The 243,793-nt window shown below is 38.0% G+C and overlaps 5 protein-coding genes across 25 annotated transcripts; 1 reads left to right on the top strand and 4 right to left on the bottom strand.

Annotated features, from left to right (window-relative positions):
* Positions 1 to 632: 632 nt before the first annotated feature.
* FGL1 (fibrinogen like 1) lies at positions 633 to 30,610 on the bottom strand. Of its 5 annotated transcripts, none has more exons than XM_082050883.1 (9): positions 30,497 to 30,610; positions 29,610 to 29,662; positions 19,388 to 19,463; positions 12,929 to 13,109; positions 10,324 to 10,483; positions 8,151 to 8,248; positions 7,139 to 7,227; positions 6,264 to 6,451; positions 633 to 2,416 (listed from the first exon to the last, which is right to left on the bottom strand). In XM_082050883.1, the coding sequence occupies exons 3-9, from the start codon at positions 19,451 to 19,453 to the stop codon at positions 2,257 to 2,259; spliced, it is 942 nt and encodes a 313-aa protein (XP_081907009.1). In that variant the 5' UTR covers positions 19,454 to 19,463; positions 29,610 to 29,662; positions 30,497 to 30,610; the 3' UTR covers positions 633 to 2,256. The 5 variants fall into 5 exon arrangements, with proteins under 5 accessions (XP_081907009.1, XP_081907008.1, XP_081907007.1 ...); XM_082050882.1 differs by having other exon boundaries at positions 29,610 to 29,659; XM_082050881.1 differs by lacking the exons at positions 29,610 to 29,662; positions 30,497 to 30,610 and adding an exon at positions 23,783 to 23,921.
* A 34-nt stretch (positions 30,611 to 30,644) lies between these two features.
* PCM1 (pericentriolar material 1) lies at positions 30,645 to 78,802 on the top strand. Of its 17 annotated transcripts, none has more exons than XM_082050870.1 (40): positions 30,645 to 30,752; positions 34,687 to 34,818; positions 35,402 to 35,647; positions 36,766 to 37,038; positions 37,597 to 37,767; positions 37,942 to 38,058; positions 41,247 to 41,424; positions 43,717 to 43,826; positions 44,244 to 44,460; positions 45,694 to 45,889; positions 46,210 to 46,386; positions 47,131 to 47,288; positions 47,502 to 47,716; positions 49,709 to 49,863; positions 49,946 to 50,075; positions 50,798 to 50,932; positions 53,831 to 54,021; positions 54,602 to 54,802; positions 55,734 to 55,956; positions 56,094 to 56,239; positions 57,206 to 57,399; positions 59,049 to 59,229; positions 59,931 to 60,289; positions 60,819 to 60,977; positions 61,757 to 61,813; positions 63,028 to 63,200; positions 63,285 to 63,413; positions 64,026 to 64,146; positions 64,466 to 64,603; positions 64,853 to 64,986; positions 66,097 to 66,231; positions 67,150 to 67,347; positions 69,778 to 69,837; positions 71,638 to 71,776; positions 72,520 to 72,668; positions 73,612 to 73,687; positions 75,786 to 76,036; positions 76,252 to 76,344; positions 76,461 to 76,584; positions 77,646 to 78,802. In XM_082050870.1, exons 2-40 carry the CDS (start codon positions 34,723 to 34,725, stop codon positions 77,669 to 77,671), a joined length of 6,231 nt encoding a protein of 2,076 aa, XP_081906996.1. In that variant the 5' UTR covers positions 30,645 to 30,752; positions 34,687 to 34,722; the 3' UTR covers positions 77,672 to 78,802. The 17 variants fall into 17 exon arrangements, with proteins under 17 accessions (XP_081906996.1, XP_081906995.1, XP_081906998.1 ...); XM_082050869.1 differs by having other exon boundaries at positions 30,723 to 30,758; XM_082050872.1 differs by lacking the exon at positions 30,645 to 30,752 and adding an exon at positions 30,907 to 31,007 and having other exon boundaries at positions 34,733 to 34,818.
* Positions 78,803 to 79,998: 1,196 nt separating this feature from the next.
* Positions 79,999 to 83,971, bottom strand: LOC309438778 (general transcription factor IIE subunit 1-like). The gene is made up of 4 exons (XM_082050612.1): positions 83,509 to 83,971; positions 81,964 to 82,165; positions 81,193 to 81,419; positions 79,999 to 80,785 (listed from the first exon to the last, which is right to left on the bottom strand). The coding sequence occupies exons 1-4, from the start codon at positions 83,954 to 83,956 to the stop codon at positions 80,391 to 80,393; spliced, it is 1,272 nt and encodes a 423-aa protein (XP_081906738.1). The 5' UTR covers positions 83,957 to 83,971; the 3' UTR covers positions 79,999 to 80,390.
* Positions 83,972 to 96,115: 12,144 nt separating this feature from the next.
* On the bottom strand, positions 96,116 to 112,047 carry ASAH1 (N-acylsphingosine amidohydrolase 1). Its single transcript, XM_082051434.1, has 14 exons — positions 111,903 to 112,047; positions 106,828 to 106,874; positions 106,542 to 106,632; positions 105,275 to 105,361; positions 104,204 to 104,282; positions 103,232 to 103,306; positions 102,311 to 102,356; positions 100,744 to 100,888; positions 99,498 to 99,552; positions 99,210 to 99,291; positions 98,529 to 98,660; positions 98,179 to 98,302; positions 97,568 to 97,624; positions 96,116 to 96,931 (listed from the first exon to the last, which is right to left on the bottom strand). Exons 1-14 carry the CDS (start codon positions 112,026 to 112,028, stop codon positions 96,842 to 96,844), a joined length of 1,236 nt encoding a protein of 411 aa, XP_081907560.1. The 5' UTR covers positions 112,029 to 112,047; the 3' UTR covers positions 96,116 to 96,841.
* Positions 112,048 to 117,823: 5,776 nt separating this feature from the next.
* Positions 117,824 to 124,494, bottom strand: FRG1 (FSHD region gene 1). The gene is made up of 9 exons (XM_082051435.1): positions 124,374 to 124,494; positions 123,985 to 124,052; positions 122,125 to 122,247; positions 121,119 to 121,176; positions 120,819 to 120,933; positions 120,348 to 120,452; positions 119,500 to 119,591; positions 118,810 to 118,920; positions 117,824 to 117,943 (listed from the first exon to the last, which is right to left on the bottom strand). The coding sequence occupies exons 1-9, from the start codon at positions 124,433 to 124,435 to the stop codon at positions 117,907 to 117,909; spliced, it is 771 nt and encodes a 256-aa protein (XP_081907561.1). The 5' UTR covers positions 124,436 to 124,494; the 3' UTR covers positions 117,824 to 117,906.
* Between the last annotated feature and the right edge of the window lie 119,299 nt (positions 124,495 to 243,793).

Here is a 243,793-nt window from a genome sequence, read left to right as displayed (position 1 = left end):
CCTCTTAGAGTAGCAAAATAATTTGAAAATCATGATGAGAAATACTGTACTTCCATCTTTTTTAACTGCTCTAAAACTTCCATCATATTATTAATGACCTATACCTACCAACCTGCTCATGGAGTAACACAGGAACCCATTTTAATTTCTGTAATAAAATTGGATAAAAATACATATCAGATGTTATGTTTTAATGTTGAATGCTGAATATATATGTATATAAGTCTATGCATATATACATACACACACATATATATGATGGTATGCCTCCCTGTCAGATACAGAATTTAATTTGGTTTCACTGATTAAACAAGGTACCAAATAAGCAGTTGTAGGGCTACCCACTGGTCCTCTGATGCAGGGACATGGGGATGTGCTACAGGCCAGAAATCTCTAGCACAGCATCTACTGATACATCTAGAAAAAGACTGCATTATCTAGAATACCTGCTATTACCACAAAAAGCACAGACCTCAAAACCTCTATACTGCAGAGATTTATCAGCACTGTTTTACATGATAACATTCTTTTTAGCTGCCAGAACCTCATTTTTTCTATGCTTAATTATCTTTTTTTTTTTTTTTTGGTCACAATCTGCTTTATCTTATTGACTGAGATTGTTTCATATGAACCTCTCTTCCCCCCGCCCCGCCCCAATTGTTCTTCACATACTCCCTCCCGTATTCCATGCAATTCTTTCAACGATTCTTGCCAACCTTTTTGTTTTAGATGGTGAAAATTGAAGGAAAAATGGCCACACAGGGATTTATCATTAAGCTGACCCGTATTCATATCAATTTAGTTATAAACTGGCTGACAGATTGCCAAAAATTAGTTTCAGTTATGTTAAGCTTGACTGAAACTGGCTGCCATGTTCAAAAACTGTATTTGGACACAGGCAGAAAGACTGGCAGTCCAACCAAAAAAGCAAAATTATTTTAGGAAAGCAGGGAAATACAAGTTCCCAAGTTTGGCTCAGATCTGTGTGTTTTTTAAAATCTTCATTTGCATCTGCTCAGCAGAAATGGGTTACATTTCGAGAGAAAGCTTTCTAGAGAGCATTCCTACCTTCTCCATGGCAGCAAGCACTAATCAGCAATTTTTGTTAATATTGGCTATTGGAGTCTATTGTAGAGCTAGACACAAAATCCAGGAGTGGGCAGAGTCTCTCTGACGATTTTTCTTGTACAAGAAAAACATGGATCTGCATCTTGTGAAGGGGGAAAGCCCAGGGAGCCAAGACAAGAACATCAGAAAAGGAGAAGATAATGGGCTTAGAGGCAGAACCACTTGGAAGGGACTGAACTGGACATTCAAATTTGGACAATTGTGGAGTCTAACAGATACATAAAGAAAGATTTATAGAGTCAACCACTAAGAACCTCTAAAATGCCAGATTTTAGTTGCACAAGAAATACTCTTCCCTCTACTCATGCATTATGTTCAAAGCATAGCTCACATGAGAATTAGTTGCAGCTTTTGTTATTTAGCCTTTTGGTAAACTCCAAATGTCAATAAATTAAAGTCCAGCTTTTGTTACCAAATGTTACCCCCCCCCAAAAAAAAAAAGAAAGAAAGGCATAATTACTGACCATCTAGAAACGTTAGGTTGAAATAATGTGACTAGCCCTAGAAATGCTTCAGCAACAAGAGACAACCCACTTCTTTATGCTGGATTCCATCAGTTCTAGCCTGGTAGCACCCCTTCTCTTCCTTCAGTTCCCTGCCTCATCCTCTCTACTTTTTTTGTATACTATGTACACAACACATGCAACAAATAAATCAGAGGAATTTAGAAGCAACTCACTTCTAAAGCCTTGAACCATTCCAAAGAATGTTCCATCCACAGAACAAACCAGCCTTACGCTTGTATTTAAATAGGTTTTTGGTTGTAATAAGTACAATTCATTTCCATTTTTGAGACAACATAATTACAATACTGGCTTTTTTTTAAAGGTGAAAGGATTTGTAGTTACTGCAGAAGCCAAAAATTCTCCATGTTGATGAAGATGTCCTTATTCCTAGATGAGTGCCTGCCTTTAAGAAAAATTCTGTACGTATATTAGCACTAGAATTTGTATCTACAGATACATAGGCCAGATTGTCTTCTCATTTGCATCTCATAAAACTACTGGTTGCAGAGGAATTATTCCAAATTTATATATGCACAGATGAGAAGCAATAAACCTGCCCATCTGTTTTAATCTGGATTGATTTGCTGAAAGATTAACTAGATAAAACGTCTTAATAAAATACTTAAACAATATTAGGTTCAAAGTCTGCTGGTCTGACCTTCATGACAACGGATTTCAGAGAATACCACCACCCATGCCAAGTGTACCACACAATGCCGTTGTCTGTCTTTGCAGTGTAGGGGCCTTTGTAGTACAAGCCGTTCAAGTTGGCAGAGTGACACCTGGTGGGAAAGTAAAGGAAAACAGAAATGAGGCCGCCTGCCGAAAAGCTGTGAGCATTTGTGTAATAGTTGCTGTGCGAGTCAAAAATTTCGCCATGTTGGTAACAGCCCAATTTGACAGCTGCAAAAATTCACATTTGTGGACTTCAGTGTGTCCAAACAATCACAGTTTAACTAGGGCACAACTGCAAGTGCTCTTAGCTTCTTTGAAACAAAAGTTCTTTTTGTTCTTTCCACCCCATTTTTGACAGGACCAGCTCTCTGAGTTTCGCCTGCTAATCTGTTCCAGTTGAGAATTACTCCGGAGTTGCTCAGGTCATGGCTGGCAGCAGGGCACACACCAAGCAAAACTCTGCGCAAGAAATACTGTTCTGCTTTTTGTTCCGCCAGAGCAGCCCCTCTTAAGATCTGCACTTACCTGACATGGTGTTTCATATGACGGAACCTGAACGCCACCATCAGTTTCCCTGTTCAGCTGGGAACTTATATTTACAAATAGATGAAATATGACAGCTAATTAAACATATATATACCAATTCACTGGTTCACCAGAGCTGGCATTATATTTGATTATATGAAGTACATATTTTTTTTTTCTTTAACATGCTGAAGCAGAAATGCTCTTACAGTTTATTAAATACAGTGGTTAAAACAAATAAACAAAAAAACCCAACCAAACAAAAACCCCTAGCAAAACCCAGAAGGCTTGAATAGGTGCCAGTACAACCTTGATGCTCATTTGGTTTCTACAAGAAAGAAGTTTAGATCATTATGTGACTATATGGAGAGCAGAAGATTTGTTTCTTCTGCAGCACATCATAATGAATCGGCTTGGTTTATCTGCCAATTCAGTATTTTGTTGTAAGTGCTGTTAATATCTAGCTGTCAAACACCATGATGGATCTCAAAAGCAGTCTTCAGGAAAATATGCAAAGAGAACACAGTCCAAATGAACCTTATGGATATCATTACTGGCAAACCTTAGTCTCTTTGGCTTTGCTTACACTTCATTAACAACAGTTTTTGAGAACTGAACTAAAAACTGTGATAAAAACCTCATAGGAAAATTCTCACATATATATGCTTACTCATTTGCTATATATTTTTTAAGCTCAATTTTGGTAATATGCTGGTTGAAAGCTTATAAACTGTAGGTATTAAAAGTCACTTCATTTCTGAGAATGACAAACTTGTATCAGAGCCGACATAATCCTTCTAGCCATACAAATTCTGCACTGAGCAGGCATTCTCTATTTTGAATTAAAACACAGATTTCACTAGAAGAATCGTAATTGCTAAGAGGTATCTAGATCACCTGAACTCCTTTCATTCCTTTGATGGAAGCAGGCAAATCATTATTTTGTCAACAGGAACATGAGCCAGTAACAACTCTAATTAGTGCTGGGAGGCACCTATAGCAAAAATGTACCAACTGCATGCTGTCTGAAGTAACTGAACATATTAAAGAAACAACTGGCATGTGACTATAGATATGATATTCTGAAGCAACATTCATTATTTACAACTCAATAAACACCTTAAAGTTAGCCTGTATTCTTCCTTTCTTTCTGACAGGCTAATTTCTAAAGTAAAAAAATGCACGACAGTAGTTTCAAGAGTACAGACAACTCACAATTATCTGTGGATACTTCACCTGAATGATATATTAACTGTAGGACAGATGTGAAGAGTCGGTTCCCAGAAGAACTGTTTGAATTCTGCCTGGACCAACTGACTCCAGTACGGCCTCACATGATTATATATATGTTGTCCCCAGGAAGCCTGAGGCAGTGAGACCTGTGGCCGCAGCCTGATGCCTGGCAGATCCACTGTGATCAACCATGCACAGTGTAACTAAAACTGGGAGTGCTGGGGAGAGAATAAGCTCATGTCCAACTAGACACGTTAGCTCTTCTTTCACCAGTTGTGAACCTACTGACCTTTGCAATGCCCTGGATGCAGGAAAACTTATGACCTGGCTACAGTACCAGAGTGAACCCAGCTCTGTGGATTTACATCCAAGCTGAAAATCTGTTATAGAGCTTTGTTCACAAAAGAATGCAGAGAGGCCGTTTTTTTGAACTCCAGGACAACAAGTGCTGAGCTGGAGCAGGACCGGTGGCTTTAAACTAGATCTGAGCTACTTCCATGTCACCTCACTTGTGTCACATCCCTTGGTATTCACATTATCATGGCATTTCTGTACTTCATTAGTCCAGATAGCATAGAGCTGCCTATAAAAAATGCCTTCATAGCTGGGAGCTCCTATACAAACCAGCCAAGTGCAGTAATTCCTTCTATGTTTGCCAATCCGTGCATGACAAATACGTGTTCTGAGTGCTTTCCTTTCTCTGCCAGGACTGTTCTTTTTGGGGAGGATATAAGGATATTGAAAATTTCTAATATTCTGCAGTATTCGGTTTTATGTTAGGCTTAGCATAAAAAAGTTGGTAGCTAGGCAGTGGAATAACATTATTAGTTACTCATTTTTGTTATCCAGATAGACTGTCACTTCAAGACCATGAGCTACACAGCCATAATAGGAACTAGCCTGGTAGGAGTCAGCTATCTTTAGTAGTTATGTGGCACCAGCTACAAGGTATTAATAACTGTCAAGTTCTGCTGTACAGCTACTTTTGCAAAGGGGTCATTATTTCATCCAGACCAATCCAATATTTAAAAAAAAAAAAAAGTTTTTAAAAGACAAAAAATGTAGTCAGTTGACTAAAAGTGATTGGTGATCCATTCCTAATGAACTCCGCAGCATGATATCAGAGATTTACATTACTTGAGGCCTAGATATTCCTCTAAATCCACTAAAGTTCTGATTTCATGGGAAAAGATCAACACAGTTGCCTTTCCCTTTTATATCTTAGCGTTTGTAAGAACTACAAAAATCATGAGACTTTTTCCATATGTCTCAAACATTCTGCTGACACACTATCCACGTGAAAATGTATTAAAATAAATATTTAATTGAGTTAACAGTTACATCATATCAGTTCAGATGGTAACAGAATACTTATGGAAACAGAATTTGGAAAATAAGGGGTTAAAAAATAGAAACAAAGGATGACACAACAGAGAGAAACAATGGAGTTGATCCAGCCTGGCAGCTCTTGCCAAGTGAACTGAGATCACAGTAAGAGTAATATGCTTTTCCTGGGTTGTATTTTAAACCTCTCTATCACACAGCTAGGTCACATAGTTTCTCTTCATGGCTACATATATCTAATTAAACATGGGAAAGAACATAGCTACTGATACAGACCAGGCTACCAGTTTTATCCTTTCATTTTTAATTGGTATTTTGTATGAAAGTAGGATTTTAAAATCATTTTACTGAACCCTAATTAAAAAAAATCTTCCTCTCAGTCCAGCCATGCTCACTGACAGAAACTGAATGGATGCATTCCCATTTTGATATAGAAGGAATAATAAGAGTGAGATGCTGTGAACTGAAGTGAAAAAAATGAAGCTTAATAACCTGTCGCTAGCTTAACTTGTCAGATATTCTGCAGTACTGCCACATCTGGTCTAGTGCAACACAGGAGAAATGCAAGAATGAAGTACAACAGGGATACATATGCAAACTCTACATGACCTACTTGTGTAAACACTGGTTACCTTAAAGGGGCAGAATTATCTTCTTACTGTCTGATAACAAAGACAACCAAAGCCTTCTGAGGTGGGTCTCAGTCTTACCAGCACCGAGATCTCTGGAAGGAGTCAAGGGCAGACTGCAAATGTAACAAAAAATGCCAATCCTCTCTTCTATTAGGTGTTATTATTGTATGAATACACATGAAGCAGAATTGTTGACAGTATTGATATAAAATCAAAATACCTGTTAAACCACCAGCCAGCCTTTTCCTCTTCAGCACAGTTCCCTTCATAGTTGTCATTATCCCTGTCTCTAGTACTGAATTTCATTCCTCGATGATCAGCCCACCATTTTACATCTGGATGAAATCCACCAGTAAGGGAATCACCAGCTGTACCAGAGTATTCACCACAGCTCATCTCGTAAGAATGCTAATGAAAAATGTGAAGAAAGGGAAAAAAAAAGGAATTCCAGTATGTCTTTAACCTTTAGCATGTCAGAGAGTGAAATCACAAAGAGGAAACTCCTCTGTTCTGTTTGTTCCTATTTTTATGCTCAGAAATGTCATGCTTACCAAGGGTAAAATTTGTCAATAACCTTATGTATAAAGGACATAATAAAAACCATACTGGAGTTAGTCTGCAGTACATAATAACAAATGAGAATACCATGTACCATTATTGTTGGTAATATCAACAAAAATATAAAACCTGCTTTTATCTATGGCTGCTAAACCAAATTATTCATAAGTCTTACAGAAAGTGTGAGATTGATGTATCAATGTAGACCACTATTATTACATATTTGAAAATTCCAAGCATTTGTAAGAAAGAAAATATGATAATAAGGTTCTACACAAATCTTTATGAAAATTAATACATTTGTTGTCTTCTACATTTGTTGTCTGTCTACAGAATCACAGAATGTTAGGGATAGGAAGGGACCTCAAAAGATCATCTAGTCTAATCCCCCTGCCGGAGCAGGAACACCCAGACGAGGTTACACGGGAATGTGTCCAGACGGGTTTTGAATGTCTCCAGAGAAGGAGACTCCACAACTTCCATGGGCAGCCTGTGATTGTCATTAAAATCTCTAGTCATCGTTTAACATTTCATTACCTCTTCACCTGCAACTCCAAATCTTGCATATTGTGCAAAACGCCGTTCTCCTTCAAAATCAGTTAGATCAATTCTTAAAGTATAGTTCCCTTAAGAAATAACAACATAAAGTATTTTGGTTAAACTAGCCTATCTTACTACTTTTCAGAACAGAGTATTATAGTAGAAGATTAAAATACTATGTTTTTATCATGCATCTTATCTCTATCATCACAGAATATTTTATAGGGTTTTATCTTCTTTATGTGTATTAAACCATATCTTGCTATTCTTTCTGTTTATTCACCTGATTCACCTTAGAAAATTTTAGAAATATTCCAGTATAAATTTTCAAGTGTAGACAAAAAATATCTAAAAAAATTTGCCTTATGGTCTTTATATTTTAGTAAGGTATTTGAGGTAGTAATGAAAAGATAATGAGAATCAATCAATAAGCATACACTCTGAAAATAAACGTCAAACTAAGACCACATCCAGGTGGCAGTGACTTCCAGATGAATTAGCTGGCTAAGTCAACCGGGTTAGTTTCGTACATGCAGCATTCTACAGCAAAACAGAAGTTATCTTGAACTGAGCGACTATTAGAGAGATGGAAATAGCTTTCTAAGACTAGCCTAATCAACAGGACAGGCCTAGATTTACCTTCATGTAATGGCCTATGCAGCCATGTAAAGCCCTATAATAAATGAATTGGTGCAGCATCTGCCTGACTCTGGACTGTTAATACTGCTGACTGTGAAATGGGTAGAGACAATGATTTTAATGTATACTCCTCTATCTACTGTTCCCTGTTTGGCAGGGCCCCCCCGCATGCCATTGGCCCCACAGCAGTTTTGAACCCTTTGTTAGAAAACATATATTCAGATGTGTTTTGTTCTGAAACTTGGTGAAGTTCATGCAGACTAACAACAGAAGTCAAAATTTATGCTAACAAAAAGGGTAAGAAAAATTGGCCCAGAAAGAGCAAAGAAACAGAAACAATAGCAGACTATTGTTACAATACAAATCTTACCTTGACTAGTCAAATAATGAAGATTTTTATTTCCAAGCCAATATTCACCATTTGGCAAAACAAAATTTCCAAAGCCTTCTTCATAGTCAGTCCAGACTCTGAAAAGAGTATAAATTACTAATTTATCAAAAAAGCAAGTTTGTTTGGATGGTTATTTTATCATATAGTCATAGATCACACAATAATTCCAACTGGAAGGAACTTCAGCAGTTAATCTAGTCCAACATCCCACACAAGGCAGAGTCAGCCATGAGATCAGACCAGTTTGCTTAGTGTTTGTCCAGTCAGGTCTGGGAAACCTCCAAGGGATGGAGACTGCACACCCTCTTTGGGAAACCTGCTGATGTTCTCACAGGGAAAAAGTTTTTCCTTATATCCAGTCTGAACCTCTCTTGTTTCAACTTCTGTACTTTGTCTCTCATCCTCCCACCAGACACCACTGTGAAGAGCCTGTTTACTCAACGAGCTCTCAAACTGCTCTGTTTCCTCAGTGACCTCCTTGTAGGTGCAGGCAGGCTACTGTCAGGTTCTTCTGAGGGCACCTCTCCTCCAAGCTGAACAAGCCTCAGCCTGCCCTCACAGGGCAAGGGCTCCAGCCCTTGATCATCTTGCTAGTCCACTGCTGAACTCTTTGTGGGTGCATTATACCTTGGAACATTAATAAACAAATATTTTAGCCTTTATTATCTTATGATCTTTCATAGAATTATTTCTATTTCTCACATGTGAAAGGCTGAATCCCACACTGCACTGCTCACTGAACGCCAGTCCAAAAAGAAGAGCTAAAAAGTATGTTCAAAGTTGTTTAAGATTAACAGATTTTATGACCAGAAGAAAACACATTAGCTCAGTCCAATCTGTGGTATAGCACAATTTACCTGAAGTGAAAACATTTTTCCTGGTTAAATCCAGATGATTGTGTACCTGTATCATAAGCATTGTTTCTTTATTTTCAGTGATTTGATTAAGCTGTGAAACTCCCGCAGCTGGATATACAATTTTGCAAATTGAGGTACTTGCTGGCTGTTTCTAGCTTTGATTTGACTAACAATTTTTGAACTCACACTTGTGCGTAGTTTCAAGAATTAATGTGTATACTGAAAACATTGAATCTTTTCCCTGTCCACAGTGGCTTTGAAACATTTTCTCAAGGGTTCTGGTTTCATGCCATGTTCTAATTGGGACAAAAATATAACCTATTTCCTTGATAAGAAGCAACCATACTTCATCAAATAGGTGAAAGTATTTGGCTGTGGACAGGCAGTCATGAGAGAAAGCAGCCTCTGAGACTCAAGTAGCTGCTAGTGTCTGGCAAGGATGAAGAATGGGTTGTGTGTGCTGGTAACAATTGTAAACTGCTGCAGATTGCTTTTGTAGCTTCTCGGACCGTATTTTATAAAATAACAAAGTTTTGTTGGCTGGATTGCAGTTTTTCATCCTCTCTGGAGATTCCTTCTGTTTCATAAGGGTATTGTAAAGCTAGTTACAGTAATTATAAACACAGGTAATATACAAATCCACAGAAGGATGCAAATGTGAAAAGCAAATTAGGCAAGGTGGAGGCTCTAAAAACCTCTTGTTGCTTCTAATATCTGTAAATATCTGTGGGTTTTTTTATATTCGAGTCTCACAAGACCAAAAATATCACTTCTGGACATTTCTCCAAAATGCTTGAGTCTTGGCAAAGGCAAGGAGGTTAGGTGTACACAAATCAAGTTGTCACCCATCTTATCTTTCCTAGAGGAATTTTACCATAAGTTACAAATTACTGTGTGTGGGGTTTCTCTCATGCTTGTTTGCACATGGTATTTTGGTTCAAGCAGATTGCTTTCATTTTTACTTTTCCAGGTTTTTACTATTTGCAAAAGACAAGGTAGTCCTTTACTTGTCACTAAGAGTTCTTGCTCTGGCCATTGTTAATGCATTTGACACTGAAGTGTTCTCACATAAGATGCACAAGCTGTCAGAAAAAGACCAGAAGATATATCTCCCAGAAGGGAGAGCCAACAGTAGTCTCTCATCTGGAGTTTGTCCCAAACAACAACCATTCCTCCCTTTTATCTGAGGTAACAACTTACTCATATGATTCTCAAGTTAGGATTTAACTTAGCTCCATCTGGTTTATTGTTTCTCCACTTTGTTTCCAGTTTTAATGACTAATTCTACTACTTACCTATCAAAATTCTGGCTGCCATCAGAACGTCTCTGAAAAACAGTCCAACCACCCCCTTCGGACATGTCACAGAAGGCAAGGAATTCAGTAGGACTCTGGATGGGTTTCAGCTTATAAAATCCACTTTGCTTATGGCCATCATTGTAGATTTCTGCACAATCTGCTCACAAAACATTCATTGGACAGTATTTTTAGTCCTATACTTACTGGCAAAATCAGAAATCAAGTCAATAACGGAAATCAAGTCACATCATACGAGTCACATATGAATCAGGCTAATACAAAAGCAATGCCTCTGCAAATACTTTTTGTGACTTTTGCACACATACTTGTATTTGTGTTGTTTTAAACTTTATTGAGCTGTAATTATGCTGTCATTTCTTTAAAATAATATTTTTCCATCATAAAATACTATCATTTTTGTTTTAATTTGACTAGTAAAATAATTCCTCTGGTGTTGTCACTTTTCATTTACAATGGTATAAACCACATTAGAATCCTGTTACAACCATGTAACTTCTCTATGTATAAACTACACAGTAACCTTTAAAAACAAATATGTACTTTTATGTCCAGAAAGTCTGCAAGAGAACTGCCAAACACAAGAGCATGGAACCACCAGTGTTAGAAAAGGGAAACAATTTCTGGACCTGATACTGTTGTCCCTTGTACCAAACAGGTGCAAAAATATATAGGACTGCCCCCCCAAAAGTGTGTTGTATGTGTAAAGTGATTCCACTTCAGCTTGGTACTATTTACAGTCTGGTCTCCATTGGTTTTTATGACTAATCGGCATTTACAGCAATGACAAAATTCAGAGCTCACGAAAATACAACAGCAATGTAATTGTATAATCTTATCTTTTTCCTCTAGGAGTTAAGAAATGAAAGGAGTTCTTTGTTTATATGTAATCTACCATCAAGCAGTCATACAGGAAAGACGTATAATTTTCAACATTTCTGTTTTTCCTGGCAAAGGTAGGGCTGATTAACTGTAAGATTTTCCCTGAAACTTTTATGAACATGTTGGCTGAACTTCCAGGACAGTTTGGAACTTTCTGAACTATTATATTTCTTTTCAGTGAAAGTGTCAGTGAAGATTAGACACAGAAAATAAACACTTCATACTGAAAACAAATAGCTATGCCAGGATTTGAATAAACCCTAATAGAAAATGTGATCTATAACAGCTAAGTTGTCCTTCTAGAGAATGTTTGAATGGCTTATAGAAAATAGCTTTTCTTGTCCATTATTTTCTTAGTAGGTTAGCAAAACACTTAAGCATATTTTAGTTTTTAGCAGGTGTATATAGTGTGGAATGTCTCCCTCACTATCTAACCCCAAACTATATAGCTCTGTTGCAATTAAACTGCTGCAGTAGTTAGAATGAAATAATGCAGTATCAAGAGGGAAAAGTATTTTCCAAGATACAAGGAAAGTGGGAAAAAAAAAAGGGAAAAAATAATCAAAAACCAGAACAACTTAGATTTGTTATTTAAATATTTTTATTTGTTATTTAGAATCATTTTATAAGAAAATAAACCCAGGCTTATGCTAAGAAAGGACAAATATGTTTCAGTTAAATGTGGTTTTAGTAATCTTTTCCTGTAACAAATGAGTCAGCCATAATAATAAAAAGAGAGTATTCCAGGATGCTGAACATATAAATAATATAAATTAAATAAATTTAAAATCAGACTTACAACTGCTTTTAATTTCATTTTAATGGTGCTTTATAACATTAATGCCTTGTTATATGTTGTGATTTCTTTGAGTAGCATAATCACTACAAGTATATCCAAACAAAGCTATTAAAAATGACGGAAAAATGACTCTCCAGCACTGGACAACTAGAAATGAAGACCATCCAGGAATCAGACCCCCAAATTGTATTTTGAATTCAACAATTGGTTTGGATGATGTTTTATTACTTCAGAAGTTTGGGCCTCACTCCATCTACTACAGGCTAACACCCTTAGTCTTCTTCCACTGCAGAGGGACCAGATTACCACCAGGGTGCTGGTGAGGTTACAAAAACAATTTAAAACCAGTATTTTAGAAGCTGTAATGTTCTGAACTACATTATTACTGAGATGCAGATGTCATTCTGGCAGGCTTATGTGTGTAAATATGGACGTCTCGGGGACTTCACAGATTGGAACAGAGTTGGTGTTTGCTTGTAACCCACACAACCCAGTGAATGGGTGAATGTGAACTGACCCTATGGGTTAAAATTTTTGAGATTGGTCAAAGAAGGGTGTTTAGAAATCTGTAATTGTTTATTAACCATTATAAAATGTCTATTATTGGCTTTTATCTGTTTTATTGCTGATATTTATTCTGAATTTATTGTCCACTGATTGTTTTTAAATTTATAAATTTATATTTATATATTTATAAACTTATTTATAAATCAATAAATGACTTAAATCCTGATTTGGTTTATGCCATGTGACATTAACAATTTTTCTCAGTGGCTTTACTGTCTTGTAAACAAACAATTTTCTATGAGCTTTAAAAACAATAAGTCAATGGGCCCAATTGTGCTAAAGCTTCTGGGTATCATTACAACGAATAGAAATGAAAAGAACAGCTTCATTTCTAACCTGAATACTGTCTTTTTCCTCCCAAGTCAATGACGCTGTTTTCATCTCCTCTGTCACTGTACTGAACCTCTTTCTTCTCTAAAAGCTGTATAATTTTTAACTGCTGCTGTTGCACACGATGTTCTAGAAGCCTCACCTGGCCCTGAAGTCGTATCTGCTCTTGAAAACAGTTCTGTAGATCCTAGAGAGCAAAACATATTGTAAAATTGACAATTTTTTGTCATGTTTAACATGTGACACAAAAAAAACCCCAACCAACCAAACCATAAATAAATTTTATCTTGAATTTTGGTCACAATTTGCTACAGTGTGCTGCCTTCCACCTCAGTTGCTACCTCTATTTAGAATTATTTTGTATATTACAGAGTGTCCAAATATATACTTGCTTTGCAAACAGACTTTCTCTTTAGTGTCTTCATAAAAGGCTATGAGGTTGGTCAAGCACGACTTCCCCTTGGTGAAGCCATGTTGACTGCCCCTAATGACCCTCTTATCCTTGATATGCCTTGAGATGGCACCAAGGATAAGTTGTTCCATCACTTTCCCAGGGATGGAGGTGAGGCTGACTGATCTATAGTTACCCGGGTCCTCCTTCTTGCCCTTTTTGAAGATTGGAGTGACATTTGCTTTCCTCCAGTCCTCAGGCACCTCTCCCATTTCCCAAGACTTGGCAAAGATGATGGAGAGTGGTCCAGCAATGACCTCAGCCAGCTCCCTCAGCACCCGTGGATGCATCCCATCTGGACCCATGGATTTATGGATGTCCAGATTGCCTAATTGCTCCGTAACCCAGTCCTCATCAACCTAGGCAAACTCCTCCATTGTCCTGACTTCCTCTGGGGCCTCAGGGGTACGGGGCTCCCCAGGACAGCCTCCGGCAGAGTAGACAGAAACAAAGAAGGCATTCAGTAACTCTGCCTTCTCTGTATCTTCTGTCACCAGGGCACCCACCTCATTCATCAGTGGGCCTATATTGCCTCTGGTGTTAGGTTTATCTGCCATGTATTTGAAAAAGGTCTTTCTGTTGTCCTTGATCCCCCTCGCCAGGTTTAATTCTAAGGAGGCCTTAGCTTTCCTAGTTGCCTCCCTACATCCTCTGACAACAGCCTTATATTCTTCCCAAGTGGCCAGCCCCTCCTTCCATGATCTATAAACTCTCCTAGTGTCACAAGAATGGAGCCAGGCTCTTCTCAGTGATAACCAGTGGTAGGACAGGGGGTAATAGGTTCAAACTGGAACACCAGAGGTTCCACTTAAATTTGAGAAGAAACTTCTTCACAGTGAGGGTGACAGAACACTGGAACAGGCTGCCCAGGGGGGTTGTGGAGTCTCCTACTCTGGAGACATTCAAAACCCGCCTGGACACATTCCTGTGTAGCCTCATCTAGGTGTTCCTGCTCTGGCAGGGGTCTTGGACTAGATGATCTTTTGAGGTCCCTTCCAATCCCTAACATTCTGTGATTCTGTGATTAGTGGCTCTAACTACCAGCTCTCACTGCAAACATGCAGAGGGAACTTAAGGGAAAAACACTATAGCACAGCCCCTGTCATAAAGATTACTTATTATCTACCACCTGTCCTGTACAGAGATTTACTACCCAGTGAGGGCTGCTACTAACATTGTGAAGGTTCTAAAATTCCAGAGTTTTAAGGAAATACAGTCCACATTGATACGTTCTCAACTTAATTGTGCATTTTTCAAATGCTTTTAGATTATGCACTTCTTATGATAAGAATCTTAACGATGCCAACATAAATATTGTAAAGTTTCAAGCTCATTTTTGGCATGCTAAAATAAACAGTCCCTAAGAAGCTGCAAATATGCATGAAAAATAGAAGTTAAAAACTTGAAATCAATATTATGCTGTGATTTGTACACTTAACTTTGCCCTGCAGAGTGGGTCGGTGAGAAAAGCAGTGATTCTGATATGGTGATACCTAGCACTCATTTCACCCTGGTGCAAATATGGATACATGACAAGAGAGCTGGAATAACTTCAAAATTCTGACATGCTCAGTGTATGCAAAGCAAGAAATAAAATGGTTTTAGATTAATGGCTACAGTAAAATAGCCAAAGTGAACAGAACCTAATTTAGGGTACTTAATTTAAAACAGCCTGTAGAGTTTCAAATAGATATTAAACAAATTTGATTTCAATATGGGGAAAAAGCCTTTGGATTTTCATGACACAGTTTACAAATGTGACATGAGGTTTTGCATCAGTAACATTGTATCTGCAATTTTATATGAGCAAACAGAGTTTAGTAGCTATGGTGCTTGTACAAGAGCACAACTAGCACTGTAAAAGCAAAATCAGAGGGCAACCTTTTGGAAATCTGATATGCAAGCTCAAATAAGCAGTAGTTCTAAATTGGTGCAACCTTATTGATAGAGCAGCATTATTTACATGAGCTAAGGATGTAGACGTGTAACACTCGCCATCCATATGGAAGGGCTGATATCACATTGAACTACAGAGAGATCTGAAGTAGCATACTGATGTGCGCCTCCAGTAGCATCCACATACTTTCATTTGTATCAGGTTCAGGCTCCACCTATTTTCCATGAACACTCTCACCAAAATGCTTCCTGTCACTTTCTTGCTGCACGGTTTTGTTTTTGTTTTTTTTTTCCTTCTATCTGAGAAGCTGATTCCATTCTGTAGCTTTCCATACAGCACAAACATGGTTCTGGTTAGACTGACTTCCTTGCAGTAACATTCATCAAAACACCAAGAATAAACTTTGTGAATTAAACTAACAGAATATGCATTTTGAGACTCTGCTACCTGCACATTTTTTCACAATTAAAAAAGCAGAGAAACTTCTACTACTGTCAAGGAACATCCATATAGACTGTGTAATGACTACGACTTTTTATTTCTGATAGAAATAAGTGTTGCAGGCCCCTTTGTTTTTTTTCACTAGGGAGGATGCAATGCACTTTAAAGAAATAGACAAATGAACTAGAGACATTTCAAGAGAGTATTTGAAGATAAAAGAATATATGTCCATGAGTTCAGTAAAATGGTTCCTAGCCACCATGTTCCATTTGCCTGCAATCTTCAGTCACAATGAAAAGTTTAATGATCAGACTTTGCAGAACAACCCTGCAGTGCATCAGATGCTTGCTTTAATTAATACTTAACTTCAATCTAATATACATGGTGGAATAAAAGAATGGGCAAAACACATGTGGCAGGAGTAGTCAGTTTGTCAGCGACCTGTCTGAGAGGAAAAGCTTCAGCTGCCTCTCTAGGTTTGGGCTGCTCATGCCAGGCTGCTTTGACAGCAGGTGGGTCTGCAAACTCACACCCTCTGCTTGCTGCTGGGTTCTGAGAAGCCATTGAGGTGCTTGACCACAAGGAGGAGCTGTAAAGTACGAGCCATGTTTACCAAACACTAATATTTTTAGAAGAATAAACAAAGTAGCCAATGACCTAATATCTCTAGAGTCCTATCTTAAGAATACTCCCTTGAAAATCTTTTTTAGTTGTTCGTAGTTATACAAGAACCCTAGCATACACTCTTTTTCTTCTAGCAGGAAATGAGAAGAAAATACATAAAATTTATCAACATATAGAGACAAACTTGCTACAGTGTCTTAGAGGGATGCTATTTGATCATAAGCACTGGTTAATGTGTGACATGCTGCATATTACAAAGAAAGGATGCACTCTTATGCAGTCTGTCCAGGGTGGATGTCTCAACTTGTATCTGCAGCTTTATATAAACCCTTCAGGAAAGATCAGTTGAACTGGGAAATTCAGAAGAGGCTTCCTTGACAGGTCTCTGCAAATTCTCAGACTAGTCCTGAGCGCATTCAGAAAATTATGGAGAAACCAAGAGCTGCACAGGTGGGTCGAGAGAGAGTGACTAAATAATTAAAAGAAAAATAAAAAATTCCAAGCTCACCCTCATGAGCAAATGCAAACTATAGAATAAAGCTGTCAAAGAAACCCCCAGATTAATAGTCAGACCAAATATTAATCCTAATCATACTAAGAGTGGCAAATGCCACACTTGCCAGTTTTACTGCAGCATTTGCTTATTGAGAAGGTTAGCCTGTATCAGCCCTAAGTCAGTACTCACTCATGGTAAAATACAACAGGAAAAATCTGGGTGATCCTAGAAATGGTGGCCCCTGCCGCCAGGCCTTTGTGATTTCATAGGCCAGACTTCAGGTGAGTTGTTGGTCTCTTTAACATGTGGCAAGCTCTGCACCACAAAGAGCTACCTTCAGTTCTGAGCCGATTTTCACCTGCTTTACAGACAACACACTCATTATGGGGTGAACAGTAATATATCCACATTACACATAGCAGTTCCCTGACAAAAAGGATTTAAGCTCACATTTCTGGTAAACAGTAAGCGACAATCAAGAGATCACCAGCCATACTGAATAACTACACCATGAGAAATAAATGACTGAGCAGAAGAAGAGTTTTGAAAATAGCCTACATATGAAAAGTACTGGTATCTGGCGCTTTGCTTTCTCTTCCTAACTCCAGCCTCCTCACTGATGTCTCATTGTGTCAACTCCAGACAAATCCCATTACACTTTACTGCTGGGCAGCAAAATCACAACTCTTATATTTGGAATTTCACACTTATTTTTCCCATGGGACAATCACAAGTTTGCTGTGTAACTTTTGAGTGGATCAATGCGGCTTTTAGATCTGCAGGTTACCAGACTCTTCTTTTAACATACTACTACATTTTTCAGAGGATAACTCTTTTAAAATCATTGGAGTTAAACTAGTTCACAGCTAGAGTAATATAGAAGCAAAATGTAACTTAGGAGTACATCTCAGAAGCTATAACATCTTGCTATTCGTTTTGTTAGATATGGAACTATTAAGCTATTACTATGTTGAAATACTCAAAAAAAGTGAATTTGATTGTTACTGTCTCCAGTGGACAGTAGTGCCCAGTGACTGAAACCAGACTGAACATAACCTGTTCCGTCTGTTTCAGTGAAGCAACTGTTTGTACTACACATTGAGAAGCAATTATCTAACAACTGCTGACAGCTCCTCTCTTGGACATGTGGTCCCACATTTAACGAGCTGCTGCAATTAACGTGCATTCGCAATCTTTATTTCATTATTGTGTGAATCATTTAGCAGCTACTGACCTTCCATTAAAATTGATGACTCAGAATACTTTATGAAAACTATAAAAATACATTTTTTTTTACTTGAGGTGTTAGTTCCTGTAGTTTTAGAATCTGAATGCACTCCAAAAAATCTCTATTGCAGTTAGTGTTTTAATGAGATTTAAATGTGAAAACTTAGAGAGAAAATTCAGAATGCCCCCAGTTTTTAGTCACAGTGTCAGCTAAAGCCCGTAACATTCCAAATGAAAAAAAAATCAAAAGAAAGAAAATGCATTCCATGGTAATGTCTTTTTTTTTTTCAGTAGGCTTCTATAAAAATTAGTAATATTTTTCTCCACTGAGCAGAAGTAATTACAGAAGCAGGTGCTTCCTATTCTGTCCCTATAGAGCTACTTATCTGAACAAAAGGCTTCTATAAGATAATGTAAGCCACAAACAATGATGCTCACCTAGTTGTAAATTCAGCAACCACTTCCACCTAGGCAATTATGAATCAACAATTCAATCTCCCGGGTCCCCGTGAGTTAGGAACTGAATATCAAACTAGGAAGGACAGTCAAGACAGGCACTGCAGGACTGGTGAGGTTATAGGTATTTTAAGCAGGGGAGTGTGATTATCTTTGGGGTTTTGTTGGAGAGGCAGAATACATAGCAGAAGGTTTGGGGAGCAAGAAGTGAAGGAGCTTTGATCATTGTTTTTTAGTGTGAATTATAATATAGTAAAATAACATGAGAAAAGTAAGAATATGAAGCTGTGGATATTATTTGGAAAAAAACTGTATGGCAAGCAGATAAGGTAGAAAAGGACAGAAACATTCTTCATCCTGCATGTCAATGACCAGAAATACTACTGCTGCTGGGACTGCTTCAGAAGTTCCTGGGTTTTGCCTTTCTGTAAGTATGCTGCTCAAAACCAAAAGTGTTATTCGGAGTTAGCATTAACCCTGAATGACAGTATAGCTGACTTACGTGCCTTCTGTACAATGTGTCTGTTAATGCATCATATGATACCTTTTTTAGGAAAGATATTCTATTGACTCCTATTAATACTTCATGTCAGATCCAGTAACAAGCTGACTAGATTACTTTCTTCAGTGCTATTGCCCAGTCATTTATTTTCCATTGTGTATTTATGCATTTTTCCTCCTTCCTTATTGGAAACTTGTCCCCGCTCATGTGAGGTTATTTCCCCAGTCTTTCAGTTTAGTTCTGAATTCTAATCTTTTCCATCAAAGGTTCTGCCATTCCATGTAGCTGAGATACATTGTAAGCACAATGGAGGACAAGGTATGAAATATTTAGAAGAAACTCTATAGGCAAATTTAATTGCTAGAACTTACAGAGCTGCCAGTGGCATCCATCAAGCTCGCTGCAAGGACAAAATCAACCATTATCAAAATTTTCATTCTTTGGAAGCTGTGAAGTAAAGAAACAAATGAAAAACTAGTTAACTCAAACATTAACTATTTTGATCTGATATCTTAAATAACTCATTTAACCTATAATTATTTTCTTACATATTGTAAATATAATCTATATTTAGGCTTCATTACAAATGTCTAAAAGAGTCTGATCAAGTACAACTCCAAAACCCAGTGAAAACGTGATTTATCCACTTTGTGTCAGAGCTCTCCATTTATTTCTGGAAAGCTATTCAAGATTTAAACCCATGCATTTTATTGTGAAACAAGACGAGAGCAAAATAACATTTAAATACTCTGAAAAGCAGGGCGATATTCTTTGTTGGTCCTTTAAAGTTGTGAGAAAGCTCTCTGTTATATTCCAGTAATTAAAATCTGAATTGGGCTAGTTGTCCTTGAAATAAAGAAGAGTTGTGGAACTTTTGTGTGCCAAGAGAAGATGGAGGTAATTCTACTGTTATAACTTTGGGGAAAAATGCATAATAGTTAACAACTCTTATGCTAACAGTGACAAGGATGACATCTTTCAACCAACAGCTATGCATGTTTTGTACTGTATGATGCACAGCATTTTAAATCCTCTTATTTCATATGAAAATTATTTTATACGCCAAAACAGTCACCATTGTATCTCAGTACCTTGGAAACATTAACTGATAAAACTTCACAGTTTTGTGTAAGGTAGATAGGTGCTAATCAGCTCACAGATGAGAAACCAAGGCCTCTGATTACTAAAATTACTAGGTTATATATGAACCAATTCTATATCAATGAGTTAAACTGCTCCAAGCTATCAACTGAGGAATGTTGTTGGTTTTTTTTTAACGTAAAATATTTTCATTTAGCATATGCTAATGCCTCTTTAAACCAAAATATGTGTCCACTCTGCTTTTTCTACTTACTAAACAAAATCAGCCAACTACATGTTAAAATATTGGCGGTTAGACAAAGCATAAGACCTGTAATAGAGATTAATGATTCAATGTCAGCATGTGCCTATCAAAACACCAACTTTATGGAACTCAGGTTTCTACAGGAATTAATAGAAAACACCAGTAGAACTTTGACAGACTGTGCTTTTTCCTGTACAAACTTAAGCAAGGTCTTGTGTGAGGTGTGCTTTTAAGTTGCTGTAAAATTGGACAAGTCTAACTTTATGTTCACCAACCTCTGAAAACCTCATGCAAGACTACAAATTACAGCCCAGCCAAATTTCAGGTTTTCAACACCTACCTATAAAATACTTAGGATGCTTTTTGAAATAACAGTTGTCTTATTTAAGTAAGCAGCATTTTTTTTATTTTTAGAAAGCATAGAGTTGTGAGGCCCAAGTATATCTGTATAAAGGTTGTTCTACCACTTTTGCACTGGACTGATGCAGACAGAAGGTGTTGAGGTACTCTGCACCCATTGACTCATGTTACAGAAAGCTCAGAGGATTTTTTTTAAACATTTTGAACATATGTAACACCTATCACTAAGCCGCAAAGCACTATACTAAGCTGATGTCCAAGGATTCCAAAGGAATCCATTAAAAATTACCTATAAAATGTTTCTTGAGCAAAAAGTATGAACTGAAAATCTTAGGCTAAATTATTTCTGTGCCACAAAATTTCAAGCTGTAAGTTGTTCTTCGTGCTAACCAAAGAAATGTTACATCATTTGAATTAAAAACTTTACCATAATTAAATGCAACAAGTTCTCTTACTATTTGAAGGGGTAAATCCTATGAATTTCAGGCTTAAAAACAGAGGGGGATGTGAGAATCTGCAAGACTTCCCTGGCATTGAATTCTATTATTAATTCAGATTTCAGAAGTTTCTGCCATGATAAAACATGCACTTTCACTTTATGACAGTGGTAAATATGGCTATTGCAGCCACCACTGTTTTGAAAGCAGCTGTTACCATCCGTTGCAATGACACTGTCTGTGAAAGGAGTGACCAAAGAACACATCAGCTATCTGGACAACCTGCAAATGATCTATCGCTGATAACTGCTCTCTTGCCTCCACGCAAATCGTAAATATGTTTTCTAGGAGAGAAGCGACTATATTTTTTTCACTGGAAGATTCATACTTAACTGTTCTGCTTCATTCTTTGTTGCTGTCATTATAAAAGCACACTGTTCTCCCTCACATCAGTCTGAATATTCAAACTGTTCTATTATGATTCCACTGACTGTGGGTGCCTGAGTACCACAATCAATCTTAAGAGAGTTTCACAGCTTTACAACTACGCTATTCTTATTTTTCTAAAAAAGACTATCAAGTAAATCTTGCTTACTGTTCAGAGAAATTTATGTTAGAAATAAACTAAACTAAACTAAACTAAAATAAAATAAAATAATAAGACTATCAGGCAAAATCAAAGCAGATCACATCCCTTATAGCATGTGCAAGCTACTACGAGCAAGCTGCACAAAAAGAACAAGGAATTGAGAAGTGCAGAGTGTGTGCAGTTGGTTTGGTTTGTCACCTTCAGATGAAGTAACTTTTCTATTTAAAGGGTCCCTCTTTCTAAAGCATGTTCCTGTTGTGGGGAACTTCATAAGGGCTGCACTTGGAATACAACTTCCCATGTATCAGCTTTAGCACTGAACTAAGATATGCTCAAAAGACATACTGAAATAGAGGAATATTCTAATAAATAAAATTCTTAATGTGATTATTTAAACACATTGCTGAAGATACTTTAATCCTGGAATTTAATTTCTAAGAAAGGAAGCTGGACTGTAAACCCAAGATGGATTATCGATCCTGTAGTGTATCCGATCCCACAGCTGCAATCACAGGGGATTCACTACAATGTCAGCCCTACAATGGTAAGAAAAGTGGTAAATAGGGTCAAGCCCCATATATGTTCAAAGAGCTTCGCACACACTAACTGAACCAACAGGTTGAATCTTGGAATTAATGTGGGTAACTGTTTACTTAGTTTTCCACATTTCTACAAAAATTTTCACAAAAGGTTGTATTAGTAACAGTTCTCTGAAAGTGTACATCCATGCTCTTTGGTAATATGGAAAGCTAAAATTCCATTCCAGCGAAACACAGAATCTTGCTAGAGGAAGACTGCTTTGAAAGTCAGTTTCTTAAACTGATTTCTCCACTCACTTAAATATTTGCCCTGGTTGTTATAAGCTATTTAAAATGCCTTATCCAGAAATGCATATGCAGGGTAAAATAATTAAGAATACAGGAAGAATTCAACCGCTGATAAAAATTTTCCCACAAGGCAACAAAAACACTCACTCAAAAAAACTGCAAAACAAATACGAATCTTAATCCATGTCACAGACTAAAACAATTGCATAATTTAGCAAATATTTTTGTGTTGTTGATGCTAGTCAATCCAAAGAATTAGTAAGTGCTGAGATACTTCCAAGACTTTTATTATAACACCTGTGTTGGTTTTACAAAACAAAACAAAAAATCAAAAAACAAATTTGTGCAGGGGAGATCCCCTTTCCAGGAAAATCTTAATCTCAGACAACAGACACGTGGATTAATTATCACACATCATGACAGAGTGAGAAAAACTAAGTGTCATATTTTCAAGTTGAAAGCACAAGCCCTTAACAGCTAGCTGAAAAAAGAATAACTTTCTGATTAAAAAAAATGAAGTTTAAGGACAACTCTGTTGAAACCTTGAAATTTTATCCATATGATTACTCATTTACTGTTCAAAGATTACAGCTGGAATGTGTACGTGTATGGCTGTGCAGAAAGATTTCTCCAAAGCTAGGGAACAAAAATTCTACCTTTTTCTTTCTCTGTGCCTGGGCTTTCTTTAAAAACTACTTGGACAATCAGTACTACGTTCAAATTTCCCATAAATGTGATATTTTTCCAAATCTTTCAATAACAAGTTACTAAATAGATTTGATGACACTAAAGAAACTCCGTGCTATGAAAATTTTGAACTGTCAGCTTGTCTTCTTGTTCTTGAATTCTGGAGACAGCAAAGTAGATAGAATTCAGGTGCCTATTTCTATTTGTATAGAGTTAATAAGAATGGCATTGCTAATAAATACAATAATAAAAGAGAAGCTGCCAAAAGGACAGGTAATGACTTGAAAGATTTTTGCTTGCTTTCTTTCATCTACAAACAAACATTATTATAAATTTAGAAATGACAGATTTAAATAGGAGGTTTATTAATATGAGGTATTCTATCAAACTAGCTAGATCCTGCTAAAGCATTCATACATCATTAGCAACATTGCACCAGTTATTTGGCCTTCAAAACATGTTACTTTTAAACTGTAACTAGAGCAATTACCCCAAATTCTTCCTTCTTCCCTCACACGTACCTAAAATGTTTACCTTTACCTCTGGACAGAACTCTAAGTTGTTAAATCTTCTTAAGCTGATGCAAAGAATTCCAGAGCCCTTCCCAGGCTGCGATTGTTTTTGCTATTAAATTCTGTAGAGTTGAGGCTTACAGCTGCTATGAGTCACTGGGCAGGAATGTTACTGAGAAGTTGCAGTTATCAAGACTAAATTGCAACATAAGAAGACAGTAATCCTGTGCCTAACACAACACTTCTGAACTAAAAGCAGAGCAAAAATAACAAAGGATCATCCATTCCCTTTCACTGATCTGATGCAGGAAAGTGCTCTCAGCATCATATTCACCTATATAGTCCAGAGCTTTCCTGAATTGGAGCCTAAATCTCTTGGGCTTCATAGGTATAGAGTGAGCATAACTGACTCAGCTGATTTATAAATAAAACATAATCACTCAGACTAGAAGTTACATGTTAGAGGTGATAAAGTAAAAAGAAATCTGCTAAAAAGCCCCCAAAGTAACAAACATAATACAGACATGGCTAAAGGGAACAAGGAGAAAAAAGGACAAAGGATCTTGGCTGATATAAGTCAGTATTTTTAGCTAAATTGGAAGGCACTCAGAAGCACATGATCTCCGTGACTTGGTTAGCCAAAATCACTTTCTGTATAAGAGTTTTAGAGCCAAATACATGAAAGAATGTTTAAAATCACAACTTGTTTGCCCTCCTTCCATGTTGGCTCTTCCAAAAAAGTTCAATAATTGAATATGCTTAAAAGGAATGCTTCCGAAAGAAGCGATACAGGACAAAAGCTTTATATTCCACAATATAAATATTCACACAATCAACTTCCTTTTGAAGACTAATACTTGTAGCACAATTCCTCTGAATAATTTCTGGTATATTATTTGGAACCTGTTTAACTGGCAGTATTTCTTTCTACTAATTACATTATGAATTAACTTCATTTTTTGAATTTCAAATATTTAATAATTGCAATAAATTTCTCATGAGTAGCCTACGCTAAGAATCATTCAAAAATTCAAAATCATTCAGTAAATAATTTTTACTGGGTATCTTACTATGGCTAATGATTTTTGCAAGAAGGGAGATACCTGTTCATAGAGTGACTCTTGGCTCTTAAATTACCATTACTTAGTGGGCGGGCTCTGAATTTAGAAAGCGGAAAAAAGGTATGGTATTTTAAACACAGAGTTATAATGTAAACACTTCATTGAGGGTTACAAGTAGATTCTCCATCACTTGAAGTCTTTAAACAAAGACTAGATGGCTAAAATATATGGCTGTGGTTCAGTTAAACAATAATTATATACAGCACCAAGTAAGAGATTCGTGTTATTCAAGAAGTTTATAGGCTGCCCATCATCAGAACGATGTTGCAAGAACACACATAGTAAATACAAGGATCTCAAAGAGCATACAAACGGAAGTCATATAAGCACAAAAGGAAGAGATGTCTGTCTTGGACCTGTTGGATACATCCAATACTGAAAACTGACACCTATCATAGACCTTAATGTGGTCAGTAAATACCTGGCTGTTCACACAGATCTTATTCAAATTTGCTGTTCTTGAGAGAGTTCTCAAAGAGTGAAGCAAAATATGGCAAAGATCATTAATTACTCTTTGATCAGTTTTTTGACAAAAGTATATATAAGGATAAAATGCTGTTCCTCATTTCTATGCTAAATCATGTTTATTACTTCCTATAAGCAAGGCAAAACCAGTCAGTTCTATTAAATCCATGTTATATCTTTTGTGGATGTCTAAAAGAAAGAGATAGCACTCTCAGCTGCGTGCCTCCCCAGGTATTTTACCTGACAGAAGTTCAACAGCTTTGGGTAATACCAAACATGGGTAGGGGCTGCACAATGAGTCGATGGAGAGCAGCCCTGCAGAGGACTTGGTGGATGAAAAACTGAATATAAGACAGCAACGTGGTCTCAGAGCCAAGAAAACCAATTGTATCCTGGGCTGCATCAAAAGAAGTATGACCTGCAGGTTGAGGGAGATGATTCTCCCCCTCTGCTCCAGTCCTGTGAGACCTCACCTGTAGTCACTGTGTTCAGCTTTGGGGCTTAACAAAATGGGGTAACCGGGTTTTTGTCAGAATGTACTGTCATTCCCTTTATTACAAATTAATGTTTATGCTCTTCTCTGCATTGTTCTAGTTCATGTAATGCTAAGGATGAAACAGAAAACATGTAATAGACTCCATTCTAGGATTGGCTGAAATCACATATTTAAAAGTATGCATTCAGCATTGTATATCCAACAAGAGGATAATTAAATGGTCTCTCATATATGCTAAACAGTAACAATAATAAATTGAAAATAGTTGCAAGTGGAATATGCTGCTTGGTTTCACAACTTAGATACTAGGCTTTTTTTTCCTGAGGAGAAAAAAAAACAAAAACAAAAAACCCAAACACAACAACAAAAAAACAACCACCAGAAAACAACAACAACAACAAAAAAGCCTCAAAATCCCAACCTGACTAATTTTGAGGAAACTTAACTTTAGAGGTTTTTTTAATTTTTTAACATCTAAAGTAGTAGCAATGTGCTACTTCCATAATAATATTTTGTTACTGAAACAGACCAGAGATGGAATCAAAGATAAACCCAACTCAGCTTTATGACTAAAAATTTCTTTATGTCCATGTTTTCAAAGGAAGCCTCCTTCTCAAAAGTAAGTCTATACTTTTTATAGACTGACTAAAGAATTGCATGGTACGATTACAAGAAAATCTGCTTAAGTGGTTATTGTAACTGACAACGTGCCAGTTATGAGAATACTATTATATCTTCCCATTGTAAGCTTATTCCGCAAATAAAAGCATTGTGTAGGAGCTTCGCACACAAAATGCCATGGGTGCTTGCGTAGCTGACTGACACATTAAATGGCTTCCAACGTTCCAGGGCAGGCTGCCCATGAAAGCAAGTCCAGCTCTATCTGCTTGAGTGGAGTTACTTTAGATCATTCAAGAGTTCACTTTAACTACATTTTCATAAGAGGTGGCCCACATATTCAAGATAATAAAATGGTCAAAAAGCTTTACTGGCTTTAGTCAACAGTTTGGACTGCTGTAAAACATATCCACTAAGCTTTTGAAAGTTAAATATACTTATTAGCTGTTAATACTTTATGTTTCTTTGGAGAAACATATAAAAAAAAGGAGACTGTCTTACTTATTTCTGCATTAATAGATTCTCAATGTTCCTTCTTACTGAGGCAATTTGGCATTTCAGATTCCTTTGGAATAATCTATACCAGTTTAACATGAGCCCTACTTAGTTAAATGACAGCATTCTCTTTCATGGACTGCCTTATTTATATACAAGAAGCTTGCTCCAAAGTATTAAAATACAGTGTAGAGAAAGCACTTACATTATGAATATGCAGGAATGACTGGAAATAGAAAAAAAGTTAAATAGATGAGACTACCTAACTAAGAGTACATCAAATACAATGTTGAACTAAACAACAAACCAAGAGGGACATCCAGATTAAGTACCATATTTGTAGGTTGGTTGAGAAACTGGATCTTAATTTCTTAAGAGTGAGAGAGTACTTACGACTTTGCTAACTTCTGTGCTATAGAGACCTCTTTTAAAATGATTTTCAAAATTGGCTTTAACAGACCCTGACTTCAAAGGGGACAATGAGAAAAATGTGGTCCTGAGACTTCTAGGCAGGGCAGCAGTGCTGCTCCTGATGTGTTTTGGTTGTGTGAAATACGCATGCTTAATAAAACCAGGTTATCCCTCATGGCTCCATCCTGTCACTTCTTAGCTCTAAGTTTGATACCAGTCACTAATATTTTACTAGCATGTAATACCTTGAGTGTGTATAACAGCAAATACTACAGACTGATGAGATAACACCAGTTTTAACAATATTAGTTTTCCCGCCCCTACAGATGTGGGGAAGGTTTACAACAGGGATCCTGTCCATTCTTCATCTGAGATTTAAGAGCTTTTCCAGGGTCTGACCAGGTTAGCTAATACCGACAACACAATTACTCTCTCCTTTATTGCTTCTGATGGCTATTATGCCTGAATGGATCATCAAAATTTGCTATCTTGTTCACAGGTAATGAATTGGCTAATCCCTGACCAGCCTAATGCTTGACTTTGGGGTCTTAAATGCCTGTGCCCCTGCCCTACACCTGCTTCATTTATTATCAAACCACACAGGTATAAGTGGGCACTTTATTTTCCTGTACAAATCAACTCAAACCTCTTTGTTAATCACTTAAAAGATCTTTCAAATCTAACATTAGACGAAGAAAGAAAAACTACTAGTATAATAGCCTGATAGTGACTGTGTAGCCATATTATGGTAGACCAATAATTTTTGGCCAGTTTCATTTTTGCAGCAAAAACCTCTTTGTCAGATCAGTAAAAAGTGGACAATTACTACTTGAACTGAACGCCCTACTAATTGCTGTCTTTGATTCAAGGCCTTTAAAGAGTTCTCTCAATAACCACTCCTCACATCTCCTCTGCCTCAGTAAAAGTTTAGTCTTTCACTACTTTATGTCCCTAGTCCTTACATGCCTGTATTTTATTTGCTTTCTTCCCTTTCACTCTGGAATAACAAAGTAAAATTAACAAGATACAGCCAGCAGGTGTGCAAGGAAAAAATCATCACGTCTCTGACATAGTTTTCAGACCTAATTAAATTGGGTTATCTCAAAGATAATCCATTCAGTTTCTGTGAGGGTGCATTCATTAGCATGTCTGCTGATGGAAGCACTTCTGGTGTCTCATTAGTGTCAATATAGGACTTCCCCCAAAAAAGGTTTTTTTTCTTTTCATTAAAAAGACATTCTTTAAGCCATATTAGTTTTGGCTCACGGACATTGCCAAACCCTGAAATGTTATTTTATAATAGTAGTGGAGAACCACCTACTGGAAATAACACTTCTTACAGTGCAATCCATGGTTCCTTAGTTCTTACTGTATCTTTTTTCAGTCCACATCCTCAGTGAAAAACAGCTCTGAGGAGCTGCTACTGTTTTATTTCTTTGGACCACTTTTTAAACAAACAAACAAGTCTGCACCCAATTCCAGAAGAGGAACCGAAAACAAAAAGAACAGAAAAATGAAAAATCAGCCTGCAAATGTTAAGCAGGAATCAGAATAATGATGCTGTAAGCTCCTAAGAAGGATACTACCAATATAGGACATCCTGTGCTACGGAAAATACGCAGTTATGGCTTACAGAGGACTACAGTAAAGACCTTGTTACTAAAACATACTAAAATTTATTTAATTCATTGTTTTTCCTTAACAGTGTACTTTATTTTTATGCAAGTTGTTGGGTTTGTTTGGTTTTGTTTTGTGGGTTTGGGGGTTTTTGTTTTGTGGGTTGGTTTGTTTGTTTGTTTTGTTGTTGTTGTAGAGGTGTTTATGTTTTTCCCGCAGCAAGCAACAGAAATGTGGGTGCTGTATTTTAAGAATAAACCACAGCAACAAAAATGATAGTAATTGTATTAAGGCATTATTTTTTCTTAAATTCTGCCTCCACCTGCTGGGCACTGGGAGGTAATGCCACTGTGAAAATAAAAAGTGTCTTGCCAACAGCAATATTGCCAATATTGTGCTGAATATCCAGACATGGTATCTGAAGCCAGGATGAACTTCTTTATTAGCTGCAGAATTACAATACAGATGAAAAATATATATTCATCACATAGAGAGCTTCCATCAAGTTGCTGCAGATTCTTTTAAAAGTGATTTCAGTTATGGATTTAGAGTTGTGTAGCCCATGGTAGAAACAGGAGAAAAATGCTGCTACAACAGGCAGTCTTATACTCACCTCTTTCATCCGCTGCACATTGTCCATACATTCCTTTGATACAAGGGCATCTGCTGGAGAAAACAATGATATTTTTATTAGAAACATTTCTATTTCACAGGTTTTCCAACAATTTAGTTCCTTTTCTAAATTACAGATAAATTAATGTGTCATTGAAAAAGTTTAACATATCATTTATTTTTTGGTTGAGCAAAATACATTGGTATAAGTACTAATACAGGAGAGATGGGGGGTTAACTAAATTTCCACATAACACCAGTACAATGTTTCTTGCCCAGGGCGAACCACAAGGCCGAGGTAAATATTCCATGCTTCTGCTGTAGAAACTCTGTGTAATGGAAATGCTGAAAATAACTCTTTTTTTCCCATCCTGACAATGAGGGAGAGCCCCCTCAAATGAGAGAAATATAAATGATACCAGCTTTACTGAAAAATAAATCTAACATTCTGAGTATACAGTGCAAGCCCAGCTCTCCAAAGCACCAGCAACAAGAATCACAAAATGTTAGGGATTGGAAGGGATCTTGAAAGATCATCTACTCCAATCCCCCTGCCAGAGCAGGACACCCAGATGAGGTTACAAAGAACTTCTGCTAAATACAAGTTTATCTGCCTGGAACAACTGGGTAATCAGAGCATGAGAGCAAAGCACAGCACGACTAATACCCAAATCCTATTTTCTTTTTCCGTACTTTTTTTCAAAAGGAAAGTTTCGAGAACTCAGATCTCTAAACTCTAAGTCATTTTCAGCTGCAAGTCCTCGGCTGAGCTCAAACGCTCACACAGCGAGCCGGCACTGCCCCAAACGGGCACAGCATCTGATCCCCGCCCACGCTCAGGGTTTTGACGTGACTCGACTACTCTTCCAGTCAGCTCACGTCACTTACAGTCTTCATCAGCGGTTCCGTATTTTATTTTACAGCCCCAAGGCTCCAGACGCTTCGCTGCCGCCGCCCGGCCGTGGGAGGCGCCAAACCTCTTCTCGCGCGCTGCACGCTGGGACTTGCAGTTTCTACCGCCCCTGACAGCGCGCGCGCGCGCGCGCGCCGAGAAGCGCGGGAAGGGCCGCCCTCGGAGTTACGTGGCCCGAGGCGGGCGGTGCTCGCGCGGCGCGGAAGGGCATCGCCGGACGGAGGTTACTAGGTAACGGTGTGTATCCGTCCGCTGCGGCCCGCCTTCCGCACCCCTGGCGGAGTACTGGCCAAGATGGCGGCGGTGGTTGAGGGCGGGCTGTAAGTCCTTTCGCCAGCCCTGTTTCGCGGCGCTGAGCGAAGCAAGGCCGCGGCTCTTCTCCGCTGCCGGAAGGCGAAACGCTCGGCCGGGCAGCGCCAGGCCTCGCGAGTAGTGAACGGCGGTGGAGGAGAAGCTGGGCCTGGGTGACCTCCCCTCTGCCGCGGGGTGAGCCGCCCTCTCTGCCCCCTCGCGCGGCGGGCTGCCCGGGCTGCCCCTTCTTCCTCAGGCGGCGGAGCGTGGGAGAGGCGGGGGCCGCCGCCGGTGGGGCAGGGCCGCCTGGCTCGGCCTTTGCGCCCCCGCAGGCCCGCGGGGGTGGGCACCCGGCCGCTGAGGAGAGTGGATTAGGCTCGCTGATGGGCAGGAGGGCGCCGGGACCGGTGGGCCCAGGGAAGTCTTGAGGTGCCAGCAGGTTGAGCGGGTCGCTCCCCGCCGCCCCGGGGTAAAGCGCGTTACCCGCTCTCCAAGGAGACGCCCGCGCTTTTGCCTGAGGCGCTTCGAGCAGAGCCCGCCTACCCCCATCCTCCGCTTGCCGGGCTTTGGCGCCGTGAAGGAGCGGGCTCTCTGAGCGCCTCCCGACCGCCCCGGCCCGGGCAGCGCCCCGCCTGCCTCACACAGCAGCTCGGCGGGCAGAGCCGCCGGGGGATCTCTCAGTCTGTCGGCCCCGTTGGCGGCGACGAGACCCGCCGGGTGAGTGGGTCAGGTCGGGCCGGCAGGCTGCGGGGCGGCGGGAAGGGCAGAGGTGCGAGGCTCGGTCCCGGCTCTGCAGGCTGCTAGTGCTGGGCATCCCTCCCTTGGGCCGAGCCTTTGCGTTTGGGTTTCTCTTAGCGCCTAGCTCGTGTGAGGACTGTCCGGTGCAACAGGAGAGGACTTGCTTCGTTGTCTGCTCCTGTTTGATGATATTTTTTTTTAATGTTTCACAATACCCTGTAGACATTTAATGAGTTAATGCTAAATTAATGCTCAGTGGGGTGTACCCTAAAACCCTAAACTTAAAGAGAAGTTTGATCCCATTTTTAGTCATTATGGCTCTATGTTGGCTTTTTACAACTTTTTGTTTTCCATTTAATTTTCAAAAGTTCCTATGTGCAGAGTTAAGTGCTCTTCAGAGCTCTTGCAGTTCATGTGAATACTGTAGGGAAAAATGTCAGAAACAATTCTGCTGTAGAAAAAAGCCATTTAAAATATAGATGTCTTTGATTCGTTACCATGTTTCCTAGGGATACTTTTGAGCAGTTTGCATATTGCTGTTACATGTACGAAACGTGTTTTGACTGAATCTTCCATGTTTTGACTGTAATGCTACATGTTACCTTATTCTGTAGAAAATAAACTTGAAAGTATTTTTTCAAGTTCATAGAGCCTTTATACAGATTCTCTAATGTGCAGGGAGTTGAGATTGCTAATAGGTTGCTGCATGCAGAAATAGCGTCATGGGAGGATACCAAAGCTTTCATTAGAGGATTTCTTCTGGAAATAGCTGGTATAATGGAAAGTAAGAAAAAACTACAAATAGTTATGTGAATAGTTATTTGTATTATGTAAAGATGAATACTGCCTTTTTTTTTTTTTTTTTTTACACGATGGAAGGTAGGGGAAAAAACATATTTTGCTGTGATCTCAGTAGAATTATATAACATGATGAGGAAACAGCTTACTGAGTTGGGCTGTAAACCCAGATGGCCTCTAATCTTGTCAAGATGAACTTATTATGCTTAGTAGCATAGGTCAGGATAGAGTGCCAGTTGAAATGTTGGGGCTCACACATCTACAAAGCTGAAGAGTATCTGTAACTGAAGTTATTGCAAAACATAAGTGTTTTCTAAAATAAGCTAAACTCTGATAACTGTTTGTTTGAATGCTTGTCAGATTTACATGGAGTTGTCAGGAGAGCTTCCCTGTGAACTTTTCATGGAATGCTTATGCTTCTGCATGAAAACAAAGATAATGTGAAAGGGCATTGTGTTATTTTCTAAATAAATCTGACAGTTCACCTGAGTGGAAGTTGCACAGGAGGTATGGTTTTACAGTTGATCTCTCTGGGTTTTGCACCTCCTGATGACATGGCTTGTATTTGCCTTCCTTGAGCTTACAGGTATTTCTTATTTAGTCATAGGTTTAGCCAGATCAGGGAGCTTATCCAGTTGAGAACTCACCTGTGTGGGTTTTTTGATTGGTTTCTTTGTTTGAGGGTGGGTTTTCTTGTGTTGTGTGTGTGGATTTTGTTTTGTTTTTGTTTAATTTTGGTTTTTTGCCTAGCTAGTTCATAGATGGTACCTTCTGATTCCATGGCCTACTGGACACTTCTGTTGAGACAAAGAAGGGAGTATGAACTGTGCAAGAACTGTAGGGCACAGATCTGCCAGTTCCCAAAGTCGCAGGCACTGAATTATACCTGTGTTATGATTGTGAGACGCAAAAGCGGAATTACTCGTAACAGTGTTAATGTGACTTAGGTTGGTATGCTGCTGAGTGGAGATGTGGTTATGGTATAATGAGCATAATCAATAAATCCTATTTCCTTCATGATACAATAACAAGGCTGTGTTTGCACAAAAGTACTGCTTTGTGCAAATGAACCTACTGAGGAGGCTGTAATTGACTACTATAACTAAGTGTAATAGTACAGCTTTTAAACTTCCGTATTTTTTTTTCTGGAACTGATTAGAAAAAGAAACCTTCTTAGATACTTCCTAATCTTGAGTTTTAGGTGATTTCTTCACCTGCACTGTGTGAAGTATTGGTGAGAAAATTAATAGTAGGTAGGTTGCAGTAAAATATTTAGAAATAAATTGTCCTTTTAGTTTTTTTTTGTTTCTGTTGAAGATAAAGTTAGGATCGTGTCCTAACACAGCAGTTAAAACTAGCTGGAAAAAGTAATTATCTGCAAAACTGTTTTTCTTCTACATCTGCAATGGAACTTCATCGTGGTTATAAAGAAAAAGTTGGTAGCGTTGTGCAGTGGAACTGTGCCAGTAGCACTTAAGCTAAACAATTTTTATTGCTGCCCGAGAGTATGTACAGTTATGTGTTCTTCAGCTTTTTTAACAGGCTAATCGAATTTTGCTGCTTTAAAGGAGTACTTTGTTTCTATCTTTCAGCTTTAACAACTTTTTTATCACTAGAGTCAAAACTAGAAGTGAAAATAAAAACTTTTAACATGTAGATGACTTTATACTGCACAGAATGATACGATTAGAGAGCAGTAGGGCTCTAGGAAACAAATTATTTTGGTTTTACTAGAAACTATAATGTAAGTGGTGTGGCATTCACTGCTTTAAAGACTTAATCTGTAGTAAAGAAAGTAAAAATCCTTTAATCGATATCTATTTTCTGTGTATTGTACCAGGTATCCCCTTCAGTGCTCTGTTGTCAGTATCTAAATATTGTAATAAATGTGAATGTTTGACATATTAGATCTCCAAAATCACTTACTGTATTGAATAGGCATCACTCTGGACCTGAAAGTGCAGGCTTCGTGAATCACAGAGCAGTCTTTCCAAGCACTGTGTAGTGTGTTTTAAAGTGAGGAACACTGAGAGCCTCCAAAGAAAAAAATATTAACTTTCTAAGAGCAGGGATTAAAAAAGGAAAAAAAAAAAAAAAACCACCCAAACAACTGGCATTAAAAATTAAACAAGAAGTAGTTGGGGGGTGTGTCTTACCTCCTATCTTGTGTTCTTCTCATTGTTACATTTTTAGTAACAGAGTTCAGTAAACATGGGTTTTAGTTTCCTAAAACAGCCTTGAGTTTGCATTTTATGGTGAAAATGTATTAGTCATTTCAGATTACGAATCTTTAAAATATTCGACATAAACTGATTTTAATACAGCCTGTTTCTTTCAGCTATTTCTTTTAGATTCTTTTTATTGATTGCTTGTCATGGCAACAGGAGGTGGTCCCTTTGAAGAGGGCATGAATGATCAAGACTTGCCTAGCTGGAGCAATGACAGCTTTGATGACCGGCTGAACAACACGGTATAATTAATCTTATCTTTTGGTTCCTTTTTTATGATGTCTGTTAATTACCAGGTAGATTCTGTTAGTCACAGCTAACAATGCAAAACCCTAAGCCTTGTCAGTACAGCTTTACAGGTAAGTATCCACAAAACCAGTGGAAATAATTGAAGTAGATGTTAGCAAGCAATGAGTGTAATTCAGAGGTTGTGAAGTCTGTAGATGGGAACTGTTTTGGGTTAAAAAAAAAAAGAAGTAGCTAGACACAAAAGCATTGTAGGTGTCATGAAAGTGAAAACTCTAATTTTAAAAGTTCTAAACTGCTGAAAAGCCTTCAGCAAAGAAGAGAAATACAATTTTAGCTTCCTTTGAAAATAATGCATTGTATGAGCAAATGGGTTTAAAATTTCCTGAAAAGCTATTTTTAATTTCTGCAGTGGATTTTTTGTAATGTGACATTTGCTCTAGAAAACTCGGTGCATATTTGGATACTGCTTTTTACTTCTAAAATGGAAGTAAAATTTCTTTGACTGAATTAAAACATTTACTTTTGTATCTGTGTGGATAATAAACACAACCTTTTTTCTTCATTCTCCTCCTTAAGGACTGGGGAAGTCAACAGAAGAAAGCAAACAGATCTTCAGAAAAAAACAAGAAAAAGCTTGGTGGGGAAGCTGAAACAAGGCTTACTAATGATATATCTCCAGAATCCTCACCTGGAATAGGACGACGAAAGACCAGAACTCCTCATAGTTTTCCTCATGCTCGATACATGACCCAGATGTCTGTTCCGGAGCAGGCTGAGCTAGAAAGGCTTAAACAAAGAATAAACTTCAGTGATCTGGATCAGGTTGGTGTGAGTACTAGAACCCACTATAAATGTGACCGAAATTTATTCAGCTATTTCTTAATAACTTGACAGATGAATGAGATTTCTCAAGCGATTAAGATTTAAAAAAAGCTTATAGGCACCATGGGAGCCAAATCAAAATTCTGGTTTTGAGCTTAAGAAAATTGTGGAAAGTTCAGAAGCACGGCTTTCCTGTACTTGAGGGTACAGTAACTGTCTTCACTTTCTTCCTCTCAGTTGTTAAGAAATCCCCATGTCCTCAAATCAGTATTACTCATCATAATTGTCTGACACTTGAGAATATCTGTTACCTGATTTTGAAAGTCTGTTCCTAAAGTGCCGGTTTGCAATTTTGAACATGTTATCCATGTGAATTGAGCAGGAGAGTAGCTTTAATAACTGCTCCTCAGTAAAGTGTAGAGCAATGTATGGCATGAGCACTTGAGCAATAACTGCTTCCTTGGGAAAGTGGCATGTTCATCCTTCCTTTGTCCAGAACAATGACAAGTGTGAGGGATTAATGATTTGGTAACAAGGCATACATTTGTGCTAACAGTTTCAGAATAGAGGTTTGTTAATTTTTGCCAGTTTGTTGTTAACTTGTTTGGGTTGTGAAGATTCTTTCAAAGGTGGTTCATTGCTTTGACTGGGAATATAAAGACTGGGCATAACTTCCTCCACAAGTGTATATTAGGACAACAAGTTGCTATTCAGAAGGTTCTAAAGAAAAGCTGAAGTATGAGGTATCATATTCTCAAAGTGATTATGTTGTTCTTTTATTACTATTCTTCTCTCAAATGTACCTGGAGAAGTAGGATGCCTTTCACTATAGTGAAGGTGGGGGCCACAGCAAAGATGAGGACTTAAGCTCTGAGGAACTGCAAAACCTTTTAGCTGTTCTTGGAAGGTGGGCTTGCTTTCTGAAAACTATATGGCAAAAAATCACCTGCACTGTATTTACCTAGCTTTTGGCTATTTAGTGGCTAATAAGGTAACTTCAAAATCAGTCTAATAATGCTGCAGAACTGATAATTCAAGCAGTGAAACAAATCAGTGTTGATAATATGTTGGAGGGAAAAAAATAAAACAACTCTTCTTTTTTGTTTGTTTGTTTATAGAGAAGCATTGGAAGTGATTCTCAAGGCAGGGCAACAGCTGCTAACAACAAACGTCAACTTAATGAAAACAAAAAGCCATTCAACTTCCTGTCACTGCAGATAAACACTAACAAGAGCAAAGATCCTGCCTCATGTTCCCAAAAAAAGGAAAGTGGGGTGTCAGTCCAATGTAAAGAGTTGTTTGGTGCTGCTCTGAGCAAGGATTTCTTGCAAAATTGTCAAGTCTCTGCTCAAGAAGATGGAGGGGGAGAACCAGCTATGGATAGTAGCCAGGTATTTACATAGCTTGTAAAGTCTGCAGAATATTGACTCTCAGGTTTTAATTACCTTGTTACTTCTCAGTGCATATTTTTAAATTTCCGGAAAGTATAACTGTCAAATCTTTATTGGAAAGACTTAAGTCTTCCCACTTTTTTAAAAGGCAAGTTGAGGAAAAAGTGAACCCAAACATAATCATGTATTGTTCCTTAGAAATTTTCTTATTGGTAACAGAAACAGTATTAATTTTAATCTTAAAGGTTTGTCGTCTTTTTATACAGTTCCAAAAAATACTGCCACAGTTTAATATTTTCATGTTAATGAGCTCAATTCTGTTTTAACCTATGTTGACAAGAAGCCCTGTGCTTCAGTCTTGCAGCTTTACTCATGCATAAATCTATCCTTATCAAGGCTATTGACTTCTAACCACTTGCAGATGTGTGCTTATAGGATTGAAAGTGCTAGTATGTCACCCCTTTAATTACTACTTTGCTGTTGCTATCACCATTTCTTGTGCATTAAATACGTTAAAGCTGTAGCTGAATGCATTCAGTAATTTCAGTGTCTTTACAGATTGTGAGCAGACTAGTTCAAATTCGCGACTATATTGCTAAGGCCAGCTCCATGCGGGATGATCTTGTAGAGAAAAATGAAAGATCGGCCAATGTTGAGCGTTTATCACACCTTATAGATCACCTTAAAGAGCAGGAGAAATCCTATCTGAAATTTTTGCAAAAGATGCTTGTAAGTTTGAGAACATAATATATTTATTTCTGCACTGTAAGCATTTTTAGGAGTTGAGCATTGGTGTTTTCATGGTGCTACTGGGGGTGTTGGTTTTGATGTGTAGTGCCTTCCATAATTCCTTTTTACTGCCCCCTTATATGGCTTTTGATTTATGCCAATGAAATATTTCAGGCTAGACAAAATGAGGAGGATGATGTTCGGACTATAGATTCAGCTGTGGGATCTGGTTCTGTAGGTGAGAGCACATCGCTAAACATTGATGTGCAGTCTGAGGCTTCAGATACCACGGTAAGCTGCTTTTTAGTAATTAAGGTGCTAGAAATGAAGGCTTTGTTTTGGTTTTGTCCTGATTGTTGTGATAGTGTCATAATTTGCAGTTCAATTGAAAAATGGTAAATCCCTAGACACTGTTCAGTAGGTGTTCATGCTTGTGTGGACCTTTTTTTTTTCCTTTAAATTTTTTCCCATATTAAAAAAAAAAAAAAATTCTGTCACAACAATATACCTTTATTAGTTTTTTAAATGTCGTTGGAATGAAGGGTTAAGTGTTTTCTTTGGCAGAGCATGAACTGGATTAATGTAGGAAGGAATAGTTTTCCATGCAATGTAAGTTGGTTTTTTTTCTGTTATTGGGGAAAACTTAGCATTGGGTGAGGAGAGGGTTAGAAATGAGTCATTAGTGGGCCATTCCCCCAGCATCTTTCTAGTAATATACTAGAAGTGTTGACCTAACACAGAAGTTTCTCTCCTTTTTTGCAGACATGAGCACCTTTTAGAAAATATGTTCTCAATTTAGTTCTGAGATACACAGACAGTCTTGCTTTCCATTTATAAAAGCTTTTATATGAATGTGGTAAACAATTCTTGTAGATACAACAACATTTTAATAACTTATGTTTTACATCTTCCAATACTACTGTATTGAGGAAAAGTACTGGAAAGCTGGTACTCTTTTAGCCAGTTAGTACTCTTAATTTTCTACAGATTAGGAGAATTTACATGCTTAGAAATAAAACAGTAGTTGAAACATTATGAAGTTTTTAAATTATTTTTGGCTTTGTAAGAAAACAAACAAACAAACAAACAAAAAACCCACAACAGAAAAAGACCAGTACAGCTTTTAAGAAGTATGCATGTGAACTTGTATTTTTCTTCATCTTTGCAAAATGGGTTTTAGTTTTATGTTTGGCTCTTCATTTTGTATCTAATTTCTTTTTACATGCAGCCTGAATATATTACATGCAGAATGGATATGTCTAGTCTTATAAGGTTGATTGCTCTATGGAGCCTTATTGTTATGAAAATTTTAAGAATTACTAAAAATGTCTTTGCCCTTTAGTAGATTCTATTTGTTATTAGTTTTCATTATTTGATAAAAGTGGGTAGGTTTGTAACGTAAAAATGCATGCTGAGTTGGAGCACATGTTCAAATTCTAACATACTATACTATTTAATAAAGGAGGTATCTTTTAGTTTGAGCATTCGGCCCTGCATTGAGGACAAACTAGGGAATTCAGCTTCACAAGAACAGGTTACAGACTTTGATGTTACTGCAAGCCCTAAAGGGAAAAATGACAGAGCTGCCCTGAATGACAGGGAAATCTGGCCTTGTAGGATTAATAGCCGAGAACATGGATTGCCTTCAAAGGTACACTTCAAAATATTATTTTAGCCTCAAATAGGGTTTATACATGCTGATTTTGTTTTTTTCCTGTTAACCGCTTAAAATGTATTTGTCACTCACAGTGAATGTTCCCATTTGGCCTGCTTCTCTGTATCCAGCTGTCTTTTAATTGAATGACTCTTCTTTGCTTGGAGTTTGTTTTTTTTTTTTTTTTTTTTCTTTAAATAGAGATGTTTGACAGCTTTCTCTACTGAAGTGTAAGCATTGACAGAGAAAGTACTACATGTAACTCTTTACAGCCGGTGTTCTGATTTTATGTAGATGATCTTTCTAGTTTTGCTGTTCTCTTTCTGGGAAAACATTGTGAATGTGACTTTCAGACACTTGTCATGTTACACTTAATAGTCTACCAATGCAAATTTAAGCTAATGTCATGTAGAGAAAATAAATTAGAGAATAGTAGCTCTAGCTTGTTCCACAAATGTTTTTGTATAGCTGTTCATATAAATATTTAGTTGGAAAAGGGAAGGCCAAGGGGCTTGGAGTCTAAAACTTGTTGTGTTATCTTTTACCAGCTTTTCTATGGCTTTGTCTCTTACTCTGATAAAAAAAAAAAAAAATCTTAAGTTTGATTATTTTTTTTTTCCCATAGAATAAACTAGAAGGCTTAAATATTTTGTCAAGCTTATTAATCTAAATGTAGAACTAAGCTTGAAAAATTCATTTGATTTTAATGAACTCAGTCAAAACTGGTACTTTAGATAATACTTGGATTATTTAATAGGCAAGTGAGACTGAGGTGCATCCCCTTATTCCTTCCTGTGTTTGTTTCATTGTGTACTCTATTTTGTCTCTACTCTGCTTTACACAGAAAAGATGAAAATTTAACAGGAATGATCAGTGCCAATTGCAGTGTCAGTTTTAGTGGACCTTCTTTGAGAAGTTTAGATTCTGGTCGTGTTCTTTCTCTGCTGGAAAGCTGAGCATTCCATGGTACCCACAACTAATTAATAAGATGCTTGCTTCTGTTCTGACATTTGGTGTGAAATTTTTGGACTGATAGAATTTTGTACTTCAGAAACTCAGCACTATGTGGAAAGAAGATGATGGCTTTAGTAATGTTCTTTTTAAATACTTGTCAACTCTTAACAAAAAAAGGAGGCAAATTTCTCCATGGTTTCCTCTGCATAGTGTGATAATCACACTTCAAACAGGATCAGAATCTTAACTGTGGATGTCTCATTAAAATACTTAATTCACTGACAATACTTGAATAAACATTTTGAGGCAAATCTCCAGCTTTTAATTGGAATAAGATGATGAAAATAACTTGGTTTTAATGTATTTTAACTGCCCAACATGCTTTCATTCCTTCAGACCTATTTCCATGTATTTGAAAATTTGGTATACAAGGGGTCCTATGCATGGTTTTGTTTTGAAATTGGTTTACCTAAATCTGGTCTGTTCTAGTGTCTATTGCATAAATGTAGCATACAAAACTAAACACATTACAGGTTAGAGAAGAATAACTGCCCAAAACATTCTGCTGAAATGAGGAACTCTTGGCTTAGTCTTTGGGGCACATCAGGGTGGCTGACTGGATTTCTAAAAGAAAAACGTAACCTGCAGGAGTGGTGAGCATGTCTTGGTGGTACAGGCTTCTCCCTGTTGGATGTCTAAAATTTTTTGACTAAAAAGGACCACTGGAAAGGTGAAGCCGTGACATCTACACCTTTTTACACTAACCAGGCTGTTTGATTCTATGGAAGTACTGCTTGTTTTGATGCTTCTGTCGCTAGTACTTTACCATAATCATGATGATTTATTTGTTATATTCTTCCTTATCTTTCAGGCTAGAGATCCTCAACAGGAGGCTAAAGAGGAGTTGGAGAACTTGAAGAAGCAGCATGATTTATTAAAAAGGATGCTAAAACAGCAAGAGCAATTAAAGGCTCTTCAAGGAAGACAGGCAGCTCTTCTTGCTTTGCAGCATAAAGCAGAGCAAGCAATTGCTGTCATGGATGATTCTGGTATGTGGAATGATGGTGTATCTTTGATAGCAGGTTAATATGCTGATTGAATGATGAAAGCTGCAATTGTGGAATACACATTAAAAAGTCTCTTTTTTATAATGCACTTTAAAAAAAAAATTACTGCAAGGCTTCCATTTCTGAAAATAATTGACAATGTAACATTGTAAAATTACGTGTCAGTTAAACCCACACAGCTGATTTTGTGGCTTGTAAAATCCTGAAAGGGAAATATTTGCCTCCTAAGAATTAGTCTACCTCATCAGATTAGGAGTCTGCTTTTCATCTCCATTGTTGTACCAAGCCTCTGAAGGAAAGAATCAGAGTGGGGGATATAGTGTTCTCTCCCTTTTTACATCCTTCTGGCTATAGGCAGTTGGTAGTTTTGAGGTTTTGTTTGCTTTTTCATGGTTTTTTTTTTTTTTTTTTTGGTGGCTGGGTGCTTGACAGCTTAATGCCATTGCTAGACTAAGGGTTTATCTGATAAAAGAAAGGAGGAAGTTACTAAAGCAGTCAAATAAATAAATATTAAACTAGAACTCTGAAATTCTGTGGCATGTAAATTGGGTGTGGGTTGCTGATAATACAGGACCACCATTACGTTATAACCTTCAATTCAAAAGCATTCTTTTAATTCAGTTTTATATATTCCCAACTTTTCAGAAGTTATCTTTGGGGCACAGACTTGTTTTTGATATTTGCTTATCTGCTTAAAGAGTGTCAGCGGAGTTGTTTTCTCAAGAGTTCAGTCATGAAAGGGAGGAAGTTGTCGTTGATTTGTGCACTGTAGACATGTGGATTATCTTTTGTTTCTTGGGAACTGGTACTGAGCTCACCCTCCCCCCAGTCTTGTTCATTTCTCTTTGGAAATGGGCTACAGTTGTGTGTGCATTCATAGGGAATGACATTTTTGCACTGAGTAAGTTCACATTCAGTGTGTGTTACTGTTCCCCATTAGAGTTGCCATTAGGCTTGATTAGAGGGTAGATGGGATGGCAGTTCTTATTACACTTATTTTTTTGTATTTAAAATAAATTAATTTGTATATATATAAGCATTGCTTTCTACAGTTTACAAAACTTCTCTTTAAGGTTCCTTGTTCTTCCTGCCTCTTCTTTTGTCCTTAACTGGATAGATTATAGGAAGGAAAGTGGAACTAGTTGATGAAAGTCTAGATTTTAATGTAAGAAGAGAAGTGGGGAAGTTGGTAGATAGAGAAGTTTTAGAAAGCTACCACAGGAGCAGAAGAAGCAAGTGCCATAGAAAGGTGTTTGCTCATTTTCAGTAACTGCTTTTCTCTTATTTGTTCTGCAGCAGTAGACCTGTGATGAAATCTGCTTTCTCTTATTTTCTCAAATATACAAAACTGCATCTTGATGAGGAGTGGGTAGAAAATAGAATTACTTGTGATAACTTAGAACATTTTTTAAATTCTTTGTTTTGTTTCACCTTTCCACTTATGTCACTCTTTAATAAGTTTCTTACTGCTGCTTGTGTTGGCTGACTTAAAGGTATGTGGTACGTGCCAGAACTGTAGGGCAGGAAATGTAAATATTCAGATTTGACACAGGGCAAAAGAAATATTTTAAAATTTGAAAACAGTGAAACTTCATTGTTTGGGTAACAAAGTCTTGATCTATGGGGAAAATGTATAATATTTGTGCTTGATTTTTTCTTATAAAGCATTGGTTCATATTTGGGGAAAGAGTTATTTGGATCTCTCCACTGCTAGTTCCATATCTTAGTACTGTTTGAACTTTCAGGGAGGGGAAAAAAGCCTTCTTTTTAATATATTCCTTTCAAAGCTTTTTGAAGGACAACTCCTCAAGACTGTGTTTGCAGCTATAAAGATTACAATTTATTCCAAGATGAAAGCTTGGTGTCATGTTAATTTATTATTTTAAGGAAGTAATATTACATACACTGTTCTCAGTTTGGCTGTACTAAGTAATAACAACTTTGTTTCTAACAAGCAAAATGTTTTCATCAACCTTAGGCTTGATGGTTTTAACTTTGCTTTGAAGTTTTTAGCAAAACACAGAATAGAGTTACAAAGTCCTTTTATGGTTCTTCACAGAGGAGCTGTAAGTTGATTTACTAGTATTTCTGCAATGCAAGTAATCTTTCAAGAGTAAAGTTGGTGGGAAGGACATGACATTAAAAATAATTGCTGTATTTTAAGAGGTGCAGTATATTGGTGTTTTTGTTAAACCAGACATTTTCATCAAATAGCCTGTATTTCATTGCTGTGGAAAGTACTTATATTTTTTCCTTCTTCTTCTGTATGCCCAGTTGTAACAGAGACTACAGGTAGTGTTTCAGGAGTAAGCCTTACATCAGAACTGAATGAAGAATTGAATGACTTAATTCAGCGCTTTCATAACCAACTTCATGATTCTCAGGTCAGTCCATGGGTTGCGCTCTAAGTTTTGCCATGGTCTCATATCATTCTTCTGAACGCTGCAGTTAGATATTTGTCTTGCTTATTTGTGTGCATATGCTAGTAGAGTAATTAGGGTTCCCTCAAACTTGAAAGCTCAGCATCTTTTTGTTCTTAATAGTTATTAGCTGGCCGATCTTTCTGTCTCTCAGTTTTCCTTGCAAATCTAGAGAAGTAGTTTCTATATTGCAGAATAATTATGAATTAACTCAACATATTAACTGGGATATCATGAGAAGTCTTTTCAGTATCAGTTTCCCTTTATAATGTTCTTTGCTCTGGCATTGAGCCTAGCAAGGCTGTAAGGGGGTTTTTGTTTCTTAAAATTTATTTGGGTTTTTAAATAGTGCTCTAAATAAAATGAAATTACTCTTTTTAGACGCAGTCTGTACCAGACAATAGAAGGCAAGCAGAAAGTCTTTCACTTACTAGAGAGGTTTCACAAAGCAGAAACTCTTCAATGTCTGAACGCCTGTCAGATGAGAAGGCGCAGCTTTTTAACAAGATGCGAATGTTGCAGGGTAAAAAGCAAAAAATGGACAAACTGTTAGGAGAACTTCATACACTTCGTGACCAACATCTAAATAACTCCTCCTGTAAGTAAATGTAGTGTCTTTTCAAGAATACCGCTTTTTTAATGGGTATATTTGTTACATGGTCTTTTAGCTTGCAACTGGTTAGTAAAATGAGAGTGATAAAGCTGTGCTGGGGCAATATTATGTAAATGGTTTTTAATGCTATATAAATTTCTGTCTTGATGGGAGAGCTCTAGGAGTAATGATAAGTGGTTTTTGCTAGTAGCACTTTAGTTTATAACATCAAAGTTGACTAATGTGAGGATGTGATGACATGATTTTTTTTTTTTTCAAGGCTTGTCTGTGACACAGCTGACCTGTGGATCATAACATATGAACTTGAACTTTCTGTATTTATATCACTGTACATCTGTGTTTATGTGCTTGGCACTTCAGATATTAGTTGCTCTAAGGTGTTATGGGGTTTGCTTGTCTGCTACCAAAAAACTTTCTCATGCACTAGTCTCAGGGACTTCAATTATAGACTGTACCAGAGGAACTCAACTGTCTGAATGGAATAGAGTTTTGACCTGTTTTTTTAGATGGCTTTTTCTTCTTGAAGTCTTGATATGGGCCTACTTGATGCTCTCATTTTCTAATTCTAGAAATACATTTGTACATGTGAAGTTTGTCCTATAGCTAGAAACTTCTGAGAGGTGATCACAGTGTATTCTGGGTACCATTAAGAAATGAGGCACTGGAAGCATGCTCCTGGAAAAGGGCAGACTGATTTAATAGTTACGTTACCATACCCCATCTTTCTACTTGTACTTCATATAATATGAACTTATTTGGATATGATTTCATGTAGCTGGAAAAAAGAAAACATCAGTTTTCAAATTTATGTTCTACAGCATGTAGACAAAAGAGCTGAGCAGAGGAAAAAAAATTGTAGTATTTTTATTGTATTGAAATGTTTGGTTTTTTTTTTTTTTTTTAAAGCAATTCAGCCATAAACCCTTAGAAAGAACTCTTTGGGCAGACCCACAGCATGAAAGTTTCCTCTTCTGAAGTTTGATAAAGCTAAAAGGAACTGACTGAAGTCTTGTTTACAAAAGCTACTTACTACTTTCTGCTTACTGGCATTGCATGCCATGAAACTTAAGACAAAAGCATTTGTTCTTGTAATAAAATAAATTATTAACTGCTGTTTCATATGTTGGCAATATTTCCGGTAGTTATATTTTAACATAATGCACTAAAGCAGATTCCTTTTTGCAAGTTGTTCTGATGAGCTGTATTTCTTTTATGTAGTTTTTCCTTCAGGTTCTCCTCAAAGAAGTGTTGATCAAAGAAGTACAACTTCAGCTGCTTCTGGTCCTGTAGGCATAGTAACTGTTGTCAATGGCGAATCAAATAGCCTGGCAGCTGCTCCCTATCCTCCTGATTCCCTGGTTTCTCAGAATGAGAGTGAAGAAGATGACAATCTAAATCCAACAGAAAAGCTTCAGTAAAAGTTCTTGATTTTTTTTGTTTGTTTGTTTTGGTTTTTATTTTGCATACTATGCTTTAGTGATTTTGAGTGTTACTTTTTTAATAAGTTCTGTGTTAAGAAACCATTTCGTATTTTAATCTACTTAATTTAGTATTATAGACCATTTGGTAAATGGCCCGGGACACTTAAATAAGTTCAGAGCTTCAAGGAGAAGGCTCTTATAACTAAGAAAATGGCAGGAGACTTCTAAGAACTATAAATATAAATATGGTTTTCGACTCTACTTAGATTTGATTAATATGGCAAAACACAATTATTTTTTTTTTTCTCCTCAGGAAACTAAATGAAGTTCGTAAGAGGCTGAATGAGTTACGTGAGTTAGTTCACTACTATGAGCAAACATCTGATATGATGACAGATGCTGTGAATGAAAACACTAAGGAAGAGGAAGAAACTGAAGAATCAGAAAGTGATTCTGAACGTGAGGATCCACAGCCTGTTACAAATATTAGGTTGTCATATTTTTTTTGTCATCCTAAATTTCTGTAGCTAAGTTGTTACAGGTTTCCTGAAGCAATACATTATTTTAGTCAACCAGAAGAAACTTAATTCTGTGCTGACATTAGCTTTCCAAAATTTTTAACTTGAAGTAGCTTTCTTTTAGAAATTATATAATAATCTTGTCTTTGGTAACTTAGTTATATAGCAAATGTAGATTAGATTGGACATTTATAAAATCACTATAAGAGACTTCTAAATCTGTAATTCTTTTGGGTTTAAGCAGTGAATTATGTATATGGAATTCCACTAGAAGCGTAACAGGCCTAGACTAGATAATTGGAATAAAACCAAACTTCAGTTTAGAGAGGCATTTAGAGCTATAGTCCAGTTGGGCAACTGTGTGCATCAAGGATCTTCTCTGTGCAGAAGGCAGTACTAATTTAGGTATGAATCATACAAATCTTTTATAAGATAGACATATACTTTGAAAATCTCTTGTATTGTTGTAGATATAGCAGATGATGATCTGTAGCTGCTTCTGATTGCCTAAAAAAATTTTAAAATATCTGTTGGAGAGATGGATATTGAGAGATTCCAGATGTCTGGACTGATTTGATATGGGGTTGATTTTTTTGTTTGTTTTTTAAAAGGATCAGAACAAATTCCCATAAAAGCCAGTTAATAAAATGGCTGAAGTAAAATTCCATCAATATCAGTTCTTAAAAAGTTAACATGAGTAATGCATTTTGCCCTAGAAATCCTCAAGGAATCAGTAGTTGGAGTGACATAAATAGCAACTCAAATGTACAGTGTGGAACTAATAACAGAGATGGAAGACATCTTAATACAGACTGTGAAATAAATAACAGATCTGCTGCTAACATAAGGACTCTAAAAATGTCGTCACCTTTAGGTATGTTCTGAAATCTTCTAATTATTTTAAGTCTTGGTGCAAATAATTCTGATAGCTATAGAGAATTTGGGAGAACCTTGTTTGATGAGCAAAATGTTCAAAAGCCTAATAATTAAGCTGATCTTTTTCTAATGTCCAGTAATTACAATGGACTTCAGAAATTCAGTAATGTGTCACTGGTGCTATTTTGTTTCCTCCTCTCCCTGCCTCAAGACTGTCATAATAGGGAGGATGACAAAGATATTGGCCTACCCCAATGTGAAGATGAAGAAGTGGAAGAAGATAGAGTTAGTGAAGATTCTGCATCTAGTCACAGAAGCAGCCTGGGTGATACTGCTGGAGATGCTGAGTTTGAGCAGAAGATCAATAGGCTTATAGCTGCAAAACAGAAACTTAGACAATTACAAAACCTTGCTGCTATGGTGCAGGTATTTTATGAATATTAATTTGTGCAACAAAAATGTATCGTATCTTATTTCATGTAATGTATATCTTTTAATAGAGAAAATCACTCTCCTTAGTGTAATATTCAAAGTACTCATTTTTATGCTGGGAAAAAGAGATACGGTTTGGGTTTTTTGAAGGCAAGAGTGATACTTCCTGGAGTTCAAATCTGGAATTTTACTGGGGTATACTAACCTAACAGAAGAATGGCCTTAATACCTTAGCACTTGGTTACAAAATACAAACCAAGAAGTATTAATATTTTTTTAATGATACTGATCTACATTTTTAAGCTTATAATGAATATTCATCAGGTTTAGTATTTGAATCGTAGGTTTTGCAGCATTGTTCAATTTAAAATCTTCGGATGTTGCAATATGTTTGAGTTGGGGTGTTTTGGGTTGAGTTGGGTGGGGGTGTATTTGGAATTTTTTTTTTTTTTTTTTTTTTTTTTTTTTTTAGAATCTCGAGGGCCAGCTATGAATTGACACTGTTTTTAAATTTAGAATATCTTATGCACTGTCTAGTGTAATATCCGCATACTGAATACACATAGGTGTATCAGAAATGTAAAGGCTTTATGTGAGAACTCTAAAACCAGTCTCAATAAGAAAGTGTTTTCCATAAGTATAAACACACTGCTGTTATTTCAGAATTATACTGCTATCAAAACTTCTCAGTATCTGGGTCAGGCTTGTTTTTATCGTCACTATAGAGATCTTAACTGCACAGTAGTATAAATCAGAATTAGAGATAATACAGCAGCTTCCTTAATAAATAACCTAATTAATGGCATATCTTCAATCTTTCCTTCATGTTCACAAGGCTGCTTATCTGTATGTACTGAGTAATGGTACTGTAGGTTGGCATAACTGTATCATACTTGGTCACTGATGATAATCTCTCCTGTTCAGCAGGTTCTGTATTAAGAATGATCATGTTGGAAAACACAAGAAGCAGTGGCTACAGCTTTAATATTTCCAATTTAGGTTGAGAACTGAAAGTAGAAAAAGAAAACAAGTAAAGTGGAATAGAGAACCATGTAGAAGACTGTTTCTAAAATATTTTAGATTTATCTTTCAAGAGTAATTATGGTTTTATTTTAAGCTGTTAATAGTAACATTTAACTTCTTGAACTGCTGGAGAGGGTCCAGCGTATGGCAACGAAGATGATTAAGGGAGTGGAGCACCTCCCTTATGAAGAAAGGCTGAGGGAGCTGGGTCTCTTTAGTCTGGAGAAGAGGAGACTGAGGGGTGACCTTATTAATGTTTATAAATATATAAAGGGTGAGTGCCATGGGGATGGAGCCAGGCTCTTCTCGGTGGCAAACAATGATAGGACAAGGGGTAATGGGATCAAGCTGGAACACAAGAGGTTCCACTTAAATTTGAGAAGAAACTTCTTCTCCGTAAGGGTGACAGAGCACTGGAACAGGCTGCCCAGGGAGGTTGTGGAGTCTCCTTCTCTGGAGACATTCAAAACCCGCCTGGACATGTTCCTGTGTGACCTCACCTAGGCGTTCCTGCTCCGGCAGGGGGATTGGACTAGATGATCTTTTGAGGTCCCTTCCAATCCCAAACATACCGTGATACTGTGATACAGTATTTAAGCACCCTTGTTCACCTCCATTTTCTCTTTTCACCTCCCCCTTTGTTTCTTGACATGTCTGTGTGTTTCCATCCACTCAGTTGTAGGCATAAAATACATCTCAAGTGGTTCATGCTTCCAGAGGCAAATTGTCTTGCATTTGTAGTGGAAATTTCAGTAGCGTGAGCTTTAACTTTAAGATAATTTAACTTAGAATTTAAAGTCATGATACCATGAAGATGATGACTTCTCAGTTTATGTGATCTGAACTAAAGGTAGAGCTATTCAGACTGTTTAGTTTTGAAGAATGGGTTTAGATGAACTAAACTTGTTACGTTTTGTGTATCAACTTGGAAATAGCCTAACTGCCTTCCTGGCAACCTTTTAGGATGATGATCCAGAACCTCAGACAACAATTGCAAATGCATCTAATATTGGTGACTTGTTTTTGGGTGAGATGGAAGAGACAAAGCAGCAACCAAACAATGTCCGAGCTAGTACCAACAAGTTACAAAAAGATGTAGAACTGAATGAAAAAGCAAGGTATGCCTTTGTCAAAAGATAATACAATCATTCTTTAGGCAGCTTCTTGCCAAATAATATGGGAATAATTTTATCTACACAGAGAGAAGTTTTATGAAGCTAAACTCCAGCAGCAGCAACAGGAGCTTAAGCAGTTACAAGAAGAAAGAAGAAAACTGATTGAAATTCAAGAAAAAATTCAGGTGTTACAGAAAGCTTGTCCTGACCTTCAAGTAGGTGGAATGTATTTCTTTGCTTTCTTAAGCTGTTGAGCAACAAAACATAAAATATATTTCACACCATTTTTTCACTATAAAAACTGGAAAAAACTTTAAATTGGCAGTACTTGTATCCTGTAAGCAACTGGACTTCTAAGCCTATAGAAGAGCTTTGGTTATCCCGTTACACTGTAGGTTCTTGTTGGGCGATTGCTGTGTTCAGCTCTAATTTCGCTGTAGTATGTCCTCAAAAGCCTTGATTTAAAATCTTGAAAGACACAGAACCTTCTTTCTTACTTACAGCTTGACATTTGCCTGTCTGTACCTGCCAGTCACTGCATCCTCACTCCTTAGTAGCCATTTGCATGGTCTGGTATTTTGAAACAACATTGTGTCTTGTAAGCATGATCAACACTTTGTTGTAGTCGAACTTAACTGCACTGTACTGTATTGTTTCTCATACACTTTGAAGATCAACTTTTTTCCTATGAAATAAGCAGTAAATTATCAATACTGTGTGCATCTACAGCATTATGTAAGGTTATACTACATAAAAATAAAGTTTGTAGATTCCTGGCTAAGTTCTTAAATAAGTATTTAGCCTTAATTTGAAAATCTCTTTTCGGTGAACACTAATTCTCCTATCTCATAAGGACTGAACTGTGTTGGGTTTTAACAGCAGGTAAGTTTTAGACAGCTACTGTACTCTATTTTGCCATTTTGCTTTTTTTTTTCAGTTGTCAGCTGGCTTGGGTGACTGCACGGCAAATAGACAGACTTCACCAGCAACATCAACTCCGGCCATGAATGAGTATAACACAGTTGGCAAGCCTTCACTTGAATTTGATGAATCTGTACCAGTAGGCAATGAGGTATTTCATACTTGATATTCTGTGACTTAAAAAAGGTTTAAAAAGTCAAAAGGTCTCAGTAACTTGCACACATTTTTAAGTATTTGTCATGGGGAGTGGAGAAGTAACCACTCTAACAAAGTATGTATAACTTCTTCATTTAATTTTTGGAAAGAAAGAAATATTGATCTGAACTGGCAAAAGATCTTTACTCAAATATAGCAGTTGTTGCCAAATATTAATGTGGAAGTTGAATTAATTTTGAGTTTGTGCTGTCAACATTTGATAGTGTATACCACAGGCAGGTCATCTATGAAGAAAATGATGACAGTATTTGAAACCTAGTTTGTCTTCTATGCAGCTTTCTTCCTCTTTTCCCCTGAAGTTCATATCTTAAATAATGGTCTGGGTATTACTTAGTCTTTCTGAAGATTATGATCACATTTGTAGGTGTAGAGGGTTATGGGATGCATACTGCTGGCTAGACTTGACATCTGAAACAAATATCTGAAAAATAGCTTTTTTAATAGAATCATCACAGAATGTTAGGGATTGGAAGGGACCTCAAAAGATCATCTAGTCCAATCCCCCTGCCAGAGCAGGAACACCTAGATGAGGCTACACAGGAATGTGTCCAGGCAGGTTTTGAATGTCTCCAGAGTAGGAGACTCCACAACCCCCCTGGGCAGCCTGTTCCAGTGTTCTGTCACCCTCACTGAGAAGAAGTTTCTTCTCAAATTTAAGTGGAACATCTGGTGTTCCAGTTTAAACCCATTACCCCTCGTCCTACTGTTGGTTGTCACCGAGAAGAGCCTGGCTCCATCCTTGTGACGCTCACCCTTTATGTATTTGTAAACATTAATGAGGTCACCCCTCAGTCTCCTCCAAACTAAAGAGACCCAGCTCCCTCAGCCTTTCTTCATAAGGGAGGTGCTCTACTCCCTTCATCATCTTTGTCACTCTGCGCTGGACTCTCTCCAGCAGTTCCCTGTCCTTCTTGGACTGAGGGGCCAGAACTGGACACAATATTCCAGGTGCGGTCTCACCAGGGCAGAGTAGAGGGGAAGGAGAACCTCTCTCGACCTACTAACCACCCACCTTCTAATACACCTCAGGATTCCATTGGCCTTCCTGGCCACAAGGGCACAGTGCTGGCTCATGGTCATCCTGTTGCCCACCAGGATCCCCAGGTCCCTTTCCCCTACACTGCTCTCCAACAGGTCATTCCCCAACTTATACTGGAAGCTGGGGTTGTTCCTGCCCAGATGAGACTCTACACTTTCCCTTGTTATATTTCATTAAATTTTTCCCTGCCTAACTCTCCAGCCTGTCCAGGTCTTGCTGGATGGCAGCACAGCCTTCTGGCGTGTCAGCCACCCCTCCCAGCTTGGTGTCATCAGTAAACTTGCTGATAGTACACTCTATTCCCTCATCCAAGTCATTGATGAATATATTGAATAATACTGGTGCCAGTACTGACCCTTGAGGCACTCCACTAGATACAAGCCTCCAACTAGACTCTACCTCATTGACCACGACTCTCTGGCTTCTTCCCTTCAGCCAGTTCGCAGTCCATCTCACTACCTGATCATCCAGACCACACTCTCTCAGTTTAGCTGTAAGGATGCTATGGGAGACTGTGTCAAATGCCTTACTGAAGTCAAGATAGACCACATCCATCACCCAGCCGTCATCTGTCCACCTTGTTATGTCCTCATGAAAGTCGATGAGGTTGGTCAAGCACGACTTCCCCTTGGTGAAGCCATGTTGACTGCCCCTAATGACCTTCTTATCCTTGATATGCCTTGAGATGGCACCAAGGATAAGTTGTTCCATCACTTCCCCAGGGATGGAGGTAAGGCTGACTGGTCTGTAGTTACCCAGGTCCTTCTTCCTGCCCTTAATAGACTTTCTTTGTGAGTTGCATCAGCATTCTTGTAAACTTTTTTTTAACAGTTCAGGTGATGCTGCTTGGACAATGCCTGTATTACTGTCATTAAAAGCCAAATTTTTGTTTTCCAAGAAGAGAATATCAGAACTTTGGCATCTTCCAAATAAGCATTGTAGGACAACCTGTCTCTTTTCACTGAATAAAAGGTCTGAATTCTTCCTGCTAAAAAGAAGCTCTCTCTAAAATGAATCTGCTGATGCAATTGCTAACACACTACAAACAGTTTGTGTTATTAATTATCAAACTTTGTATAGACTTTAGCTGGAAAACTTCTTGGCTCCAAGCACCACCAGCTAGTTCAGTTGCTTTCAGACTTTAGTCCATTGTCACTTGCCTTTCTCTCTTAAGTCTGTGTTTTCCAGTCTGGTTCACTTACACAGTTGGTTTATTGTGTTATGCTGTTTACGTGTTTGTAAAAGTACCTTGCCGTTTATGCTTTCAGTGTATCTAATTTAAAGTGAAGGCCTCTTTCTTACCTGTATCTTTACCCGTTATGTGTTCTTCTTTGCAAATCATAGCTTCCTTAGGTCTTGTTCAAACATACACGGCAACTTGAATTTCCGCAGGTTGCAGAAAACCTTTTTGTTGCATTGTCTACTTTATCAAAGAAGTACTCTGCACAATTTTCAGATGTCTCCAGATGGTAGTATTCTGCCATGCTACTTAGAGAGCTAACTAATAATGCATAAATTATATGATGAAAACAGTGTTCAGTGAAACGTGCTGCTTTTCTTGAAAAATCCTGTCTTATAATGTTTCATTACCTTCTTAGATTTTGTGGTATTTGAGATAAATAATAAATACTGGATGTATTTTGCAGCTTTCTCTGGTGTGGCCTCAGTTACAGTATAATACCAATGCCTAAGCAAAAAGGTATAAGCGCAGTGTCAAATACAGGAATTCTAACTTGCTTTAGTTTAGGTTGTATTTATTTTGTTTCTATTCTGATGGTTTCCGTTTTACTGCAGTTATGGTCTGAGATGAGAAGACATGAGATTTTAAGAGAAGAATTGCGACAAAGAAGAAAGCAACTGGAAGCTCTAATGGCTGAGCATCAGAGGAGGAAAGAGCTCGCAGAAACAATATCTACTGTTGCTGCATCTGTTAAAAGTGAAGGATCAGAAGCTCAGCGTACTCCACAGCAGAGTAGGACTGAAAAGTAAGAACATGAGTCAGTGTTATTTGGTGCTTCTGTTAAGCGAGATGTCAGCCTTGGGGCAGTTTCTTGTTTTCATCTACCACTGAACATGATGATATGACAGAGCAATAAATTAATTTCTTCACTATGTAAAGTGACTGTTAGTTGGTAACTTGCCAGTTTCATGGGTCTTCCCAAGTGTATTTAGTCTCCCCTGCTCCATAAATGGTGAAAAATCACCTGAGGAGAATGTATGGAAAATGCCAAATGATTGGAGTAATTTTTCTTAATCTCTACACCATTTGTAACAATAGTAAAGTGATAGTTTTCCAAAACAGTAAATAGTTTTATTTAACTGTCCCAGTATCAGAGGAATACTAGTTTCATTTTATGTTGGTGAGGTAATGTTTAAATTACTTTCGGTGCAACTTGATTAATTGAAGATAGACAGTCTTGTAGTTGTCAACACATTGTTCTAATAATTTGTCATAAACCAAAAAAAACCCAGTACTCCTCCCTTCCCAAACATCCCTCTCTTTTTTTCTATTTTTTATTTATTCCCCACCCCCCACCCCCCCCCCCAAAAAAAAAAAATGTTCAGTAGGACAATGGCTACCTGGGGAGGTTCTACGCAGTGTGCACTAGATGAAGAGGATGGAGATGAAGATGGTTATCTCTCTGATGGAGCTGGTCAGGCAGAAGATGATGATGATGATGCGTCAAGTGCGAATGACAGCTTCTCTGTTTATCCCAATAACAACGTACCAGAAAATGCATATTTTGTTAAAGAAAACAAGGATAGGTTAGTGGCATTACTTGTTGATCTGATGCTTGTGAGAGTATGTTTGGAAGGGGTGGGAGAAGCATTGCATTAATTACAAGGCATCCTTTTACAGCAAAGTGCAAAGTCCTGCTTGCTACGGAGCTCTGTGTGATGGCACTTTCTTGTCTGAGTCTCTGTAGCTGCAATGTGTATAGCTAATTTGATTATTTATTCCATTTACCTTCGTATTAAATGTCTGCTGTTGAGCTCTGCAGTTGTGTTACAGTAGTTCCTTGTGTTACATGTTGTTTAAATCAACTTAAGATAACCTATATGAAATTTTTGCTGTGTTATTCATTAGTCTCTTCAAAAAAAGTAATTCAGAGAATTAAACTAACTTTTTTGCTTTCAAATTGTTGGCTTTTTCAGCTTCGAAAACTATTTCTTATTAGATTTATTTTTAATTAACATGAATATTTTAAACTCTTGCTTGCCTGACTGATTTCCTTAGTAAACTTTGTGTGACTAGGTGAAAATTCCATGTTAAAAGTAATGTATATCTCTTCAATTGGTTTCCTCTGTTTTTGATACCAAAATAATTTTAGTAGATAGCAACCTTCTAGTCAGTAGCTGAGCCTCTTAATTCTTAATGTAGTATGTTGGTGGCTTCTATTTTCATCTGAGTACATATTATATATTGGTAATGGATGATACTGAAAACAAGATCCAGAAACATCCTTAGCATTTATTTTTTGACAGTGGTTGTCAGTTGAATGATTGTTGTCTCATGTTTGGTTAGGCTAATGTTGGATTGACAAAATCACATGGGTCATCAGTTGGCATGCTGAAATGGCCTGTTCCAAGTGAGTTGTTGACATACAACTGAAAGATAATTTGGATAATGGAAGTACCATAAGAAGTGGTTTGAAATGTCAGCTTTTGTTATCATTCTTTTTCCCCCCCAACCCAGGTGGAAAAATTACCGTCCTCTTTCAGCAGATGGAAATTATCGTCCATTGTCTAAGGCCAGACAACAGCAAAACATAAGTATGCGACGTCAGGAAAACCTTCGGTGGATGTCTGAACTTTCATATGTGGAAGAAAAGGAACGATGGCAAGAGCAGATCAATCAGTTGAAGAAACAGCATGAATTTAGTGTCAGCATTTGTCAAACTTTAATGCAGGATCAGCAGGTAAATATGAAGAGCAGTTATTTTGCTGTTCTTACTTTGTCTTTTTGGTTTTGATTTTGTTTGTTTGTTTATTTTTTCCTCTAAATGTTTCCAGCAATAAGTTCTATTGGTCACTGTCATGTATTTTCTTTCCACAGACCCTCTCTTGTCTTCTACAGACTTTGCTTACAGGCCCTTACAGTATGATGCCCAATAATGTTGCATCTTCACAAGTACATCTTATTATGCATCAGCTAAACCAGTGTTACACTCAACTGACATGGCAGCAGAATAACGTCCAGAGGTTTGTTGCCTGTACTAGTGTTCGACTGTGGATTTTGAAATGCTTCAGTAACAAGAGAACATGGTTATGTGAATAAAAGATTACGGATAATGGTTAAATATGAGACTATTGAACTTCTTAGTTGATTACAAGTTTTTGAAATTGTATGCAGCATTTTTGGTTGTTCTTTTTTTACCACTGCTTTAATGCATTTGAGATGCTTCTTTTTGAGTAATTTTTCATAAAGAGAACTGAAAGTTGGCATCTCTTCCAAAAATCTGTTGCAATACCTTTATTTGGCTTTTTTGGTTTAGACTTACCTTCCTTGAATATGCTTGTATGTCTGTAGTCTTCGCTACCTGGCAAGGTTCTGGATTCTAATGGTTATGGAAAGATGGTGGAAAAGCTTTTTGTACTTTCTTAGTGTTGTCAGTCAGAATTTATGCTTACTTTTGCTCCGTTTGTATGTATTACTTTTGCCTTCTGAAGAATGATCTTTTTTGAAAAAAAAAAAAAAAGTAATAGTAATTTTAATTTACTACATGAAAGTTCAAACTCTTCATCTCTCTTTTCTATTCGATAAGCGGTATGTAGTCACTGGCCTTGTAAAATTTTAAGGTATGCCACTTCTGTAAATATTTTGTATCTTTGGTATTTTCTATTCAGGTTTCATTTTCAGCCTGCTTATTTTTTTGGTATCTAGTCAATGTTTTGTAATTCTTGCAAGAATTTTTGACTTCTGTAAATATAACCCCTAGTACAGAGTGGTTGATTTTAAAACTATTTGTCACTCGGGATTAAATACAAGTTGGTTTTGTCTTGAGGGTTTTTTTGTTTTGTTTTGGTTTTTTGTTTTTTACTATCTAAATGGAGCAGTTCTTCGCATACATTACATGGGGCAAGTGAAATAATAGGAATCTCAAATTACTTGAGTACAGATTTACAGCACTGCTTTTTTCCAAGTGCTTGTTTTCCCTTGTTTTCAAGGTTGAAACAAATGTTAAATGATCTTGTGCGTCAGCAAGAAGAACAACGTTATGAAGAGAAGTCATCAAGAAAGGATAGAGGCAGTAGTGGACCCCCACCTCCATCTCCTGTTTTCTGTCCGTTCAGCTTTCCTCCACAACCTTTGAACCTGTTTAATGTACCAGGATTTACTAATTTTTCTTCCTTTGCTCCAGGTAAGTATTACTACAGGTGTGAAAAGTAATATGAACTTTTAAAATTACCATTCCCTCATGTAATTGAAATCTTAATATGAACTCTGATTTTTCCTTTATATTGAAATGGTCTTAAACAGTCCTTGAATGAACATGCTAATGAAAGTGTTAATGTTTATTGACCAACAATAAGCTTTTGCACACTTTCAACAATCATTTAATTATGTTCTAAGTGAACCCTCTAATTTTAAGGTGACACCTGGTAATTATGTCTCTCTTTCTGAGAACTTCCAGGGCTTATTTTTGTTTGAAGTACCTGTGAATGGAGTGTGTTACTAATTTGTCTTCCCATCAGAGATACAGAGTAACTGGGGACTTGTGTACAGTGTTGCTAATCTCATTACCAGATCTACTTTAACTGTTTAATTTGAAATGGAAAAAAAAAATTAGGTATTTTACTGTATCATTAGAAGCTTTTAAAGTTGTCTTAATAATGTATTTCAGCCTTTTCAGAAAACCAAGAAATAGGCAGAAACCAAGATTGTAGCTTTCTGTGTTTTATTTAAGGTTATGTGGAACCTGCACAGAAGAATAGTTACGTTCAGTTTGCCACTACTATAAAGATTCTAATATTAAAATAACTATTTTGAATTTGTGACTTCTTTGGCCCTGTGAATCACAGAATCACAGAATCGACTGGCTTGGAAAAGACCTCAGAGATCATCAAGTCCAACCCTTGGTCCAACTTCAGTCCATTTATTAGATCATGACACTAAGTGCCATGTCCAGTCTCAGTTTAAAAACCTGCAGGGACAGTGAGTCCACCACCTCCCTGGGCAGGCCATTCCAATGCCTGACCACTCTCTCTGTAAAGAATTTCTTTCTAATATCCAGCCTAAATTTCCCCTGGCAGTGTTTAAGCCCATGCCCCCTTGTCCCATTGCTAACTGCCTGGGAGAAGAGACCAATCCCCACCTGGCTATAACTTCCCTTCAGGTAGTACAATAGAGAGTGATAAGGTCACCTCTAAGTCTTCTCTTCTCCAGACTAAACAACCCCAGCGCCCTCAGCCTCTCCCCATAGGTCTTGTGTTCAAGTCCCTTCACCAGTCTTGTTGCTCTTCTCTGGACTCGCTCCAGCACTTCAATATCTTTCCTGAACTGAGGGGCCCAGAACTGAATACAATACTCCAGATGTGGCCTCACCAATGCAGAATACAGGGGAAGGATCACTTCCCTTGTCCTGCTGACCACGCTATTTTTGATATAGGAACGCTATTTTTGATACAGGAATACTTGTACCATTGCAAATTTCTTGTCACTTTGATGGTTGCTGAAGTATTGATAAAGCCTTCATGCAGGCAGAACTCTGTCTTTGGAACTGATGTCATTTTTACCTTCACTTGTAGGACCTCTTTGTTGGGACTTCTTGAATTTCCTTCATCTCTCCACTAATGGGATTGTAGTGGCATGTGTAGTATCCAAAAATGTTTGAAACCTGCATTTAAGATAATTTTTATTATTACAGTGCTTTTAGGATGACAACAGTTTTTGCTTACCTTCCCCACTGTATTTTGGCTTCATAATTTTATGTTGCTACACAATATGTCTCAAATTTGACTTATCACACAGATAATTGAGATAGCATTTTCTGACTTGTTTCCTTTGTAGATATTAACTATAATCCAGTGTTTCCTTCTGGTTTTGGAGATTTTGCACACAATATTTCTCCACACAGCAGTGAGCAGCAGCAGCAACATCCTCTAGATCATAATGCATCTGGGAAAACTGAGTATATGGCGTTCCCCAAACCTTTTGAAAGCAGTTCCTCTAATGGAGCAGAAAAACAAAGGTATTTAATGTGACAGTGCAACTCTCCTTTAATGATTTTTTTCTTCTCCTTGCTCTCCTTTCTGGGGATTGTGGGAATTCCTCATTCTTTTAGGGTATTTATCTCCCAGGTAAATAATAGAATTACAAGATGAGCTTTACTTCTGCAGTTTCCAGTTTAGATATTTTTACTTTTTTTTTTTCTTCACTAAAGTGTTCTGCTTTTCTGTATATTAACTAATGTATCGTTTCAGAAATATGTTAAGGTGAAATACAATGTTGGAGTGGTTTTATGATACATTTTTTTAAATGGAGGAAGATTTCATTTTGATGTTTTTTGAAACTGAGCTGTTTGAACAACTAGAGGTTATAATTTCAGCGAATACTTACTTTTTGCACTACTGTAGATTGTAGTGAATGTTGTTTTAAGAAATGTTTTGCCCTATAGAATTATTTGAGCACAGTAATAGCTGCATAAGTATATTGAGGATGAAATCAGTGATAAATGTGAATTTCTTCAGATGTCTCCTGTTTTACATTTGGAAAAGTTTTGGAAAAGTTCTCACTAGATTTTTTTTTTTTTTTTTCAGTGTTCAGTTGATGACTAAGTAACTCAGGCAGAAAACTTGTATTATGGATGTAGCTATTTGCCTGGCAATGCATACTGTTTCTATTGGAGAGAATAGGTTATGATATATTGTTGTCTGTCTTTCTTCCTGACAGAAGGAGTCACAGACAACCTGAAGAGGAAATGGAAAAAAGATCAGCTTGGCTTAATGATAGCCAGGACGTGAAAAAAGATGATCAGTCTCAGCTGAAAGCAAGTTTTGCTGTTTCAGTACAAAACATTGCTTCCAATCATAAAAATCAGTCTGATATGAGCAGGAGAAGGAAGTTTGATGAAGAGTCTTTGGAGAGTTTTAGTAGCATGCCTGATCCAGTAGACCCCACTACTGTGACAAAGACATTTAAATCTAGAAAAGCATCAGCACAAGCAAGTTTGGCATCAAAAGATAAAACACCTAAATCAAAGAATAAGAGGAAGAGTTCTTCTCAGCTAAAAGGCAGAATTAAAAATATTGGTAGGTTGTAAAGTAATCTTAGATACTGTGGCAAACTCAACTTGGATTGTAATCATTACATTCCAAAGGTTTTACTCTGCATAAATGGTACCTATAATAATGAAAATAAGCTATTGGTATATGAATTTATTTTACATAACTACATAAGGATTTTTATTATTTCAGTAAATAAAAAGCATAACTGATTAGGACATCATGATTTGAATGGATAATGGATGCAGATACACTAAGATTTGGAATAAGTCACCAGAATTATTTTCATTATGTCTTCATGTTCAAACAGGATGACTTACTGAAAGATTTGCTTCAGTAAAATATTGAATGAGAAGGGCAGTACTAGTATGTATAGTTGCAGTCACTGAGGATTCAGTTCTACTGCATGGCTCCAGTGTATAGAGGAAAATTTTGGTCTAGGAAACATCCTTGGTGTTTCGCAACTTAGAGCTTGCTCTTCAACAAATTTTTAGAATTAATAAAACATTTTGTAAGCTTTTTTTTTTTTTTCTTCCTTTTCATTCCCTCCCATAAGATTATGAAAGTGCCAGTGCTTCTAGTGTGTGTGAACCCTGCAAGAGCAATAAAAGCAGACACTCTGAAGAGGTTGGTCATGCAAAGGTGTTCAGCAAAAGGAATCGGGAGCAACTGGAAAAAATCATTAAATACAGTAGATCTACAGAAATGTCTTCAGGTATTCTTCTGTGAATGTCAGAGTAAAGGACCTCCATACCTAGTAGTTAACACATTATTTAAAAGCAGTGTATTATGACAGGATGACAATATAGTATTTTTAGCATGTGGATTTTGCTTTTCAATTTCTAAGGATGCTGTAAATATAAGTGTGTAAAAAGTTGAGTATTGGTTGCTTTTGGGTGTTTTCTGTAGATTAGATACTTGATTGAAGTTATTTAGAAACAGTCCTTTTACTGTAAAACAATCAAAAACCTAACCAACCAATAACCTCACCCATTTGTTGGTGTTTTTATGGAAAGTAACTGCACAATGCTTGAAACTTTGTTTAGTGTTTAAACTACATCCTGTATTGCATACATGTTTTCTTTCTATTGATGCTTAAAGGAGCTCTATCAAATATCATTAAAATTCAGTCTTATAACATCACATAAACCCTTACATTTTTGCCATCTGTACCGCTTTTCTTGCATCTAGATCATAAAAATATTCTCTTCTGTGTCTTTTTAGGTTCTGCCATTACCTTTGTTTCGTTTGAAAGATGCAGATATTTTAATCATTGTAGCACAATGTACAGCTTTGTCAATGTAGCTGTGTCCACACTAAGAGCTGTTTATTGGTATATGTAATAAACTTTTACTGGCAAAGTTCTCACAATAAGCAGCTGTGATGTGGTTTGGATGACTAAGCAATCTTCCTCCTGCTGTTTTGTATAGACCCTGTCTTTATTTCTGGTGCGCATTTTTGTGTTTATCACTGTCTATCCCCACTTTCCTACAGCGCATGCTAGGAGAATTCTGCAGCAGTCTAACAGAAATGCATGCATTGAAGCGCCAGGTAATGCATTCACTGCTTAGCTTCAACAATGTCCTGTTACTTTTTTTTTTTTTCTCTCAGCTTTAGTCCTAAAACTCAGACTGTTTAGCAGATGTTGAAAATTAGTACTATTGCAGCACCTTCTCTATAAACAAGACAGGATAAGTTACTTGTAATTTGCATGAAATGCAATGATACAAGCTACTTTGAATTACAGTTGTGAAGAATGTGTTTATCATGTTCTTAGTCACAATCACAAGTGGAAAAATATGCAGGTAGATAGTACAACAGAAAACTAATTTCAGTAGGTATTTTTAGTATGTTTAAAAGCTACAATTACATTTTGTTAATGAGGAGAGGGAAGTGATTTCTGGTGGCTTATTAAAGGTTGAAAAAGCTTGCCTCGATGCTTAAAATTACTGGTAAACTATTTGCAAATAATCAAGTTGCACAGTAACGTGCTGTACTGCTAATAACTTCATTAACTTAAATACTAACAAATATGCATCTGTTAAGCTAAGCTGAGTTTTCCAAATTTAACTTTTTTCCATTCAACACTTGCCAAAATATGTATGTAATAATTTAACTGTTGTGATGCAAGGATAATCCTTACCTTCCAAAGGAACAGGACACTTACTAGGGAGCACATTGTCTTCTCATACATATGTAATAGGATTTAAGGGTAAGAGGTGTTATGTGAACAACAGAAGCAATATTAGACATGTATGAGAATGTAGGATTCATGCTTGTGTGGGAAGGAGTGGCTTTCTTGAATTGGGTCTAGAGTTTTCTTAATATTGTTGCTTGTGTTGCAAAAGTGTGGACTACTAGTATTTTATCAATGTGAGACGTTTGGCTATCTTGTTTGAAATATCTTAAAAACTCAATTTTCAGTGTTGAATACCTATTCTGAAGGCTATGTTGTTGTGTGTGGAGCATTCTCTTTATTAAAGAATACTTCCTAAAAGTATTGTTCAGTATTGTAAAATAAATTAGTTTTATGAATGCTTTATATTTTATTTTGTGTGTAAAGGACTGCATAAAGTATTATTTCAGAATGTTTAAGTCTTTGTTACCCTCCAGTAAATGAGAAAGTTTAAAGAAAGCAGCTATATAATGGAATCTACAGTGACTGAGAGATAATTTGTGTACCTGTAACTTGGATACCTAATAGGCAGTTTTCATTCAACTGGATGCATGTCAAGTACTTAATGAGTTCCTTTTTTTTCCTGCAGAAACTGGTAGTGATCTTTCTATGTTTGAAGCTTTACGAGACACAATTTATTCTGAAGTGGCAACTCTTATTTCTCAAAATGAGTCTCGTCCCCACTTTCTTATTGAACTTTTCCATGAGCTTCAGCTGCTAAATACAGATTACCTGAGGCAAAGAGCTCTATATGCTCTACAGGTATGCATAAAACTTTTGATCTTGTGTATGAATTAAACAAATATTAGATGCTTTTTCATAGCATAGATTTATTATCTTTTCCAGGATATAGTGACCAGACATTTATCTGAGAACAATGAAAAAGGGAAGTGCACAAAATCACTGAATTCTGCAGCATGGATAGCATCAAATTCTGAACTCACTCCCAGTGAAAGCCTTGCTTCTACAGATGATGTAAGTTCAGAAGCTTCAAGTTCAGAAGCTAGTTTAGTGTCAGCTTTTCCTGTCTTTCAATTTACATGCATGCATGTGTACTGAAATATTCATACTAGCAACTGATTTTTTCTAAAATTAATAGTGACTTATATAGACTTTTCTAAACAAAGAAATGCAAGAGAATCCTAATGCAAAAATTATTACACATGGTAGGATACTTGATGCTGGAAATGAGTGATGTATCAGGGAGGAATAGAACTTGGAGAGAGACATAAATCAGAAACTGACATTCAAAAAGAGGCAAAAGCCTCTTGTGAGTAAGGTCAGGGCAAGATCACAAGATTCCACAGGAATTTTGGGTGTGTTTTTTTTTTTTTTTTCCTTGTATTTTAGAAATCACTGATGCCTTTGCATTTTCTTACATATTTTATAATTGAAGTATTTGAAATAACCATGGTAGAATCACCTCATGGGTTGATATCCTGAAAGTACGGTTCTTCCCCAGGCAGGCAGCCTGGTGACAGGTTTTGATACCACAGCATGTGGCTGAAAAGAATTGTTGGCTTGTTTACACATCTGTGAGAGGATGGTGCATTCCTGTTTAGTATTCAGTTGTTTGGTGTTTTTTAGGAAACTTTTGGCAAAAACTTTTCTACAGAAGCATGTCAAGATTGTGAACAAAATGATGCAGACAATGGGAGTAGTATGTCTACATCTTCAAATTTTGAACCCTTTGCCACTGATGACCTTGGTAAGAATGGTGGGATTTACGATGTCTGTGTTAACCCCTCCCTCCTAAAATAGCTGCAATTGTCTACTTGTAAATAGTATACTACTATTTGATTTTCAGTGTGCCAACCACATGTTTTGTAAAACAACACTTAGAGAAATTAGCCACTTGTGAAACACTTCAGAGTTGATCAAAGTGTGTAATCAAATATTATAACTCAACTACAGTTATATGTAGATTTCAAAACTTTTGGCTTTGAATTAATATTTGTTATTGTTTACTTGTCTATCAACTGAAAACTTTTTATTTAGATTAAAAGGTGTTTTTATTCTAAATATAGGCAACACAGTGATTCACTTAGATCAAGCTTTGGCTAGGATGAGGGAGTATGAGCGTATGAAAATTGAAGCTGAAAGTACCCTTGACTCTGAGGGCTGCTCTAGTAATTTTCAGGGTGCTTCTGCTGCTAAATTAGAAGGTATGCACATATATACATATTTTGCTTAGTTTTAGAAAGTAATTATTCTAAATATTAAGAATCATTTAATTGGCTGGCTTATTTTCTTCTTCGTTTATATTGAAAACTTAGCAAAGTTTCAAAGGATCATTAAGTAAACAGATTTATTTTAAAAAAAGGAAAATATATGGGTTTGAAATCAGTATTTCTTTAGTAGTAATGTTGAATGCCTTAAAAGTGCTGTGGTTTTTGTGGTTTTTTTTTAATGAGGTCCAAGTGCCGGTGAATGTGTTCCTGTGCCACAGTCAAGTGAAGCTTCTGCTGTTCCATGTCCTCATATAGACACTCAGCAGCTTGACCGGCAGATTAAAGCAATTATGAAAGAGGTCATTCCTTTTCTGAAGGTAAGAACTCTTTTCAATAATGTGTGAATTAGGAGAATAGGAAAAGGACCAGCTTGATTGCATAGAAAAACATTATTTAAAATTGATAACTTGCATTTTATTAGCAACAGCTGTCAATAAATGTGTTAAGTTGTGGACTTTGCTGAGGATGAAGTAAGGACTAAATCCTCCAACAAAGATTCCGTGGAGTTTTTAACAGGAGAAATAAATGGTAAGCTTTCTGGATTGCATAGGGCAGGTGGACTTGACATCAAGAAGAATAGAGATTTCTTTGTTTGGAGCTGACCAAATTAAACAGAAATGTTTGAGAATGTGTTTCTGAAATATTCGCTGGCTTTCAGCAAAGAGAACTCAGATAATTCTGATTAAAGCTGTTACATACAATGTAACCTGAGATATGTTTGAAGAATACCTGCCTGAGCTGTTGATTTTTAGAATTATTTTCTCCTGTTTACAAATATTTTTAAAGTTTTTGAGAGCTTGTAATCTTCTGTGAATACAGATGAGAAATGTACGACTCTAAAGGAGAAATAGTCACATTAATTCTTTTCAGGGTTAAAGAGCAGAGAAGGTCAAGTTGAAAGATGCTTAAGTTGTCTCCCTGATCTCTTTCATATAGTATGTGCAGCATATAAGCTTAGGTTTGTTTAATAAGGTACTTGGTTGATACTAGTTCTGAAAAATGTGTATATTTTTGCTATGCCACAGTCTCAGTGCCTGAAGACTTCTGTTTTGTTTGCAATTTTAAGGGAGCTTACAACAGCAGATATGTTAACGTAGACTTTAATACATTTGAGTACACAGCCACAATGTATGAAGATTCTTGGTTTGTCCAAATGTTAAAATATGGCATGTACTAATGTGTTGGAAAAGTGAGGTAAAGCTTTGGGTGTCATGGCCAGTCGGTCATTAATGCAGTACGGTATCTGCTATAACCACATTCCCATTAGTCTGTATTGCAAGATGGGTTAGGACCTGTTGATGGAGTGCTGTTCCTTCAGCAGGCAGGTGATTTTTTTTTTTCAATATAAATGAATTTCAGTGTTTGAGTTGACAGCTAATTGTTTTTTTTTAAGTGGTAACTAAGCTCATTCTGTGATACTTGTTTAGGAACACATGGATGAAGTATGCTCTTCGCAGTTACTGACATCAGTAAGACGTATGGTCTTGACTCTTACACAACAAAATGATGAAAGTAAAGAGTTTGTGAAGTTCTTTCATAAGCAGCTTGGCAGTATACTTCAGGTTAGTAGTTTTTCAGTGTTGCTTTGCAACACTGTTGCAACTTGGATAATGAGCTACAGATAAACCAGCTTCCCTGAAATAGTTATTTTACAACTTCAATCGCATAGCTCTTCTCTTCTCCTGTGAGGAAAGGTTGAGAGGGTTGGGTTGTTCAGCCCAGAGAAGAGAAGGCTCCTGGGGACCTTATTGCAGTCTTTCAGTACTTAAACGAGTCTGTAAGAAAGATGGGGACAGACTTTATATCAGGATGTGTTAAAACAGTACAAAGGGTAATGGTATTAAACTAAAAGACGGAGGAGATTCAGGCCAGACATGAGGAAGAAATTTTTTACAATGAGGGTGGTGAAACAATGGCACAGGTTGCCCAGAGAGGTGGTAGATGCCCCATTCCTGGAAATATTCAAGGCCAGGCTGGATGGGGCTCTGATCAACCTGATCTAATTGAAGATGTCTCTGCTCATTGCAGGGGGGGTTGCACTAGATGACCTTTGAAACTCCCTTCCAACCCAATCTATTCTATGTTTCTATGATTATGCTTCAGCTTTGATACAGCAATGAGGTATTACCTTGTTTGCTAAAATTAAAGCTTTACCATGCACAGAACTTCTTTTCCATCACTGCCAACTAGTAAGAGGTTTATCTCCTGCCTGTGACTGTATTCAAGAAGAGCTCTGTGATATTCTTTATAGACATTTAGTGTAAATTCCTGAAAATCAATAGGCTGCTCTTTTCCTTTTTTTTTTTTTTCAAGCATAGAATTTATATCAGTAAATTGATAAGTTCTGTGTTATGTGACTTTTTTTAAGCACAAGCTATTATATACTAAACTAATTTTGAGTTATTAGGAATATGACAAATACTTAGTCTTTGAAGTTTGAAAGCCAGTTTTAAAAACTGAAGAATTATTTCTCTTCACAGGATTCACTGGCAAAATTTGCTGGCAGAAAACTGAAAGATTGTGGAGAGGATCTTCTTGTGGAGATCTCTGAAGTGTTATTTAATGAATTAGCCTTTTTCAAACTCATGCAAGACTTGGACAACAGCAGTATTTCTGTAAAGCAGAGATGTAAAAGAAAAATAGAAGCTACTGAAGTGATACAGTCATATGCTAAAGAGGTTTGTTTTACTATATTTTTGAAAAATGTAGCTTTTCCTGAGTTTTCTAAATATCTGCTTTTCCTAAACTACTTTACCTTAGTTCATGTTATGTATATGGTGTGGTTTTAGTTTTGGTGTGTGGTTTGTTGGTGGGGTGTTTTGTTTGGTTGTTTTGGTTTATTTTTTGTTTCGTTTTCTTTAGTTTGGTTGGTTGTTTTTTGTTGTGGTGTGGTTTTTTTGTTTGTTTTTGTTTTTTTACAAAGTAGCACTGTATAGTCAAAGTATTGGTTGTGTAGAAACATGAACTAGTTTTTCTCTTTAAGGGAGATGTCCTGTATAATAGATGAGTGTCTGTTACAGGTATCTAATTTTGCAGACTTTGGTTTTGGTGATTCAGAGGAAATGTGTTTTAATGATTATATGTGCACATAGGAAGGTATAGTCAAGTGTTGAAATAACGTTAACATCTGGGGCTGTTGAGTAGTTGTGGTTTAACCCCAGTAGGCAGCTAAGCATCATACAGCCACTTGCTCATTCTTCCCAGTGGGCTGGGGGAGAAAATTGGAAGGGTAAAAGTGAGAAAAATCGTGGGTGTACACGCAAAGCAAAACAAGGAATTTGCTCACTACTTCCCATCACCAGGGAGATGTTTAGCTGTCTCCAAGAAAGCAGGGCTCCATCACATGTAGCAGTTACTTGGGAAGACAAATGCCATAACTCTGAACATTTCCCCCTTCCTTTCTCTTCCCACAGCTTTATATACTGAGCATGATGCCCTATGGTCTGGAACAGCCCTTTGGCCAGTTGGGGTCAGCTGTCTCAGCCATGTCCACTCCCAGCTCCTTGTGCACCCCCAGCCTACTCGCTGGTAGGGCGGTGTGAGGAGCAGAAAAGGACTTGGCTCTGTGTAAGCGCTGCTCAGCAGTAGCTGAAACATCCCTGTATTATCAACACTGTTTTCATCACAAATCCAAAATATAGTCCCCTACTAGCTACTATGAAGAAATGTAATTTTATCTCAGATAAATATTTTGACACATGGGAGTCCCAGTTCATCATCTCTTCAGTTACGCCTACAACTTTCCTTGCAGTAGCTTAGGCACCATCTTTACCTACCTTCAATAGGTCCTATGAAGCCATCAAATAGTTCATTTGTTGGCATATGTGGAAAGTATCACTTTCTAGACTTGAAGTGTAAAATATATATAAACTTTTCAGAAATATTTGAGACTGTAGTACATATTCTGCTCTAACAAAGCAAGTTCTGTTTTGCTTTTGCACCATTTACATTTTTAAAGATGTTCCATCACCATTTTTAATTTTAGTATTACAGTTTTTAGGAAGATAGCTTTTTTTTTTTTTTTTTTTAGTTATATGAACTGTTTACAAAACAAACAGTAAACTAAATCATGCTCATAGATACCCAACTGATTTAAGTCTACCTCAATATTTCTTCTTGTAAAGTGTAGTTGTGACTTCAGTGTCCTTTCATCTTTCTCTTAGTAACACAAATACAGAAACAAGCCCTTAACTCATTCTTATTTTAAAATAACATCAACAGAAGATGTTTTATGAATCTGTCATAAACTAAAAAGAAGTCCTATAAGTAGTTTTAAGCATATCAGCAGCTGTGTTTCAAGATAGTTTAACTTCGATACACCAGTAATATGGTAGTGTGAGAGAGACTGCAGAGTATGTCGTAAAGACTGCAAAGAAACACTCTGAATCCAGAAGGATTTGGACATGACTTCCTATTTTATCTGAAGTTGCCTGTTGGGTCTTTGTTACATAAAGGACTGGTTTATACACTGCATGGAGCCACCTTAGATCCAGCTTTTCCTCTCCTTTCTTGGAAAACAGAGAATTATGGTTAAGGTCAATGTTCGCCTTGTTGCTGTAACAGCATCAGATTCAACAGATCCAGAGATGAGCCAGAACTGGTAGGTCCTGGTTACTTTTACAGACCTGTGCAATTATCTCCAGATGGTCTTCTCATGCTTTCAGATCTGGCATCCTGATGCAGGTACATCTGAGCTTGCTTGAGTATTTGGGGCTGTCTTGAGCCCAGTAAGGTGACTGGTTTTAGATTCCATACTGAAAAACACAGCTCTCTGTCTTGACTGGAGCCAGTATATCCAATTCTGGTAGATATGGTACATCTAATTCTAATAGCTATAAATCTAGTGTGTTGAATACAATTCAACCACAAACTGGAGAATTAGCCCATGTAAATGTAATTGTTTAAATAAAAAGGATTTTTTGGACAGTTTTTGGAAACACCTATATCAACATCTCTCGTAGCATAGAAGTACCTGCAGCTTACTTCCATTTTGAGATAACAATTCTTGGTAAGATTGACATTTCAAGCAGGCTTTAATGAAGCCTTACTTTGGTTCAGTGTTACAAAGTTATTAGTTTAGAATTGAAGACAGTTTGTGTTTCTTCTAGGCAAAAAAAGGTCTCCAGGTGGATGTTTGTTCATCTGCTGAAGATGTCGATGAGGACAAAGTACGTTTATGCTTCTCAACTGTCTTTATTCCTCAGATAATTTCACAGATCACTTAGTCTTACTATTTTCTGTCATATAAATGCAGTATCTGTAAGCAGCAGTTTCCTAGTTTATAAATGTATTTAAACATCATGGGGTTTATCTCCTTTCTGTTATTTTCAGTGATTTACTTTGTCAAGCTAACAAAGTAAATTATAATTTCCCTTTTTTAACTTGAGTTGACAGTCTTGGAGATGACTAGCAAAAAACCTGCCTTCATCAAGAAGTCTTTATTATATGCATTCAGTAAATGTAATTCGGAACATCAAATCCTTTGTTGCTCTTGTTTTTATTCCTGTTCCTCCTGCAGAGCCATTATGGGTGTGAAAACTGATGCATTTCTTATAAAACATTATCTTGTTACCTTTCAAGGAGTCATTCAGATCAACAAATATGCTTTTCTATTTATTGTTGGTCAACTTCATGTAGGACAAGCTTTCCTTTAGGACTGACAATTTGAAAGTCTAAAAAGAGCAAAGTTTATGTTGAATGCTATGCAATTGAAATGGAATAATTTGTGATACTTGCTTAGCAGCTTTAGGGTAGGACCTTGCTTTCCCTTTTAGTATTTGTTTTCTGTATTTTAAAGAAAAATGACTGGTTCTGAAGGTGTTCATTGTGGGATTTGGACTGAGGTTGTTGACTGTATTCTCAGCTCAGAACATTAGGGATGTAGTCATTCACTGAAGAATTAAATAACAAGGAGAGTAAACAGAGAAGGTGCTTAACTATTTGTGGCAATTAACATTTTCTTTTTTAATGGTATGGAATAAGTTGTTTGATTTTTCATATTAAGGAGAAGGCAGATGTTCTGCATTAGGGCATGTTGTATTTGTGGTCCTCAGCATCAAAGTCTGTGTGTGCTCTTGAGTATTAAATGTTAGCACCTAGAATTTCTACCTATTCTATTTAGATTTGTTTTGAAAACCACTAAAATCATTGTGTCTGGGGAGAGAGGTTGTATACAAAGTTTTGTACTTTCTGCTGGAATGTTTAGCTTTTTCCAGTCACATGAAAGGTACAGATAATGTACTAAGCAGAATGTTGAATGCTTTCCTAAATGGGCACAGGTGTATGTGTGGGCATGTATGGGCATAGAGTCAGTGCTGTCTCCTCGGGCTTAGAGCTTCTGTCATGCTGCTTTGGAAGTAAAAGTGGGAAAAGATGTATGTCACTTGTTATGGTTGCTGTAATGTAGAAGAGTCCTTTCAAGATCTGGAGATAAACTTTACTTGTGGTTTGTATAGTATGAGCAGAATTATCTCACTCAAAGTATTTAGCAAATCATTCAGCAGAGAAAGTCCTAAGTAGCTATTGCTAGAGAAATAAGAAAGTGCAGTTAGAAATACTCCTAATTTTTATTAGAGATCATGTAGGAGAGGTGGGCAGCCACTAGCAGTTAATAATGCAGGTGTGTCATTCTTCCTCTTGAGATAAAGACAAATCTAATTTAAAGAATTTTTTTTTTAAGCTAGCGTGCTGATCAGTGTGAAACTTTTCTGATAATGAAATACTCAGTTACAATGTCCTTGATCGCAATGTCTGAACAGTGCATTATCTCTTAGAGTAGGTCCTGATGCTCTGTTTCAGGAGTAGCTTTGCACTATTCATTTCAAGGCCTTAAGGACTATTTGAATGCTAATTTTTAGTCTTTAGATCTTCTATTTTTGAGAAACAAATGTGTCTCCTTGATGCAGAAACCATAACTTAATCTTTAGATAAACAAACGTGAAATTACACAGTATTTCCTGTTTTCCTAGGACAAGGATGAGACTGAAACTGTTAAACAAGTACAGGACTCAGAAATGTATGATGGGAATAGAGTTCCTGAAAGTATTAGATCTGATGCGTCTGATCAGGAGGAAGATGATGAAAGTGAAAGCGGTCCAGTAGCAATAAGTAAGTGATTTTTTTTATACCTCATTATTCAACGTTTTCACTATAGTTTTGACCAACTAATATTGCATCAAGACATGAAGTACTGCTGTGTAACAATTTTTCTTAGATATTTTCTAGTCAGGTCTTTTCCAGAGAAAGCTTTCTAGTACTGTATTTATTAGTATTGTGTCAAGGGTTAAACATTCAAATTAGAGGAGCTTTTTCTCTTTGTAATCAGTAGATCTTTAAAAACACACGCTGGAATTGGGTTCCTTGTTTAAATTACATATCCTGTCTCAGCTAAACTTGAAGTTTCTCAGCCTTTAACCTGAGTGATGTGAAAGCTGCTGAAATTTTATGCAGTTTTCCATTATTTATTTATTTATTTTTTAAATATGCTTCTACTTAGGCTTGCATATTTTTAAAAAAGTTTTTTGTCTGCTTTGTCATCTTATATCAACTACTCATGGCTTGGTTTCCCTTATATTTACATTCTTCACACCAACTTGTTTAATAACTTAGATATTTCACACACACAAAGTGGTGGTTTTTCATAATGTTGTGTGGAGCATATGGATCTTTGAAAGTAAGTCATCACTGTATCTTAATTTCAAATAATGTTTTGAGATAAGAGTTATAACTGATCATTGCAGTAAATTCTCCAAAGAGATTTGGATTTTGCTGCCTGCCTTTTTACTCTGTCAGGCTCTGTCAATATGTAAATCCATTATGAAGGTGGGTTTACAACTCTGGTTTGCCTTCAGGTTTATCAAAAGCAGAAACCCAAGCTCTGACTAACTATGGTAGTGGAGAAGACGAGAATGAAGATGAAGAAATAGAATTTGAGGAAGGACCTGTTGATGTGCAGACATCATTACAAGCCAGCAGTGAAACAACAACTGAAAATGAACAGGTATCACTAAAGTTGTAAGTGCAGAACCAACCTAAGCCAGTGCATTGCTTTTCAGTACATATTTGTATGTACCTCAGGTTTTCTTGTTGCACTGTTTTCATACTAATGAAAGAAGAAGAATGATACAAGAAATTACAGGGAAGCAGTAGCTTCTACATACAAAAGGTAGCCTTCCCCACCTGAATTTATTATTGTTGTAGCTTATGCCAAAATGCATGGATGGACACAGTCAAAACTAATGTTTAAATCTGCTTTCAGGGAGAGAAAATGTTAAGCCACAGTAGAAAACATTGTTCTTTTGGAAATTTTTGTTTTAAACCATTAACTGGTTCTTCCTCTGTGTTTGCTGACATCAAGTTCTACTTGGCTTTCCTTTGCAGCTGCTATTGACTCTTGTATTCTAGAAAGTCTTTAGATTTGTCTTTCCTCTTTATTGTGTATTAGTTTTCGCTAGAACAACAGTGAAATGTTATTGGCTGTCATTGTCATTTCACTGTTAGTTTCCTTAAAACCATTTGGATGTGTGTGACCTGGGTCTGGAGACTTGTTGATTCTTTACATTTCAATAAACAAGATTGACTTCTGAATCTTTTGAAACTTTGGTTTACCCAACAGCTATTAACTGTTACAAGGCAAGGATGTAACTGCAACATTTTGCTTTAAAGGCAACCAAAGAGTTTACCTGGGAACTACTACAGTGAAAAGAAAATGTAATGCTTAGATGAAACACACGTATCAGTGTTAATAGTTTCTTTAAAGTGTGGTTGACAGGCTTGTGAGTAGGGAGCAGAACTTTCTGTCTTTATTTTAAACTAGTGAAAAAATAAAAACATGGAGCAAGTGTACAGTCTTTTTCTAGTTAGCAAGGAAGAGTAAATTAGCCAATAAGCTATGAAGCTGATTAGTAGAATTTGTTCTAACTCATTTTCACCTTCCCCAATAGAATTCAAACCAAGAACAAAGTAAGACAAAAAGCAGTGAGATTCTGTCATCAGAACAAGAATCTGTTAATGCTAAAGGTAAGTCAAATACACAGTAACTAAGGGATTAACACTTCTATATCTATAGCTATAGCTATAGCTATATATCATCTATAGCTATAGCTATATATCATCTATAGCTATAGCTATAGCTATATCTCATCTATAGCTATAGCTATATATCATCTATATCTCATCTATAGCTATAGCTATATATCATCTATATCTCATCTATAGCTATAGCTATATATCATCTATATCTCATCTATATCTATAGCTATATATCATCTATATCTCATCTATATCTATAGCTATATATCATCTATCTCTCATCTATATCTATAGCTATATATCATCTATCTCTCATCTATATCTATAGCTATATATCATCTATCTCTCATCTATATCTATAGCTATATATCATCTATCTCTCATCTATATCTATAGCTATATATCATCTATCTCTCATCTATATCTATAGCTATATATCATCTATCTCTCATCTATATCTATAGCTATATATCATCTATCTCTCATCTATATCTATAGCTATATATCATCTATCTCTCATCTATATCTATAGCTATATATCATCTATCTCTCATCTATATCTATAGCTATATATCATCTATCTCTCATCTATATCTATAGCTATATATCATCTATCTCTCATCTATATCTATAGCTATATATCATCTATCTCTCATCTATATCTATAGCTATATATCATCTATCTCTCATCTATATCTATAGCTATATATCATCTATCTCTCATCTATATCTATAGCTATATATCATCTATCTCTCATCTATATCTATAGCTATATATCATCTATCTCTCATCTATATCTATAGCTATATATCATCTATCTCTCATCTATATCTATAGCTATATATCATCTATCTCTCATCTATATCTATAGCTATATATCATCTATCTCTCATCTATATCTATAGCTATATATCATCTATCTCTCATCTATATCTATAGCTATATATCATCTATCTCTCATCTATATCTATAGCTATATATCATCTATCTCTCATCTATATCTATAGCTATATATCATCTATCTCTCATCTATATCTATAGCTATATATCATCTATATCTATATATCATCTATATCTATATCTATTGTGAGAATTACTTTGGACAGTGCCTGCGATATGTAATTAAGAGGAAGATGATCAAATTTGCAAGACTTTACTGGTCTGTTTATTTTTCATGCACCATACCACTTGATTAGATATATCTGTGTTGGTATAGACAGAAAACCTTTTAAAGAAGAAACCTGAAATAGTCTTATGTAGGTAGATGAGGTTTTGATGCTTGACAATAGCATGAATTTCAGATTGTTGCAGCCCCGGGCACACAACTGTAGCAGAGTTAATTGGTCTGTTGTTATATTTTGATGTTTAGATTTGTCTAGTAATGGATTTTTCTATTACTACCATTTACTGGCAATTGAAATAACTTTTGAAAGATATATTTCTCTGATTAGTGCTGTCTGATAACTGATTAAGAACAGAGAAATCTTTTTCTATCAAAAGACAGAAACACTACCAATGTTACTTTTAATCTACCTGTTGTTACCAGCTCGTTTTCCTGTGGTTTTCTGTTGCAAAGAGGGGTTTTGTACCTTTTTGGTAAACTAAAAGCAGCATTTGAGTAGAACCTATGTTGCCACAAATATGTGGCAAAATGTTAGGAAATTTATTGTTCTGTATTGTATCACCTTATACCTAGAATGTGTATTTCACAGTAGGTCATATAGTTATGGAAGTTGGTTTTGTTGTGGTTTGAATTTGGTTCTGTTTGTTGCTTTTTGGGGGGGGGGTTTGTTTGTTTTTGTTGGTGGTGGGGTTTCTGGTTTTGGTTTTTAAAAAAGCTGTATCAAGTCAGAAATTTTTAAGTCATATACTGTCTTGTGACAATTACTGATACTTGAATGTATGAGAGTACAAATAACATGTTTTATTTCAGTCAGCTTTGTGTTTATCTCAGAGACTATAATCCATGTTCATTGCTCATTTTTAGCTTTGGATCCTAATTTGTAAAAAAATAATCTGGGATTTTCATATGCTTGGAATCTCTTACTGTTTCCATCTAGTTAAAATGTAGTTTTGTGGTTTTAGGTGAACAACATGTGGCTACAATTTTGCCTTACTACCTCAATGTCATGGAGAATGCACCGCCTTTAACGGTCAATACCCCAGAATCTTTTATAACAGACAATATGAAAACAGAAGAATCAAGTTCATCTTTACCAGTAAATGAAACTCAAACACTGGATACAACGTGTGTAGGAAACAAATCTGCTGCAAGTTCTGAAAGCTCCATGGCTGGCAGCCCCGATACAGAGTCACCTGTGTTAGTGAATGAATATGTGCGTATATTTCAGTTAATATACATCCAAGAGAAATGAGAAGCTTTTTTTCTGTTTCATCATTTTTTCTCCTTTCCAGTCTTGTTCTCTTTTTATCTGCAAATTTGATATGGGCATTGGTTTTTTATGTACTACTTTATAATAGTCAAAAATCTAGTGTTGCAGTGAAAATGAAGTAGCACCATTCCCTTAAATGTCACTACTTTTATTAACAGGAAGCTGGTTCTGGAAATGTAAGTCAAAGATCTGATGAAGATGACTTTGTGAAAGTTGAAGACTTGCCCCTTAAACTTGCAGTGTATTCAGAGGTATTTTGCTGTTTGTTTGTGGAGTTATTTAGAAGTGCACACCCTAAATGTTTTAATTATCTAGACAGCAATAAGAATTATCCAGAATTTTGAGTTTTGTTTTGTCTATTACAAAGGCAGATTTAATGAAGAAAATGGCAATGGAGGCCCAAACGAACAGTTTGTCTGATGAATTACTGGGTGGAGGTGGAGCTCAAGATCAAGAATTAGTAGGAGATGCCCAAATTTTGAAAGAACCTGGTAAAGATTATTTTCTAAATCTTTTACACCTATTGGGAAAAAAAACCTCTGGAATGACCTAGAATTTGAATATTTTGTTATCACTAGTTGAAGTAAGCAGTTACTGTGGTGCTAAATTAATATTCTTTTTTGCTATTATGCATTTGAAAACGATGTATCGATATGAAGGGATTTTGCCTTTCATGTCCCTTCTGTATATTCCTGTTAGACTCTGTGGCTCATAAAGTCATAAAAATTAACATATTTTAAATGGATGTTATAACTTAATAGTTTTGAAACTTATTAGGATGGAATAGTATTTTGGTTTCTTGGTATACACAAGCTTGAGTTTAATAATATTCTAAATTCTAATTGCTATTATCTGATATAATAATGCTCAATATAATTTGCTGACAGACTGCTCAGTGTTTTTGTAATATAAAATTTCAAGAAACTTTTCAGAATAGTAAAATATCTCTTCAGGGAAAGTTAGTTTTTATAAGAAGCATACCATGAGGTAGAAAAACTTTCAGTGTGTATGACGGCAATAAAGATTTGTCATGTTCATGAAACAGTATTTATGCAGCTACAAAAACTTAATGGTAATGCAGGTCAAAGAATTTTTTTTAAAATATAATGGTGATATGGTGACACAAGTGTGATGTTAGAGGCTTCCGTTCTGTTGTTAGGCTTGTGGCTCTCCAGTGGAGGGTATATAGTGTGAAGGAAGGTGCATCTTTCCTTCCATTTCATTTGCTGCCCTTCACCACTCTGTTTGTCACAGCTCTGCTAGCAGGAGTCTGTCACACCAGTTTGGTGAATACTGGTGCATATGCCAGGGGTGGGAAGAGTGGCTAAGAATGTCACACTGCACTACGGGTAGCTGTTCTTCATCTATGTGTGGAGAATGGCTGCAGCTATTCAAGCCAGCTATGGCTCAAAATGCTTGTGAAAAAAGGTGAGGAGGAAATGTTTTATCTAGGTGCTTTAATGAATACTTAAAAGAAATTGAAATGTGGTCAAGTGCTGTGTTTGATGCCTTGTAGGTGTTACACAATAATGAGTATACCCTTATTTTACAGAAACTTTTGGAGTTCAAAGTGCATGAGAATAACCTGAAGATATCTGCATTTATAAACTCTGTGTGTACAAATGGATATGGAAGATCACTAATTTCCCAGAATTCTGGAAGTGTATAAAAGTGTAAAGTTTTTGACACACTGCCTCTTAGGATAGGTATGCTAAATTCTGCCTGTGGCAGTTTAAACAGCTGGAATGGAATCCTCTTCAGTTTTGCTGCACTGTTCTCTTTCTGTCTTAATCTTTTTTATTTTTTATTGTGAGTTGTTTAGTAATTTTAAAATTGTAGTTTTAAATAAAGTTTGGACTTGTCTGTAAATTTGTCTTCTGAAAAATTTTCCTCTGGCAGAGTTTGTTGTTGGAAGGTAACTGGCTTTAAGCGTTGGCATAGCTTGTAGCAGTTTGTTATTCCTCTTCAGAGAAACTCTGCTAACTTTCCTGGGCCAAGAGACTCTTGGCCCGTTAAGTTTCTCCATCTTATAAAATTTTGGGTGGTGTGGACACAGTACATACCTATGTGTTGCCTTTATAGCTTATGTATAGCTGGTCTGTTAAGAAAAAATAGTTTGTGTTCATGCCTTTGGAATTCATTTCTATCAGCACATTTATCTGAGGTGAAGTAAATACTCTGGTTTTGTAGCTAGCTGCAGAAACCATCTTTGTTTTTCTGCATTTTGTGGTTTGCACTTTTACTGTGCAAATCAAAAAGTCTGTCTAAAAATTGTAGTAGCCTTTCTTATGTAACAATTGAAAACCTGTAGAATCTGTTCTTAAAGTATTTGACTTTGTGAAGAGTTTTCATGTAGAAAGGAAGAAATTTAGGAAATTAAAGTTAATGTTTTAAAAAACCAGTTAATATCAGCATCTAATGAAGGCTCCTGGCAGAGGTGGAATTAAGATTGTAGAAAAGGGGGTTAGAGAACTTGAACCAGAACAAAAATTTAACTTTTTCAGATCAGAGTTGTTAATAAAAGTAAGTCATAAAATTGAGCTAGAAATAGCTTATTCAGCATACCTGCTGCATTATAGAGGTGATGTTCAGGATTGTTTTCCTTTGGTGTTAGCAATAACCATATTATTATTACCCTATGGAAGACAGTGTAGTGACAGTGAAGCCTAAATATGCCTGAAGTTTGAATAAAAAGAGAGTGTGATTCTACTGTGATTTCTTTATTTTTTTCTTATTCTACTTTGTTCTGAGTCTCTCTAGGTTTTTTTATGAGTGAATTTTGAAGTGGCAGATTGGAGATGAGAGGTAGGATTGTAAGGGCAAAAGTATATCAAAAGGTTTGAAGACAATTTAGTTACTGTGCAGGCTTTAAACTCATGGTGATACTGGATGCAGGAAAAAAAAACATACAATTTTGAGGACAGAGGCAATACGTTGTGAAAATGAAACAAAATGAAAGCTTTTAATCACTAACTTGACACAAGAATCATTTGGACCTAAAAGAACAACATGTTCCTAAAGTAGACCAAGAAGATTTGTGTATATTTGAGACAAATCTAGTTTATATAGTAAAACATTAAGCTCAAGAAATTGCATGAGCACACACACCATTCATGAATTCTTGCCCTGGAATGGTGCATATGAACAACGCATTGAAATGGTATTTCTCTCTACCTTTTCTTCAGAGAATCACAGAATATTGAGGTTGGAAGGGACTGCTGGAGGTCATCTTGTCCAAACCCCCTGCTCAAGCGGGACCACACAGTGCTGGTTGCTCAGGGGGCTTTTGATAATTTCAGACATAGGAGACTCAACAACCTCTCCAGGCAACCTGTGTCAGTCCCCCTCACAGTAAAAAAGTGTTTCCTAACATTCAGAGGGAACTTCTGTGTTTCAATTTGTGCCTTTGTAGTCTACTTTCATTATCCATTGCTCAAGTAGAAGAATTGCTGAAGAAGTTAAGCTATATCTTACATTCTGATTACAGTCCTACTCATATGTAGTTAGTTCAAATAGACTGTTTTTCAATGGTAGTAGAGAAGATCCTGCTTAAAATCTTTACAGGAGGGTGTGTGTACACAGGAGATAAGAGAAGCAGAGCCTTCTGCTGGATACATTGCTTGCTTCCTTGCCAAGCTGAAACAAAATGAATGTTGTATTTTACTGCCCAATAGCCCTTGCACAATTGATCACTTCAGAGACAGTTCTGTAGAGCAATAAGTACAAAGAATTCAGATAATTATTTTTCAGATGAAAGAGGCTATAGCTTGTTCTCTTCTGTAACTAACAATTCAGTAACAGCTCTTTCTATGGAGGAAGGTTCCTATTGTGTAGCAGTTGACCTAACAAAACATCAGAACACAGCATTATGGAGTGAAAAATCACATAGGAGTTTTATTCACTTCTAGAACTATCTGCTACTTCTGGGAGGAAGGTGGAATAGTTGATTTCTGACAATAGATTGCAGCATTGCTTTTGAAACTTTATTTTATTCAGATCTTTATATCCTGCTGTAACTTGAAATTTTTCATGCCCCAAAACTGGTTACAGCATTCACAAGGTCTAAGCATTAAGACAAAAGAAAACCCACAGCAACTCTAGGTTGCATTTGCTGCAATGCTAGTATTTTGAATTGCAGTAACCTACTACAGGATTACTATCTTGCATAACAGCAAGGCATTCAAAGAAAACCACTGAAGGGCTGACTTTGAAGAAAATAAACTATTACATCAACTGTCTTTCTACAAAAGAAGCCTTCACCCATTCTGTACCAGTTGGCATATTCACACAGTAGTAGTTACTCAAAGACAGACTGGAACATTTCTTGTCCTACTTTTATATAAGCTTCTCTTTCTTCATCTGTCATGAGAGACACAAGCTCTGGATTTTCACTGACTTCACCATATGAGTGAGGTTGACCAGCTACCATTAAAATAGGACCTTGTGTTTCCTGTTCCTCCTCTTGTTCAAAGTTGCTGCCTCCTGCTTCAATTCCTGCTCTTCCTGAGTGCTTGGCATGTTCTTCAGACTCACTAGTATCACTGGCCGATTCAGGCAGTTTGCATTTGACAACAGGAGCCTGGTCTGTGCTAGACGATGACTTGGATTCATGGATCAGAAGAGTCTTGATGATTTCATTATCCATGACAGCTTCTTTAACACTTTCTTCAATTTTCTCAGAAGCATTTACTCCTAATACACAACAAAATGTGTTAGAGATAGCAATTGTTTACAGTTAGCACAGGCATCCTACATAAATGATTTTTTCTACTCTGAATCTTTTTTACCCACACTTTAGAATTATCTTGAAAGTGCAGACATTTCCAAGAGCTTTCCACTTTAAAGGTTACCACTAATGTTACTGCACGATTAGAGCCAAAAATTTGGGGAGATGGTACCTGACCTCTGGCTTCAGGAATACTACCTAAGTCAGTCTAAAGAGGATTTTTTTTGAAACTAAGATCTGATAGCCACTAGTGCAGAATTAAGGCATTTTTCTATATTCTAAACAAGATTGTTACATTTTCAATAAGAAAGCTATATTTAAATGCAGTAAGGCTGCTGAATATATTAAGTATTTGCTAATGCTTACAACTTACCAACACTATTGTTGGTGGCTGCTGTTGGTCCTTCTACAGTGCTCTGTGACATCCAGACAGGTTGCTCTTTAGCTGCTTTTTCTCTCGTTTTCTTCTTGAGCTCAGAGTCTTGGACATCAATAACTAAGTTTTGGGTGTACATATTGCCAAAAGAGGAACTTCTGTTGGCCCATTTTTTGGGTCGGCTGCAGGATTCCAGCATACTTGAAGCCACGTTCTGATCAAAGCTGAATGAGATGTGGACAAGTTACATGCAGGCAAGACCCCCTCCCTGCAATTCCCGTTCAAAAACAAACAAAACCCCCAAAACAAACAAACAAACCCACCAACCACACACAACCATGTTTTGTCAGCAGACTACCTTTAACAAGTGCTTCATATTAAAACAATTTGGATTCCCCATTACCTCATCACAGAGGCAAGTGATTCTGAATAATTGATTTTTGAATGGTCTCTTCAGTATTGCATCCCAGGTTGAAACACACAGATACAAAACATTACTTCCTCTCAGGAACAGCTATGAATGTATTAGCCAAAGAAGAAGTCTGTAAAATAACTCCTTAAAGCAAAAAAGGTAGCAAAAAAACCCATAAATGTGTAACAAAAATTTAGAATGCCTTAGATGTTACAGGCTTCTTCATTCAGCAGCTGACAGTACTGAACAAAGTAGAGTAGAAAGTAGGTTGCAAGATAAGTATTTCAAAGATTTTGCAACTGGGAAGTTGTTGGGTGGTTTTATATTGATCAGAAGTACTAGGGTCATGTTTATACCTTTCTGATAATTCTGGTATTTCTGTTGGCTGAGGCTCCAGCAAGTCATACGGCAGAACAATATCTTCAGTCTCACGCAGCAGCACAAAGATGGGTTCAATCTGCTCATTGAATTTTGCTAGCAAGGTTCTAGCATCGCGCTTTGGAAGTGCTGACGCATCTTCCTCTACTTCAGTGTTGCAGTAAGTGCAGCGGAAAGTCTCTGCAACGTTAATGAAAGTGGAAATTCTCATGTTCGTAGGATACAAAAGGTGAACAGTACCTTGTTAAGAAATCCACACCCTCGACAGCTACCAAAATGTTCTTACTGCTCTGGGCTTTATCCAGTTGTTCACATGTAGGGGAGCGAAGTTATAAAGGCTAGCCTTTTTTTTTTCTTTTTTTTGGGGGGGGGCGGGGGGGATGATATTCACACACTGGCAATCCAAGAGAGAAATGTTTGTATTAGGGGAAAAATTAAGTTGGCTCAACATGGAGTACCATCAGATGATAAGGTTTTATTTTTTTTCTTCTCTGATCTCACCTTTTTCTTAGTTCATAATATAAGAAGACATTTGTAAGCATAAATAGCATCTGGGTTTAGTTGTTCAGAATTCTAAAGTTTACAAAGACCCTGTGTATTTATCTCCTGAAGAAAAAAAAAAAAAATTAAAGCATATTCTGGTTAAATTATATCACCAGCCTCAATGTTTGCATTTCAGTAATTTGACAAAGTCCCTCTATTTAGGACAAAGGGCTGATTTTTGCCAACTGGCAGTACCCTAACTTCACCTTTGACATTTCAAGTCGGTCACAGAGAGTCAAGTTCCTTCTCCAAGGCTCTGGCATCTTTTCCAGGTAACATGACCCAGATGGTAACAATGCAGTTGCACTTAGAGTCTTGTATTTCAATATGATGCCATTTTAACTCATTTTGAAAGAGTAGTCTCTAAGTAGTTATTTTGATTCTAGAGAAGAGAAACCCACAAGCTCTGATGCCACTTCTGCTGTGGATGTGCCGTGTTGCCCTGCAAGGAGCCCAAACCTCCCTGTTCCCAGCACAGGATTGACAAAACACCTCGCTGCTGCTGTGCTGCCACACGCTTATTACAACAGGTGCCCACAAACCATTTTATCTGTCTTGTCCAACTCTTCCATCAGAAGAATTGAACACAGAAATGGACTAACTAACAAATTCAAAACAGAAAAGTGGGTACTGAATTATTATTTCCACATGAGGAAGCGGGACTCACAGGACTTGGATGAGTAATCTTCACCCAGGTTAAGCATCATGTTCCTAGTAAAGCTGAGGCCTGAAATGTGGTTCCCAGCCCCAGCTTGTATATTCAAGATTTTTCTTCTTCTTTCTTGGCCTGTTCTATAGAGACAGCTTTTTCTCTTGCTGTCACCTCCCAGCTTCTCCTGTCCCAGGCACTTGTCCACCAGCAAACAAGAAGTATATCCTAACAAACATGCTTTTATTGCGAAGTTTGTACAGAAGCCAATTTTGTGCTATCAGAATTATTCTTTTAAGATAAGGACAAATAAACAATATAAGCAACATACCTGTAAATACATCAAAGAGTTGATTGACTTCGAGGTCTGTGTAAGTGCTGGAGCAAGATGGACATTTAAAAGAGGACCTGGTGGTTGAATCCCGCTCATCTGCTTCTATTTTCCGACGTACATGATCCAGTTTGTATTTTACCACATCCACCAGAACCTTGTAATCGATGTAGTAGTAATTGTGCCGACTGCTCCTGCCATTAGGCCCTGTCTCAACTCGCATACGCAGCTTCACAAACTTGTCTGCCTTGAGCGTGTTGAGGATAGCGCGCAGTTGTTTACGTTCGTACTTGAGCAACTGTAACAAGTCATCCTCTTTCACACAGGGGTAGCGGATCAGTATATCAAGGGCCAGGGAGTACTCTACTCCATAGAAACCACGCACTATATATTTGGCCAGGCGTTTTAGGGCTGCTGGGACTTCTGTGATAACGTTTTGCTCTTCCATCAGGAGCTGAACCACTGTGAGGAAGAGAAGTGCTATGCAACAAACAGAAGGGAGGTGAGCCATAGTGGATCTTTCTCAGCACTCAGAGCCAGGTACAAAGCAAGTCATTTGCTGTGCTGCTCTTCTACACTGAGTAGATTAACGCAAAATCCTTAATGTACACCTGAGAATGGAGAAGGTATTGATAGATATCAAAGATTACCTAATCTTTTGGTACGTAGATTACACCTGAAATATTCATGTCCTCTTGTGTAAAAACACACTGAAGGTATCTAGGAAAACAGGTTACAGAAAGTTCATAATAATCCTCTTTACAGAGGACAGCACAGTTAACTTGCATGTCTAGGTCTGCCTGAAGTATCTGCTTTCATTCACAGCCGGCCAGGTAAGATCTGAAGTGAACACTGTATGCCTTCAAAAGTAAAGCTCAGGACACAAGCTGAGTAAGAAATCTTTAGCTTAATTCATAAAAAAATGTGTGAAATAGATGAGACTGTATCTTCCTTTGTGGCAAAGCCACAAGATGTGTTTGAGCACCTTTACACTTGCTCTTTGTAATTTTTCTGCTGGCCGCTGTAGTCAAAGGCCTAGCAATGCTGGGGCACAGGATGCTCCAGCTTGTGTGGTACGGTCCTCACTCAGCACAGGGTGTTTTAGGCTGTGCCTGCTTGTTCCAGCATACTCAATCACTGGGCAGCATCTGCAGCAGAACATTTTCCTCCTTCGTACTCTTCTCCCTTACAGAAATAAGGTTTCTGACAATAATCAACCCCTAATCCTATTAACTAGAACGTAACTAATTTTAATCAGTGCAACTGTCCTGTTGCTTATTTCTAAGGAGTGAAGAAGAAAAAAGAATGAGGTGTGTTTCAATAAAGCCACATCCTGATTCCCTTTGAGGCATGCTAAAATCCCACAGCCACATTGATACCACAGCCTCCAGCCCAGCTGCTTTGCAAAGAACCAAACAGGGCTGCTTGAGCCCTGGGATCAGAAGGAGTGCAGTAGGGAGGTGGCATGTCACCGCACAGCACATTGCCAGCACTGGCAACCACTGCTGAGGGGCACCTTGCTCAAGCCCAGGTGATTGTGTATTGCTACACAGAGCATAGGTGACCTTCATCAGAAATCCTAGTTAAACGAACAAAACCTATTTACAGTAACTTAGTAGCTGAGCCATAATTTCCATCTCATAGAGGAAGCACTAACTTTTGATTAAGCTAAACCAAATGTAAGCCTGCTGGTCTGAGGCTTGAAACCCCAAAAGCAATAGCACGACACTAACTTAAATTTCACACAGGAAGAGTGGAGGAGCACTGGAATAGGATGCTCAGGGAGGAGGTCAAGTCTCCATACTTCAACTGGACAAGAACCTGAGCAGCCTGACCTTGCTTTGAGATTAGTTGTGCCATGAGCAAGGGTTGGATCAGATGTCCTTCAGAGGTCCTGTCCAACCTAACTTCTTCCATTCCAATGGAGTTAAATTTAACCATACTAAGGAGAAAAGCTCTGAGAATGTCAGTCCACTCCTTGACAGTCCTCCTCAGACTGCAAGAGCATTTCTATGCTTTTTCACAAAAGCCTTGAGGAGGGAGCAATTTTATTATTGCAGTTTTACTCTTTCACTTCTCTTTTGCCCTCATCCTCCAAAGAGGCTCAACTACAGTGCACCTGACTGTCACATGTTAGCAGGGCAGTGCAGCTCATTGCATGCCTAGACAAAACAATATTCCCAGCCACAGGCAGGAAAGCACAGGACCTTGATCTTGTATTCAGCCAAGTGTCCCAGAAGCAAAATTCTGTTCTAGCTGCAAGTCAAACCTTAGCAAGGGCTCTTTCCTCCTAGGGCTGAGCAGGCTTTCCTGGAAAGTCAGCGTAAGGATACACAGAGGAGATGGCCTATATATTGAGAATAGCCAAGAAGCTTTAGGCAGCAGAAAAACTGCCAGTGTGCAGGACAGCTTACACTTACTGCTCTTGACCCAGGGCTATGGGCTGGATTCCTGCATCTACTCTCCAGTGTTTCAACCCCAAGGACATGTGAGCATAAAACACAAGAATTCTGGAACACAGACAAACATCAGACTTCTTTCACATAAAAATGTGCTAAAGACTTGTTCTTATTCCTCTTTCTGGCCTCACAAATTTGGAATTCGTTCTGTGCAGTGGCTTATACTCAACAGGAAGGAAGGACAGACAGTGTCGTAAGCCAGCCCCAACTCCAGAGATCAGGAGCATCGCTTTGAGTCTCCTCAGGCTCTGGAGAGCACTGAGCCTTGGCCTTCTATACTGTGGGCAACTTGCCCACGGGAGGGAGGCACCACAGCCTCTGGTATGTGCCCACATCTTGAGTTTCTGTAACCTGGTGCAGCCCCACTGAGGAGTGCTAAGTGCAGTCCCAGCATCTGTGTCGGGTACAACACCAGTCGCCTGAATTTGTTTGGTTAAGCACCTCAGAAAGGGCCAAAGTGCCCTTATATGTCTTATATGAACACCAGTTGGATTGTGGCATTACTGAAAAAAAAAAAAAAAAAAAGAACAAAACTATTTCTGCATCTTGTCCTTGGCTAATGAGGGCAGAACCCTGGAGCAGGTCTCATGACTGTTTTTTCTTACCCTAAGTCAAATACAGAATGAAATAATTTCAAAGGGAGTGTGATAAGTAGATAACATCATTAAGGAAGAAGTAGGACTTGAACTGTAAGCTTGAGGTTTGCTAACCTATCAGTTCTCTGAATCACTCCTCCCAGACTTGCATTACATCTCTAAAGCAAGCAGTACTCTGAAGTGCTAGGAAGTCTGGACTGTGCTGAAGAGCTTCTGAGCCTTGATGTGAAAAGGTCGTCAGGTCCAGAGTCCTACAACCATGCAAATTATTCAGGGGAGAAGAGGAAGGAGAGCGAGGGAGAAGACACACAAAAACAAAGCCCCACAAACAAACACAAACCAACAAACCCCAAAAACCACACACAAAAAGCACACCACATGCACAATAGAACCTCCCCTATACATACACACATAATGTAAGTGTTATTACTATATCCTAGGAGAAGACTGAAAAGGTTTTTTCAACAACAAATCCACAGAACCCCCTGTCCATTTTCTGTGGAAATTTAGATATGCAAACCTTTGATTCAAAAATGGCTGAATTTGCCCTGGATGAAGAACATTCATGGAAAATACAACCCCCTCAAGAAGTCCTCCTTTAAGCTATGAAAGAACCAAAACTGTATGTATTTTATAGTAAAAACTAAATAGAAATCAAAATTGGGGGAAAAGCTTTCTCTACAGCACTTTGTTATATATGAGGTTCTATTTCTCCGGCCTATTTTGAAATACCTCTCCATCTTATAACTGTCAAATCTGAAGCCTTGCAATTCAGGAAAATGGCTGATTTTTAAAAGCTGTTATGTACTTTTGAGTTCACAGGTAGCAGTCCACCTTTAAAAGGAGCTTGAGGCCACCCTTATCAAAGAAAGGAAGAGAAAGAGGAGCAGCTCCCTGCAGAGAGAGAAGGGCTTTAAACAGATATCTGCTCTGCAGCTCAGTTACAGTGTGCGTTAAGGAGACAGGTATTTTGCTACTTACGTAGGTTGGTTTATTTTTTTTTCCAGCTGATAGCATGTACAAACAAGATCTCTTAGAAGTCACAGTCTACCCTCTACCATCTTTTGCTGCTTTTAAAGTACTTATTTTTAGGAGGGTAGAAACTACCTTCTTATTACATTCATTATTTTCAAGATTATTCAGTAACTTAGATGCCTAGGAGGCCCTTCTGCTTATAGTTAATATGGAGCCATCATAATCTTCACTAAAGAGAGAGAAATGTGATATCTTGTTTTCCCCTAAGCAGGAACTACCTTTAGGAACCTCTTTTTGCTTTGGGAAACCTACACAGAGTTGCTTGTTGGCAGGCAACTATCAAAAGCAGAATTTCAAGTTAACAGAGCAAGTTCTGCAAGATCTCTCTGAAGCCAGTTGCTTAATTAACATTTCATTTGAGCTGCCTGAGAAGGCAAACTACCCATTTCACACTTCAAAAGGCACTGAACCAGAAAGATTTACTACAGTAGCCTTTTGTTGAATTTCATGTAACTGTATCATTTGCAAATAAGCTAAAAACCTTATCATTACCTCTCTTGTATAGGCAGAAAACTTCAGGCTGGTGTTGTAGAAGAATTGCTGCCTTGCTAAGAGATCACCATAGTTGCCAAACAAGCTTAAGTATTTTCCAGCCTTTTCCTACACCTCTCTCTGATAAGCCCTAATTATCACCCAGCTGGAACGAGTCCCCAAATCACATTTCATTAGCAGCTAAATGAATTCATCCTTAGATACATTGCATCATGATAAAATTATAAATCTTATTGCTCAATAACATCTACCTACAACAGGCAAGGACTTAAATGTGACTGCAATCTTTTATTAGTGTTTCCCATTAGCGTGACTTTAGAAGACTAAAAGTAACATAATAATTAACTCTTTTTTTGTTGTAGCACACCAAATATTTAGTATAGGTAATTTATATAATTTATTTAGAAGCTTTCATAACCAAACAAACCTGGAAACTTGAATATCTTGCAAAGAAAAAGGCTGGAATTAATACGTTTACTAGTTTTTGCATTTAAACTTATTAATGTTTTTAGGTGGTTTATTCAAAAAGAAAAAGCATTTTTGACTGTATTTCTCTAGAAGATAAATTTATGATGACTATTATCCTTTTATGTGTTAGTCATGTGTTTAAAAAATATATTTAAATCAGGTTACCAGACACTGTACGGTCCAGGGTTAAAATGCTGAATTCTATTAGGATTGCTATCATCATATTCCATCTGAAATCCATGTGTCTTTCATAATGTTTTTTTATGTATGCACAGTGGAGGCTGGTGGTTTTTATCATGTGACTTAGGTCTTCTTGGTGCATGTTGCAGCATGTATTGAGCTTTTTCTTACTGCTGTTTGTTGCTGGAACTTTGACTCTCTAACTTACCTGGCATGTGGGTCCACAGAGAGCCCCAGAGGTGCCGGAGCTTGTCTGCATAGGACAGGTTGTGGGACTGGCATCTGTAAACCTAACTACAGAAGGTACTGCCTCTGAGAATTATTCAATATCAGAAAAGAAACCTCAGATTTTAGTAGCTGTAGCAAGATTTTAGATTTCAAAATACTTCAAAGGTTTGAGACTGCTGTTCAGAAACTGCAGGAAGAGGTGACTATAAAACATCCCTGAGATTAGCTCTGCTTTTGCTTGTGATTCATAGTAGCAGGGGTTGTTTTAATGCCTTATGCTGGGAAAAACCCTGCTACTACTAGTTTTTGTTCAATTACATAAGAAACTATTGGTCAGATACACACAACTAGGAAGTATAAGTGGCATAAATCTTCAACTGTAAATTTAAAATGTTCACACAGGTAAAATTAAGCAGATACACGTCATTCCACATAGTGGTTCTTAAGTATGCTCCTTCATTGTCATGTTATACTAGAAAACACAAGGGAGCAAGACTACTTACTGGTACCTGTTGGATTTAGTCTGTGGGAAATATTTGCAATTAATAACACCTGTGGGTTTCCTCGATGAGTGTTTTGAACAGGGAAAGTGTCATGTAACCTCAGTGCTGTTATTCATGTGACAGCTCAGCCTGCATGTGGAGATCACAAGAAGACACGAAACAGCTTTCTAAATTAAGGAGAGTGATGGTCTGGCTGGTAAAACGGCTTTCAGAAACAGGAAATCACAAGCACCTGTGCAAGCTGTGGCTGACAACACCGGGAGTTGTTCGGCAAGGGCAGTTAACCTCTGAGTAGCAGAGGTATAACTCCATGTAGCAAAGCTGCTGCTCAGCCAGGTGTCTGCCTGTTTGGTGGCTGGGAGGCAATTGTGTATGGGCTCCTGCTGTGCTGCCTTGGTCCTGCATGCTCAGGGCAGGAGTAAAAATCACAATCCAAAAAAATAAAAAAGACAAAGCGTGGTTTGAGCAGGTACTTCTGGCTGTGGGTAGCCGTGGCACTGAGGGCCGTGGGAAGCAGGATTCAAGCTGGTATGTTGTTGTGATGTTGTGTAATAGAGACGTTATTGAAAGTAGGAGCTTGAGGTGGGGATAGGCAAAGCTGCCTGGCTTCGTTTCAAACCCATTTGGGTGAATGGTTATGGGCATGCATGGCACTCGCAGGCTGCTTGATGAAATGGAGGCAGGTAATCAACTCAGCAGTCCCAGGTGGGAGAAGTAAATATAATCTGATCAGAGGCTGAAGGAGAACATTAGTGGGTTGCTACTCTGGGGGGCAAAGGTGTAATCAAGATCCTCACATAGCAAATGCAGTATGTTGCTTTATTGTCCCCTCCAGGCCCAACAGCTGCTCTTCGGCTGTTCTCTGGACAGGCATGTGGAAGCTATGTTCTGCTGTACGCTGTTTTTTCCACACCAACTGGTACCCAATCCTCAGTTTAAAAAGTAAAGTATCTAGCTGTATAGCTCATACATTCAAGCACTGCAAAATAAGAAAACACCGGAATCATACTAAGTGCCTGTATAACCTGCTGCCCTGTATATGCAAGATGCTTAATGGCACAATCACATCTCTTTTTCCTCCTGCTGGCACTTTCACGAAGTCTCTCTCTCAGCCAACATGCAGGGTGTTACTGTTCAACATTCAGTGTGTGGCCCTGAGCCCTGCTTATTTTGTGAACCATCCAAACATTGCATTGAGATGATCCATTCTCTTAACTGTTTTCCTATGCTGCTTTCCCCGTATTACCTCATTCTACAATCCTTGAAGGCATGCTGGTATTGAACTAAAGCACCTTAGTTTGAGGGCTTTAGACCTCTCTTTGGATTAGTTCACGTTGTGTTCTTTCTGTTATCTAGAAAGACAATATCATGCCTGTGTTACATATGGAGCTCTGAGGTACAGAATTTGAAACCAAGATTGCTGGATAATTTTAAGAGCCTGAACTGAGATGTAAAAAATTAGGATACGTCTTGCAGTGCTTTATATGATTGCAACACAGCTCCCTCTGTCTCTACTGCTGTTGTGATCAGTACTTCCCAAATACAACCACAGGTGTCACAGGCTGGATACTGGCCAAACGACACAACCTGCTGGGCTGCCTGTGCAGCACCTGGCAGAAATGAGAATTCAGTTGTCCCAGTAGGTGCTTAGACCTGCCTGGTCTGTAACACTGTCCTTTCTGTTGCAAGGCATTATCTTATCTACTGTCTTGAAAGCTGGAACAAAGCAAAAGCCATCCTCCTTTATTATCTCATTCATCCATGAGAATGCAGCCTGTCCTGTGCAGTGAGTGAAGCGAGGGGTCTCTGTAAAAGGAATTTTGGAGTCATACAAAGAAACAGTATCCCATCCAAACAGGAAGGGGAATGAGTGGCTGCTATGCCTGTTGGCTTCTGGACACTTCACAGCTTTAGTATACATTTAATGTAATTTATCCTGCTTCTAAATCTAAAGAATGGTTGCCTGGGATAATATGTATTTTTAATTTCAATATTCTTTCTTAGAGAATTGGGTTAGATCTACTGCCTCTCAGCATAATTTGAAAAAAATGTGGTAACAGGACTTATTAACCACATAAATTGCTGGGGATGGGGAGGCACATTTTGGTTGGGGTTTCAGATGACAGCAAAGGAATGCTTCATTTGGGGAGTCATGTAGAAGAGTGTACTGCAGTTGCTAGATCTTCATAGCCTGCCACTCTCAGCTGTCTTCCTGTTCTGTTTTACTTCTCTTTCCTCTGACATCTCCTGACACTGGCTCCTGCTTCTCTTGTCTGGTGGGTTTTTTGGGGTGTGTTTTTATTTTTTTGCCTTTTTTTTGTTTGTTTTTCTTTCTGTTTTTCCCTCTCTGTCCAGTCACTTCTGCTTCTCTCCCAGCTGGTCCATGCAGAAGGCCTACCTTCTGCAGCTGGATGTGGCCATCTTAAGAGAACCGTGTCCAGCTCTCAGGAGATGGTGCATATACACCTCTTGAAGGGATGCAGATGTAGCATTTTCGGGAAATAAACTGATGCAAATTATATGTAACTCCTGAAAGGTTTAAATACTGATGTAATTCAGATGGTGGGTGTAGCCTGAGAAAATGCTGTGTCTAATCCAAACACCTCCAGGTACCTGAATTGAAGTTCAGCTTTAAAACTTGCTACAACTCAACATTTCTGATTTTTTTTTTTTTTTACTATAGCCAGAAAACAATGTTTTTGTTTATCTTTCTTAATGAGATGAACCATTTTCACTGAAATATAAAGAGGGAAAACTCTAGGGATGATTTTTTTTTTTTTCTACATTGGGTGTCTGCCTAATAGAGAAAGCTTAGCAAGATTAAAGACAAGGCTAACAGCGGAAAACTTTAAGCAAATCTTATGACTGAAGTTACCTTAAATACAGAATACCTGACAGAGGTAGCCTTGCTATGGAGGTTCTTCTGTCACTCATGCATAACCCCGGAGCTGGGAGAATGAACTTTGCAAAACAAATTAGATTGAGGAAGGTTGTCCTATATACAACTAACATAATTCAGAGCTGATTCACTGTCGATCATAAAGTGTCCTGAGTACAGTGCTTCTCAGTACGTAAACAGACTAACTCCTTTATAATTATTGTCCTCTCTTCCAAGTAACAGCGTGGGAGCAAACTGAGCTATGAAAGACCTTTAAAATCTTTGATACTGCAAGTCATGATGCTCTGAAAAAGTGGTAGGTAACAACTGCATAGTCTGCTTGCTTCTTGATTTGGCCAGCTGGTATGTTGTGTTTCCAGATTCTTTTAACAGTCAAAAGCAACTTCTTGTAAAAATGCATAAATATCTGGAGATTTCTTTCCAAAGCAAGTTGTGGTTTCTGCCACTGCTTTGACTAAGCATTATTCTTTCTGGCTCATCTTGTTCCTCTGGTGCAGAGGATGAGACATTTTGCTGCCCAGAGAGCTTGGGTATGCCTTTCTCAATGCCTTTCTCACCAACACTTCTGGGCCTCAGAAAGCAGAAGAGAGTCCAGCTGATGATCCGTGGCCTAAGCAGGTCATTTGCTGTTGCCACTAAGGTGAAATCCAAGCTTTTGAGCTTATTGTTCATCTCTTTCTCCTTCTACCTGCAGCCTGAAGAGCTGGCTGTGTGAACGTGGGACAGGTGTTTGTGCAGGAGGAGTGTTTTGTTGCAAGCTGTGGTGCCTGCCTTAAGATCTCAACTGTCAGTCCACAGGCCATCATGCCTACTTGCTCCAGCTCAAGCCTTATTTACTTTTGCTGCTTTTCCTGCAGGTACTTTGCAGGACACCTGTGTGTGCTGCTATGGAGTTTTGCTCCTAAGCGAAGCAGCCTTAACATATAACAACTGACTGTAATGCAAACTCGCTTGCACGTGCATCCCCAAACCACTGCTTGATTTTGGTAGAATCAATTCCTTTCCTGGGTTTTCCTGTCATCACTAGATGCCAACACTTTGCTGTTTGACACAGGAGATGCCATCCTTGCTGTGGGGCTTCACCGCACAGGCTTCTTAAATTATAGGGGTGATAAATTTTCTTGGCAAACTGACATGTCTTGCATTTTAACAGCAGCGCCCAAACAAATGCTTTGTCATTCCTGCAACGCCTTATTTAATCACATTTGGAATAAACTGGATTAACTCTTTCTATTTAGATTAACAGTAAAAATCTGCTGGAAGCTAAAATAATGAGGCTGTTCTTCATAGAACTAGACTATGCAGTAATAATAAAAACGTTTGTCTTGTCCTTTACACAAATAATTTTTTTTCAGCCAACCATTTTGATGATTTTTTACAACAGAACTAGGAAAGCTACGTACATCTCTTTGTTAAACTTAAAAGAGAAAATACATATGATTGCTTACTGACCTGGGGAGAAAACAAACCAAATTAAAAGAACCTCTCAGTGTTTGTGAGGTACCTCAACTATGTGTACAGCAAATGAACACGGAGAAACAACCTCATTTTCTTTCTTTGTGTTTTTTGTTGTTGTTTTGTTTTAAAGGAAGCTAACTTACATCCCAAAGTTGCAAGCAGTTGTACACATGTCTTCAGTGAACTGATCTTAGCTTCCATTACAATGCCTATGGCAGCAGAAGCAGGGGGCGGGGCGCGGGGGTGAGGGGCAGTAAACTGATGTTAAAACCAGATGTCTCTATCAGTAACAAGACCAAATTAAACTTTTTGTCAGACTTGGGAAAACCTTCAGAACAAGCGCTTTCAGAGCTTACAGATGAAGGTTAAATCAATATGAAATTAATTACATTTTTCTATATTAAGGCAGACACAGTAAGACATAGTTATTGTGGTTTTTTGTTTTTAAACAGCTTTGTTTATTTCTGCCAATAGCAGGCACAGGCATTCAGGCTCTGGACAGAAGTCCATGGGATTTAGCTGTGCTTTTGCAATTGTAAAGGAATTTCCAGTGTGGAAATGTGGATTGCCTTGCACAAGTGACATACTGAAAGCTCATTAGTTAATGACTGTAAATAGTCTACACTGCCTTGCTTCACATACGCTACAGTGGGACAGGAGTAACCAAGCAAGTAAACTTCCTACTTATTTTTAAATGACAAAATAATTTGATTATGGCTGTTATGCAACTAGTTGCAAATAAACCTGCACAACCCCCCACCAGATCAAGGTGCAAATTCAGCAGTGTATGATGTGCCCTTCATGGTACAGACTGTAACATTTGTCTTGGTTTAACAGTTTGATATAAATCAAATGTCCCAGAAGCTGCATTTCACACTATATCTGCATTCTTCCCCAATCCAAATCACAATGCTCTGTTGATTTTGGTTTACATAGGTTCAATATTCACAACTGAGATTAAAAATGGACTCCGGTAGCACAGTCATGCTAACATGCTTCTTCTCACATACTTCAGTTAAAAAAAAATATCATGTGTAACTAGACTAGTCCTTCTTTTTTCATGTCAGTTTAAATAACAGGATACTGATTTCTGTGTGCTCTCAATGTGTCTGTGCTTTGCACACCTTTCAATTGCTCCTTGCTGTGCTACTACAGGCACTGTTCTAAGGCCCAGAATATCATTTGCTTCAACCAGAAGCCGTGTTTCGTTGTCAGCTGTTAAAGTTATTGGGCAAATAGCATTCCTTTTGTCCCTGCTTCTTCCAGTGTTGAGGCAGGAAGAGCCTCTAACAGAGAGTTTGCTGTAAGCTGGTAACCTAGTTACTGAAACAAGGGATGATTAAAATAATTTTTTAATATTTTAGAAAAGGAAGCAACACTAAATAAAACTTAGCCAGTTGTACTTGAATGAAAATTGACTCTGCATCTCAGATTTATGGGTAATAACTTGTTTTCTCTTCTGTAGACTTCTTAGTGTTAAATTTGCAATTATTTAAACAAACAAACCAACCCCAAAAAAACAAAATAAAACCACCTCATAGCAGCCTTTACTGTTTGCAACAGAAAACCACAGTGTCCTCTATTCTGCATGTCCTGGACATCAAGAATCCTGTTGTGACTGGATGTCACAAATGTGCAGGTTTTAGTTAGGTGTCCTTATCCCATAACATCTCTGCAGACAACAAAGAGACAGGAAACACTTCCCTTACACCAGTGGCAACTTTAAGTTCACAGCTCAGTGGGAATAAGCACAGCTTCTCCTTCCCAGGGTGGTTAAGATAACAAGTGCACCACCACATATACCAGCCCCTAAGCCTACTCTGCAGTGCCTCCTCTTTGAATGCTGTAAAACACAAGAGCTGGCACTGGAAATCAGTTCCAGCAATGCAGACAGCGACACAGGTAACACTGCTGCCTTCTACATCATCTGCTTCCTACGACATTAGGGTGCCTATCCTTCTATTTCTAAAGGACCCTTACTTTCTTAATTTGAATTCCAGCTAAAGTCTGACTTGGCTTCCCTCCCCCACTTCCCCAAAACTAACTAGCTAACCAAAATCCTCCCAAACAACCCAACCACTATTAGTAGCTGGCTAATTCCTGTTACAGTAATAGCTTTAAGTGTCAGTTTAAGAAAGAAATCAGTTTTCCAGACACTGTTAAAATCAGCCTATTTATTTGGAAGTGCATGCCCTTTCTGCTATGTTATGTGTAATGTGCATGGTGACTTCCACTGACATATGCCATCAGTGCATGTGTAATTTGGTCAAAGAAAGTAGTTCTTAAGAATATTTTTTGTATTAGTATTTATTTCTTTGAGACAACAGAATAATCTGTATTAAAAAAAAAAAATGTTAACAGGCCAAGAATGAGCTTCAGCAAAAGATCTATATATAATTTTTTGGCTCAGATCTTGTTTTTGATATTTCCCCAAGAACTTACTTCTGTCACTAGATATGACACTTGGTAGGTTATTTTATAACAGGGCATCTTAGACTTATCCTGATGTTGGACCAGAACAGTAGCAGTCCATCTGAAGTGCTAAGGAAAGAAAAACAGAACTGTACTGTCACAGGGGCCTTCCAATACCCAATTCTTTTTCATGCTTGGTAGGTGCAATTTTAACTTGCATGTGCTCTAGAAGTATTCTAATCTAAAAAACCCCCCAATGAAACAACAAAATACAACAAACCCACGAACCAACAACACACCAAACCAAGAATACTGTAAGGACTGAAGAGATCTAGAGCTAACTGCTGAACTCGTGGCAGAAATGGCTGAAATCAAACCAGACATAATTAGTACACATTTCTTGTCAGCAGAACTGCTGATCAGAAAGCAAGAAAGTCCAGTGTGAGAAAGGGTCCTCCGTTGTTAGAAGCTCATTGCCATTTCTATATAGCCATTAGATTTCTGAAGAAAAGAGTTAGACTGAGGAATCTTTTTCCAGAAGTATCTTTTCTTGGAGGACCTCCAATTCAGACAAGCAGCTTCCAACACAGGAGAGGTGCAGGACTACCACGGGCTGCAGGGATCTGGGCATTCCCGCAGGTATGTCTCTGTGTGACCATTATCCACCTCCATCAGCGTTGTGCACACAGTCAGCTAATGGGAAGGTGGAAGACAAAAAAAAAAAAAAGAGAGCCTCATTACAGCAATTAGTGAAAAACTGTCTCTGATACTAGCTGAAGAATTCAACTAAAATGAGCATTTATCTTATTTAATCAACAACATGCAAATATGAGTAGCTTGTGTCTGCAGCCAAGAATGCTGCCTCTGCTCAATACAGTAACTAAATTTTAACATTCAAAACCTCTTCTCACCCCAGTTCAGGCTAAAACATCTTCTGTTGAAAGAAGGATGTACCTGTAGCAAGGCTAAACCATGAAGTATATTAACTTGTTTCATGCTGCTTATAAAGGCATATATCACAAGTTAATTCAGGTTAGAAGTGTCCTAGAGATGTCTGTAGTGTAAATGCTGCCTCAAACCAGAGCCAGCTATGAGGAAAGGAATACGGCTACTTGAAGTTTTCAAGCTGTAGGGCCTTTGGAAAACAGCTATTGTTTTTGTTGTTATTGCTGGAAAGCAATTACATTTTACTTTTACAAAGCAACACGGTATTTGTTTTGGTTTTACATGCATCTTTACACCTAAAAAACACCCCTGAATGTACCACTGTGACCTCCTCCTTAGTGGTCTGTCCCCACTCTAAACTTTTGGCAGAAACAGAAGCATTACCTTATTGAGGACAGGCTTTGTGGAAAGAACATCATAAATTGCTGGTGAGGAGATGTTCTGAAAGAAAATAATACATTGATGTTAATGGACATTAACCTGTTGGTGTAAATGCTGAGAACTGTAACTTTTTAGCACTCAGATAATAAGATAAAGCTTTAAGAGTACATGATACCCATACATCTTAAGATGGGAAGAACATGGGTTGCAGAAACTTGAACAGACCAGATCTCAGTACAGCATGGGACACTTGAGTGTCAGAGTTTGCTGCCTGACAGTGTGTGTTTGAATTTCACTGGTGATAAAAACAGCCCAGGAAACACTGAAAATATCTCCCAAAGTATCTCCAGGTTTAAGCCCCTGCACATGCAGCCACAGAAAACACCTGCAGGAAACCCACCTAGGTGAAGAGAAAGCCTGAAACTAAAAAACATTTGTGTAAAGAGCCAGCTGGTACGTTACTACCCAGAAGCACAGACAAATGGTCAAAAAAAACGTTAGCCACTTGTGTCGTTACAGCTGAGCTTGCAAATTCCCTGAACACTCCTGGACGTGTCAGGCCTGTGCTGTAACTGTTTCAAAACAGCAAGGTGAGGTATTTGGAGGATGTTTACCTCTTGCATTGTCTGGTTCAGGCATTTCATTGCAGGTGTTCTGCGATTATCCAAGACTAGCGGAGGCTTCCAGCGATCATAATTTGTTTCTATCACGTACCATGTGCCTTTCTTGATATCAAGGCTGGAAAAGAGGTATATGTTTGTGTTTTGCTTCTCTAAGTATACAGTAAGTACATACATAGTATACACAGCAGTATTTTTTTTAGGCTTGCTGTGATACTTTTTAACAATGCTAAAGAAATGGAGTTCTTGCACAACAGAAGTCAGAAGGAACACAGGACACCATTAGTGGTGGAACCTGTCCTTGTCTGGAAGGCCAAGCTGGGTGCCAGGTCAAGCATACTCACTCCCAGATGTCCAGAGTAGCTGTCCTGGAACGAGTTATCACACACCCTTCTCCAGAATTTTTTCCACCCAGTATAAAGTAAGCTGGAGCCAGCAGTCTTGTGTTTGCCAGTTTGTCTTTTGCATCCTGGTAACTGCAGATAACAAATTAGTGTTGGAATATTAAACACTGTAAAAGGTTCAAGTACTGAAGAATGAGTTTCACAGACCCAGGAAAAGTTTGGGTAGTTACACCTTTCTTCCCTATTCATGCACACGTGAGGACATTGTATCACACTGAAGGAATACATTTAAGCAAAGCTCCTCCACTCACTTTGTACTTGAAGTATGGTTGTTGGGAGGTCCTCTTTGCACTTTTTCTACATTTAAAACAAGAATAACATGCCGTAGTCTTATATTCCACCTAATTAATTTACTGCATGAGAGTTTTGTTTCTGTTTCTTCCTAGAATATACTACTGCCTGTTGGATGTGTTTTGCAGCAAAATGCTTTTACACATTCAGATACCAACAAGTTCATTAGGAAAAAAAAAATGATAAATCAATTTAAGCAGTTTTAAGGAGAGAAGTATTTAATGTTAAGGCTTCTAGGAAGATAACCTGTATCATCAGATACAAAGTGTTCATTACCATTGGAAGCAAAGGACATTAAAGCAGCAGAGTATTTTGGGGGGCGGGGAATACCTTGTAGCATTTTCTAATACTGTTCTGGTAAGAAAGCCCATCCACATACCATCTCTTCTACCAAGAAACCATTCGAAGATTCCTGCAAAATATCACTGGTTACAATAATTTGTTTTCAGATGGTTCACTCATGCTATGCAAACTTTCACAGCCTTTAAAATGAACTGTGTTTTATCTTACTCATCTGGCATCTTTCTACCATTTGTGTGCCTGTTTATTAAGGTAACTGGTAGGCCCAAGGTCTGGAAGACTTGTACAGAAATAATGGAAGAAATGAGCATTACTCACCAATATAACCACCATCAAGACTGAAACGCTCATTCATTGTCAGAGTGAACAAGTCCTGAAAAGCATTAAACAAGTCAAGCTTCACCCATCGCAAGCCCATTAATATCAGTAATAAACAAGAGGCAGCATTGCAATGCACATGCCAATTGAGCTTCTTGTTCATTAAACTCTTCCTGTTTGCGTAATGGTCTGTAAGATCAAGCCCACACAGAGAAGAAACTAATTTATCAAGGCCTGAGTAAGTAGAAATGATAATTCATTGTTTTCTGACCAGGCACAGCAATCCAGCAAACCAGGCTTTTATGCTAATGCTAATGGGCCATTTTTCTCTTGGTCCTTGTTGCATCACTGAATTACCAGTTTTCCTTTCCCCGATGTATGTAAACTTCTGCTCAGACCTTGCAATACTATTCTAGTTTGAAGGCAGATTTTTAAGTCTCAGTGCTAAGCACACCCTGATGCGTTATTGCTGTTCACATGGGCATGCAGCTGTACACAATTCAATCCATGCGACAATGTGCAATTCAAAGGTAAACCCCAGTCTTCTCCAACTAGTGTTTCTTTCAGAGGAAAGTGGAATTCACCTACACTGGATCATTTTCAGAATGGACTCTTCCCAATTTATTTGACCAGAAGTCAAAAATAAACACAGGGATTTATGCCAGAAATGCTCTGCTATGAAAAGGGCCACCTATAATAGAGGATAAAGGCAAAGCCTTTAGCAGTTGTGGTAAGCTGGAGACCCGGGCATAGTTCTGTACTGCTGGTTTTTAAGACATAGATAAAACCCAGATTTCAGGAACCTATTAAAAAAACAAACAAAAAAAACCCCACAACAACCTTGCAATGTATGAGTCCTTTTCCAAAAAGGACTGGAGAAAGAAGTAAAATAACCCAAGTGTACCATTTCACTTCTGGGATGACAGCAATATCTGTTTGCTGGCAAGAAACTCCAACCACTTGAGCTATTTGTATTCACTCCTGTTTGTATTCAGAATTCAGCATTGTTTTCAATAATTGTCCAAACATAAATATTTTATTTAAGAAATCTCCTCTAACAAGGAAGAGTGCAGCATTGTCTTCTTTTACCTTTCTTCAAATAGCTATACTGTGCACCAGAACAATTAAGAGATCACTTATTAAAAACCATCCCAAGACAGAGGATGAAGGCAGGAAAATTTACATCTTAAAAGTAAAGTCTGAAGCATTATTAACAAATTGACAAGGCCCCCCTCCCCATACTTACTGGTTTGACTCCAGACACCATGCCTATGTATCCTGCAAAATTTGTAGACCTGAATACTGTTTTGTTGTTTCTCTGGAAGTCCAGGTTTACCACTATGGGCTTCAGTTCCTGAGTTACAGTCCAGGAATTATTTTTAACATCCCACCTGCAGAAGATGGTACAGCATTTGAAACTTCCCTCCCTCAGCAGCTTCTAAAACTCACAGCACTCAGATTTCCTGTGTGTGATGCCCATCCTCTGATCTTACTCATGTCAACCAACACCACTGCTCAATAGTTACCTGAACAGCACAAGCGAGGGACAATGAGGAAATCTAAACACAGTCAGTGGAAAGCACCAAGTTTTGTTCAAAGCAAGAGCACAAGCACTACTCAATATTAAACAGCACCACCACTGCAGCCGGTTTGTTTCGAACACACACCCTTGTCCTATTGCCACTGGCAAATGGAGGCTGCTACAGGTACTGCCTGTGACACAAACCCACCGTATCCTGAAAGCATTCCTAGCTTGTAGAGCAGAATGAGCTGGTTCCCTCAAATTCTTTCTTTTCAAAGGGACAAAACACACCACATACTATAGGATTTGCTTTACACAAAGGGTAGTCCCAATTTTAGTTAGGATAAGCCAGAACAGCCTGTAGACAAGAGGGTGCTAAGAACACTTAGCCAATCACTCAGTTCTCTGGAAACAATCCAGGTTCTAGGAAGAGCTTTGAAAAGTTGCCTTCATGTTCAGGAAGCATGTTCCCAGTATTCCTGACAAGTGTGAGAAGTTCAACACAAGCTAAAACAAGGGACAGGTGGGAGTCACAGTTGACAGCATTTGAGGTTTTGATAGGCAGGTAAAATTTTAACAAAGGTGAATATTTAAATTCCACCTGGGCACTTAGAGTTGTCTGGATGAGTGACATTACAAAGCACACTGGGATAATTAAAGGAAACACTGAACTACCTGATCACGAGGTATGACATGAGAACTAAAAGATAATCCAGTGCTGGGCAACAAACTACAGAGTCTGTATCCAAACAAATGATAATGTTAGATCACTGGAACAGAAATCACTGGCTTCTGAGCAGAAATGGTGAATGATGGGAAGGGGCGGTAGAGCACAGTACAGTAACTAGGGGGTAATATGGGAAAAAAAGCAAACACAAAATCAAGCCCCAAACCAATCCACATTTCACTGCATTCACTAAAACTGATGCTGCTGTCCCACCGTGTAAAGAACAAGATATACCGCACCTCAAAGATAAGGTGCGGTAGGCCCTTCCTTGGTTCAAAACATCTAGAGCTGAGAAAACACTAAATAACACTGAACTCAACTGTTTTATGAAGTCATTCCCAACATGCTCGGAGCAGTTTGACCAAGATCAGCGGAACAATCCTTTTGTTTGTTTTAGCCTTCTTGCACAACATGCAATGCAGAATTACTTGTCACAGGCTTACAAACATCCAGCTCTTCATTTAGAATCAAGGAATGCATGTAGAAATTTCAAGTTCAGCTAGGTTTTGATTTGCGTTTAACAAATAAATTAAAAACTAAAAACGCACAAGTTTAAGTATTTACCCGAGAAAGAGTCCAAAATCCAAGTTTCTGGCATGGTACAGCTTCCCTACATGACAATAAGTAAATACATAAATAAATACCATTTTCTAAAGAAAGAGACATAAATTTCAGCTTAGAAAACCAGGAAATGAGTAAGTAAGAAAAATACCTGGGAAAGTAAGCAGGGAAAATACAACTGTCTAGTTGCCCTTTTATAAGCACAGAAAAGTGGTGGGGTTTTTTGGATCAGAGAATTTTTTTGCCATAATTGAAACAAAGTAATCTTGTAAACTACTGTCCATCTCCGCCTCAGATGCTTTCCACATTACTTTATTGCAATGGTAATACCTTGAGCTTCCTCAAAAAGTGAGACATTTGTAATCTCCCTTGAGAATCCCTCAGAAACTTCCTAAGCTGGTGCAGGCAAGGGCTGCAGAACTGAGTAAGAGAATGAGAGTCTCTTTTCTTAAAGCAGACTGTCCACTTTCTCTAGGGCCATACATATGCAATGGCCAGAAACTAGATGCAAAATGGATTGCATTAGAATCCCCCAGGGCACTGAGAAAGTATCAGGTGTCTGGCTGGTGTTACTTTCCCCTAGAAAAACAAATGCTACCTATTAAAACAACAAACAAAACCAACCCAAGTGACAAAACCCCAAAGGAACCAACCAAAAAAACCCAAACAAAACAACAAACTCCCCCCCAACAAAACCAAAACTAAACCATGTTTCAAAGTATTTTTCTTTTTTTTTTTTCCCCCAATCTAAGACACCTGTGATCTCTTATTCCCTTCTCAAGGAATATGCTTTTGTTATCATTGTTTTTAGTCTCTTCTACTAGACATTCTTGCCTGCAGTTGAGAAGGACTATGTTTGTATAATTGAGGTGGACTTTCCCCTACACAACAGAAAACTGTTAACAGCATTCTGGGTTGCATTACCTGTTTTATCTTCCGCCACTATTGATGTACATACAGTAAAAATTTCATAAAAGATGTTAAAAATAACAATTTCCCCTAGAATAAAAAGAAACAAAGTTCAATAGTTTTAAACTTTTGCTACAAACTGAAAAAAATTGTTAGAAAAAAATCATACTACAAAGTTCAGCATTCTATAATATTTATTTTAAGAATTTCTGTTTAAATCTCATTTGATCTTTGAAATGATCAGTTCAGCAAAATCAAGAGCTTACTGAAACACAAACAGAAGGATAAGAATCCCTTGGGCTTCTGCCAGAAAGCTGACAGTCATTGTTACCTGCTCCTCTGGAAACTTCAAAACAAGCTAGAAAATTCACTTTCAAGAACAAAGCTGCTATAGGTACAACCATCCCCATACCAGAGCTGCTGACCAGCACTACTTGTACTGCTCCTGTATGAAGGAAGCTGTGGGAGCAGGTCTATGGACCTTCTCTGTCTCAGTTCTGGAAGAGTCCAGTGTCTGCTTCTCACCTGGAATGGCATTTGCTTGCGGGAGGTGTGGAAGGAAGGCAGGAGGATGTGGCAAGGATCACAAGGGAAAGAAAGCCCAGCATTCAACTGAGCCTTCCCTCTTGGCATGTCAACAGCAGACACAGCTGAGTGGGAAACCAAGGAGAATCAAGGATTTCCCCACACTTTGGTGTAGAGGAGCTGAGACTCGCCCCAGCGCCCAGAAGTCCAGAGTGAGAAGCTACAGCTCTACAGAAAGTCCCAGCCTGATGAGACGTGTGTGTGATTTATTGCCACTCTCCTCTAAATTCTGTTTTCATTCAGTGTGAGGTGCAATTTATTGCTTTATCTACCTAATTATCAATTTATTTGTTAAAGTCACAGATGACTACAACTATACTGACGCCTGGTACACATATTAATTTTAAACAGGTCTGGATTCCTAGTTTTCCACTACATTAATAAAGTGTTTGTAACTATTACCCAAAGGAATCCCAGATGAATTTGCAATCCCCTGGAGTTCTTCACTGAAAGGATAAGGAAGTGTGGCCGTCAGATGAGCCTGAAAGGAAAAGTTTTGTATGTTGTTTGTGTAAGTTAATGCTATTTTGTTACTTAAAACAAACCTCTCCCCAATAGGTTCATGCTTCTCACAACTATTAAATTGAGTATTTCATTCCCCTGCAGCCTGTAGAACTTGAGGATGTTTGTAGAGTACTTGACAACAAGCACATACTCAGGAAAAGTAAAAACTATTACTTATCAAAATATTGACATGTGAGCAATGGAGATTAGCACAGTATCTTAATTATCGTCAGGAGCGACAGACAGAACAGAGTGAAGTAGGACTCTCTCATGTTAAGAGCTTAACTGGAACTGAGATTGACGTCAGTGTTTAAGGGAATCCCCACCTTTCACCCATTGGTTTGACTACTTGTCTGTGCCACCTTCACGTCAGCCCCGCTCAGGTACACAGGGATATGACTGAAGCGTGGCCAGTGTGATCTACAGCTGCTGAAAGTGAAGAAGACAGGCAGATTTGACCTTATGCTGTGTCTAGCACTACAGTTTTTCCCTGTCCTGATTCTATGCCAAAGCCTGGTTTAGCCAGACCCTAATCATTTTTTAAGGTGAGGCCTGGTCAAAGTTGCCCCTGTAATCAGACATTTACTACAGTTTTCAAAACCTGATTTTATTCTATTGCTTAAAAGCAGCTGGACATGTTTGCCATTTCAGTGAAGTGTTTTGCTACAGCAACTAAGTAGCATAAATATCCAGCATGACTAACCCAAACTTGGAAAGATCTTAGAAAAAAAATAGAGGAGGAAGAGACATGTGCATTTTAGGTTTGATGGTTCAGACCAATTCAGAGTATGCAAGAAGGCAAAAGTTCATCAAGCAGGCAAAATTCCAGAATAACTCTTCAAACAGCACTTTTGTTCTGGAAGTGCAGGAATGATCACTTGTAAAGTTCTTAGTTGCCAAATTTAGTAGCATTCTAATTCTGGTAGTTAGAGCATACAGTAATAAAATAATTAAGCTGAAAATACTTACTATTTTTTTATCCACTATGTCAACAATTTTGCCACTGGGGAAGAAGGTATTTGCTATATCTTTAATATTCTGGACCACAGTCTTCAGCTAAAAAGAACAAGGGATTTCATTGAACAGAATATCTTCAGCATAAGAATTGCTAGAATGCTAACATAACTCCCTCACATACTTTTCAAAACCACATTTTGCTGAAAACAATACTTATTTAAAGAAAGCGCTGTTCTTGGTGAGAAAGACACTCCCAACTCCCCATTAAAGAGTCACTCTTCAATCTTTATTCAGATAACTTTCTAGATTAGTTCCAACATGTTCCTCTACCAGAGAAAACTAATTACAGAAAAAAGCCATCCTCACCTTCTGCTCCTTTGATCACATTTTAATAGTCTGTGCTCTTCTGTCTCTAAAAATGTTAATTAAAAGCTCTTTGCTTAAGCACTGATGTCTTTCAAGCCGAAAAGACTCAGTAAATTTTTTATAGAAGTACGTGCTTTGCATTTGTGACATGTGAATGGTCACAAACAGGAGTTTCAATCTGTGATCTAACTCTAAAGTACACGAGAGAGAAAACCTCTCAGAATCTCATGTGCAGCCTGAAGCTTCCAACACCCACTGGTTTAAAGGAGACTTTTAAAATAAATAGTGTGGTGTAAGTAGAATTTTCCTGGCTTGCAGAAGTGAAAGGTCAAAGTCAAGAGGGATACAGCAAAAATCCCTGGCCTTTTTGAGAAATTAAGCATTACTGAACTGAATTTTCAGCAACCTTCAGAAGAACAGCTATTCCAAGTAGTTTGAAATAGGCTTGAGTAAACACCAGTCAGGAAGTTCTTAACTCCCCCCTCACCATTGCATCGTCTCACGCAGTGCTCCAAAAGCAGCAGGGATGTGCAGAGGAGAAAGGACACTGCCTCCGTTTCCCTTTCCTGAGGCTGCCCCCTTGGTGTTCTCCTCCCCTTTCAGTCTGTATTACCTCATGACTAAAGAGCTTCGAGAAATGAAAGCCTGCTTTATGCCGCACTGTTTTTCATTCCTCTGCACCCCAAATACCAGTGTCCCCACGCTTGATGCTGTCAGCTCAAGTGTTGAACAGAAAAAAGTTTTACTCAAGCAATTACTTCAGTCTAGAATCCTATTTAAAAAGTCAACTAGAAATATTGTCCCTTCCAGAGAATTTTAGCACAGGTATTCTGTTCCAAACCATTTTTTCAAAATAAAAGGCCACATTAGTTTTATACCTGCCAAGCTTCAGCACAAGCTCTGCATTTCATACCTCTGTCTTTTTGTCATGCATCAGGTTATCCCATCTTTTGCTGGGAGGTAAATCAAGATTTATGACATATGTGGGTATATTCCCTTTGAACCTGAAAGAGAAGTACCAGAATTCAAATTTAAAGGCAGCTTTGAAAAAACAGGTGACAAAACAGGTGATTTCCACCTCAAAATAGCATTTGCTAGATCTGCAACAGGAACAAGTTAACAACAAACAAAAACCTGTTCAGACTTGACAATCCCTACTTTTCTGTAATTTGTTAAACAAGCTGAATCAGATTACTTACGTTGGTCCTGAAGGAGGGTACATTTTACTCCTGCACTCCTCTCCATACTGTAAAAACAGTGAAACATCACTATTTAGCTTCTTTGTTAAAACACTTCATTATTCTAGCAGACTTAGTTTTGAATTAAACCTTTAGGACTATAGTCAGCTAATTCAACTCATGACGATTTGACAAAGGAAGAGAAAGTCTTGGGACTTTGGAAAAGGTGCAGAGGAGAATACAAGAGGCAGGGGACAAACAGCAGCTTCCCCGTGCTGTCTGACAGACTTCCAGACAACTGGCCTAACGAAGCCCAAGGCGAGCACAAGCTCATGATAGATATGCAAACCCATTTTTACTCAGTGCGATTCAATGAAGAGCACTTCAAAAGCATATTCTTTGCGCTAGTTCAGAAACCTTACATCTCAGCATGGACCGGTTTGTTCTGTTCATTCATTTAATAATCTAATTTTACAGTGTCATTCATAATTACGCTCAGTGTTAAGCTTCATTGTGCAGCTGGGGCAGAGAAAACATGCTGAATTTCAGGCAAATTACTCAGCCGAGAAATGAGCTATACCGCATGACATTTTACTTAGCGTGGAAAAGCCCTGCTGCACTGGTGTTAAATATTATGAGAGGTGCATTTCAGGAATATACCTAAAAACTAGTTACCTTCACTCCTGTAAGCACAGTTAGTTACAAATGCAACTTTGAGAACTGTATTTAGGTGTAGTCAAAGCGAATGCAAGGGTGGCTTCCCATCAATTACATAAAACATACACATACATACATAAACATATGTATAAACATGCCACAATTATAATTGCATGTTTTACCTAATGAAACACAAGCAAATGCCTACTAGCTGCACTTGTGCTTCAAGCCAGGTGAGAGCAGCCGAGATTTGGTCCCTGAGCTGTCTGAGCAGATCAGTGACTCCTACGAGCACAGTCTGTCCCACCAGGAAAAAGGAGAGGTACACATGCTCTGCCTGGAGTCCATGCAAAGGCTCCCGAATCACAAGTGTTTGGGAGACAGAACAGAAACAAAAATACATAAGGATCCATCCACCAATTCGTTCCCCCCAGAACCCCCACCCTTGATTGCCAATATCTATTTGGCTGTACAAATTAGATTACTTTATGAGTGTGTCCTTATAGCACCTTCTGGCTCCGGTAAAAACCGAGACAAGATCTCTAGCAGCTACGTATCTGGGACAACCAAGCTCACTAATGTCTGTTCTCTTTGGGCTAATCACATTATCTGTTTTTAATGCATTAGTCGAGAAAACACAATGTCTTACAGAATGCCATGGACTTTAAAAACTGGAGTAATTTGTTAGAACTGGCAAGAGGAATTTTAAAGTGAGACTGGTTTCTGTGTGTTATCATGTCTTACTTTTGTATTGTTACCAGTAGCTGCAAGAAAGTATGAGATTAATTTTGGTTTTCCTACACGCAGGACACAGGTATAGGACCAGCGGCTCTGTGCTTCCTAGACTGCACTGCAGTGCAGTTCTAGTCCTTGCAGAGCTAGAACAAAGGTCAAACACAAGACGCCATTTAATTGTCAAAATGAGGAAGTTTCAAAACAAGGAGGGTAGGGAATGATATCAGATGACTAACTAGGCAATGAAAGTCAGAAGCTTCGTGCAAAGCCAAAATTAATAAATAATTTTATTAATTAATAATTAACAGTATTAACTGTCTTGTGAAATTTTCCATCCTGCAATACTAAAATCAATCACAAAATTGACATTACATATACATCCTACTGCAATGGATGCACAGATTTGGACCTTTGGGAAATATCTGCTGTCAAAATATGCTTCTTGACAGATAAAGCAAGAAATTATCCAAAATGGATGAAAGTTCAAGTGATCTGTTGGTATGGCCCATGCATACACAGATGAAAAAGTGGCAACTGTGCAAACTGATTTCAGAGGATTTGAAGTCATGTCTCGGGTGCTAAAGGTTATGTCACTCCTGACACTCTGTCCTGAGATTTTAATCTTGTATTTGAAGCTAATTTTATCTTGTCAGTGCTCTGCAACCTAAGGCACGAAAGAGGTGGGGAAAGCGGCAGTTAAAGGAAGTTAAAGGAGACAGAGAACAATGTTCCCTCCTCACATGTCAGTAATTTTAAGACTTCTTGCCTGTCTTCATATAAAGCAAGCTAAAGAAACCAATAATCCCACAAACAACCTGTACAGCTCCCAAAACTGTTAGCATTGATTTGAGATAGCTGAAGAAAGCCAAGATTATGAACAGTTTCTTTAGGTAAACTATCATATGCTGGCATATAAGCAGTAATTTAAAAAAGATGTCAAGACAACCAGAAAACTACAAGTAATTTTGGTTTTGTTTTGTTTTGTTTTTTTTTTTTCACACCAAGTTCTAAAAAGGAACAAAAAAATTATTACCTTTGCAATCAGCTAAAGACTAACAGCAAACTCTCCTGACAAGGTCAAAGAAAAAAGACACCTAAGCAATTTTCTTACAGCAATAGAAAAACCACCAGGCACTTTCTATCACTAGAATGAAATAAGCAGCTATGAAGTTAGTGCTGTGGTCAGTGAGATCCTCCCTCCTGCAGAAGCTTGACACTGGAAGAGGAACAATAAATGCTCTATACAGAGAATCAGGAGCAGCCTTCCAGCATGAGAGAATCGCCTCGAGTTTCCAATGTGACAAGCTTGTGTTTCATTTTCTCCCAGAAAGCAGAAGCTGGCTCCAAACAGAAGGATGTCACTATAAATTTGCTTTTCAAAGATGTATTGAACACCCTAGGAGGGATACGGCTATCCCTGAATGGTGGTTCAATGGCTCTCTTTTTTTGTTGCTTTAATTGCCTTTTACTAGTAGGTTGCATATTTTTATTAGATTATGTACTGCTGACTTCTGAATTCACATGTTTGTAATGATACGAAAATGGATTCGTGGCAGCATAACAGAAAAACACTTAAAGAGAGAGAACACAATGGGAAAGAAAGGTGCTACGGTATGGGGAAAGATGGAAATTATAAGAAAAAAAAGAAACAGCACAGATTATTTATATTATGACCAAACGTATGAAAAAATAGTAGAGCAGAAAAGGAACCAAATAGCTAACAAACTGACAAGAGGAACAGCTACCTGGGGGGAGGTAGAATATGAAGAAATAACAGCCATTATTCACTGCAGTAAAGAAAATTAATCCATAGCTTAGTAAGTACTGAGTAAATATTTTAAAACCTAGCCTGACTCCATTACTGTGAAACAGGTTGAAAGTAGCTTCTCCTGTCTAAAGAATGCCAGCACTAACACTTTCTTCACTACTCTCAGACATATACACATCTAAGTGAACCCTCTCTGGCATCCCTCCTTAATATTCAGTGGTTTTCACCTTCATATTTAAAAAAAAAATAAAATGACCTTGTTCATCTATTAAATATAATTTTGTAGATTAAGGACACGGCACTCAATCTCTTTCAGAAAGAAATATCTGTTCTATTCAGCATCTTTTGGTCTATGAACTCTGGTCTAACATATTTTTCTCTCTGTTCTTCTTCCCTTGCAGGACGATGCCAATGCAGCCCTGTCACACTGCAGCAGTCCCGACACTATTCACCCCTCTGAACACAGAAGTTAAGAGTACTCCTGCAGGACTGAAGAAATGGGGAATGAGCCAGTTTAAATTACAGTTTGGATAAAAACTTCATTACGACCAAGGGTGTCTACCCGCAAGCTAAAGGGATGGACAGTCTGCACCACCGAGACGTAATTCACGGCATTTAGCTTCCATGTTCTTTGTTAACGAAAATAACCCAACCAGCTGTACACAAGAAGACAACAATCGTCGTTCATTCTTCTGCAAATGGTGCATCCCAGGATCTCAACCAAAAAAAAAATATCCAAGCCTGACATGGCGCTGCAGAGCAGCACAACCTGCAACCCAGACACCCAGTGGATATTGTGCAAGTGCAAAGATGTACTGAGTGCAATCAAATGCAAAATCAAGCTCTAGTGACAGACTTTGCTGATAGCTGGCATCTTCTCCCCCACCCAAGAAAGCTTTTAGCTAAAATTATGAAGGTGTTTTAAGCTGAGACTGGCTTATAGTCATGGGAATCTGCTGTTCACGGGGAGGGTGGGATTGGGTGCACAGAAGAGGGCCTAATTCTGTATAGATAAGATGTTAAGGGAACATGGGTCATCTAGATGTCCACAGTCCTCCAAAGCCTTTCCTACAGTCCGCTTCTCCCCAAAGCCATACTTGTTTTCCTGAGAGCAATATAATTTGTTAGGAAAAATCTTTGAGCAAACACAAAATAATACAGCAAGTAGTGTGCTCCCAAAATATTTTAAACCAGATAAGAATATTTTAAAATTCAGAGATATTCACAGAGGATGAGGAGATTCAGAAACTGCAGAGATGAAGGAGTGCCTCCCAAATAAAAAACACATCAGGAGGCAGAACAGCTGTTGCATGCCCAGGAGATGGAAATCAGCCTGTTCCAAGCAACTACCCTTCTCTCTGACTTCACAACGCCCCCAAATTTCAATACTTTACCTAGTCATGAAAAACTAATACAAAACCAACAACAACAGCAAAACAACCCCACAAAAAAATCCCCAAACACCACCACCACCACAGCACCCAAACAAACCCAACAACCCAAGCCCACCTGCTCTACACCTCTCCCCTTGGGTTAAGCTCCAGCAGATTTAAAAGCGTGGGTGCTTTTAGTAAACTCTTATTAATTTCTGCTTTGAAAAAATCATTGTTTCAGTGCAACGTTACACTATCTACGTTACAGATGTATGTGAAATTGAAAGCGGGAGCGAGTCAAACACCCCGATAAACAGCAGGACCTGTCCCGGCGGCCAGAGAGGCCATTTAAAAGTTCCGAAGTCCGCGAGGGCAGCGCAACGCCGCCTTCGATTCACACCCGTGGATTTAAAAACACGCGTGGCCTCCTGTCCCCCAGCACACCCGCCCGGCCCGCCGGAGCCCCGCCAGCCCTCGGGCGGGCCCGGCGGCGCCCCCTCTCCGCCTCCCCAGAGAGGAACCGGGGGCGACCCCGTCCCTTCCCCCCGCGCCACCAGGCTCACCGGGTCCGGCGCCCAGACCAGCTCCGCCACGACGAGCAGCGCAGCGGGAGACAGCAGCGCCCAGCCCCGGCCCGCCATCCTCCTCGCCCGGCTCCGGCCCGGCGCTCCCCGGGGCGGCGGCCACATGACCCGCCCTGGCCCGCCCCGCAGAGGCGGGAGGAGGCGGCAGCAGCGGCGGGGCGGAGGCACCAGGGCCCATCCGCCGCCCAGGCCGCTCCACCGCCTACCCGGCCCTCCTTTGGGTTTTTAATAAAGCAGAGGTATTGATTCTCAGCTATATTTCCAAAAGACAGAAGCTTCGCACAAGGAGATCTGAAGGAAAATCGCCTCTCTTAGGCAATACTGAGAGCAAACCCGTGGCACCAGTTTTCACGTGGTAAATATTGTGATGTTTTAATTACTTTGTGGCCTTGGGAGACTTTTTAGGCAGGTTTTATGGTAATGAAAGGCGCCTTCTTTAGGAAGGAGTTTCTCCTTGTCTGCTTAAGACCCTCGGAAACGAGCAACTGGAGAGACAGTCTAATATGAGAAAGACAGAGTTTGAGATGCATCTGTCTAAGCTTGTTGCCTATTATTTATTCACTACTATAGCTAAGTATTTGTTGCAATATCAAGTACAAGCCAGCAGCCGAATAAGGTGCATATTCCAAATAGGTATAATTTTAGTGTGAGCAAATGAATGTATAATGAGTGTATACATTACCAACAATTGTTGGAAGCACCATGAATAAATACTAAAAACCTTCCAGGATGCCTGTATTTTAGTTCATGTCTTGTGCTTCACACACTGCCCGAGATATGTCATGTTATTAGGCACACAGAAAAGCAGCAATAGAGTCTTTCATGTCGTGACTTAATTCCATGTGCAATTAACTCTCTTTAAACAAACCACGGGTGGGAAGAAAACGAAGGGAAGTCTTTGGCAGCTGGCTGACTGGAACATTGCATGGCATTGCAGAAATTAATAAACAGGAAAGGATATGAGAAATGCATTGTGAGGTGTGAAAGCCCTGGGCAAAGGAAGTGTGTAGGTGTGCTGCAGTGTGTAGGAAGGAATCGGCTCAGAACTTAAGATGGGAATTGCACAGAGCTTTAGAGACCAAGGCAGAAAAGCACTGGTAGAAAAGCATACAGAACCCATCAGGGAATTTAGGAAATGAGGAAAATTGCAGCATTAACAGGAAAAACCTTGATATTTCAATGAGAGTGTCTTTCTCAAATAGAAAATAGAAATCAAGCAGTTTCTATAGGGCCCAGCCTCTTTTTTTTTTTTTGATTGAAAACATACCTGTGAGACAGTAATTTTATATTTACTTGCAGGTACTAGAAGATAGTATTATGGTCTACGGTAAGAAATTGCCAGATAAAGTTGGTCCCATTACTTGCTAAACATCTTCAGCCTCTTCTGCTCAGATTTATTTTCTGGAGCAGACAGTTTTTTAGATGCTTTACTGTCCTTAGGACATTTTTAACAGTAGGAAATAGAGGACTTTGGAATATTACAAACTCTTGCTGAATGCTCTGAAGGAAAAAAATTATACCATGGTACACATTCACAGCTTAATTTTTTAAAGCCTCTTCACACTTTTAGTTTAGCTCATTCACCAGTAAAGAAATCCTAAGTTTCTGGAAGAGTTAACATCCTCCAGTACCTGTATTTTTCAGTACCTGTGTTTCTCTCACTATGGCTATCCTGCTGTGCTCTATCAGAATGCCTCACCTCCAGGGTCCACGTCAGTACTTCAGGCACTCCATTTTATTGTCTAGGTTTCTTCTGTCAGTGAAATCTAGGTTAAGGCAGAAGAAGAAAGCTGCTTAAGATGTGCAGTGTTAACTGCTCGTTAACTGTCCTGACAGCTGGTGTCACTGATACCAGTCCTTCAAACGTCCACCCTTCTGCTTTCTCACACATCCATCCAATACTGTATTGCTACTACCCAGTTCTGTTGCTTCTTCCAGAAGTTCAGGCTGCACAAATTACTTCCCCTTTTCTCTCCATTTCAGTTAAATTAAAGCTCATTGTGCTAACACTACTGCCAGGTATCACCAAGAAGACTCCATGAATGCTTCCAGTGGGAAAATACCCCAATGGACTCCTTATAGCAACAGTTTAAGACACATACTGATCTTCACTGTTTCGTCATACCTTCTATTTCCTTTTTCTGGGACTAAACTTCCAGTGACTTCCCTAGACCCCTGCCTCTGTGTTATTTCAGGACACTGTTTTTAGCAAGACTCTAGTGTACCGTGAGTCCCAACACAGACGGCAATCCCATTGCTACTGTACTGTCTTTAGTCCCCATGGGGCAGCCAGTCCCTTGCTAACTCCAGTACTTCCCTTCGTATTGGGGACAGTTTCATTTCATTCGGCCTGGCATCTTTTTGCTTCCCTTCTTCCTAGCTCTGTAACAAACCTGCCTCTCGGTTCCATTTTTCTATCACTTAGAACTGCTTGTAGTGCCTACACCTTGCATTCTCCTATTTACATTGATAAACAAGAAATGGAAAACTCCTTTCTGGGGCTCTTCTTTGGATTCTGAGGACTCATTTCAGCATGCTTTCCACCAGCACAGCAGACTTCTGCTTCCAGCTCCATCTGTGTTTGATTAATCATTTTTATGAGTTCTACCAGACATGATTTAATTTTAAAAATATATTTGTGAAAGGAAAAACAGATGCTGTAACATCCGTCTACTTCAGCCATCATCATTCACTTCAGATGCATTTACGATTCACACTGGATAATGGGCCAATGACACCTGCAATGAACAGCCCAATAAATAATTACTCTGGCCCAGAGCCTGCTCCTTGTGATGCTGCCTCCTTCCCAGTGTTTTTGGAGTGCTGGCAGTAGGACAGTTTCAGGTCTGTAATGTTGCAATGGATGTGCATCAGATCACTTACGTTTCTGGGGAGGGACATGCAGCGTGGTACCTACAACCAGAACTACTTAATGTGCCCTAATCCCCAGTCCTACACCAAACTGAGGAGCTCTGAGGAAAAATGAATTACATATTTTTTTCTGTGATAGCACAATCCACAGCTATGCTATATTTTCATCCAAGAATTCCTCAGACTCTGGCCAGGAGCATCTGCCAACAAACATCTATTTACTTATAGCTTTTGGCCTTCTCCCTGCAAATTCAGCGCTCATACTTCTTCCAGACCTCCTGGGCATGCTCAATGCACCTTTTCCAACAATACAGGAACTCAATATGTCCTTTTGCTCACCGTGGAAATGGAAGCACAGCCCTCTTTACAAAAACTGAGTTACAGAACATATGGACACACACTGCAATTCAAAAGCTTCTAAGCTACATACACAATTGGTATCATCTGCTTGACCATTTCTGCTGTTGCTAAAAAGTTAGCCACACACTATACCTGCATGGCTGTAATTGATGTGATGTCTGTTTTTATTTGAAAGCAATCACGTTATATACAGAGTTACCTGGAAAACCTAACTATTCTCTCTAAAAATCACTAAAAGCCAGGACCTCTGGACCACATAATCGTACACCCCTGTTTCCCAGGGCTAAAGCTATATAGCAAATAGCTTACCAGTGGTATTTTATACACCCTTAGTATAAGCCAAATATTCACAAGTGGTACAGTTAATAAGATTTTATGACTGGGTTATAGATATATGAGGGAATTTTAATAGAATTCTGGAGATACTTAAACTAGATTCAAAGATCAGTTCTACTAATTACAGCTTCTTTTTGCAAATGTTTCAATGCAAAGTCTCACTACAAGCACATTAATACTTTCAGCAATTGATTGCTTTGAAAGAATGTGTAGTTATAGAAACTATTAGGAAAGAAAGATAATTTTCAGTCACTCCTGCTATGTGGTAGGCTTAAAGAGTAAACTCAAAGTTTTGCCCTAGAACTAGAAATAGAGTCTGTGAAAACTTTAAAATGAAGCCATTGAACTGGTAAAAAGGTCAAGCATTTGATCACTTTCTATAACCATCTGATCCGATCCCATTACCTTTTTGTTAACAGTATATCCTGAAATACATTATTTAGATAAGTGACAAGATATGGGAAAAAAGACAATTCTCCTTTAAGAAAATCATTTGTTTTTAAAACAAACAAAACAAACAATAAAACCACAACTACAGAGAGGTCCTTTGTACCTCTAAAAATTGAAGGAAAAATTCTCATTTGATAATTTCACTTTAGTAGTTTTTTTTCATTCAGCATAGACCTCGCTTTTATTTAATTCCTCCACATTCTGATAGAACTTTTATCAGCATTAAGCAGCAGCTGGAATGACAGGAAACATCTCCACGGATTTGGCCACTATCCCAGTATTGCTGCACAAACCACTCCCCAGAGGGGGCATTTTGATTTCTCATTTAGTATCTCCCTCTGCAGAAAAAGCTAAAATTGGAAAAAAAGGAACTAATCCCAAAACAGCTATTCCTGCAAGAACTAGTGAATATGCCTATTCTTGTAAAATAGGTCTTAAATGAATAGTAGGTTTAGCATATATAAAAGAGGGAGTGCTGCCGCCTTAGGGAGAAAAGCCCAGTGGCAAAAATCTCTCTACTCAGCTGGATAGAGCTGGGTAAGGAAAGGCTTAAAAATGCCATGAGGGGAAGGTTTGGATTTTTGTTTGCTTTTCTAGAAGCAAACATTTCTAAGAATCCCTATGTTACATCATGAACGTGCCCAGCCTGTGGAGTTTTAATTCTTTTGGTTCCATAAAATCTGTATGGGCTGTATTCTTATTTTTTTTTTAATTCTTTGAAAAATGAAAGCTTTTGTTACTAAGCTTAGCTAGCCTTCCCTAACCAGCTATAATTACTTTTCACACTGAAAAGTCACTACAGGATTTAAACAATTATGATGTACTTAAATTCTTGGTGCTTCCTCCTCAAGACCAACAGCCTATAAAATTAGACTGATTTCAATTGCCGTTACTGACTAGACTTTATTGGTCCATTCTTGTGTTCTTTTTATACACATCATTATATTGCAAAAGAATACAGTTTTGAACTATGTGTACAGTTCAAACTGACAGGTAAGAGAAGCTCCACAGAGACAATTCAAATGATTGCCATAAAAATACCCAACATTGTTACAAGTAATCTTTGTGACACCTATTAGAGAAGCTATGAAGAGAGTAAGCAATTGTTCTGAGGTAGTTCCTATGGAGAGGCTGTTACTGAAACGCTTCTTGGTAATCAGAACAGATGGGGTAACTGTATTTTATATGAGATCCTAGGAATGCGTATTATACTATGACCTTAAAAAGAGTCCCTGCTGTTTTAATTAAAGTCCATGCCGTAGAGAAACCACCAAGTTTGCAAAATCAGTTTTTCCCTCTTGTAAAATAAGCAGCCTGCTAACACAGAAGAGCTATTTTATGAAGCACCAGCATTTTCATTTGTAATACGGTTCTTGTGACTCGTCAGCACTTTTTCCGGCACACATATTATGCCATTTTCCAACTTGAACAGTGGGGCTGTTCTGAACATTGTTTTACAGACCCTGTACCTTCTGGGCCAGTCCTCACCTGATGGCTCCACAGATATCCTACTCAGGATCTGGCAGAATGTGTTCTAAGAGATGCATTTTTAGTTACTTCTTCTTGTTGAATACAATTATGTATTTCTTGATGGTTCAATGGGTTAACGACATTTTACTTTTGAACTTCACTGTCTTTCTCTTCTGCTCTTAATGTCTTCTGCCCTGTCTTTAAGTTCAGATTCCTTTCATCAACCCTGGAACATTCAGGGGGTCAATTTCTTCTCCATTAAATAATAATTTCCCTATTTCAACAGGGTGTAGTTTTAGAGTAAACTTAATAGTATTCATTACTGAAAGACGACATTAGTTTGATGCTTAATTGTAGCTCTCAGGCAATCCTTTAAAAATAAGGTAATAAAAACATCAGCAAAACACCTTCAATGAAAAATAAATTATAAAACATTTTACTCTTGTTTTCAATTTGACCCTGTCAAAGATGCAGAAGAAAACGGACCAGCTGGTTGTCACTTGCAGTATCTATCCGCCTTCACTTTTGCTCTCCTGTATGGAAAGAATAATGAAACAAGATTTAGATTAAGACCAAATATGATTACATCTGTGTGTTCTATCTGCCTCAGAGCATCAAGGAAGCATTGAAAGCAATTTTTCTTAAACTTTACTTCAAAGCACACATAAAAGCCTAACACCAATTTGCACTTGTTTATTAAGAGCTAGAACTGCAACGTCAAAGTTAACCTTGTCTTTCCCTTCAAATCATCATGAATTGCATGTTGTCCATTCTGAGGAGTGCAGTTCAGACTCAGCATGATTTGAAACTGATACTGATGGCCTAAGAGTGTTATCACATCGCTTGCAATTATAAGGTAGTCTTCTGCATTTTCACCCACTGAATTAATGCAAATATTTATACTGTATACTGATACAAAATGTTTTAAAAATTCAAGACAGCTTCTATAGTCTCAGCTCAGGGAAGAAAAACAATATTCTCACTAGATAACATGAAGACTGTTCTTAAGAAATGCTATTTCTCTTTAAAATGCAGCATTCCCATCTCCAGAATACTGTGGTGCCACAAATACTGGAAGTGTTAAAAATTAGCTTAATTTTTGTTATTAAAAAGATTTCTCTCAGCTCCTCCATACTAAACAAATTTAACAACCTAGTTAAGAGATTTTTCAAAAGATTTCTGAGTAAATCCAAACCTGGAAACTTTAGCTAGAGAAGCAGAAAATTTAGAACAACAACAAAAAGCCAACCACAGAACTCAGGCAGAGCACTGGCCAGGGAGGAAATGCTCAACACCCCATAACCCTGAAATCTGGCTTTCTTTTGTACCCCAAGTTTACTGTAATTCCACCTCCCTGTAATTTTTCAATCGGTACATTATTTCTTGTATTCTGAAGTACCTGTCAAGCAGCATTTCATGAAAAGTGCCTTCTTTCCTGGCTTTTCTGAGGGCTTTTGTATCTTCTTTGCTTATTTTAAGCTTTTTGTCTTGAAAGCTTTGGAATTTCTTTCTGTAAGGGGGGGAAAAAATGTAAAGAGTGTAATTTCTTTCAAGTTTTGTGTTTGAATATAACAACAGTTGCGATAAGAATCTTAACTTCTGTTATGCAGGAGGCAACTGGCCTAATAAAATACAGCAAACCAACACAGTATCCAATATTGTAACTAAGAGTTCTGTAGGTGAAAACTATTCGGGGTTTCTTTTGGCAGTTTAGGTGAGAATGAGCCCTACATGACTGGCATGACACGGTTACAAGTTCTAAAGAGCCCCTTCTTTAACTGCTAGCATGACAAATCAGGGAGCGTTTCGGGTGTAGGTGGCAAGACTTTTGTCTTTGTTTCTCACTCCTTAAATGTGCTTTAAAGGGTAAGAAATTTAACTGATTTTCCACAAGTTGTCTGTTTTGCCTGTAACAGTAACTGGTACTTAATCTCCCTGTCCTTATCCCAACCCATGAGCTTTCTCATCCTATTTTGTTCCCCTGTCCTGCTGAGATGAAAGGCTGGGAGTTTGGCCCTTCCACCAAAGGCAGCCCCAAAGAGAAATGAAAAAAGGTACTTGAGCCTGGTAACAGCTCTAAACTACATACACGTAATTGATTTCACACTGTTTAACATTTCCTTTGTCTTCTTGTGGAACATCATCTTTCTCCTTAGCTTCTCTTTCAGCACAAGTACGAATCTAGTATTTGAGAGAAAAACAAAACAAAACAGAAAATGCCTGTATTTTTAAAACCAGAGGGTACAGCTTAAAGACAACAATACACCCTTCACAACAGAATGAGAGTCACAGTGACTTTAAGTTCACAGCTTTCAAATTGTTTAATTCACAGCTGGAGAAAACTACAATAAAAGCAACACCTGCACGAAGTATGGGAAATACTAAGTGCAATCCTTGATACTACTGTAAAACAATCCCCTTCATCTCAAAGCAGCACCATTACAGTTCTTCACTTTACAAGGGGTAAAATGCCTTTTTCAGAGACTCTCTTAAAAATATTTTTGCTTTGACTAGTAGACAAGTATCTCTATTTAGAAGCACAGATATATTTTCCATATCCAGATAAAGTCAAGATAGTTTTATATCTCTCACTTAAAAGATCTCTTCTGCATCATTGTGATAAACACTTCTCTGTCCCTGCCGCAGTCGTAATTAATCTCTCTTGTACCAAGTTGTTCAGAACTATCTGGAATATCATAGAGATGGTCCTGCCCCCAACATCTTGCCCTTCCATAGTGGTAGAATAGCTTTGTATCGCTACTGGAAGCATTGCAGTTTAGATAAATGAGTTCCAGAGCTGCATTTCTTGTGGCCAAATCACTTGACAGCTTATAGAAAAAAAAATTAACTGTATTAACACTGAATTGTAGCACACAGACACCTGTTTTTTTGAATATCCATGCTAACTCTGTATTAATTATAGAAGTAATAGATTACCTTTATCATTTCTTCTTCCCCTGCAGTTTTGCTTTTGGCTTCTATGTCTCCCTCTTCATTACACCTAATAAAGCGGCTATTTGCTGCCAGTAATGCCATTTTCTTCTGCAGAAACAATATCACATATTGTTAGAATAAAGAGTTTGTATGTAGTCCTTGATTCATAACATTTATCCTTTACAATACACTACAAAACTCCATAAATGTGTTTTATTCTTTTCTCCATGAACACTTCAATAGCTAGCCAGACGACTTGCTGGCTCCTGTATTCTTAGGATGCTTATAGCTGCCAAAATGCAGTTACTTGAGGTATTTTAAGAACTTCCGATTGTAGTAAATGCATTGCAGTTGGGAAAACAGAAGACTAAAAGTTACAATATGAAACAGACTGCAAAAGGCTTTTACTATACAGACAAAGAATATCAATATAGATGAAATCAAAATACAGTCAAATTATTCCAAGCAGCTTACATCTTGGAAGACAGGTTCCCATTGCTCTCTTGATCCTATTGCATCTGAACGTCCAATGACAAGTCCATCTGAATTTATACCAAGGTATTTGCCATAACCAGACTTCAGAGCAATCCTCAAAGAGAAAATGCAGGAAAACAATAAAGAATATTTTTAATTCAAGCAACTCACAATATCCAACACATCACAGATACATTCTTAGCAGGTAATGTATTTCAAGAGAATATTAAAACATGTATTCACACGAGAAACAAGCATTAACAAGTATCAAAACTTGTAACATTTTGTTACAGTAATTACCTTGTATCAGACAACTTTACTGCTGTAAACTGTTCAGGGGGACTAGGGCCTTCATCATCTGTGGAATGAATTTTCCATTAGTTAGGTATGAGGTATTAAACATATTTTAACCTGTTAATATTGCAGTTTCAAAAAAAAAAAAAAAGCCATTGCTAAATACTTCAGAAAGCTGCAATACTTAACTTCTATAAAAATTCCTTTTTCAACTATTCACTTTTCTAAAAGCAATGTAGGTGCTCATTATTCACGTTCATAGATTTAGAGTGCTTTGAACAAGACAGAAAATAAAGACAATCCTTGTGTCAAGAAATTTACAGCCAAGAATATTTTGTAATTCTCCAGGTGGCTTTGAAAACCTCAATCTCCTTGTAATGCTATTTTTTCCATAACAAAATGTTACCATAGCTGAACTGTAATACTAACTCGGTATCCTAAAAGCTACTAGCCTCTCCATCCCTCAAAACCAAAGTGAGATAATGCCATTGTTGCTTTGATCTCTCCCTGGAGGTGAAACACACTGTCAGGCTTCTGAAATAGTCCTTGTCTGATGGATGGCCCTCAAATTCAAAGTAAGGACAAGCTAATTATCCTGCCATATTAGCAGCCCACTTGTGCAGCAACAAGTATATTAAGATGAGGATGCTGCAATAAGGCTTGAAAATCATCTGCCTCGAGTTTCCCCTCTTCAACTGACACCATAAAGATTTTAGAGTGTTTAATAAAAGCTATACTGCTTCTTATCCAGTAAGTGGTATGGCCTTTAACAGGTGATCATCCTCAATGCAGTTCAATTTATTGTACACATAAAACAGCAAGAAACTAAGTAAGTGAAACTGATTGGTAGTCATTAGGTTTAAATCATCTGCATGGTACAACTAGGATTATTGCATTATTTGTAATAAACTGCTTCTAGCTATAAAACTGCCTGCCTTGAAGTGATGCTACTTTTATTCTTTTATGCCTTTCATTACTAAACCTGCTTCATTCCAAGTTTCCCAAAACGAACCTTTATGTGGTGCTCCAAGTGTAAACAAGCCATTGTCGAGGGCATGGATGTAAGCTCCTTTATCCATTTCTATAGCTATAGTTCCTGTAATTTCACCGAAATTACTGACAGCCCACCAGTTTCCTAAAATACAAAACCATGACAGTTAGAGTAATTACAACTTCTGATTGCAGTGGTCAAGAGATATTTCGGTATCTTCTCCGAGATTTGAAATTCTAAAGATACATTTGCTATTGCCATCTCAAGATCTTTGTACATTATACTACAGAGCAAATTTAATGATGTTGCTGCTGAAATGAATTCCTGCTGTTGCATCTTCCCTGCCATCCCCAGTCACAGGCTCTTGTGCTTCATCCCTTTTTTATGTTAGTCCATAGAGCAAGTTGATCCATTCAGTTGATCCAGCAAAAATGCACCTCACAAGGAAGGTATTTTTTTTTTCCTCTGGACCAGCTCCCTGCAGTTTTGGGGTCATATCCAATTATTACATTTTCCAACACAAAGAGATTAACTAATCTATGTTTGAATGTTTGAGCACCACATAATTCTACCCAAGTTAAAGGTAGCCCTACCCAGGTGCACAAATTAGAATTATTACCTTTATATTTTTCTAACAGTAAAATTTTCTTTTGGTGTACCATCTCAGAGGTATTTTCTACCAATTAAGATAATAACTATTTTTAATTAATCAGAATATGATGTCTTTTTTTGACATGGTAAATTTGGCACAACAATCTGCCTTCAGCAGAAATAATCCTCCCCTATGTTTATACAACATATGGAGCTAATTGTCTTGTTCTATACGGTCAGGGTTTGTAGATTGGTGTATGAATTTTCCAAATTTCTCCCAGTTTTTGAAATCTGTCTAAATAAAGAATGTGCAACATCCATAACATTCGTCTAGTGTAAGACACAACAACCGATTTTCTCCTGTATCACAATTTGTTTTAACACAGGACTAAGGATGATTTTCCCTTGCGCTGCTTTAGCTTACACCTATACACACATAACAGAAAAATGACATTTATCCAGTAATGTGTGCTGTACTACAGTATACATCTGCATCTCTCATGACTTTATGGTTAGTTTTTAGCTGGTTTTGTTTGAGAAGTGAGCTGTGATCAATCAAGGACATGACAAAGCCAAAGGGCAATAGTCTGGCAAGTTACCACTCATGAGTATACATACTTTGATCTTTTTATTTTAAGAAAAAAGAAAAAGTAAAGTTATATTTTGTTACTGGTAATGTTTGTGTCTTCAGCTTCAAATAACAGTAGCAAATTTGTAATATGAACACATCACAGCAGTCAAGCAAGTATGTGAAACTAAAAGCAAATAAACAAACTAACCAAAACTCTTTTCCTCTTGAAAGGACCAAAGGTTTGAGTGAACTAAAGAAGGCTGTCAGAAAGCAACTAGTGGCAGAGTAAGCACAGAAAGCATAGGAGATCCAATCACTAATTTTTAAAGTCATAGTAACAGATATAAGTAACGTACATAGAAATGCATTCACTAAGTAACCGTGTTACAGTGCTAAAGAAAGTCTCTCCTCCTGAAGCAAACACCGCGTGGGGCTGGGGGTAGGGGGGGAGAAGAAGAAAAAAAGATCCAAGCTGATAAGTGGCTTGAGATTATATAAGAACATATTTTAGCTAAAAACATAAGTTGAAAATCCATTCTGTTGGTGTCAGAATTTCCATCTGAGGTCTAGGAGGAACCCAACATACAAATAACATGTTGTGAGGAACAGTTATAAATCTCTACAGGGACTACGCTTAGTTTACACAGCACTACACCAATCTCCTCAGCTTTTGCCCTCCCCTACAATTCCCGCACTACCACGTAACTCCTGGAGCTCACCAACAATGTCAAGTTGCTCGGCCGCATCCTCTTCCCTTTTCCTTTTCTTCTCCTTGTGCTTTTTCTTGCTGCAAAGGGAGACACAAAGGAAATAAGAAAGTGTCTCCGACCCGGCCGTTCCACGGCGAGCTCTCCCGCCCGGTCCCGCTCCCCAGCCCCACAGCAGCGGGTCGGTGACACCAGCCGGGAGCGAGGGGCTGACAACCAGGAACCCCCGGCCGTTCCCGCAGCCGGGACGGGACGGCCCGGCCTCACCCCACTGCAGCCTCCGGCGTGACACCAACGCAGCGCGGGGGAGCCCGGCCGGGGTCTGTCAGCGCGGCGGCTGCCGCAGTGGCGGGGCAGAAAGACCGGGGCAGCGCCGGCGGGCAGCGCGCTCCACCCCTCACCTCTTCTGTTTCGCCCCTTTGAGGACGAGCTTGGTGGATTTCACGCAGGAGTACTCCGCCATGTCGGGCTACGGCGAGCGCGGGAGGACACGCCCAGCTGCGTACCGCGAACGGACGGAAGCCCCCGAGCGACAACCTTCGGCCGCCCTCGTTCTCTTACTTCCTGAGCGCGCGCCCCCTAGGGGGCAGACGGCAGCGCCGCAGCCTCCGCTCCGTGTTTCCTGCACACAGAATTGTAGGGGAAAAATAAACCAAGAAAAGTTTAAAATTACGTTTCAGAGCGTGTCCCCCAGCACCTTCCCCTTGGCTCGGCTCCACCGGTTGCTGTGGCGCTTTGCAGGACTGCAGGCCCCTAGAGGCACGGAATGAAGCACCTACAGCTTCCCCTCTGGTGTGTGGTAGCAACACGTGTCCATGTGCAGCTACAGGCACATCGAACGGTCTCCAGTGGAGCCCTATGCCCTCTGCCAGGGGCGGCAGGCCTTGCTGATGCAGGAACAGAAGCTTCAAGTGAGGACAAGCTGGAGAAATGAAGCTCTCGAGTCACTGAAACGTGCCAAACTAGTGACAAAGTGAGTTTTACGACTGTTTTCCCCATCCTTTTAGCCAGTTGTTATTCCACAGAGTAAAGTCTACCTCAGGCTTTCCCCCACTGGTATAACCAGCTTTCTCTCACACAGTTAACTTATCACCTTCTCAAGAAGTATCACTACTTCTTCTTAGTTGAATGACCTTACTGGTATGTGTGATTAGACTCCCAATTTGGGCAGTAGTTTATGTTTAGTGTGTTATTTCTACTTCACGCTAATGCAGGAGGCTTTGTGCCCCAAAGCCTGTCTGCTGATTATTTTAGCTAGTCAAATGAGATGGAATGAATCTTAACACATACACATACAGAGATGCTTGCATTGCTTTTCATTTCTGATTTCATTACCTATCATCTATGCTTCCAAGTTCCCAGCACCCCAAAGGTATCTTCTCCAAGTAGGAAATTAGAGTGTTGGAGAGGCACCTCAAAAGTCAGTTTAGACAGGTGGTAAGCTCCAAACGGACTTTATTCTAAGCAGAATTGTTCAGTGGAAAACCAACTAGAAACGGGGCTAGTCAAAAAATCATTCAGCACTGCAACATTATGAAACACGGATTTGGTTACTGGTTAGGAGTTCAGTTACTACACAGCCAATTCAGACTCAAGGGATCCCAAAACCCTACAATGATGATTCAAAATGTGCATCTTCTCACTCATCAAAAGTACCTAGATGATTGTTTTACCCATTAGGCAAGGTGACTTACTCCTCAAAAACATTTCCCTAGCTAGTGTCCCACTCTATGGAGGATAAACCACCAGACCCACTATCCTGAGGAAGACCAACTCAAATGGTGCCTCTGGTGGGCTCCATTTATACCTGAAGTTGAATCTGAGCTGTGGTCAGTTATGGTAATGGTCCAGAAACTTCTCTCAACCAAGGCGTTTCATTGGTCAGGGGCCCTGTCTGTCAATGAAGGGGCGTGTGCATGAGCACACTGGTCTGTTGCTTTCAGGGCAGGAGGTGGGGAGTGCATCTCTTACAACAGCCATAGGCATGGTATATGGTTATGTGAAAGCCTTTACTGAAATTGTGGCCAGGTAATAAAACTCTGCATGTGTAATGTCCCAGTGGTTGACCCTGGAGTTTGTGGATGACTGCAGGTGTCTTCCACAGACACTGTGATTGGATCCAGGACCTTGGCACTTCTCACCAGAATGCTTTTCTATTTATGTGCCTAATATGACAAACCCCATAATTTTATCTGTGAAAATGGAGAATTTACAGCTGCCATGTGAAAGGAAAGCAACAGTAATGGACTTTCAGGACATTTTGGCAAGTCCTCGATTTTGGAGCTTTAGGGAGAAGGCAGTTGGGAGGAGGCATGGGCTTGTCAGCAAAAGCAATACTTGAATCGAGCTGCTGGTGTGTTTAAATTCAGAACACTTTTTTAATGTCTCAGGCATGCTACTTCCCTGCTAGTGTCTTCTTCTGTTGTAGTTTTTCAGTGAAAGACAGTTGTGTCCTTGATCAGTGTTTGAGAAGTCGATAACATGAAGCGGTGTGTTGCTGTAGTAGACAGCACGTGACTTTATTGATTTATTGACTTGCCAGTCCCAGGAACTTGCGTCTTGCAATTAGTTCTTCCAGTAAAAGCTGAAAAAATAGGCAGTACAGAAAGTTGCAGGCAGTGACAGCCAGCTTGCTGACCACTTCTGCGTGGAGCTGCAATCAGGGAAGTGCTGTTTGTAAAATCTTGATCCAGTCAGGTTGTGAGTGTCCCACATATCTTACTGTATGTGAAGGACCAGGGAAGATCCAGATTTCAAAACACAAGATCGAGATACCTAGCCAGACTCCTACCCGTCCCCCAAGTACATTCTGTTTTCCGTTCTCACATTTCTAGAGATTATTGCTTGACTTCTAGAAACCTTTCAATACTGTCTTAGAATTTTACAACTGATAATACAATGGTTGTTCCTTAGTTTGCGTCCTCATTTTTAGTGGTAGATACAATGGCTTGTTCCCTGCTAAAACATTTTGGTCAATTATATTTGTGTTTTGTTCTACATTCTCACATCTCCAACACATCTGAAATTAATTGAAGCTAACCTCAGCATCAAGCAATTTTAGCAAATACAGTTATAATTATATTTGACTCTCATTTTATCACTAAATACTTTTTTTCCCCCCCCCAGTTCTAAAGATATGCCTACAAGGCAGAAATTTTAGTAAAGGAAACATGAAAAATGAGAGCAATTGTATAGGAGTTGGAAGAAAATACAGAGAAAATGAGTGAAGCAAAACCCGTGCCTATTAGCAGGCTGATCACTCACCTTCACCCTTGCATGCTAAGTTGTTCTTCCGTGTTTTGGTTATTTTGGGGTTTTATTTTGGGTTCTTTTTAGGCTTTGATTCTATGGAGAGCGAATATGCAGGAATTCTTGATTGTTTTCTTAACTCTAACTTTACAATGTTATTTGTGATTGAGAATTTATTTTTTGATTGCTTAATCATGCAACCTTAGCATTTCACAGTATCACAGTATCACAGTCTGTTTGGGATTGGAAGGGACCTCAAAAGATCATCTGGTCCAATCCCCCTGCTGGAGCAGGAACGCCTAGGTGAGGTCGCACAGGAACATGACCAGGTGGGTATTTGTGTACTCTTGACGAAGTGGACCAGTATATATTGATACACCATGGCCAGTACTTCAAAGTACACTGGCACTTGCCTGAGAGGTAAGATGGGAGAGGAAAAGGTGGTGTTTTAGTATGTTATGAAGCAAAGATGCCTTGACCACTTCTGGTTAAGAATATAAAGCATTTTATAAGAAGTGTAACACGTTTAAAGTTATTAAGAATTATCTAAGTTAAATTGTTGCTTTTACTTGGTAAGTTTAAAAAACCAAAAGCAATCAAAGAGTTTGTGTTTTAAAATACATATATTTGTATCACATGATGGAAGCACACAGGCTTTATGTTTTGCTGTTTGTCCACCAGATGTTGCTATAGCCACAAAAATAGATGCAGATTAAGAAATTTGAAAAAGATGAATAGCTCTATTTTCTGTACATATCACCCTTACATATCCTGATCCTAAAAATAACTGCACACATGCTTGCATTTTTGCATTGGGGATATTCCCAATTAATTCAATTAAGCAACTTGTTCTGTATAAAGTTAAGCATGTTTACAAACTTTCTTAGGATGGGGCTATATCAATTATGTTTACTATTTTTGTTATTTGCTGTTCTGTTTTTCCCATCATGGAGAGAAATAGGGAAATACAGAAAGACAGGCACCATACATTTCTAATTTTAAAAGAAATGTGCGTTTATTTCAGGCTCCCAGAATGTAAAATGTATCTTCTTATTAATGAATATAATTTTATTTAAAATTCACATAGTTTAGATTTCTTCTTTAATTTAGTGACTCCAGCAAGAAACAGACATCACTACAGTATATACAAAAGACAGTAAAACCTTTTCCCGCAGGAGAGAGCGATGCCATCAATCAGAAAACTGTATCGAAAATGGTACCACTTTAGAAAAGCTATTTAAACTCTAATTTGCCAGTTAGTATTTTTGAAATTAAAACATTTCCAAAATGTGCTGGCTATGATTGTTTAAAAAAATATAACAGTTCATTTTCTTAATGGCAATGGAAATAAATGGAGCCTTTGTGTTTGCACATGTAGAAAACAAATCACTTTTTTAATGACTGGATTTTCCTGCCAGCTTGGAATTTGCCGCATGTGCATTTTATTTTGAATGCCTGAAGAGTGAAATCATTTGCTGTCTCTCATGCAGATGGGGCAGATTGGCTGAGGTGTCATTTGCAAAATGTGCACTTTCATCATGCACGTTTGGAGGGGATCATTACAAACAATGTTTGCTATAGACATTCAGCATTGATGAAAGTGGAGGGCTGAGCATCCGTGTGTGTAGCCTGCAGTTGTAAGAGCCTGGGCAAAAACTTGGGTGCTTTGGAGCTTCCTTCTGTCTTGTTTATTTATGTTAGGAGGTATAAAAATACCTCCCCAAACCAGAGAAACTTGAATTATCTCTCTTGATAGCAGAGGTGACAGATAGTTTATTTTTTTTTTTTTCTTTCATTTACAAGTGTGGGGCCCTTGTGAAATATCTAAGCTGCTGACTGATTTAACAGCCAAAACTGATATAGTTTTGTTTACTCATTTACAGAAGGAGTGAAACCTGATGTGAGTTAGAACCAGAGCAACTACATTTTATTTTTTTGTCAAAGAACATACAATGGAATGTTGTGGCTTTTTCTCATAATGTTCAGCAGCAGTTGTGTGAGAGTGTTGGAGCATCCCCAGGACATGATGGTGCATACCACAGTGATGTGACAGATGTAAATAAAAAGCTGATTTGATTCTTGGCATTTTTAACACTGCATGCTGAAAATGCTTTTAAAATAACTTCTAAATTGAAAATGTGACCTGAAATTATCTTTTTAAAAACTTAAATTGTTAGTATTAGATTTTTAGCACAGGTAAGTGGGTATTCTCAAAATGGTATTTCTACTTCTCAGCTTATGGTGTAGTAGTTAAAGCCTATTTGGAAAACAGGGTTTCTCAGCCTGTCGGGGGCAGGATGGAGGCCCAGCTCCAACCTCCCCACTCTCAGCATCCCTAGTTCAGAGACCCTTTGTTGGTTGTGGCTTCTCAGCTGCTTCTGCCTTGCCTGATCACTCCCTCACTTTCCTGTGCTGTTGCTCTTAAAAGTTATTGTAGCTACGTTTTTGTAGCTGGTCACTTTCTCAGTATCTGCTTCTCCAGACATTGAGACCCTGTTCTACAGTTTGGCAATGAAAGACAGAGCACTCACCAAAATCCCATTCTGCTGAACACTGAGTATACGTAAGAGAGTAATGAAAAGGCAACCATGAATGTACAGTGGTCTCATGCAGATGCCAACTCTGTGGTGTTTACTTGGGCTCAGGCCTTCTGGTTTCTGCTTATCAGCCCAAATGCATTAGCATGGGTACTTCTTCAAATTCTGTTATTCTTTTCCACTGATAACTCTGATTTTTATCCTGATGTGCTAAGGAAAATTTGTTTCTTTACCAATATTTTTTTAAGTGGCCAGTTTTGTTCCAATTTAACAGGTAGGTGCAGGCCACAACAATAATTGAACTCTGTTGAGTTCTGAAACTGTTTTTAGGTAAGTAGGAAAAAGACGTATAACTCCCCCCAATGGAGGAAAGGGTTGCAGTATGAGCTCCCCATCTTACTAGAGATGGAAGGGAACCCTCAAGCAGGAAGGAGTCTGTAAAAAAACTCCTAGTAAATCATGGGACACTAATGAGTGAAAAATCAAACTGCATTATTTCCAGTGCTTAAGGAGCAACTTATTGCTATATACTGTAATTTCAGATTTTATGGGATGGAAATTTGATTCTGTAAGTTGAGTGTAATTGATGTTTTTTGATGTTTCCTGACAAATAGCTAGCATGTTTGATGCAAATGTAGTTGAAACTCCCTTCCCTTATTCACTGGTACTGTAGGGCAAATGTGGACTCAACTATAAATTAAACACAACAGGATTTTTGTGGCAAGTGACCTACTTTGTGCTATGTGTTCATATGCAGACTTCTCCTTCTCTGGGACACGCTTTTTTCTTGTCTCCAGAGAGCGTCGATTCCCTTGTTGTATGTGGTTGAGTTTGTTTATCTCATTAGGGAAGCCACAAGATCTGTGGGGAAAGATTTGCTGTTTCATGTATACATAGCACTGTCGTCATTGTACCTTGTTAGCCTCTAATCAGGTTTAATTTAAATACAGCTTCTCACTAGTGCCGTTTTTAAAATGGAGTGTTTAAAAAAATTTCTACCTTTTTTTTTTTTTAATTATTCTGTGACTTAATAAGAAATAAACAGGTGGTTTCACATGGTCTAGGACGGGTGTCCTCACTTTCACAGCGTTCTTTCTGAGAGTGGCTTAGTGAGGGTGAGCTCCCTCACCCCCCTGCAAAAGTATGTGACTTCCTCTTGGCCTATATATTTTTCTTACTCCATGTCCTCTGAGACTGCATGGGTGTCCTTTATGTTTTCAATGGAGATATGAATTGACAGAACGTAAAAGGAGAATGAATCCGTGGCAGGGTGTTCTTTTTCAGTGCTGCTGTCCTCCTGGCCATAAAACTGTGCACTTTTTCTTTGTAAATTATATTTCCTCTCCCCCAGGATTGCGATATAATTTCTTTCTGCATTTTTTTTTCTAAGAGGGCTGGAGCATTTACCCACTATGATTGTTTTCATTGCCTGTTTGAATTTGAAGAGCTTTTCTAAGCAATTTTCCCCTCTTATCCTCCATAGCTCCTGATTCTGTGTAATTTGTCCTGAATGCAGATGCTCTTCCACAAAAAGGCAATTTTTACTAATGCACTGGCAGTGAATGTCTTGTAAAAAAATGCTTTTGTATGGGCTTAGCAATTGTGGATGTGAAAGGGGGACCTGTAGACTACTGCATAAAGAATAGGTATAATCTAGGCAAAGGTAGAAAAAGCCTTATGCTCTGGAGGGAATTCTGAGCTGTTCATTATCCCTGTTCACTCACCTCCTTGTAAATGCATAAAATGTAAATGGACAGTAGTTCCACTTGTGGTTTTTTGTGTGGTCTTTTTTTTGATAAATAAATACACTTAACTGCTGCACTTTTGTGAGGTCCCGACTCAGATTGTCCTACTTGTTTTTTCGTCCATAGAACCTTCAAATGATGTAAATATTTATTAGATTTTGAAGCAGTTAAAGAGATGAAAGACAAATGTAGAGCTTCCTGATCTTCCCCTTAATCAGGACTATCTCTGGTATCTCATTGTACTTTTGTTTTTATTTTTTGCCCATCATATATCTGGTAAGTTGGGTTTGTCCAACTTTTTGTATTGTACTTTCTAAAAGCAGAACAAAACAGATTCTGAGTTTACAATCACCCCCTCCTTCTTGACAATAGGAAACAAAGTTTCTAACCCCTAGCACAGTATATGAAAACTGTTGGAAAATACGGCAGCCAGAGATGGCAGCATTCACCGCCCTAATGCAGCTTGACTTTTTTTTCAAGCTGCAGTAACCTGAACGGTTGAATGATGTCAGATTTTTTAACTTCCACTGAAAAAATACAACGCAGTCCAGAATTCCTGTCCCTCACAATTATAAAGGGACATAACACTTGATTGTCAGAGTTTAAAAATTTGAAGGGCAGAACAGAAGAAGACCACATCTATTGTTTTTTTAAATACTGCTTTCACATTGTTGTGAGTTTTTTAGCCCGACTAATGATTGTTGAGTGCTTTGAGTTGGCAGCATCTGTTGCTTTGTGTCCTGTCACAGCACGTAAGTAAGTGGGAGTTAAAACTGCTGATCTTCCCATATTCTGATCCTGAGAGAAAAGGAGAGAGAACATTTCAGTCTGCGTCACCTGCTTTCAGGTTGTTTTCCCCACAAATTACCTTCAGTGTACATCAGTGCTTTTCTTACAGTCTAGGTGCAGCACAAAATACTTTTTCCCAATAAAGCTTTATTTTGCTGAAGGGGTCTCTCCTGTTCCTGAAAATCCCAAATCTAATTTGCCAAAGATAAAAATAGCCCTTTTCCTATCACAGCTTCATGAAAACATGGTGTGACAAGGCATGATCTGGTTTAGATCTTAAAAGGTGAAGTCTGTGAGACTGGTTAAGATGTTTGAGTGCATCCCAGAGTACCAGTTGGCTGGAGAGGAGTCCTAGGCAATAATCCAGGCAGAATTTCTTGCATGTGCAGTAGATGGGGTGTAATTCATACAATTATCTTCTTAATGGAGCACTGAGCCACATCCATACTGTTCTTCAGCCTGTTTGATGGCTGGAGTCCCTAGGGGTCTGTGTGAGGATCTGCTGTAGCCAGAACACTAGACTCGAAATGCTCCCCAGACCAGCTTCAGGTGTTGAGTCCTTTGGTGGCTAGAGATCAGTCTTGGATCTGGTTACTTTGGGCTCCAAGTGAATAATTCAGCATTGGGAAGGTCCATTGTTGCTGTTGTCTTTGTTGCAGATGACCAAGATCTGGCTTGGGTTCCATCACTGCCTGAGGTGTCCAGAATTGCCATAACTAGGAGGTACAAAATGTCTAGCTCTACTAGATCCATGAATGGGACATGCGTTTTTCTACAGCATCCGGTGGAAAGCCGCAAGTAGTCGAGCTAAAAGAAATAACATACTGCTGGGTCTTCAGCAGTAGCAATGGGCAGCCTATGGATCTATGATCATTTTCCCCTGGAGACAGGGAAATTCGCTCTGCTCTGAGCAGTCCATCCCAGCAAGTGCAGAGGACCCCTCACCCAGGGACAGAACATGAGAGGATGACAAGTGCAGCTGGCTGAAGTGAGAGTGAAAAAAGCAAAAGAGCACTGTGGTAGGTTTTGTGTGTTTGTTCGTTTGTTTGTTTTTCCCTCAAATGGGATGAAATTCAGGGAACAGGTTGTTTAAGTAGAGCAGGCTTTTCAGTGTAAAAGTAATTTTGGTGCTCTTGTGGTGAGAGGCAAGAAGTGAGCCCTGCAAGCCAGGCTGCTCTTAATAGTCCTTCAGTGCTCCTTCACTGTTCTGGGTCATTAAAAAGAAAAGAGGATGCTTATGCATAGGTTAGGCTTCTTCTCAGGGACTGATGGAGTGTGTAAAGTCCTGCCCTTCTTGGTAGCAGTGTATAACAGTCAAGGTTCACAACCACATAATATTTTCAAATATTGTTTGAAACACTATTCACGGTAGTTTACTGCAGCAGTCTGGAAAGCTTCAGCGTCAGTTCAGGCTTACTGTACTCCCGTGTCATGCTTGGGTTATGGCCTGAGACAGATTATTCACAGGAAGACAACAAACATAAACACTGACCACACTGTGACCTGATTGCTAAAGGCAATGAGAAAGAAAAGCACCCTGTGGAATCAAGATGAGTCCAAGGCAATATAGTTGTTAAAAAGCAAGGGTTTGTAGCAGCATAAGACCCAACTTACCTGTACCCACGCATGCAAATAGAGCATTTGTCCGCTAAATGGTAGTGACAACTCTAAAAAGGGAAATGTGGAAAGAGAGCAGTCAGGCTCCTGGATGCTGTATGAAACCCCCTTCCTTGCTTTACCTGGCAACTCTCTCAACCTTCTGACCTGAAGGTGCTGGGTCTTTTCTCCTTCTGCTTCATGGGGTGTGGGTGCTGATGAGAGATGCTAAGAATATTTGCAGGGGACACCTCTTGTTTTCTGCATATGAAGGCACATGACAGGACTCCCCAGACTTGGTGTCAGTGATGTGTATTTTTGAAAGAACATCTAAAAAGCAGTTATGGCTTCAAATGTGATACTAGATTGAGAACCAGTCATCCATTTGATCAGTTCTGCTCTCTCCAGCAGGTAGATACATATTAAGACTGGATACCAAATTTACATTGTCCACAGAGAAGCATATCAGCGTGGGAGTGCAATTCAGATGAAAGTCATTGAGACATAGTGTGGTTTTTTAAAGGTCACCTGTGAGTCCCTTGCTAGTGGAAAGAGGCTGAACAGCTGGAGGCAGCTGTTTTTTTCAAATGCCTCCTTTGATACTGGTGACAGAGTCCTCATTTTATCTGTATGCATAGTACTGTCTTATACCTCCATAAAGTGTCTCCCTGCAGAGAGGCCAGGGAATAATCCTGGCTGGATTGGTGACATGTTTTTGGCTACTGCTGGGGTTATGGTCCACTCTTGGCAGGAGAAATGCAATATAGCCATCCTCTTGGGTGATGTCTGAAGGGTCAGATACTTGAGGTCTCCTGTTTTTTCCTCCTCCTGAAGGGCAGTAAGATTCACTACCCGGGCTGCATGATACCTTCATTCATCCCTGACACATAGTCAACACACAGAATTTTGCCTTTTACCTCTTCCCATCTCCCATAAAAGACCTATAGACATCTCTCTTTTTTTTTACTTTTTAATGTGAATTTGGCATGGCTTTTAAATCTGTTACAATCCTGAGAACTGAATCAGGCAGTTTCCTCAATTGTGTGCCAGGTTTTGGAGACTACGATGTGTCTATCTGGCTCAGACACAGGTCCCTAGTGCTGGGATCATGTGATGCCTCAGGCTATTGTCTTGTAGTGTTTAAAAGGTATTCTGAGTGTCTTTTTGAGGGGTTGTGTGCTTTGTGTGCATCATAGGATGTGATGGACAGGTGGGGGTAGAAACAGAGTGTTGAAGTGACTACAAACCCAGCTCCGTCTTGGGGGGAAGATATTGTCAGACTTAAATGTTGAAGTCAGTGAGCAGGTGGAGAACTGAGTCATGTGAATACTAATGAAGGTACATTTATGGGACTGTTTAGGTTCCACTGAAATACCAGTAATTTAACTACATCATTACATAGAGAAGATTCAGCCCTTTACTCACACCAGTAAAAATGATGTGTATCTTGAGGCAAAATGTTTCAACCTAAAATAGAAACAAGGAAAAGGGTAGTATGTGATTGGGTTAGTATTGCTCATATTTATGAGTTGCAGCTAGTAGCAGAGAAATCCTCATGTAGATTTGTATTTTCTCTTAAAGGGAAGTTGTAAAGGCAAGTGTTTCCTGAAATATTTTGAAAGTTTGGGTAGAAGACTTGTTCACTGTGTAGGTAACTTTCTAGCTCTATAACTTTATGTATCATATAATGATTAAACAGGATAATGCAGACCTATGGATCAGCCCTATTTGTCTTTTCCTTTATTTGACTGACTGCACAGAGCGGGTGTGTATTCTGGAAAGTTCAGATCGAATAGGTATTCCATAGCCTAGCTGGAACCCAGCCCTCTGGTGAGTCCACAGTACTTTGCCAGAGGTAGCACATGCAGCTGGGAGTGGGCTGATCAGTTTGTAGTTCTCTATCATCTTCCATTACCTCCCTTAGAAGACCAATAATGGCATTATTCTGTTTTTCCCAGTGTTGTGCAAAGCAAAACAATGAATGTTGAATCAATAAAATAATCCATGGTTTAAGTGCTCTAAGGCAACGCCTCCCCCCAATTTAAAACAATAAATTATTTATTTTTCTTAAAGCATTTTAGTGGCATGATCTTTTTGTGTTTTTCTTCAAATAACATTTGGATCTGCTTTATGTGAAATTCTTTATTTGAAGCTTTTTTTCAGACTGTTAAATTAACAGATTAGTTTTAGTAGTGAGCCAGTTGGAGTTAATCAGTTGAGAACAACTCTACAGAGGTTCTCTAAGCTAGGCTGGATTTGAAGGGTTTAATTTTAATCATAGTCTGAAAGCTACAGCTGCTTCATGTTTGTTTAGTAATAGACTTGATGAGCAGCTAATTTGAAAGGAAAGCTCAGGCACAGGTGTGAAATTCCTCATGAGTATAAGAGAACTGGCCCTGGGTGTAGGAAGATGTTGTTGAACATATTGCTCTACAGTAAGCCAAAGAGTTTTTAAAAAAATATTTCTAAACTAGCACTCTTGACATAAATCCCTTGACCTGAACATCCTTCAACATTTTATCATACCACTTAAGTGATCATCCAGTATGTCAGAGAGCAGGATTTGAGCCCCTGCTCTTTCTATTTTTCAATCTCCTGGTTCTAGGATTTGAGGCCTAGTGACAGTAATGCTCCGAGTAGGGCTTTCATTTTTTCCATTTCATTTTCTATTACAGTTTGCCTAGAAAAGCTCATATGATTTGAGGAGTACCAGTTACTACTGTTCATTCTATACGCATATAGAGGATGTGGAGGTGTGAATCTTCACCTGGGCTAGTGGCCTCTATGGACCTTGGGTGAGGGAACATGTAACTTCTGAAGAAAGGCAGAATTGAAAACACTTTCTCTGGCATTTCCTACTCTCTAGGTTGTGACCTCTGTGGGCAGTGTGTTTAGTCCTAGTAAATACTACTCTTAGGTTAGTAAAGGTTCTGATTTGTGCTCCCTCATACTTGCTGTGATTACCCTCATGCTCCTCTAGCAGTTACTGCCAGTCATGGCTCACAGATGAGAATATTTACTTTAAAAACTATCTCCTTAACATTATGTGAGCACACAAGCTACTGAGTAGTGGAAGCTGAGAAGATAACATGTGATTTGTTCTGTTCCCTTTGCTACAAGACTGTTAAGCTCTGTTAAAGGCAGCTGTAGCAGATGAAGGGGCTGCTGCTCACAGATATTGCTGTCAGCGTTGACCACGTCTGCAAGTTGGGTGCTTTCCATGGGGCAGGATTCCCTAGGAAGGCAGGATGCACGTGACAGGTGGTGTAATGCAATTGCTAGTGCAATGGGGGAGTCTTTTTGGGCATCTAGTCCCAATTTATAGCAGGTTAATGTGGGGAAAGAGCTGGATGAGATTCAAAAAAATGTCAGGAGAAGTTTAAAATAGTCCTAGCAGATTTTGACGAGGGTGTATGTATAAAAACCAGAGATGGTTCTCTGGTTTTGAAACCTAGGGACAAATTATATAGGTATTCTCCAAATTCACACAGAAAGTGGGAAAATATTTTAAAACTTTAGTTATTTTAATGACCTCTGCATTTTCTTGATAAAATCATGAGCAGAAGTACTGTGCATTGCTATTCTAGCAAGAATTTCTTTACACTCCAAAAAGATGGGCCCTGTCTTGGAGGTTCAAAGCAATTGGAAGACTGATTGGATGACAGATCTGTTCTCTGGCTTCTTTGAATTAATTAAAAAATGAAGTTCTTAAAATAGTTGATTATTAATGCAGACTGTTACCAGAATTTCTGTTAGGTAATTAGGTATTAGTATTCATCTTATTACAGATGGTAGGCAAGATGAAGGTATGCAGAGATATACAGATATTTTGAGACTATGCAAGTCAGTGACAAGGTGAGGAAATGATGCAAAAAAAGCTTGATTTTAGTCTTCTGTTGAAATAATCAGATGCAGTGTTATTTCCTAGTGCAAAGTCGTGTAAATCCTTTTGGAGTTCACCAGACATGAACTGTGCTCGAGATGAAGATGAATGAGAAGAGAAACATACTTTTTTAATTATAGGACCCTGAGTTGTTGCTGCTGCTGCTGCTGCTGCTAATTGATTTGGTTAAAAAACACTTGCCTACTCTGGAAGAGCAGCTTCTGTGATTTGAAATAACGTGTTTAGATGCTTTTCTAGCTGTGGGTTAACAAAGCGAATCATGGATTCCATAGTGCCTTCATATTGTCCAACACTGATAGAAGAGGGGGAAAAAAATTCCAGCTCTCTTGTTAGTTCTGGTTGTTATGGCTGTTGTGCTGGCACAGAATTGATTTCATTTCACAGAATTTTCTTCATTTTACAAAAATGAAGAAACTGATTTTGCTGACATTTTGGTTTCACAATGCCTGCCTTTCTTAGAGAAAGCCACTGTGTTATGAAAGGCGTTGGACGCAGTAGTAAGAACAACATCCTGTGCCTGGAAGGCATTGCGAGCCACCGGAATCAATCCAAGAACCTTATCAAATACAAGTAAACAATAAAATGAAACCCATTTATCTGAACCAGCAGTACAAATGTATGATATGAGGAAAGCTCAATTAACCCTCTCAAAGCTAGCACAGCAGCAGAGGAAGTTTCGGGTTTCTTCCCTTGCAGTCTCTCTTGTATTCTGTATGACGCTAGGCTTGCAGGGAGGGAAGGAGTGTGTACATGTGTGTATCTCTGTGCAGAGACACACACGTAGGTCAACGTACAAAGCATCTTCTGTTTCAAATAGAAAAATCAAAAATTTGTTTTTAATTAAGGTTTAGAGAGCTAATGCACTAACACCGAAAAAAAAAAAAAAGATTGTTTTTCATGTGATTTCTGACTACTAGTATAAAAATTAAAAAACAATCTTTGATACTATATGTATGACTTGCTCTACAATAAGAAAGACTAGATGGAGCCTGTGTATTTTGAAAGAATATCTAAAAAGCAGCTGTGGCTTCAAATGTGATGCTAGATTGAGAAGCAGTCATCCATTTGATCAGTTCTGCTCTCTCCAGCAGGTAGATACATATTAAGGCTGGATATCAAATTTACATTGTCTGTGTTGATCCTGGGTTTGTCTGTATCGGACTTACTGCTGTGATTACAGCTTCTGACAGGTTGACTGAGTATTTAGCTGCATTTGCACCTTACTCTGCATTCCTCTCTTAATGAATTTGAGAGTAAATTAAGCTTAAGGTAGTCTGGATATGACTTGCAATGACTGTGCTTTTACAAAGCCCCAAACTCACTGAGAGGTTTTTAGATGCTGCATAGGTGCTTTTCACTATACTGTTGTTGGTAGAACAGCTATTTGGCCAGTAACTTCAAGGTCTGGATTTTTTTTAGGTATGACTAATACTAGTAAACAACATTAAAGAAAGTGAGTTTTATAGTATCTTTTATTAGTATTTGCAATCTATGATGTTTTTGCTCCTCAATGGCACTGAAACAATAAGATGCGGTGTTAATTTACCTTATTTTCATTGAGTAAGAAGGCATTATGGTCCTGGGCAACCTGCTCTAGCTGGCCCTGCTTGAGCATGGGGGTTGGACTCAATGGGCTGGATCTCAAGAGATCCCTTCTCACCTAAATGATTTTGTGACTATAAAACAGTAAATCAGAGAAAGTAACTATGGATTAAGTGATCATTAGTAAATTTAGCTTAAGTTCAATGGAAGAATAATAGTGGGGTTTTCAATTTCAAACAGAAAATAGATACTACATTCAGCTGTAGAATCATGGAATAATTTAGGTTGGAAAAGACCCTTAAGATCATTGAGTCCAACCATTAACCTAACCACTGCCAAGTCCACCACTAAACTGTGTCCCTAAGCACCTCACCTACATGTCTTCCAAATACCTTCAGGGATGGTGACTCAACCCCTTCCCTGGGCAGCCTGTTCCAATGCCTGACAACCCTCTCCGTGAATAAATGTCTCCTAATATCCAATCTAAACCTCCCCTGGCACAACTTCAGGCGATTTCCTCTTGTCCTATTGCTTGTTACTTGGGAAAAGAGACTGACACCCACCTTGTTACAACCTCCTTTCAGGTAGTTGTAGAGGGTGATAAGGTCTCCTCTCAGCCTTCTTTTCTCCAGGCTAAACAGCCCCAGAGCTCAGGAACTTGAATATGGAGAATGCTTGTATATTGATAAATGTATTGGGAAAAATTATCTCAACTAAGAGGAAAAAAAAATTAGACATTTAGCTGGATGAATAAGCACCTTGGAGAGAATTAAGAAATTAAGAGGAAGAAAATGAAGACTTACATAGGTGAAGATAAAGGACACTGTAGGTCTAGCACCCCAGAACTGAAACCAAACCAAACGAAAAATACAACTGAAGTATGTAACTGTTCTTTCTAGAGCTCCCCAAGTTTTTTAATACAACCAATGTGAAAACCAAGAATTAAAATAATTAAACTGTTAATATGGTCCTCTGTCTTACTCTTTGCCACCCATTCCTAGTTTCTATACTGACAATGAAGCTATGATATCTATGCTTGGTAATGTTATGGTAGAAAAGAATTTGGCATAAATTGAAACAGTCCCGTTAGCATCAAAGAAAACATGCTGCATTGGAGTACCTCTAGAAAAAGGTGTTAAAAAGGCAATACACTGAACATTCTTAGAGAAGTAAGAAAATTACGTACTTTCCCTGGTCCGTATTTCTACAAACAATTTTTGGCATTAATCAACTTCCATTCTTTCCTGACAAAAATTGTAGGTGATATTTGTTTGTTTATTTGTTTGTGCACAGGAGTAATTGTGATGTAACACTGTCAGAAATTGATTCACAATTTGTAGTCTCTTCAGATCTGGGCTCTGTCTCTATGGTGCTATTAGAATGTGTGGCACTTAGAGCAATAGTAATAAGATGAAGGACTTGAGTTCTTTTCATTTGACAGCTATTACTTTGCAAATGAAGTTCCATTCCTCTCCTGGTAACTTGTTTTGTAGATGGGGAATGGCTAAGACCACTGCAAGTATGCACACAGGCACAGTATGTAATATGTATTTTCCCAAACACATTGCAGATTGAAAGAAATTTTATTTTCATCCTTTTGGTAATACATGCTTTGAAGACAGTTGTTATTAGAAGACACTTAAAACTAATACAGACAAACAGTGGGCATTTGACACCGTCATGTGGATAAGCTCTGTTTGGTGAGTCAGTTATCATACTTGAGAGTCCTAACAGTTTGAAACATATGGCTTTGGTCTCTTATCTACTTTAAGTAAACTCCAGTTTAAAAATTGCTTTGCATGCAGCAGTACTAAGTATACAAATTCTGAGTTGAAGGGAATAGTTGGTATTCTCAAGAGGACTACCCCCAAATGCTCTTCAAGCTCTCTGCTATCTTACGACACATCTGGTTTTTTCAGTCGTTGGAATAAACTGAAATGTTTGGGCAACAGTTTATTTTTCAGACTGATTTGTGAACCTGAGCTATAAAGTATCATTTGTATTCTTTAGGCTTCTCTTGTGCTTACATACCTAACCAACAAAAATTACTGGTTACTTCTCTCTCTGACCTTCAGGTGAAATAACTGAAGACATACATAGATATATTAAGAGGCTTTTAACAGACATTTTAAAGCATTATTTTGCAGGTTTTTTCTCTCTAACAAGTCAGTTTTCCTCAAGTTGAATAGTTGAGACAGAGGTATTTCCTTTGCTCTTTCATCAAGGTAAGTGGAAGTGATTAGAGCAAATTCTGTCATCAGTTCCTAGTATTCTACTTTTATCTTCAGTGCCTAATAGTTTGGTCATGTCAGCACACACTCTAGGTCAGCCCTTGATCTCTTCAGGCAGCTGTAGGCCACCCGTGTGCTCAGAGAGATGAGGTGAGGTAGAAAGGTTTTTTGAGACTGACACAGCATTTCTAAATCTTACCAAGTCTGATATTTTTCCTAGATTTCCAATTTTAGGACTCATTACAATCTGAGGTTTACTTTTAAGTGAAACTTCTAGTTCCAGGAAGGAAAATGAATGTTAGCACCTAAAAAATATATATATATATATATATATATATATTTAAAATGTGTTTTCCGGAAGCTGATACCAGGTTAATTCCATATTGAGACTACTGGTGACCATATCAGAGGACTACAGTCCTCTCTGATAGCTGGGACTCACATTTTCAAAGGTAGAGAGTTTGCCATGTCTTCTGTCTAAAACTGTAGCTCTCTAGAGAAGAAAGGGCTTCTGTAGTATCCCAGAGGATTCCTGGAAAAAAAAAAAAATGTACTCAGGTACTCTCTTTTCTTAGAATGTCTTTGTTAGCTTGAAATAATTTATTTACCAGGCTGCTCATTTGGGATCATTTTCTCCTTGTGTTGTATGGGTGACCTAGTAAACAACCAATGAAGAAATGTATTTATGAAACTCCCAGTAAAATCAAGGGAAGACAGACACTCCTTCAGTTCAAATTTCCATGCGTGGGATGTAGTGACAAATGCTGCTGCATGGAAGTTCCTTTCTGATGTCACTCTTTTAGGAAGCCAGTTTAATAGGGCTTTACCATTAGTTTGTCATCAACTCAACACATTATTGCTAAATTTTTGTGTTGAAAACGAAGTTCCAAATTTTGAGGCTACCCTGAGACACAGACAGTTGCTGAAAGTGAAGATTTTGTTAGGAGGGAAAGGCTTTTTTGATGGAATTAAAACATCCAAATGAAATAGCTGCAAAATATAATGAGCATGCAGTGCACAGTGACAGACATTAGAAAGTGTTTTCAACAGATGATTATAAAAGGTGCATTAAGTACTAATTACTGCATACAGTTGTTTCATACTTTAAAAAACATATTCCAAAAATGATTGCAGGGAATTAAAAATATCTGAAGAACACTAGTTTTAGAACTCTGATTTCAGTATGGAAAACTTAGAGCATCTGGGATCAGAATAGGCATTGACTTACATCGATGATCGTAGAATGCACATCCCTGTTGCAGCTAAAATGTGCAAGAAGTGGAGTTCACATGTCACCATTTGCGTTAGCAAAGGCAGGGATCTGTGTGAATAAGCAGTTACCAAGGAACCTGTATGTGTTTGCTCCTTTTTTGTGCAAAGTTTGCAGTTTTGCCTAAAAGTTGTGGAAATACTTGTTGAGAGATATATTATAGAAATAACTTAAAATCTGCTAAGATTAAAAAGGAAGTTTCACAATTTGGAATAGTTCTTTTATCATTTTAGATCCCAGTTATACATAGCCATGTGTGCATACACGTGTGCGCACGAATTTCTACGATACTAGGAAAATGGAAATGATACTGGTGATGCTAATGCCATCAGACATCATAGGTGCCCTCAGACAGGATAGCTCATGACATACATGCATGTTCCTTTTTGGCAAATATTTTTGGGGTTGTCATTACTGGGCTGATGTACTTTATGACAAAAGAGGTGAAATACTGTTTACCTTAATCTGTATGGATTTCTAATTTATTCCATATTCCTTTACCTTCTTCAGATTGGTGATCTCCAAATGCAGGTGTGATTGTATTTGTGAAGAGAAATGCATATGAATTACTTAGTGAGCTAACTTTGGAAATATATTTGATGCCTGCATTGGAGATTCACATAGAAAAACAAGTAGACACAAGAAAAGTTAAAGATAGGGATTACTGTTATGAATAGATTGACCAGGACATTAAAGCTGGAAAGAAATGTAGCTAGTTATGGTGGAATTTGGAAAATGAAGCTACTGCAGATGAGAAGTATAAAAACAGGGTATGATTGGTGAAGATGTGGTGCTTTGGTTACATGCAAGATGAGCTAGAAATGCAGGTGTGCTTTACAGCTGTTCATACTGTCACATTCATTCCTAAGCACGAGTCCTGCACTAAAGAAGGTACATTTTTTTATTCAGGGGCACTAAACTTGAATATAAATCGAGAAAAAATCATTATGTTGGAATATTGCTGAAAGCAATTAAGGACAAGAAAATGTTAGAAAAGCATGGAGAAGGAGCTTGTGCAAAAGACTCATCTTTGAAATTGCATTTACAGTAAAAATCCTGCAGCTCAGTATTCTGCAGTTGACTACTCTATCTTTACTGTTCTATTAACCTGCAGGTAACTTCTGGCGGGAAATTAAATGGGGAAGAATGGGCGTTTAGAAATAAATCAGTTTTAAAGATTGAATGTTTGTACTCATCACAAGTTAAGTAAATAGACCATCCATTCCCAAGTCAATCTTTTTGGGTCTTGCATTAGGTAAACATTAGTTACAGGTTATTTTTGTTAATAGTTGAAAGCCAACACTGTACAAAGTGCTTTTGCAAAAAGGACAAAAAAGTTCTTTGAAATGCTCACTTTGTAGTTAGAGAGTACAGAGTGAAAGGATGAATGAGTTACATTGAGAAGCATTGCAAATGAAGTTGAGCAGATACTGCTTTAGAATTTTATGATTTCCTTTAGATTTTTATATATTTTTTAGTTTCATTTGTCTCCTGGTTCAATTTAATTTTTTTTCTGTACTAGAGTACGTTATGGTGCAGAAAAGAGAGCAGGTGTTTATTTGAGCTTCCAAAAGATAAATACAAAGGAAGAGGTTTTATTTGTGGGAGTTATTGTTCATAACTTTCATCTAGTTGCAGCCCACTTTGTCAAATGTACATAAATTTGCCACCCTTCAGCATTCTTGGACCAATTTCAGCAAATCTGTTATAGGCAGCGATTTAAACAAATGGAGACAAGGAAGCCACAGTAAACGTGATATAGATGCAGCTTCTCTTCTGAGTTCCTGATTTACAGCCAGTACCAGCAGATATTGAGGTGACGAAGTGAGGACGGTTCAGTCTTTAATAAAAGTGATCTAGGACTCTGGATGGTCGAAATTTCCTTTAAAGACTAACGTTTTCAGTTCAGAGCTAATTGCAACGAATGTGAGAAATTGTCTCTTGCTGATTTCTATTTGATAAGGATTTCTCTTTTGGCAATGAGTCATCTTCAGAACAACCTTCTCTGAGTGCTGTACCTATCCTTGGGAGTACAGTTAGAGGAAGTTCTAAAACAAACAAACGCGGAAATCTAAATCTTTGGTTACTTAAACACTGGCACTTTATTTTCTGCCAGGGATTTGGACAGTCCCATAGCATATGTAACAGAGCATCCCTGTCAGAGTTAAACATTGCCAACATTTGCTTATGCTGGCAATCCCAGCTGTGTGCTTTCTAAACGGAGCACCCTGTGGGCCAAATCCTGCATGCTTTGTTTGATGATCAGCTCTGGGCCGACAGACAGGAATTGATAAAAGGCTTTTCAGCGTTAAATGCATAAACTGCTGCATCTTGATCAGCAAGCTACAATTCTGCTACTGGGGCCTCTATTAACTTCTCTTTGGATGTGACTGATGTGAATCGGGCACAAAAGGGCCTGGAAAATACACTCTCACCACTCATTCAGTAACAAGTATTCTAAACTGTTTGAATAATACATGGTCCATTGTTTACTTTTTTAGAACAATTTGAGTTAATTGATGTTAAAATCTCCCAGTGGGGTACATAATCAAGCCATTTGAGGAGGCCGCATAGGCAATGCGGTAAGCCATGGGAGGGCTGTGGTCTCTCTGCTTCTACAGCTGAGTGTCTCTGAAAACAAACAAAAAAGGGGGCAATATTTTGTAAGTGTAGGCACACAAACAAGCTGTTATGATTGTATCGTGAAGCTTGTGCAAGACAACTTTATTTTGTCATTGTTAGACCAGCTGTATGGCATGGATCTTGGGGCACGACTGTGTTAATGACGAACAGATACTCTGGAGCTGCTGTTGCCCTCTTTAGTTTGCATATCCATTTGTCCTGAGGTAATTATAGAATTAACAGTACCTGTATAAAGGGTAATGGTATGGATCACAGCCAGATAACAGCTAGCTCTGTGAAGACCTTCTCCCCTTTATCCCAAGTGCTCCACACCTTCTTTTGATACATCGAAGAATTTCAGGTACTTAAGCTTTGTGCAAAGTAGACTGAGCTTCATCCCCTGTGATCAGAGAAGGGCTGTTCAGCCTGTCCAAGTCTTTCAAAGATTACTTAAAAAGCAGCACTTGAGAAACTGAGCTAAAGCAGTGATTCCTTCCAATTTATTCATTTTCACAGCAGCCTACTGCTACACCCTGTTATTTCTTTCTTAGGCATAATCTGCTACTTGGGAAGCAAACAAAAGACGAGTTCTTTTAGCTTGTGGCACTGCTTTTAGATGTATAGTTAGGCAATGTGCATGTGTCTGTAAGTGCATGCATGCATCCACATCCTGCAAACCATCCTGGGGATGGTTTGATACAAACTATCTACCAGTTTAAGATTACAGGAGAAACATAGAGAGGGATACAGTTTTATTTATTTATTTAACTGGAGCAAGAGGGTCTTTTTTTTTTTTTTCCTAGTGTAGCTCCAAACTGTGCTTGACTTAGAGAAGAAAAAGCTGCAGAGGGGGAAGCTGGAAAAGAGGAAAAAGCAGCATGAGATCTGCTTCTTGAAATATTAATGGAATAGAATAGTTCAGTTGAAAGGGACCTACAGTGATAATCTAGTCCAACTGCCTGACCATTTCATGGCTGACCAAGTTAAAGCATGTTATTGACAGTATTGTCCAAATGCCCCTTAAACACTGACAGTCTTGGGGCATTGACCACCTCTCTAGGAAGTCTGATCCAGTGTTTGACCACCCTCTCAGTAACAAAATGCTTCTAACATATGAAGATGTTCCTTCCTAACATATGAAGGTTTGTTTCCAATATGAAGACATAAGGAGATAATGACTGGATACCCTGTGCTGGGTGTTTTTATAGAAGTGGAAATTGCCAGGGGAGCTGGTGTGACTGCTGCTTCCAAGTGGAGCCCTTAGAGTGCCTTGTGTTCTGTGAACACATGAATAGTAGCTATATTCAAAATGAGCATAAGCTAGCATGTGGAGACAATATGAAGCGATCCGTATAGTGGTATTTATCATATCAAAAACATATCCAAGTACTTTTGCAAGAAACAAGAAATATTAAGAACACTCTGCAACACCAAAATCTTGCATTTTTGTTAATCTAAACCACTTTGTTTTTATTTTTTTTCTCCTGTGAAAATGTGGTTCAAATTCTTAATTAAAAAAAAAAAAAAAGATTGGAAAGTAGGTATATTCTTATAATCTCCAAGTGTCTTTGCTGGAAAGCTTCTGAGAGGAAAGTGTATTATTAGTATTGGAATAGGAGAGCATAGATGACTCTAGTGCTCCAATCGTTAAAAGTAAAATGGAGAAAGTTCTGAGTAATAATGTGTGTGTGTGTATTACACATACGATACATGCACATACAATTACAATTAATAATTACAGAAATATTTTTCTATTGAAATGCTTTGTAAAAAGTGACACAACTGTATGAATATTTGCACTTGTAGCACAGCATGTATCAACATTCTCATGTATAGAAACTAGTTGTATATATATGATTCTTTGTTGAGGTGTGTTTTATGTGTTTGTGAGGCATGGTTGTATTCCCAAGTATGAGTACTCTCTTACAAGGGATAAGAGCTTTCTCAGCCATGCGTGTTCTGTTTTAGCAGGGTGGTGATGTGTGTGAAATAGGCCATGCCATTGCAATGAAGCTTATTTCCTTAATTTATACAAGTCCTTAAGGGTTCAGCCCTGCTTCTGCTAGCTATATTACGTTATTTTACATTTGCCCTGGATTAGGAGTGTTTTGAAAGTTAATGAATTCTTTCAAATTTTTAGGAAAGTTATATACAAAATCCTCAAAAGATTTTGTTCCTGATGGCTTAATGTATCATTTTTTAATATTTATGCATATTTAGACTTTTTTTTGGTGTGTATTTAATTCCACATCACCATTGATATTAGATTTTCTGAATCTACATCAATACCTGAAGCTTGACAACTGAAAGCACTGGGAATGAAGGTAATCTGTTTATGTACAGGTCCAATGTGAGGGAAAGCTGCTAAAATGTCACAGTGGCCTTGTAACTTTGAGCATAACTTAAAGTTTCATCTTTTTTTTGATGTTGGGAAAGCTGTTTGCTTCCAAAGAGGCCTTCTGTTTAGCTGTGCTGTAGAGAACTGACATGTAATTGTTTTTAGAAAATAGTGGGAATCTACTTGGTGAGCAATGTATAAGTAGAGAAATATGGTGGAAAATGTGCAGTGATGTAGTAGATAAAAATGTAACACAGGATCTTATTTCAATAGAGGGTAGTGGGATATTGCAGAAAAAAATTCACTTGTGAATAATGAGAAAGCTCAGCTTTTTATTATTCACTTCCCTGTTCTGAGTCTCCAGTCCTTCTAAACAGGGACAGAAGCAGCATTTCTGTTACACTCAGCAATCAGTGTTCATCTTTATTTTTGCTTTATAGTCAGTTTTCACATGTGGTGAATATGCCAACAGTCACACAGCTTCACAGGGCTCTCTGATCTTTAGAAGCGGCAGAGTGATGCCACGAAGAATCAAAGCAATCTGTCTTTAAACTGCAGAGTTTAGTTTTGTATGTCAGGGACACTTAAACACTTTTCTTTACTGCTTTTTCTTCCTCAGAACAATGCAAACATCTAGATTTCTCATCTCTGGAACTTTAAACAAGTCCACAGCTGTTATCTGACAACCCTTGTGGACAAGACCAATTGTTCCCACAGTTATAATTTCTCCTTGTTTTCCTTTGGCATTTTGAAGAGGAAAGGCTTTTACATACTTTTCCATTTTTTTTTTCTTTCCTCCTTTCCCCTCCCTTCCATCTCCCCTTCCCCTTCCCTTCCACCTCCCCTTCCCTCCCTCCTCTGTCCCTCCTCTCCCTTCCATCTCTCCTCCTGTCCTTTCAACTCCCTTTCATCTCCTCTCCCCCTTTCCTTTTTTTCAAGATGTTTCCTTCCTCCCTGCTTTTCCCTTCTGTTTGTCTCACACCACAAGTATGTCTGGGAGTAGCAGTACAATGGAACGGTTTCATTTCTGTTGAAGGTTTAAAATTGGGTGGGAGCTGATAGCAAATGGGCTCAGTGCAATTGTTGGTAACAAGTTCAGCAGCTGATGCACAGAGATTATCCTACCCCCTGTGCCTGGACAGACAAGCTATAGCTTTCTGTACAACAATCACAAACAAACGTATTTACAAAATCATCTATATGGATAAAATACAAATGCCAAAATGGATTGTAAGGCTGAAAATAGAGATACAGAAGAAAGTTTCAGATTTAGGTTAAATATTCATTCTGTGTGTCAGTGTGTATGCTTATACATACAAGACCCTTGTCATTGTACTTTGGATAACTGTGGTTAACCTTATTTCCCCAGCAGGTATTTTAAGGTAGCAGCCATAAGTGCCTGCTTGCTCTCTTCTCTGACAAGTATCAGAGCAACATAAACCAGAAAGCAGTAGCTGCTTTTAGCGTTAGATCTGTATTGTAGGCAGCTCATCCAGTAATGCCAGGAAATGATTTAAGAAGGATGTTCAGGAGCTCAGTATCTAATTTCACTCTGAGTGCTCCCATACCAACACTATACCAGTGCAGATCCATCAGCAGGGGCAGGGATGACAAACAGATGTTTGGTGAGGAAAATAACAGCTCAACCAGCGGAAATAAAACCACAGGAGCATAAATAGCACAGTGTCACTGTGAAGCTGCTGCACCATCTTTTTGCCTTTGCGCTGGATCAGCGTGAGTTTGGTGCCAGCTCACATATTGCTCAGCATGGTTGGGTGTTTGGGCTTGGTGTTGGATGGTGAGGCTGTGGAAGTCTGGCTGGCTGCTCCCACTGTGTCTGTAGCATTCTTCTGTAGTTTGCCCAGCATCTGCTGTCTGCACCATACCTGATTACAAGTGCTCCTACTTCTTCCTCTTCCGTCTCCCATGAATAAATTTTGATACCTGGTATTGTAACGTGCTCATGGAGACAGAAAAAAGCTTTTCTCATACAGAGCTAACTTGCCTCCCTTAGCATTTCTTTGCTCTCTTGCAGTCTATGTGCAGTAAGAAGTTATATTTCATCTTGGAGCTCAGAATCTCTTTGCCATCAATGCTATCTCCTTGCCATCAACGCAGTCTTTAAGAGACAGTGATTTGAAATGAGAGAATATGTCTGCCTTCTCAATTATGATGCAAATAACTTTGCAATATTTGTTGAACAAGCAAATATTTACATACAAGATGCAGAAACAAATAATGAGATATACACAGAAAGTTACAGGAAAGACATAAGTTTCTCTGGGTTAAGTGCTATGATGTCTGTACTCTAAAATGATCTCTGAGATGGGTTTTGAAATGCTTTGTTCTTTTCTTTAAGGCAGATTACAATGTTCTGTTCCATGGGAGAGACTGATTCATTGTGCTTTTTTCTGATCTGCGGTGATGGGCACGCACAAACCTGTGCTTTTGGCTTTTTGGCCTCTGTGTAATGAAAGATAGATTATATATATATAAAAACATAATATAACAAATGATAGATTTATTAAGTATCTTTCAACAACAGTGTCTTTTAAATTTCCAAACAAAGGAAATGGTACAATGATGTAGAAACACTCAGTTCCCTTCACCTACAACAAGCTTTGTCCTCCACAGGATGCTAGGAGGAGCTTTGAAGTCCTGGGAGAGATTATCATGCCAACAGCACAAAGAGAATGGTATTAACCTCCTGCAGAGATGCAATTCTTTAGGTACTAATGAACTGCTTTCATATTATAATGCAAGTAACATTCAGAAGGTCTGTTCTTTTGTAAGAGCTATTTTAAGGTTTTCAACCATTGCAGTCAGATAAGACCTCTTAAAGACAATCTTATGTATGTAGTGAAAAATAAGCCTTTCTCTACAGAAGCTACTTATTAATAAACACATGCTATGTAGCCCTCTTTCCTGTATTTTGTGAAATTTTGAAACACTAGAGGCTGTTGGAGTAGAGCAGAGGGTCTAGTGCCCAGAGTGGAAACAACAGATGAAAGAACTACTTGCTTTTTGAGCAAGAGGCAATTGGAGATTCCATGTACATTCGTTTTGGACTTGGCCTGACAAGCCATGCTGTAACTGTAGAGTGATGTCTTAGTGAGACTACTTATTAATTCACTGACCCATATCCTGTTCATCAGACATGATGCTTAAATGATTGTCTAGATGAGGATTGCTAATGAGCTCCTGGGAGCTTGGCATTATTAACAAAAGAAGAGTAAGTACTGCTGATTGTCGACACAGTTGTAGTTGTAATATCTAATTAATCTTTAAAAAATGCTGTGGTCTTAGATTTGCCTCATGCCAAAAACTTGTTAGCCAGGCAAAGTACTGTTTGCGCCTGATACCAAGCACAAAAAAGCAGAAAGGTCAGACTGATGCTGATTCTTCCAATAGTTTAGATGCAGTTTAATAGTTGCAATGTTTCTTCTATAAACAAAAATGCTAAGATAAGTAAAATACAGTAATGTTTAAATACAAAAAGAGCTAAAAATGTGTGGAAATAGATATCAAAAGCCTGTTAATATAGATAATACTCTCCAGCAAAATGCGCATGGGGAATTAGTGATACAAGGACAAGGATGTGATTGAAAGGTCTCAGTAGAAGCTTAGGACAAAGGATTTTCTGAGAATTAATGTGCATTCTGAAATTGAGCCCCTCTGTGTCCTGGAGTGAAAGTAGTGATTTTTTGGTCACACAGCTCTCCAGAATACAGACCTTACTGAACAAATGCATGGAAGCAAGTTCAGTAGTTTATACAATGTCTTGAAAATAAATTTTTATGGGAATCATAAGAATGGATACTTCTTCGCTGATCTTTTCACCCCTTCTGCTCTTGTCTTTCTTTCTTTTTCCCCCTTCGCTTCTTTCCTATCTGGGTAACCCCATACCTTCCTTTTTTTCCTTCATTCCTTTTTTGCAATTCCACCATTTTCATCTTGGTTGGCATTTTCCAGGTGAGGGCCTACTTTTGTGCATTCCTCTGCCTTTTACTGTTCTTAATAATAATAATGCAGAGGGTTTTAGCAGATACACGTTGAAACTGGTAGCGTAGAAGGGAGCGAGCTCACACCTTGCTCCCTGTACCACCTTGGGTAGTTGTGCTGAACGTACAATATCTTTGAAATATGTCTAGAGATAACCCAATGGCAGGTGACTGGGATGTATCTACCCTATCTACTCAGTCTTTTGCTATGTATGTGTTTACAAATATCAGGCAGTAGAAACTGAGAGAAATCTTTGCTCCCCTCAATACTGAGAGACAAGGACTAGCAGGGAATTAATTAAACCTGGCTAAGCCTGTGTTAATTACCACTGACTCTTCTAAAAAGAATAAGTAAAATCTTTGTGCTTACATTGCTGTTCCATTCTTATAAATACTATTCTTCTTATGGTCTGTTTTGTTGCTGAGAGTGTTATCTCAACTGCCACCAAGGATGTGCTAAGTAAAGAAATAAACTAATTTAGGAAATATGAATTTGGATACTTTAAGAAAGTGGCTAATGCTTGGTAAAGGTTATAGTAATGCAGTATATTTGCACAGAATTTTGGAGTACACAAGATTTGGCAGATTTTTTCCTGCTTTTGAGGAACACATTCAGATACCACAGTGGTGATGTACGGTAGTATATAATATAGACAAAATATTCTTTAGTTAAATTTGAAAAGATGTACCTTTAAAGATAACAAAGACCTGTTCCACTTACTTGCTAGAAAGGAATGATCTTCATCACTGATAACGAAAGAATGAAGTGTTTATGGTGACTGTTTCTCTTTCTCCTGTGGTGGTTTGCAGGGGGCCTGTAAAAGTGCTTCTTTCTCCAAAAAGAGTGATTAAGGTTATAAACTAACCTGTAAGAGAAGCTGAAAACCATACTTTTTCCCATAATTTCCATGTTGTGAATGCTTCTAACCTCAACTTCCATGGACACTGCTCAGTTTACATCTGGACCTGCACAGCTGTATAAATTAGTATAACTTGTTTTAATTGAGCTATGTATGCTAACAGGACTTCCCACCAGCATCACATATACCTCCGTACAGTATGTTATTGTCTCAGATGTACTAAAAATGACAGGAACCGAATGAAGTCACATCAATCAAATCTGACATTAATATTCTCTATTTTTAGAAGTACATAAGCATGTGATTTTGCAAACTGGCACGTTCATTCCTGTGTTAACCTAACCAATAATGCCATAGGAATACTGTCATGATTTAATGCCGGTATATGTGACCCTGTGCTAAGCCAGAGGGACATACATACACCCAATGCCCACTGGTAGTTGCTCTGCTCTGTAATTCAACTCTGTAATTCAGTAACGTTTAAAAAACAACTAAATAGTTACCACATGGTGGAAAATTAGCAATAGGGGACTCAAATTTTTGTGCGGTATTAAATCTGCACATGGAAAAAGTTAAATATCATCCTCAATGCTATCCATGTGTTTAGTCACATTGAATGAAATGCTTATAAAGCATGACATTATTTAATTTTTATAAGGTTTCCCACATCCAGTAAAATTTATTGCAGTTGCTTTGAAAAGCTTTGTGCAGGTGCCTTTTGAGCTGAGCTCACTCAAGTCAGAACATCACACACACTATGTGCAGTTAGTCACTGGATACATAGTATGGTATTTAAGTAATCCCATAGTAAATTGATTTTTAGTAATCCAATAGTTTGGTGGGATCGTGTGTATATAATTCACATGCAGAAATATTGAAATATAATCTTCAAAAAAGTGTGACATGAGAATTTGCCATGGTGAAGGGTCTTTTGACATTGTACAAGGGGGTTTGTGGTTCTCTGTAAGAGTGGTCCCATTTCCTTATTTCTTTTCTCATCGCGTAGTCCAGGGAAATAACTTCAGGAATACCAACATCTGCACAGGAAGGGTACTAGACATTTGCTGATCTGGGTTCAACCTTGTACTGATAAGTGCCGATACTGATACCTCAGGGATATTCATAGTTGGAGCCAAGAGGGAATCACTTTTTCTCTCTTGGTTTTGAGAATGTAGTTGAACTTTCCTTTTTTTTTGTCAGTTAAAACTATTTGGTAAATTGAAGTAGCATAGTAAACTGCTGAGTATCCAGGGGTGGGATGACATATTAATCTGAATCTTGAAATCTGCTTATCATTCCTTGCACGTGATTTACATTACTTCCTTGAGTTAGAATTAAAGTAAGATTCCAGATTTTTCCTGTCATTGATGTGATTCATGATCACATAAAATACAACTATCATCTCTTATGTGACTATTCCTCGTACACAGGTCATATTTGCAACCTTCATCCTGATTTTCAGGAATTGAAAGTGGGAATGTATGCCTATGTGAGAGTGTATTTTAAGTCATTTTGTTCACAAGCAACTTGGGATTTGTTCCCAAACATTAAGTGAGGGGTCCTTCTGGAGCCTCAAACTCAGTTCCACTGGGATTCAGATCTGTGGCGCTCTTTATCTCCCTTTGAAGAAAAATAACTAATGATACCTGCTAAAGGAAATTCTGAAAGTTATTTGCCACTCTTCATAGCAGGACAGCATGCAAATCTGTCCATAAGGCCAACAAAACTTCCCTGGCTGCTAACTAGTTCATACCCAATATTCCAAGCTAGGCTTTCAGAGAAGAAGAAGGAAGAAGACACTTTCAGATATCACTACAATGCAAGTGAGAGTCAGAACTGACTATGTAAAAAAATCTTATGCTACTTTCAGTCAATGTATTTTGCCTCTGACTACTGTAATGACGGTTATTGTGTGAACGTCTAGCCTGGTTACGTCAGAAGTCCCATGGCAGCTGTGGACATCTTGTTAGAATTCTCTGCTTTGCTTGTGATAGTGAGGACAAACAATCTGTTGGAAAGGAATGGTATAGCTATTTAAAAAAGTGAATATATGGTTGACTAGGTGTGAGTTTGCAGCATATCTTTTGTATCATGGCAAGTGTCTATATGCCTTTCCTAGATACCTGAAGTGACTGTAATATGCTCATTATTGGAGCACAGGCAAGTTATTTTACGTTTGCTGTAGGAGCAAATACTTGCCACTGAAGCAATTACTGCATTACTATCCGTCCCCTCAGCCCCAACCCATCCTCCAGTCTCATCTTTGCCCATGGACATTAGACCTAGATCAATTTTTCTGTTGACAGCAGCATGCTTTGGATCAGGATTTAATCCTTTTATCTGTGTTAGTTTGAGCCCTAGATGCTCTGAAAAATTAAGTCTGATGATCACTTTCCATCAAGTTTACTAGCTCTATATCTTTCCAGCTGCTTGTAGTAACTGCTTTAATTTTTTTTCTTTCTAGTGCTTGCTTTAGTATTTACTTGTAATTCTTTTTCTTCTACAGCACATCCAAATCGTGGAAATCCCACTTAAAAAAAAAATAATAATAAAAAAAAAAGTTGGCTAAAAGTCATTAAAAGCAATGAGAACAGATTTTTATGGTTGCCTGTGTACTGAGGAAGAAAATCTGAAGTCTCAGAGGTACAGTTCAATGTACTGCATTATGATCAATACTCCTTGCTACTCTTGTAGTGATAATATCTTCTTCCCAGGAACTGCTTTTAGCTGGGAATGTTTAACCATATATCACCTTCAGGCAGGTGGCAGGTGATCAAAGCCTTGAAAAGCTGCTAAGTGTAACTACCTAAGTGTCAGTGGTTTGGATTTTTTTCCTCAGCCAAAGCACTTTTTTTATTCTGAGTTTCTTTAATGCAAAAACAGAGCCAGAGCAGGAATTGTCAGAAAGCTGCACAGTGCAGTGACTGCACTTTTGAAGCTGGTTCTAAGATTTTTGTAATACCAGAGATGACTACACAAGGTGGGCTGTGACAGCTGCTCTTCACAAGTAGTGTTTCTGCAGTGTACTGACCTTTTCACTCATGGTAGGCACACCTAAATGAGGAGAGTATTTGCAGGGGAGTCGGAAAAAACGGGTGGAGGTTTAGTGACAATATTTTTTTAGGCACCATAGCACTTCTTCGATACTCATTTTTGCTTATTGTGAAAGACTTACCAGTTTAGGATTTCCCATCTGAAAAAAATATGAAGGTTAGCTGTAAAACTGTATAAAAAAGAACACAGTAGGTTATGCAAACCATCCTGCCCCCTCCCCCCAATTCTTTACTGAAAATAATAGAAATCATAGCAGAACAGGAAAAGGTGAGCTTAGGAAATTTTTACACACAAAGCAGGTAGAGGGAGAGATGAAGATGTCTGTTAACTACAGTTCCTTGTTGCTACAGCAATGTTTTCTTGTACTGTATATACTCATTAGAAAGTAACTGAATTCAAATAATTTTTGTAGTCCATCTCTGGGGCCAAGCATTAAAGAAAATTAAGGACTTATAAAGTACACAGTATTTGTTTTACAATTACAAGACAAAGTTTGTTTTTGTTTTTGTTTTTTTTTTTTTAAGAGTAAGGACCTGCATTTGAATTACCCTTAAAAACCTGTGAAGGAGATACAGAGGCAGAGATAATCCAATTTCTGGGTGAGTATTCTGTTGGGCTGGTTGCCACCATACTCACATTATTCATATTGTTACAGTTTGGATTTAAGCCCTGAGGCATATAAATTCTTTTGAAGAGACAGCCTTGTCATAATAAATTTTTTGATCAGAGTTCTGCTAATGCAGCTTTTGATTGAAACAAATGAAAATGAAAAAGTTTGTGTGACAGACTGAACACTTGCATGCCTGTCTAGCACTTTGTGCCGGCAGGTTTCCTGTGAGAGCCCCAGGACCAGTGTTGTTTTCAGTTGAATGCTCCTTTCCCATGGGAGTACAAACTTAGAAGAATTCTCCCATTCCCAGCAAATGGAAGGAGTGCCCGTGATCTGCAGAGAGAGCATTGACTGCTGAGGAGGAGGCAGAAACAGGTCTGCTGATCTTTTCTGCACCACTGTGCTTATTAATGTTTCTGAACTGCATATACTGTGCAGGTTCACTGAATGTCTATTTCCTTTCTTCCTTTGCCCTCACACCCTCATGGCTACTTGCCTGAATAATGATTATGGTCTTGATGCAAGAATTTAGCTGAAAAGTTCCATGGCAAGTGCTATGGAGGAAGGTGGACAGACTGGAGCTTTATAAACTACATGTAAAACTTCGTTGAAATCCATGGACAAAATGATCTTGTAGTGGGACTGGAATCTCAACTTGTACATCTGGGCTCTTTGGATTTTAATTTTCATCCTTTTATATGTGGAAAAAAATATTCTGTGAACCAGCAGACAGATCTTCCTTTGTGGCTGAGCAGATAAGCAAAAACCTGAACCTTCCACCTCAACAACTTTTTTTAATTGGGGGAAAGATATATATATATATATATATATATATATATATATATATATATAAAAATATATATAAAAATATATATAAAAATATATATGAAATTTCAAGTGTTTTATGATCATAATGCCCTATTTCTTTAAGCCATATCTGCTAGGGAGTTATGTATTATAAGTGTGGTTCTTCACTGACATATAATGTACCCAGATAAATACATAGGGAAAGAGTTAATCCTGAAAGATTTTCTTTTTTCAGGAAGTTGCCGGCAACAATGAAAAAGCAACACAAGCTGTGCCAAAACTGTCTCTATACTGCCTAATGCAATTTTTCTGAAGTGAAGTAGTTGTCTCTATGGTTAATCTTCTCTCAGCACCTGTAGGAATATTTTACAGTGAGACACCTGTTCTGTATAAAAGTACTGCAAAATTGATAACATTTCATTGCACTTGTGCCCACTGAAATCTCCACTGAGGTCCAGAGGGATTCCACTCCTTTTAATGACTACTTAGAGCTTTAAAGCCGTGTGTCTTTAGTATTGCATGACTAGCTTCTTTGAACGGAATCTGGTACTATAAAAAATTAAAGCGATCATTTAGACAAGACATAATTAAGTGAACAGAACTAATGAAACACTGCAGGAATACCATCAAATATGAAATTCCAAATGCCCCCCAAGGGGCACTTGCTCAATGAATGACTACCCAAAAGCACTGGCACCATCTTTTGAGAACAGGTATTAATTTATTTTATACTTCTTTGGGTAACAGGACATCCATGATACCTTTTCATATTTCATTTCAAGCTCAGAGTTGTTCACTAAGGAATCAAAAGTGAAGTCATTTTAGTACAGACATGATTTGTTCAGTGACTGAAAATCTGCTCTACTATCACAGGCTGTTGTAAAAGCTTTATTTCTGAGTATGTAGCTGAGCTCCTTTTGTTCATGTCACATTCAGGACAATCTCATTGTCACGCACTGTTAGTAGCCGGCTAATCCTCATCTTCTGGTAAAGGACCACTTGAAAGTACTCAGCTCACCTGTGCTTCTTGTGGAAATTAGTCTTCATGGGTATGCTATGGCTCGGTTTCTGAGGAGACCTGGGAACAAGTAATGTTTAGATGATTCTGGGCTTTGCTCCACTGACATGAAATGTACCATGTCACAGTCAAGGTCTGCTGAGTTACATTAGAATAGCTATGGTTCAGCATTGGAGTGAAGTTAGGGAATAAATTTTTCAATATTATTGTGATAGCTAACTTATCTAGGGGGTTTTGCTTGAAGATTTTACGCTAATTTACACACAAAATTAAGAAACAAACTCAAAGGGGGAACAAATGCACACCTAAGCAAGTTTCAGCTCATACAAGCCCCTTTATAACACTGCAATTATTTCACTCAACCATTCATCCTTGGTAAAGATACTGCCATCCTTATACTTCATTCATTCTACTAGTTTCATTTCTAAGAGGCAAAGACTTGTTTTAAAAACAAAAACACCCCAAAACTTTTGGGAGCCATCTTGATTGCATACTCTGCCTGTCAATCGGAATGTACAAAAGCGTGACAAAGAGGACAAACTGCATTTGCAGACTGACACTTGGCATTTCTACTCATGAAGATAAATGCAAGGGATAAAAATATGAAGTTGACCCTATTTGTGTCACTCACCTGTATCTATGAATACAACTATTTCAAGAGTGGGCAATAGGATACCAAATGACTGAGGCCTCTTAGGACATTTTGTTTCCTGAGCGACAGATCACAAGAGAAAGTAAAGGTTGCAACAGAAGTCAGTCAACAGCTATTCCATTTGTAAGCCTGCTGTGTATTTCTAAATGTTCATCTTATAAACACCATGGAGGTTTGTATGAGAAAATAATGTAGAACAAGACAACAGGTGTTGCATAAATTTTTCAGCATAGAAAATAAGCCACTTCTCAGTGGTTTGTAGTGTAGTAGCATCAAAAGTGGGGAAACAAAGTATGCTTTAGTACATGAAGAACATTCTGTGGAGATGACTTCAGTTTTAAGATGCATCTCTGGAGTGCTTATTGATGGTGATTTTTACACGCTCTTGGTGTGGCTGGAACTACTCTGCATTCCTTATTCAAGCAGATGTTGTTCTGATGTAGAATTTTGCTAATCAAAGGGTGTAGAATTCAGAAACATGCCTTTAAAAATCTGATCAATAAGATTTATCTGAGGAGCATCAAAAGCTGTATTTTTTATTTAAAACTAGCTTTTTAAGTTTTCTTTCTCAGAATAACATGTTTAAGAAGATTAATGAGAAATTTGTGTTCTGAACTTGGTGCCGGTTGCAAAACAATAGCTAGAAACTGTGACGCTGTGATGCTAAAAGTATGTATAAAGTTTTCAGAAGCAACTACTGATCAGAGGTACCTCAATATCTACATGCTTGTGGTTGGTTTTTTTTGTGTGTGTGTTTGTTTTTTTTTTTTTTTAGAAGTCTTGATTTTAAAGTGTATTGTTAGATAGTCTGCTTTCTCTGGGAGATTTCAGGATGGTTTTGGAAGCCCAGCATTTTGTGTGTGATACTTTTCACCACTCAATAACATCATAAAAGTAGAGGAACCTCTAATATTAAGTTCTTCTGAAACATCAGGATTTACAAATCCTTCCAAATAGTAGGACTTTTTCTCCTAAATATGAAGTGATGCATGAATTTTAGTTGTTTCGCCACCAGCCTGTGTTTACTCTTGAAAATAGAAGGATTAAGTGTAATCAGCAGTAGTTTGGTCTTTGGAAAGGCTGAAGAGTCCTCAACCCTCCTTTGATGGAAGTGGATTGTTAGCAACACAGTTGACTCAGGGTTCTCATTTATCAGCACTTTGACTATGGTGATCAATCTGCTTGTCTTGTCTCACCTCAAATGTCCATTTTAATATTCTCCCTCATATGCTTATATAAGTGTCATTATGTATATCATGAGGGTGCCCATAGTATGTGAGTACAGAGCTATGCACAACTGTGAATATTCCTATTGGCAAGCTAGGAATCTTTAGAAAAATGTTGCATTTGATTCAAACAGACAACCTTGCTCTTTTTTTTGCTGAGATTAACCCCTCTGTTACATATGACAGAACCATGAATATACCTAAATTTGACCCAGCAGTGAAAGTTTCCTTTTTTTCTTTTTTTTTTTTTTTAAGGAAAAAGGAAGAGTGTAGATGTGCTAAAGATCATTAGATCTTTTTTGCCTTCCTTCCTGCTGGTGTTTTAGGAGGCAGATCCATAGCTAAAAACTACATATGAAATTATTTTTGCAGATACCAATGGAAAGATGCATGTCATGAATTAGAAGAAAAAAAAAAGTACTAATTTGAATAAAACCTCCTGTGTGTTTTGGAAACCTCACCTTAGCCTTTAAAAGATGCTTGATATTTCTGTTTGTCTGTGTTTACATTGGACTTCTTTTGCTATATTGCACATACATACACATTTATTTCAGTGGATTATCTTTTTACTGGGTTTCTAGGCACAAAATGTATATAACTGAGAGCAGTTCTGTCCCCTGCAGAGCAGGAAGCCAATGTACAATGCAGCAAACTCTATTAGTAGTACACCTTCACGCTAATGAGATGTCAAGAAATAGATAATTTACTTTTATTCTGAATGAAAGGTAATGGAGGAGCTAGATGGTCTATTGTGTGCAAAGAGTGGAAATGATGTCTCTAAAATCATGCAGGATATTGATTTAAAATCAGGCGATACAGTTAGTAGTCCAGGTGCTGGATTTTGCTTGTGCTAAAGGAATGTGGCTCTTTTCCTGCTGAACACAAACCACCTGGTCGCTTCGTAGAACTAAAAGTAATGTAGTGAGAAACTGAATTGATTGCTCATTTTCTAGTTCGTTGTTACTGAAATCCTTTAGGAAAGTCAGAAAAAGATCTCTCTTCCAAAGAGATTAGATAAGACGTGAAGTTGACTTAGATAACACTAATAATCGTTTACCTTTTATTTGAGTCTAGAGATGCCTGAATACCTAAATTTAATGCAGACAATGAGACAAAGATGGACCCCAAGATATGAAAGAGTTTGGAGTCTTGTGTATCTTAACATCTGTCCAGACATGCAGGAAACTGAGAGCATGTAAGAGTAAAAATAGAGCCTCAATCATTTTAGCACTCAGGTAGCTGAGGAGGAGATAATTTTTTATAATTTTTTTCTTCCTGTGTTTTCCCCTGAGTGGCAACAGGAAGCACTAGTGTTCTTTGGAGAAAAGGCAGATGGCTTTTGCAAGAGATTAGTCTAGAACAGTGCTTGCCAGAAATGTCACTTACAGCAGCAGAAGGGAGCAGCAAAGAGGGATTTGACACCAGCAAAAAACCCAGACATTTTTGTCTTAGTATGTTGGGGAGTTTCAGGATGTCCTGTGCAATGTCAAACGGGCAGGTTGAATGACTGGAATAGCCAGATCAGTTAAAATGTGAACAAGTTAGATTGCTTCCTTCACAATATTTGCTCTGGGATCTGAATCCTTTCCTAGGTTGTATGAGCTATATACCTTGCTTTATTTTAGAATATGGGTTTGCATTTTCAAGAGACTCAAAGTATATAAGTAAGAGGTAACAAAAGCAGTGTTATTCTGTTTTCTATCCTTCAGAGTGTCACGTGTGTAGACATACATCAATTGAATGTCTCCCTATATGGTTACCTGGAAAACCTCTCTGCCAAAAACAGTCTTTGACAAAAAGAGACGCGTTTTCACAGAATCATAGAATCATAGAATGCTAGGGATTGGAAGGGACCTTGAAAGATCATCTAGTCCAATCCCCCTGCCAGAGCAGGAACACCTAGATGAGGCTACACAGGAATGTGTCCAGGCGGGTTTTGAATGTCTCCAGAGTAGGAGACTCCACAACACCCCTGGGCAGCCTGTTCCAGCGCTCTGTTACCCTCACTGAGAAGAAGTTTCTTCTCAAGTTTAAGTGGAACCTCTTATGTTCCGGTTTAAACCTATTACCCCTTGTCCTACCATTGTTTGTCACCGAGAAGAACCTGGCTTCATCCTCGTGACACTCACCCTTTGTATATTTATAAACATTAATAAGGTCACCCCTCAGTCTCCTCTTCTCCAAACTAAAGAGACCCAGCTCCCTCAGCCTTTCCTCATAAGGGGGGTGCTCCACTCCCTTAATCATCTTGGTTGCCCTGCGCTGGACTCTCTCCAGCAGTTCCCTGTCCTTCTTGAACTGAGGGGCCCAGAACTGGACACAATATTCCAGGTGTGGTCTCACCAGGGCAGAGTAGAGGGGAAGGAGAACCTCTCTCGACCTACTAACCATCCACCTTCTAATACACCCCAGGATGCCATTGGCGCTCTTGGCCACAAGGGCACAGTGCTGGCTCATGGTCATCCTGTTGTCCACCAGGATCCCCAGGTCCCTCTCCCCTACACTGCTCTCCAACAGGTCATTCCCCAACTTATACTGGAACCTGGGGTTGTTCCTGCCCAGATGCAATACTCTATATTTGCCCTTGTTATATTTCATTAAATTTTTCCCTACCCAGCTCTCTAGCCTGTCCAGGTCACGCTGGATGGCAGCGTGGATGCTCTTCTCCAAATGCAAAACAAACTGTTGAAAATGTCTGTCTGTCAATGTGCATCTGTATTGGGCTCATTTGTCAGCCAGGAGCTAGCTGGACTTACAGAAAGAGATTTCTGCAAGTCAAATGAAGACACTGGAATGCAGACAGCGTAAGATTCCAGAGATAGCTCTGGGAGGTGCTGTGTGTGAACAGAATAGTTTGTCTTGCTAGTGGAGCCATAAGGAAAAGTTGCAGAAAAAATCAGGTGGTTAGAGTGACCATTTGATCAAAGAAATACAATGGCCCTGAGAAGACAGTCTGTGGAAGGGATGGTGACGGATTATTCCAAAGCAGTGGGCAATCAGTCTCATTTGAGCCAGGGACTATTCTTTAAGCCATCAGAAAAAGAGTGCAGTAAGGCATATCTAGTGAGTAGAGGAAGGAGTTCCCACTGACAGTTAGCTTACCTGGAAAAAAACAGCAGTGGAAAGTGAAGAGGTGTGAGGTGTTAAGAGAGATTTGTTAATGTCAGAGTATGGAATATTTTCTTTTTTTTCCTCTCCAAAAGCTGAATTGAAGAAGAGTTGAAAAAGAAGTGTGAAAAAGAAAGGGAGTATGGGAGAGGGACCTCAGAATGTCAGCAGATTAGAGGGGGCGGTAATGTCTTCAATGTGTTTTCCCATCTTAAAAATGAGGTGTCTACAAGTGTCAAGCTTAACCTTTTGCACAAAACAACTGTGACTCATAAAAATGGTAAAAAATACGTGCTACAATGATGATTCCACAGTGGTTTGTGATATTAAGAGAGTGCTGTAGAAATGAAAAGTATAGATATTAGCTGTTTGCGTGCCAAACTCATTGTTACTTACTTTAAGTGTTCTTCATAAGGCATAGACAAACAGTAATCTCTTCTTCTTTTCAAGGGGCATGACCAATAATGCAATGATTGTAGTTGAAAAGCTCACCAACAATGCCATTGCTACCAGAGTGGGGGAAATTCTTCCTTCATTACATTAAGGACACTGCATTTTATACTTTGGACTGCACATGAGGTCTGAAAAGAATAAACTACCTAGCTTAAAGTTGAATAATGGAAAGTTTGTTGACCCTAAAGGGTAATTTATGCTTGAAAAAAAATCTGTGCATACAACATATGCTTCTGTTGCGTTTGTGATTTCCGTTGTAAATATTTTCATCAGGGTAAGGCTAGGTTCCCAGACCTGACAGAGGAGGTGACAAGAGCAAACGAAGATGAAACAACTGCTTGTCCTCAAGATTTAGGATCAACTAAAGAATTTAGACTTTGAACACTGTCTTGTCAAGTCTGCTAATAAACACACCTGAAGCGAGATCAGGTATCTCTACAAATCAGTGTGCAGATGTGGCCCTGGAAACAGGGAAGTCTGAAAATTTAAAGCTTAGAGCTTGTGACACATGTCTGTGTCGACAAGGAGTTATGGGTCATCATGAAAGTATGTCTGTCTGCTTCTGAAAACTATTCCTCTTCTTCATTAAATGTGCTGGTCTTAGTCATTTAGTGGACCACTAAGGTCAATAACCTTTTTAGAGTTATTAAATATAGATTAATGTCTTTGAATTCTGCATCAGCCAAACAGAATAATAGGACAGCCACATGCACCACTGCTGTTGCAATGTTAAGAACATGACAGACTGTCATGATTTTTTATATGGTGCTCATCAAAATAGTAACTGAATATTTCACACAGTTTTGAACTGATACATAGCATTTTTGGGGTCTCTTTTTCTCTGTTACCTGCTTAAAAAAAACCCTAAACATTTCTTTGCATGTCAGAGATTTTCCTGCTTAGGAAGTTTTCCCTTGTGCTGCCTTAGTGTGTTTTATGAAGTGGGAAGCCTTCTACTCCTCAGTGCCAAATTTCCTGATTGGTATAGCTCCAAGTGCCAGGAAGAAGAACTTTCTGGGGCCTCCTATGGCTGGACAGGATCTCAAGAGTTGTGTGTCAGTGTAGCTCTACAGTGACCCTTTGGATTCAGTAAAGATGGGGACATTACGGCAAGGTGCTGCCTGGGCACATAGATATTACAGATACCCCCACATTCTGGTGATTGTCCTGCAGCCCCGTGACTTGCAGTTATAGTTTGGGGACTGGTCTGAATGGAAATTGTGTTCTTGGGGAACATTTACCTTATCATCTATGTGCCAAGCCTGAAGTTTGATGTATAGGATTTGCCTGTTAGTGTCCTACTTAGACTTTAGATACTAAAGAAATAGTTTGTGGCTGATGCACAATTTCTTTACCAGTTCTCCCGGACCCATTCCTCTTAATTTTGGAAAAGTACAGAGTTTTGAAAACGTATTTAGCAAAATGAAATTCTATGAATTTCATTGCTTTCAGCCAAAGCTAATGACTGTGTAGGCATGTGATGGAAGGGACTAAAAGTGGATGATTTGTGGTTTAGTGTTTGGTATGAACTTCACTTTGTTTCTTCTTAAACCAAGACCAATTGTATGAAACACCACCAATGATAAATTACACAGTGTTTATTAGAAAGGAGTATAACTTTTCAAATCGTTCAGGTCTCATAATCTTGATTATAAAGTCTTTCAATACATGAGGTCTAGCACTATTCTACAATTAAAGTACACTAAAGTCTTCATAATTTTCTGTCTACAACATGTTCGCGTTGCAATTAGTAACACTGCAGAAGCATCAAGTACTATGGTGACTGGTGATCCACTGCAGTACTCTGCGCCAAAGATGTTACCATATTGATCTCTGCATGCTTAAACGATAGAATAAAATGTTCCTTCCTGAGCATGTAGATTCTTAGCTAGACTAAATTACAGCCAAATGCAAAATCACTCTGTTTGAGTGTCTGCTAAATTAATCACTGGAAAGAAAAAACCCATGAACAACAAATAAACTTCAAAGACATGGCAACTGTGGGATCTGGTGAAATTAGGAAACTGGGACAGCTCGATAGAAACAAGAGATGGAAGCTGCTTTGACACATTTCAGGTCAACTGTTGGAAAACTTTGGAAAGAAATCAAACTCCCCATTTTAGCCTAATCAGATCAAACAAGGTCCTATTTGTATCTGTTTGTCTGGCACATTTTGAAAACGGAATTAAAACAGCAAAAGAGAAATGCAGTGACAATAAAATATGTATAAACACGTGCACATGTGCTAATACACGTTGTGGAAGATAAGTTATCTTCTGTAAGTAGCCACATGATAAGCTAGTAAACATAACAAGGCACTATTATTTTTTCTTTTTAACTGATCCAGCCTCACCTGTTAATTTTCTTCCTCAGTCACTATATTTGATGTACCAAAGTGATGACCATACTTAAAGAACAAGTATAAAAAAGTATCTGATTTGAGGAACCTGACTGGCTGCAACTATTTGCACAGTCTGGTTTTGATGGAAATACGAAAGCAATTATATTTTAATCTTTTTTAGTCAGTCAGAGGGTCATAGGGCCTGGTTCAATAAGGAACCAAAGCATGTGCTTAATTTTAAGCATGTGATTAATCCTGCTTATATGCTTAAAGTTAAATGCTTTGCAGGTTAGGGTCTAAAGTAACTGGGCTACACAGACAGAAATAGTGGGAAACACAAACAAAGCAATATGTTTGCGTTCTCTAAATCTCCCCTTTCTATGGTGTCTTAACCCTTTCCTCCTCCAAATAGTGACAGAAAAGTCTCCAAGTTTCATAAGAATGCACCATAATAAATACCCCCAAGGTCATGCGTGACAAAGTCAAATCCTTGCCACACTTGTGGTCTCACTACTTATGAGCAAACACACAACTATTCAGAGTTTGTGCCAAGAGTGCAATTATATTTATGGCTCTTAGAATAGTGCCTGTATACTATTTCCATATTCTGTATATGATAGAAAACAGTAGGATAATATATGATACTTCACATGTGTGTTTCATACCTAATACTCAAAAAAATCAAGGCAGCAAGGCCATTTTATACCAGCCAATCCTCCCTCAGATTACTGACTTCAGAAATAACAGGTTCAGACTCTACATGCTAAGAGTAATCAAGGCAACAAAGACAAAATGTTTTAAAATACAAGTAGTGAAAAGGATGATGGCAGATGGATGGGGAAGAATAAGGAAGGTGAAAAAGTTGGAGGAGAGATTTAGAGAAAGTAATGCGGAAAGAAAAGTAAACCATAAAAGTAACTAAAGCTGCGAGCCCAAACTACTGGCAAAAAGCTGGAATATATACAGGGTGAATTAAGGAAAGATGAACAGAAAAGATAGGACTTGGTGCCAGAATACTGCAATGACATTTGGAGCATGAATTAGATCTCAGAAGACATGGCTGTGTTAGTAAGAGGCTGGATGTTTAATCCTGCTTTTCTTGAATTCAATGGACAAGTCTCACAGGGTTTTGCTCTAGTTATTATATATAAAATAGAGATGAAGTCTTTATGCACAAGGCATAGTTTGCTGTTACATTTTTATGTGGCTGTTGCTGGGATTTTAAGATCGAGTTCTGAAATGCCGCAGAAAAATAAAAGTTCTAATGTTTTTTAAGAAGAAGAGTAAGAATAATCCTGGCATTCAAAATATAAGTCTTAGAATACCTATTTTTTATGAAATTGGGTGAATTGATGGTTCAGATACTAGTTTCAAGTCGAGGGTATTTTGCTGTCTAGATCAACTCACTAGATCAGAGAACAAGCAATACTTTGAGAAATATGAGATGACGCACATTTGGAAAACGTTATTAATATTAATTAGAACTTAAAGAAGTGAAGGGACTTAGGCTGTGGAAAAAATAGTATTTGGAAGTTTTTGTTTGGAAAAGGAAATTATGCAACATGGTTAAAATTGATATGAAATGTAAATTTTGTAAGAGGTAAAGAACAATACATTTGCTAAATGTATTGTATATTCCAGCTTTTTATCCCTTACAAACACTTCTATATTATGGAACAGCTGTTTGATGTGAATGCTACCAAGTTTCTGCTATTCTGAAAAAACTTAGGAGCTTGTTTCACTCTGGATCTTTCAATTACTTGCAACTGTGACAGCTTCATATATTGTATTTCCTAAGGAAGGCATGAAAAAGTTGTGTGTTTTTTTTTTTTTTTAAATTTTCATACACCCATAGATTCGCACTTCTTTATCAGCCTAAATCAAACAGCTTCTTTCAGGCAAGATGCACAGATTCAACAAAATATTTCAGCACAGCTCTAAAGAACTGCTGCATTGAAGGGGGTGTTGTTTAACAAACCCAAAATTAATACAGCCTGAAGAGGGCAGTAAAGATAAAGCTTTATTTTTCTTACCTTTTCACTGTTTTCATTGTACATTGTATTCTGAAAATGCGTTACTGGCCAGCACTTATTTACAGGCGTTACACATTTCTGGAGCTATGCTGCATAAAATATACTGTCAGGTCAATGAAATCCTTTGCTGAGATTTATCTGAGGATCTAACTCCTTTACATGACAGTGTAGAACTGGAAGACATGTCCATCACTCATGCAAGTTGCTTGCAGGTGATGAATTGCATGAGCCAGCTTTGCTTCAGCTGGGACATCCCCTTAGAACAAACTGACATCGAGTTCTGCAAGTGGGTCAAAAGAATAATTTTGCAGATTGCCAAAAAAATGCCATGCTGTTTTCATATTTTGTCTTAATCATTTCATAGAGGCCAAGCTCTCTTCAGAAATGGACCAGGGGGATTTTGTAAGAGGAAAAAAGTTTTATACTTTTTCCATTCATCTGTCTTGGGAGCTTCCTGCCAGCCAGGCTCATATTGAAACTAAGGTCATTTTCCCTGTGTCAAGGGGCATTGAATTTTATAATGTAAAGAATTTTACATGTAGTGGGAGGAAACTGCAATTGCAGAACAGCAGATACCTAAATTGTTCTGAATATTCAGTGTGTTCATTTCTGACTAGGCATTGTTATTCCGCACTGGTCTGGTATTTGCTTTAAGGTCAGGACATAACATACCTTTTTAAAGCTGAAAGAAATGTCTGTGTTTGCATATTTCGTTTGGATGGATACATACATACATATACACATTGACACCTTTATGAAACTTATTTTTAAAGATATTTTGTACATACAGATGTAGTGGTTGTGTGTGTCTAAGTATATATTCATACAGTGTATACCACCCATACCCATTAGGAAATGTCTTTGGAGAAATTTAGGCAAAGTGAGGGCAAGAGCTTGATTTTTCCCTTTGAAGGAGACAACTGGCAGAAGGTACTGATTTAGTCAATAACTTTTAATCAAGAAAGTGATGTTGAAATGAGTGATATGCTAGTAGTAAAGCAATGTGGATGAGGGATGAGAGTGTAGCATTCTTGGTGCTTGGTGACAGTATCCCAAACAAGTCTTGCCAATACCCCAAAATAGTAACAGCTCAGATTTTCCTTAGATTCCTTCTCTAGACAGGAGTGCAAGGACCTCCAGGTACTCTGCTCAGGACTGAGTGGAGCTGTGTCAGGGGTGCAGAAGTTTTCTAGAGTCATGATAGAGAAATAAGAGAGCTGAGAAAGCAATCATCTTCCTGCTTGGCAGGTAATTCTGATTTTTGCCTTTCAAAGTAGCAAGCTCATTTGGTTTTGAGGAGAGATAGCATTTTCACTAATAATCCCTACCCCATAGGGCATTTCCCTATGACATGTAGCTCAGTTTTGTTCAAAGGTCTTAAGAGATGTTTTTCCTAGACTTTATTAGGTCTTTATCTTCCTAATCAATCAGATGTTGAGGCAGGTACTGAGGTGGTATGAACTGGAGTGACTCAATTGAAATACAAGCGTCAGCTGACTGAGGAAAGAGACCAGCACAGTTAAGCACATTTAATTGTTTGGAATGGCTTAATTGTACTTGAGATTTAGCATTGGAAAAACCATAAGGCAGAAACTGAAAATAGTCCTTTCTCGGCCACAGTTCAGCGAAACATTTAACCACATGTTTCAGTTCATCCCTGTTTAATAATGTGCTTAAAATATATATATTTAATTGTAGTCATATGCTGACATCTACTGCTTTCCAGGGCTTTTAAACAGAGCTTCCACTTTTACCTATATTAAAATGACAGAGTTGTCCACTTGCCAAGATGTAACTGAGTGATATTTCTATTTTTAAAATGAAGTACAAAGACAGGGGAACTGCTCATCATCTTCTGAGGAAACATAAAACAACACTGGAGTAATTTCTTCACAACCCCAAGTTCCCATTTATGGTATTTATTTGCTATACATTTCAGGTGTCAATAAATAAATGAAAACAAATGCAGACTTGCTTATAGTATTTATAACGTACACATGCACCCTAGTAACAAGATAAGCTTGTGTGAAAGAATGGTGTTTCTTCCAATGACAGAGTGTTAAGATGTGTTTTGGCAAAAGGCAAAAGAGAGCCTGGACATGGACTAGTGCCTGTAAATAAGTTGACAGGCATATTTTTTCTCAGTAGTGTAACCTGTGTGTTGCAATTGCCCTTCTTGGGGTTCTTTCCTGTTTTCTGAAATCACAGATACCACTTTGGTATGAAGATGTGCCCAGCAACGGTGATGATGGCAACACAGCTCCTGTATAACTGAATGTACTAGCCCTAGGCACATTGCCAAATTAACCAAAATCCTGTTAACCAAGGTAACAGCTTTTCGTCCTGCATGATATGAGCTTGTTGACAATTTCTGGCTTTCAGTTATGCTGTGCATAGCCTATATCCTTCTGGATGTCATCTGCTATAACCTGGATTATTGCCAGGCTGAAAATAAAAGTGGTTACTTTTCTTTTTAGCTGGAGTAATCTGCTGTTGATTATACTTGACCTCAGCAAACTTTCATTGTAGCACGTTTATACTCACTGTGTGTTTGGTCACAAAACACATCCCAATTCTGTCATCTAGACAGAACATGCACGTATTTGAAGCATATAAAAAGTATACAGACAGACAGTGATGTACTAGATACACTTACAGGTTGCTCTACGATGTCATGCTTTTTATCATTTTGAGTTGGGGCAATCTCCATTCATTGTTTTCACAGAAAATTATTCTGAAGTGCTGTTAAATATATTTGTGCATTTTTCATTGAGAATCTAGACTTTTGTACACATTTTGTTAGTCATACTAACAATGATAGGCACTGGTATTTTATTAAAGATGTTTCTAAATCTATACAAGTTTTTTTACAGATATTAGGGCAAAGACATTCTAAAAAGTATCAGAGCCAGTATCTGTTCTTCATTGTACCTTTCAGGAGCTTAGTAATATTTTCTTGCTGCTTAGAAGTATAGCATATACTACTATAAACCAAACTGGTATCTTGTGTCCCTTTTTGCATTGTTTCCTGGAAGACTGGTCTCGGATCAGGTTCAGTTGCTAAGTGTATACCATATTAGAAAGTGTGGACATTAGTGTCTTGCTCAGGTGTTTTAAAATAGGACATTAGGCATTCCTGTCCTACCAGACTTCAGAGAATCTTAAGATTAAAAAATTATGGTTTTTTTCAAGCTCTCCTGTTAGAAGTGTGATATGTATTTATGGTACCCTCAGGTTCTGCACAATAAAAATGGTTAAACCTTTAGTCCTTTTAGTAGTTCACAGTTTTATTACAGAAGTTATTTTGTAGATTTTATGCTTAGAGCAAGGTCAGTGTATTGCACTGTATAAATTATTCTAAGTAATTGCTCAGTTATTTTATAGCTTAGTCACAGGATTTTTTTATTATTAAACATAGCCTTTTCTTTAAGGCTGGGAAGAGAAGGGCACTATAAATCACATGGCAGCTTGCCATTTGGGGTTTCAGCTTTACCTGTGATAAGGATTTAATAACAATCTGGCCCAGACACCAGTTCCCTCTCAATTACCTTTCCACATGGGCATTAGTTCACACTGTTTATTAAAAACTCCCCTTGTAGTTGTTTTAATGGAGTGTTTCAGATTAATGGCCCCTGTGGAGTTTAACTTCATTGCACTTCATTAAAGCTAGATTGTACAAAAGGTTACTTCAATTAAATCCAGAACTCGACCTTAAATCGGTGTGGATTTTTTTAGAAAATATGGTAAAATTACTATGCCAATCCTTTGAAATTAACAGGGCAGCATCATTCTTGGTGACTGAAGTTCAAAATATATCTATTCTGAATTTCCTTGCAGATTAATATTCAGATTTCAGGAGATTAGAAGATGAAAGCAACTGAATGGTGTATGATCTACAAATGAATTGGCTAAGCAGTTTTGTTAGAAATAGGACAGCCTAGGGAAATTCAAGTGCTTTTGCTTGCCTGTAAAAGCATTTGCTGAATGTTTCGCAAAACTTCTCTGAGGAAATAACCATTTATCCACACTGCAGGAGAAAGTGCTTCAATAAACAACCCCCTCGTATTTTCTGAACACAAACCTCTTAAACGACTGCCTAATCCACTACCTCTTGTGCATGGATAAGCCTTTCCATGCAAAAAATCTTTCATGTTTTCAACTGCCCATTTTCTTGCCAAATGTCTTTGAACCACCAGGTGTTGGGAGATGTGTCCTGTAGTGAGGTAGAAAGACGGGTTGATGCAGAACTTCCCTGGGAGTGGGGTCAATTGTTGTAGCAGGGAGAGAAGGAACAATGGAGCGATGCTGGGCTTTTCCTAAACAAGCAGATAAGCTCACTAGTCTTCCTAAAAAAGACAATGGTTTTGATGTCCTAGGAAACACAGTAGAGATACTTAATTTTGTTAAGGATTATGCAAATTGTGAAATTATGTGATTGGCTTTACACAGTTTTAAGGCTAGTTGAAGACACTGTGCAACACATGTAAGTGGCAGGGAAGTTGTGTATGCAATATTTCTAATTAGTACTAGTGGCCTAGCTCTTGTAAACAGTTGGCTGTGTTGGGCAATGGATGTGGCCTCCTGGTAAACTGGGATAGACTTGATCCCAAGATCTACTGGGAGGTAAATTAATTTGTAAACTTTAAGGCAGTCTCTTGGTTAAAGATGCCTGTTAAAGATTTCTTTTCCAAAAAGTCACTTGACTTAACCAGCTAGCTAGTGTATATTAAAGAAAAAATTCTATCCCTAATGATCCAGAAGTCCATAGTACTCTTATTTATAAAATGAGATTTATTCTACATCCTCTGTTTTTTCAATATACCCATGATTAATTTGGCTTTCCTTGAGTATTTGGAGGATTCAGTGTTGCTATTATTATCCGTTTTCCCTTGTAAATACTCTGTTCAGTTCTTGTCAATAAGTTGTACAATAAGTGTCTAGTTTAGCGTTATAGATGATTTTTGTACTAATAAAATTTGTAGCGATCTCTTGTTAAAGGAAATAAAAAAGATGTAGGGAAAGTAACAATTAAAACTTCTATCATGATCTAAATGGAAAAATTTAGACTCTTGATATTTGATTCTGTGTATATATATTTACAGGAACAGAAAGCCTTCCATAGATTCACACATGCCTCTTGAAATTACTGAGATTAAACAAAGATCTGAATATTTAGCATTAGACAGTCTGAATTTATTTTTAGATCTGACTCATCATAGAAGTTATTAAATGTTATTCTTAAAGATATTTCTTCAGGCAAATTTTATACATTTTAAAGCAACATCTCTCACAGTCTTTGAGGACTAGAATCATTTGTTCTTTGGTAAGGAAAAGTGTATTTCAGCTGCAAATGGTTATTAGATGTGGACCTGAAATGTATCATGCTTTCAAGGCAAAATATTGCCCAGCCTGTGTCTGAAGTTATGTGCACAAGAGAGCTGGTATAGTCACATACTTCAAGCTTTCTATTTCAAAATCATTAGTATTCAGGATGATCTTTTCAATTAGTTGCATCAAACACCTTTTCTCCTAAAACTTTTGAGTAAATTAATGGGTCTAAACAGGAGAGCTTTTGGCATTAAATCCTTCTGAACTAGTGAGAGATCTCTGGGTCGAGTCCCACAGTCTGGCGTAATACCATCCTGGTTTGTCTTGGCAATTTTTCCCTGTAATCTTAGAAGAAAGAAATCTAATAAAAGAAACAACTGTCTTCCTCACCCCTGCCCACCAAGTCCTCTCCAAGCCATCAAACACTGTGTGTCCTAAAAATAGCTGGTTGAATAAACATATACTGTTTTTACTCAGATAATGTAAAGAACTGTTCATAAAACCCCTTGTATTGCCTATATTCTGAAGCTTTCACCTTCTAAATGGGCCAGATGGGATGAAGGGTGAGCTGTGAGGACAATGTGTTAATATAAAATCGTAAATGGTACAGATATAGGAAAGTCAATAAGGGAAAAAATAAATCAGCTTTTTCTCAGTATAGGAAGTAGAGGACATATCGAAGGGCAGACTTGATACAAAAGAAAATAAAACTTTTTTCACGTGATCTGTAGTTAGGTTTTGCAGTGCACTAGAAAGGGATATTTTGAAGAATAAATGGATTTAAAAGGAGATTGCACAAGTTCATGGAAGAAAACATTTTGAAACAATAATTGGATGAAACCAACTCAAAATCTTCAAACTGTGATTGGGAGGTAGAATTGCTCAATGAGGGAAGTTTGTTCTGTACTTCCCCCTTTTATGCTCTTCCCCATGGCTTTTACTGCTGGTGTCCACCCAAGAAAAGCTGCTGCACTAGTTACACTTGTGGCTCTCAAGCTCACTTTGGAGTCAGGACTTGGCTGTGGTCACAGAATGGTGTTAAGATCATTTCAAAGATGAATATCTCAGAGTAAAGAGCAGTGGTGGTTTTTTTGCTTGTGTTTTTTTTATCCTTGGTATCTCTCTGTACTTGTTACCTTTACTATGGTATTGCTTCTTTCCTTGTGCTTTGTTGTTATTACATAAAATGCTGAGGCCAGAGCTGTCATCATATGTAGGTGGTGAAATGATGGGTGTAGCAGCTGTCTTTTCGGCAGGACTGCAGTTTTACGCTGACTTGCTTCTGCCAACTCTGTGGCTTCCTGCTGATCTCCGTCGCCGCATGGAAGACATCTGCCTTCAGCTGAACGCGAGCGTGTCAAAAAGAGTACTAGTCCTCTGCAAAAGAAATCTATTCCTGTTTGTTAAATGGCTCTGCAAACTAGGAAATTAATCTTTTAGTCACAAACCACTGCATACAGAGCTCATAACAGAATGAGAAATACATTTGTTTCACCTACAACTGATCAGAAATTGTTCATCAAATAGGAAATCTGTCCTCACTTCAGTCTGCAAAAATGCTGGATACTGTGTCAATCCAGCAAAGCTTTTAAGTGTACGCTTACCTCCAAGCACAATTTAGGCCATTGATGTTAGTAGTACTGTTTATATGTTTACATTAGAAAGTGAGTAAAAGCTTTGTGAAAGTCTGAACGGGAACACTTTGTCACTATGCAAGCTCTTGTCTGTGAGTGTGTATCTCTGATGAAGACTGAAGCAGTTTTCAAGTATTTCAGAATGTAACATCCTGCTTCTTTCAAAGTGCCAGCCCATTAAGGCACATCATATTGATACTCGCCTCACGATTCTGACTCCTCAAAGGATGCTACGTTAAATTCAAGGTCATGGTGTTAATCTTCAAAGTCCTTCACAGAATTGGTACATGTTACCTCAGAGAATCTCTCTTTGTGACTGCAGCCTCTCCTGACAGCTGTGTTCCACAGAAATTATGAAGCTGTCAACCTCAAGGGTGCAGCCTGAGAGGGCAGAAGACAAGGCCTCCTCAGCAACACAGCCAAAGCTTTGGAAATCATTATCAGAGCAGATAAGAATGACCACAAATCTCTCTGTCCTCTAGGCAAAGTATAAAACTCACTACAACTTAGCTCCCATGGGCACAACTAAAGACAATAAAGATAGAAGGTGAAAAAAGTGAACAGCAAGAAAAGGAAGAGCAAGATGGGAGGAGTGGAAAAACTGCTCTCATGTTGCCATCTCAAAATAAAAGCCTTAGATTTAATTTGGGGACAAATAATGGGAGTATTTCAGATATTACAGGAAAGTGTATTTGTTCATTAGACATTATATTTTACTTTAAATTTTAGTATATAGTTATCCGTTTATCTGCTCCTAAACTTATGTCAGTTTCCTTTTAATAAGGAATATTAAAACATAGTTAATATATGTCAGTAATGGAGTACATGCCAAAATACCTATATAATGCAAATAAAATTATAGTAGTTGCTTTTAGTTATTATATATGGTTTTTTTTGCAAATCATATGAGAATAGGTCAGATTCCGCTAGCTGTCTTTCAGTTCTTAAAGGCTGCAAACTGATTCATCAGGATGTGAATGTTTTATGTACTTGTAGGTAAGAAAAATATGAAAGCCACTAACATCTTGTGATCTGCAGCCATTATGTCAACTGACTGTTCCTTTATCTTTTCTTCATGTTTACCTGGGATTGTTTGCCTTTGACTTTAATCAGTATGCATGGCTCCTGTAAATGTGAGTTAGAGGTGAAGATCTTTTGTCCCTCATATTGGTGTATTTCTAATTTGAAAACAGGTAGAGATCATGTTTTGTTTTCAAAATTATTAATTACTTAAATACATCGACCAGGATATGTCTTTCCTTCTTGCCATGTAGGCACACAGGTTAAATGGAGCTGATTTTTGATTGGGGTGCTCTAACCCTGCTGCTGTTGACAAAGATATTTATTACTCAGAAAGCTCAGGCTTGTGGTTTTCCCTTCAAAATGGGCTCTTAGGTTGCTAGGGTGAAAACAGGAATTGTAAAATTATATGCTTCTGGTTTAATTATAGTGATGTTAAATGCAGAATTTAAGCCTTTTGAATTGCTGCTTGGAGGTAAGTTTTATCACATTAGAGAAAGAGAAGGGAAAAGCTGAGTCCCAGAGACATCACTGGCAGGACTTGTGCTTGCTGTCCTGGGGAGGCGACTTTGTGCAGGGGACACCTGCACACTTGCCATTAGTTCAGATGGGCATAATTCATTCTTTGTGCTGTAACTCTCCAAATGTTGGAAGCAAGCAGAGTTCTTCAGCTCAGAGCTCTTCTCTTTAAGCTGAAAGGTGTAAATTCTGTTCTTACTGCCCAGCTATGAAGTTCCATGGGATTATGGTGTTCTGCAAAAATGGCAGCCATAATGTTGTAAATGGGCAGACACTTGTTACAATGTTTTACACTGTGCCTTGCTTTTATGTAAAATAATCAAATGAATGTCTATGAATAGTAAGGAAATGGTGCTTGCTATGCTTTTGATTAATATGAAGTGGGTCACTTCAAAAGCATTTGCTGATTATGATATAACACTGGTATAGGAATTCTATCACAGAATCATATCCATAAGCGGTATTTTTATGCAAAGGGGATCTAGTGGCACTTATCAGCTCTGTATGGTAAAGTCTTCTGGATATAAATACTTTTTATTTATTTTGCAATCAGACACCTACTGATTAAAATCCACAATCCCTGTCCTCTCCATTGGAAAACTGGTTCTTGATCTTTAGTCATCCCAATATAAGTACTTCAAAGATATGCTGTTGCTAGGTCTTAGCTTATATCAAACCTGTGTTTCTGGTGACTGTTCCCTGTCCTTAAGCAGTATTTTACTGAGATAAAGATATGTAGAGTGTCTCTGGGTGCTCTAGTCCAGTTTTTTTCAGACGTCCCTGTGGCTTTGGACTGGCAGGTCATGCTTCTGGTTAGCAGCAGTGGGAGTGCTTGCTCTTGTGGTTCAAGGGTATTTGCACCCAGGTGACGTCCGCTCCAAGGCTGCGATGTAGCTTCCTGACTGAGTGAGAATGCTGCCTGGGACAGCCTTTGGCTCTTCCTTAATGCTGAATTTCATCCAGCTTCTGGAGAAACTGGCTACTATCTTCTTTCATCTGCAGGCAAAACACTTGCTACTTGTAAGCAATTGTTAGTTAAATCACTTAAAAGATTGGCATTTGGTTTAAATGGCAATTAAACTATTGCATTAAGTCACATTTGTTTCTACTCTACTAAAAGTTCAATAGGCTCATGTACCTTGATATGTACCACATTTCATAGTTGCAAGCTACAGGTCAAATGTAAAGACACTATAATATCAGGTAATAAAATACAGCAATAGCCTGGCCTGTCAAGGCCTAGACATGCAAAGCGATGCAGGACTGCTGGGCTTGTGACTCTTGCGTTTCTGTCAGCACGTTTCTACCTGTTTGTTACAGGTACTAAAGGCAGAGCTAGCTGAACAGAGAAATCTTTTCTCCATTTGGCAGATAAAAGTTTCTGAGTAGTTAGTATAATGACTGGTTTTGACTGCTTTCAAAGTTGATTAAGAGAAGAAAATGTACTTATGAATAAATAGCTTAGCAAGACACAGAAAAAATAGCAGAACTATTCACAAGTAATGTTCAGCCATCTCAAATTCAGATTGCTACAACCACGTAAGCAGTGCATTCTGGATAAGAAGAGAAAGTGGCCCTTCTTGGGATCACGGCTCCATATATACCCTTGCATTTTCTATACCTTTTAAACACATGTTGTCCTATAAAAATGAGAGAGTGCAGCTTTCCTGGACTATATTGCACATCTCAAAGGCTTGTGGTATGAATTCCTTATATCAAGGATAGTGAGTGGTACAGAAGGAGTTAAGCGTTGAAGAGGATAATATAGATCACTGTGCTGCAGGCATCTATCACAGCACTCGGTGAAATAAAGAAAGTTCTGGAAACAGATGTTGCTTCCAACAGAAAAACAATCAATTTTGGATCTATATATAACACAGCATATATATTATTGTACTAAAAGGCTTCTGTCAATACTTTCATGAAAAATATACCATAGAAAGGTTTCTGTGAGAGGACATAGTTTGTGAATTGCACTGTTGGTACCGGTCAGGAGTCTCAAGTATTTGTAAAATGCAGTTAGTGTTTAAGATGTATTCATTTTGATCAAAGAGGATTTTGGACTGACTCACCATGCAGACACACATCTGTTAAATGTCAGACATTAGGTAGTGGTACCTAATAACTCCCAAAAGAACCATTTTACATTCCCCACAAGTCACAACTCGCATCATATTCAGCTTTCTGTTGCATAAGGATTTGTTCCTAGCAGGTTGTATATATGTGCATGACAGCAAGGGCAAGAATGATTATGATGAGTGTTGCTGTCAAATCATTATTATGCTTACTACCATAAACAGAGGTGTACAGCTTTAGCACCTGCCTGCTCCTTTCCTGTAAACAGCTGTGATCAATTGAAATATATTCTGACAACAAGACCCAGATTAATAATTACTCTTGTTATAAATGCAGAGTTGTGGCTTGCTTATCTTTTATGGATGTGGTGCAATAGTGCAAAACTCTGTGTTGGCTAGCAGACTTACTGTAAACAGAGAAAAAAGCCCAGCAGATGAAAATTGTTTTACTTTTTTCTGAGATCGACACAAAATTGAATGAACATTCTAGCAGCTGAGGCTTTCAAGGAGTAGCAAACACCATCAGTTAATTGGCCACTATTTTAGATCTTTCATTCCAAATTACTGACTGTTTGTGAGATGCAGGTTTGGTGGCTTTTTTTTTCATGCGTTTGAAGGTGAAATACTCCAGATTTTGCGTAAATGCTTGTGTTTTCAGACTGCACTGATAAGGAGCATACCAGTGGAAAACGTATATCCTTTCTCATGGTATTGGATCTGTTCAGTTGCAATGAAACAGTGGTGAAAATTCTGTATCCCTGGGTTTTTAAAGTTGCAGTTCTTTACATTTTGTTGTGTGACATCAGAACAAGGGCTTTTATAAACTTAATTGCAAAAAAGAAAAAGAAAAGAGGGACTGGAGAAAAGGGACAGTGACTGGTTGTAATTGATCTTTTTTCTTCTGCTCAGTTTAACAGAGAGTTGCTTGTCATTATTGTGTTTACCAGCCTGTGTTTTCCTGCTCTGATCAATCTACTTTCTCTTCTATTTTTCAAAGAGAATTTTGTCTTCATTCAAATACTATGTCCTGTGTTTCTGGTGAGTAGAAAAACTTGACTGCTGTTGAAATACAAAGTGATGCCCATACACTGTAGTCACTAGTAAATATGCAGGCACTGCAGCAGCAAACAGCATGTTCACTATAGGGCAGGCTGTGTACACTGTGGTTAAGTGAAGCCTTTGATTTCCATAAGTAATCCTTTAGTGTAACACTTTAAAGCTTTCCTTTAACAGAAATTCTGCTTGTGCTTAGAGACATGCCATTTTCTTTTTGAGATCTGCTCAGTTTATTACATGAAAGACATTTGTGACAGTCTTTTGTGTAGATTTACTTTGATTCTTTTTCTTGTTAATAAAATAATTCACCAAAAATCATGTTTACTGTTTTTTTCCAGAGGAAATCACATGAATGCACTTTGGCAAGCATTTCTGCAGGAAGTAAAGATTTTCTGTTATCCTTTGGGATTAGAACTCTGGATTTGTTCTTCCATGTGGTGAATGTTTTCCACGCCACCTATGATGGTCGATGTCAGACTCTATCAGTGTCACAATTTACTGGTTTTTTGGGGTCCAGGGAACTCGTGGAGTCCATATGTTAGTCCCATCAAGAAGCATAGTGTTTTTAGAGAGTCAGATAATTACCTCCTACAGTTCTGTTTTTACTGGCAGAAAGTAATTGTTAAACAACATTACCTGACCCCCCCAGTTCTGGTAGTTTTTAGGTTTTCCATCAAAACCAGTCTGCTCCCAATCCCGTCTGCATGTAGTTAATTCCTTGTTTCTAATGACCCACATCTGTCATGGTGAATGTGACAGTAATTCTGAAGTGTTATAAGAGGCAGCAGTCATGTTACAACTCACTGAAGATAAAGGATCTGTTTCTAAAATTAGATCAATTACTTTGCAGTTTAACTGTAGGTAGCTTTATGTGGAAAATCTTGCTTTTTAACCCTTTAAAAACTTACTTTCTTAATTTTTCAGGATCGCTTTTACTACCAAGAGCATAACTGAATATGTAGGGGTTGCATTGAAGAATAAGAAAGAAATCTTACTAAATGGGAAAAGTGCATGAAGTGAAGGAGAGGTAGTTATATTCCTTCAACTAGAGATTAAAGGGAGACAGAGCAATTTTGTTAACTGGTCTGTACATATAGCCTGAGATATAATTTTTTAAACATTAAACATTACACATAAGAAAATTTTCCTTTGGAACAAAAGGAACATTTCCTTTGTCAGAAACAAGGAAGTGTTGGTGGTAGAACAAACATGAAAAAGTTTCCCTTGCTCACCAGCCTTTCCCTTTTAAGCTGTATTAAGCTTAGATGGAGAACCTGCTGTCACTTTGTGGAACCTTATAAATTACAGAAGTTAGGAAACCATTAAACTATTGGATGGGAGAGACAGAGGCTTGAGCAACATTGAAAAGATGGATTGAATCTCTGCCTAAAGACAGATTAAGCATCACAGTCATTAATGAGAGATTTTCAGCTGTAGATCCATATTGTTTTGAGTAACAAATACCACTTAGAATACGTGTAAGTCTTCTCATCTCCGAAGACATAGCCTTAGCATATTGCTGTGGATTTTTGGCAGTGTGAGGCACTGAACTCTGAAATGTCTAATTCTTCTCTTGCACTGATGCTACTATATTATTCTGGTAGATACAATTTCTGATTCAAATCAGTTTAAGGTATACGTGAGAGGATAATACGGCTTAGTGACTTCAGTAAAAGTTCATGGACAAGAGTACTGGTGGTATTCAGTTCAGCTTCAGGACTTCTGCATAGGTCAGTGAATTCTGTCATCACTTATGTCACTTCAAGCAAGGGAAGTTAAAGTGCAAATGTGGTAATGTTAATTATCATTCAGTGGGATCTTATTAGATTGTACAGACTGTTAACTTTCCTTGCCAGAGAGCACTGCCATTCTTTTCTCTCATTCTAGGAAAAAAAGGAAAGGTGTGAGGGCAGAAGCCTAATTTCTTCCCAGCAGGTAAAACATTTATTTGAAACATTTTAACACGAAATGATTGTCAAGGGGTGAGATGAGGGGGATGGGGAAAAAAATGTAGTATGGAGTGTATTCCTTCTTCATTAAAAAGCTGTAGTCTCAGTGTTCATCTGGGCAAACGGTTTCTCTTCCACAGCAATTTATTTCAGCTTCTTCAAACCTTATTTTTGTGTTTGGAATGAAAGAAAAAAAAAACCAAACCACCAACCCCTCACCATTTAGCAGACATTATTGGTTTATTGGATACTAGCTTTGTCTTTTCCATGCTATTGTCCTATCTTAGCAAACTTGACTTTTATGCTAGAACCTCACCTGCTGTAAGTGGACAATATTAATAGAACTCTGTCAGCATACACAGGATCCAGCTTTGGCTCTCTCTTCTCCCAAGTACATTGGTAATTTTTATATATACTACTAGTAAATTTGTTCATATATTTGCTGAAGGCTTAAATCTTGTCACTGTTTTATCCATTCTCTAATGCATGGATGAGGCTATAGAAAACAGGGATGATATATTGTCCTTTTGAAAAACACAGCAGTTTTTCAAACATAGGCTCATAAAGCCGAAGTTCATTAGACTGTATAAACAACTTGGACTACATGTTTACATAAGATGTCAAGCACCCCAGTCCCACCTGTTTGTGCTTCAGGGGCTAATTCAAAGTTGCATTAAAAACCTTTGCTCATCTTTCCTACCTAACCATGGATAAAAGTGCACTGACTATGGTTTTGTGTTAAAATTTCCCACAAATCTGATTTTTTGCTAATTAGCCTTCCCAGTAACAGCCTGTGCTGCTTTGCTCCCTAGAAGAAGCTTTCCATCTCTATGGTATGTGCTCTACCGATTAGGATCACCAGGACAGGGAAGAAAGTTTGCAATGTCCACCTTCCTTGATATAGTAGCTCAGTGTTTAGAGCTCTCATTGATTAGGTCCTGCCTGACAAGGATCAATTCCTCCTTTGCTTTGAAAAGTGTGAAAACAATTCATGTACCCCTCATGTCCCAGAAATATTCCTTAGCATCTGAGCTTAATCTTTTTTCAAGTGGAAATAATAACCTTATTCTGTATGAGTGAACATAAAGAACAGTTGACTGCCATTTTACAACAACCTTCTAGGTATCGAAAACTTCTAATTTCACTCTTTTTCTAGAAGAAACCAAAGAAAGTAAATCTCCTTCAAGTTTTAATCCTAAATGACAGTTTTTCTAAACCTGTTTGTATTTTTGTTGGTCTCTTTTGGACTCTTTCAAATTGCTATATGTCCTTGTTAAAGTCATTATCCAAGGCAGGGAATATTCTTTTTATCTGAGGGCTTGAAGCAGTAAGTGGAATATTTACCCCCATATTACAGATAAAATGACAGTTAATGTATTTGAAGCTGAATTTCAGTATTTTACAGTGTCCTTTCCATTGTTAACTCCTTAGTCAGTTTATCGTTGATTTGCTACTTCTCCATTGTAGCAAACCTAGGCAGATTTTCTCAATTTCGTATTTTGACATTGGATTTCTTCACCCTAAATACAGTGTTATCCCTGTCCTCAAGAATTTCAGATTCTGATTTTGAATAATTTCTGCAAATGTTCAGAACTATGTTGAAAATACAAGTGAATTCGAAGTGCTTGAACACTTCATTATCTGCAAATTTTTGTTTTCTGTTTTCCCTGTTCTTCATGTTCCATGTTGCCTGTTGTTCAGATCATCAATAAAAATATTGACTGTTTTTTTGGGTGGTTGTTGTCATCTGTTTTAAATGATCTCTCAATTTGACACAGAACTGCTGAAAACTCTACTTGGGAGTTTTTTCAAGGAGTTATTCTCCAGTGTTACAGGGAATTAATCCAGACCAGATTTTCTTAGTGTGCTTATGGGACTGTAACACAGAATATAACAAAAAAAAACCCCAAACAGTAATGTTGATGTTTATCACATCTATTGCTTCCCTGTTATCCATTAGCTTGCAACTCTGTCAAATAAATAAATTATGTCAGTTTGATACAACTCTTTTCTTGATAAATCCATGTAATATGTTTTTTATCATCTTATTATTCTTGAGGTGCTTATAAATTGCTCAATAATATGTTCCAGAGTCTTTTCAGGGATCAGTTAGGCTGTCTCCTGTTCCCCAATCCCTTCTTTCACTCCTTCTTAAAGATGGTAGAAAAATTAGAAAATTCTAATTAGAAAATTAGAAAAATTCTTTAAAGTTTGAGAGACTTTTTCAGCTGTTTCACTGAGTCCTCAAGACTGAATTTATTAATAATCAAGCCTTGCAAGCTAGTGTACATGTAATTTATCAAAATATTCTGTAACCTATTGTTTCCCTAACTTGGCCAACATTCCTGCTAACTTTAAAAATATCTGGCTGCAATTCACCTTATTTGTAAAGAACAAAGCTATTTGATATGTAAACCTTTTCCTTATCATCAGCTCACCTGCCTTCCCTGTGGAACAGTCACCCAGTGTTTTCCTCTGGTTTTGTCTCTTAGTAATTTTATAGGATCTTTTCCTGCTAGTTTGTTAGTTGATTGGTATCTCAGCCTTTTTTGTTTCAGCACAGTGTACTTGTGCTTTATATTCATAGTATATTTTGCATAGTTCTTTTTGACTTTCAAAGTTCTTAAAGAGTTTTGAAGTAATAATTAAAGTCTTAATATTTTTTCTTCTTATTGAATTATTTGGAAAATGTGATTTTAATGTAGTGGCTTCCATTGCTCTCAGTATAGTGTTTGCAGTCCTTGTGAAAGACCAAACAGAGCTTTTACTTTAAATTCTCCTGTGGAGAAATGTTTAGTTGCATGCAAAAGCTTAAAGCCATGAGCTCTGTTATGGAGTGATAGATTCAAGCTGTCTTCCACTTTATCCCTTTAAAATCCTCAAATTAAGTTTTGATTAGGTATGGGCCATTTTTTCATTTGCATTCTGTATGCAATTTCTATATAAAAAAATCTTGAGTTGGAATAATGACTCGTGTGGCTTTGTCAGCATTCAGGAACATAAGAACATATATTTTCCTCAGTCTGTATAAAATCAATCAACTAATTTGCTGGGCCTTTACACAGTATCCAGGATTCATCTAAATTCCCAGCTTGTGCTGAATCATCCAGGATTGCTGGTTTGTTTATTTTAGTGGTTTGACTTGTCTGTAATTACTGTAATTACTTTTAGATCTATTGTAGAGCTCTTTCAAGGCTTCTTAACAAGCTAATCATATTGAAATGTGCTGTCTCCAAAGATGAAGGTTTAGGTTGGGGCAATTCCTATTTGGGAAGTGGAGAAAGTGAGAAGTGGAGGTAGGATGGAATTCTGTTGGAAAAGCTCTGAAAATGGTGTCCTTGCATTTCCTGCTGCCAGGGATTTCCCTTTTTATAGGGAATACAAAGGATGGAGGGGGTTCCTCATTGGTTACAGACACAAGGAATTCCCTCCAATGCTTTCCTTGTAAATGGCATCCACTACCCTACATCCTGAGGCAGAAGGGGAACCCTAGAAAGGGCTCTAGATAAAATAAGTAGAAGGGTATGATTTTGCTTTCTTTTGGCAATTGGTTGGTTTAGGTAGTTTTCTGCTGGGCATATGCCTGGTGTGGGTTCGGCTTAGTCAGGAATACAAAGGTTATTTTCTTGTTACTTTAGATGCGCTGCAATAGATTCCTCTGCAGAAATTACTGTGGACCGGAGTCAGCCAAGCATGTCAGCATGAGCACGACAGTTTTTTACTATTAGGGCTTTTTTAAAACTGGAGCCTGAATTTGTGCACTTACCTTTTTGCAAACTGAGTCCATACCTATGCCCACTGTGAACTGGATGAATCATGAATTTTCTTATATTTATGCTTGCTGCTATTGTCTAAATCAAATAACCCAACACTTTGCTTATTCTCACATTTCATTAATTGGTTGGTGTTGTACACTACAGGTGGTGTTTTGTGTGTGTATGAGTGTCTATACATTTTATTTAAAAGTGTCCTGAGATTTCTTGCCTTGAAAAAGTGCTATACTTCTTGAACTTGTTGGAAAAACTTTATGCTATAAAATTGATGTAGGGGTCTACTGTTTCTAAATAATTGTTAACTGCCTGATGAAGTAATTATCTCATGTGCATTAAAAAAAAAAAAAAAAGACATCTAAAATAGCATGAGAGTTGGTGCAGACTAGATCCTTTATTTGATGTAGCATTAGGTGAACTCTTGTATGTAAATGGAGACAGAAGGAAAGATCTTCCTGGACAGATGAGCTTCAAGAATTGAGATCTGTAGTTCAGAACTTCAGTGATGTGTTTGTCTTGTTAATTCAACTTCCCCAAGTCCACAAATATTCTTCACAGAGTGATAGCCAACAGAACAAGACAATGCCCTTTCCCTATGATTCTCTCATACTTTAACCAGTGGACACTGGATGATAAACCAAACAAATAATCCAGTGTAAAAGTACTGAGAGAATCGTTTCTGATTCTCATCCAAGACTATTTATGCAGTTTTATTTGGGTTGTTACCTAGTAAGGACAAGGATGTCAGAAATAGGAAATGTACTTCAGAAGATATATCCAGCAAGGCAGATGGAGAATGGAGACCATGGTGAGCAGCGGGATCTCCCAGCAGTATCAACAGGTTTTGTATGCGTGTCAGCAATGCTGTGCATGTCCAGCTTTGATGGATTTTGTTCTTGCTGTTACTGCTGTCAGTGGAGGTTGAGGTTGTTGTCTTATGGGAGAAAAATAAGTTTCTCTGTACAACTGTCAGCCTAACAAGTCTTGACATATCCATAATTTGTTTGTACTGAAGTATTAGAGGCTTTGCATGTTATATGTTGATATGCACTTTGCCACTGTGCTTAGAATCTGGCAATTAACTGCCAGTTTGCAGCACCTTCATTTTTGCATTTTAAACTGAAGGGAAGAGCAAAAGGAAAGACATTGTTAATACAGTAAACAGATGAATTAAATATAGGGGAAGTATAGAAGAAAAGGGAGCAAGAGACATAAAATATTAATGAACTCTTGCTTTATATTGCTCATTTTGAGGTCAGTTCTTTATTCTACATGAGTATGCCACACACCATCCAAAGAACTTCACTTACACTGGTAGGTTTTGATTTTCATTATTTCAAAGGAAAGAACAACTTTTTCAAGAACAACTGGGATTTGTAATTTTATACATCAAGGAAAACGTGTAATAGAAATGGTCCTTCTTCTTTTGAAAGAAACTTACAGTAGTAAAAGTAGATGCCAATGTGGGATGCAGAATATTTAAACCATGCAGCTTATCCTGATTAATAAAAGAGTTCTATTTGTCTGTTTACCAGACTTCAGACTTCAGTGCAATACACAGCTTTTGAGCTATTTTTCTATTTTGCTTACATGCTGAGCTAAACTTGAACCTTCTTCAATGAGACCTGCAGGATAAGCTTTCAACATTAAGTTGTCCTTTTCTTATCCTGGTAAGAACTTGAGGTCAATTTGTCCAACGCAAATTGTGAAGAGCAGTTAAACAAACAGTTACCTAGGCTGTTATTCCCCACAGCTCATTGTTGTAGGTGCAGTTTTTATCAGGTGAGTATTCTGCTTCATGGTAGCTAATGAAAAGTCTGTATCCCATTTGTAAGATATAATCAGGAGCTCCATCAGCAACTTATAACTACAATAAATCTTTAATATATCAGAGGTAACTTAACACACTTTGGAGGAAAGATTTTAGAGCAAGAGAAAGATCTATATGCCTCTCATTTAGGATACCACCTAACTTATAATTGGACAGGTGTCTTGTTTTTTAGCTGTTGCATTTCGGCTCAAGCCTTGCAGATTGGATTCAGGATTATTTGAATGCTTACCTGCAGGCACTGTATTATGTGGCTTACTGTGACTGTGACTGGTGTTCACTTCATTTTACACCCACGCTTGTAATTTTTCCAGGCCTTACAGCCTTTTAATCACCTCCTCTTTATTTCTACACTTTCCACTATTTCCATTGCATTACACTTAAAAAACCCCAAATGGTAGCCATAGCATATGTGTAGTGTTGCAGTATGGCAATGAAGCATTAATATTTAGCTACTGCTCCACAGCCACTGCAGGACATGTCTAGAGAAAAGCAGCAGTACTGCCCTGGGAATGCTTAAATGTCTGGGCTCTGTAGGATTCCAGGAAGAAAAGAGAGAAGGAAAAGCTTAGCTACGACTCAAATCAAGTAGTTACTAACTTAATCTTCAGACATCACCCTGAGAATTCTTTCCTTACTAGATTTTCATAGCCTCTTTTTAAAGTAAGTGCAACTTGTTTCTAGTCAGGCCTAATAGTACAAAAACTTACCTGCACTTTCACCTGAGAGTGGGGGGGAGCAGCTGACCTCACAGGTTCCCATTTAACATGCATTTTGTTAGTACTGGGTTAACACATCCTATTATGGCATTTGTAGCATGGGGCTGAATTAATAATATTAACCCATTGTATCTTTCTAGGCATTGGTTTGCCTTCTGTTGAGAGGAAGATGTTGAATGGCTTCTAAATGCAAAGATAATTGAAATTCCATTTTTAAAGAGAGACAATTCTGCCAATTATTTAATCAAAAGCTACAGTGAAGATAAGTAAGTGGATAGATAAGTGTTATCCAGAAATACACTGGAAAAAATGGTGCGCTTTTCTCCATCAAAACAGAAACTATTGCAGTAGAAAAAACTTAGAATATTTGTCTTCCCTCCTCCTACTTTTTGCATATCAAGAGTACTGTGGCCAGCAGGACAAGGGCAGTGATCGTGCCCCTGTACTCAGCACTGGTGAGGCCCCACCTCGAATCCTGTGTTCGGTTTTGGGCCCCACACTACAGGAAAGACCTACAGGTGCTGGAGAGAGTGCAGAGGAGGGTGATGAGGCTGGTGAGGGGCCTGGAGCACAAGTCTGATGAGGAGCAGCTGAGGGAACTGGGGCTGTTTAGCCTTGAGAAAAGGAGGCTGAGGGGAGACCTTATTGCTGTCTATAGCTACCTGAAAGGCGATTATAGCATGGAGGATGTTGGTCTCTTCTCCCAAGTAATAAGCGATAGGATGAGAAGAAATGACGTCAAGTTGCACCAGGGGAGGGTCAGATTGGATACTAAGAAAAAATTCTTCACAGAAAGGGTTGTGAAGCACTGGAACAGGCTGCCCAGGGAAGTGGTGGAGTCACCACCCCTGGAGGTGTTTAAAAGATGTATAGATGAAGCTCTTAGGGATATGGTTTAGTGCCAGTATTAGGCTAATGGTTCAATTCGATGATCCTGAGGGTCTCTTCCAACCAAAATGATTCCGTGATTCTATGGAAGGGAAAACAAACAACAAAAAAAGAAATCATAAAAATATTTTAAATAAAAATACATTCACTTGGAAATGAAGCTCTAGTTTCATGTTTAGAGTTCCCAGTTTCTTCTGCTTAACACTTGCTGTAGCCCCTTTCAGTCCCATGCATCCTTGTGCTTATGTACAGTAAAGGTTTCTCTTCCTCAGATGCCTCAATTTTTTTGATGTCCCTGGTCTCTTTCAGATAATCACTTGCAGGGCCACAGGTCTTTTAACAATATGCCTTTGCAGCATACATTTACTACATTTCCAGTGGAAGAGGTTGTCGCTAAGCAGGAATATAATGCAGTTTGTCAATTTTCAGTAGGTATCTTGGGAAATCTTTTTTATTTGTTCCATAGATAACCTGTCTCTGTTTAAGCAGTAGTCTCTACCAGTGATTCCTGTCTTCCACCCGATAATTCATTTCAGTGAGAATTGGATGTTCTGAGTAGAATGCAATAGCACATATCAGGCTTATAAGTCTGCTAGCACAGATGTTACATCAAGTAATAAAACCAGCAAAATGGAATTAGAGCAGAATAAGTCCTGTAGTTTTCAGAATTTTCAGTATATTTTGGATTGATCTAATGGTGACAAAATTGTTCTAATAAAATGCAATCTGCTGTGAAATTAAAATGCATGATTTTCCTAATGTGACAACCCTATGGAATGAAGTCAGTGTGTCAGAAATTAGACATCCTTGCTTTTAATATAAAGAGAACCTGCACTTGCCTCTTGTTTAAAAAGTGGGATTTTAGGTGGCCAAGAGCTGTCGTGTTTTCTAAGGGTTAAAGAAAAAACTTTTGGAAGAGGAAGGAAAAAAGCATTTTAAAGACCTCTCTGGGAACAGGATTTAAAAAATCCTCCTTAGAAAAACTAACAGCACCATCTCCTTTTCTTTTTCTTGAAACCCTTTAGAGCTCCCTGCAGGGGATAAAACTGCTGCAGAGGCTCCCAGCATTCCTGGGCTGCGGCAGAGCCGGCCGCCTGGCTGCACGGCAGCGCTAACTCGGCTGGAAGCACGGATGTTCCTGGGTGCTGGCTGCAGCCTCACCAGAGACAGGGATGGGGCATCAGAAAACCAGATAGATGCACTGAGTTTGAAAGAACTACATGTTCCCCTATAGAAATTTTCAACTGGCAAACTTTTTGCTACCTTTACGTATATGGGAATAGTATTGTCTTTCTACTCCAAAACAGGGGAACCAGATGTTACCAGATAAGTTCAGCTGGCGCAAGTAGCTGTCACTCTGATTTCAGATGTTAAGGAGAAAGACTATATTTCTCACTAATAATATGCCTCTTAATTTTTTTCTAAAAGTTATAGTCCCAGCTTTACCACCTGCTATCCTTACTCAGCTGTAATTACACTATATGCAAAAGAAGACACTGTGTCCTACTTTAATGAACGACAAGATTAAGTTTTAATTTTACATTCAACCCTCTTTTAGGGTCCTAATCCCCCTACTTTTGGATTATGGGTGCCCCCGTTTCATACCTCACTTGCAGTAGTTTTGCACCTGTTTCAACACAGAACAAGAGTGGGATGAGTTTGAGTGTCCTGGGTTATAATTGGTTTATTAATCTGCCAAATGGATATCTTTTTCATACTGGTGGATAGCTTTAGGTCAATACCCTTCATAGTTTAAAGTTTGCTCTGTCTTCTTTGCATTGGATGTACGTACTGGCAACTGCTCAAGCTCACACAGATGAAGGAAATTCTAATTATCTTGAGGAAGTTAAGAATGCTTTTTCAAACATACTAGAGTATCACTTAAACTGGATTATTAGCCTTTCATTTTATTTTTCAGAAGTTTCAGCGGTAGTTTTTAAAGGATATTCAATTCTGTATTACACCATTATTAACCAGACTTATATTCTGCAGTTTGCATTGTCTTTAAATTTTGGCAGCTTTTTTTAGATTTTAAAATAGAATATATTTTTTTTTAATTACTTGATATTGCTGAGCTTGGTATTTTCTATCAGTTTTTTTCAAATACAGAAGGGAATGCCTTTCAGCTTTTTATTATTAACAGCTTTTCTTCTTTTTTCCCACATCCATATCGTGCAATGTGGTATTTCTTCCAATGTTGGTGTTCAGGCTTACATCAGTGAGAGCATAAACAAACACCAATTTTCTTCTCTCCTTTCCTTCTCCCTCTTTTTTTTACAGGGGTGTGTGTAGAAGAAGAAAATTCTTCCTGGCAGTGCTATTGTATATGACAGCAGGAAAGACAAAGTAATACACACCAGTTGTTTGAACAATACAAGCAGAGAAACAATAAGTTTCTTTTAGCCACCGGGGAGCAATGAATTTGTGTGATTTGACTGCAGGTAATATTTCTGATGTAGTCTTGGTTTGAAAAAAAATCAAACTCGCTTTATATGCTCAGAGTTTGAGGTTTTGTGTCTTTCCCACTCAAATCAGCATAACCTTTACTTGGATCAAACAGTGCTAACCATAGACAGTTACAAACATGTTTGGAATAAATTAGCTCATAAACATTTTATTCCCATCCCTTAATGGGGAATTCTTCACAATGCACTGTCAAATATGATGAGATTTCTCATTTTATTGCTCACTTTATCTACAGTCTTGTAATTGCACTTTCAATGGCACAGCATTTGTGTGGAGCAATAGTGACATTCAGTGCCCGGTTAGACTACAACGTGATTAATCCTCTGCATACATTGCTTAAGGGTCTTATAATTCATATTCTCCTGTTTTACAATGGCAGATATGAATTCAAGAGAGAATCTGAATATGCAATAAGTTCATCTACATCAAATATCAAGTTGCTTGAAATACTGAATGTATTTTCCAGAGACCTGACCACATAAGAATGATCTGCAAATATTTTTCCACCTAGCAGTGCTGAATACTATGCCTGAGGATATGGGAGTTTATACTCGTTTTGGAAGAAATCTGGAAATGAACTGCATTGTGTGATATGAAAACTCTTGTTAAGCTCTTCTTGCTGATGAATTAATTGTAAAAAGCTTTATTGGTGAGGACTTGAGAGCTATCTAGTCTATCAAGAGTCATATGTGATAGTTACTAATGGATTGCATATTAAATACTATTACATAGGGATTTTAAAGAAAGCTACATTTTTAGCTGGGGAACCTAGTTCTGTTTAAGTGAAACAGAAAACAGTTCAACACCTCTTACCTCTTGAATTAGCCTACTTAGTTTCTTCGAATTAGGAAGAACAGATATTTAAGCCCTCTTTGTGGATCTCACGTGAGGCAGTCTTCTGGTGCTTAAGTCCCTCAATGTTCCAGATAAATCTAACATACTTTTCATAGGCCTGAAAAGACTCAAACCCAATTTTTTGGTTACAAACGTAGAATTTTTGTCTCAGACTATATAATGGATGGAGAAGGGAAAACACTTCTTACTATACCACTGTGCAAAAAGTCTACTGGCAGGAAAAGAACCCAAAGAACATTGTTTCAAAACCCAAGTTTAGAGCACCGACCTGTGCTTCAGTTCAGCTTGTGGACAAGTAAGGGCTTTCAGGACTATGTTTACCAATTTGCTATCAGAAAATAGAAAGACATTTTGATTTCTAGCTCTGGGGTATCTCTTAAATGGTGTTTTACACCAGGGTTACCCTCCCTTAGTTAAAACATCTTTGCAGCCTTCAATCTTTGCTTACTGAAACATATCCGAGATTGGTACTCAGGAGGGCAACTGCAAAGCTAGAATAAGTTTAACTCATTAAGACTCTTTTTGCAGGCTTTTCCATGGTACTTTTATCACACTGCTCCTCAGCCCTACAGAGTTGGTTGCTTTGTTTCTGCTTGCTTTGCTAACTGTGGGCTTTGTCTTGAAGTCGTGGTCTGGTCTGGACACCTAGATGCAAACATCAATAGCCTATTAATCCCAGGTGTAAATCAATTGAAATCAGTAGAGGTAGACTGGTTTAAGTTTAGCTCCTCATCCATGTTATTGGACTGAATTATTCTCTCTTTTACAACTGAGCATCCCTGCTGATTTCTGTTAGGCAAGTGAGAGCAGAATTTATTTCCTGAAGTCTCTTGGAGAGAGATGCAGCTGAGTGAGCTACCGATACCAGGCTACAAGTAGTGGACTGAACTTTCTTGTGTTGTGAAAGCTGTAACAAGGTGGGTCAGCCTCTGTATTGCTGTGCAGCTGGTAGTTTAGTCTGGTCACCGAAGACTCTCTGACTCTTGCTGCTTACTTCAGTTCTTGCAGTTGCAAAAGATTTGCGCCAGTCACCATCACTTTTGACTGACAGTTTGCAGTCACCTGAGCTGCCCATGTCTCACTGTTCAGCTCCATCCCCCTAATTTTCAGTGTAGTCACCGGCTTTGTCTCCCCAGACAAATGGACTGAGCTCTTACTGCCATGTCCACAGCCCAGCGCCTAGATGTGAGTCCAGCCATGTACCCTGTTTCTGGGTCCATACGCAGCTGCAACATTGGCTTAATGGGCTGAATGTCACACCTGCCACAGGTGGAGAGTCAATGTGGCAGGTGCTTTCCTCAGTTGTCTTTGAACTGATGTTTCACTTTGAACATGCAGATAATATCAGATTAATTTACTTTAATAGCATGTGTTAGGATGTGTTGCTGACCTGTGGCTGCTATTGTATTTGCCTTACTCTTTTAAATAAGAAAGTTCAGTTAGTGAATGAAAATTTACTGAAGCCTGTAGGAGCCTATCAGCTTTCTTGTATAATAATTTGTCACATGTCAGTGAGAGAGGTTAATTTTGATGGCTATTAATTTATGGCAAACATAAACAACAACCAAACAGTATATGTATATTAGTGTTAACTACCATGATTCAAAGGTAGCAATTAGCTTAACTGACAATTAATAGAAACAAATTGTAACAGTGAATACATGAACAAAAATAATTCAACCTCTCCAGTTTATTTAATGTAATAAAAATATACTGACTTAATTGATCTTTAGCTGCTGTAAGTAAAAAGTAATGACATGAAATAGAGTTTAAGTATTGGCTTCAGGGAATTATATTTTCTCATGTAATAAAATACAGTGACATGTGCATAAGTAAATACTTTGTGTTTACCATTAAAGGAATGATGTACATTTCACTGCGGCAGGATAAATTCTGCAAAAAATATGGAGAAGTCTCTCTGTTTTTAAAAGCATAATTGCTGGCAGCAAATGCAATGGGACATGCACTGCTAAATTAAATGGTTATGGAAATAACTTGATAGAGGATATTTTGTATCTTTTCTGTTAACTCGTCCTTCAGGGCACACTCAAAGTTTCTTTGGTATCACCAGTTCAAAACTCTAGTATCTCTGTCTAGTCTGGGATTTGTTGATGATCTGTATGCCATTACTGATAACCCAACCTTTAAAGTGTCTTAAGGGACTGCTATTAATGTGATTATTTTTTGAAGTTTTGTATTTCCATGTAAGAAACACCAGCTGCACCATGAATACCATTTTAAATAACTGTTGACTATTTTTGGTTTTGTTCTGTTTTCTGTTAATAGATGTATTTTTGATGGAGAAAAAGTTATGATTAGGCAAACGTAGGAGATTCAGGCAGTCACAACCAGCCTGAACTGTGTTTCATCACACAACAGGAATCTGAGTACCAAGGGAGATGGTTAATTGCCATTAATTTCATGTGTGTGTGTCATGAGATGTATTGACATTTCCAGGAGTGTAAAGGAAGAACAAATTAATTTATTGAAAATTATGTGGCAGCCAGATAAATTCAGTAATTTTATTTATAGTCACCATTTAAACGCAAGTTGCTGTCAGAAAAAAAATGAGGGAAAAAAATCCTTTCAGTTCTTTTTGTGGCTTTTAACAAGCAAGTTAAAATTAAAACCAAACGTAATTTTAAACTAAAATCCCTTTGTTTTTCATTAAAGTAACAAGAAAGGTAGTATTTTAACTATTAATCAGATTCACAACTGAAATTAAAGAAATGAACCAATGAACCAGCAATGATATTAGATTAAATCATTGGGTGGGCACTTGTACCTGCTCAATATTGTGGCTACCCACACTACATGGTAATGACAAGAAATCCATCTCTAAGCTGAAAATTAACTTGTTTCCCTGTAGTCTAACATACCAGAAGAGTATGGCCATTAATGGCACGTAGGATACTTTTCTTTGGTGAATTTATTTAGTCAGTTTTTGAAACCTTTTGTATTTAATTTTCTCTTTAATACCCTGTGGCCATTAGTTTCATAGTCTAGTTATGCATTTTATGCATTGTGCAATGATATGATTTTTTTTTTTCCAGAACCAGGTGAGTGGAAGACTCATAGCTGCTTGAAATCTCCTGTATGTTGGCACACCATCATACTTAATGACTAAAGCTTCTGTTTAGTCTTGTAAAGGTAATATTAATTGGTTTTGTTTTAGCTAAGGTTGATATAACAAAATTGTTATGAGAAAGATTACTCCTCAAGTTTCTCCAGGTCTCATCTCTCCATCATAACAATTGCTTCTTTGGTATTGAAAGTATTTCCACCTTAGTTGACAGTTAGGCTTCCCACTATACATGTCTGCAAATACGACTATTCATCTCTTAGGACAGCAGTCCTGCTCTACCTCCTGCTGTTTTGTTAGGTTAGTTGCCAAAGATTAGTCAAGAATTTTAGGAATGGAGAGCTCTTCTTTCTGTGCCCAAAATGTCTTCCATGTAATCTGTTTTTCTGACTGGTGTAACTCTCAAGAGGAATCTTCTAGGACAGAAGTGCTTGGAGTAACACTAGCACAAGGTACTTGCACTTTTTTTTTTTTTTCTTTTTTCACCCATGGTCTAAAAGAGAATTAAAAACACCCTTGGTTGTTTTTCTTTACTTTGGTTTCCTTTTGTGAATGTATATTTATTTACATACTGGAACTCTCCTGCATAAAATGTATTTGGATGAGAATAACTGCAAAGCTAGGTTCAACGTTTTCTTTAAGCTGCTAGCGTGGCATTTAGTCATGTTAGATGAAGACATAAGTTAACAGCTCATTGTTGTTGTAAACCAAGAAGTGTTGTATGAAGTTAAGGGAAGCCATTAAATTTGCCAGTTCCAGCCCTTTCAAAGCTAGAATCTTCAGTTTTTCCAGATGATGGTGACAATTCTGTGTTCTAGTTAGTTTTATTGCTTCATAGCCAGTATCTCTCTTCTGGGATTGGCTTTGATCCTGTTCTCAGAGAGTAAATGTAGGAAAAAGTGTCATCATAACTAGATTAGACTAAAACTGGGGGCTCTGGCATGGGAGCTCTAGATGCTGGTTCGAAGCTCTCTGGTGTTGCTCAGCCCTTAAAAGTGATTGGAGGGTTTCAGTCCAGATTATTTTCCTTCCAGTTCTTTAGAAAATAATGGATCTACTTTGCTATGGAAAATCTGTAAATGGACATCTGATGGAAGACAAACTTAGCTACTTCTGAGATTTTTTTTTTCTTGGCATTTGGTAGTTTCCCTCCAAGTTCAAGAGTAGCCGTGCTATTGTCTGCATTCTTCATCCAACTTCAGCTGAAGATCATAATTTCCAAATAAATTACCCATCTCTTCAAGAAATCATTTAAAAAACTTCAGCTAAAACTACTTCAGTGCTTTTGTTACAGTCCCTACATGTTCTTCAAAGAGTTAACATAACTAGAGGATATTATGCATATAGAGGTAATTTACCTCATCTGCAAGTTCTCCAGACCATGTCTCCATACATTGCTGAAAAGAAGTGTGTGGATTTATATATTTAAATGGGCTTCCTCCTTAATTTGGGCTCTGCAAAAAAAGTTCTCATTCTTAGGTTCTTTTTGAAGAGTAATATGGGTCATATACATATATTTGATACAGGCTTCAAGGCAAAATATAGATGGTCAGAGGTAGAATTAACAGCTCACCTTAGATTCAATATAACCTCAATTTCTGACAACCCAAGTGAATGTCCAATTATCAGCCTCTTGGCTTTTTATTCTAGGTAGTTCTTTTGAACTTTCTAGTTGGAACTGCTCCACTAAGAATAAATTATATATGTGTTGAAGTTACTGCTCTTGTTTCTCGCATGTCTTTATAATCCTTCATTCTTGTCCAAGGAGCATTGAATTAAATTGTACAAAGGGAAGAGATCCAGTAGGAGATGTGGATAGCGACTGTAGAGGCTGATGGGAAGACATTCACACAGTTTAGTGACAAAGCAGAGACTTGAGGATTTAGCAGAGAGAGCAGGAACAGTGTTTCTGTACAGGATTACTCCTGTAGTAAAGAACAGGCATTAGTCAAGTATCCTTATTTATCCGTGCAACACTACAGGAACAGTCAAAATGTCATCACCTAAGTGTAATTAAAACAGGAGCAAATGATGTGATTTCCAATAATAGCTTAAAAAATCTCCTGTTTATAGTAATTATTTGAATTTTTTGGAGAATGTCTTCTAGTCATTATTACTGTGACACTGACTCCAACACACTTGGAGGCCAATATTCTGTAAATTAGGAACTTTAGAACATGTTACTATGCAGCAGTTCCCTTTTCAGGTAGTACTAAGCTTTACCCAGGCTGCTGCGTGGATGCTCGATGGTGTATGCAGGGCATTCCAAGTAAATTAGAAGCAGTACGTTTAGTTTCCTCTGTGCTATCTTGTGATTTCCCTGACAGCACCCTTGCTGATAGTTGCACTGACCTGTGTCTCATGCAGTGATTGCATAAAATTGTATATTAGTTGCCATAGTATGTGTTTGCTTCCCCAGCTGAGATTCTTTCTCCACCTTTTCACTCACAGTGGTGTATAACAGCTGAAATCAGATCACACTGGAAGCCTCAGCTCCTTTTGAGCAAGTCTATTGCTGTATATTGTCATTTTGTAATTGTGTCAGGAATCAATGGAGGCTTTTTTTTTTTTTTTACAGAACAAGAACAGGCTGAAATCTCAGGTTAGAATCAACTTACTTGAAATAGTTCTTTGTATTTCAGATTAAATCTTGATTGTTGTAGCTCTCATGTTGCTATTAATAGCTGAAAATAAAGTTTGATTTTTGTGAATTGTGTTGAAAAGACCTTAAATACTCTCTAGTTTTGGCAAGCTTTGATCAGTGTTTTCCCTACAAATGAGCCAGAGACTCACTCCTGGGCAAACCTCCTTGTTTTCTTTATTTCTGTTTTAGCATAGCTCTTTTGAAAACAAATTTCCATTTGATAAACCAAGCTGCTTAGAGCTTATCCTCTTCTTTCTTAGGAAGTTGCCAATTTGCATCTTATTTGACAGTCCTCCTTTAAAATTGGCTCTGCTTTTCTGGAATAAGATAGCAGATTTTCCACAGGAGTTTGTTTTTTAATCCCTTCCCTGTTTTTCCAGCAAGCACATTTCAGCAGCTTTAATTTGTCAGTAACCCACTTCTGAGTCAGCTCTGCTTTATGTGCTTAAGTTTTCTTTTCTTTTGCTCTAGCATGAAGATGTAGGCTCTCTCTCCTTTTAATTATAATAAGGTAGATAATTCTCAATCTGCCAACTCTTTTGCTTTTCACTATCAAAAGAATTTCTGAAAGGGGGTTGATTTAAATATAGCTTTTTGTTACAATTTAATTGTGACTTTTCATACAATAATTATTAAAAAAGTTCATCATCTTCAATTACATTCTGCCTCCTGCCACACAAGGGCCCTCTTGGAGGCTGTTTTCACCGGTGTATCTCCACGGAGGTGGCAGGTGGGAGTGAGTTTATTCCACTTGTGTGCTGTGAGTCAGCTCCATCTGAGAGCCAAACATTTATTTTAACACGCCACTCAGCTAATAGGCCTTGCTGGCTGCAGGATACATTAATTTAGGCCCAACATTTTGCTAACATCACCAAGTAGCTTCTGGACTGTGTCATGTCAGTGCCCAGATGAAGAGAACCTCCATGCAGGTGGAATGAGTGCAACTGCTTGCACCTGTGTTTGGAAACACACACTGATTTTTTTCAGCGATAGTGTTGGTAGACCACAAACTCTTCCTTTCCAACCTTTCCCAGAATGATCTCAGCAATTTCTAGGTTGTTCTGTTAGAGACCAAATCTTTGAAACTGAGCTAAGCCTGGCTGGCTTGATAAACAAAGTTTACTCAGACCAGGATAAATTTAAAATTGGAACTTCATCAAACTTTATATCAAAACTCAAACACTAGACTTACTGCTTTGGATTCCCCTTCAGAGTATGAGAAACAATGTGAATGTAGCAGACTGCACCCTCACACCTGTCTCCTTTGAAACTCCTTGCTAGGCCTTTTGTCTTTACAGAAGACCAAGCTGTATATGAGCTTGAGTGTTCTGTTTTTTAAATTCTAGAAGTATATTTAGCCAGCCCGGAACAGTCTCTTACGCTTGATTGATATTGGTGAAGTTGACAAGTTTGAATTAAAAGCTATAGTTTCTGGTCTCTTTTCCTCAAGAATCAAAAGAATGTTTTACATTTTAGCAGCATAACCACCATTTTACAACTCATTCAGTGGCTGTTTTTTTTTCCAGACTTTGGAAATCTGTCCCTTACTGGCTTTAGCTGGACTCCTGACTCAGTGGAAATATTCCCATTAATTTTAAATAGAATCAATCCCAATGTATTCTGAATTAACAAGTAGCAAATTGGGAGAATGGGACAAAACCATTTTACCATCTTCTTGTCAGTAAAAACATATTAACACTTGATAAAGTTGGTATAAAGTTTTCAGTTGGTAGTAATAGAGTTATTCAGGTAGAGATGGATGAATATCATATCCGAGAAATGAATATGAGATTGCTATTAGGATCAACCTTAAGATTTGCCATGTGTTAAGAACCTTGGGGCAAATATTTTGAATATGTCAGCTGGGCTGTAAAAACATTACTCCAATCTATTTTCTAAAACACCTGGAAGGAGAGGCAATGAAAATTTTATACTCTCAACATAGCAGGAGTTTAGCTCAAGTTCCTGTCAACCCTGTTCAGTAAGCGTGACTGCAGGTTCATGGTACCAGGCTGGAAGAAATCCACTGGGTGATGTTTACATGCTAAAAATATCTCAGTTCTGTACGCTGATTATGATACTTACAGTTACCAATAAACATGGGATAACCCTACAGCAGGCTTGTGATATATATCTATATTAAAATATTATTTAACTTTCAAAACCACACGATGAATCCAAAAGTTGAGGCATCAATGTTTTTGTGGCTTCCTGAGCTCTAAAATTAGCCCTCCCTGTATACAGAATTTGCAGTGGAGGTTATGCTGTGGTTTGCTCAGCACCCACTGGGCTCCTTGAGAGAGGGTGCAGACTGTCTTGTGGTGAAGGAGAGTATTCCCACAGGTACTAGAAATGTTTTAAGCTATGTATGCTGACTCCACACCTATGCCGCAGATGTTTCAGTTTTCTTGCACACCCCTGAACGGTCATGATTTAGCTGCCTGATGGAAGGAAAGGTGGTTTTTCAACTGTGTTAGTGACAGGAGGCTGGAAGGGTGTTAATGCAGAGGTCTTTCATTATACCTTTGTGATCCCTTTCAACTGATTTTTCTTATTGTTCAGTTTTCCTCATATAAGTCAGAAATATATTTATAGTTGATTCCAGGCTAAATTAATCCATGTCTATAAATTGCTTTTGATAGGAAGCATCCTGGAGCTACAATGCCCTTTTCTTGATAATTTTTTTTTATGGTAAATTTTCAGGAGCAGGATAAAACATTGCTTTTACAACATTTTTCTCTACACTGCTAACAAGAGTAGCTAAGGAGAAAGACCTCCATATTTAATCACTGTTTCAGGATTGCTCTGTTTTTAAAAGGAGCTTAACAGCTGAAACTCATGAGTCTTCACAAGTGTCTTAGAGCAATTCAGGTTTTGTGAGTGACATTTCTCTAAGGCAGGCTTTTCAGTGGAAGGCTGCAGATTTCACAAAGTCTTTTGTTGTTCCAGTGTCAAGGTCAGGCAGCCTTCGTAACTGACATGTAAAGAAATTCTAGCATATACAAAATCAACATAATAGTTGTCTTTGATGCCTTTAGGCAGTAGTAGTAGTTGGGTATAATTTTACATAGCTGACAGTCATTCCATTGTGAAGTCCAGGAAAAAAGCCTTTCATCAGTGCTGCTTCCTTCTTACAATTATTGTTTTAGTTTCGTGTTATTGTAGATTGACCTTCTATTTTATTCCATATAATTATTCTGTCACCTATTGATATCGGAAAGCAATCTGTATTAGTACTGAATGGTAGCTTCTACTTTGTCGTGTCTGCTCAGGGAGAGCAAATAGTTTTGAACTGTCACTGTATATTCATGATTGCATCTTTTTTTTCTGAACCATAACCAATCAGGAAAAAAAATGCCTTCTTAGTTGCTGCCAGTGTTAATCCATTCATTAGCTGGCAAAGTTGATGAATGAGTAATATCTCTAGAAGCTGAGCATGCTACCTCTCCAGTGTAGAGAGGGTGACCTGATTATAACCTGTGTGATGTGAGTGACGGTTCAGCTTGCTGCTGTTGTTCTGGAGTTGGATCAATGCTAATAAAGGGTGGAATGAAGAAGGGTTATAGAAGCAATAATGATCTCACCAAGGACTTTCAGGCAGTGAAGAAGAGCACAGTTTTACTTTCAGCACTTCTCACATATTAAACTGTTTAGCCAAGTCACTTTTTCTTTAAACTGAGAATAAACAGTCTCTGTAAGTGCACTATGTACCTTGTCAGATTTACAGTCTTAGCCTTAGTTGCCTAAAGACCAACTCTTAAACAGCTAATCCAGCAGTAATTCTCTGAAGCGCTAGCTTTGTAACGTCTCAGTGGGACACATCTTAGGTACAATTAATACCCTAAAGTCAAGGCTATGTTTTACAAGATAGGAGCACTTGTGACGAGTACATATGTGACTTGATATCTGGAATCCCTAGGGGATTATATGTTTGTGCCCTGAAATGTGGTTAGGTTTATAATAAATTGTTGTCAGGTTCAGGAAGTCCTATATGTACACTGATTTGAATGCAGTTATTTGCACAACACATTCAGCAGAGAAAAATAAGGGCTGCTGTTACAGATCTGCTCCATGAATAACAGGCTAGATGTAGATAGGTAACATTTGAGGGGTTTTCTGTCCTATTCAAATTTGATAACAGCTCTTTCAAGGCTGTTATTTCTCCTTGTTGTCAAAATATTTTTACTAATGTGGTTACAATGAACTGCTGAGGTAATACTTTTAGTAGAAAGAGTATGGTGTTACCATAGTTGGTCTTAATTGTCTGCATTAAGTAATTTCCAGCATGAAACAAGAAAAACGTCAATTGGGACAGACCCTAGTAAAACCAGATACCTGCAATTTCAGTAATTGCTCCAATTTGTAGAGGTTTATAAGGATGCATTTGTTGTGTGACATTCACATCTATTTCATGTTCGCAATTAACAAATAAATAGAATGCAATATAGTATCCTATATCCTATAAGCAACCTAATGGATTTAAATAAAAAGGCAAAAATAGTTTCCAGTGTGATTACATTGAGTGCCATGGTATTATACTGGAAATGCTCTGTAGAATTTGAAGAACACAGAAGGAAATATGCCAAAAGCACAATAGTTATGCAATGAATTCTTTAAAATCGTCTACATTGTTGGTACTGGGAAGAAAAAAATACATATATAATCCCTCTGGCTCTGCGAGGCCCAGAAATAATGGTTATTTAAGTTTTCTTTAAAGCCATTTGCACAAAAACTGGGAATTAAGGCACTGGTTTCTTGAAGTATCAGTATCACCAATGCTTTTTTCCCCACTTCTTTCTTCATTGGAGATGCGAGAGTAACAACTTTGTGTGAGTGACAATACATAGGGCTCTGTCTGTTCTATATATTCCAGAGAAACATAAAACACATGAGATTGTATTTTTAAAGGTAGGGGGACATGGCATTTCCATATATAAAGGAACGTATTGAAGAAATCCCTAATTGAGACAAAGGTGCAATGAAAAATAGTTTGCGTTCATGTAATTAATGACCATTCATTAATGACCAAGTACTGACATAAGACTGAGTTTAGATTGCCTTGGCAAGCTTTATCCTTGTGTCTTAGCTCCTCATAGCTGTGTTTTCTACTTGTCTCTGTGATCAAAATACAAGTTCTGGGAACTCCCTGAAATTCTGATGTGTGGAACCAAATGACACATCAGTGTGAAAGAACTGGATCCAGCAGCTTCATGGACTAGCAGTATAATGGCTCATTTTGAGTCAGGCTCTCTCAAGTATATTAGGCACATGCTTTCCCTGGGATTGCACAAGTGTTTACTAAGAATGATGAAAACTTGCTAATTTTCTAATCTTTGTCCAGTTCTTTAAAACTGATCCTGCCTGCCTGTGTCCTCTCTGTGCTGTCGGGCAGATTCCCCTTCTGCTTCTTTCCTCTCTACTTCTGTCTGCATTTCTGCCCCCTCTGCTCCCTACAGGTGCTGCCAGCGAGAACACTGACAATACAAATCTCATGCCTAGCAAGTCATTCCTGTGGACAGTAGACCTATGCTTTTCAGGCATACTGAGTACAAAGTCTCATTCAGTCTTTCAGGTTCCAGCATGAGCATCTCTGGTAGCATGGGAGGTCTTAAAAGAAACCAGAGAATGTAGATTTTTGACATAATAATTTGAGGGGCATCCAGTTATCAGCAAACTATTTTCCCTGTATTTCTTAACTCCAACCCCAGTATAACTAAGACTTTCTGCAGTGTACCTTTTCTCTATTTCCTCTGACAAGTAATTCATTACAGGTTTAAAAGGAATGAAAATAACATTAATTAATTAGCATACTAAGCCTTAAACCAAAACTTTAAATCTCTTTAGGTATGTTAAGGTTGTCTCTGTTTTATAGCTCAACAGAATTTGGAAGCATGGGTTAAAATAATACAAAACACATAAAAATTAGTTATAAAAAGAATTAACAGTTTAATTTAATTGGTTTCACCTTTGCATTGAGAAAGGCAATAGAGCAAAATTGTCACCTGTAATTACTAAAATGTAATTTTGTTTATTAGTTATTTTCAGCTCATTCTACCTGTCGAAAGGAGAAAAATGGAAAAAGCTAAGCAGCATTTTAAAAATCAATGTTTATTTAAACAACATTATGAATGCCGAAATGCCTTCAGGATATATGGACTTTATGAGACACTGTAGCATTTAGTATTAGTATTGAATTTATAGGCCATAGAAGAAGGAGAATAGTGGTTAATTGTTAAGAACGAAAAATACCTTTGTGTCACATTTCCTACCTTTTTTGTGTACCCTTTCCTCCACCATCTCCTACTTTAAAAAATTCAGTAACAGGCCTTGTTGGCAAAAATTATGATAAACCAGCTGAAAAAGATTCGGCAATTTACTGCACTCATCTTAAAAGTCAGATATCCTTGATTTATTGAATTTTCAAACCTTCTAATGCAGTGCTATTTGGTCATCATCCAGGTTTCAGCTTTCCATGCTTGCAGTCATATGACCTGAAAAGCTTAAATTATTCTCTACCGGAAGAAAAAACAAGTAAAATCTTGGGAACCTGAACTTTGCCACCATCTCCTGCTCCAATCTGGATTTAATTGTAATTCAAAGAAGTTTTGACGGCAAATACTAACAGGTGTTTATTACTAAACAACAGGCACTTAAGTGTTGGACATCATCACTTTTTGGTCCCAAAGTAAGAAATAGTTGCCAAGACTGAATTAGTGATGTTATCATGCTTCAGCAGAGCAAGAGGAACTTCTTTTGAATTTCCTTCCTGAAACTGTTTAGCTCTCACACAAATAGAGCATTGGGTACGCTTTAACTTTTGTAAGTACTATAATAATTCATTAACCATAATCGAGTCAGTCATCAAGCAATATAACCCAAACATACTTCTCATGAGGCTGCAATATTCTGAAGGAGAAAATATATTGTGCTATTTAGAACATTCTGCCTTCCTGAAACATCAGACCTGTTAATTTCAAAACCAGTGAAATGATGTCTCTGCTTTTCTCCCATCTGTTCCACCCAATAGATTTTTGAGTGCTGAATGCCGTGAAGCCTGGGTAATTACCTTTTTCTTCCTGTTTTCTGATGGGTGTAATGCCATGGTCACTAAGATGTTTGGGGATATACTGATATGTGCTAGGTGCTATTTAATAATGGATGAATATGATTGTTTCACTCACAAGTTTTGCATATATTGCTAGTAAGAGCAGTATTTGATTTGTAGATTTTAATGTTCATTCTAATGCAGATTTTCTGTTTTCCTGAATACTTTTCTGACTTATTGGTGAAAGGAATTGCAAGGAAAAAATAATAGTATTAGTAAGAAGATTGAATTTTGTTTTGATTCCAATTTAGAATACAAATTGTACAGACTCAAGAGCCTGAACATTTGTTTGTGCCATGGGACAAGTCTTAAATGAGGAAAATTATTAACCGCTGTTGAATTTACTGTGTTTTTGTGGTAAACTTCTGAAAAGTGTCTGAGATACAGGTCCTTTTAAATTAGAACACATTGTACTGCTAACCATCTGAAGCTTAGGGAAGATTAAGCAGAGATGGGCTACACTTGTAAGCCCATCCCCTTCCCATTCTGTACCAAATATGGTCCATGGTTGCACAGTACATAGTCCAAATGTAGTCTTATCCTAGAGATTCACTTCAATGACAGTTTAAATAGCAAAACATTAAAACGCATCCTAAGATCTTCATTATCACCTGGTCTAGCATTTAACTAACAGGTTTTCTCTAACACACCTCATGTTTCTTCTTTCTCAACTGCATCTTTATACTCTAGCTGGTGTTAATAAGCTGTGATGCTGACATGAGGGAAGAATACCTAATGCCAGAGGAGCTGTACTGTTCTTTGTGAAGCCCTATAAATTCAGTGACTCCTGATGTCCAGGTTTTGAAATGCATGTATGCATCTCGAAATTACGTGTTATGCTGGAGTTCCTGTAGGCTGGCATATTTGGTCCCTGCACTCTGCTTGCTGCTGCACTCTGTCAGTGTGAATCTCTGGTGGCTGTAGCCTGCATTCACTAGATTTCTTGGGGTATCAAGAAGAAGCAAGGTTTAAAGGATTTCGGTGCTTTGTCTTATACATGCTTCTATTTAAATCTTTTGGCCAAAGCTTTTATTGTTCTTTGTTATTGTTTAAAATAATAAAATAATCTGTTGCTTTCATGGAAATTAATGTTTCATTGTGATACTCACTCAAACTGGAGTCATGCCAACTCTTTACGCCCGAATCCTTGCTTTTGCAATATAAGTATTTTTCCATCTTTCTCACCTCACCAAATAAATTACACTGGCTATAGTGTTTGTTAATCAGTTTTAAATTGTACTGGCACTGTGTCCTGTGAAAGCCTGGCTGCAGATTCTTGCACTGATACACTGGCAACAAGAAAGCTGACAGCTGCCCGTTTTTCAGGAAAATATAGTCTTTCTACATGTAAACAAAGGGACAGATTTGAGTCTTAGCTACACCATTGTAAATATGAGAATGTCAGTGGGTGTCAAAGGAATTCTTTTGAACTCAGAAGTGTGAATCAGTGCACATTCTGGTTATACAGTTAGTTTTAATATGAGGGCAACAGTTGGAAGAAATGTTTGTTTTGTTTTGTTTTTGTGAAATAATCCTGTGATGGTGTCACAAATGGTTTTATATTATTTCAAACAGAAATGGTTGCTTTATCAGATATTTCATGATTGGAACTGGGTTTGAATATGTGATGCAGATTTTAAGATTTAGTGACAATTCCAATATTGATTTAGGGGGAAAAAGGTCTATCAGAAAACTATGTACTCATTTTTACATTCATTCATGCTTTTATCTGTGGACTAACGTCTAATATCCAGTTGGCTGACATATGATAACATGGTGCAAAATAATTTTTAAAAGTGGCTGTATGATTCTGCAGTATTTTAGTGTTTATTTCATTTTCAGTGAAGGGCAGAAATGCAGCTTTTAAGGGAAGCTTGGAACAGGCTGAGTTCATTAAATGGAGCACTGACAGTGAAATGAACCACACTTTGCTTCATATGGATTTCAGCCTCACTTACAGGAGAGTTATTATTATTTATTTATGCTCCAGAACCCTGCAACAAAGATGTCTGTTGCATATTCTTTATTCATTCTACAGGCAGAATTTGCATATGATATCAAAACCCAGATCATATAATATATGTAATAAATTGCAGTGCAAAGCAGTTATGAGAATGCAACCCCCAGAGCAGGTTTTGGGACACTTAATTTGTTTTAGAGCCCTATCTAAGTGCCTAAATAAATGCTTGAATTTTCAGAGCTTCTGAGCAGACCTAATCTGCTTTGAAGTCATGGGAAACCGCAGAATGGTCTTGGTGCACAGAAATTGATAAAGATGAGAAAAAAAAATAGCTTCATTTCCTGACTTAATTCAATGCTTCAGCCACAGGATTATCCTTTTGCTTGTACACAATCAGAACCAAATGTATTAGATGGAAGTGGTGTACCTAAATAAATGAAAAATGAAAAGTTTTTCACAATTCTAGAATTTGTGACATGGCCTGCTCTGTGTTTTTATACTTTATACTTTGCTTTAATTTGCTTGCTTATAAGGCTGTTCCGTGACAGCCTTCCTCATACAAATGTAACTTTTTTTCTGTAAGAAGTCCCACTGATTTGTAAAAAAAGGGTGGACAGTGCGTAGGTTTTACTAGTTTAAAATAAGCAGTATCATAGAATACAGATGTTAGAGGAGATAGGGGTGACAGATTTACAGCTAATTCGTTGATCTACTAAATGTGGTATAGAATACTTTCAGTACTTTATGGAGAGTATCTGTACATGGCTTTTTAATGAAAAGAATTCCATCATTTTCTGTGGAAGATATCTCACTTATTAGTAATCTTATAGGCAGAAATAGATTGCAGTCTGTTGAAATAAAGAAATGAGCAAGGGGCATCAAAGTAATTGTTTAAAACTGAGACTTAGAGGATGAAAGGGCATTGACGATAACCAAATGCTGTTGCAAAATCTGCCTTCATGGGTGGAATAGTGACCCAGGACTGGCATTAGCAAATGTTACTGTTCAAGAGTGTCTTCATGAATAGAGACAAAAAAGCACTGCCAATTTGATATCTTTGTGGATTCTATCCATGTAACTTACTAATTTAGAGTTATATGAATTTTGCGCTTTTAATCAGAGATTCAGTCTCAGGCCTACTACAGAGCAGAAATGTACATTGATACGAATAGCAAAGATAAATAAGCTTTTTCTTCATGTTGGTTACAAAACACCTGAATTAAAGGAATTGTATTAAGACTGTGCATTCCACATCTGAATAATTAGGAAATGCTAGAGTAAAGACTGCAGGTGCACATATGTGCATAATCTTTTCCTTAGATCGTGCTGCCCACTCACTAGTCAGAATGCACATTGTGCATAAACATATAATGCTAGAGCTGCTCTTCTAAGTTCTCAACCTACAATGAAGTTTAGGCACATGAATACTGCTCAGTCCTACAGAGCACTCAAGCTGTCTCCATGCTAGCACTACTTAATGCAAAGTGTGTCAGGTTTGGCCTGACAGATCTTTGTTGCTTAAGCAGCTAAAATGCTCAGAAGCACCTTATTGGGGTAGAAAAGTGCCTATTCTGTGCAAAAGTTCCATTGCCTTCTAGGTTTATGGGGATTGTTGCCTAAATTCAGGTAGTGAAGACGCTTTTGAAGATGGACGTTAAGCTTGGAAAAAGGGTTCTGGGTATTTGCAGCTTGAGGAAGTTGGGACCCACATGTGCCACTGAAATGTGATTATTCTAGAAGGTAACTTTGCAATGAAAAGAAAGCAAAAGAAATTTTGAGGTACGATATGATATAAAAATGCTGGGAAACCAGCATTTGTTTGGGATGACCAGGTGGATGATTTGCAACTTGGACTACAATTTGATCAGTCCCTCAAAAAACTGTCTATCATGCATATCTATTTTGAAATTGGAATTTAAAAAACTATGCTGATTACATACATGTATACATTTCAGGTAAAGTATTTTTTCTGAATTTAAAATTAAGTAAACCAGCATGAAGCTGTGTGACAGAAACTAATCACGTATTTACTTATTACACGATTTCAGTAACAGTTCATGTTTAGACTAAAAGAGACTGCAAAATAATATCCAGAGAAGAGTTTTGAGCAGATCTACATTACAAAAAGAAGAAGAATATTGCAGGCTTGTGGATCATATGTATCAAAGTATAGTTCCCCATGATGTCTCAAACTGGACATCCAGAAGTTTGCGTTTCATTTACTGAAATACTGAATATTCTTTTTCTTCCTTTTCATTTAATTTTATTAATAATCCTAAAATAAGCATTGCCAAAATGGAAGCTTGGGATTTGTCTCTGGTTGCTTCATATGTATTTGTTCTTAACAGTGAACAATTTTTATTATCCTGCTTGTTGTTTTCATTCTCTTCTAAGTTCATGCCTTGCTGGTATGATTTTATTTTAATTTTCTGCCCTGCTTCTCATATCCCAGAAAAGTGTGTTGCACTACTTTTCCCCTTAGCTAGCCTAACCTTCCATTTCACATCTCTGATAGATTTTAATTGCTTTTGGTGATATTTGAGTTCACTCTACAAAGCTCCTTACAAGAGATATTAATTGCAATAAAAAAAAAAATCCCAGTGTACCAGTTTGACATAATAATCTATAATGCTTGAATGGGCTTATAAAGAATACTGAAAATATGAATGCCAGCATGACCTACATGTGAGACAAAAGCTATTCCCTTAGGGAATGGAGATAATTTGCTTTAGTCTCATACATTATGCATCTCCTCTTTTACACCCCATTTCCATGAAAAATATTTTTTGTTATGTGTCAAAGAGCTGTTGAAGTTGTGAGTGGAGGATTAGGCTCAGTTTGTTGGCATGTTAACATTTTGCTAGGATTTCTGCAGTCTTGGTTCTTTGTTTCGTATTACCTATTCATAATTTCTTTTTTGGTTGATCCTTTTCTCTGCGTATTCTCTTTCCTCCGTTATTCTTTGAAAAGTGAATGCTGCTGATTCCTTTTTATTGGGGAAGATGCACAGAAATGGGAAACTTCATAAACAAAAAATATACTGTAAATGTTTCATTGGTGCAACCATGCCAGTGCTTAATAGTTACCCAAACTATGTTAAAAATTCAAACATCATTTTGTTCTCACTGACCTCTCCAAAACTGGTGGATTCCTTGACACACAGAGAGCAGGGCTGGCCTCTCATGAAGTTGTGTGTTGCCTCTTCAGACACCTTGCAGGATTTATGAGCAGAACTTGCAGTTAAGAGAATAGTTCAAGGTTCAATGGGTATTCAACCCTATAAGCAGGAAATAATCTCTGCCACAACACTTAAGGAAATCATCCCTTTATGACAACTGAGTTGATAGGGATGGATTTTTCAGCTACTTTATACTGAGGATAAAGAGATATAGATTAGCACTGCACTAATTTGTTAGTATCCTCTATAATTTGTTGCATATTGCTTTCCTTTTTCAGGTTGTAAAATAAAAGAAATCAGAACAGGATCTTTGAAGGTCGTAGATCTCTAATTTTGCATTCCCTGGTCTTCTGAATAGATGTGTATTATATGGGTTAAATAGAAGAGAACTAGACAGTTTTCTAGAAAGGAACATGCCATTAACCTCTGTAGCGGGAGCATGATATAGCAGGTTTTTTGTTTGTCTTTCTGAAGGTACCTACCTATTTAATTGAGACTTTTGCTGAGGTGCCTCCAAATTAAGTTTTTAATTTACAACCTTAACTATATCTTAACACACAGGATACTGATATGAAAAATGTTAAAAATAAAATATTACTTAAAAATTTAATAAGCTCTGCACACAAATGGTGTTCAGGTGAGCAAACTCCTTCAATGTCTATCTAGTTTACTAATTGTTGTGTTACATATTTCATGGACAGTAATATTTTTTTAGGCAATTGTGTTTATGGTGTGTTTCTTCTTAGGTTATTTATCATTCAACATTTTGGAAACACGATACCAGCATAACTGTTGTATGTAACTGTGGACTAGAAGACATTGAGGATTTCATTTTTGTTCTAACATTATTTGGCAATACTCATTCGGATCTCTTATTTGCATATTTACAGTTTTATATTAATAGGCAATTATTTTTTTTGACTGTCAGCAAAAAGAGACATTCATGTCATTTTACCTTGTACAATAATACTTACAGCATCTAATTTACCATAGAGGTGTTGAATTTGAGCATTATTCAAATCACAGTGTGACATGTTTTATAGTGAAGGACCTGAATGAGTTGTTATTACGGTGCCATTGGATAATATGAATGCTTTAAAATATGTCACTTGTGTATTAACCAGAACATGAGAGAAAACACTGGATCACTGGCTTGCTATATGAAAATACAGAAGCAGCAGCCTGACAGTGTGAGGAAAGAGCGAAATCATCAGAGAGTGGCCTGTAAGGCTGTCAGACTCTGAATGATGTTTGAACAAGTGTGAAGCAGGAATATTGTTAGATGATGCATGTGATGTACGGCAGCCTTATGCCACTTGTGGCATGGAAAAAACACTTTTCTCAGATGAGTTACTGTGTGTGTCTAAACCCTGAATATCATTCATCTGCAGCACACTGTGTTAACCGTGGTGTGCTGTATTTCCTGTCTCAGAAGTGAATATTTTGTAGGTTATTTTGGTAGCTGAAGTTCAGGTAGTTTGGTATTTTTTTTTGTGTGTGTATGTGGTGTGGCTTTTTTGTTTTGTTTGGTTTGGTTTGGTTGATTAGTTGGGGTTTTTTTTGGCTAACTTTATGATTTGGGTTATGTGACAAAAGCTAATGGGGAATAGCAGCCACTTTTGATCTTGTGAGAATAACTGCAGTACTTACTGACTTACAGTGGCTAAACACATTATATTAGAGAAATTATTTTCTTTGAGGGCTAATCCTGATTGGCAGTTGTAGCTTCTAACAAGGTGTTAAAAGCTGCAGATTCTTGTTAACTTCAGTGGGAATAGTATTTAAGACTTTAAATTGCACTGGAGCACTGGATGCAGAAAATCTATGGTGTTTTTGATCAGGAAGGCATATCACGGCTTTGTCCTTTTTACTGTTGAAGAAGTGAAATTCTTATTGAAGGATGTATTCTGTTCCCAAGGGTATAATTCCAGTGTTGTGGTGTTTTTTTAACTTGTTCAAAATTCTTGTTACTGCATAATCAGTCATTTTCACTATGTGTTTCTGATGTATTTATCTCTTTAGCTGTTGTGTATATCTGCTCCCCTGTGCTTTTTTGTACTTCTCCATATTCTTGAAACATCCTCTTTCCTTTTATGCCTGGATCACTCTCATTCTTTTTAAAACTTGTTGTCCTTTTCAACATTATTACAAATAATCTATAGTACAGCCCTCTCTTCCTGCTCTTGGCAATTAAAACACAAAGAAAACCTGAGCCCATTAAAAAAAAGACACAAAAGAAATTATACATGATATACTCACTTGACAAACCATCACCTCTAAAGATAACACTTCTATTGTTATCTCTTGTCCTTTCTTATTCCCCACCACGTCTGTTAAGATTATTTATGGTTGTTATGACTTTCAAATCCTTCAGCTCCTGTTTACATGAAAGTAGGAAGGATTTTCAGAGGCACAAATGGTGGATACACACCCAGTTCTTATAGAAAAGATTGAATTCTGTTCCATATGGGTACACAAACAGCAGGGTATTTGCAGCTCTTTCTCATTGTCAGGAGGGATTTTGCCGGTTTGGACACTAAACTTAAGGAAGATCCCAACAGGAGAGGATGGCCCCCTATGTCTATGATCAATATCCTTTCTTCAAGGCAATTTGTAACTATACTTTGCCTATAAATATATACTGTTCTGTTTATGTAGTAGTCCTGGTTTAACCTCAGCCAGCAAATAAACACTACACAGCCACTCGCTCACTACCCCTCAGTGGGATGTGGAAAAGAATCAGGAGGGTAATAGTAAGAAAACTCATGGGTTGAGAGAAAAACAGTTTAATAAGCAAAAACCACACAAAGCAAAGCAAAACAAGGGATTCATTTGCTGCTTTCCATGGGCTGGCAGGTGTTCAGCCATCTCCAGGACAGCAGGGCTTCTTCACATGTAATGGTGACTTGGGAAGACAAATACCATCACTCTGAGTGTCTACCTCTTTGTTCTTGCCCTAGATTTTATACTGAGCATGACATCCTATGATCTGGAACAGCCCTTTGGCCAGTTGGGGTCAGCTCTCCCAGCCATGACCTTGTCACGGAGGCACCCCGAGGTTAGTTTAAGGGACAACAGGGTCCAAAACAACTGTTATTAAACTGGTGAGAAACAGGGTTTTAGCACTCCCAAAGTGACTTAAATACAGGTTTGGATATCAGTTGAGGAAAATTATTAAGGGGCAGCAACTAATACAACAGGCGGTCCACAGAGTGCATGCACATGGCTTCACCCAAAACAATACCAGAGCTGTCTCTGAGTCCAGGAGGAGTACACACTTGCCTAAACACGGTGTGGGATTATTTTAAAGAGATACACGTACTCGTAGTGAGTACGGAAAGTGTACACTCGCGATTCTGCGAGGGTAAATTTACTTACATGTGCAAATGTGCACGGAATATTACATGTGCTTATGTGGAAGCACGGGAAGTAAAATACACTCACGATTGTGCGAGGAAATAATTTATACACTTGCTCGTATTGAGCACGGAAAGCTACACGTGCAAATGTGCACGGAAAGTACACGTGCTTGTATTAAGCACGAAAAGTACACGTGCAAATGTGCACAGAAAGTTACACGTGCTTATGTGGAAGCACGGGAGGAAAATATACCCACGATTATGCAAGGATTAATTTTACATGTGCTCTATTGAGCACGGAAAGTTGCACATGCATATGTGCACGGAAAGTATAAATACACTCGTAATCCTGCGAGAAGTTTTACTCACACCCGTGGCGGCAAGGCAAGCGGAGTCTCCATCCCGGGGAGGGGGCTCTCGGCGGCAGCATCTCGCTCGTGCTCCGAGAGACCCGCGACAATGGGCGGAGTCTCGACGAGAATCCTGTTTTTTATAGGCTGATCAGATCTGACTGTAGGCATTCCAGAAGCTTCTCTGCACCCCCACACTGGCTGTGGGTGCCCCTGAAGACTCCAAACATCCCCCACACTGGCCACAGGTGCCCAGCCACTCACTGGCCCCTCGGCACTCCCTTCTCCTAATGGCCCTGGCCAGGGTGCTGTGGGGCCAAACAAAAGAAGCTGTTAGCCTCAAGTAGCAGAGAAAGAGGGAGAAGTGCCTACTCCTTCCATACTGAAGGAGGGAGGGGGAGAGAGGGAGATTTGCATCCTGCCACAGACCTCTTTCAGCTTTTTGTGCACCCCCAGCCTACTCACTGGTGGGGCGGTGTGAGGAGCAGAAAAGGCCTTGACTCTCTGTAAGCACTGCTCAACAGTAGCTGAAACATCCCTGTGTTATCAACACTGTTTTCATCACAAATGCAAAACATAGTCATGTACAAGGTACTGTGAAGAAAATTAACTCTATCCTAGCCAAAACCAGCAAAGTACCCCCTCCTTACAACACTAGTGTGAGGGCAGGAGATGTCTACCCATACAACTGTGTATTAGCAGGAAGTAGGAACAGGGTTAGAGAAGTGGAAAGTGACCTTCAAATTACAATTTTGTTGTCCTGACCTTGGGTCAGTTAAGGCTGTTTTGCTCCTGAAATTATCTGAAACAGTTTCCAGTCTACTTATGCTCATCCTGTGGTCACAGGATACCTTATTGGAAAGCCATGAAAATTGCCTCATCAGTACCTTATTTTTTCCAGTCCTATAAAATGCAACTGGAAAGAACTCCTGTTAATTTTCAAACTCAAAACCAGCAGGTTTAATTATATGAGAGAGTGGACAAATGGAAAGTCATGCAGTGGACAGTCACAGAATTGAATGACTGCCAGCACCTTACCTTGAAATTATATTTAGAGGCATCTATTTCCAGAATGATTGTAGTTGTAAAAGTCATACAACAGTAGGCACTATTAAGTAGGTGAAGTGGAGCTACAACTTCAGAAAACATTATTCCAAGGAGCAGCATTACATCCCTATGACTAGGTGTTCTCGGAGGTGAGCCACTATGGATATGTGTAAAGAAAAGTCATAGAGGAATAAGCTATGTAATATCTGAGAGGAAAGGCTAAGAAGAGCTGGAAATGATTTGACGTGTTTGAAACTTTGTCTCAGACTGCATTGACACTAATCAGAAATCATTTATACTCATACCTTTATGCTGATTTCTTAAATATTTTAGTGTGTTACCATCATAGTCAAAGTGGGAAACCTATTTTTAACATGAGGGTGACTTACAGCTCAGTTATTGGCAGCACTTACCATCTGGTTATGTGGTTATAGTCCAGAGGTAGAAATTATGAGTCATTAAATTTTTGATGAAAGCCCTTACCTATACTGAGCACTCTTTTGGATCCTGTTATTGTTGGTGTTACATTGATTGTTATGCTAGTTGCTGTGGTGCTGTAATTTGTATTAGTATAAATCCAGCAATGCAAACCTATATGTGTCATTTTTGTGTTTGTTCACAGGTGATCTATTACCTAAAAAGGGAATCATAGTGTTTTTATCTATGATCTCCAATACTTTTTATGAAGCAGAGAGAGTGCAGTTCTAGATTATTGTGAACTTCTATTCCATTCTGACTGAATGAACAATGGAAGAAACCTTTCCTGTGTAAAATACCTTGTAATATCCTAACGTGAGCTGCAAAATAATAGCAAAATAACTGTTCTGGAAAACTTAAAATCTGTTGCGTTTGAACATATAACCCTGAAAATTGGACTGGTTTTACTAATACATTTTAAATTCATCGAAACTTATTTATTTTTCACCTACACATTTTTGAAGACATCCTTAATGTGCTCTTGAAAAGGTATGGCTTATAGGAGAGAAGAAATAATAAATATACATACTGCAGAATCTGCTTCGATAGGAGTTTTTGGTCCCTGATATGATTATTGCATTTCTAGAGCAGGATGTTGCTGCTCTGTTGCTGTCTTTTGTTCGCTGAGGGGAATTTAGTAGTGGGGTGGACTGTGAACTGGCTGAAGGAAAGAAGCCAGAGAGTTGTGGTCAATGGGGTGGAGTCTAGTTGGAGGCCTGTGTCTAGTGGAGTGCCTCAGGGGTTAGCACTGGGACCAGTGCTATTCAATATATTCATCAACAACTTGGATGAGGGAATAGAGTGCACTGTCAGCAACTTTGCTGATGATACCAAGCTGGGAGGAGTGGCTGACACACCAGAAGGCTGTGCTGCCATCCAGCGAGACCTGGACAGGCTGGAGAGTTGGGCAGGGAAAAATTTAATGAAATATAACAAAGGCAAGTGTAGAGTCTTACATCTGGGTAGGAACAATCCCAGGTTCCAGTACAAGTTGAGGAATGACCTGTTAGAGAACAGTGTAGGGGAAAGGGACCTGGGAAGCCTAATGGACAGCAGGATGACCATGAGCCAGCACTGTACCCTTGTGGCCAAGAAGGCAAATGGCATCCTGGGGTGTATTAGAAGGGGTGTGGTTAGTAGGTCGAGAGAGGTTCTCCTTCCTCTCTACTCTGCCCTGGTGAGACCACACCTGGAGTATTTTGTCCAGTTCTGGGCCCCTCAGATCAAGAAGGACAGGGAACTGCTGGAGAGAGTCCAGCACAGAGCCATGAAGATGATTAAGGGAGTGGAGCACCCCCCTTATGAGGGAAGGCTAGGTGACCCACTGAGCTGGGTCTCTTTAGCTTGGAGAAGAGGAGACTGAGGGGTGACCTCATTAATGTTTATAAATATGGAAAGGGTGAGTGTCACGAGGATGGAGCCAGGCTCTTCTCGGTGACAACCAATGATAGGACAAGGGGCAATGGGTACAAACTGGAACACAGGAAGTTCCACTTAAATATGAGGAGAAACTCCTTCACAGTGAGAGTCACAGAGCACTGGAACAGGCTGCCCAGGGAGGTTGTGGAGTCTCCTTCTCTGGAGACATTCAAAACCTGCCTGGACGCCTTCCTGTGTAACCTCATGTAGGCATTCCTGCTCTAGCAGATTGGACTATATGGTCTTTTGAGGTCCCTTCCAATCCCTAACACTCTGTGATTGTGTGTGATTCTGTGATATCAACATTACACCTTTGAGTAATGGTTCACCAGCAAGGCTAAGACAGCCACAATCTTGTCAAGTTTGAAAATACTTGATCAGGGTGAGAACATGCTCATTATATTATAAAACACTCATTTTAGCTCATGCTTGGATCCCTTTATGGAACATTCCTTGCTATGTGTAGACTTCATTTTATTTTCCCAGCTTTAACGACCTTAGGAGTCTGCCTCTTTGGCTGAAATGAGATTGTTACGATTGTGTGTGGGAAGAACCTAAGGATATTGGAAGAAACCAGCTGATGTTCATTTTAAAGAATCCCCCTTACTGTATTCAATATTAAGAAGTCCTCCCTACTTGATATGTGACATATGCCAGGAGCTGATGATATGCTACTTTCAGACAACTGATTAGGTGTGTTTCCTCCTACTCCTCAAGTAGCCTGAGGTAGCTCTAAACCAGCTCCTAGTAATTGGTGAAGGTGATGCTGACAGCATAAAATATTTAGAAAAAGAGTGGTGTTCGCACAGGTAGCAAAGCTTAAAAAATTGAGATTTTCAATGGTGTTATATCAATTCAGTTTACACAGAGGACTCCGCATTCATTCAAAGTACTTTTTCATACTAATTAGATAATCTTCAAAGGCTTAATTACCATTTTTAAATTACTTTTGTATTCTTGATAGATACTGAAATGCTAATATCTTCACAACCATATGCTTTGTAGATGGGGGCTGTGTTTTCTAATATTGCAAATATAAAATATAGGGCAGTACTTCTCACAGACATTAAAGAGTTAGAAGGAAAAACAGTTCAGCGTGATTATGTCTGTGTCCAGTCCAGTGTGATAGGATCTTGCTAAACTTTGACAGCATTATTTGCACACACCTTAAGTGTTCAGAGAGAACATAAGAAAGAGGTAAAAATTTTGTTCAGGGGATGTGACTGCTCTTTCACAGTTTCAGTCACTGAAGAATGAACTTAAATCAGAATAATAATACAAAACTGCTGTCCATATGTGTGTGCTTTTTTTTTCTGAGAGGAGAAACAGTATCGTAAACTGTTGACTGTGAATCCAAAATATTTGAGGATCATTTTGCCTGTGTACTGAGCATCTGCAGCAAGGCTTGGCATTCTGCAGTCATTATCACTTAAAAGAGTTAATCCTGTTGGCAATTGCTAACCTAAAGGTATATAAATCCTTTAGTTTTAGGTCAGTCTGCTCCTCTAATAAATGTAAGAGTGACTTGCAAAATACCTAATCAGAAACTACAGAGAATACTGACCTTGCAGCTTCAGACATTTTGAAGCCTGCACAATTAGTTGAGTCTTGTTTTAAGACACATCTCGAGACTGTTGGTTGATTATTTAACCAATATGCAACTGTGTAACCAATTGGCTCTTTAGGATTGCCCTGAGTAGTGATAAGACTTTGTATACAATGGCTGTAACTTTTATGTTTGGCGTGCTGGCTTTATTCCAGCATCCAGACCTGGGGAACTCTGTAATAAGCAATATCTCATCTCTGTGAGCTAAAATTTGGCTTAATTGTGCACTAGGTGACAGAACTCTGGTTTTGGGACAACAATTCCACCCCCTGAGCGGAGAGATTCATTTATCTTAGTCGTGACTGGCAGCTTAGGGCTGGGTGTAGCTGTGGTGTAGCTGGACAAGAGGAAGGTGCAGCTGCAGTATTGCCCTTAGAGATGCAAGTGGAGGAAATTATAACCATTTTAGGTCCTCTGTCCTTTCCTGATAAATCTGGCTACAGGCTCATCCACAAGTGATATGTAGTTTTGCACATATCAAGAGGAGACAGCACAACAGTGAATAATTATATGTAGTTTAGATAAAGTATAATATTAATGCAGGACTTTATGTGCTTCTCTGCTTTTGTATCTTAGCACACAGAGTATGAATGTTTTACTGAGCACTTAATCTGAAATGATCTGTACATGATGGTGACAGTAGCCAGTGAGAAAAGTAGTTTACAGATTACCTGGTGATAGTTTTCATAGAGTACTGATCTCATCCTTTTAAGATGCCATTAGAATGATTTTTAACCCAAATTTTGGGCTAATTATTATTACTACTACTACTACTACTACTACTACTACTACTACTACTACTACTATATTTATTATATTTATTTTTATTTGTTAAAATAGTCTGATTGGAACTACACTGTAGTTAGTGATTTTTGAACACTGCAGCTGTTCATCCATTTTATTGACAGGTTTACAATAAGACTGAATGTGGACTGCATGTGTTTGTAGGAATGACTCTCTAACAGCCACAACAAAATGAGATTTCAAAGCTTTAGCTGGTGGCATCCTCAGAGTTTCTTTCTGGTGACCACAACTCCTTCCTGGTTCATATACAGATATATGCAGTTTTGATGAGATGTGCTTGTTGGTGACAATTTCATTTCTAAGGCTTTTTTAAATTTTTTTTTTTTTTTTATTTATTTTTTTTTTTTTTTTCAAATGGAAGAAGCAGTAGACTTTCCAAAGGAGAAGTCATAATCCAGCAGATCTGACCTATTCCTTTTAGGGCTTTGTCAGAACCAGTTACATCTTAATTGCTTTATTTGCACTGCTTAGCAATTTACTTAGCACATAGGTTATCCTGACCTTAATTCAAAGTTCTTAGAAAAATTTCCAAATCAAAGGAAATAAGCATGAGAGAAGGGGGCTGAGTGTATAGAATTCCTACACAAACAAACCAGAAAATTTGGTTCTCTAATCTTGCTTTTGGGGTCACAAATGGCCATATTACAGAATCACAGAGTGGTTTGGTTTGGAAGGGACCTCTGGAGATCATCTAGTCCAACTCACCTGCTAAAGAAGGTTCACCCAGAGCAGATTGCACAGGAATGTTCCAGGTGGGTTTTGAATGCCTCCAGAGAAGGCGACTCCACAACCTCTCTGGGCATCCTGTTCCAGTGCTCTTGCACCCTCAGAGTAAAGATAGAACCTCCTATGGTTGAGTCTGTGCCTGTTGCCCCTCATCCTATTGTTGGGCACCACTCAAAGGAATCTGGTCCCATCCTCTTAACACCCACCCTTAAGATATTTATAAATATTGATGAGATCCCCTCTCAGTCTTCTCTTCTCCAGGCTGCACAGACCCAACTCTCTGGTGTCTCCTCATAAGAAAGATGCTCCAGACCCCTAATCATGTTTGTAGCTCTCCACTGGACTTGCTCAATTCCTTATCCTTTTTAAACAGGGGAGCCCAGAACATAGTTGCAGTACTCCAGATGCAACCTCACCAGGGCAGAGCAGAGCAGAGCAGAGGGGGAGGATAACTTCCCTCGACCTGTTGTTCACACTCTTCTTAATGTACCCCAGGATATCGTTGGCCTTCCTGGATACAAGGGCACATTGCTGGGTCATGGTCAACCTGTTGTCTGCCAGGACTCCCAGGTCCTTCTTCACAGAGCTGCTTTCCAGCAGGTCCACCCCTAACCTGTACTGGTGCCTGGGTTTATTCCTGCCCAGGTGAAGGACCTTGCACTTGCCCTTGTTAAACTTCATCAGGTTCTTCTCTGCCCAGTCCTCCAGCCTGTCCAGGTCTTGCTGAATGGCAGCACAGCCTTGTAGTGTGTCAGCCCTTCCTCCCAGTTTGGTATCATCAGCAAACTTGCTGAGGAAATGTATATTCCAATAATTTTATTTCCCAATGAGTATTACCTTGCTCAGAAATTGTCATTGTTGGAGGTGGAGTAAGCAAACTCTTGAGATTAGTGAATGTGATGAATTCCAGCAGGAAATGTATGCCAGTTCTAGGGAATTCAGCTGTTTCATTATTTTTAGCTACTTCATGACTTATCCTAATTAAAAAATACATATTTATTAAATAAACTTTGCAAACTGAGAGATGTTTATTATTTGGCTGCCTAAAAATAAGTGTATCTAGTCCCCTTCAGTGTCAAATAAAAGTTACAGAACAGGAAGACCTGCAGGAATTGGCATTACTGCAAACTGTTGAAAAGAATGTCTTCTCCCTGGAAATACCTTCTGCTGAATAAAGACTTCTTAATGAAATTTCACTTGCTTTAGCAGAGGCTGCGGTGACATATCATGATACTGTGTCTACTGCTTGGTGTACCTGTGTGCAACAGCTGTACCTTGTCTGGTTTGCCTGGGGACCATTCTGTTCAGAGCTGTCAGGTAAGCAGGAGGCTGTGGATAGGACAGGGTATAGTGGCTGTGCTTCTCGAGTAGGCAGGGGGAATGGGAAGGCGGAGGGCAGCATGCAACATGCTGCAACAGATGTAGCCCGTCACAGGAGATTTTGCTGCAAGGTGGCAGAAGCTTATGCAAATAATGGAAATACTGAGTGGAAAAATAAATGCCGAGGTTGAAGCTCTCAGCAGACTCTTTGCAATACGCAGTTTTTCCATAAATTATTGCATACTTCCTAAAAGAGTCTTCCTGAGTACATGAAATGACAGAGATATTTTGGCTGTTTTTTTTTCTTGTGCTTCCAAAGATTTCCTAGGAGAGTCTATGTAGACTTTTTGCTGAGCTCACATCAGCAGTTTTTGTTAATTGTTCCTGATGCTTCTCCATATTGTGAACTTTTTAACAGAAAAGTAGCAGCAGATTGCCTTCCCTAGAGAGGAACAAAAAAGTCTGTTGATGTGATCTAAAAGAGAAAGGGGAGAAAATACTACTTAAAATAAATGTTTCCATTTCAGTGCATACAGAATGAGCAGTTAAATGACATCAAAGAACTTAACAATTGAATGAAAAGCCACATTTCTTTCAGAGTTTCTCCTCTTAACTTGTCTGGATTTTTGCTGAAACTGGATTATTATTATGAAATTACTTACCAGAGAATCTACTTTTGCAGTGATACTGATGAATGAACTCTGTTCTGCATTGGTTAGGGCAGTGACAAGCTATGACTCTCATAAAACTTAGATTGGTACCTTCTCTCAGTCTGTGCTCACCTGTTGTATCTGTTACAATGATCTATCATGAGGGTTGTCATTTTTCTTTAGCAGGTTCTCCTCCTTGTCACATCTCTGTTCTCTGTCAAGCATAATGGAATTGCTGGACACATTTAAACTACAAAAAGTAATGGTCATATATTCAGAAGGAAAGAGAAAATAGGGCTAGAATTGTTCTAAGGCCTAAAGGAGGCTCATAACATAGTTTCTACAAAACTGCTAAAAGTCTATACCTTCTAACCATTCTGCTATTGCTTCATAAAACTGACATTTTGTATATTTGGACCACATCAGGTTATGCATGCTTTAGGAAAACAACCAAACAATTAGAACTAGGTAGGTGACTGGGTTGCTTCAGCTGAAAGCTGACCATGGGATGGAAGTTACCTTTTCACGCCTGGGACCAAAAAGAGTAAAACCAAAAGAAAAGCAGCCTCCTTGTGACACTTTTTGATAAAATACATGTAGATATCATGGCCAGAATTCAGGCCTCTGTATATAAAATTTGTGAAGATAGCTACCCAAGTTTCAGACAGATGTGCAATTTTGGCCTCCCCCCACCTCTGCCTCCTTTCTTACTGTCTTGAGCTGTAGCAAGGTCTGACAACACGAGGTGGAGTTTTTCGGTCCTTTTCCACAGTGTTTATTTATCGAGAGCCTCCTGATCTGGGTTTTTTGGTATCAGTTCTGTGGGCAGCCAAATGCTTTATTGAATCTAATCCTCCAGTACACGCTCCAGCTGTGGCAGGTGCCACAGCTGCAGGGAACAGAAACTGTGTGATGTGGACTACTGTGCAGATAGACCCCACTGCTGGATGCAAAACGAATTGCCTAAACGGAGGGCTGGGGATGTAGAATGCTATTATGATTTCATTTCACGTATACTGTGCAGTTAATTTGAAGTGATTTTCCTTCTCAGTCTGCTGGGGAGGACTGCTTGTGCAGCTTTCCTCCTGAACTTATTTTGTGGATAAATTAAGAACTTTCCGCTACAGCCTTGTGAAACCTCTCATGACACTTGCATGTATTTTTCATTTTTCTGAGAATCTCCCTGTGATAGGGTGAGTTGTACTATTATACTCTGATGTGCCAATTTGCCAATTATTATGCCCCAAGAACAATTTTTCATCATCATGTTGTCAACTTTCATTTTTATGCCAATGGTACAGTTGTGAGTGTCTTTGAAACGTGACATCCCTGGGTCTTTTTTTTGTCTGGCAGGCATTAAATCATTAATGTTTCAAAATCAGATGGCTCTGAATACTGGCAAAATGGAGCTGCTAGTTGACTAGTTTCTTAAATTTGCTGAAAAATATCAGTTCTTTTTTTCTAACCTTTGATGACCTCCAATTCTACTTTAAAGAGGTATTTGGTGGTTATGCTTAATTGAGAATTGTTTCTCGCGGTTTTGTATGTATTAGGAACAGCCTTTTATCATTGAAATCTTGCTAGATTGTAGGCATTTCTATTTTGAGACAGAGGCACTTTTAAGTCCTGATATGTATTTCAGAATAGATTATTGGAATTATTTATTTGTAGCTTTTCCAGAACTTTAAATACTCTGGGTGTGAAAGGGTCCCTAATCTTTTTTTTTAAGCTGTTTTGCACCTGCAGGGCCTTTTAAAAACTCTTCCAAATATTAACACTTGCTGATGATAAACACAGTTTTCTCTTCTTAAAGCTCTAAGTATAAAATTGACTGCCTTATTCCATTATGATAGTCACAAATTTTATTAAAAGTTATCTTTCTCTATTTACAAACATAGTTTAGTTAGGCTGGTTATTTGCAGAAGACAGACAAGAAGTGGAAGGGTACTCTCTACGCTTGAATAATCAGGAAGCACCTGCTAGGAATAATTATCAGTAGAAATATTACAACAATCAGACATTCATGTCCTATGAGGTCCACAGAGAAGCTCTCAGCTTTTTGATTAAACTGAAATGCAATATTTCTGCCTCTTTCTTATACTAGTTCTCATCCATTTTTTCCCTTCGTCTTCTCCTGAAAACCTCAACTTCCTTGTACCCTAGTAACTATTTTATGCTTCTCTTCATTCCTACCAACCGATTTCTTCTCCTCATGTGACTCCTGATGTTTGTTATCTTTTTGATTAGACCTTCTTAGTTTCTTTTCAGTCTGCAGGACTTTTTTTTTTCTTTTCCTTTGGTTAGTCTGCTTACTCTTGGCATTTGCTCCTCAGGTCATAGTTCTTATCTTCAGGCAAGTATAGAGAGAACCTTTTCAACAGAGCTTACTTTGAGACAACTTGCCATCAGCAGTGAGCAATATGGAAGTAAACTAAAAGGCAATGATGCCAGAGTTCAGAGTTTGGTTTTGGCAAATGCTGGAGAATACAAGCTCATGGTTTAATCAGCGAGAAAACCTCTGTCTGGCCTCCAGCTCGCAGAAGCTTCTCTCTTCCTTCTGTGACACATGTTAGATTGAGTTTTAGATCAGTTTTCAAGTGAGGCCTGACAGTCTGTCATTCCTACAGGACAATGCAATACGGTAGTCTTTAAATTGTAAACATAAAATATGAAATCCTGGCTGTGTTGAAATGAATAACAGGAATTTCCATTGACTTTGCCAGAAGACTGTATAGGGATTATTGTACCTTCTGACTTTAGGGAATGCAAAACTGGATTCTGGAATAAAGAGAAAACACTTGTATACATTGTATGCCTTTCAGACCCTTGAAAAGCTGGAGCTTACTGATGTTCTTTTAATTACTTGATGATGTTGTACAGGAGTGTGAATCTGAGGTACTTGTAGCCCTGCTGGGAAAGATGCTCAGCCAGCTGAAACTGATTTGTATTGCAGTTTGAAAAGGCAGCATCAGAGCCAGCCTGCCTGTTGTTAAATCGCTTTCTAAAGCTACTATTGTAAGTAGCTGGCTGTTCAGCTACTGAAGAATCAGTCCGTAACCAGGGATTTGCTTTTATTTTCCTGAAACTGGTTCAGACAAAGCTCTGTGATTTCCCTGGAGAAATCCTTTATGTTCATATTGTTCACTCCAGGTGCTTGGCCACAGCAATACACCTTACTTCCTCACAACAATTTACTATACATGTCAGCATTGGCTTCGCGGCTGTGACTGAGATAATTTGTTCTTTCTCATGAAAAGAAACTTGAGAATCAAGGATGGTGGAGAGAATCTCATATTACACTCCAACTAAAATCCATAGGGAGAGGTTAATATTATACAAGACTGTTTAACTCTGATTAAAAAAAAATCTCTATTGATTGTAATTTTCCCTCCACAACAGCATCTGTGAGCTATCTCACAGAAACAGTGTGATTCTCACAGCAAAGAAGAGGAGAAGATGGATTACTTCTCTTTGTTACCAGCTTCTGTGATTCTCACTGTCTCCAGCAATAATAATGATGATAATGATGGTGACAAACCCCTAAGCTTTGAAAAGAGGCAGCCATGCTTCTATATACAACATCATGACAGCATTGAAGTAAAACATTTTCCTCATGTTCAGATGGTATGTTATGCACAATCTCTTTCTTGTTACTTTTCTTGTCTGGTCATTAATGGAATCTTGACACTTGCTTTTTTCATAAAGGAGGAAGTATCTAAATATAACTGAAGATATCTGCTTGAGTGCAGAAACTTGGACACGTAAAAGGGAGTTCTGCCTTTACAGAAAAGAGGTTTTGACTGTTCCCGGCTTGCTCAAATTTATTTTAGCATGATAAGAACAATGCTAATAGAGGTTGTTGAGAATCAGTATTTCTGGCTATTTGAGAGGGGGATACACATTTATGCATTTACACACAAGTAAAAATTTTCTCCACATAATGAATAAGGAGAAAACTTGTGTTAGAACCTACAGCTCCCAAGTGGGTCCACTAAGAGCCAAATTACTCCAACACTTTTCAGTTTTTGTGGCAAGCAGCCTGAAAGCTGGTTCTGGGCATGGGCAACCATGGACACCAGGATTCCATCTTCCTTGGCCCTGAGGCAGTCCAGCTGAGCTATGCCTGTGGCTTTTGAGGTCCTGAAGTACCCAAATTAGTCCCTCTTGTCACCTCTGATGGTCTGTGGTGACTTCATCATGAGTCCGGTGGAAAATGACACAGAATGATACTTAACCTGAAATATTTTCATTCAGATTTGGGCTCAACAAAGTAACATTTTCTGATCAGGTTTTAAGCAGATCTGAGTCCTAGCATTTAAGCACTACATTTCCTGAAAACTGAATTTTTCTGAAAATAATGTAACAATATCTTCAAGAAACCTGCTGCATATTCTTTGAAAGGTTTTGTTCACCATGTATGTGCAGTGTAAAATTGAGAATAAAACTTTAAATAGCTGTAGGCCCTCTAGTGGTGTTCCTGAAGTTACAGGTTTAGAAAATTGCAAGACGAAAATGTACCACCTAGTTTATGTAAATTGCTCATCATACCTGGTAGCATGTAGTTGCTTGGACTTCACTGTGTCCTCTGATTATTCGTATTATGGAAAAAGAACACGATTAGTATCATCTGTGCAGCCCATACATCCTTCTACAAATTTTAGCTTTATTTCTAATTTCTGTTACCAATACTATTAAGTTCATAGCTCATTTATCTGAACCTGATTGTGCTGATGTTCTCTAAGTATAAAATATAAAAACCCCTCTACTCCAAAGATCTTGCATTCTAACTGTAAGACAAATGTTGGTCAGTTGTTTTAGTCCATCAACACTCAGCAGCCATAGTTTAATGATTTTTCACAGCCAGAAATAAACTGTCACCATTGCTGAAAAAAATGTCTCACATCCCATTATGCATCATCAGTGTTAGTGCTCTGCCATCATCCCTCTTGTACAGGGACAGTGGACTGGACAAGGAACTGTTGCAGCTTGAAAAAAACAAAACCATAATCTTAGTATAATTTTCTATAGTACACATGTCTGCATAAAGAATGTATATCGACTGATTGACAAATTAACAGTTTAAACACTACTAAAAAATATTGGCGAGTGCTAATTGGACCTGCATCATAGTTAACTTTTGTTTATGGTACTTTCTTATGAGATGTATGCTTGCAAGCATTCTTTTATGCAGAGATATAATAACAGACTGCTTTTCTGGCAAAGAATGATGATGTAATTAACCCTGCAGTAGGACTTTCCAGTGTGATTACCTACATGAAGAATACCTTTCTTCCTACAATACTTTTTTTTTCTTTTTTCCCTGATTCTGTTTGCTTTGTCTCACCTCAAAAGAGTTGCTGTCAAAGGAGAGTGCAAGAATGCTGGCTGTAGAAGAAAATTTCATTATACAAGTGTAGTTCAGAGTTTCTGCATAGTGACAGCAGATTAACAGTGTGTGGTGTGAAAAATGAATGCAGCTTCTTTCTCAGGATGAATAACTGCAAGTTATTGTAGATCTGTGGATGAAACATTCAGATAAAATCAGCAGTTGTACTGTTCTGCCTCTCTCCTTGCAGTTTGCTTGTTTGTTTTTTTACTGTATATTTACGAAGCTCCCATTTTCCAATATTCTGGAGAAGATGGTAGAAGTGTATAAAATCATAAGAGGCATAGATATTTGAACAGGGAACAGGGTTCATTGGCTTTTTTATACAGGACGTGGAGAGGATGAAATTGTAACAGCAAGTGACAGGTTTAAGGCAAGCAAAAAGTGATACTTCAGACAATACATTGTAAAGCCGTAAAAGCTTATTGTCCCAGGATTTTTGGAATATTAAAGGGCTCAAAAATTGATTAGATATGTTTATGAAAATAAAATCTATGATGGCTGTTGCTTGTGGCTCAGAAAGTCTGGAAGCCACAAATCGTACGAATCAGAGAAAAATATTGTAAAGAACTATTTTTGTATGTTTATTCTGTCCATACATTCCTGTGTACATCTGCTACTGCCTGCTGTCAGACACAGGATGCTGGGGTAGATGGACTTGGAATGGTGTTCTTGCATCCTCAGAGAAAATCAGGTTTTGTCTGTTATATTTCAGTTTTTTGTTTCTTTCAGATCCCTGCTTCCAGGCGAGACTTAAACCACAAGAACTAGGTTATCCACCAAGGATTTCTTAATGTCATTTCCATCATAGCTGAAACCAGAAGGAAGCACACATTTCAAGGGAAAGTCTTGCTGTTTTTTTTCAGACCAAATTAAAACAACCAGCTTCCTCCCCAGCTCCCTGGTCTTCTGGAAACAGCAAACCACTGAACAAAGACAAACACCTTCTCATTGGTCCTTAAAGATTTAAGCTTTTCCCTCAATGAAGATAATGGATCTTCCTTAGACAGGATATCTTTGGGTATTCTGGGGGGCTGCAGGCTTTCTTCAGTTACATGTAGATTGAACTATCGGTGTTCTTCTTGCTTTGAGTAAAAATGTTTTGTGCTAAGCACAGTTCTCCACTTCAGTGTCCTTGTGAAGTATTATCTTTATACTTCTGTAAAGAATCAGTATTGTTTTAGGTGTCACAGCCTGATTATATTGTGCTATTCTTTTTTCTTCAAATCTCATAGCCTTTATCTTCCCCTTCTTTTAAAAAAAGACATGCCTTGTTTTTGTTATCAGATTTTATAAGCAAATCAGGAATATTAGGTCCTGTTATGGCAGGCATGCTATTTGTGTGAAAGCTGCTGAATCTTCATAAAACACGGTTATGGTCCTTCGTGATAACACTTTTCTCAGAACCTGTCAAATAGTTGAGTTATAATAATGACAAATGCATGATTTTCAAGCAGTCTGACTAAACTCCCTTGCTTTGATAGCTGCTGAGGTTTCATTTTTTGGCATTTGAGATGTACGAAGAACAGATAATTTAAAATTACCTTTCCCCCCTCCCCCCCCATGCTGACCATGTGAACTGTTGAAAGGAACATTTTTGGTTCCTGGTTCTTCACAGCTTTATGGCATAGTCTTGAAGAAATGCTTTAGTCTCTCTGTGCCTCAGTTCCCATCTGGAAAGTAAAGTTTTTTCATGATAAACTCCTTAATGACAGGAGATGCCATGCATGCTATGCATTCAGGCACAGAAACACAATGTTTCTTTTCACCTCTTGTTTCAGGCTGCAGTTTTTAGTATCTGAATTCCTCTCTCCATAAGTTCTTTAAATGCATTTTTTCTAGAGGCAGGAGGAGTACCTGATAGCAAAATGAATACGTGATGTCAAATGGCTCTGTTTATTATTCCTGAATGTATTTGTGTTCCTTTTTGAAAATTCCCGGTAGACTAAGTAGTTATTTTTTCCTGAAGGATTTCTTAAATGACATTAACTAAAGCAACTCTTCTGTGAGTTTTTCCTCTGTAATAACAAAAATTGCTAGTCCTAGTATGGATCAGGTCCAGTATCTTCTGGATTTATGGGATTTTGTGGCATTTTTATTTAGTTGGGGAGATAAGCATGATGTCCCTCCTCTGGCATACTCTTGAGAAAAAAAAAAATGGCATGACTTACTTTATCTTGAAATTCATGTTTTTATTTGAACTTACGGAGAGAATATGTAGTGTTTCAGGCAGATTTTCAAACATAGGTGTATATAAAAGCTGTAGGCATCTACATGTCACCTTACTGTAAATATGGAGACTAGTGCATTCCATATTCAGTGTAGTTAGAGCATATCTGCACCTACACTCTAAGTTTGTTCATAAAATGAGTGGATCTTCTCCTGCAGTGTTTGGGAATGGGTTACTGCTGGGCTGGCAGCGTCCTGTCTACAGGGATAGGATGTTATTGATTGGTCAGTCAGTAGTTCAGATTCTATGCAGTGTTCAGCAGAACAGAATCTGATCCACTTGATCCCAGGTAACAAACAGCATTAGTGTGCAGAAGTCATCACAGCACAAACTGGTATGAGGAGGAGTCCCAAAATACCACATTTCTAGGTCTTACTTACATGACTGTTCCTGAAACCATACAGGCATTTTGCCTCCTAGCTATACCATGAAAACCATTTCTAACCATGCTTGTTGTTTTTTTTCCCTCTGGGGAGCTTAGGCCATTTCTTTGGTGCTCACAACTCAAAAATAATATGAAAAGAAGAACTGTCATGAGGAAACTCAGTGATGGTTTTGATTTTCAAAGTGTTTTAAAAGCACTAATGAAAGTAAAATCTTTATATTAATTTAGCACAGAGAGGAGGGTGAAAAGCCAGCAACATCAAAAGCTAAGAAACAGCTGAATGAGAATAGAAAACACTTGAAGAACTAAGGATTAGACAACTAGCTTTTTATTGTCTGTGAAAATATTTCATTTGGTATTTATGAGAACAGTTTAAATGGTCCCTCCACCACATGGAGGGTTTATAAGGGCAAAGGAAGAAAAGGAAGGAGCAAGAGTTTTAGAAAAAGTAGTCAGTAAAGTACACTATTATATTCCTCCGGCTGAGATAAGTAGTTGTCAGATTAAGGGGGTGTTAGTGAAATAATAAGAACACCTCCTTTACTGTACATGACCATGAACACTACTTTATTGTTACTGTGCTATCCAACAGCTGACACAAACCATTAATTAAGAGTTAAACACTTTAGAGGGCTGTATTTCTACCTCATGACTATCTTGATGATAGAGGGAGCTGTGGTCTGCCTGCCTCTAATAGGAAGAGATCTGATTCTTGCTTTCTTGAACTTAGACCCTTTGCCTCCCGTGACAGCTAAACAAGTCACTTATATTAACTCCTCTGAACTCCTAAGTGTCCGCTTCACTGGCAAGTTGGTGCCATGATAAGAACAGGTCTTAGATCTTCTTATGGCGAGACGTCTAGTCATAGTGAAAAGAATTTCCTGATAATTGCACATTGGGGATCTCAGCTTTCCATTGTTGAATCTGTGGCAAAACCCATTTCTGCTTTAAATAGTAATTTTTAAGGATGTTTTGAAAACTAAACTATTTTGCACTGTAATATGTTTCTTAATACATACAAAAGTCAGAAAGTGTTGCCTGCTTTCTCCAACTTTTTTCGTATTTTGATTTTAACTATTTAAGCAGTTAAAAATTCAAATACAAAATACTTTGTTTCTCCTTTTGGATTTTAAATGGTGAGAGATTTTACAGGACTACACTGTTGTCGGTAGAATTTTTAAATAATCAGTGAATTAATTGATCAAGGAATCAATGAATTGATGAATTTACATTTCACTATGTGGTTGTAGATTTTGGATTACTGTCTTTTTGGCTTTGTGCTTTGGTTTGAGTATGCCAGAGATCTTATGCCATACTACTGGCTCTCCAAAGGGAAGGTTGAAGTTGATATGCCTGAAATCTCAAAAGAAAAACTAAAGGAAAAAAGGAAAAAAAAACAGTTCTCACCTTTTTATTTATCTTTTAGGAATAAGCATAACCACATATCTCTAAACCTCCAAATTTATGGGTTAATATATAACCTAAAGATGGAAACCATTCAGTTCCTCTCACTGTAAAATCCCAACATGATTGTGTTATCTCATTAAATGGCATTAACTGACACTGAGAAGTAGAGACCTAATATAGAAACGACTAACTCACTTCACTTGAGCCACTGAAAGATGAACCTTTTGTTTGACCTTCTCAGTTGAAGTTTTCTTCATAGATGAATGTAAAACATCCCAATCTCCATAAATCTGAACTTGCACTGTAACTAGTGTTGTCTTCTGACTAGTTTGGTAGCAGCTGCAAGACAATTCTTGGCTACTATTTGTCATGAAGACCCTCACAGGAGTGTAGAATTTCACAGGCATTACTTGTTTTGCCAAATTTCACAACAATCTTTTGCTATAAAATATTGAAACGTACCTGAAGACTCTTCATTTACATTATATTCAGACATACAACAACTGAACCAAATCTTTTGGAAATAGTGTCCGGGCCATTTTCTAGCACATATTCCCTAGTTGTTTTGTAGGATCACTCCTGCAAAACAAAACTCATGCAAACTGCTTAGTCTGTAGGCACTGACATCTTTGTTCTTTAACATATGCTAGCCATACATTAATGTTGTTCATAGTCTTTTGCAAAGCTTGTTGGAATTCCTTTTTCATAGATTTTTTTGTTTGTTTTTGTTATTAATTGCTTCATCCAGTTGAACTCTTAAGTAAAGTCTATCAACATAATTTAGCTTAACAATTACAGTTAGCTAAACTGTGTTTTTAATTAATAGTAGTAATTTTAAATTCAGCCCTGCTTTGTTTGTTAGTGCTGTACTGGCAAAATTCAGTTTACTTCTGATTATATTTGTGTTAACAGCTGTATATAAGCTAATGCATATAAAATGTGTTCACAAAGTGTTGTAGGATGCCAATGCTCTCCATGGTTGTTTTGTTTTGTTTAGTTTTGTACCATTTGAGTAGATTGTCATCTGAGTAATGTGGAATTGTTTATGAACTGAAGGACCTCAAAGGAAGAAAACTGCCTCTGTCAGTTAATCAAGGACTAAAATTAATTCATTGATAGCTGAGAGCTGTTTGGCTAATGATAATGATACATAATATAACCCTACAGAAAGCCAGGATAGCGCCTTGCCGATGGGGCAAGGCTTGCCTAGTCTGGTTGCTTTAGTGCAGTCATGACATCCAGCTGCTAGCATTTTGGGTTCATGTTAACAAAGTCACATAGGGTGCCCCAGCCTGGACTGTGAGTTCCAGATGCACATATTTCTTAAAATTGATCAAATTTTATAAGATTCCTTGATTGACATGAACCTGAGTTTCAAGTCCTCACTATAGACACCAGATCACAGTTTAAATGTTCATAGTCCACGCGTCATATGATCTATTAAGTATTTGTATGTACTAGTGTTTGTTTTGTTTTGTTTTTTTTTTTCAGATATGAGGACCTGTTGTATTCAGAACAAGGTGGAAGACTGTTCTTCTACCTAGGAGCTTCCATTTTACTTGCTAATACAGACTGCCAAAAATAATCAACCTATAATTTGTGTTAGAAAAAACCTTTCCATGACATTGTGTTGTTACAGCAAACAGAGTCATAACAGTTCCAATATGCTTGTTCAAAAAGAGTTAGCAAGTGCTTGTTAACAATGTCTAGAAGCTGTAACAGTAGAAGCATTACAATATCATGGCAGCTTCTAATGGAAATAATTCTTTATAGTGCTAAGATAATGGACATTATTGAATGACAACATTTTTGGCAGTACTTATTGATTATCACCTTGCTGATAGTCACGTTCATTATGGTAAGATTAGTCACTATGGAATGACTTTGCAAAAAGTGAATATTTAAGAGATAATGTTACCCATTAAAATGCCAGATTAAATGCCAAATCATCCTTGCTGACTCTTCTAGAGAGTCTGCCTGTGGTTATTTGGGGAATCTGTCCTTGAACAGAAAATCTTCAGATGTAAAAAGAGCTGCTTTACTACTTCAGATATAGTAAATGAGACTCTATGATGACCAACTTACATACTATTTTCTTAGCTGTCAGCTCTTGGAAGTTCATAATTACGCTGTTGTGGAATCTAACTCAGGTTTTCCTGTATATCATGTTATTTATCTAACCTCAATAAAACCCAGAGGAGTGAGGACCTGAGTTGTTGTGAACTGGCATGGCCATTTTGACTTTAGTGAAGGTATGCTCATCTCTTTTGGGTGGGGTTTTGGACTTGGGGTTACTGCTCAGTTCTTTGAAATCTCTTGCACATTTGTTTAGATATGAGATGGTGACCAAATACTATCATTTCATACTTGGATAATTTTATACCTATTTTTCATTCATTGTTTCATCTTCCTTCCCATTAAAAGAGGTCTACCTGTTGAATGGGTTTGCCGTAATAAAAGTAGAGATTTTTTTCAGCAAACGTGGTCAAATTTGTATGACTGTATTTGGAGAAGCCTAAGAGTTACAAGCAAAGAACCCAGAATGATTTTGCAAAACAAAACTTTGAAGAAGGTGAAGTGGGATGCCATTTATCTCAGCAAGTTAACCTAGCAACATCATAGACCTGAAGCACTTATTATTCTCCTGCAGCCATTATTTCCTGTTGAAATTACCTATAACATTGAATTCTGAAATGTGGAGTTAGGTGCAACCTATTCTAGAATATGGAATAATAGATTTGAGTTCTGCATTAGTGAAATCCAAAGAAACATAATCAGACCAGAATTCTAAGGTATATTGGATAGTGTTGCAAAATTGCTATAACAAAGTCACACACTCCAGGTTTTTGCTCACTGTCTTTTGGTGCTAAAACTGTTTGTGGGACCCCACAGAAAGTCCTGTACTGTTGGCCACCATATGTAAGACCAGAGTCAATCTTCACCTGTGCTGCAATACATCAGACTTAGTGCAGTCATGCCAGTCATGTGTGTGGGGTACAGGAAGTCACATCAATATCTTAGACTCACCATGGCTATGCTGATGCAATCAGCACTGTTTCTTTAATGAGGAAAGGAAAGGTTCAGTATTTCCTTGCTATTATCTATACATGGCATTGTCATAATAGTCTTTCATTCAAACAGTCTTAGCAGTACTTAAGCAGTATCTACTTCAGTGGTGGATCTAAGTTAAATTCACTCTGTGTATATATATATCTCAATGCTACATTGTCTGTGGAAGTTGCCACTTAAAAGAGTTTTCTCATGTCAGTGTATGTTACTGGTTTACTCCCTATCTGGACCTCAATTTTTATCCCGTCTCACTAGACTGAATTAAACTAGAGATTTCTAGATAATGCACGACCATGTCGTATATAGCATTGAACTGCAGTGTGTAGGAAAACCAAAATAAATTGTGAATTGTTTGATTACTTGGATTTTTCTCTCTAGTCTCAGAAATAAATTCTGGAAGCAATGTGATTTTAACACAGATTTTGTGGTTTCATAATGCATTGAATTTGAGATATAGTTTTTCATTATCAATTGTGTTTACAAGTTCTGGTCTTAATTTTCTCGTAGCTAACTGTAGATAATGGCATGTAGCTCAGAGAGGGTTCAGTTGAAGTGCAAGTTACTTTAATGTGTTGTGAGTTATTCAAGGAGATAAACATATCTAAATGCGGCTCTTTCCTTAAGGAAGATACAGTTAAAATGGAAATGAAAACTGGCAAAATGACAGTGAAGATAAAACCTCTGTTAAAATTCATATTCTGAAAACGTAGAACGTGCATTTCTGTAGCTGCAAATTTCATGGAGGGGATGACTGTTTAGTTACAGGAAAAAGGATAAAAAAATCTGTTGTATTTTAGAGACAATACATGTGTAAAGCTCTTTTGCAGCTAATCTGAAGAGAAATTTATTGACAAATTCTCATATAGAGATCCATTGGATACACAGAACATAGCAAAGTACTATTGTTAAACAAAAAATTATTTTTTATTAGCCTACCATATTGGGACTTAGCTTAATTCTTATTTTCATATAAAACACAGGATTAACTTGGTGAATGTCTAACTTCTTTTCAACTGAATCACTCTTCACATTGAATTTGTGATTAGTAGCCTTTCTGAAGATATCCTGGTTAGTAATTGGCATCTCATTATATACTTTCGCCAAAGCCTCCATTGTACCCTGTAGTGATTCCTGAAAACTAGGTTAGGTATTTCTGCTGATATAAGATTTTTGACAAACATGACAGAGACATTTCCCTTGGCTAAGTTGGATGAACTTTCTTCATTGCTGCAGTGAGATTTTTTTGTGATAGTCTCCAAGGATTTGCTTTGCTTGGGGTATTCTTTATTTTCTGCCTTGTGCCTAAATATATCTAAAATCTTAATCTGGTTGTTATGCAATGGTACCTAACGATTCTATACAGGTTTGGAAGTGAAAAATAATACCAGTTGTCAACAGTCCTTATTCACGGTGGATATAGTTATGAATGTTGTTGTATAATTTATGTCTCCAGAAGCTTTGTTTTTCTGTAAGAGTTGTTAGGTTCATTTGAAGAAACTTTTCTTGGCATCTAGATTCTGGTTAATGGTAGAAGCTTACTTCATTAATGAATAGTTAGAAGTAGGGTGAGTTAGCTGAGCATTCGTGAGGTTCCTAGCATCTGAACATTATCTGGATGTGGTGAGATGACCTTGGCTGGCTCCCAAAAGCCCACTCTGCTGCTCTATCCTTCCCCCTCTTCAACAGGACAGGGGAAGAAAATACGATGAAAAAACTTGTGGGCTGAGATAAAGACAGAGAGATTACTTACCAGTTACCATCAGACAACACAGTCTTGACTTGTGGAAAGTTGATTTATTTTTTGCCAATTAAAAATAGATTAGGATGGTAGAGAAAGAAAGACAAAACTAAACCCACTTCCCCCCACACCCTCCTTCCCAGGCTTAACTTCACTCCTTCATTGCTGGCTCACCTGCCTCCTCCAACCCCTCCCTCAGTGGCAAAGGAGGATGGGAAATGGGGATTGGGTTTAGATTGTAATAGTTTCTCCAGTGCTTCTTCCTCCTTATGCTTTTTCCCTTGCTCCAACATGAATCTTCTTCATGGGCTACAGTCCTTCAAGAAAAAACAGCTCCAGTGTGGGCTCTCCACAGGCTGCAGGTTCCTCCAGGGCATATCCACTTGCTCCAGCATGTGGTCTTCCATGGGCTGCAGTGTGGATATCTGCTCCAATGTGGTGGTCTCCACAGGCTTCAGGAACAACCTGCTCCCTCATGGTCTTCTCCACAGGCTGCTGGAGAATCTCTGCTCTGGTGTCTGGACCACCTTCTCCTCTTTCTTCTTCACTGACCTTGGTGTCTGCAGGCTTATCTCTCTGACCTTTTTTGTCACACCTATCTCTCACAGCTGCTGTCCAGATTTTTTTCACCATTTCTTAAACATGTTATCACAGAGGCACCACCAGCTTCACGGGTTGACTCAGCTTTGGCCAGCAGTGGGTCCATTTTGAAGCTGTCTGGAACTGTCCCTTTCTGACTTGGGAACAATCCTTGATCTTTTCTCACAGAGATCACACCTGCAGCAACCCCACTGCCAACACCTTGTAACATAAACCCAACACACTGGAAGAATAAAATTACACTAGCAATGTACACTAATAAACTCAGTACTCTAGCAAACAAAATTAATCTTAGTGTCTGGTAAAGAGAATAGGTCTAAGATGAAGGAAAAGCTGTTATATCTGATTTGATGAGGTGGAATGTGGAGTAGAGCTGGAGTAGCAGTCAGGGAGGTTTAAAAAGCAGAAAATAAATCACCTGTAGCAACAGCAGGGAAAACAACAGGAAGACTTTGAAGGGAGAGTGAGATCAGGACTAGTCATGGTTGAAGGCAGCTGTAGGGCTCATGATTCACTGGAGAAGACTGCAACTAGGAAGTCATCTTGAGGGGACACAGTGTTCTGGAAGAAGACTATCTTAAACCCTAAAAAAAAAAAAAGACAGAAAATAACATAGAAATGGTTTATTGTTTTGTCCATACAGGTATATTGCTTGTGTTGCTTGAAGAATGATAGGCCTGAGACTTTTTGCAGAACAGGTGTACTTCGGGGATCATTCTTTGTGAAAGTAAAATATGCAGTTTTCTGTCTACTAGCCTAAAACTGGATAAAGCTGTACTTTAGTAACAATACAATGTAAATTTTTATGGATTTCTGAACTTGAACTTGGAAAGACCTATTGAAACCCATTAGAAAGAGTTTTTGACTTTTTGCTAGCTTGTGACCTAATTAAATTTTTAAAATAATTTTTTGTTTTTCTTTCTCTGTCTCACTAGGAATATGAAAAAGGTGCCAAATAGCCCTCTGGCATATGGATTGAGCTGTACTTTTAAAATCTGACTTCTACTTGCTCTCACTCATATTTTTGGACCTCAGTCACTCAAATATAACATCTGCCATTTTTGTGGATCAAAAGCTTTCTGTATCCCGAACTTTGTCTCTCTTGATTTTAATTGTTTTATTCTGCATTTTACAGTTCGTGTCTAGAACACAGATGGTAGATATTTACCATATATATAAAATTATTATTATGCTGCTCACATCACATGCCAGGCAGCACTGAGGTAGTAAAGAAGGAATGCCTTGATCTGCATAAATTTGTTGTGTGCATTTTCAGTATCTCTTAATATATTTTTTCTCACTCTCTCTTCTTCTCTAGTTTTGTATCCTATTTTATAATAACTCACCCCGTATTTTCACTTCTTCAGCTGTATATTAGCCTCTGATGAAATACGTGTTGCTTTGACTAGATGCTTACGTTGCCAAAGCTACCCCATTTCAAGCAAACTGGGGCAGCTCAGTTCTACATTCCAGTATGTTTGGAGCAGACATATCCTGACAGATGTCATCTTGCAAGTACAAGTACTTTCAGAAGTAAAAATTCAGGCTTTATATAGTTTCAGAAAAGAGCTGTTGTTGTGTGTGCATTAACTCAATGGTTCATAGGCCCTATATACTCATTTAGAAGTCCTAGTAAGAAAGCTGCATGTGTTGAAGCCTGTATTCAGTATGTGTCTTATGTTTCCATGTATGTTATATCATATGCTGCTGTTGTGTACATGTGTCTTCCTACCGTTTTATTCTAGGGTGCATTGTATTGCTCCAGGACCTTTGAGCTTTGGTTCATAACACACCTTTCACCTTGAGTGCATGTTAACAAACATCCTCTCTCATGTCTTTGAGGATATGCACATCTGTCCAACCAGACATGGAGAGAGACCAAACTACTGTAAATGCAGTTGGCCAAATACCTCATTGTTAGTAGTTTACAGTAACCAATTGTATTAAGATGAGAAAGGAAAACAATAACAAAATTAATTTCGGCCTGTGGATTTTTGTTCATGGAGGTAATTTCATCTGGAGATAGTATTTCCAAACAACTCTTGTTATACCTGTCTGCCAACCAGCAAATCCTTTTGAATTCCACTTCTCCAAATGTTATTGATGCTGTAACATCATAGTATCACCAGAGTTATTAAAGCTCTGCTCACCACCACATTATAAGCCTTTGAAATGCCACCCAGCACATGAAGTATTCACTTCCACTGTTATTTTATTTGTAGGATTTCTTTTTCAATGTACAGCTTTACAGATATTAAAAAGTATATTTAATCTGTTCAGTTGGTTGCCTCTTGAGCTGCTGTTCCTATTTAGTGTTGCTACTTGGTTGAGTTTTAAAGCATGCTTTGTTCATAAAGCAGGACCAAAGCATTATGGAGCTAATATGATGTTATAGGCAACAGAGGCTCTTAATATGTGTTCACATTTTGGAAAGATTGTAACTTGGATAGATTCTCATGGCCTAATTATAAACTGTTACATGCTGTTCCATTGACTTGGTAGAATTCAGTTCACTAAATGCAATTATACATGTGTAACTGAAATAGATTTTTTCCCCTTTTGTCCTGTTCATGTTCTCAGTTACTTGTGGGTCCTTGTGCAGCCACACAAACTCAGAAGTAGTATTACTATGAATAAGTCTATTATGTTGTAAGGCTGGCTACCGAATTTACAAACACAACTTGGTAGCTACATAAAACACACATATAAATACTTAATGTATAATGTTATATGTTGGTACATTGGTTTCCTGGACATCTCTGGCTCTGTACCGGTTTCCATGATAAACAGAATTTTGTCTGTTAGTTCCACTGCCACGATACTACCTTAGCACTTTTCCACTAAATTGTTTTTTTATGCTCTCATGTCAGGTCCTACAATATTATAATGGGGTTTAATGAGTGGGTGAGTGATAGCCAGGGTCACTAACATTTGTCTTTGTGTAAGACCCACATACACACATACCTATATATGCATACGGTAGTAAACATTTTTGCTTTAATGAAAACATACTTGCAGCAAGAAAATGACAATTACTTAAAGTTTTTGATTTTGAGAAAAATGGACTGAGAAAAAATGGAGTGTTTCCAGAGTTCAGTGCAATTGTGCTTGATTAAAGTTTTAGCATTCAAATCTGAGAATTTTTAGGAAAAAAACTCTGTTAGGTGAAAATGAGTTTTCAAAAGCGAATTTCTTAGGTTTTGTGGGGTTTTGTCAAAATAATTCAGCAACATATATGGGAAACATCTCAGTTACTCCCTTCTCCTGTATCTTGCCTTAACTGACTTTTCAGTACATTCACGTACAGCTGAAACAGCTGATCCAGGAAGGTGACTGTTTTACTGCTAGCAGTTGTCCGTAGCAGGCATCCTATTGTTTAGAAAGTGCCTGTACATAAACCTAACATGTCTGGAGCCTACAGCTGTGATGGCTATTCAGATACTGAAGAGTGGGGTGAAAATTTTTACTCCTATCATGTGCTGAGAGCGACTCCTATGTTCTAAGTAATGTGGGTGTGTCTACAAGTAATATATTGCTTGAAATCATAAGCAGATCTGAAGTAAATGGATTAGCCTGGATGGTAACTGTTTTAGTGTAGTTATGGCCTCAGCAGAACTTGAAATGTGTAACAAAACCTACCAAGAGAATAGATATGAATGATCTGGCACCTTGCCATGATTTCTGCTGGGGCTGCTTTGCCGGGACTGCCCGAGCTGCTGTGTTTGGGTCTGTCTGCAGATCTGTGCCACTTTGGATCTGCCTGCATCTGTTGTGGCTGTGTACCTTCAGGGAAGTTAACTGGGTGTGACAATCAGAGTTTATCATGAGTACATAGCTGTCCTTTATGCTTTTCTCATTGTAAAGTCTTCTACTCTGCCCATTTATATAATGAGATAATACACAATACTTACAATATATTCAGTAAGTTTTTGCTTTTATTTTCACAGAAATACTGTTGATGGGCAGTCCTGTTCTGAAATGGAAACCTGTCTCTTACTTGAGTAAACATCTATCTTGATGTCCCTTAGATTATCAGAAGAAAACCCTTATATAGTGTTTGATTCTTACGGTTACACTTACAGTCTATTTTAATCTAATTCCTAATTGAAAATCCAGTTTCATGCTTACATGTGTAAAGTAACTCTTTTAATAATAATTTATTTAAACATAGCTATTAGGAAATAAATTTTATATCTTAAAATATGTAAGAAAATCTTGGAAAAAACACAAGTAAAATAGTGTTTCTAGAGAGAAACTCTTCACATATCAGCATGGCAACAGGAGTTTCATTATGTATGATAACGTATGCATGTAATTTCTTTCAAGCCTTTAGAAATTTTCTGTCTATGATTTATCAAGTATTCATTGTCAGATTCTGCGATTTGCAGCACTGGCTGTGCTAATTGTTGTTTCATTTTCCCAGAGTAGAATCCTTTGTGCAGGTTATTTTAGATTTAAATTGCAATGATTGAACTCTTAAGCAAATTTTATTTAAGGAATCTAATTTTTCTCTTTCTTTGTCACCTTGTATTTCTTTTTATCAAAAATTATTATTGTATTTTATTATTGGATTATCAACAGCTTCTATAGGCTGGTATTGCTTTTATAAATAAATAATTGTTGTGGTATGGTATTTTTCTGTGAAAAAGATAAAGCAGATTCAGAAGTACTTTTATGTTTTTTCTTACTTAGATATGATTCACCATATATTAATTCAGTGATTGAAATAAATCCAAAGAATAAAATACCTGATTCTGCAGTCATTACTCATAAATTAGTCAATCTATATTATGTGTAACTCTGCTAACTTGAATTAATTCATCCCTCAGAGACTACAGTGACAATTAATAGTTATTTATTTGATCAGTTGCATTACTTTGTTGTATTTTATAAAAACTCTTATTTGTCCTCATTCTCCAATTAGTACCTTCCAGTAATTTGTTGAAATGCATATTTGCTTCTTTTGGCATCCTCTTCTCTCTGTTCTGCTAAACATCCTGTTTTGAAAAGGCTTTTCATTTTGGTTATCTATTTATTTTTGTTTACAATGCATGTTGCCATATCAAAGAAATACAACTGGCATTTGTAGCAGAATCTTTGTGGGATACCTCCACCAGGTGGATAAAATCTGTTGGGTGCAAATAGTGCTGTTTGCAATAACTATGAAAGCTGTGGCAGCTGTGAGCACTTTGCACCCTGAAAAATGAAGCCTCAAAGATATAGCAGGGAGCAGTTAAAAAGGTAGTTGACCAATATCTGCATGAGAGCGTTTGTTTTAGTAGCCTGAAAAGAAGTGAGTGAACACATGAACTTCTGCAGCAAATGTGCACGAAATAGACTGGCAGCTTGAAATATTACCTCTAGCTTTTCAGCTGTTGTAGTAAAATGCACATTTTTTTATTATACATTTCACTTAAAGATCCTTTGCAGAAAGGCCTGTGTGGGGTGTCTGCAAATGCAAACTCAGAACAAATTATCTGACAAAAAAAAAAGGCATAGCTTCCTCTGTCTTTGAGAAGTCTTTTCTTTCTGGGATTTACATCATGTGATAAAAGAAGCAAGGTACATCTTCCTACATCCCAAGATCTGTTAGTAGCTGTTTTTCACTTAGCTGTTCAAAAAAAACCCCAACCAAACAAAAAACAAACCACTGTGTACTCTGAAATATCTTTTGTAGTAATGGTGCAATACTTAGTTTAGAACTTTACTTAGGACAAAAGTTTGCCTGAGTGACACTCCAAATAATATAAAAAAATATTACTGGTCAAGCGATCCTGATGTACACTTTAGATTTTGAATGAATACCTTAAGAGAAGACATTTCTCCTTTAAGAAATAGTTAATCAGGTGTGTCATCCTACTCACCTTTTCATCACAATTGCTTGTTTTGTGTGATGGGACCAGGTATGTTGATCAACACTGGTTTGAATAATAAATGAACTTCGCTATTGGAAAGATTCCTCCTTCTTTATTGCAGCCCGTCATCTACTCGCCATTTAAAAAAGATGGCTTCTTATTTTTTGGGGACATGCAAATAATTTTGATGTGATTAAAATGGAGAAAGTCAGGGTCAGGTACTGATGAGACCATCCAAATTTTGATTGGAAGAAGCATTTTTATTGTGTGCACTTCATACTGCAGTGGTATAACTGAGACTGAAAATATATCTATTTTTCCGAGTCACGGGGATCAGAAAAAGGAATGCAGGTTTTTAATTGGGAAGGTGAATGAAAAACCATACATGTCATATTTCTTTCCCACTTTGCCCAAAGATATAACAAAAGTAAAGTAGTGTTCTTACAAAACGGTTTAATGAATAAAAGCATCTGAATTCCTATCTGATAACTATTTACAGATGGATGTACAAAGGCAATACTTCAAAATCTAAAAGATAATAAATGTGAATAAAAATTGGGCTTTGAATACTTTACTGCAATGTTATTACTTCCTCTGTGTGGTGTGTTTCCAATTTGGAAATATAAAAACTGAACTGTGAGCAGGAAAAAAATATATCCTTCAACAGTGACTGCATTTGTTGAGAAGATCTAATGGTTTTATTTTCATGCTTAATGCCTGTGAAGTTCCACAGACCATAATTTCTAAATCCATCAGGAATACCACTGCAGTACTGCTGCCCTCAAAACTATCTGTAACGGATTGCTTGCTTTTGATTTGTAGAGTGACATGGCAACCAGGATTAACTTTCACCCCTCCCCCTTCAAACATGTCTATATTTTAGACCCCATTAAAAAAATTAAAAGGGGAAGTCATAACTGTTAGATTAGGTCATGTTTTTGAATTCTGGACTCTAAGATCGCTGCACCCAGGCTGTTAAAACTAGAAGATTGATACTTAATGATGTTTCTTGCCCTTTGTTCCCCCTGTCTAAGCTATAAAGCAGATTTGACAAGCTCTTTTAAAAAGTGCTTGAAGAAAAGGAGAAGACAAATGAGAGAAGGGAGGGAGAAAATAGGTTCCTGAGAGAGGCTTTGGCATCTGAAGAGTTGGGGAATGACTTCTGAATTTGACAAGGCCACAAAAATATCTTGCAGTATATATGTTTTACACAAAAAAGGTATTCTTCTTTTGATTAAAAGATCAGATTTAGGTGCAGCCTAGGTTTCATACCTACCTCTATGCACAACTGCTTCTGTCAAAACACATTTTCTTTACATGGAATCTTTGAA

Source organism: Streptopelia decaocto (assembly GCF_964273445.1).
Source record: "Streptopelia decaocto genome assembly, chromosome: 4".
NCBI classification, from domain to species: Eukaryota; Metazoa; Chordata; class Aves; order Columbiformes; family Columbidae; genus Streptopelia; species Streptopelia decaocto.
The sequence above is the reverse complement of the archived record's forward strand: the minus strand, read 5'-3'. Positions and strand labels throughout refer to the sequence as shown.

Excerpts from the sequence above, each read along its gene's own strand:
- FGL1 (XM_082050883.1), bottom strand. The coding sequence starts at position 19,453 with ATGAAAATTTTGATAATGGTTGATTTTGTCCTTGCAGCGAGCTTGATG. Across the intron at positions 7,228-8,150 it reads TCATTATTTGACTAGTCAAG|GGAACTATACTTTAAGAATT; the intron begins GTAAGATTTGTA and ends TTATTTCTTAAG. Across the intron at positions 2,417-6,263 it reads GCTGGCTGGTGGTTTAACAG|GTGTCACTCTGCCAACTTGA; the intron begins GTATTTTGATTT and ends CTTTCCCACCAG.
- PCM1 (XM_082050870.1), top strand. The coding sequence starts at position 34,723 with ATGGCAACAGGAGGTGGTCCCTTTGAAGAGGGCATGAATGATCAAGAC. Across the intron at positions 34,819-35,401 it reads ATGACCGGCTGAACAACACG|GACTGGGGAAGTCAACAGAA; the intron begins GTATAATTAATC and ends CTCCTCCTTAAG. Across the intron at positions 60,290-60,818 it reads AGGCAGAATTAAAAATATTG|ATTATGAAAGTGCCAGTGCT; the intron begins GTAGGTTGTAAA and ends CCCTCCCATAAG.
- LOC309438778 (XM_082050612.1), bottom strand. The coding sequence starts at position 83,956 with ATGGAAGAGCAAAACGTTATCACAGAAGTCCCAGCAGCCCTAAAACGC. Across the intron at positions 82,166-83,508 it reads ACTCTTTGATGTATTTACAG|AGACTTTCCGCTGCACTTAC; the intron begins GTATGTTGCTTA and ends TTAACGTTGCAG. Across the intron at positions 81,420-81,963 it reads ATACCAGAATTATCAGAAAG|CTTTGATCAGAACGTGGCTT; the intron begins GTATAAACATGA and ends CATCTCATTCAG.
- ASAH1 (XM_082051434.1), bottom strand. The coding sequence starts at position 112,028 with ATGTGGCCGCCGCCCCGGGGAGCGCCGGGCCGGAGCCGGGCGAGGAGG. Across the intron at positions 105,362-106,541 it reads TGCATGACAAAAAGACAGAG|CTGAAGACTGTGGTCCAGAA; the intron begins GTATGAAATGCA and ends TGTTCTTTTTAG. Across the intron at positions 98,661-99,209 it reads GTATTAGAAAATGCTACAAG|TTACCAGGATGCAAAAGACA; the intron begins GTATTCCCCGCC and ends TGTTATCTGCAG.
- FRG1 (XM_082051435.1), bottom strand. The coding sequence starts at position 124,435 with ATGGCGGAGTACTCCTGCGTGAAATCCACCAAGCTCGTCCTCAAAGGG. Across the intron at positions 122,248-123,984 it reads CGAGCAACTTGACATTGTTG|GAAACTGGTGGGCTGTCAGT; the intron begins GTGAGCTCCAGG and ends TTTGTATTTTAG. Across the intron at positions 120,453-120,818 it reads GGGAACCTGTCTTCCAAGAT|AAGAAAATGGCATTACTGGC; the intron begins GTAAGCTGCTTG and ends TTGTTTCTGCAG.